Source organism: Stenella coeruleoalba (assembly GCF_951394435.1).
Source record: "Stenella coeruleoalba genome assembly, chromosome: 14".
In the NCBI taxonomy this organism is placed as follows: Eukaryota; Metazoa; Chordata; class Mammalia; order Artiodactyla; family Delphinidae; genus Stenella; species Stenella coeruleoalba.
The window spans coordinates 49,325,815-49,569,607 of NC_137160.1; the positions used below are offsets into that span (position 1 = coordinate 49,325,815).

At 40.2% G+C, this 243,793-nt stretch overlaps 2 protein-coding genes across 18 annotated transcripts; one reads left to right on the forward strand and one right to left on the reverse strand.

Annotated features, from left to right (window-relative positions):
- The first annotated feature begins 14,547 nt into the window (after nucleotides 1–14,547).
- Nucleotides 14,548–225,011, forward strand: OSBPL1A (oxysterol binding protein like 1A). Of its 15 annotated transcripts, none has more exons than XM_079942360.1 (31): nucleotides 14,548–14,782; nucleotides 23,509–23,685; nucleotides 26,618–26,740; nucleotides 32,953–33,038; nucleotides 33,899–33,973; nucleotides 52,278–52,389; nucleotides 57,373–57,458; nucleotides 59,412–59,556; nucleotides 73,203–73,264; nucleotides 73,367–73,411; nucleotides 74,259–74,332; nucleotides 74,446–74,509; nucleotides 80,143–80,241; nucleotides 81,687–81,809; nucleotides 85,987–86,068; nucleotides 99,648–99,754; nucleotides 113,642–113,732; nucleotides 115,038–115,129; nucleotides 131,239–131,401; nucleotides 155,668–155,824; nucleotides 188,472–188,547; nucleotides 204,097–204,231; nucleotides 205,221–205,318; nucleotides 206,746–206,928; nucleotides 211,424–211,531; nucleotides 212,439–212,528; nucleotides 212,763–212,889; nucleotides 215,832–215,948; nucleotides 216,514–216,637; nucleotides 218,135–218,225; nucleotides 222,457–224,100. In XM_079942360.1, exons 3-31 carry the CDS (start codon nucleotides 26,620–26,622, stop codon nucleotides 222,557–222,559), a joined length of 3,036 nt encoding a protein of 1,011 aa, XP_079798486.1. In that variant the 5' UTR covers nucleotides 14,548–14,782; nucleotides 23,509–23,685; nucleotides 26,618–26,619; the 3' UTR covers nucleotides 222,560–224,100. The 15 variants fall into 15 exon arrangements, with proteins under 15 accessions (XP_079798486.1, XP_079798489.1, XP_079798488.1 ...); XM_079942361.1 differs by having other exon boundaries at nucleotides 14,557–14,687; XM_079942363.1 differs by lacking the exon at nucleotides 23,509–23,685 and having other exon boundaries at nucleotides 14,548–14,687; nucleotides 222,457–224,102.
- Nucleotides 225,012–225,075: 64 nt separating this feature from the next.
- On the reverse strand, nucleotides 225,076–242,234 carry CABYR (calcium binding tyrosine phosphorylation regulated). 3 transcript variants are annotated; one of them, XM_079942371.1, is made up of 4 exons: nucleotides 242,007–242,234; nucleotides 241,863–241,916; nucleotides 228,637–228,984; nucleotides 225,076–225,202 (listed from the first exon to the last, which is right to left on the reverse strand). In XM_079942371.1, the coding sequence occupies exons 1-4, from the start codon at nucleotides 242,152–242,154 to the stop codon at nucleotides 225,087–225,089; spliced, it is 666 nt and encodes a 221-aa protein (XP_079798497.1). In that variant the 5' UTR covers nucleotides 242,155–242,234; the 3' UTR covers nucleotides 225,076–225,086. The 3 variants fall into 3 exon arrangements, with proteins under 3 accessions (XP_079798497.1, XP_079798496.1, XP_079798495.1); XM_079942370.1 differs by having other exon boundaries at nucleotides 225,076–225,664; XM_079942369.1 differs by having other exon boundaries at nucleotides 227,884–228,984.
- Between the last annotated feature and the right edge of the window lie 1,559 nt (nucleotides 242,235–243,793).

A 243,793-nucleotide genomic window follows, 5' to 3' on the forward strand; every position in this document is an offset into this window, starting at 1 on the left:
TTTTGCCTCCATCACAGTCACAGAGTGACTTTCTCTCATGTTGATGTGCCGTAAAATTATGTTTGACCAGAGAACACCATGGTCTAGCTGTGAGTGCCAGGCCAGCTCCGAGCAAACAGGTGATTTTTTCTTTCCCACTTTGTCCCGTTATCCTGTGTAATTTCTTCAAATTATGAATCTATATCCAACAATGATCTAACTTATGTATTTGTAATATATGTGTGATCTGTCTTCTTCAATATGTGTGTATTAGCTGCAGGAGGACATGGTATCATCTCATTCATCACTGTGTCTCCAACATCAAAAGCAGCCCCAACATATGGTAAATACTCAATAAATATTAGTTGAAAAGATGCATAACTTAGATGCTTGGGGGAAGGGCTCATCTGGAGGTGGGAGAGAGTTTCATGAAGTGAGGAAGTGTGAAGCATATGCCTGATGCTGCAGCCCTTTCCAGTCACCTCTGGGTGTCATGTCAGCCTGTGTCAGGATGTCTGATCTGGGAGACTGGGAAACTACTACCCCTAGAATGAATGGCCTTCTGAATTCTAACTGAAGAGCCCTGTGAGATTGCGCGATGTTAAAATCTGATTTTCCCTGTCTAGATGGGTACAGAAGATATTCTAGTCCTTGTCAATTTGGATTGTTATTACCCTCAGGAAGTAGAACCTGAAAAAACAAGGTATTTCAGTCACCTTCATACAATGGTCATCATAAAGTGTCTTCTCAGAGCTTTTGTTTTAATGTCCAGGCCCAAGGTTCACCTACATAAGAAAAGAATGTTAATGAATGTAACTCTTTTTCCTCTCATTAAAAGGCTCTGGTATATTTCGAAATCATTCTGATGCTTTCAAAGAAAGCATTCCAGGTAAATGTGCTCTCTACTGCAGTTAAAAACTTAAAGACTTAGTGACCATTTTAAACAGTAGTCTTGAAAATGTTCATTGAAACATCTTCCAAAAGGTAGCAAAATTTGTATGTTGGAGGCAGTAGTGATGATTTATGTTCGTATCTACTATTTGCATATTTTACTACCACCATTTTTGTTTTTTTGCTTTTAATATCTTCTTATACATTTTCTTACTGAAAAGTTACCGGTTTCGTTAAATTAAGTAGATATTTATTAAGTGCCTATTTTGTGCTACGTGCAAGACAGTATGCAATTCATTTCCAAGAAAGCTAAGAAAGTATAAAGGAAAAGACATAATTGCCTTTTTCAAAACCTATTTTCAACTATTTGTGGCACGCTGAACTACGCTAACTAATTTGCGCTGAAGAGATTCAGAATCATTAGCCTTAGCCAGGCACTGTTGAGCATCATCTTGTGAACTTGATATGGGATACATTTAAGCTGCAATAGGTATATAGTTTCTTCACATACTTTGGAAGGGCTCCCGAGCCAGGATGCTTAGATAAAAATACTGACATTGCCAACAATTAGCTGTGTGACTTAACAGCTCTGTGCCTCAGTTTCCTTGTCTGTAACTGAGGATGACAATAATAGTATCTATTTCATAGGATTATTGTGGAAATGAAATGATCTAACCTGTGTAAAGGGCATAGTATATTGCCTAGCATATAATAAACATTCAGTAAATATTATTATTTTAGTATATGTTATAGTATGTTATGTTACTATTGTATCTTACGTCTTATTGTATCTTAACATCTTATTGTATGTTACTACTATTTATATCACAGTTTACGGAGCTGTATAAGTAATAAACATTATAATGTAAACATCTTTATAATACTTCATACAGAAAACAGTATGAAGTTTCACTATCTAACTTAGTGAATATTTTTTGCTGCACACTGTGTGGAAGATTCATCATGCTTGCTGGAAATATCAGTATTAGTAAGACACAGTTCCTACCATTAAGGAGTTCCCACCTGAAGCTCAGCAACTGCTGGTGGGAACAAAACTCTAGACCACTTATCTATTTTTTTTAAATGTGTATACAAAATCAGTTTTTCCTCTTTCCCATCTCCCGTGACCTATGTTGGTTATCTAAAGTGATTCTTGCCACCACTCTAGCTCTGTTAACCCTGGTCCTTGCACGATGCCAAGCAAATCTCTTTGTCAACTCCTCATTTATATACCCACTCTCTCTCTCCTTCCCACTACTGCTGTTTTACAATTACCCACCACTTATTTTTAAGCACATCACCTGGTTTATGAGTATTCAGGTCCTAGCAAGATAGCATAGAGGTTAAGGGCATGAGCTTTAAAAGTATAGTATTTGGGGACTTCCCCAGTGGTCCAGTGCTGGAGAATCCACCCTCCAATGCAGGGGCCATGTGTTCGATCCCTGGTTGGGGAACTGGGATCCCACATGCTGCGGGGCAACTAATCCCGTGTGCCACAACTGCTGAGCCCACGTGCCCTGGAGCCCGCACACCACAACTAGAGAAGAAAACCTGCACGCCACAACTAGAGAGAAGCCCGCATGCCACAACAAAGACCCAATGCAGCCAAAATTTTTTAAAAAATCAATAAAATAAAATAAATAAATAAAACGAATGGGTTATATATTTTAAAAAACTAAAAAAAAAAAAGAGTATTTGATTCATATCCTGACTCATGTACTAATTGTGTGACCTTGGACAAGTTATTTAGCTTCTCCAAGTGTTAGTTTCCTTACTTATGAAATAAAGATGTTAATATCTATTTTGACAGTTGTTAAACAATTAAATAATGGGGCACCTAGCATGTGTCTTAGCTTTCAGAAAATGGTTTCTAGTATTACTAAAAATACATCTATGATGTTTCCTTGGGTGCATAAGTGGAAATGGTCTCCAACAGGAAAAGGAAGAATAAAACTACTGAGAAAGAGAATAGAGTGACTCATATCACTTTATGGAGTGTCTGTAGCTATGGAAGACAAGAGTTATCTGCATAACCATTTCTGGAGTCTAATGAAAAGAAGGGATTCTCTCTTCCTATAGAGTATGTGGACTTAAAGCTTTCAGGATGAGGTTCTAAAATGGAATTTTGACTACAGTGTCCACTTGTACTCTTTTTGATAGAACAAATTAATTAAATCATCCACAAAAGAGCACATTGGTATCTGAAATGGAATGAATGTGAGCTGGTCAACAATGTGTCAGTTAGGGTTTCAGTAGGATACAAATGGCACACTCAGAGGATTTGACTGAGGGGAGATTAAGAAGGGATGATTTACAGAAGAATGGGCAAGGTTAAGGGACCCCACAAGAAGCAGCCAGGAACTATTAAGTGCAGGAAGCTGCTAAGACCCCCTGCATTGAAGGAATAGAGTTTTGGAGGCCAGCAAGAGCTGGAGCCATAGAACAGGGACTGCCCAACAGAAGCTGTGGCTATAGAAAAATGCAGCCACTGTCAGGAGTTCTTGACAAAGGGTGGGGGTAATGATGTGATAGATACCTCAACCTCTCTCTCTCTCTCTTTTTTTTAATTAATTAATTTATTTTTGCTGTGTTGGGTCTTCCTTTCTGTGTGAGGGCTTTCTCTAGTTGTGGCAAGCGGGAGCCACTCTTTCATTGCGGTGCAGGGGCCTCTCACTATCGCGTCCTCTCTTGTTGCAGAGCACAGGCTCCAGATGCACAGGCTCAGTAATTGTGGCTCACGGGCCTACTTGCTCCGCGGCATGTGGGATCTTCCCAGACCAGGGCTCGAACCCGTGTCCCCTGCATTAGCAGGCAGATTCTCAACCCCTGCGCCACCAGGGAAGCCCCTCTCTCTCTTTCTGTTTACACTCTCCTGCTGGTTCCTCTCATTCTGTGAACCCAGCTGGAAGCCAGAGTGCCAGAATGCTTAGCCTTCCTAGGGGCCAGCCTCCCAGGACACAGAGCACAGTAGGGGAGGGCAGAGAATGGATTGAAAAGGCAAATGGATAGTCGAGAACAACACTCTGTGAAGCCTGCCTGAGAGAACAAAAACGGGAGGATGGAGTGATAAAACCACTTTCCAGCCTCTCTGTAAAACCTGCAGGATAATCCTCTACACTCTCTCCTGCAGTGACCCTGGGGACCGTGCATTGACGATGGTGGTGTTCACGTGGAAGGAACCCGGGTCTGAACGGCTACTCAGAGCAGAGCCTCCATCCTGACACACTGCACTGTAACAGGAAGCCACTGAGGCTGCAGTGTTGTTTGTTCAGATGCAGATGGCTGGAGGGGGCTGTGGGGATGATTAATACTGATGACCGCCCGGCGTACCTCTTGGGTTTCTTCTCTCTACTGAGCTTCTGAGCACTTAGTCTTTTTTGTAAGCATCTATAAAACATTTACAAGTGGACATTTTAGATGTCATCTTAAACTCAATTCACAGCCAAATTCAAAACCATCCCCAAACTGCCTTGGTTTCATACATAATCTGCCCTTCCAACTTATTTATTCATTGAGTTGGTCACTTCAGAATATTTACTGAGTCTTGATCTATGCCCAATATGGACTATATATTAAAGATATAAAGAAGACACAGTTTCTGATTTCAAGAGGACCATAGTCTGATGAAGGTAGATATGTAAACAAGTGATTTATGAGAATGTTACATGTACCATGGTTACATGTCAGTTGTTTCCTCTTTTTTACATCTCACACAAAATGAGTCACAAGTATTGTATCTCACATGCTTCTTTGGTAATAGCCACTTTCTCACAGTGCTATATTGGAATGATAACCAATTCTCCTTGCAGCCTTCACTCTCTCCTCACTCTAGTTCTGGTTCCATCCTTTTCTCATTCAAGTTCTAGTGTACTCCTTGCATACTATCTCTAGACTAGTATTCCTCACATGCTACTTTGTTCAGGAATAGTGTAAAGTTTTATTTTTTCCTATTGCATCAAGTCTCAGTTCTGCTTGGCTTTCAAAGACCTTCAGGTCAGCCCTCCTAATGCAGCTATGTAATCCTATCCTCTAGGACTCTCCACTGTAACTGCCGACCCTGTCTATTGTTACTCCACCTTCCTTTCCATTCCCACTGCTCACCTTAGTTCAGTCCCTCTCAGCTCCCCCTAGACTACTGCAGTAGCTTCTTAGCTCATTTTCCTGACTCCAGACATGTCCCTTTCCCACCTTGCTTCCTGCCAACAGAACTCTGTCATTGCAGGATCACTCTGATCATATCAGTCCTCTCTTCAAAAGCCTTTCCATCTTCCACAGTTCCCATCTCAGTAAGTGGCACCTCTGTATACCAATTGCCTGTACCAGAAACTTGGGCGCCTTCTGTACTCTTCCTTGTGTCACACCCCTCTCATGCAGTCAGTCATCAGGTTCTTTCTGTTCTGTCATGTATGTCTCTTGAATCAGTCTCCTACTACTGTTCTCCATCCTCAAAGTCCTTGCCAAAGCTGAGGCCCCTTGACTGGACTACTCAACAGCCTCCTAACCTGCCTCTGACTTCACTGGCTTTCAGCCCATTCTCCACCTCGCCACTAGACGTAGCTCTTTCTCTGATAGAGAGCTAATATTGTAACTCTCCTGCTTAAAACTCTTTGGGGTTTTAACTCCATGGCTTTGAGGATGAATCTCAAACTACTCTGTGACACATTGTAAAGGACCCTTCATGACGTGGCTCCTTGTATCTCTCCAGCCTCATTGCTTCATCCCAACTCTGTTCTGCACCTTCTCTTCTGGCTTTACTGAACTATATCCACGTCCCCTGGGAAGGCACACGATCAATTGCTCGCCTGCAGTTCCCACACGTTACTCGCTCTACCTGGGATGCTCTTTCCTCCCTGCTCCTACACGTTGTTTTGGACTCGGCTCCCATGTCTTTGATGGCAGTTACCATGTCTTTCTTTTTCTTTACCTTGCAAGCACTCAGTACAGTGCCTGGCATTGGGTAGGCTCTCAATTCAGAGAAGTTAAATAGATTTTTCATGGTCATACAGCTGGCTAAGAGGCAGGGAGCTGGGATTCAATTCAGGTTTCTGATTCAAAATTTTATGCACCTGCCACTTTACTACATTGGATAAAATATTTTAGACATAAAGTCCAAGTTCATTCATTAATTCAGCAAATATGTATTGATTTCCTACTATGTGCCATTCACTGTGTTAGATAAAGGGGGTGAACTGCTGAACAAGGCATTCCCTGCCTTCAGTACACTTCCAGTCTGATGAAAGATACAGACAAGTAAAGACGCATTTGTGGCACAATGTGACAAGTGTTATCATAGGAGTAAGTACAAGGTAAATTGGAAAGCCTAATGGGAGGGACACATAGCCCGGTCGTAGGCGGTCAGGGAAGGCCTTTGGAGAGAAGTGATTTCTAAGCTCAGACTGTATATAGAATAAGCCTCGGCGAGACGAGGAAGCTGGGGAATAGAGTTCAAGGCACAAAACAACAACGTAGGCAAAGGTCCTAAACCATCAGAGACCGTGTCAGTACGGGGAACTGAAAGTTGTTCACAACTGCTGAAGTGTAAAATACCACGGCGATAATGACGAGAGCCGAATCGGGACACTGATGCGAGGAGTTTAGACTACGTCCCGAAGCAAGGAAGAGGCAGAGTAGCATTCTAAGCAAGAGAATTAGTTGATCAGATTGAAATGTTGGAAACATCCTCTGACTACAGAGTGAAGAATAGATTAGGGTTGAGTGTGGGGCAAAAGGTAGGATGGGGAGAGTGAGGAATAGAGACTAGAGTGCTTGCCACTGAGAAAGAGAAGGAGGGCTGCCAGTTGGGGGAGGAGAGAGGAGCAGCTGCCCTTTTAGTTGTAACTGAGTTTGATGAACTGGTGTGTGGTCAGGAGCTCAGGAGTGATGTTGGGACCCAAGTTACAGATTTGTGAGATGTGAGCATACGGAGGGTTAGGAAGCCATGGGGGCATGTGAGCTCACCCAAGGAGAGTGTGAAGAGAGGTAGAGTTTAGGGCAGAACTTGCAACATTCAAGGGAAGAGCATTCTCAGGAGGAGGGAAGGGGTCACTGGTGTCAAATATGGCCAAAGGTCAATTAAAGTTAGGACTTGTGGGCTTCCCTGGTGGCTCAGTGGTTGAGAGTCCGGCTGCCGATGCAGGGGACACGGGTTTGTGCCCCGGTCTGGGAAGATCCCACATGCCGCAGAGCAGCTGGGCCCGTGAGCCATGGCGGCTGAGACTGCACGTCCGGAGCCTGTGCTCCGCAACGGGAGAGGCCACAACAGTGAGAGGCCCGCGTACCGCAAAAAAAATAGTTAGGACTTGTAAGGGTTCATTGGATTTTGAAATATGGAGGCCTTTGGTGTCCACAGGGAGCAGGTTCAGTGGAGTAGTGGGAGCAGAAACTGAGTACAGAGAGCAGAGGAGATGGAGAGCCAGCGGAGACCATGCTTTCAAGCAGTTTAACTCTGAAGGAGGAGGGAGACGGTACCGCTCTCTGGCAGGAGGGTTTTTAAAAGATGGCAGCGATTAGAGAACCCTTGCGGAATGGGTACATCGTGAGAGCACTGGAAGATCTAGAAGAGGTTGATGGAGTGAGGTTGCCGAGGAGGAGGGATTGGCAACACGGCACGGGAGGGCTCTGCCCTTAGACGGGAGGGGTACCTCTTGCATTTTAACAGAAGAGGAAAAGTAAGAAGGGTGCAGGTAAGCCTGCTGGTTAGGTGGTCAGAAGTTTGCGGGGTTCTCAACTAATGGTTTTTGTGTCCTTGGTAAAGTAGGAGGCAAAGTCATCTGCTGAGGGTGTTCCAGGGAGCTGGTGGGGTGAGGAATTTGAAGAGAAAGTGCGGTGAAGAGCAGGAAACAGCTCAGTCCTGGCCCCTCATCTTCTTGCTCTGTTCTTTCTCCCTAGGCCATCTCCTGCAATGCTCATGGCTTCACGTCCCCTCCACACGGATGGTCGCAAATGTAGCTCTCTAGTCCAGACCTCACCTCTGAGCTCTCAACCCTCTTTCACCTCCGCTTGTCTCTCTCAAAGCCTCCTTCCACTACCTGCCCCTGCAGCTTCCGCTCAGGACAGAGGGTTGTTGGGCAGTGCTGAGAATCCAGTCAGTGTTTAGTTTCATGAATTTACAGTGTGGTCTACACCGTGTAAGGCCCTGTGCTAGCTTTATGTCACCCACCTCCTCTTAGCCAGTTTTGCTCACGTCTCATCTGCTTAACACGTCGTTTCCCCAACCATTTCCACACTGTCAAATCCTATCCATCTTAATGGCTTAACTTTAAAAGCCATCTTTCCTGTAAAGTATTCACTGATAGCCCCAGCTCGAAAACAAAACTTTCTTCCTCTTATTCCTCCTTTGTCTGAATTTTACTTATGGTTCTTACTGTTTTCTATCTCTTAATATACCTGCTGATGTACACGTCTTACATTGCCTCATCTGCATTTACTAAGTTCTTAAATTCCTGAAGGCAAGGCTGTTACCAGAGTCATCTTTTTTTCTCTCAGCCTAAAACAGTGCCTTGCACATGTATCCACTCACAAAATCATGTCAATTACTAAGTTATTATGTATTTACTTACTAAGGAGGACATGGATGGATGACAGATTCTCTCTGCTCTGGTAAGTCCTTACCCGTCATCCAATCTTCTTTCTGTTGGTAATCCTGCAATGTTATGGATATTTGTGGGTGATTCATAAATCTCTAGCCCTGAACTCTTGCCCCCAATATACTCTCACGTCTTCAGTTTCTTGCTGCATCTCTCAAGCTTACTATGTTGAAGGTACTCATTTCCCATTTCCTGGTGTCTCCGATCTAAAGCTGAGGCTACGCGTAAATGCCAGCACTTCTGTACATCTTCTCTATTCTAGTCCTCGCTGATCTCATCTTCCCAAATCTTTTAGAATTTATTTTATTTGTCAGTTTTAGGTGTTATTATGGCTTTTCTTTCTTGTTAATTTTCACTGTATAATTTGCCTCCAGAATTATATTATAAATTTAATGAGGCCAAGAATTTGTATATAAGTGTAATCACTTCTTTTTTTTTTGCTGCATTACCTTCCTCCTTTCACCAATCTCTTTTCTCTCCAATTCTCTATCACTTGAGAAAAAATTAGCCACCACCAGAGGGCAGTGGAGAGGTCAAGATAATAAGGATGGAAAAAAGGCAAAGTTTAGTTTAGCAAAGTTGATAGACTAGGACTAAGATTTCTCTACACTCTTTAGCTTTATAGAAGCAGATGTGATTTGCTTAATCCTGGGTGCTAAAGTTTAAGAGATAAAAGTACAAACTGTGTCAATGCCTCGGCCAGCTGGAGCATGAGCACAGGTTGGAGCATCTGGGAATGTAAGCCCGGGAAAGAAAAATCAGGGCAGCTCACACTAGTTTTCTTTAACTTTTTAGAAGAATGGCCTGTGAAAGGCTAATTCAGTTTGTTCTGTTCAGCTTTATATTGGCTAACAGGTGAGAGCTGTGTGGAGCTAGCATTTGCCTCTGTAAGAGGAACTTCTAACAGTAATAATGCAGTCAGGGGAAGTGGTTGAGCTACACTGTGAGGCAGTTATCTGCCGGTTCCAGGAGGTTCTCGGGCTGGGCAAATACCCCTTCAGAATGTGGTTGAGGACAATCTGGCTTTAGGTGTGAAGTTGGGCTTGATGGTTTCTGCTGACTCTTCCAGATCTAAGATCCAGGAGTCTGGAATCCATACTTCCAATGCAGGCCTCAGACTGGCCCGTCAAATCCCGTCTCTTCGATCTCTGTGACTTCAGTAAGTGGACTAATGTCACATGCTATGGTAACTCACAGAGAGAGTGGGGCCCTTGAGCTGGCTGTATCAGGTGTTGACAGGTGGTTACTCAGGAATGGGCAATGTAGGTTAGGGGGAATCTGGAAAAGAGATGTGTTGTAGAAGTTTCCCAAGAGCAAAGAGCTGTAGAGACCTTAAAGGGAGGGGTAGCTGTTGAAAAGAAAGGCGGTATTGACAGGGTTGTTTGTTAGAGATTTGAAGAACGAGAGAGCTGAGAGCAAGAAAGGGGTCGTCATGGTGTGAGTCTCTCTCTGGGTCAAGGAACAGAGAAACACTCAGGTTAACATCAAAGCGATGTTACATCAGGCTACATCACTTTGTTTGCAGTACAAAGTGTAGGAATGTATTGCAACAATGTAGATAGATGAAAGCAGAAACATCTGTGCTACTCTGACAGGTGGTTGAAGATATAGCTGCAGCCAGCAGTTAGTGCCTTCTCAGCCAGGAGCCTCACCCTTTGCTCCCTACACTAGTGTTTCCACACTCCACGTCTCATTCTCTCTGCTCTTGCTTCAGCTATTCCCAATCACCTCTTTTCTGCTCTCCTTGCCAGCCCATGGTTTCCACTTTCTCTCTGCCTTCACTTCCCTCTCTCTGTTTTTCTGCGTCTACCCTGGCTAAACACTGTACTTCGTATTCTTCACAGGCAAATGGACCCAGAGAGAATCTAGATGGTTTAATAGTACCCAGGAGAGATCTTTTCTGTTGGGCAGAGCATATCTACGGGCCTTTGGTAAGCCTGATAAAAACGTTCCGTTCGGTTAGGTCCCAGCCCTGCGCCTTCCACTGAGCCAAGAATCATAGGCTGCGTAAGGAAGCCCTCACTAGGCGACTATGGGCAAGGCAGACCTCCTGAGGCTTCCAAGAAGGGGTAGTGTAATTGTCAGGCACATTGCTTGACCAGACAGTTATGGATGGAAAAGCAGGGGTATATTCATGATGAATAGAGCAAAGGGCTAAAGATGGAGTTGGAAATATTGCCCAAGGAGCCCGTGCCTTACGAGAAAAGCTATAAAGGGAAGGGTTTGATTGAAAAACAAAAAAGAGAATATAATGGGCATTTTTGTGATTGTGGCTGCCCATATCCATTGCTCTTTCTTCTGGTAATAGCACTGGACTTGGCTAGAGTGTGTGTGCTCGCGTGCGTCAGTGGGGAACTACCTCTCCTGTGGAAGGCAAGTCCCCTCATACAAACCTTCAAGCTGAGAACTTTCAAAGATGCGAATGTGCATTCCATCAATATCAGGCGTGACTGAAATTGCAGCTTGCGCTCCGTCTCCTATTGCTGACCATCCTTCAGCTCTACCATCTCCCACCTCCTCTCCCTCCTCCACTCAGTAACTCTTCTTGCCTGTTCACTTGATGCCAGCCCCTGTATGCCAGCTGTTGTACTGTACTACCATACTTTTCAAGGTACTGTAGTATATGATTAAAAATGTTTATTTTTGTGTTTGTTTTCTGTGTATTATTTGTGTGAAAAGTATTATAAGCCCATCACAGTACAGTACTATATAGCTGATTGTGTTAGTTGGGTACTTAGGCTAACTTTGCTGGACTTAGGAATAAATTGGACTTATGAACACGCTCTCAGAATGGAACTCGTTCGTATGTAGGGGACTTACTCTAGTGTTGTGGGATTGTCAGCCAAGGCACCCTGCCCTGTACACCAAAAGGTGTCTGTTTCTCTGTATGGCTCTCTCTCAATTTTGCCTCTTCTGAAGGGGGAAGACAAAAGGATAGGAAAACAAAAATAAATGGAAATTATTCTTTGCCAGTGGTAGCAACCTGGAAAACTTGTAGACTAGTTCCCCCTACCCAGATCCCTGGAAGTGCCCTAGTCCTGTCCTTGCTGGGCCAGATTTTCAGATTTTTTTGGATTCTGTGCAATATATTCCCTGTTTGCTTAAGTTAGCCAGTGTCACTGCTTGTTGCTAGCAATCAAGGAACTACAGATAGAGGGGACCATCCTAAACTTTTTGTGTGGGGACCTAGCAAAATCAATCATTAGTGGAAGGCAGTTGCTTAGACATCTGTGTGTCACACATCTGGGAAAAGAAGGACAGGCACAGAATTAAGTCTAGATAAAAATAATTTAGTATCTGAAAATATACCAACTCATTTCAGTTATTAAATCTGTGTATGGCACAAATGACAAAAAAAATTTAGACAGCTTTTAAGAGATAAAAAACAATGACATCATAGCCTTGATGGTCTTGGGTTAATAATAACTCAAAGCACTTAATATGTAGGTTTAGGGGATGGTTAATTTCCAACTCAACAAATTATTTGGATTTGCCCGATGACATCTGACCTACTTTTCAGCATTCTAGGCAATATTTACCCAAAGCCCTCCCCAAAGTCTCAGTTCATAAAATCCTCCTTTTAATAAGCCTTTAGTGCGCTCCTGCAGCACTTCAAAGTCACACTGGCACCGGGGGGAGTGTTTTTAAAACATGCAGTGCATGAAGTGCATTGTGGGGTGTTTCAGGCTTAAGACAAAACTGCAGGGACACAAACATTGGGTACTGTAATCTGGAGGGAATCCTATTCTGGAGGGGATCGCTGGGATGTGGGATGGGCAGTAGTAGTTGTGGCCTCCTAAGTTTCCCGAAACAAGTGAACAAAACAATCCTAGGTGGGCTTCCCTGGTGGCGCAGTGGTTGGGAGTCCGCCTGCCGATGCAGGGGACACGGGTTCGTGCCCCGGTCCGGGAAAATCCCACATGCCGTGGAGCGGCTGGGCACGTGAGCCATGGCCGCTGAGCCTGCGCATCCCGAGCCTGTGCTCCGCAACGGGAGAGGCCACAACAGTGAGAGGCCCGCGTACCGCAGAAAAAAAAAAAAAAAAGAATCCTAGGTGGATCCAGGCAATGGGTAATTCTGTTGAAGCATATTGTGATCTGAAGTTGGTTAACTTTTCAGCTGGGTCAGGCAGGCCCGGGAATGGCAGGGCAAAGGGTTAGTTACTCCCAAATCCCTTTTCTATTCATCCAGACCTACCAGTTCTATTCCTACTTACATGCATTGTAGGTAAGAGTGACGTAGTAACTTTAACATGCTCCATCTGCAAAGTTAAAATATCTACCTCCTCACAAGCTCAGAAAACAGTTTGGAGAAAATAGTTATTGTTTCCAGATGTTCTGTGTCTGCCACACGTTTCTCAAAATAGAGTATGACACACCTGGGGGCAATATAGTAATTGCTTTCTTGTTCTAGAACAGCACTATCCATTATGGTAGCTGCTAGCCACATGTGGCTATTTAAATTAAAATTAAGTAAAATTAAAAATTCAAATCTTTAATCACACTAGCCAAATTTCAAGAGCTCAGTAGGCATATGTGGCCGGTGGCTACTGTATTGGACAAGATAGAATTATGGAACATATCCATCATTGCAGAAAGTCCATTGGATAGTACTGTTCTACAATAAGAATTGTTGTGTTTTTATCTGTACTAGTCAGAAATAAAAATGCCAAAGAGATAACTTTTCCTAAAGATTGTTTATATAAATATCAAAGATATTTCTGTAAAAATATGTACAATGAGTGATCTTACCAAGATCAGAACTTCTTTTATTGGTAGTCTTGATGATTACTTCCTGTTACTCTCATCCTCTTATTGGCTAGGATGTGTTTTCGTTTACAAACTCAAGAAGAGAGTAAAGTGAATTGAAAAAAATGAGAGTAGTGAATTTAGGCAATTAAATCATGTTAGTGAGAATAAAGGCTTTTGTGGAATCATGTGGAAAATTATTTTGGTAGTCAATTTTTATTTTGGCAGTCAATTTTTATTTTGGCTGTGAAGATAATTCAGTATCCTTAGAAAATAAGCTCTGAGGTTTCTTCTTTGTGAGGCAAATATGACTGCCTTAGTTACCACACAATTTACAGTCGAAGTATTGTGCTCTTAAAGTGCCCTTTTTTTCTTAATAAAAGATGATGCTAAGCTGGGATATATAAGCAAGGCTGCTTGTGTTCTCCAAAGACATTCTAAGAGATCTGCCACATCATGTATCACACGTAGTGCATCACCAACCGGCCTGTAATAGGTTCTCAATACATGTTTCTAGACTTGACTGCAAATCTACAGTCCCTTAAAAATGATACCTAAAAAAAAAGAAAAATGATACCTATTAATTTTCATTACAAAAGAACATGTTCATTAAATACATTGGAAAATACAAGAAAGTTGAAAATTTTTCCCTATGCTCATAATTTCCTTTGTCTTTTTCAGCTATGCATTTTTTAAAAGGGTGTAATTACACTAGAGTTTGAACCTTCACATTATAGGCTATGTGTTAACTGCTCTGGCTAGACCTGTTGTGCAAGTCTGAAGAGGTGGACTCTTTATGAAAGATATTTGATGGAGGGAGGAAGTGAAGGAAAATTTGTAAAACCTCTCTTTAAGCATACCTCACTCATATACATCTTAACATGCTTACACCTGTTAGCATTTAGAGACCATTCTTTGACATGTGAAAAGAGAAAGAGGTGCAGCTAATTTACACTGCCTGTTAAGTTCCCATGGGTAAAGTAGTAACCAAAACAGAAAAGAAAAAATCTGGGCAGCTGCGTGATGTATTGGCTTAATAACAAATTTCCAGAGCAGTAACCCAGTATTCACATTTGCTTTGTCTTGCGGGGGCGCGGCTTCGAAGTAGGGTCCATCCATCTTTCGGGTCGGGGCGTGGTGGGAGGAGGGCGAAGGTTCTGCCCTTCCTGGCTGCGGTTGGCAAAGCCTGGAACCATCCTAGGTAGTCTGGGCGGGACTGGGGCGTGCTAAGGGCGGGACGTCCCAGGCCGGGGGCGGGGCCGGGTGCCGAGCGCGCCCCTAGGCCCGCGCGCCGGTCACGTGCCGCACGGGTCTGCCGTAAATAATCCGGACGCGCGCGCGCTCGTGGGGCCGGCTGCGCGGAGGGGCGGCGCCGCTTCGCGGAGTGGTGCTTGGCGTCCTTGCGCTCCACCCGGTTCCCAGCGCAGGGATCCCCGAGACCGACGTTCCGTGGGGCCGCGAGTCTTCCGGAGGTGCGAGCCAGGTGATGGCCGCTTCCTGGGCGTGAGGCGGGCAGACGGGGAGCCTGCGGTTGTGGTCCCCACCCCGGGAGCTCTGGGAGCCTGGGTGACAGCGTAGGTCAGTTTCCTAGGCCGGTTCCCCTGCGAACAGTCTCCCCCTTTGCCTGGTGGTGGGGGAGGTCTGTCCGCGCGTGGTGGGGGGCGAGGCCGAGTCTCCCGCGCGTCTCCGAGGATGGTCAGGGTCGTGGCCTGGAGATGCCGGGCTCTGAGCCAGAGCTAGGCTTCCACGAAGTCCCTGGCTGCTCCAACTCTGCGAGGAAGTTAGTTGTACAAGCAGCAGGATGCTGGCATTTGTTGCATTTCCACTTTGGGTGCTAGGACTTCGTCCTGGTGCCACATGCATTCCCTACTAAGTCATTAGCTGCTTGCTTTCTCGGTACTTGGATGTGTGCATTCTAACTTTTAGTTTCCTACTGGCGTGAAGAAGATTGATTCACAGTGGAAGTCACGAGCTGTTCACGTGAGCATTCTCACTGTGTACCTCGTGCTCCATTCTACTAGCATGAAAGACTATCAGAGGAATTCAGAAACTGTGAAAGATGGCAGCAGCACAAGAGAAACAAGGATTCATTTACCCGGGGGCCCTGCTGATTGGCAGGAGGCGTTGAAAAGAGTTATCCTGATGTAGTTAATATTGGTTTTCAATTGTGAAAGTCTTTGCTTTATGCAGATTGTATTGTGAAGTTGAACTGTTGGCAGACTATGTTAACTTAAACTAGACTGTTTGAATGTTGCAAATTTAGCGATTAGGCTTTTGTGGATAGCTGATAACATAATGAAATCAGCTTTAAAATCAGTGATGTGTTTTCCTTGAAAATCTCAGCCGTTGTATTGTAATTGATGCATCTGGATACACCTCTTGACCCAGAATTTGGAGAATACTTTGATTTGTTTTGATGGCTTAGCAATGTTCGTGGTCTGACTCGGAGGCAACGAATTTTTTGCAGCCGGTGTGCCTAGGTGTATTTTCTGAATTCGCCAGCTGAAATTTTAAAGGTCTCTGTATTAATTACAGAATAGTTATGAAATTCAACCTTTTTTCATCCCCAGGTTCTAAACTAAGGGCTCTATCTAACAATCTATGGGGAGGGGTGGGGGGAGAGGAGAAAACTGTCAGTAACGTACCTTTTAAAATTTATCTTTTTCTTTTCTCTCAGGCCGAGCAACTCTCCCAGCATTGAGAAACTGATGTGCAAAATAGGAGTTAACTGCTGAAAGTTGAGTAGATTTATCTGGAGCAGTTGTTGTGTATCAGTGTAGGGTTTTGCCAGGGTCTGTTTATCAGATCACACTTGCTAAATATCTCCTTGTTCATCAGCAGAAATTTGGGGGGGGGGGACTGGCTAATCCTTGTCTCTGGAGGCTGCTCAGCCTTGCAGGTATTATTTGCACAGCACTTAACACCTGTAATTCAGAGCAGCTAGACGTTATTTCTGTGAAAATTGCTTTCCCACTCTTCCCCCAAAGCAAAGGGAAATGATACTTGTTTAGAACCAGCAACTAGGTAGAAAAATACAGCCAATTTCTTTTGTGTGATAACATGGTGCAGTGTCTATTTAACAAATTTTTTCTTCACGTGGCTTTATTTTACTTAGACATATCTATCATTATAATACCTCAGACTTGACACTTTGACAGTTTCTTACCTCTTGCTATTGCTAGGAGCTGAGCTTTTGTACATTATGTGTATTCACTGAGAAAAGTAGTCAACAGAAAGTGGAAATCAGCCTAACTCATAACATATGGAGGATAGAGCAAGCACGTGTAAGAAATTTGAAGTGGTTAAGCCAAGTCTGGTGGTAATTAGAACTTTATTGATTTGTAAATTCCAGTTCCTAGGAAGAGGGCAGGTGTTAGCAGTATAGCCACCAGCTGATACCAATCTCACCAGGATTTGTTAATGACGTGTCAGAAAAGATTCTTGCATTCTGTACAGAATATATTGATGATCATAATGTCATACAAGTATCTTACAGGATGTTCTTGATCCCTAGAAATGTTGGGTTTTTTCCCTCTTACCTGACCTCATCCACTAATAAGGTGGGCAGGTATAAGAAATACTTTTTAATGCCTAAAGAGGATATACTAGGTCACTAACTTTTTCTGAGTTGTATTCATCAGCCAGCAAATAGGAAATTACTGTACTATACAGTGAAAGTGGTCTTTAACTGTACAGTTTCCTATCATGTGACAGTGGAAAGTAACCACTTTTTTACTTTGTTGTTTAAAGTTTTCCTTTAAAGAGAAACTTCTGGCCGTATGGTGGATAACTGGTCAGTATTATTACACGTTTCATTAAGCTTGGAAGATAATTTTCAAATGTGAAATAAAATGGGAAACATTTAAATACATTTTATGTAAAATTTAAGGAATTTTTTCCTTGGAAGGTAACAGTTGATCAGCCTCCTGGTTGGTATTATTATCTAAAACTGTATTTATCTTATTTGTGGACTTCTCTGCCGTTTGCTTCTATGGGCCAAACCTGTTTTGAAACAATAGGTAATAGTTTTTATTAACTATTTATTAACAGTAGTTTTTATTAACTATTTATTAACAGTAGAATCTACAAAGTTCAAATTGAAATCAGGGCTGCGTCTGAGGGTTAGTTCTTGTTTGTGAAGCAGATAAAATGTATAGCAACCTAAGGTTTAAACAATTTCATAAAGCAAGGCCATGAAGCTTATTTCGTTTTCAATAGTTTTGTTAAACATTTACATTTTCGACTAAATAAAGGTAAAATAATAAATAAATAGGCAGCAAGTAGGCTTGTTCTTTTCTTATACCTGTATGGCATCCAAGTCAGTGTGGGTACGTAATGAATAAGAGACAGTAATGTAAATAAGTCGAATATAAAGTAAATAATTTGGTATAGGCATTTTACATTGATTTCAATGGCTTACAAACCCTAGTAAGACATATTACAATTATAACCAGGTGTCTATCGTTTCTCCTGCAAAAGAGGTGATGTCATTTATCAGGACACAGGGTCCTGTTGAAGTTAGAGAAAAAGTTTCACTGAATTAAAAATTAAGTGATTTTTAATTTAATTTCATATTTTTAAAAAAGGCAAGTGCTTCCTAAAATAGACTTTAAAATTTGCTGTCATTTTCCTTAAATGGCCATATTTTGGATGTCTCATTTCAGTCAGTAAATCTTCTTAAAATGAGGGGATTAAGCTATAATTCAGATTCAGCTTCCTCAGTGCTCATACAGGAACAATAACTAGGATCAGAGACCTTTAATTTTAGAGGCTGAATTGAGTTTTATAAATATACAGCATTAATAATATTTCATCCCTCGATACGAAGTTGTAGATTCTGGTTGTGGCTATTAAAGCCATACCCTTGGCAATCAACTTTATCTTTGTGCTTTTCAGTTTCTTCATCTCTAAAATCAGTCTTAGCTTAAATAGGAATCTATCTACCAAAGCTAAATTTCTAAACCAAGAAAAAAACGCATTTAATTATTTGTGTTATCACAAATGTCATAGTTCTATATATACATATTTGTATATGCCTATGTACAGATAGGTATATACACACATACATACACTGAGGAATATATGATCACATAAAAAAACTTTATGATTGCTTTCTAGGAACTAATAAGATTGAGAGCAAAACTATTTCTATCGCCATGTTTTAACATAGTCACTTTAATTTTTTAATATTTTCCTTATATTAAAAATACAATATTGGCAGGAAAAATATTGGAAGAAGACAGCGCCATTAAGCAGCTAACTAGTGTACTTCGGAATGCAGTGCTGAGCACACTAGAGGTTTTTTTGTTTTAAAGACTTAGTTTGTAAAATATATGTATTCATAAATACTTAATTTTTCTCACTATTCAAATCCCTAGTACACAGTATATTTCAAATATTATTTTAATAATGTATTAGCAAGCATAAAATCAGTATCTGAGAATTTTAAAAATCATCACAACATACAGTCATAACAAGTTTTGAAATAATTAGCTTCCTTTGGCTCTGTTAATAGTACAAAAGCTGTTTCTCAATTGTTAGAGCCAAATTTCAGATACTTCCTTTTTTTTTTTTTTTTTTTAAATTTTTGGGCTGCACTGCGCGACATGTGGGATCTTAGTTCCCTGACCAGGGATTGAACCCACGCTCCTTGCAGTGGAGGTGTGAAGTCTTAACGACTGAACCCTCTCATTTTTAAAAAAAATTGTGGTAAAATACATATAACATATGTTTTTAACCATTTTTAAGTATACTTTGCAGTAGCCATCACCACTATCCATCTCTAGAACTTTCTCATCATCCCAAACTGAAACTAGGTGTCTATTAAGCACTAACTCCCCATTTTCTCCTCTCCCAGCTTTTAATAACCACCATTCTACTTTTTGGTTGCGTGAACTTGTCTACTCCAAGTATCTTATATTAGTGGAGTCATGTATTTGTCCTTTTGTGTCTGGCTTATTTCACTTAGCATGATGTGTTCAGGGTTCATGATTGTGTCACGTTTCAGAATTTCATTCCTTTTTAAGGCTGAACAATAGTCCGTTGTATGTATATACATTTTGCTCATCCATTCATCCACCAGTGGACACTTGGGCTGCTTCCACCTCTTGGCTCTTGTGAAGAATGCTCCTGTGATCATGAATGTGCAGATATCTCTTTCAGCAGTTCCTTCTTTAAATTCTTTTGGGTATATACTCGGAAGTGAAATTGCTGGATCATATGGTAATTCTGTGTTTAAGTTTTTGAGGATTCACCATACTTTCCTGATGTTTTATAATGTCCAGTTAAATATTGCTGTATGTATGATCGAATAAAGTTAGCCTGGAGGTCTTTGAATTTTAACTCTTCAAACATCTTTAAGAACTCTGTTAAAGGACACATCATTTAATATTCTGAGTGTCTGATACTCAGGAATTAGCTCTGATTGTTGAACTTCACTGTCTTTGATTTCTCTAGGAATTTTCTACTTTGATTCTGTAGAAATAGTAAAGAAAAGTAGCAGTTCAACTTGTAAAATAGTAGACCTCTGACGGAATTGAATGTTGATTGCCCTTTAAGCTACAAGTTTCAGGGTCTCTGCCAAGATTTCAGAGTTGTTAGGGCCACAGAATTTATCCACTGTAGTGAATGGGGATTTAGTGGCATGGATTATCAAGTGTGGGGACCAGTTTAATTAGGTAATATACAGTGTTTACACAACAACAAAACAGAAATTCACTTTTCACAAAATAATTTAGAATTAGAAGCTTGGCTTCCCCAGTGGACCTTGGAGGAGAGGAAACATAAGGCAAAACATAAAGTCTCTAGTCTCCTAGTTTTTGAAGCTCAAAATGTTTTTGACTAGTTATTTCCTCGAAAACATTCTCTTGGCCATTAAAATCATTCATTAATCTTAAAAACAGAGTTTGGAATTGCGTGAATGTGAAAAGAGTGGCTGAAAACATCCACAAAGAGATACTGAAAAATACTATATGTGCTGATAGGATGTGGCTCAAGTCTAGTCTCATAAGATACATTAAGGGATTACTTGTCTTTCTTTTGGCTTAAACATCAGAGACAGTGCATTTTGAAATAAGCTCTCATGAGTCCAAAGAAAGTTTAACATCTGTTCAATAATTGAATTCTTTGATTTTTGTATTTTTTCTAAAGTTAACTGTTAACCACAAATTACTTATAAATTAGAGATGTATCAAAGAAGCAGTGATAATCCTCAATAATCCTGGAGTGTATATTTTAAAAAGGTATGATTTTTGGTATGATCTTAATTCATTTCCTGTGGCATATAAGGAAAAAAAACTTCATTTTTTGATCACTGGTTAAAGGTGTACCACTTAAAATGAACATGTTACTCTTAGGCCTTCCTATCGGTATTGCTTTGTTCTTGAAAAACTAATTCCACGTTCATCCATCTGTCCATTTAATTAATATTTGGTTGCCTGCTCTGTTCTAGGCACCTTGCTGGGTACTAGGGATATAGTGGGGACACATAAGAAATGTGGGACCCTTTTTCTCATTAAGTTTACAGTGTAGTGTAGGGAGAGCCAAAGAAATGACCATATGTGCACCTACAGACTGACATTTGTGGCAAAAATAAGGTGCTGTGAAGGTTTTATAAAGGGGATCTAGTGGAGGTTGGGAGTGGAGATGGCAAGTCAGACCTCTTGAGAAATGTGGATAGTAATTTTTTTGTACAGTTGACTTCTGTATAACATAAGTTACTGGGAATTCCCTGGTGGTCCAGTGGTTAGGACTCTGCACTTTCACTTCCCGTGGCCCCGGTTCAGTCCCTGGTTAGGGAACTAAGATCCTGCAAGCTGTGTAGCATGGCCAAAAAAAAAAAAAAAATGTGTGTGTGTATATATATAAAACATATATATAAATATAAACACATAAATATATATGTTAAAAATATATAATAACATAAAACATAACTTATCCTAATGTAAGGCCTGCTTTTATTCATTAGTGTGTCACCAAAGTTTAGAACAATGCCTGGACCGTGGTCAGCGCTCATTTAAGGGTTTTTTTTTTTTATTTTACTTTATTTTTTTTTTTTTGCGGTACGCGGGCCTCTCACTGTTGTGGCCTCTCCCGTTGCGGAGCGCAGGCTCCGGACGCGCAGGCTCAGCGGCCATGCCTCACGTGCCCAGCCGCTCCGCGGCATGTTGGATCTTCCCGGACCGGGACATGAACCCGTGTCCCCTGCATCGCGGACTCTCAACCACTGCGCCACCAGGGAAGCCCTAAGGGTTTATGGATAGTAACACTGTGATAGTAGAGATAGGGAAAGTGTTGTTGGCCCTGGAGGTGATGGGGAAACTGCAGCTTCTTGTGGATGTCATGTTGGGCACCTTCCTAGCCCAAGCTGGCTACCTTCCTAGCCCAAGCTGGCCACCTAGATGCTGACCTGAGGAATAAAGTTTTGGGTACTATTGATGTATCAAATTATGAATCTTCAGGTCTGCATAGACGGCAGTGGACTTTTAGTTATAATGGTTCTTGGATGAAGAAAAAACAATGTTTTTAAGTCTTGGTTTGGAACATCTTCTGAGTTTCTTTGCAGCATAGCTGAAAGGAACAGAATGATCATTTTGTTTTACTGTAGTACAGCTATCATTTTAAGAAGTTTGCTTGGTCTTTAAATTACAGGTATTTTTGGAGTTGTGCTATTTTGACTGGGTGTTAGAGCCACTAGGAAATTATTTTGTTATAAAATTGTGTTTTTACTGTTTTCTGCTCCTAACATAAAGTAATTTGTTTATGGAAGTACGTTCTAAATGTATATATGATTTTACAAAATTGTTTCTAAAGGGAGATGGGGGAAGTGTCAGCCCACCCCGCAACTCCTACCACTCCTTTCTAAAGTAATAGAAGTTTATAAAGGAAAAGTGTTGAAAATGCCTGTTTGCATTTTGGAATTTACCCTCAAGGTCTTGCTTATTTGACTAAGTCCCAGGTGTTACAGTTGGCAAACCTTTAGAGTCTGCTCAGCCTGTAGGTAGAGTAGCTAGTTTTAATGGATGTGGTGGGAAATTGCTTTAAAAAGGAGAGAATGAATTGTTTTAAGAATATTTTTTAATCAGACAGGTGCCTGTGTTAAAATGAACACACATGGAATTTAGGCATAGAACAACAAGAGTTTTAATTTTCTGTCTCGGTGAAATTTAACTGGCCTTGTACCCTTTTTAATTTTCAAACAACCTATTTACCTCTGTTACCTCTCCCCTCCATGCCCCCCTCCCCATCCTGTCTCATAGTAAGACTCCTCTTGCCTATGAAGATATCTAAGAATCTGTTTATCTTCGTAGGAAATTGGCAGCATCAGACAGGACGGAGCTCTACTCAGCTCCCCACCGGCCCTTAACTACCCTCTGCCCTGCCCCCAGCCTTAGTGTGGTGCTGCCTCTTTTCAAGGCTGATCCTTTCTTGGGCTTTTCATCCACCTACTTCAGGCTCCTCTAGGATCTTTTTTTCATCTCTCTTCCCTCCTTTCTCCTGTCCTTCAAGCTTTTCTTCTCTTCTGGCTCTTGCCCCACAACCTACGAACGTGCCCAGGTATCTAATATCCGAAAACTGAAGCTATCCCCAGCCCTTCAAAACAGAGTTGCTTTCAAGGAATCTGCTGTACTCTCTCCCCATCATCCCACTTTCACTCTCAATTTACCCACACTGTTTGCCTCTGTCGTTTCTACTTAAAGTATTCTTGAGCTCATCAGTGGCCTAGCTGCCAAACCAGTCGGCATTTTCAGGCCTTGTCCTTGCTCTTCCTTTGACATTTCACACCTATCCAACCTCTTGAAACACTCTCGCCTCTTGGTTTCAGTGCTATCGCCCTCTCCTGTCCCCCTGTCCGTGCTTAGACCTTTCTTGCTGGATCATAGTGACTGGCCGCCTTCACCTTCAGTGTTGGTCTTCTCCCAGTAAGAGGTCTTATTTACCCCTATGATTTTAATGACTACTGACGTGCTGATAACTTCCCCCATTTTAATTCTAGCCTAAACTTTCTTTTTCTTTCTTTTTTTTTTTTTTTTTTTTTTGTGGTACGCGGGCCCCTCACTGCTGTGGCCTCTCCCGTTGCGGAGCACAGGCTCCGGACGCGCAGGCTCAGCGGCCATGGCTTACGGGCCCAGCCGCTCCGCCGCATGTGGGATCTTCCCGGACTGGGGCATGAACCCATGTCCCCTGCATCGGCAGGTGGACTCTCAACCACTGCGCCACCAGGGAAGCCCAAGCCTAAACTTTCTTTTGCTCAGGCTGGTATTAGCTGATTGCTTATTGGACATCTCCCTCTCTGTTTCCCACAGGAATCTCAAACTCACCACGACCAAATGGAATCACATCTTCAACCAAGATTGTTTCTGGTGTAACAGTTGTCCATCAGGGTTCGAAACCTTCTTCATCCTGCTGGTCTTGGTGACCTCATTTTTCAAGTCCCTGCTTAAATTTCACTTTCTCTGTGATTCCTTCCCATACTAATGCAGGTAAAGGGCTAATCATTCCCTTTGTCCTCTGTACAGCCACTGTCCCTTGTTCATTACTGTACTTGGCACATTTGGTATGATTGTGTGCATGTTTGCCCTGTCTGGGGGACAGGGACTGTATTGTCCATCATCATACCTCCAGTGCCTGTAGCAGTCTCTGTCATTGATGGGTACTCAGCAAACCTTTGAATAACTCTTAATTCCAATTGCAGCACTAATGAGCAGCTGTCGTGGTTAATATATTATAATGAACTGTTTAAGTAGATAATAGATTTAATTTTACCCTCTTCATATTTATTTTACAGAAGTTGAAAAACTTAAAAAAAATTTTTTTTTTCTGTAAACCCAATGTAGTGAGAACCCAAGGTAATAATAAGCAATTTCTAGTATGTTCTGAAGATACTTACTTCAAATGTTCTTTGATTCATTCTTAAAAAGCAGGAAAAGGGGGCTTCCCTGGTGGCGCAGTGGTTGAGAGTCCGCCTGCTGATGCAGGGGACACAGGTTCCTGCCCCGGTCCGGGAAGATCCCACATGCCATGGAGCGGCTGGGCCCGTGAGCCATGGCCGCTGAGCCTGTGCATCCGGAGCCTGTGCTCTGCAACGGGAGAGGCCACAACAGTGAGAGGCCTGCGTACTGCAAAAAAAAAAAAAAAAAAGCAGGAAAATGATATTTCTATTGTCCTATCTTCAAGTTCACTGACTCTTCTGCCTGCTCAAATCTGCTTTTGAATCCCTCAAGTGAATTTTTCATTTCAGTTATTGTACTTTCCAGCTGCAAAATTTCTTTTTGGTTTCCTTTTAGGCTTTTATTCTCTTAGGACATCTCTTATTTTCTCCACCCACAGCTAAAGAATACTTTCACCATTGTTCTGTCTGAACAAAATTCAGGGGAAAAATTGTTATTAAAAAAATTGCCTTCTGAAATTCAAGAAAATATAGACATTTACAGTCTAAGAAATCATATGCAATCTAGCCATGCATTATCTTTTTTTTTTTGGAGGGCATACCGTGCACTTTTGGGATCTTAGTTCCCCAACCAGGGATTAAACCTGAGCCCTGGGCAGTGAAAGCATGGAGTCCTAACCACTGGACCACCAGGGAATTCCCTAGGCTTTCTATCTCTTTATTTTAAGTTTGTTCATACATTTTCTTGACTTTTTTCATATATTCATTTAGTTCTTTGAGCATTTTTAAGACATTTTTTGAAGTCTTTGTCTAGAATATCTGCCATCAGTCCTTTTTCAGGGACAGTTTCTGTTGATTTATTTTTTTCCTTTGAAGGGGCCCTGCTTTCCTGTTTTCTTTATATGCCTTGTGATTTTTTTTTTTTTTTTTGGCTGCTGAAAACTGGACATTTGAATCTAATGTAGTAACTCTAGAAATCAAATACTCCTCTTCCTCGGGGTTTGCTAATTTTTTGTCATTTTTTGTTTGTTTCTTTTTGATTGTTGTAGACTGCCTTTCTGCTGAGGGCCAGCCTAAACTTAAGGTTGTCTCATGTCTTTTTCGAGACTTTGGTGGGCATGAACAGTCACATTGTAATTTTCCCCATATATGCAGTTGTTTGTGAATGTCCTAGTCTTTAAAAGAGAGAAATTAAGGGGAAATTTAAGCGGGAAAACAAAAAAAGAAGAGGGGGGAAAAAGGTTGCTGGCCCTTTAAATCCTCTGGCAGTCCAGGCCACCGGAGAGGCTTGCAGCAAGGCTGCCGGTGCAACAACAATGGCTGCCCACTTCTTTGTCTGCATTTCTGTGGTCAGAAGCAGCGATCAGTGATCAGAGCCGGCCTCCCCAGTATTTGGAGGACAGGGTCCTTTTTGCTGATGGTGGGCTCCAGCAAGCTGCTCCAGAAGCACATGCACAGGTGCCTGCTGAGTGGCTGGAGGTGGGGGTAGGGAGCTGCTACCCCTAAGAGCTGAAATTTACCCACATTTAGCTTCCAAGTCTTCCCTGGCAGTTGCAAGCCTTCTGGAGGTTCCAGAGTTCCAAAGAATTGTTAGTTACATCAGACAGAGTTGGCCAGTGCAGTTGTTGTGTAGGTGGGGAGACAGATCCCTGGTATTTGTTACTTGGCTGTCTCCTGGAACCCTCTGTGTATTTTGAAATTATTTCATCTTGTCAAATTGTTGCCTCTCCCTCTGCAACATATGAAGGATTGTGTGAATGTTATTATAATATATAATACGCATAATATTATTAGCAGTTTACTGGAGTGCACATTTTCTGTTAATTCCAGCATTTTGTGTGTTTAATTTTTTTATCTTTGCTAATCAGGTAGGCAAAAAAATATCATTGTGTTTGATTTATTTGCATCTAACTGATTATTAGTATGAAAGAAATTTGTATTTTTTCTGGGAATTGCTGTTCATAACGTTTTGACATCAGTGCTTTAAATTTGGTTGTAGTCCTTTATAGTTGGCTTGAGGCTTGGGAAGAAAATATGAGAGTTTATTTGTAAGTATCGTAGCTCCAGGATCCTTATCTGTAATTTATTTTCTCACAAGTTTCTCGCATTGTGTTAATTTACATTTCAGCCTTATGATATTTCTATACAAACTGCTGAATTGCCGTATTTTAACTTTATATCTGGTTATTGATGTTGTACTAATAACTATTTACAAAATACCTTTCATAGACACAGTCTTAAAACAGGTCATGAGGTTGATTGTATTTTGCAGGTGAGGAAACGGAAGCTTTGAGAGAGTAAGAAACTTGCCCAGATGTCCAGTGCACTTCTTCAGTAATAATACAAAGGGCATGGAGTCTCAAGGTCAAGTTTTGGCCCTGCAGCTGATTCATTTAATCAGTTCTTGTGTCTATCTTATTAGCTGCAGAATGAAGATGATTTTTTTCCCTTTTATCTGTTAGATAATATCCAAAAGCTAATATATGTTCTTCCATAATAGCAATGTTATTATTTTTTAAATCTAGAAATGAGCACAGAAGCAGAGCAACAGCTCCTCCATCATGCCAGAAACGGCAACGCTGAAGAAGTAAGACAGTTATTGGAAACCATGGAAAGGAATGAAGTAACTGCTGACATTAACTGCAAAGGTAACCTTTGAATGGATTTTTTAGCTTTTTCTTATGAGTATGCACTACTTTATCATTTATTTAGCACTAATCTTTCTGAACTTGAAATAAATTTTCATCTCTTATCCTAGGAAGAACCCCCATAAGAGTGGGTACTCTCCTCCTCCCCTCTAAGTCAGAGAAATTGAGATCCAGTCTTAATATTGTCATGGGTCCTAAACCTTATGAACTACAAGGGTGACCCCCGAGTCCACAGGATGCATGCTATGATAATTTCTTTTTCTCGAAGACGTTGTAGGTGAAGCGTGTGAAGTACCTTAGAAATATTGTCAGACAGGATCCTACCCTCACTGAGATTAGTAGATTACTAGCTCAAACTAGTCTGCATTGCACAATATGTACAGAATATGGAAGCTATGAAGTGCAGGGTGTTAGGGAACATATAAGAAGTATGTAACTGGAACTCGAAGGATTAGCTTCTTGGAGGAAATTATTCTAAGGTGATATATGAAGAGTACGTAGACTTAACCAGGTAAAAATAGAGAAGAAAGGGGGTCAAGGCAGAAGAAACGTCATATGCCAAGGTCCTGAGGTGAGAAGCAGCCCAGATGGCAAGGGCTTTTGCAGGCAGGAGGGGTGAGGGATAAGGCTAGGTGGGTAGGTAGCAGCCAAATCACAATGTGCCTTGTGTAGCAAGGTTACAAGTATATTAAACTCGGGGGTGCAGAGAAATAGGCTTTATTTTCTAAATCGGCTCTGATATTTCAACAAGCGCCTTCTCATTTTGGGAGTTTGGAGGACTAAATATAAGTCTTTGGGTCCCTCCATTTCAGTAGCTCTTTTGATAAATGATTGGCCTCCCAGAGCCTCTCACCTGTGTCCTCCCCGTCTCGCCTGAGGTGGCCTGTGAATGTAAAGGCGAGCCTTGTTCTGTGTGGACGGCCTTTGGTTCCTCGGTAACCTGTCTTCCTAGTGCCCCTGAAGCATCTGTAGCTGAAGTAAAACTCAGAGTCAAATGCAGGTTTTTCATAAGCACAGGTGGTGCTCCTTGGCTGTGTTGGGAGTCTCATCCTGGCTCTTGTTGGCTTTGTGTCACCCTGAACCTCTCATGTCTCCCTCTGGCACGTGGCCTAGGCTCGCTGGTTCACCTCGGCCACGCACCTGTGGGTGTGGCCTTGGGGGTGTTGAGTGACCCATGGGGGCTCGGAGCAGCTCTAGGTAGCCAACATTTGGCCTTCCCGCTGCCTGCGCTACTGAGTTTACTGTGACGTGGCCATCGTGCAGGTTGGTGCTAGGCTAGGTGGCCTGGTAGGGGACCTTTTCCTAGCGTCCTACATGCCACTGCCTGTTCTCACTCACGACTTATCTCACTCTCCGGGCTTAGAATCAGGAGCCACATGCCCCGTTTTACGTCTTTACCTCTCCCACAGCCCTCTGTCACTGACGGGTATTTTGTTCTGCTGTGTCACATTCTCCTCCTGTCATAGAGCAGCAAACTTCATGGCCTCACCCTCCGTGTGGAAGGAGTATTACCTTCGTAGCAGTGAAGAAACCACGCTCTGAGTTGTCCAGAAATTATAGTCTGAGTCGGTTCTTGGAATGCTAAAGGAATTCTAAAAATCCTTCTCATCCTTCAATAGAAACCTGGTTCTTAATCTTTACCTTGGGGTTCTGTTTTGAATGCCAGAAACATGCCTGGTTTGATGATCTTCAGCAACCCTTTACTTTCTGCCAATCACCCCCCCTCACCCATGGTTGCCTCAGGCTAGTTAGCGGAGAGTCACCTACTTGGAAATGTAAAACTGAGAGACAGATGTTACTGCTTTTTCAAAATTTCACCCTCATTATACCTGTCAGTCAGACTTGTCTGAAGGGCAGTTTGAAGGGTTTATGTAGAGGAACAACGTAATCAGGTGATGTGAGTTCACCCAACAGAAGTGAGTGGGGAGGGCTGGGGCTGGGGGTGTGAGTGTCTCCATGTGGGAATCACTGTGCCTGGCATTTCTTGGTTTTCTTTTCTATCTCATTTTGTTTTTCCAAACCCTGAGAAATTGAGAAAATGGTAAAGTGTAGTATAATTCTTCTGCAAGAATTAAAGCTCAACAATCAACATAGAGATGTTACTGGTTGGGAGGAATCCACTAATGTCAAGTTTAAGGGGGAGAGAGAAGCACTGACGTGCATTTGAAGGTTAAGGTCAACACTTCTAGGCTAGGGGCACAAAGGAAGAGCTAATTGGGTAGTTTGGCTTGTAGCTGTTGCCGTTACGAGTGTGTGTTCATGGTCCCGTCTGTTGCTAATGGTGAGACATTCTTGCAAATGAAATAAATACTAATATGTTTATACGCATAGCATGCTTTGTATAAATTTCTATGAGTGATCTAAAAGATAAGTTTTTGAAAGCAAAATAAGAGCTTATATCGGCAACATGAACACGTGATTTTTTTTTTTTTTTTTTGTGGTAGGCGGGCCTCTCACTGTTGTGGCCTCTCCCGTTGCGGAGCACAGGCTCCGGACACGCAGGCCCAGCGGCCATGGCTCACGGGCCCAGCCGCTCCGCGGCATGTGGGATCTTCCCAGACTGGGGCACGAACCCGTATCCCCTGCATCGGCAGGCGGACTCTCAACCACTGTGCCAGCAGGGAAGCCCTCAACACATGATTTTGTGTAGTGCTGTCCTGTTGCTTTGCTGGAAGGTCTGCATGGGAAATTACTTGAGTATTACCCATAACATCTGCTGGTGTTTCCCAGTGTTTAATATTCAGTATAGGGTACGGTTTTCTGTAAATATTTCTAAACTTGATATTTCTTATTGATAAAAAATTTTGGATGTCCATAATTTGTAAAGAGTATAAAGGATATTTGGAGCATTTTTATTTCGTGACTTAATAGCTCATGTATTTGCTTATTTTTTATGTAGATACTGATTTATTGATGCGGAAAGTATCTCTGCTACATTATTTACCAAAGTGAAATTAAAAAGTAGATTTTAATTATTAAAGATTATCAAGAACTTGTAGAGTATGGCCCTTGTTTTTTTTTAAACATTTTTACTGGTATTTGGAGTATTTTAAGAATTATTTAGGATTCTGTAAATTTTGACTTCTTGATTCAGAATCCCATGTGGAAGCACTAGAAGACCCGTTCAGAAGCAGCAACTCAGAGGAGACTGTTGTGGTTAAATGGGAGTAGAAGCAATGGGAATGGTGAAAAGTAGGTATCGTTAACATTTAGGAGGTAGAATTGATAGGACTGATTAAATTGGGCAGGGGTGAAAAGGAGAAAGGCAGACAAGAGTGGTGCTTATTTCTGACTTGAGAAGGGAGGTGAATAATGGGGCAGTTCATTGTGAAAACGATGTGGGAGGGGGAACAGGTGTTTTTTCTGTGTACATGTGTATGTGTAAGGTAAGTGAATTCAGCTTTGTACTTCCTGAGCATAAGGTATTCTTGTATCGTCCAAATGGAGGTGAATAGTAGAGAGTTGGAAATGGAAATATGGATTTTGAAGCGAAGAGCCTATAAACAAAGCAGTGAGAAGGGGCCAAGAGGTGTCCTTATTGGAGATTCTAGTAATGAAGGCTAATCAGAGAAAGTGGAGTTTCCACAGAGCCCTGGGAAGAAGTGCAGAGCTGTGGAGGCTCTTGACCTGGGCTGTCAGATGCCGTCCAGTGACGCGGTACGCTGGCTGCTGAAAAGTGCCCCTAGGATCCAGTGACACCATGTATTGGTAAAAGTTGAGGACAGTTTTAGTGACGCGGTGGGAAATGAACCTGGTCTGCAGTGGGTGGGTAGCTGATGGGAGGGAACGCAAGGTGGGAAGCGTGAAGACCGGGGGGGGGGGGGGCGGAGGAGAGTGAGAAGGACAAGGGATGGAGGGCGCCCGGGACCAGAGAGGGGGGGTTGGGTGCTTTTGCTTGTTAGGTGGACGAGACGCAAATCCTCACCTGCTCCTTCCTATTCCCAACTAAAGAGGGAGAGGTTGAAGATGAGGAAAAGGAGTACTTGGGAAGCAGGGGGGCATGGGATCCAGGATCCAGGAAGTGTGATGATTCTGAGGCCTCAGGAGGAAGGATGGGCGTCTGTGGGTAGAGGTATGGGGTGGATTCGGTGCCAGGAAGCCCAGGGAATCCTATGAAATCTTCTCTTTTCTTTGTGAAGCTAAGAGATCAGATCATTTGCTAAGAGGCAGGTGTCTGGGTAAGAGGCTTGAGGGGAGTGGTGAGGATTGAAATACCTGTGCTGGAACATAGGAGGGACACCTGCACGGCAGTGTGGAAAGGATTGCCGGGCAGCAGTGAAGGCTTTGCTGAAGTATGAGATCCTGACTTTATGGAGCCATGAATCCACAAGGTTTTGTTGTTTTTCTTCCACCACTGTTAGCAACCTGGGTGTGGTTATAGAAAAAATTGAGCTAGTGTGTTTATCAGGCTTTGGGGTTTTTCTAGGCTGCTGTGACAAAGATAGGATATTGACGATATTGGCAAAGAAATGTTGAAGTGAGGGACCAAGAAATATATGCTGGATTTACCGAAGGAAGTGAAGATGGTGGGGATATTTACATAGAGGGAAAGCGATTAAAGAACTGGAGGGTCAGTTCAGTTGAAGAGCAAGTCTGGGGGTTTGCCTGTGTGAGGAAGTGGGAAAGTGTGCACTCTGTGGGAAAGTGGGCTTTCTGTGTTCCTGAGTTCAGACGTGATGATGACATCCAGACTCTGGCCCTGGGGTTGGGTACCCGACGTGGAGCAGAGGCCAGGTTTGCGGGGAAGTGAGGGAAGCTGAGAATCGGAGACACCAGGATACTGGCTCATAGTAGTCACCCCTAGGATGGTGGCAGGATTTGCCGCAAGGAGAAAGACTGCTGCCCAGAGTTAACTGGTGAGGGGTGAGCCACTGGAGGCCGGTAGATGGCGGCAGAGAAAGCATTTGCAGGGTGGGTAGCGGTGCTTAATGTCAGAAGCCTCAGAGGAGGGGTTGTAACACGAGAGAGGTCATTGGCCAGAGACCACGTTGGGTTTTGACGTGGGAATTCACGTGGCTCTGTGCCGTGAGGACCAGTGGGGGTGTGGGAACGGGGGAGCCTCCCCCCGAGGGATAAAGGAGAATCATTGTCATCAGGAAGAGCTAGGTTAAGGACAGAGGGTAAAGAGAAATGTTCCATGCAATAGACCATGGCTCCAGGACGTATTGCCTGTGGAATTAGGGGTTCCAGAGGGCACCCATTTGAGAGGGAACAGTTATGGGAGTTTGGTAAGTGGCAAACAGTCACAGGGACACTGTTGGCGGTGACAGTCCCTCTGGGAGCTCTTAGAGCCCTGTTCTGGGTACACTGAGGCTGGTGGCGGGCTTTCTGTTGGCCCCAAACCTGAAATCCAGGAGCCGAGGGCAGCCGTTAACCTCCACCTCCTCCCAGGGAGGGCCGGGCACCCTGCTGCAGGGCTTCGAGAGACCCTCTAGGGCGGTGGTGGGCTTTTGCGGCTTTCATAGGCTGTATTCTCTCAAGCTTCATTTGGAATTTTGGAGATCTTCTGAAGCTCTCTCAGCTCTAAGCTATAATGCCCTATTTTTTTTCCTAAATTGAATTAATGTAGCTCGTTTTCACCACGCTCAGTTGTTTTATACCTCTCCTCAGCTGGGATCTGACATTTCGTTGCTTTTAATTTGGGTTCTCGTTATCTAGTTGGACTCTCCCATGCTGGTAACACTTATCCTCATTACCTGTGATTTTATCTGAAGTCAAGGCTCCATTTTCAGTCACCGCCTGCAGCGCCGACAGCTTGCTAAACTCTGCAGGAAAGATTGGTTCCCAGTTCCCCTTTCTGTCTACTCTCCTGACATGGGACAGGTTTTCAACAAGAGGTGCTTTTCAGGAAATGCTGTGCCAAGAGACCCACGTGTTCGTTTGCTGATGGCAGGGTGGTTAGACACTCGCTCGGCACCTTAGAACCGCAGACCAGTTTGAATGTAACCCCCATCAAGTCTCCTTCCACCCTGTTAAGAGTGAGGACATCGAGTTAGGAAGGTGGCCGCAGAATCTGTGTCCTTTGAGTTCTGACCCATCTCGCTCAGAACATGTATTACAGTGTCATGTCTCCTGCCTCTCGCTCATCAGCAGTGCAGTGTGAAAGGGAGCCACCGGCCAATGTGTTGGAGCAGAGTATTAAGGAGAAATTAATTTTATTGTTCAGTTACCTCAGTAACATCTAAAAATACCTCTTTCCTTTTTTTTTTTAGGAAGAAGTAAGTCTAATTTGGGCTGGACACCTCTTCATCTGGCCTGCTATTTTGGACATAGACAAGTGGTCCAGGATCTGTTAAAGGTATATGTATGGCTTTAATTTTTAAATAAATAAAATATGGCTATTATGGAAATTATAAACGTCTTGGAAAAGCCGTCTGGGCCATGATGCATAATGGCCTGTTCAAAGCAGTTGCTAATCACGTAATTGTTCTTTGCTAAATACATGAACTAGGGTAGCCTGACTAATTGAAATTCTGTTTTTTCAATCATTTGATTTTTACATCATTGACTTTTTAGAGTTGCAAAAATGGACATATGAATTAATGAAGATACTACGTTGTTTTCTGAACATAGTTAAAAAAATGACCAAAGCACATCCTTTGTAATTAAAAAATAATGTCAGAATCTCTTAATGAGCACGCTGTAACTTAAGAACTCATATTTCTCAATTCTGTGATGAATAATTTTTCACACATACTGATATTTCTGAAATTGGGTTTCATCTTAAAATTGATCTGGTGGCCCCAAACCTGAAATCCATGAGCTAAGGCAGCCCTTAAACCTCCAGCTCCTCCACCATTTAAATGGTGGCATCTTTTTCTTTTTTTTCCCTTAAACTCATTAAATTAAATTGGTGGAGAAAATGTGCTATTTTATTCAGAGACGGTTCTCCTGTTTTTCAATATGAGTGTTTCTAAAGTAGAGCAAAGGGTATATAGATTTTTAAAGAAAAGTAGCTTTTTATTTTCTACCTATCAGGTAGATTTTTACTATAAGCTTACTGTTTTACTGTGAACTGAACTTATTTTTAGTAGTGACAACCAGTCTATTAACAATTATTTTAATTTTTTAAATATTTAATATATTTTTAGGGAACTGTTTTCACCTTTGTATATTTCTTGATATGTGGAAGATGCTTAAAGCTTTCATGTTTACTAGGCTGGTGCAGAAGTAAATGTATTAAATGACATGGGAGACACGCCACTTCATCGGGCTGCCTTTACAGGACGAAAGGTGAAAAACATTCTCTGTTCAATGTTTGCAAGTGAAATATTTGGAAGAGCAGTCACAAATGTTTTCTCCTTATAACCCTAGGAATAGCAACTGCGAAAAGCCACAAAAAATGTATAAACCAGCATTTTGGGTTAAAAGACCTCACGCTCTTAGTGATGGACAGTGAGGTCAAGTACGAAGGTCATGGAGACTCTACCCTCATGTCCCTGATAGGAGCTCATTCAGTCTATGCTTGTGTCCTCCAGGGATGGGGAACTCCTGCACCTTCTTCATCTTCTTTTTATTTTTAAAACAGCTTTATTGGGGAATAATGTACACTGCATGAAACTCACCTGCTGTATAAGTGTACATTTCAATGATTTTTTTTATACATTTACACAGTTGTATGACCACAACCACAATCTAGTTTTGGGACATTTCCATTCCCCCAGAAAGTTTCCTCATGCCTGTTTGCATTCATTTCCTGCTTCTAGCCAAGACTCAGGCTACTGCTGATTTACTTTCTGTTTCTAGATACTTGCTTTTTCTAGAAATTTCTTGTAAATGGGATCATACAAACATTTGTGTCTGAATTTTTAAATTTAGTATAATTTTGTTAAGGTTCATCCATGATGTAGCATGTATCAGTAATTCTTTTTATGGCTGAATGACATTCCATTGTATGGATATACCACATTTTTTAATCTATTCACTGTTTATTAGAAAGATTCTTTCCCCATTGTATTGCCTTGACACCTTTGTTGGAAATCAGTTGACCATAAATGTAAGGATTTATTTCTGGACTTCCTGTTCTCTTCTTTTGATCTGTATTTTATCCTTGCACCAATACCACACTGTCTTATTACATTACTTTGTAATTAATTTTTAAAATAATATTTATTTATTTGGCTGCTCTGGGTCTTCGTTGCCACATGCAGTGTCTCCACTGCCATGTGCAGTGTCTTTGTTGCCACGTGCAGTGTCTTCATTGCCACATGAGGTATCTTCACTGCAGTGTGCGGGACCTTTAGTTGCAGCATGCGGGATCTAGTTCCCTGACCAGGGGTCAAACCTGGGCCCCCTGCATTGGGAGTGCAGACAGAGTCTTAACCGCTGGACTGCCAGGGAATTCCCTGTAATTAAGTTTTGATATTGGGTAGTGTAAGTTCTCCAACCTGTGATCTTTTGAAAAATTATTTTGGCTATTGTCAGTCAAAAGTTTGTGTTTCCATGTAAATGTTAAGATTATTCTATTAATTTCTATAAAAACACCTGTTGGAATTTTGATAGAAATTGTGTTGTCTTGAACCTGCAGATCAGTTTGGGAAGAAATGCCACTTTAACAACATTGTCTTCCAGTCTGTGAGCATCAAATGCCTCTCCGTTTATTTAGATCTTTAATTTCTTTCAGCAGTGTTTTGAGGTTTTCAGTATACAGCTCTTATTCTCTTTTTGTTAAACTTCTATGCATTGTATTCTTTTTGGTGCTATTTTGAATGGAATTTTTCTCATTTCTTGTTGCTATTATATAGAAAGACAGTGTTTATGTTGCTTTTCTGTCTTGTGTCCTTGCTGAATTTGCTTTTTAGTTCTAGTAGGTTTTTGTTGATTCCTTAAGATTTTCTATATACCAGATCATATCATCTGCAAAATAAAGACATTTATTGTACTTCTTCCTTTCCAGTCTGGATCCTTTTTCCCCTCTTTGTTTATTAGCTAGATTCTAGTATAGTGTTGAATAAATACAATGAGAGCAGAAATCTTTGCCTTATTTTTTGATCTTTGGGGAATAGCATCTAGTCTTTAACCAGTAAATATGATGTTAGTTGTAAGTTTCTCTTAGATGCCCTTTATTAGGTTGAGAAAGCTTTCTTGTATTTCTAGTCTATTGAGAGTTGTTTTTTTTAAATCGTGAATGGGTGTCAGATGTTTTTTCTCTGTCTTTTGAGATGATCATGTGATTTTTGTTTATTAATCTATTAATATGGTATATTACATTAATTTGGAGATTTCAAGCCAAACTTGCATTCCTGTATAAATCTCACTTGGTATTGGTTAATAATCCTTTTTATATGTTGCTGAATTCTAGTATTTTCTTAAGGATTTTTTGGGTGTGTATTCATGAGAGGTACTGCTCTGTAGTTTTCTTGAGATGTGTGTGTCTGGCTTTGGTAACAGGGTAATACTGGCCTCGTAGAATGAGTTGAGAAGTGTTCTTTCCTCTTCTGTTTTCCGAAAGGCTTGTGAAAGATTATTACTTCCTTAAATATTTGATAAAATTCACCAGTGAAACCATCTGTGCTTAGACTTCCTGTGTGGAAAGATCTTAAATTACTAAATCAATTTAATTATTTAATATAGATCTGTTCAGAGTTTCTACTTCTCCCCGAGTCAGTTTCGGTTATTTTCTTTCTAGATATTTTTCCATTTCACCTAAGTTGTCTAATTTGTTGGCATAAGGTTGTTAATAATATTAATATTATTTTATAATTTTCCTTGTGGTTTCTTCTTTGACCCACAGGTATATATAGAAGTATCTTGCTTGCCAGATATTTGGAGATGTACCAAATTTGTTTCCATTGTTGATTTCTAATTTAATTTCCCTTGTGATCAGGTAACTTACTTTGAATTGTGTTTTGAAGAATGTATTTTAAATTCTTTTATAATGTATTAGGAATTATTTTACAGTATAGCATTTGATCTATCCTAGAGAATGTTTATTGAGTGCTTGAAAAAAATGTAGTCTACTTTGAGGTGGAGTATTATATAAATGTAAATTAGGTTAAGTTAGTGATGGGGCTGTTCAGTTCTCTTATCCTTAACTGATTTTCTGCTTGTTTTATCGAATACTGAGAGTGAGGTATTGATGTCTCCAACTATGAATTCTTGAATTGTATATTTTTAATTTTGTCAGATTTTGCTTCATGAATTTTGTGAGGTGCATATCCATTTATAGTGGGATTATGTGGGATATGTTATATGGGATATGCCTTCCTGATGTGTATTGACCTTTTTGGTCATTATGAAATGTCTTTCTTTGCCTTCAGTAATATTTCGTACCAGAAAGTTTATTTTTTTTATGTTAATGTAGCCAATCTAGCTGTCTTATAGTTACTGCTTATATTGTCTTTTCCTCTCCTTTTACATTCAGCTTCCTTGTGTCTTTGAATCTAATGTGTGTTTGTTGTTGACAGCGTATAATTCAGTTGTATGTTTTTATCATCTGAAAATTTCCTTTTTATTTAGTTTAGTCTAGTCACATTTAGTTGTTAATAACTTTGGATTTACCTCTTCTATTTGTACTTGTTTTCTATATGTCTCGGGTTTTTTGTTCCTTAGTTCCTCTTTTACTGCCTTCTCTGGTTTTTTACAAATATTCTTTGGTATTTTATCCCTTTGGATATTAAACTTTTTGAACATATTTATAATAGCTTTATACTTCTTATCTGCTAAATTCAACATATGGGCCCATTAAAAGTCAGTTTCTATTACCTGCTTTTTTCAGACTGGGTCATACTTCCCTTTTTTTTTTTTTGCATGTCTCCCAAGTTTTTTTTGAAAACTAGACATTGTATATAATATAATTTTAGCAACTCTGACCTTTTCCCCTTGAGGTTATTATTATTTTTTATTAACTTGTCTGGCCTTCATCTGTGAAATATAGAATGTGTCTGGCCTACTGATATCTCTGCTCTTTTTAAAAAAAAAATTGTTTTAATGTTTTAGCGTAGTTTCTCTTATGTACTGGCTGTTTGCATCCCCCTGAAATGCATATGTTCAAATCCCAAAGTGATGGTATTAGAGATGGGGCCTTTGGGAGGTGATTAGGCCATGGTGATAGAGCCTTTGTGAATGAAATTAGTTCCCTTATAAAGGAGACCCCAGAGCTCTCGTGCCCCTTCTGCCATGTGAGGACAAAGTGAGAAGATGGCCATCTGTGAACCAGGAAGCAGGCTCTCACCAGACACCAGATCTTGTTGTGCCTTGATCTTGGTCTTCCCGGCCTCCGAAAATGTGAGCAGTAAATCATGTTTAAGCCACCCAATCTGTGGTGGTTTTGTTATGACACCCCAAATGGACTAAACTTCCTAGATTACACCCCTGCATCTACATAGCTTAGTGGTCAGCCAGTATCTGGGTAGAGGTTTTGCCCGAATACTCAGAAGCATAGAGCTTCTGCCCTCTGCCGATGGATCTGTGTGTAGGTTGGGGAGCAGCCATTCCTCACTTCTGCCTCTGCTTCTGCTTTCTGTGGGGCCTTCTCCTGTTTCTCCTGCACAGTCAGCCAGGAATGTATGGGCAGCTTACCTTGTCCTTTTTTGGGTCTCTCATTTCCAGGCTGTTTTGTCATTTGCCCCATGTGGTGGGCATTAATAATGGCCCTCCAGAGACGTTCTCATCCTAGTCCCCAAAGCCTGTGGCTGGGTTAGCTTACGTGACAAGGGGAAATTAAAGTTCCAGATGGAATTGAGGTTGCTGATCAGCAGACCTTAAAAGAGGAAAATTATCTGGATTATCTGGTGGCCTCAGTGTAACCACAAAGGTCCTTAAAAGTGTGAGAGAGAGGCAGAAAAAGAGTCAGAATGAGAGGGAGATGTGCCTAGGAGAGAATGGTCGGAGAGAATGGTCAGAGAGATGCAATGTTTCTGGCTTGGAAAATGGAGAAAGGGGACCAAGGAGTGTGGGCAGCCTCTGGAAAGTAGAAAAAGCAAGGAAATGAGTTCTCCTCTAGAGCTTCTGAAAGGAAAGCAGCCCTGCTGACACCTTGATTCTAGCCCAGTGGGACCCATTTTGGACTTCTGAAGTACAGAACTGTCAGATAATAAATTTGTGGTGTTCTAAGCTGCTGAGTTTGTGGTAATTTGTTATACCCCGGACAGAAAGCAAATACACTCTAATGGGAAAAGGCGCCTCGTGCTGTAGATTTTTCCATTTGTTTCCTACTGAATTTGCTGCTTTTTTGCTCCAAATCAAGTCATTTCCCTCTGGCAAAGCTACTGGCTTTCATTGCCAGCCCTGGTTTGGTCAGACTTCTTGGAGAAGGGGGTTGGGGGGGCGGGGGGCGGAGGGTGTGTGGCCATAGCCTGTGGCTGGAAGGTTAAAGACTCCTGTTACCTGAAGTTCTAGTTCCTGTTGAGTATGCCTCTCAATTTGTTGTCTTTAGTCGATATCCAGCACCATGATATGAGTAGTTTGGTAATTTTGTCCAATTTTATACTCTTTTTTCAGGATTACAGTTCACAGATCTCTTTATGCCACCATAGTCAAAAGTTGCTTCACCCCTCTTTCCTGATAACTTTTTTGATTATTTGAATGATCTGGTAAATTAACTATGACATAAGGTGTATTTCTTGTTTGTTGTGATTAACCATAGTCTAACATACTCCCTAAAGGTTATTTTATAATCCCATAATTGGAAGATTTATGTGCATTTATCACAAGTTCAAGAATGAATTTATATGATTTTGTACTTTTTATTCTAATTATTAGATTTAACCAATTTTCATATAAATTATTAATCAACCCAGTAAGTGTGTGCTAAGCATGTTTGAATTAGTACATTTCACACTGTTGGGTCTATTTGTTCATATGTTGATACTTGTGGACCAGATATGGAGTCTCACTAAAGTTGAGAAAAAAATACCCATTATACTAAAAAAAAATAAAGGTAGTGGGTTAATTGCTATGCTTGACTCTGGGGTCGGTGCGGGGGAGGCTCAAAAATGAGCTGCAAATAGTTTAATTTGCCTGACTCATGCGTGAGCTACTTGCTATTTTCCTTTATAGCCTTGCACTTCTCATTCTTCTCTATGTACCTAGGAGAGTTCTTGGCCGTCTATTTTCATGTGGCCCATGTCAACCCATTCTTGAAAGTGCAGCTCAAATGCTGTCTCCATAAATTCTTTCCTGACTTCCTGCAGGTGGAAAGCAGCTGTCCTTTCCCAGATTTCCCAAGAATATTACAAGCACTGTCATTCGTCTTCTACCTTGTATCACAGTTTATTGTTGTGTCTTCACCACCAGTAGATCATATTCATCTTGCTCCCAAGGAATTTATACATTTCACTTTTTTTGTATCTTCCATGAGCACAAGTCTTACTGCATAATTACCATCTGTGTAATTACCTAGATCAGTTACCTAGATCAAATCAAATCTACGCTCAGTTCTTTGCATATCTGGCTATTTTCTTCAACTTCGAACATAAGACCATGCTAAATGAGGCCTTAGTTTGATTTGAACATTAGCATACATATTATCGCTTGTATTAGCTGAAGCTAAATGGTTGTGCCACATAGGAAACGTTAAAAATGTGTGTGCTCAGTATCTAAACATGATTGAATTTTGCAAAAGTTTAATTTCTAATTGTACTCATGAAAAGAATCAAATTATCCTGTTCTGATGTGATCTTTTACCATGAAGATAATTTAAAATATGATAGGGTGGTGATTTAATAAATAGAAGGATGAGTTGAAAAGGCATGTGGTTTGTTACAAAGCACTTTAAATTCTTATCCTTTCAAATAAATAAAATGCAGCTCCCAAAACTTTGAGGGACCTATGGGCTTTCTTGGTCCATTAGCGACCCCTAGTGCTCTTTAATAAAAATTAATATACCAGAATTTTAAGATATCGTATTAATAAGCATTTGTTCCTTTATTTTTCAAATGCAGTTCAAATTCTGCAGTTTTTACATCTTCTATAATCAGTTGAAAATAGGGATAGTATAGTAAATAATTGGATTGTGGTACTGACCTTTGTTTCCACTTAGTATCTTCTAGTGAGTCTGAGCATACCTCTAAAATCAATGCTTCCTGTGTTCTGTGTCTCAGGAATTACGTATCTCTCACCTGGCATCTAGAAGATACGTATAATCCTGGGGTTTACATAAGCTTGGTTTACATAAGCTTATCTATCTTGTTCCCTAGGATACAATTTCTCATGCTTACATATTGAATGCCTGCTATGAGTCGAGCACTGTCCAAACAACTTGACATGTGTTATTTAATGGAACATGACACCCCTGAAATACAGGTATAAACATTACTATTTCTTGTAGGTTGGGCTTCAGAGGAAGCAGACCGAGATGGAGGTTAGTGTGCAACAGGCTTATCGAAGTGCTAAGGGGTCACACCTGTGGAAGGAAGGGTGGCCAGAGGCTGGAGTCAAGCTGATGCTCCCAGAAGGAATGCACCTGCTGACCGTGGGGGGCTCCTATTGCTGTAGTTGACCTTGGGGCCACAACTGAATCATTTTCTCCCTCCTCTACTATCTGTTCTAGATTCCCCTTCCCCTTGGCTAGCACGTCTGGTCTTCAGGGCTTACTTGGTGATGTGACTCAGGCCCTCAACCCTGGAGGTCTCAACCCCTGGTTATCATGCCCTTCTTAGGCCAGGGTTGTTACACTTGTCCATTTACTGTCAAAATTGGACAAGGGAACACCAGGAGACCCTGAAGTGCATCATCTGCACATGAAATGTAGTTCTCATTGTCCCCATTGTGTATACTACTCTTTTCTTCTGATGTTCAAGTTTAATTACCTCTGCTAAGGTGGTGACTCTTCTTGCCTGCTGGTCCTTTGACAAAGGAGCCTGGTGTTCAGGCATCCTTTCTCATCTGGCATATGGATCAGAACATTATTCCTAGTTGTGGAATATGCTGCCCCCGAACCGGAAGAAGCCACCCAGGCGTTGTGCTTCCTTCTGTTTCAGGAAGTGCAAGGTGGAAGTGCAAGTTCTTTACTTTGGGGGCAATGTCCGGCCATTACCCAAAGCACTGAACCCCTGAGAATTTATTGACATGACAAAGCCCCTGAATTGTAAGATTGCCCACCCTCTGGAGCATAGGTGTCTTATTAAAGCCTTCAGCATTCCACTTCTTGCTCATCTGGTTCTGTTAACAGGACATCGTTGGACCAGGGTGAACCAGGGTGTTTTCTGCAGGTTGCGCAGATGGCTCTGAGGCAGAACTGTAAATGTAAATGCATACTGTTGTCCGTGTGAATGCAAAGTGTTTTCTGTCTTTTTTTTTCCTAATGAGGATAGAGAAGAATATATTTGCCAGGTCAGTTGCTGTGTACTGTGTACTTAAGTAGTATTGACCTGCTCTAGCCAAGATTTCGTATCTGGCAGAGCTGCTAGAATTGGGGCTATTTGGTTGAGCTTGTGGGAGTCCACTGTCATCCTCCACATTCCTTCTGGTTTTTGTAGTGGCAGAGTGGTGAATTAAATGGAAGTATTGTAGGGACCATCAGCCCTGCATACTTGGGTTTTTAAGGGTGGCACTAATTTCTGTCATTTCCCTGCATGTGGGGTATTGGTTTTATTTATCCTGGCCAGGGTATGGGGGAGCACAGATCTAGAGCCTTCCATCTGGCTGGAATTTTGTACCTTTTGACCACCTTCATCCAATTCCTCCACCCCTAACCTCCAGCCTTTGGTAACCACAAATCTGACCTCTTTTACTATGAGCTTGGGTTTTTTATTTTTTTATATTCCATATATAAGTGAGATCATATGGTATTTGTCTTTCTCTGTCTTGTTTCATTTAGTATAGTGCCCTTGGGATCCATCCATGTTTTTGGAAATGGGAGGATTTCCTTCTTTTTATGGCTGAATAGTATTCCAGTGTGTGTGTGTGTGTGTGTGTGTGTGTGTGTACACACATATATATATACACACACACACGCTATATTTTCTTTATCCATTCATTGGTCAGGGGACACTTAGGTTGTTTCCATGTTTATTATAAATAATGCTGCAATGAAAATGGGGGTGCAGATATCTTTTCAGGTCAGTGTTTCTTTTCCTCCTTCTTTTTTTTGGTTTTACACTCAGAAGTGGAATTGCTGGATCTATGGTAGTTCAATTTTTATTTTTTTGAGGAACCTCTTTACTGTTTTCCATAATAGCTGTACCAGTCTACAATGCCACCAACATCAAGTGTTGCCTTTTCTCCACATCTTCACCAGCATTTGTTGTCTGTTGTCTTTATGGTGATAGCCGTTTTAACGTGTGAGGTGAGATCTCATTGTGGTTTTGATTTGCATTTCCCTAATGATTAGTGATGTTGAGTGCCATTTTAGGTACCTGGGACATTCGAATATCTTCTCTGGAAGAATGTCTATTCAGATCCTTTGCCCATTTTAAAATTGGATTATTTGTCTTTCTGCTATTGAGTTGTATTAGTTCTTTATATATTTTGGATGTTAACTACTTATCAGATATATGATTTACAAATATTTTGTTGCATTTTCTATGTTGCCTTTCCTTTTTTATGATGGTTTTCTTTGCTGTGCAGAAGCTTTTAGTTTGATATAGTCCCAGTTGATTTTTGCTTTTGTTGCCTTTGCTTTACGTGTCATATCCAAAACATTGTTGCCAAGACCCATGTTAAGGAGCTTTTTTCTATGTTTTCTTCTAGGAGTTTTATGGTTTCAGGTCTTACATTTATATCTTTAATTCATTTTCAGTTAACCCTAACCCTAACTTTTGTGAGCAGTGTAGGATAAGAGTCTAGTTTCATTCTTTTATGAGTGAATACCCAATTTCCCCAGCATCCCTTATTGAAGAGATTGTCTTTTTTTCATTAAGTATTCCTGACCCCTTTGTCAAAGATCAGTTGATCATATATGCATGGGTTTATTTCTGGGCTCTTGATTCTGTTCCTTTTGTCTCTGTGTCCGTTTTTATGTGAGTACCATACTGTTTTGATTACCATAGCTGGAAATCAAGTATGATGCCTCCTGTTCTGTTCTTTCTCAGGATTGCTTTGGCTATTTGGGGTCTTTAGTGGTTCCAAATAAATTTTTGGACTATTTGTCTACTTCTGTTAAAAAAAAAAAAAAGCCATTAGAATCTTGATAGGGATTGCATTAAATCTATAGGTGGTTTTGAGTAGCATGGACATTTTAACAATATTAATTCTTCCATTTCATGAACACAGGATATATTTTCATTTATTTGTGTCCTCTTCAGTTTCTTTCATAATTGTCTTGTGGTTTTCAGTGTAGAGATGTTTCACTTCCTTGGTTAAATTTATTCCTAAGTATTTTATTGTTTTTGATGGTATTGTAAATGGGATTGTTTTCTTTCTTTTGCAGATAATTTATAGTTAGTGTATAGAAGCGCTGCTGATTTTTGTGTGTTAATTTTGTATGCTGCAACTTTACTGAATTCACTGAGTAGATCCTACAGCTTTTGGTGGACTTTTTAGGGTTTTCTATATATAAAATCATGTCATGTGCAAATAGAGACAATTTTACTTCATTCTTAGCGATTCTGATGACTTTTGTTTCTTTTTCTTGCCTGATTGCTTTGGCTAGGACTTCCAGTACTGTGTTGAATAGGAGTGATGACAGTAGGCACCCTTGTGATGAGGGAAAGTTTTCAGCCTTCTACTGTTGAATATAATGTTAGCCATTGGCTTGTCATACGGCCTTTATTATGTTGAGGTACCTTCTCTACCTAATTTGTTGAGACTTTTTTCCTGAAAGAATGTTGAATCTTGTCAAATGCTTTTTCTGCATATGTTGAGGTGATTATATGATTTTTTTTCTTTCATTCTATTAATGTTTGGCAGGTCCCATTTTTTTCCCACACCTATTCAAGGTGAGCCCATGCTTGCCTTGAAGCAATTTCCTTAGATTTCAGACTAGTTGGTTGCCCTGCCATCTTAATTTTTTGGGTTCAAGAAAAGTATAGTTCTGTAGATTACCTGTTTTTTCCCCTTGTTACTAGAGTGGGAGTGATTTTCAGCTTTCTAAATGCTAGGTGGAATCTGGAAGTTCCAATTAATTTTTTTTAAAATTTATTGAGTGATTGATTTTTGGCTGTATTGGGTCTTTGTTGCTGCACATGGGCTTTCTCTAGTTGTGGCAAGCAGGGGCTACTCTTCGTTATGGTGCGTAGGCCTCTCATTGCGGTGACTTCTCTTGTTGCGGAGCACAGGCTCTAGGCGCGCGGGCTTCAGTAGTTGTGGCATGTGGGCTTCAGTAGTTGTGGCTTGCAGGCTCTAGAGCACAGGCTCAGTAGTTGTGGTGAATGGGCTTAGTTGCTACACGGCATGTGGGATCTTCCTGGCCCAGGGCTCGAACCTGTGTCCCCTGCATTGGTAGGCGGATTCTTAACCTCTGCACCACCAGGGAAGCCCAGTCCCAATTAACTTATGAAACAGGCTTTTCTTGTGGTAATTTCGGAGATATTGCTAGTTCTTAAGTGTTAAGTTGAACATATGTCTCTGCCTTACATATTTCAGCTACTATTTAGCAGTGTCTTAGGAATCTTTAAGACTTTTTTCTTAGGTGTTTCTTGAAAAAAAATTCTGTGTATGTGCCTGTGCATGTGTGTTTCTTTTTTTTAAATTTTTATTGAAGTGTAGTTTCTTTACAATGTTGTGTTAGCTATACATATACATATATCCCCTCTTTTTTGGCTTTCCTTCCCATTTAGGTCACCACAGAGTACTGAGTAGAGTTCCCTGTGCTATATGGTATGTTCTCATTAGTTATCTATTTTATACCTAGTATCAATAGTTTATATATGTCAGTCCCAATCTCCCAGTACATCCCATCCCCTTCCCTATCCCCTTCGGTATCCATACGTTTCCTTTCCCCCTTGGTATCCATATGTTTGTTCTCTATGTCTGTGTCTGTTTCTGCTTTGCAAAGAAGATCATCTGTACCATTTTTCTAGATTCCACATATATGCTTTAATATACAATATTTGTTTTTCTCTTTCTGACTTACTTCACTGTGTATGACAGACACAGGTGCGTGTGTATTTCATTTTAGATGTCAAGTGATATTCTGAGACTTATAATGAAAAACTGATGACCTTTGCTCCACGCCTGCCCACTCTGAGTCACACTTTCCTAGAGGCAACTATGTCATTATTTTCAGCTGTTACTTCAGTTTTTTTTAACTTTCATGTTTCTAAATAATATACTTATGTCACTGATTCTTGTTTTTTGTTGTGTTTGTTCTTTTTTTTAATTTTAGATTTTCTGTTGGCTTACTTCTGGAAGATAAGCATTTGATTATTTGTTTCTCCCTGCCTTAATCCCCACTAAAACCACTTCACTTTTCTCATTCTCTTAATCTACGGCTAGATTTTGGTTAAATAAATACTGAGTGTACGTTATTATGACTATGCTAGCTTGAGCCACTTAGGGTCCTGTGTTTTTCTTTTTTTGTACTGTCTTTGAATATAGTCATATACATCATGAATGACCACTTCCTGGAGATAGCTCTCCTGATTCTCCGTGTCCTCTTGCTCTTGAAGAGACCTTGTGGGCAAGGAGACCTTCTCTGAGCAAGATGCTTGTCCTTATTCTCATTTTTTATAAAATATTATTAAAATGTGTCTACACTTCCTGTTTTCAACTTCCTTAGCACCTGATTATTTTGATCCTTTGTAGTCTGGGTCCTGACTGTACCTGTTAACTGAATGTTTTCCTAAAGTTCCTCAGTGGTTTACTATTTTCAAGGTTTCTGTTTTCCTATTTTCCATAGCTGCACTCCAACAGAGCTGATCTCTCTGGGAAGAGGCACTACACAGTCTGTTTCTACTGCTGCATCTTTGGCTGCTTTTCTGATGCCTATCTGTTTGTGCTTGTTCATTTTCCTTACCTTTCATTGTAGGTGTTCTTCTGTTTGTTTTTTTTTTAAACCACTCTTCTCTTTTCTCTTGAAACTGTCCCCCTAAGAAACCTGTCCACTCTTTTTTTTTTTTTCGGTACGCGGGCCTCTCACCGTTGTGGCCTCTCCCGTTGCGGAGCACAGGCTCCGGACGCGCAGGCTCAGCGGCCATGGCTCACGGGCCCAGCCGCTCCACGGCATGTGGGATCTTCCCGGACCGGGGCACGAACCCGTGTCCCCTGCATCGGCAGGCAGACTCTCAACCACTGCGCCACCAGGGAAGCCCCCATCCACTCTTAAGGCTTCATTATTTCTCCTGGGGGATTATTTGGAAATCTGTACTTTGACCTCATACTTCTTTCCAGGTGTCCAGGTCTTCTGTTTAGCTGCATGTTTTGGCTCCTTACTTGCCACTCAGATATTTGGAATTTCATGTTTCTAAGATGCGGCTCCTCTTCCTTCACACAAGCTCCTTATGCAGTATTTGTATTGGTCATTGAAGTACTTGTCACTTTAAATCCTTTTTACTGTCTCTGCTTGAGAACATATTCATTGCTTTTTACCTGGACTGCTCTGTCTCCCAATGGCTTTTGTTTTTTCTAATCTCTCAATTCCACCATGTCCAGGGATGTCCCAGTCAGTATCCTGATCTCAGCTCTGATTTTTGTCAGCACTTTCTCAGATCCCTTCAGTATTCATTACCTAAGTGTTTTCCCTGACGGGTGGAGGACCTTGTACAATGTAAGGGCTTAAGTATGTTAAGTGAATAGTAAATAATGTGGAGAGTTGGCAGAAAGTTCAGAGGAGAACCACATATTCAGTGGATGCAAGGAGAACTTGTGAGGGAAAAGTGGTTGGAGCTGGAATTTTGTGTGAAAGCACTAGGGACTTCTCAGGGCTAGATGAGGAATTCTAGATCCTGAGGGATGAAGAGGAGGATGACAATCCTTTGGTATGTGTACAAACTGTTAAAGGGGGCAGGATGGTCTTTTTCTTTTTACATATAATTTTTTATTTATTTTTGGCTGCGTTGGGTCTTCGTTGCTGCGCGTGGGCTTTCTCTAGCTGTGTTGAGCAGGGACTACTCTTCGTTGCAGTGCGTGGTCTTCTCATTGAGGTGGCTTCTCTTCTTGTGGATCACAGGCCCTAGAGCACGCAGGCTTCAGTAGTTGTGGCTCGTGGGCTCTAGAGCTCAGGCTCAGTAGTTTTGGCACACGGGCTTAGTTCCCCTGTGGCATGTGGGACCTTCCCAGACCAGGGCTTGAACCCGTCTCTCCTGCATTGGCAGGCGGATTCTTAACCACTGGGCCACCAGGGAAGTCCTGGCAGGATGGTCTTTAATTTTGGCATAGAGAAGCACAGTTCGGCTTAAAAACGTTTTTTCTAAACATAAGAATAATACTGCAACAGACCTTTGAAGAAAGTTAAAACCTCTTCTACCCACTGAGGTATTAAAAATCAGTGGTGAGCTCTCTGTTTGGGTGTTTCATTCATGTTCCTCGAGTTAGACATCCAGCCACTGGTCTCTTCAGGTGCCTTCTATTTTCTAAGTCTGATTTAATGAATAAAAACTTCTGATGATTTCTCCTGCCTGAGCGCTTGTATTTAAATGCTTAACATACAAGTTGCTGGACCCCATCCCCGGCATTTCTGATTCAGTGGGTCTGAGATGGGGCTTGAGAACTTGCCTTTCTGCCAATTTCATGGGTGATACTGATGCTACATACAGGTCTGGGGACCACACTCTGAGAATTTTTGCTCTTAATCTTCTTCACAGGGTGGACAGGTGTTTTTTGTAACTTGCAGTCTGATAGTCATTCCTCTGGAAACTTTAAGAGGTGTCCCTTCCCTTCAGGACAGTCTGAACCCCTGAGATTGCATATAGCAACTCTGAAAGTCTGCCCTATTTCCCCCTGTAGCCTGTTGCCACATAATCGAAGCATATTCTCTTTTCTTAAAGGTACCTCTCTACCTCTGTGCATACCATTCCCTCTGCCCATTTTCTGTAGTCCAGCCCTTTGAGGATTTATGTCAGTCAGGTTCCACATTAGTTCTTATACCTTCCTGAAACTCAGATCAGGACAATTAATTACTAGAACACTGTACAGTTGCAAAGATGGTATAAAACAACTAGATGAGGTAGGTTGAGAAATAACATTCCTTAACTCGAATGTGCCATGTGGTACCAAACTTGAATATCTCTGCTGTCTTTTTATAGGCACTTTATTGAGATCTAGTTTACATACTATACAAGTCACCCATGTACAATTCAGTAGTTCAGGTATGTTGACTTGTTCAACCATCAACATAATTTTAGAACATTTGGATCATCCCAGAAAGAAATCTTGTACTCGTGAGCTGTCGCTCCCTATTACCCCTTCCCCCCAGGCCCTGGTAACCACTGATCTACTGTCTGTATAGATTTACCTATTCTAGACATTTCATATAAATGGAAGCATATAATACATGGTTTTCTGTGACTGGCTTCTTAACATAATGTTTTCAAGGCTCATCCATGATTATAATATATATCAGTACTTCATTCTTTTTTATTGCTCAATAATATTCCATTGTATGGACGTACCACATTTTATTTATCCAACTATCAGTTGATGGACATTTAGGTTGTTTTCACTTTGGGGATATTATGAATAATGCTGCTTTGAACACTCATGTGCAAGATTTTTGTCGTGGACGTATGTTTTCGTTTCTCTTTGGTATGTACCTAGGAGTGGAATTGCTGCACCACTTGGCATTGCTCTGTTTAGTATTTTGCAGAGCTGCCAAACTGATTACCAAAGCACCTGCACCGTTTTACATTCCCACTAGCATTGCATGAAGATTTCAGTTTCTCCACATCCTCATCACACTTGTTATTGTCAGTCTTTTTCATTTTAGGCATCCTGAGGGTTGTGAAATGGTATCTCATTTGGTTTTGATTTGCATTTCCGTAATGATTAGTGGTGTTGAACATCTGTTCATATGCTTATTGGCCATTTTTCTTTGGAAAAATGTCTATTGAATCCTTTGCCCATTTATTTAAATTTTTTGTATTTGAAAGACAAATTTGTAGAGTAGTTTCAGGTTCACAGCAAGACTGAGGGGAAGATACAGATTTCCCACGTATGCCCTCCTCCACACATGCATGGTCTCTCCCATTATCAACATGCCCCACCAGAGTGGTTCGTTTTTGGTTTTTTTTGTTAAAACAAGTGATGAACCTACATTGACACATCATAAGCACCCTAAGTCCATAGTTTACTTTAGCATTCACTCTTGTTGTTGTATGTTCTTTGGGTTTGGACAAAATGTTTAATGATATGTGTCTATCATTATAATATCGTATAGAGTATTTTCACTGCCCTAAAAATCCTTTGTGCTCCACCTGTTCATCCTTCCTCCCACCCAAATCCCTGGCAACTACTGATCTTTCTACTTTCTCCATAGTTTTGCCTTTTCCAGAATGTCACATAGTTCCATGTGTATGTCACATACATACAGTATGGAGCCTTTTCAGATTCTTTGCCCATTTTTAAAATTGGATAGTTTGGTGGTGGTGGTGTTTTTGAGTTTTGGGAGTTATTTACATATTCTGGATATAAATCCTAGATCAGATACCTGATTTACAAATATTTTTTCCCACTCTGGATTGCCTTTTCACTCTCTTGATAGTGCTTTGTTGTACAGAGTTTTTAATTTTGATGTAGTCCAATTTCTTTCTTTTTTTTTAACCTATGCTTTTGGTGTCATATTCCGAGAAATGACTGCTATGAAGCTTTTCTCTTATGTTTTCTTCTAAGATTTTTGTTTTAGGTTTTCTGTTAGGTCTTTCATCCTAATAGAGTTAATTTTGGTATGTGGTGTAAAGTATACAAGTCCAACTTTATATGTTTGTATGTGAATGTCCAGTTTTCCCAGCACCATTTGTTGAAGAAACTGTCCTTTCCCCTTCAAATGATCTTGGCACTCTTGTTGAAAATCATTTGAACAAAATGTGAGAGTTTATTTCTGGGCTCTCTTTTCTATTCCATTGGTCTCTATGTCTATCTTTATGTCATTATTGCACTGTTTTGATTACTTTGATTATCTTTGAGGTAAGTTTTGGAATCTGGAAGTGTGAGATCTCCAACTTTGTTCTTCTTTTTCATTACTGTTTTGTCTATTTGGGATCTCTAGAGATTCCTTGTGAATTTTATGATAAGATTTTCTGTTTCTAGAAAAAACATCATTGGGATTTGTTAGGGATTGCATTGAATCTGTAGATTGCTTTGGGTAGTGTTCACATCTCAACAATATTAAGTCTTCCCATTCATGATCACTAGATGTCTTCCCACTTATTTATATCTTCTTTAATTTCTTTGAGCTATATTTCATAGTTTTAGTGTACAAGTCTTTCACCTCCATGGTTAAGTTTATTCTTAAGCGTTTTATTCTTTTTGATGCCATTGTAAATGGAATTGTTTTTCTTAATATCCTTTTCTGATTTCTCTTCTTTATCTTTGACCATTTTTTCAATTGGGTTGTCTTTGTTGAATTGTAAAAGTTCTTTATATATTCTGGATACAATTTCCTTATCAGATATATGACTTATAAATACTTTCTATCATTCTGTGGGTTGTTCTACTTTCTTTACTAATATGAACTGTTTACATAAACTATGAAAACACTTCTTCCAAAATGTTACCTTTAAAATGATAGGAAGTGCTAAGATATTTTATAAGAATTTACTTTATTAAAATATTAGACTTTTTAGCAGTTTTTCTATTTGTAAAATGTGGTAGTACATTTTATAGAATAATATTCAGTGAAAAGTATGTTTGTAGACACTATAACATCCAGGAAACTGATGTATTAGGCAAAAGGAGTATAACTTAAGCAATTATGTCATAAATAAAATTATGTTAAAAAATCTCAAACTTATGCAAGGGAAAAATGATCAGAAAGAAACCCTCCAAAATGTTTGTAGTGGTCCTGGAGTGACTAGGACAATGAGTATTTTGTTTTCTTCCTGTCTGTGTTTAGATAGATATGTATTTAAACATTTTTTACTACAAAAATTCCTAAAAGAGCTGTTAGCCACTTAGAGTAAATATGAATGATGTAGCTTATGCTCCGTTGTTGAATATTGACTTCAGGAGAGCGTTTGATTCATTATAAAGCATCCCTTTGATAGTGTTGTATCCTGTCAGTCTATATCACTTCAGAAAATAATGTCCTATTTATTATAAACATCATAATTAACTTTTAAAAAATCTAAGTCTGTAGAGGAAATTATTTTTTTTTCAACATTTCTTGGAGGAATAATGTTAAATGAATGTATTATCTGCTCTAATTATCTAATTTAAATTACTAATTTAAATAATGGCTTTGTTAACTCATATTTAGTTTTGACCGCATGAATCAACTTGGTAAAATAACCAGGTAATTTACTTTAAAAATCAATTACAGAAGTTGTCTGTTTAATTGTGGATTGGCAACTGTTTAGGCAGCATCAGTCATTACTACAATTAGTTGACTTGTAGTAATCAATTTAAGTGAATACTAAGGAACCACAATAATGCAGACAGAACTGAAGTGATATAAAGATTCCTACATAGTCATTCTTTCTATTGTAGAAGAAACTCAGTAGTAATGTGTAATTTGGAAAAGTGCTATAATATAATAAAGTCTATAATTTCTCTGCTTTTTTAGGAGTTGGTAATGCTTCTTTTAGAATATAATGCTCATACTACTGTTGTTAATGGGAATGGACAGACAGCAAAGGAAGTCACTCATGACAAAGAAATCAGAAACATGCTTGAAGGTAAATATTATGGATCTTAATCTAAACAGCATTTATTTTCGTTATAGACACGGTCCAGAATAGAAGTAGAAATGGCTTCTGAGGTGCCAAAATAGATGACACCAAGCCTGTGGTCTAAAGATAATGTAATTTGCAAGTCACTGATTAGACATAAAACTATATGAGAGTTTCCGCAGAGCTTTTAAATTCTTTATATAAGATTATGGCGAGTTTTAAAAATCAAATCTCCAACAAAATTAAAAGTAGAAATTAGAGACATGAGGGAGTACGGCTGAAAGGCTGCAGAAGCATGATAATGAAGGAATACAGAGCGCAGGACAGGGGAACTATAAGAGGTGTAGCTACTGGGAGTCATGTGATATTGGGGACGATAGCTCTGGCAGGCTCCATTACCCTGAGGGCTTCACTGTAGTACAGCAGCTAACAGTAAATTCTTCATGGATCAGCTTCATTGTTAGATGAACTTCAAAGATTCAGTTACATTTAAGAAGACATATTAGGGATTTCTCTAAAAATAGTTTAAAACAAAAATACTTTGATGCTTACATTGGGAAGCGTTCATTCGTTAGGATTATCCCCCAAATATCCAGGGCTTTGGCTGTAATTATTTTTTTGGTAGTATTTCTATAGTAGAGAAGAGAAGATCACATTTTTTTAAATTAATTAATTTATTTGGCTGCGTTGGGTCTTCGTTGCGGCACATGGGCTTCCCTCTAGTTGTGGCATGTGGGCTCTAGAGCACGTGGGCTTAGTTGCCCCGCGGCATGTGGGATCTTAGTTCCCCGACCAGGGATTGAACCTGTGTCCCCTGCATTGGAAGGCAGATTCTTAACCACTGGACCATCAGGGAAGTCCCTGAGAAGAGAAGATTTCTTAATTACTACTTTATGAATAAAAGTATTGAATTAGAGTTGCAGTTTCACACACATCCTTTGTTTCTTTCCTTTGCAATTCAGAGAAGGGCAAGATAATTTTGTACTTCAAGGGTGTTGATTTATTTGTTATTAGTATTTTTATCTATGTACGAAGCAAGGTCTTGCTTTTTATTACTTTCCAATTGACCTTGAAACCTAAAATCTCCCTTGTTTCTTTAGTTACAAGATACTGTCTGCTTGTCAGACACCTTTAGATCAGCGTCTCTACTCGCTCTTGCATTTAAAATGAACCCTCTCATTTTCAATAAACAAATCAACACATAACATCTTCTATAAGGCTCAGTATTATGTGATTTTGAGGAGATTGATCATATTATATGTCATCCCTGCCCTTTAATAAATTATGATCTAATTGGGAGGATTAGGTACTGTCTTTGATCCTGTTCTATTATTTTATTTGTAATAAGATGAGAACCCAGAACTGACGTTCTCCTGACAGACTGGGATGTTGGGTTCACCTGACAAGTTGACATTTAATGGGACTAGCTGTAAAGACGTGCTCTAAGTACTCACTCTCACGGCCGCCAAAACCCAACTGTGCTAAGAACAAGGGCTTAGTTGACTTGATGGGCACTTAACGATTTATCAGCTACAGTATGGTCCTAGCTGGGGTAATAGAAGTAGAAGTAGAGATTTTGCTCTGATGAGATCACCTTAGCCAGGTGTGATATCATTTGTGGATAGTGCATTAAATGGATCAGACTGCAGGGAGTACATCCACAACCCACCAAGACCACAGGTAGACCAGAAACCCAATTGTAGGGTAATGCATGTAGAGACAGGAAATGTTTCACCCCAGAAAGACAGATATCAGTAGACACAACAGAATCATGTTTGAGTATCTCAAGAACTGTTATATTGGAAGAGGGGTATTCTTATTTGAGGCCGACCAGGGCCAGTTGACGATCCACTTGATGGCATGCCAGGGAGTTTATCTTTGGGTCCAGTGTATTATAATAATGGCTTGGGTTGCCTTGAAAGGTGTAGTGAGTTTCCCATGATTAGAAGTGTTTGGAAGAGGGTAGATTTCTACTTGTCAGGCACTAGAGAGGACTAGTGTACCTTCTTTTACATATCGTTTGACTTTTTTTATTTTGAGAAATATCCAACCTATGGGAAAGTTTCAAGAATAGTACAACAAACACTTGTATATCTGCACTTAGTCACCAGTCATTAACATTTTGCCACATCTGGTTTACCTTTTTATATATTATTTAATGTTATCTATTTACTTTTAATTTTTTTTTGTGGTGCTATTAGGGAATAATTTGCAGACATAATGATACTTTAGCCCTAAGTACTTCAGTATGTATCTCCTAAGAACAAGGATATTTCCTTATATAATCACAATATAGTGATCAATTTCATGAGATTTAACATCATTATCATAAGATCACTGTTGTAGAATGCCCCTCAACTTGGGCTTTTCTTGTCTCATATAATCAGATTCAGGATATTCATTTTGCCATAGGTTGTATTTGGCATAGGATAAGGTTTTATGCTTTATACCAGTGCATATTAGGAGGTACATGATGTCATTCTGTTCCATTACTGGTGAAATTATCTCTGATCACTACGTGGTCCACTGTTAAGCTACCTTCCCCCTTTTGTAATTAATAAATAATCCTTGGGGAGAAAAACTGAGACCATGTAAATATCCTGAAATCAGGATAAAATCACTTTAAATCAGTGATTTTAGCATTCGTTGATAATTCTTGCCTGAATCACTCTTTACTATAGAGATTGCAAAAGGGTGATTTTCTGTTGTTAATGAAGTACATTTGGTAGGTTCTCACCTGCATTTGAAGTGTACTGCTATTTAACCTACGCTGGGCATGTATGTAAGTGTCTTATCAGGATGGAGTTAGGCTTCATGATCTCTGTGATCCCTACTAACTCTGGATTCTGATTGAAAAGAAAGACAAAGAGTTAGTTTATAGTCATATCAAATTTAAAATTTATAGGACAGGGACTTCCCTGGTGGTCCAGTGGGTAAAACTCTGCACTCTCAATGCAGGGGGCCCAGATTTGATCCCATGTCAGGGAACTAGATCCCACATGCATGCTGCAACTAAGAGCTCGCATGCCTCAATGAAGATCCTGAGTGCCGCAACTAAGACCCAGGGCAGCCAAAATAAATAGATAGTTAGATAGATAGATGGATGGATGCAGCCAAAATAAATAAATAGATAAATATTTTAAAAAATGAAAATAAAATTTATAAGACAAATTATTTGGGGGATGGAGTATTTGCTTTAAAAAACATTAAGGTATAAAATATATGGATAAAAGTACACATTATTAATGCACAGCTTGCGGTTTTCACAAGGGAAACACATCCATGTAGACAGCACCCATGTCAAGGAACAGAACATTATGGGCACTCTAGAAGCCTTGAGTCTGCAAATTGGAATATTTGTTTTTATAGGCTGGATCAGCAGTCTTCTTTCAGTGTCCAGAAGGAACACAGGACAGGAACACAAGCAGGGTTTTCAACTCCAAATCCAGTTTTCCTTCATTGATGAGCCTAGACAATCTAGAGAGAAACATTTACCACCCTTCCTTAAAGTCTAGAACAAACATTATTAAACATTGTTTGATTATTCAGTGAATATTTATTGGCTAGATATGCATTGTGCCAGATACTGTCATAAATGTCTAGGATACACAGAAGAGTAAGAACAGGTACCTGACTTCGAGAATGACTGCAGGGATAAATTACAGCTCCAGGTAATACATGTAGTAGTACAGGTGTGTAGGGAAGGGTGGGGACGTGACTGTTCTCCAAAGCTCACAGTCCAGTGGCCTTAGAGGAAAGACTGAAGAGCATGAATCCCAGCAAAAGAAAGCAGTGTTGGGAGCATGTGTGGAGGCGTGGCAGCCTTCCTCCAAAGTGGAGAGAGAGGGAGTGGGTGTGGAAATAAAAATGTGAGAAAAGAAGATGATGGTATATTAGTAATGTTAGTCCGTTCTTAAGACAAAGTTAAACTGGTTCCAGCTATTCCTGTATTCAAGCTATGTGTTTCCTGTAGTTAAAATGCAAGGGCATGCGTAGTGTCTCGAACAACTGTTAGCGCATAGTAATTACTAACTATTAATAAATGTTCATTATTTCTCGGGGAGACCTAGGAAACCTTTTATAGTTCCTCCCTTGCAGCCTTTGCACAGGACATTGTACACATATTTTAAGGGGGATTATTATTAAGCCTTTCTATGAAATTGTTTCTTTTCTGTAAGCCAAAACAGAACTCAAACATAGCAGAAATGAGACCTTATTACATACTCTCGTCCCTTAAATCATACTGCTCTCATTCCCTGCAAGTACGAGCAGCACAGAGTCATGGTAAAAGCATGGACTCTGGAACCCACCTGCCGAAGGTCAAGTCCCAGCTCCTCCACATCCCGGCTGTGTGGCTTAGGTTAAGTTCCTTAACCTCTTGCTGCCTCAGTTTCTTCATTTATAAAATTGTGAAAATAGTAACGCTTCAAAGAGTAGTTATGAGGATTTAATGCGTTAATATTGTTTAAGTGTTTTGAAAGGTATTTGGCACGTAGTAAGTGCTAGAGTGTTTGTTAAAGAAATAAAATATTCTTATGTAGAAGTATGTAAGTATATATAAACCTAAATATATTTATATGGTGTGTATGTCTTCCTACCAACGCTATTTCTTATTATTTTTGCATTCTAAGGTTCTGGAAGGTATCAGCACCTCTCCCCACTTATCTACCTTTCCAAGGCACATATATAATAGTATTTCAGCATGCAAAAGTAATTCATAATTACTTGTGTTGGGTGTTGTCGTGAGTAATGTACTTAAGGACCTCTGAATTGAAAACAAAAATTCATCTGAACCTGAGGGAAGTTGAACTCTGTAGTCTGAAATAAAGGCAGTGAGAATAACAGTAAAGTCTAACAGCATTTGAATTACAGTTCAAAACATTGTGACTTTTCTTACCATGATCACTTTGTTCTCTATACATCTTTGTGATAAATTTGCTAATAGGATCCAGACTAGAAGTAGAATAATATGTGCTTTTCCTTTTGCAGCTGTAGAAAGGACTCAACAAAGAAAGCTTGAAGAATTACTTTTAGCAGCAGCAAGAGAAGGCAGAACAGCGGAACTCACAGCTCTGGTAAAAACAAAAACAAATGTATTCTTTACTCTGCAGGGAATTTTTTTTTTTCCCAGAAAGGTGTGAAGTTTATTAAGATATTAAGAGAAAAAAGATGGAACAGTAAATAGCTACTGAATTTGGGATAGTTCCTTATTTACAAGTTTTACTGCGGGAGGCCCATTTAAATCAGCATTTCGCATAATCAGAGGGCTACAGTTTTTCCCTGGAAATATAGGTATTTCACTCTCCAGGTAAAAGATTATTGAAAACATTAAGTGACCGCCCCAATTAGAAACAGATAAGCGAATACCTTCAAGATATATAAAAAAGGGTAACTGCTGGGCTTCCCTGGTGGCGCAGTGGTTGAGAGTCCGCCTGCCGATGCAGGGGACACGGGTTCGTGCCCCAGTCTGGGAAGATCCCACATGCCGCGGAGCGGCTGGGCCCGTGAGCCATGGCCGGTGAGCCTGCGCTCCGCAACGGGAGAGGCCACAGCAGTGAGGGGCCCGCGTACTGCAAAAACAAAAAACAAACAAACAAAAGGGTAACTGCTACTTAAACATGAATTTTCACAAATTATTCTTGTGCCTAATTCAGACAATTTGCTTAGAAAAGCTGAGGAAATTTTTTACTTAACGTTGAGTTCATAACGTAGTCAAATTGTGGGACTAGACTACTCGAGATCATCATAATAGAACAGAAGTCTTTAAATATCTGAAAACACAGCATGGTAATAGTTTAAGCAGGATATATTTTAAATGATTACGTTTTTCTCTGAATTTCTGATTTACTACCCCACTTCTACTTGAAAACCTAATGGTTAAGAATTTAGTTTTTCATGGTAAACATTTAATATAAGGATAGTTTTTTTTCTTCATGATTAATCCAATTTAAAATTGGCATATATAAGACCTATAAAGGAATACCTTTCTCTAATTTTGATGAGCAATTATTTCTGAAAGGTATGCTATAGTTCTAGAAAATAACATACAAACAAGGGACAATATTTTTGAAATATTTATATCATGTTAGACTGAAAACTTACCCATTTCTTTTTCTTCTTAGAAGACCTACTTTCCAGTTCCCATTTCCTGAAAATAGTCTCATTAAACAAAAAACTCTGAATGTGGTCTAAATTCAAGACTGAAGCACGGCCATTTGCCTTAAAGTTACTTCAGTTTGTTTGAAAAGGCCTCTCTGGTTTCCAAGTATAGTGCCTAAAACATATTTTAAACTTTGTGAAATGGAGACTCCTTTAAAAAGAACTTTTTAAAGGAGTCAGCTGGGAACAACAAATTCAGTATACCTTTAATATTTACATGTTTAACACTTATGGTTTTTTTTTTTTTTTTTTTTGCGATATGCGGGCCTCTCACTGTTGTGGTCTCTCCCATTGCAGAGCACAGGCTCTGGGCACACAGGCTTAGCAGCCATGGCTCACGGGCCCAGCTGCTCCGCGGCACGTGGGATCCTCCTGGACCGGGGCATGAACCCGTGTCCCCTGCATCAGCAGGCGGACTCTCAACCACTGCGCCACCTGGGAAGCCCACATTTATGGTTTTAATGCTTCTGAATGACTGTGGTAGACCAATTTGTAATTTTGCTGTCACAAGTGTGAATTGCAAGACTTGTAGGGGCGAAAGAATCTTAGTGGGATCCCAGCGTCCAGGGTTGAGTGGGGTGGCCCCGGTGTAGTGTGTGGTGTCTGTCTCAGGGGAGCGTGGGGCCTGAGGTTCCGTGGCGGCCTGAGGTTCCGTGGCAGCCTGAGGACAGCATGGGGAGTGACGTGGGTTGGCTGATTTTGTGAGCAGGAAGCCACTGACAGTTGAGATGCTGAGGAGCCCCACTGCTCATCAGGCTCTGGAGCATGAGGGTCCGCCTGAATTTTCAGTTCTACTGTACCATCATGGGTTTCATGGAAGAAAGTCTGTCTTTGGTATGTAATCTGCATTGTATTTCTTCAATTGTCAGCTCAACAGGCCGAATCCTCCTGCTGTTAACTGTTCGGATCAGTTAGGAAATACACCCTTGCATTGTGCCGCCTATCGGGCTCATAAACAATGTGCCTTAAAGCTTCTGAAAAGTGGAGCAGACCCTAATCTGAAGAACAAAAATGGTAAGCATGTTGGTGAAAGCCATTGTTGGTCATTTTGAAGCTGTAAAGAAATGAAGTGTTTTGTTTTAGTGCCCAGCCTTTGTTAAACTGTGTGGTCCCTGTTTAATTTTGAAGTCAAGGCATTTACACGAAAGAAAAAATTTATTAATTTACTTCTCAGTTAAGACCTAAATGTTTAATAATGCCTGTTTCATATGAGGCACTAATGATGCCTAAGATCTGATTTCCACCCTCAAGGGAAAGAAAGTACAAGTTGACTCTTGTTATTTGTGGTAGTTATGTTCTATAACATTGCTGTGACCTCTGAATTAGTGGATACTGAACCATTGCTTATAAGAAAAATACAGAGTTAAGTTCCTGTGAGCCTTTGGTCACAGCATTTTCATCCACTGATCAACACGTAGCCTTGTTTTATGCGTGCTTCTGTTTAAAAACACCTTATTCAGTGTACGTTATTGACTTACTAACACTGAGCTCACTGCCAAGAGCACTATAACTCATTCCTGGACTAAATTCGTGTAACAGATACTCTGTTCAGAAGGCACATCACAGGCTTCTTGCACTTAGGAGCACTAGACAGCACTTCAGCCCTGTGCTTGGGGGCCAGTTTCAACAGTGAAATCACCAGAAACAAAACGCGAAAAATGTGGCACTAGGTAGACTGTGACGAGGACACTTGTTCACAGTACGAGAGCTGAGACAAGAAGGCAGAGCACCAGCTTTTCCACTTAAGGGAATGTATGCATCAGAAGACTCAAGTTTTTTACCGATCTGGATGTGTCTGTGAATGACCAAAAAATTGCCATGAGTATTGACTTTGACATTAAAGTACATTTTAACAATTGGCGAGTTTGCAGATGTGGAATTCACAAATAATGAGGATAGACTGTACATGCACGAAGCATCAAAGACAGAATTGGATGACCATAAGAGGAGCTGTAAAAGGTGTGTTGGGTAATCAGTGGAGGAACAGCTCATTAGGGCTTTTCTGCATCCCTTTTTAGGATGCTTCCCTCTGCCGACCATCGGCCTGGATTAGGACTTGTCTGTGGTCCCATAGGACCCTGTGTTGACCTCTTCATAGCTTCAGTTGTTCTCCGTGGCAGTTGTTGACTTATGTAGCTGTCTCCTGTGAGACTGAGCTCCTAAGGGGAGGGCTAACGTTTTACTGTCTAGTTTACTCAGCACCTAGAGTAATGTGTAGCATTTGATGCCTCCTACAAGTTGCATGTTTGTTGAAGGTTTGGGGCGATTAGATATAGCTTCCTGAAGGAATACATCTTTTATACAGACCCTGGAGTCCTAGTAAGATAAAAAATTCATCTCTAAATACTTCAGTTTGTATCTCTAACAAAAGGCCCCCCAATATATTTTTTTCCTTTTAAATAAAACAATACTATTATTATCTAGTAAGATATTGGTAAGCTGAATTTTGGGAAAGGGTGTTGTAGGCAGAGGGAAGATTATGAGCAAAGGTAGTAAAGTGAAAAATGTAAGTCAAGTTGAGGTGACATCTCCAGTTTGACACATCCAGGGGTATGAAGGGGAGCAATACTGGGGAATCCTGTAACTGCAGATTAGCTTCCATCGTGGCGAGCCTCAAAATGCCAGACTGTTTTGCCCCTTAATTTCAAGGTCAAGGAGACTCTGAGGAGTGGAGGGATGAGGTGCTTTAAAAAGATTAATATGGTTACAATATCTAGGATGGGTTATGACAGGCCCAAGACTGTAGGGAGGGATCAGTAGGGCCATTGAAATGGTCTTAGGTGAGAGGTAATTAGGACCTGAACTTTAGTAACATCAATGGGTGTAGAAAGGAGAAAGAAAATTTACTATAGAATCTCACGCTTCTTCCTCTCTTCTTTTGACTTGGTCCTTACGCCCTAGACTGGCACTGTTCTGTAGAGATACAATGGGACCCACATATTAAAAGTAAAAAGAAACAGGAAATTAATTTTCATAATGTATTTTATTTAAAGCAGTATATCCAAAATACCATGTCAACATGTAACTGGTGAAAAAAAAATTATCAATGACGTTTTACATTCCTTTTTTGGTACCAAGTCTTTGAAATCTGGTGTGTGTTTTACACTTCACAGCACATCTCAGCTTGAACTAGGTGCATTTCAAGTACTGAATGGCCACATGTGATTAGTGTCCACCATATTGGACATTGCAGCTCTAGACATACTGAGCTGTTTGAGGCTGTCTAGTTAACCGTGCTGTCCTTACTCTGCTTATGCTCTCTCTGCCAGGAATACCCTTTTCCTTCTTGTCCATGTGGTAAACTCTAGTCTCACCTTAAGAATTAGCTCAAACTCGGCTTCCCCAGAGAGGCTTTTCCTGTATCCCTGAGGTAGACATAGGTTCTTCCAGGAATAAGTTAGAAGAGAAATTGGAGGATGCAGAAGGGGAAGCACTCAGGAGACATGAGGGAAATGCCAGTTCCATGGAAGCCAAAGGAAGAGAGTAAATGCAGAGCTAAAGGGGTAGGATGTTATTAGTGTTGCGAGCATCCTAGACTGAAGAAGATAAACACTGAGGAAAGGCTGTGGAATTCAGTGACACAGTGCCCAGTGGTCCTTTCTGAAAGAGCAGTTTTCACTGGGTAGTTGAGTGAAGGCTAGGTTAGGGGTAATGACTGAGTAGGAAATGAGGAGGCTGAGGCAGCATTACTTACCTGCTTCTTTGCAATATGTAAGAACAGAGGATAGCTCCATGGCCAAGTGGAAGATTTTTTAGGCACGGGGAATTTAAGTATGTTTGAAGTTAAGGAGGACCAAGGCAGTAGAAAAAGAGCTTGACTTCATTGTGACACTTAGAAATGTAATTTTTAAAAAGGTAATGTTTTGGGGGATAGCAAAAAAAGTAGGAATATATTTGAGAAACGAGCTTCAGGTTTTTTAATGGAGGCAATTATAAACACAGCTGAAGGATGTAAAAGAAGACCTAAAAAATGGAGAACCCTCCATGTTTTTGGTGGAGAAGGACCTCAACATTGAAAAGCTAACAGTTCTCCTCAAATTAATTTATAATTCAAAGCAGTCGCAGCCAGAATCCTCAAAAGGTTTTCATAGAACTTGACTAGCTGATTCTAAATTTATACAGAAAAGTCGATGGCAGAGAATTTTAAAGGGGGAGAGAAGCCGTGAGGGCTTGCCCTTGCTGGATAAAAGGACCAATTATGAACCTCTGGTAGGTAAAGTATTCGTTTCTTCAACAAATATTTGAGTGCTTATGTGCCAGATACTATGCCAGGGACTAGGGACCTAGAACAGTGAAGAAAAAAAAAAACGAGGCAAGTTCCTGCTTTCATGGAACCTGCATCCTAATAAGATAAGGCCAATAAAATGCAAATAGAAAAGCAGGTATTTAATATGTCAGATGTGCTAAGTGCTCTGAGGGGGGAAAAGGCAGGGAAATGGGATCCAGAGTGTGTTGCATGTATAGAGGGCTCCTTCTTTGTATGGGGTGGCAGGAGAAGCTTCTCTGTTAGGATGGCAATTAAAACTTGAAGTGAGGGGGCAAGCCGTGTCAATATCTGGGAGACGGGCTTGGTTCTAGGCAGAGGAAACAGGTGAGAGTGTGCGTGATGTGTCAGGAAAAGCAAGGAGGCCAGGATGTCCAGAGCAGAGTGAGAGAAGGAGAGTGGTCAGAGGAGGGGGCGTTAGAGAGGCAATGGGAACTGGATCATGAAAGGCCTTTCAGGTTATTGTAAGAATTTTGGCTTTTACTCTGAGACATGGGAAGATGCAGGAGGGTTTAGAATGGAGCAGTGATGCGATCTGACCTATGTTATGAAAAATGATCCCTCTGGTTGCCGTGAGGAGACTAGACCCTAGGTGGGCAGGGAGGATAGCTGTTGAGAGGCTGTTGGGATAATCAGGGTGAGAGGTAATATTGGCTTGGATCAGGATAGTGGCAATAAAAGTGGTAGTAAGTGGTTGGATTTTTTGTTTTACATATTTTGAAGGTAGAGTGGTTAGGATTTTCTGATGGCTTGGATGTGAGGTATGAAAGAAAGGAGTCAAGGATGACTTTCCAGTGTTTGAACTGAGGACCTGAAAGAATGGAATTTCCAATTCATGAGAAGGAGAAGACTGCAGGAGGGGCAGGTTAGCAGTTGCTGAGAATTAGGGGCTTGGTTTTTAAGACATTAAGAATTTGAAATACTGTACTATACAATCTAAATGATAGAGTTGGAAGTAGAAGTTTGAGTTTAGGGGAGAGGTCTGGGTGGAGATACAAATTTGGGAATCATTAGTATATACTGTAGAATTATTTAAAGTCATGGAATGTATAAAATCACTTAGCAAGATCTTGAATTGGTATTGGTTCAGGGTAGGTGAACAGTTTAGAAATTAAAACATGGGAACTTAGTAGGTGACAAAAGTGGCGTGATAGGTGGATGAGGAAAGAATCTAGTAATTAGCTGTCCATATAGTAACAGGTAATTTTAGATACCCATTTCATAGTGGATACTAAATTCCAGGTAGTTTAAAGACCTATATGTGCAATACAAACTTCAGACATCAGGAGAGGCTTCTGCTTTTGGCCATAATAGAATTACAGGACCTGATTTACCTCCCTTTCTCCACACCTGTTAACATTGTATTGGAAGACCTAGCCAGTACAACAAAGCAAGAAAAAGAAATGGAAGACATTCAGACTGAAAAAGAATTCTTATTCTTCTGATCATCCAGGTAAAAAAATTCTAAGAAATTTACAACAACCTGGTGTAGAACTAATTAGTGAGCTAGCTCAACATACAAAAATAAATTATATTTCTGTATACTAGTCAGAAGTAGAAAATGAAAAAGCATATTATTTATAATGGCATTAAAATTTCATGAAATACTTGGGAATAAACTTGATACAAGATGTGTAAGACTTGTGCACATTGAACATTGGTGAGAGAAATTTAAGAATATATGGGGAAGGGTACTATTTTCAGGGATCAGGAGACTTGACATTGTTGTCAGTTTTCTCCAAGTAGATCTAGCAATTCAGTGCAATCCCAGTCAAAGTTCCAGCAGGCCTTTTTGTAGAAAATGACAAATTGATTACAAATTTTATTTGGAAATGGAAAAGACCTAGTATACCCAAAACAACTTTGGAAAAGAACAAAATCGGAGGATTTAGGCTACCTTGTAGTTACAGTCAGGGTTCTGTAGAGAAACAGAAGCAGTTATATATATAGAGAGAGAGAGACAGAGAGAGAGGGAGAGAGGGAGAGAGAGAGAGAGAGAGAAAGAATAATTATATCCGATGGTATAATTCAGACTGAATCCAAAGGCCTGAGCCCTGTGGGGGGGGGGGGGGGCGGCAAGAAGCCAGAGTACCAGGAGATCCAATATTCCAGGGCAGAAATAGATGGATTTCCCACTTCAAGAAGAGAGGGAATTTGTCCTTTCTCTGCCTTTTTGTTCTATTCAGGCCCTCAGTGGATTGGATGATGCTACCCACATGGGTGAGGTCAGATCTTTACTCAGTCTACTGATTCAAATGCTAGTCTCACCCAGAAACACCCTCACAGACACACCCAGAAATGTTACTATTATTTACTATCTAGGTATTCCTTAGCCTAGTCACTGTGGTAAGGATAGATATATAGGTCTATGGAACAGGAGAGAGTGCAGAAATATATAAATATATTTACACACAATTGGTTTTTGTCAAAGGTGTCAAAGGCAATCAGTGAGGAAAGGATAAAATTGTCAACAGATGACACTGAAAAAGTTGGATTGCTATATTCAAAACAAGGAACGTGTGTAAAAATTAGATCTAGATGGGTCATAGAAATGAACATAAGAGTTAAAACCATAAAACTCTAGAAGAAAATACAGGAGAACATCTTAGTTACCTTGGGTTTTGCAAAGATTTCTTAAATATGACACAAAGGATGAGTGATAAAATATTGATAAACTGGATTGTCAAAATTAGGAAGTTTTTCTCTTCAATAAGCACTGTTATGAAAATGCAAGCTATTTTATGGGAGGAAATATTGGCAAAACATGTACAAGAGTGCACCTGTATCTAGGATATATACAGAACCCTTATAACTCTAATAGGAAGACAACCCAATTCTAAAAAGGTTCAGGCGCTTCTTCAAAGATACACAGATGGCAAAAAACACATGACTGAAGGCTCTACATGGAGGTATAAAACCTAAATTAAAATTCCTTTACATGAAAAATAAGCATTTACATAAATGCAAGGAATATGTACTATGATGTTTATTTCAGCTGTGTTTAAAATAGTAAAAAAGAATCATGATTACCTTTGAAAGTTAGTAGCAGTTTACAGAATGATTTAACATTGAGGGGTAAACTTCTAAAAGTAATGGAAGGTGGGTACAGATATCTGGAAGTTTCAGCACTCCTGTTGAAGATGTTACAGTGTTCTTGATAAAAGTCAAGATGGTGCTTTCTGAAAAAGTGTAATTTTTTAAATCATAAGAGTAATAGTATCTGCATTTTAGGAAGTTTTAAAAATACAGAAAAAAGCATAAATTACTCCAATACAATCTCTGGTACTTTGGCATATTATATACCCTTTGAATCTATTTTCATACCTATTTTAGAGCATTTTTTAAAATTGCAAAACAAATGCTTTTTTTTAATTTTTTATGGCCAAAGTGAGGAAAATGAAGGCACCAAAAAAGTACAATCACCTATACCCAAACATCCAAAGATTTAGTTTTTAGTTGTTTTAGTTGTTGTTCTGTTGTGGACTAGATTTTTTTTAAGTTTTAAATAATAGATACCAACTCAAGAGTGTGAGCAGGGACTTCCCTGGTGGTCCAGCGGTAAAGAATCCACCTTACAATGGAGGGGACTCGGGTTTGATCTCCGGTCAGGGAACTAAGATCCCACGTGCCGCGGGGCAACTAAGCCCACGTGCCACAACTACTGAGCTCATGCGCCTCAACTAGAGAGCCCGTGTGCTGCAAACTACAGAGCCCATGTGCCCTGGAACCCACGTGCCACAGCTACAGAGCTCACGCACCCTGGAGCCTGTGCACCACAACTAGAGAAGAGAAAACCTGCATGCCACAACTAGAGAGAAGCCCATGCATCACAATGAAAGATCCTGCATGTCTCAATAAAGATCCGTGTGCAGTACAAACATGGCTGCTAGGGCCTTCCCCCGGGGGGGGTGTGAAAAGGGCAGAGGATGCTCAGAGAATGGTGGAGTATGGGCCGACAAGCACCTAAGAAAGTATCTACCATTCCTTTTAGTTTATGGCTTGTAAATAGAGTTGACATATTAAAATCCTGCTCTTTATTAAACGGCAACAGTTTTCCATGTCGTTACAGGAAGCATAGTCTTCATGGCTCACCTTCTGCATAGTATTTCATGTGGATGTAATATAATCCACTCCACACCCACAAACCTTCAGTGATAAGGACAATAATTCCTATATTTTTTATGACTGAATTTTCCTACTCTTCTTCTTTTTTTTTTTTTTTTTTATAAATTTATTTATTTATTTTTGGCTGCATTGGGTCTTAGCTGCTGCACGCAGGGTTTTCTCTAGTTGCGGTGAGTGGGGGCTGCTCTTCGTTGTGGCTCGTGGGCTCTAGAGCGCAAGCTCTGTAATTGTGGCGCACGGGCTTAGTTGCTCCGCCACATGTGGGATCTTCCCGGACCAGGGCTCGAACCCGTGTCCCCTGCACTGGCGGGCGGATTCTCAACCACTGCGCCACCAGGGAAGCCCCCTACTCTTCTTAAACAAGGATGTTTTAAATTTTTTTATATAAATTTATTTATTTAATTTTGGCTGCATTGGGTCTTCTTGCTGCGCATGGGCTTTCTCTAGTTGTGGCAAGCGGGAGCTGCTCTTCGTTGTGGTGCACGGGCTTCTCATTGCAGTGGCTTCTCTTGTTGCAGAGCACGGGCTCTAGGTGCACGAGCTTCAATAGTTGTGGCTCGTGGGCTCAGTAGTTGTGGCGCCCAGGCCTAGTTGCTCTATGGCATGTGGGATCTTCCCGGACCAGGGATCGAACCCATGTCTCCTGCATTGGCAGGTGGATTCTTAACTACTGCGCCACCAGGGAAGCCCTGTTTTAAATTTTTAGTCAAACTTCTTGATCCTCTTCTTTGATTTCTTCTAACACTTCTAAGCTTAGGTAGAGCTTTGGTAAATACTCGATTCTGTTTTCTCCTGGTGTATCTGTATCACATTCATTCAGCAAATACTGAGCCTCTGCTGTGTGCCAGGAGCTGTCGCAGGTACGGGCAACCCAACAGCGAACAAAATCCGACTGTCCCCATACTTGTGTTCTGGTGGGAGGAGATAGACAAAGCATAAATACACATACAGTGTTGGACAGTGAGGTGAGGAAAAATAAAATGGGCTAAAGGGGATAGAGGGCGATTCAGTGGGGAGGGAGGCTTTTGTTTTGGAAAGGGGGGAAGGGAAGGGAAGGCCTCTCTGAAGAGACTGTGAGCAAAGAGCCACATGAGGAAGGGAGTGAGCTGTGGTGAAGGATTCTGGCAGAAGAGCAGTGAAAGCAGAGGGCAAGCAAGTGTAAAGGCTCTGGGGTAGGAGGGCACTTGGCATATTTGAAGAAGGAAGCTGCTGGGTTGCCTAGAGCGGGCTCCTCAGGGACACAGGTAACGTCATAAGGCAGCCAGAGGCCCAGCCCTGTTGGTCGGTGTCGAGGGTTTTGAGCAGGAAAGGCCAGGAGGCTCTCAAATTGCTAATCACTTATCCTTGCACCCTTTATCAAGCAGCCTTTCCTTTTCCTTTGTTTTGTTATGCCTTTCTCATACTCTTGAAGAATTTACTTTTTTTGTGTGTTTTCTGTGCTCTTTTATTGCCTCAGCTGTCCCTTCACCCGCGGTGCACTTTTTTTTTTTTAACATCTTCATTGGAGTATAATTGCTTTACAATGGTGTGTTAGTTTCTGCTTTATAACAATGTGAATCAGTTATACATATACCTATGTTCCATCTCTTCCCTCTTGTGTCTCCCTCCCTCCCACCCTCCCTATCCCACCCCTCTAGGTGGTCACAAAGCACCGAGCTGATCTCCCTGTGCTATGTGGCTGCTTCCCACTAGCTAAGTGTCCATCAGCAGATGAATGGATAAAGAAGATGTGGCACATATATACAATGGAATATTACTCAGCCATAAAAAGAAGCGGTGCACTTTTAATGGTTGTTTTTGTAAGGCTTTAATAGCTGATGACGTTTCCCCTTACTGTTCTTTTTTGAGTATTTTCCTTGACTATTTGTTTTTCCAAATGGCATTTAAAATAATTATTATTTAAAATAATTTTCTTAGGTTCTTAGTAAAAATGCTGTTAACATCTAATTGAGATTGTGTTCTATGTAAATTATTTGAGGAGTGTTGACATTTATGTTTCGTTTTCCCATTAAGGGACAAATCTGTATCAGGCAAAAATTTAAATATAGGATCCTTCCCATTTTTTTACTTTATTTTGTTGTGGTTGATAAGAGATGTAGTGCGATTTTGAAACAAGTGGTTTTGTTGGCCTATCCCGATAAGGGGGCTATTTCATTCAGTTCTAAAAGCACTTTATTAAATTCTCACTGTGTGCCAGGCACTGTGGGCATTGAATCCAGCAGAGAGGGCTCTGTGTAGGACTTCAGCTAGTTGGCAGGAGTTCAGAATTTATTTTTGGTGTTAGGACAGAAGTCTGTGAAAGAAATCACATTGTCTTTCTCCTTTCTGCCTGAAAGTGCCCTGCAGATAGAGTAGAAATAACGAATTGGCAGACCTTTTCATAAGACATCCTCCTGTTTGCTAGCTAGAAAACCTCAAGTGATTATCAGTTGCTCAGTTAACATTTTAAAAAGTTTTTTCCCCACTGAAAGAGTAGTATATGACGAGTTCAAGTTTTACCTGTCAGCAGTCTGATAAATCTACCTCTAAAGTAAATCTCAAAGCCACATAGCTTTCTCCATACCTACTAGTGTCTCCATTTTACTGCTAACTCTCTAGTTCAAGCCACCAGTATCTTTCTGTTTTTTTAAATTAATTTTTATTGGAGTATAGTTGATTTACAATGTTTTAGTTTCAGGTGTACAGCAAAGTGAATCAGTTGTACATATATCCACTCTTTTAGATTCTTTCCCCATATAGGTCATTACAGAGTATCGAGTAGAGTTCCCTGTGCTATACAGTAGGTCCTTATTAGTTTTCTATATTTTATATAGGACTGTGTGTATGTTAATCCCAATCTCCCAATTTATACACCCCCTCCCTTTCCCCCTTGGTAACCATAAGTTTGTTTTCTACATCTGTGACTCTATTTCTGTTTTGTAAATAAGTTCATCTGCACTATTTTTTTAGATTCCACATATAAGCAATATCATATGATATTTGTCTTTCTTGGACTTACTTCACTCAGGATGACAATCTCTAGGTCCATCCATGTCACTGCAAATGGCATTATTTCATTCTTTTTTTTATGGCTGAGTAATATTTCATTGTATATACGTACCACATCTTCTTTACCCATTCCTCTGTCGGTGGACATTTAGGTTGCTTCCACATCTTGGCTATTGTAAATAGTGCTGCAGTGAACATTGTGGTACATGTATCCTTTCGAATTACGGTTTTCTCCAGATATATGCCCAGGAGTGGGATTGCTGGATCATATGGTAGCTCTTTTAGTTTTTTTAAAAAACAATTTATGGTAGTCTTTTTAGTTTTTTGTTTTTTGTTTTTTTTTTGCGGTACGCGGGCTTCTCACTGTTGTGGCCTCTTCCGTTGCGGAGCACAGGCTCCGGACACGCAGGCTCAGCGGCCATGGCTCACGGGCCCAGCCGCTCCACGGCATGTGGGATCTTCCCGGACCGGGGCACGAACCCGTGTCCCCTGCATCGGCAGGCGGACTCTCAACCACTGCGCCACCAGGGAAGCCCTCTTTTTAGTTTTTTAAGGAACCTCCATACTGTTCTCCATAGTGGCTCTACCAATTTACATTTCCACCAACAGTGTAGGAGCGTTTCCTTTTCTCCACACCCTCTCCAGCATTTATTGTTTGTAAATTATTTGGTGATGGCTACTCTGACTGGTGTGAGATAATACCTCATTGTAGTTTTGATTTGTATTTCTCTAGAAATTAGTGATGTTGAGCATCTATTCATGTGCCTCTTGGCCATTTGTATGTCTTCTTTGGAGAAATGTCTATTTAGGTCGTCTTCCCATTTTTTTGATTGGATTGTTTGTTTTTTGATATTGAGCTGCATGAGCTCTTTGTATATCACCAGTATCTTTCACCTGGACCTTTGCTATTGCTTTGTAACTTGTATCCCTTCTTTTCTCTTGCCCACAATTACAGGGTTTTTCCATACAGTAGCTGCAGTGATCTTTTTTTTTTTTTACTTTTTATTATTAAAATTATCAAAGCTTACTAAATAGAATAGTATAATTGATGTACTCCTCACCCTCTTTCAGGAATTGTTAATAATGGCCATTCCCCCGAGGTCATCTTATTTTGGCTGTAAATATTTAAGTACATTTGTATAAGGTCTCCTTTTAAGAAAAACACCATAACCATGTGATAGTTGCACAACTCTGTGAATATTCTAAAAACCACTGAATTGTACACTTTACATGAGTAAATTGTATGGTATGTGAATTCTCTCTCAGTAGAGCTATTTAAAGAAATAGCCACGGGCTTCCCTGGTGGCGCAGTGGTTGGGAGTCCGCCTGCCGATGCAGGGGACACGGGTTCATGCCCCAGTCCGGGAGGATCCCACATGCCGTGGAGCGGCTGGGCCCATGAGCCATGGCCGCTGAGCCTGCGCGTCCGGAGCCTGTGCTCCGCTGCGCGAGAGGCTGCAACGGTGAGAGGCCCGCGTACCGCAAAAAAAAAAAAAAAAAAAAAGAAGAAGAAGAAATAGCCACAATGGCATTATCCTATTAATAATTTTATAATTTCTCAAAACCATCAAACAGCCAAAGTTCACATTTCCCCAGATGTTCTGATTAAGTTCTTTTAACACTTTGACGGAGTTTGAAACATAAGTCAGATCAGGCTACTCTTGAACCTAAAACCTTTCAGTGGCTTTCCATCGTATTTAGAATAAAACCCAAACTCCTTGTACTGGTTCACAAAGGTCTGACCCACAGAGGCCTTGTATGATGTGCCTTCTTTCTTCCTTTGCCTTTCTCTCTTGCCTACCTAATTGTTGCTACCTCAGGGCCTTTGCATCAGCTGTTCCCTCTGCTTGCAGTTCCCTTCCCCTGTATTCTCACAAGGCTGGATCCTTCCTTTCAGCTTAAACATCCCTCCCTCAGAGAGAGGCTTTCCTCGATCAGTCCCCCAGTCTCCAATCTAAAGTGGTATTCCAGTCATTCTCTCAGAACATTCACTTAAAAATGTTGGCAAACATGGTTTATTTGCTGTATCCTTTTTTTAAGTTGTGTCTTTCCCTTTTTCTACGCCTCCCCCCACCTAATTTTTTCAGTCATGTTCACTACTGAATCCCCAGTACCTAAAATATTAATTGGCACATAATAGACTCTCATTAGGAGATAGTTTTACAAGAAATTGTCCAACACGTACCAGGTGTTTGGTATTTATAAAAAGGTTATTTGATAGAATGTTACCACCTTAAATAGAGTGCCAGTCTGATATGTTATGAAAGGGCTGGGTTTTTCGTTTTAAATTTTTATGTGTAGATTTTGTTTCTCTAGTAATTAGAAGCTCTTTGAGGTTATGAGACGATTATTCTTTTAGTTTGCATCCTTCATATAGTGTCCTGCTCACTTCAGAACTCGGTAAATAACTTACAAACAAATTGCATTTTTGTTGTTTGGAAAAACGTAGAGTGCTTGCACGTGTAGGCTTGAGAAAGTTACCATGATACCTTGCTGGTTTCATTCTCAGTTACCACTTTTTCCTTTTGTCCTCAATTGTGGACCATCACACCGTTACTCTGTGAGTTGTCTCTGCTACCTGTTCTCCAGTGAGGTAGTTGAAGAGCAGCTGTGGCGGCTGAATAATACTCCCCCAATGATGTGATTAGTTAAGTATCTTGAGATACCGAGATAATCTTGAATTCTCTAGGTGGGCCCAGTGTAATCGCCAGGGTCCTTCCTTTTGGGGGAGGAGGCAGGAGGATCAGAATATTGAGGGAGAAAAATGTAAGCATGGAAGCAGAGGTTGGAATGATGCACTTTGAAGATGGAGGGAGGGACCACGAATCAAGGGGATGTAGGGGACCTCTGGAAAAGGCAAGGGAACAGGTTCTCGTCAAGAGCCTCCAGAGGAAGGCAGCCCTGCCAACACCTTGATTATTAGCCCAGTGAAACTGACTGTAGATTTCTGACCTCCCGAACTGTAAGAGAATAATTTGTATTGTTTTAAACCAGTAAGTATGTTGTAATTTGTTACAACAGCCATAGGAAACTGATACAGTGACTTAAGGCAAGAAAGCTTGAAAGATCACAAAACCTGTACAGAGTGTTCAAAGTTTAGTTTGATTTGCTGGCTTAATGGTTACTGAAAAGGATGCTGTAAAGAATTGAGATGGCAGCTTCAGGTCGGTGATTTGGGGTGTAGTTGATGGAATAATGAAAGAATATTATGTGCTACAATACAAGCATCAATTTTAGTGTAGAATTAAGCTCTTGATGGCTTTTTTCCTTGTATTTTGCACAGATCAGAAACCTCTTGATCTTGCCCAGGGTGCTGAAATGAAACACGTTCTTCTTGGTAATAAGGTATGTATGTGGTAATGGATTACATTTATATAATGTAGAAAAAAATTTTGAATTCTTGAAATACATAGATGCGTTTTTAATGAAAACATGTTTTTCCGATAGGTCATCTACAAAGCATTGAAACGATACGAAGGCCCTCTCTGGAAGGTAGGTTGGGATGGTTTTTTAATTATAAAACTGGAAAAAAAAGATTCTCAGGTGCTCTCTTGTTAAAACTCTTTTTCATTCTTTTCTGAAGTATATGTGATTTAATAATTATTCGATCTTATCATGTAAACTATTTTTATACTGCTGGACTTTATTAGGCATCCAGTGATTGTAGCAGTTAACTGTTGGTCTAACACTTTTAGGTGACCAAGTTTGTACAGAGAAGAGTGGAGGAATTTGTTTTTTCTTACTTAAGCATAGGGTTACAGTATCATCTTTGTTATGAACATGGATCCATGGAGGACTCAGGAGGAATTTAATATTTGAATTGTCACAGAGCACACATATAAAATCTTTCTGGTTCTAAAAATTTCTTTGCTTTTTGGAGTTCAGTTATTTTCTAGAATTAACTGTTTTGGAGCATATAGTTTCTTCTGCATTTGCAGCTGCTCCTTCTGTATACTTATGTACATGTATGCTTATATTGTATAGAATTTAGGATAATTCTCTTTATTTAGAAACTCAGGCCTTTGAGGAAACTGTTTCTGAAGCTCACAACTGATATCTTTCCTATAAATATCCTTGCGCGGTATTGTCAGAACTATAAACTGTGTTCATCGTTGATCTTACCAATATGGCATTTCTTCTGCTCCTGTCACCCTGTAGTAGTATGTTTTCATTTCTGCACCCAGTTCCTCAGTTCATGTTTGTTCATTTTTGAGTGTGCAGTGGTACTGTCCGGCTGAAAGGCTCAGATAGAACTGTCATAACTTACTTACTTTTTATCAGTCAAGTATTTGAATCTAGATGTATCAACTTCGAAAAATCTTTGTTGTTTTTCCCTTAGAGTTCAAGATTTTTTGGCTGGAGATTATTCTGGGTAGTGTTAGAACATGGAGTCCTCTCATGGTATAGGAAACAGTAAGTATTATGATCCTAATACTTGTTGAATTTCAGCATCTAAATTTTGAATGATTAAAAGTTTTCACTAATCTCTTTTCCTTTTGCCTTGATAATTTATATTTATTTTGAAGGCCCGATGCAGTCCATAATATTTATCGCCAGGGATGCAAACACCTAACTCAAGCAGTATGCACGGTAGGATGACACATGCATCTTTTGCTTAAACTGTGAAATCAGTCCTGCAAGTGATTTCCCTAAATCATTGGTATAAGCTGCCTTGTAAAATCTTGGGTTAGAAAGCACTTGTGCAGTTGAGTTGGCCCTCCGTATCTGCGAGTTCTGCATCTGCTAATTCAACCAACTGTGGATCAAAACTATATAGGAAAAGGAATTCCAGAAAGTTCCAAAAAGCAGAATTTGAATTTGCCGTGCACCAGCAACTATTTACATAGCATTTACATTGTGTTAGGTATTATAAATAATCTAGAGATGATTTAAAGTAAGCAGGAGGATGTGCATAGGTTGTATGCAAATACTATGCCATTTTATAGAAGGACTTCGTGCTTCCATGGATTTTGGTATCCTTCAGGTGTCCTGGAACCAATTCCCCCACAGATACCGAGGGATGACTGTATATGTTTTTATTTGAGAACAAGTAAAGTTGTGGAATTCCATTTAAAAAATATAATCAAGTTAAAAAAAATCTCTACGTATTGTGGAATAAGAGATGCATGTTCCAAAAACATTTATACAGAACTTTTACCATTTTGTATGTGTATGTGTATGCGTATGTCTGTGTATATATTCACACATAATGTATGCACACACGTATCTACATATATATGTGTAGGTGTGCGTGTATTTGTACATGGGTAAATCTGGAAAATGGACATTTTTCTGGTGGTAAAATTTAAAGCCTATATCAAAATTGGGATTTTTCGGTTCTGCATGTTCACTTCTGGCTGTTTTGCTTTTACCAGCCAGGAGAAAGAATTTTTCCTCCTTTGAGATTAGCCTAAACTGGAGCCTAGACATACTTTTTGCTTGCTGCTTCAAGTTCTTTAGGGTTTTCAACATGTCACGGCAGTGCACCCGCTCTTTGGACCACAGCCCCTGCCTTTCCGTGTGAACTCCCGGAGGACCAGCAGCGTCGCCCTTGGGCCATCACAGGCTCAGTCACCTGCCCCTGCCCTCAGGCCTCCTTACACATGCCGGTCCCTTAGTGTCCTCACTCCCCTTCCTCCCTTCGCATGAGACCAGAGGGCCAGGGAACTGCTCTCTAGTCTTAGCCGTCTAATCTTCTCGTTTCTTCTGTTGGTGCAGTCCTGGCCATTCTCTTCTGTTCCAGCTTTTGATTCATTTATTTAACACTAAGGTTTGTCTATCTTAAAACAAAAAATTAAACAAGTTGCTCCCTCACCCTTTTAAAACTTCCCAATTTTTAACTTCTTTAGAATTGATAGCTTCTGCTGTGTTATGCTTCACCTTGTTTTATAACTTTTGCTTCTTGTATGAGTGTCTACTTAGAGGCTACCTTTATGAATCCATATTGATACAAGGTAACAGGCATTCAGTGACTCCCATGAGGCAAACTCTGTTCACTTTCTAGATTCTTAAGGTAGAAGCTTAGGTTATTGATTTGAGACTTTTTTTCTTTTCTAATACAGGTGTTTGCACCTATAAGTTTTGTTTAATTGTGGTAAAATACACATAACATAAAACTTACCATCTTAACCATTTTTAAGTTCAGTAGCGTTAACTCTGTTCACTTTGTTGTACAGTAGGTCTCTAGAACTTTTTCATCTTGCAGAACTGAAACTCGATACTCATTGAATAGCGCCTCTATTTCCAGTACCTCACCCCACTGGCAACCACCATTCTACTTTCTGTTTCTATGCTTTTGACTACTTTAGATACCTCACATGAGTGGAATTGTACAGTATTTGTCTGGCTTATTTCACTTAGCATAATGTCCTCAAGGTTCATCCATGTTATAACATGTGACAGGATTTCTTTTTTTAAGGCTGAATAATATTCAGCCTTAAATGTGGTCTATGCATAGACCACATTTTCTTTATCCATTCCTCTATCAGTGGATGTTTTGAGTTGCTTCCGCCTTTTGGTCACTGTCAATGATGCTGCTATAAACATGGGAGTGAAAATGTCTCACCAAGATCCTGCTTTCATTTCTTCTGGATATATATACCTAGACGTGGAATTGGTGGGTCATATGGTAGTTCTGTTTTTAATTTTTTAAGGAACTTCCATACTGTTTTCCATAACATCTGCGCCAGTTTACATTCATACCAGTAGTGCTCCAGTTTCTCCACATCCTCAGCACAACACTTTTCTCCTGTGGGTTTTGTTTGTTTGTTTGCCATTGTAATAGGTACGAAGTAGTGTCTAATTGTAGTTTGATTTCCATTTCCCTGATGACTAGTGATGTTGACCATTTTTTCATGTACTTATTGACCATTTGTATGTTGTTTTTGGAGAAATGTCTGTTTAAATCTCTTGCCCATTTTTTTTTTTTTTTTTTTTTGCGGTATGCGGGCCTCTCACCGTTGTGGCCTCTCCCGCCGCAGAGCACAGGCTCCGGACGCGCAGGCTCAGCGGCCATGGCTCACGTGCCCAGCCGCTTCGCGGCATGTGGGATTTTCCCGGACCAGGGCACGAACCCGAGTCCCTTGCATCGGCAGGCGGACTCTCAACCACTGCGCCACCAGGGAAGCCCTCTTGCCCATTTTTTAATCAGTTTTTTTTTCTTGTTGGTGTTGAGTTGTAGGAGTTCTTTGTATATGCTGGATATTAATCCCTTATCAGATAACGTGATTTGTACATATTGTCTCCAGTTTCATGGGTTGTCTTTTCACTCTGCTGATAATGTCCATTGATGCGTAGAAATTTTTATTTTTTATATAGTCCAGTTTATGTTTTTTCTTTTGTCACTTGCGCTGTTGTATCACATCCAGGAAACCACTGCCAAGTCCAATGCCATGAAGCTTTCTTCCCAAGTTTTCTTACAAGAGTTTTTATAGTTTTAGCTCTGGCACTGAGGCATCGGTTTCTCCTAAGGCCTTTCTCCTTGGCTTGCAGGTGGTGGCCTCCTTGCTTTGTCCTCACATGACTTTTTCTCTGTGTGCAGGCATCCCTGCTTTCTCTTCCTCTCCTTGTAAGGACAGCAGTCATACTGGATTAGAGTTCCACGATATGATCTCATTTTACCTTAATTACCTCTTATAAAAGCCCTATCTCCAAATGTAGTTTCATTGGGGATTAGGGCTTGAACATCTGAAGCCCTTAATCTGGTTGAGTAAGTTCTTTTCCTTTCCTAGTTTACTGAGATCCCTCATTATGAAAATCTATTGAATTTTATTAAATACTATTTTCCATGTTATTGAAATGATCATATGGTTTTACTCATTCTATTAATATGATTAGTTGTATTGATAGACTTCAGGGTGTTAAAGTCAGTCTTATTGCTGGGACAAATCCCAGTTGGTTATGATAAATTACCATTTTAATATATTGTTTGTTAATATTTTGTTAAGAATTTTTGCTTTTTTGTTCATGCTGGATATTGGTTTATATTTCTCCTTTGATATTTTGTCTGGTTTCATATAATGAATTGGAAAATGTTCCTTTTCAGTTTTCTAGGAGAGTTTGTATAGGGTTAGGTTACTGCTTCCTTCAATGCTTGATAGAATTCACCTGTGAAGTCACATGGGCCAGGAGGTTTTAGTGCGGGGGTGGGGGAGGATTGTAGTTACAAATTTAATTTCTTCTGTTGCTATAGGGCTATTCACATTTTCTGTTTCTTTTTCGGTTGGTGTTTGTAATTTTTGCCTTTCAAGAAAGTTGTCCATTTTCTTCTGGGTTATAAAACTTAGGGTTAGTAATATTCCCATATTGTGTTTTTAATGTCTGTGTGGTAGGTAGTGTTATATGCTCTTTTACTTTTTATATTGGTAATTTGTGTTTTCCTTTTTTTCCTAGATCAGTCTGTCTAGCACTTTATCAGTTTTATTGATCCTTTCGAAGAACCAGCTCTTGATTTCATTGAAATATTTCTCTTGTTTTTGCTATTTCATTGATTTTTTAATTCATTTAAAATAATTTCTCCGTGTGTTGGGCTTGCTTTGCTCTTTTATAGTTTCTTAAGGTTGAAGCTTAGATTATTCAAATTATCATCCAGTTCAAAATATTTTCTAATTCCTATTATGATTTCTTCTTTGAACCAGTGAATGTTTAGAAGTGTGTTGTTAAATTTCCAAATAATTGGGGTTTTCCTAATTACTGTGCTTTTGATTTATAATGTAATTCCATTTTGGTCATTGAACATTTTCGATATGATTTCCGTCTTGTCAAATTTATTGAGACTTGCTTGATGACTACATACGGATTATCCTAGAGAATGCACTGGAAAATAATGTGTATTTTGCTATTGTTGGGGGTCATGTCCTACAAACATTCAGTCATGATGGTTGATAGTGTCGTTCAGATCTTCTGTGTCTTTGCTGCCTTTTTTTTTCTAATTGTATCAATTGCTGAGAGAAGGGTGTTTAAATCTCCAACTATACTTGTAGAATTATGTATTTCTCACTCTGTTACTGATCACATACATATTTATGATTGTTGTCTTACTGATTAATTAACCCTTTTAGCATTATGTAGTGGTCCTCTTTATCTCCTGTAATAATGCATTTTGTTTTGAAATCTATTTTGCTTGATACTAATATAACCACTCAGGCTTTCTTATGGTTACTGTTTGCATAGTATCTCTTTTTCTATCTAGTTACTTTCAACCTAGCTGTATCTTTATATTTATCTTCTGTCTCTTGTAGATAGTATATATTTGGGTCCCTATTAACCATTCTGACATTTTTTGCCTTTTAATTAGATTTCTTTTGAGAATGTGGTCTACTTTTTTACTTCATATGTCAAGTAATTTTGGATTGTATCCTTAATGTTAAGTTCTGGAGATCCTGGATTCTTTATTTTTCTCCATTAAATGTGATCTCCGTTGTTTTAGGTCATTTTCTTGGCTGGGTTTGTATTGTAAACTCTGTTTCTTGGATGGCAGCTCTGGTCTGTATTTCAGTGACTGCTTGGAATCTATTTTGTGCATCAGTAAGAGATGTGAAAAGACAGAGTTTGGGATTCCCATCTCTGTCTCTTTCCACTGGGTGACTCCCCTCCTCTCTTTAGTATTTATGGCTGCCCAGCCCTGCTTTTTTAATTTCCAAAGACAGACTGTTGTCCGGGTATGCCCTTGCTGCTGTCGTGTCACCCTCGGGGACTGTACTAGTTCCAGGTGAACAGTCTTGGGGGTGGGAGCTTGCTTGCAAAGCTCCTCGTTTCCTTTCCTCCAAGGCAACTTGCTCTCCCGTCGAGTCAGCCAGCTCTTGTTCACACTCCAGCTCTTCCTTTTCTACTCCTCATGCTTTTACACTCACTTCAAACATTTTCTATACTCAGCTCAAACAGAAGTTTCAGGAGAGTGGCATGAATAAGAAATTGGAGTTCTTGTATTTAAAGGACTTTATAGCCCAAGCGCATGCTGTGTTATATTTAATAGGATAAAAGGAAAACTACGTACCTAGTGGACTATCTATTAGTATTTACTGTGATTAAGAATATGAAAGCCAGATTTGATGTAGGTAAGCTACAGTGCATTTGATACTCCCAATGTATCCATTTTTCTCAGTATTTTAAATGTTCGCTCGGGTATTATCACGTTAATATTGTTAATTTTATGTATAGATAATTTTAGGGTTTTGTTTTATGGGCATGAATGATGTTGTCTTACTGACTTCTTTATATCCAAGGTAAAACCCACTGATAGCTGCCTCTTCTTTATTAAATGCTTCGATGACACTGTTCATGGCTTCAGGGTTCCTAAGAATAGCTTTCAGCAGACAAGAGAGGTAATTTTATGGATTCGTTTATCTTTCATAAGACTTAACATTTAAGAACATGAAGAATGTAAGGTAGGCTCAGTGTTAACATCTAACATCTTGTTGATGGTACCTTTTTAACGGGAGTGATTATATGAAACTTCTGAAATTCGGCTTAGGAATTAATTCCTTATCAACATGTACCTGCAGGCATTTTCTGTTCTTCTTTTTTAAAAAATTTTGCTTCTGTGAATGTAAGAGGCCCTTATTAGTTTTGGAAGAAAGCCTCAATGATTATTTAGTCTACCCCCGAATTTATAGCTGAGGAGAACTGAAGACTAAGATTGAAGTGACCTCTCAAGCTCATGCAGCTTGCAAGTAACAGAACCTGGCTCCAGCCCAGGTGTTCTGATTTATTACAGTGTAGACTCAGCCTTTCTTTGTGGTAAACTGAACAGTAGCAGCAAGCAAGACATTGGGATTGATGTGACGGAAATTCATTGTGTAGTTATTTAATGGAGACTCCATATCCCTTTAGATCAAAGCAATATTCGTAGACTTATCTTGTTTTTTGTAAGTTATGTAAGGGATCTCTTTCCCAGAGTGGTTAACTTTGGCCTTGCAGAGAACCCTAAACAATACAAAACGTGACTGTCCCAAAATTTCATAAAAGGGTAAGAATTGACCCTGAAAAATGCTGCAAGAAATGAGGTAGAAGTAAGACAGATATTTTTAGGGCAAACATTCCATCTTTTTGTGAAATCACTAATTTTTAAAGATATTTATTATTTATTTATTTATCTGTTTATTTTGGCTGCACCGGGTCTTCTTTGCAGCATGCGGGACCTTTAGATGCAGCACGCAGACTTCTTAGTTGCGGCACACAGACTTCTTAGTTGCGGCATGCATGCGGGATCTAGTTCCCTGACCCGGGATCCAACCCGTGCCCCCTGCGTTGGTAGTGGGGAGTCTTACCCACTGGATCACCAGGGAAGTCCCACTAATTTTTTAAAAACATAGTAAAAGTTAAAGCATCAGAGTAATGCTGGCTCTCTTAAAATGGTCTGTCTTGTGCTTATGGCAAGTTGGTAAATTGTTTCTGGATGCATCTTATACAGTAACTTATTCAACAGTGTTGAGAACCTATAATTCTAAGTGCAAGATTCTCCACCCATTGTTTAGTTTTTATAATGTGTTTCAGTATTAATATGAATGAATATGTAACTTATAGATGGTATTTTTTAAAGTATTGGGAAAGTATTTTTTAAAGTATTGGGAAAATTTTTTATCCAGACGTGTCATGGACAAGAGACCTGCATCATTATTTTGTTGTTGGGAATTTTTTGTTTTGTTTTTTTGAGGCCGTAATATTTTTTTTTCTCCATGTACATTTTATTCTTCCCAGATTGTTGTAATAATATCTGTTTTGAGTAAAAATGTGTTTTACTTTTATTTAAATCCTTGTATTATTTCAGGACTGGCTGGAAGCAATAGAAGAGCATTCTGCTTACAGCACTCACTACTGTTCCCAGGACCAGTTGACTGATGATGAGGAGGAAGATGCAGTTTCTGCTGTAGACTTGAAGGAATCCTTAGAGGTAAATAGGAAAACCTGACCTGTATACCTAACTGTATCACTCAGGTTTTACCAAGAATTTTTTTTTTTTTTAAATATGAGGTTTTGAAATTAAGATTTCTCACAGCAGTAGAAGTAGTATTTCAGAAATAAAACTTGGAAGAGAAATTTAAGCAAGTATTGGTACAGAACTTCACTGTCCAATACGATAGCTACTAGGTACATTTACATTTAAATGAACTGGAGTTAAATGAAAAACTCATTTCCTCATTTTAACTAGCCACATTCAAGTGCTCAGTAGTTACATGTGGCTATCACCTTCGACAGTGCCGATATAGAATGTTTTCATCATTGCAGAAAATTCTGTTGGATCAAGTTGGGGTAGGCTCTTACCTTTGAGGGGGCACTAGGAGAGTGGGGTTTTTCTGTTGACGACATCTTGATTCTTATAGGCTCTGAACTGTACCTCTGTTATAAGAAATAATGAGCAGATGATGCTAAATTTAAACCAAATGAGAAAGTAATATCAGACTTTCCTGACTGAAGAAGAAATGATTTCTAATTAAAGTGAATGTGCAGAAAGATGAGTGTACATCAACTCAAAGCTGATAGAGTGGTACACCCATACAAGAATCAGGCAGATTTATATATATATTGATATAGTTAAGATTTATAGCTAAGTGAAAAGGGCAAGGTGTTAAATGGTGTATCTGATATGCTTCTGCATGGCAGAAAGAAAGCAGGGATGTACACACACATTTGTATAGGTTAGATCATCCCAGGAAAGATGAGAAATTATTAGCAGTTGTTGCTTTGAGACTGGGAAAGGGGGAAAACAGGGACTCTAGGACTGACAAGTACGTGAGGGAGAGTTGCCTTTCTCCGTGTATTGTGTTTCTTTTTTCTTTCTTTTTTTAACTTTGTGTAGATAACTAATGCAAAATACAACATTAAGAAAATTACAAATCACCAGGTACCAAAAACAATCAGTGTGGTGTGGACTGGCTTAGATTGAGGGAAGATGGAGTGTGGGGTTATTCTTGAAGTGGATTTGGCTGGAGTTAGGAAGATTTGGAGATGAGTACAGGACACCAGTACTCGCAATGCTGGCTGTTTTCTGCAGAGGAAAGTTATCAGGGTTTTACAACCATTATTTTTAAAGTTTAAATCACTATTATTAAGGTACAATTTTTATATAATAAAATGAGGGCATTTTAGCATCTTCAGTGTGATGTGTTTTGACAAATACCCTGTGTAACCACCACTCCTATCAAGGTGTAGAACATTTTTATCACCTCACAGAGCTCTCTGGTGCCCCTTCCAGACAGTGCCCTCCACGCCATCTCAGGCAGCTGCTGATCTGCTCTGTCATCACAGCCATTGTCAGCTTTGCCCATTCTAGGATTCCATCTAACTGGAATCACATCATATGTGCTCTTTGGTGCCTGTCATCGTTCACCTGCGATGTTGTGTGTATCATTAGTTTCTTTTTATTTCTGAGAAGGCCGTCTGCTTTGGTTTTTTTTTTTTTTTTTTAAATTGAAGTATAGTTGATTTACAGTGTTGTGTTTCTGGTGTACATCAAAGTGATTCCGTTATACATATACATACACTCTTTTTCTTCTTTTCCATTATGGTTTACTACAGGATACTGAATACAGTTGCCTGTGCTGTACAGTAGGACCTTGTTGTTTCTTTTATATGTGGTAGTCTGTATCTGCTACTGCTTCGGTTCTTAATTAACCAAATGTGGATTGTCTGTATGTGGCAGATAGGCTGGAATTAATGACCTCTCTCTCCTACCCTCTCCACTCCTCCCTAGATGCCCACCCCCTTGATATACATTTTTGAACTTTCTCATATGTCAGGGTTGATAAGGTAGTTAAACATCAACTTAAACAAAACCAACAGCGGAAGTCTGGGTGGGCAGAAGTAGCTGCAGGAGACCGGTGTCCTGACTGTGGCCCGGCTACTCAACCTGGGTGCCTCTGACGCTCTGCAGCCCAGGTCTGTGGGTGTGCTTCTGTTCTTGGGCTCTGTGCCAGATAACCTGGATTTAAAATACTGTCTCACTTCGGGTATTAGAACACTGCTCAAGTGGGATCTCATTTATGTAGTGTAAATAAAAATTAAAACCTAGGGAATTCCCTGGCAGTCCAGCGGTTAGGAGTCCATGCTTCCACTGCACAGGGGCACAGATTTGATCCTGGTCAGGGAACCAAGATCATCCCGCAAGCTGCACGGCATGGCGAAGAAAAAAAAAAAATTAAAACCTAGAAAAATTAAAACCTGACATAAGGTGCATGGCGTAGAAGTCAGTGAGACACCATGCTGGGATCTGCAAAGAATGTGTAAGCATTAACCTTCCTAATTAGAGTTTTAGGCTTTTGTAATATAACCAGTAGCTGCTACAAGGAAATGATAACAAATTGAAGAATGTGGTTTTAAAAAATTGTATTAATAACCCCTTTCTGAGTTTTTTGCATCAATTAAATGGCATTAATTGTTTAGAATAGACGACACACATTTGTACCCAACTATAAAACAGTATGTGTTGATCGCATCTTCTCCAGCTGACCTATTGTAACTCTTAAATAAATTATGGATCGAGGGAACTTTTTTCAGTAACTCTCAGATATGCCAAGGGAAGATGAATGTAATAGTGTTTCTTATCTTTAACGGTAACCACAGGAACTATGATGTTGATCACAGATTCACAGTCTGCAAATGAAGCCAGTGCTTGCTTTTGTGCACCCAGCTAACTTTCACCATAGCAGAAAAAATAGAAAACAGCAGCATTGGCGCACCGTGCACATGGGCAGGGGTATTAAATATGTATAGAGTGAAAATGACAATTTTCTGTTAATAAATTATGAGTGGTAACATTTGGTTGTGCAGTGCATGTTTTCAGTGGTCCCCAGTTGACTTTTCTCCTGCCTTAAATGTGTATTTACAGGCTATGTCTGGAAAAATGATCCAGCATACAGTTTCTGTGGTGTTTCAAATTGCACAGTGTAGGTATTCTCCCTCTCCCTCTCCCTCCCAAAAAAGGTGAATTGCATTTTTATGTTGTTGGAGCTCTCAAAATAGAGTAATGTACGTTTTAAAGAGAACATTGCTTGTCCCTAGTGTGGTACCACGAGTAATTCTGCTGTGGTTGAGCTGAGCTTCAGAAGCACTGAAAAATTTATAAGGTGAAAAGCATGCGTACCTATATCACCTTGGCACTTAGGTCTGATTTAGGGGGAGCAAAAGTGTTTTGGGGATGAGTCAGTTGAGATGAGGAGTACCAAGTAGGGAAGATTCACAGGCTAAATGTATTACCCTGCCTACAACAATGTGAACCTAATATTGGTAAGGTCAGGGTTCTCAGAATATTTTCTTATTGCCGTAACCAACCAACTTTACAATGATGATTTTCTTGCTTCTTATTCTTGCTTCTTAGTTTCCTTTAAAGGGAAACTAAATAAAACTAACTTCAAAATTACATTGTTAATGCAATAAATGGTTTTATCTGATTTTTTCATTTTGGACTTCCAAATCTATACTAAGATGGGATGCAACTTACATCATGAAACTCTGTATTTATGTTTTGCTTTTAGGGATCTAAATATGTAGAAATTTCAAATTACAAGGAAAAATGAATGCTGTCCCTTATTTTTACAAGCTTTTACTTACTAAGAAGATGTCCTTATTGGTCTGATTATGTGAGGGCTGTGTGCACTTAGATTGCTGAACGAAAATCAGCTTGTGGTTTCCAAATGTTAGCACCATCTGGAGTTTTTAAGCAAAAGCAGTTTTTAAAATATATTCTTAATGGGTGCATTTTATAATTTCTCAATGAATGTAATCAAGGCTACTAAAAGTGTGAATAAATCAGAAATCTAACTCCTCAGATATATATTGTGTAATGAGTTATTAGAAGTAATTACTGCAGTTGTATGGAACATGCTTGGCCTATTGAATGTATTTAAAATTTAGAGAGACTTATTTTTATTAATCTGTACGTGATTAACTAATGGTTATATTCAGTTTCTAAGGCAATTTTCTCTCACCTTTTTCTCTCTGTTAGGAATATGTCTCAATTATTACAGTGTATCAACCTATGAAGTAAAAGTTTTGATGGAAACATTAAAGCATATGTACTGTAAAAATCCTTCATTGGTTTAACTTTGTCGTCTTCTTTTTTCCTTTTCCAGAAAGCACAGATATGCCAGCAGAGACTAGACAGGGAAATTTCCAACTTTCTCAGAATGATTAAGGAGTGTGACGTGGCTAAAGGTAAAAAAGAAACACCCCACACCCCACTCTTGAACAACCCATTATCATAGATGTTCACCCTTTGGTTGACTATACAGTTTAGATAATTTTGGGGTTTGAATTCAGAATTGTATTTAAAAAAGTTAAAGTTAACCTTTTGGGGCTGTGAATTCGTTTTGGCTACGTAGTGAGACTGTTTATGAATCCCAGAAGACTTGGATTTTGTGGTCAAATTGTCTTGGGTTTGAATCCTTGTTCTGCCACTTATTAGTTGTTACTTTTGAGCAGAACATTTAATTTCTCTGAGCCTTGTTTTCCCTATCTATAAAATGAAGCGGTTGGTAGTCTTTTGCCATTCTGTGAATGTATGTGTGAATTCGTCTAATTATTAATCTCCCTTTCAAAGGTAATTTTTTGTGCCTTTACTCTCCTTTAGTTATGAATTATCAGGAGTTAATTATAAATACTCCAAAAATCAAAATACAATCCAATACAAAATACAAAATCCCAATATAAAATCCAATACACAAATTAGGTTTTGAGAAAAAATTATTGATTACTTTATAAATTAAACAGTTATCATGTTCCTTAGACTTAAGACTCTTAACAGTTGCTTTAGACTTTAGCTATGATGTGTTTATAAATAACTCCACTAAAATATAATCAGCTGAGTTGTCTATGAGTTTATGATTAACTACTGATTTTAATCATGATCTAGTTTATGTGTGCCCAGGGAATGTGAAGAAATGTTAATATTAGAGTAAACTGAACGTAAATGTTCTGTATCTGTCCAGGTATACCTTGGGCATCCCTTTACTTCAGTTCAACAAACACGTATTTATATGAGTGATGATAGCTTTGGGAAGGACAGCAGTCAAGTCATTTTGATTATTAATTGCAAGCAAGAATATTTTATTACTTAAGGCTCTTCATCCTCAATGGGCTTTTTAAATAATAACGGCTTCATTAGACATAATTCACATAAGCCTAGAATTCACCTATGTGGAGTATACCATTCAGTGGCTTTTAGTATATTCACAGAGCTATGCAACTGTGACCATCAATGGGCTTTTAAAATACCATCCTCACCAAAAACCATCAAAACTAAGCAGAGATAATAACAACATTTAAAAGATACAGAAACTGTACAGAGTGAGATGAAATATAAGGGTTAATTTCTTTGACTTGGACCAAAGAAAGAAATTATATGAGAACTACAACCAAATTACATTGTTCTTTTCTTTTAAACCTTGAGTCAGATCTCTTGGTTCAGATCATTGGTATGACATGTCACTCATAAATGATGGCATGCATCATTTGTGCTCTTAGAGACATACATGATACTCAGTACCGCAAGAGTGATTTCATTTTGGACATTGTCATCTGGGAAACTTTGAAATATCTGACTGTGATCTGACAATTCTATTTCATATATCTACAGTAAAAGTCAGTGGGTTTTAAACAATTATGTATAGAAATTATGTTCAGAAATTATAGATGTTATTTTCTGAAAGATTGGTGTAGATAAATAAAACTACATTTTATGTAAATACTAAGTAAATAGGGTTGAGAATTTCATGAATGGAATTGGAGTTTTGAAGGTAACTGAGTCTGCTCTTAATGCCAAGGGATTGTGCAGAATAATCTTGTACCATGTGTTTTATTAAAGGAAGCTGATAGATACACATCCTGTTCCAAACTGCCTACATAGTTTGCCAGTGACTTCTCAAGATGAAAAACTAAAGTGTTTGTGGGCAGAGTCCAGCTCTTGTGGTTGAAATTGTTAGCTGTCTTACATTTTAGTATGAAACTATATGAACATGAACTTTAAGACTCAACGCCCTTCTTCCTTATTGCGTCTTCTGCAGTACCTGTTCTGCTCTGCACCACCTCAATCCAAATCACTGCAGCAGCCTGTCCTTTAGTCTCCCTGCCTTTGGGAACCTCCTGCATTCCATCCTTAAAGGGAATTGAATCGGAAGCCTTTCAGGAACTCTTCCAACTCAAATTCTGTGAAATACTGCATTATTGCTGCCAGATTAATTTTAGTTACTTTAAAAAAAATTATTATAAATTTTTTTTTTTCTGTTGAGAAAATCTTTTAAGTGTCCTTGAAACTACAGAATAAAATGCAAAACTCTTTATCCTGGCATTTAAGGACCTTCATAGCCCGATCACAAACTGATTTTTTTAGCTTTATTTACAATTCTTCTCCCCTGTGACCCCCGTAAACACTTTTGACCACACACTGTGTCTTTGGTCTGAAATGTCCTCTATTAAAATAATGCTTTTGTTTTCATGAGTGGACCTTAAACCTAAGTTCTGCCTGGATTAATGACAAATTTATGTATCTGACATCGGCAACACATCATTCAAGGTGCAAAGAATGCTGTTTTGAAATCTCTACTATTTTATCTTTACCAAAAGCCTGGTTGCGAAAACAAATAAAATCACTCAAACTTATAAAACTTTTGGAAGACATCCTGAAAGCCATGCAGTCAATCTGTTCTCCCCGACAACCTTAAATTTACCCTTAGGTGTAGCAGCCAGGTTTTGACTATTATAAATAATGTTGTATTGTGTATTTATATTTAATCACATCACTTTATTACCATAGGATTCTTGGAAGTGGGATTAATGGGTGAAAGTATATTAACATTTTTGAGCCTATTGATATATACTGCTAAGTTACTTCCCAAAAAAGATATATTACTTTACATGCCAAGTTTAATGCATGCACTTTATTGCATGTTGCTAAGTGTATATAGTAAATCCCTGGTTAAAGACATTTGCATGTTTTCAGTTATCTAAAAGAAGAAAATCTTAAAAGGAAAAGCACTTTTATTCAACCCACTTAACACTCGCCTCAAAATTCTAGGCTTTGAGTAAATATTCTTATCACCACCTTCACTGTTGCCACCCCAGTCCAAGCCACCCTCGTCTCCTACATGCACTATTAAAACAGCCTCCTGACTCAGATCCCACCCTTGTGCCTACAGTCCCTGCCCCAGGGATCTTTCTAAAGCATCAGTGGGTTGATGTCCTTTGCTCAAAACATGCATTTGCTTCCAGGTCTTCTCACTTCGAGTGAAAGACAGAGTCCTTCCCTACCTGCCTCTCTCCAGCCTCCCTGGCCTTCTTGCTGTCCCTCAAAGCTGCCTTGGGCCTGGGTGGGTGTTCTGGCCCCTTTGCCTGTAAGGCTTTACTCCAGGGTTCGCCCTCCCTCCCCAGGTCTCTACTCCAGCAGAACCTTCCGACGGAGGCCCTTTCTTGCTGCCTGCACTGGTTTGCTCCTCCACGGCTGTTCTCTGCCCTGCTTGGTGCCCTGGGCCCATGATCACTGTCGACTTTAGGAGTATTACTAGGGCTTCTTTGCCCTTGGCCCTCTGATTGGGTCCAGCAAATGGGAGGTCCTGTGTGGAGATGGGTGGAGGGGTGGGAGGAGGAGGAGGTCGGGGTTACCCCGCTCCCTCCTGCAAGCTGTGGTCTAGCCCTGCTGCTGGGCTCCACCCGGCCCAGGGCCCCATTCTGTGACTCCAGCTCCTCCTGTGCCTTCCCTTGGCCCCGCTGTCCCAGGGTAGTAACTGTGCTGCGTGCCTCTCTGTTAGTTCGCTCAGGCTCATCGTTGTGCGTCATCTATTTGTAAAATTCCTTTCAGTTACACTTTGACTTTGCTGGCTCTTCCTGCCAGGACATTACTGATGCCAAGTCCCAGCTAAACTTCCAGCTCCAGCACTGGCTCTCCCCTTCCTTGTGTTATTCTTCTCTTTGTCACTCATCAACCTTCCTATATATGTGTGTGGAGTTGATTGTCTGCCTCTCCTTTTGGAATATAAACTCCACGAAGGGAGGAACTTTGGTCTGTTTTATTCACCGATTATCCTCAGCTCCTAAACAGTGCACGGCATGTGGTAGGTGCTTGTACTCGCTTGCCTCTTTCTCCCCCTCTCCTTCCTACCCATCCTCCCCTCCCATCCACACACACACACACACACACACACACACACACACACACACGCGCGCGCACGCATTGTGAGTGAATAAAATGAATAATGTATTTAGCTAATAAATTTATAACTTATTTCTGTTGAACTCAGGGAGAAACAAGTACTGCATTTGTTCTGTCAAGTTATTGAGTGAACAGATTGTACAATTCGGTGAGACCTTCTAGAGACAAACAAATTGGGGAAGAAGCTGTCCACACTGGAGAGCGTTTTGCATTCTTTTACCAATAGGGGTTCCGCAGTCAGTGCCATTGGTTTTTATATCCTACTCTTCTCCCGTGGATTCAGTGTTTTTCCTGAGGCAGACTTGTGAGTAGTTCTTTCACTGAGGATCTGTGGGTGGTAGAATTTCTCTCTCATCTAAATCTTTTTTTTTTTTACCCCCACTGGGTTACAGTTACCGTCCATTAGCATTTTGAAGATGTGATTCCAAGTTCTTCTGGCTTCTGATATTCTAATGATGATTATTTGGTGAACAGTCTTTTTTTTTTTCTTTTTATGTTCACTTACGGCTTTTCAAAGATCTCCACTTTGTCTTTGGTGTTTTGCAGTTTTAATCTGTCTTGATATCTGCTGCTTGAGGTGGTTTTTAATTCAAAGACTCATTCGTTCTTTCTTCAATCTGGGAAAGTTCTTCACCGTTCTCTCCTCACACTGTGCTTCTTCATCCGTTCTGCTGAAACTCCTCGTGGGTATGTGTGGAACCTTCTTATTTACTCCCCACCTCTTAGTTCCTCATTCTCTTTCTGTTTTTCTGTTACATTCTGAGCAGTTTCCTCAGATCTGTTTTCTAGTTTCAGTTTCTTTCTCAGTTCGATCTCTTTTGGCTGTTTAATCCTTTGACTTTCTAATCCTAATTGTATTTCGTAATTCTAGAAATTCTAGGTGCTGGTTTTAAAGTTTTAGTTTTTTCCATAGAAGCCTGCTCTTTCATGTTACATACATTTCGAACTTATCTCTCATCATTTTAAGCGTGTAAAGTTAAAGCCCTTTTCAGCATGTTCTTACATCTCAAGTTGTTGTGGCTAACTGTCCCTTGGGATGGATTGTTTCCGTCACGGTGGATTTTAGCTTTTTATTGAGAGCTTGTTTTGTTCTGCCTCCTGGATTATGGAAGTGTCCCTGCACAGTAGTTCTGTGTCTGCTTCTGTTGATGTAATAGTTTTAAAATTGGATTGCATATCTAGATGCAGCATGAGCTAGGGATTTCTGGTTTTCATGATTCCCACCCACAGTACTAGGCAGAAGATGCCCTTCTTCACTGCTTCCCTGAGCCCATTTCTGCTTTCACTGGGGGTCAAGGCCTTGCTCTGCTTGGTGAGGCCAGAGCCACATCTCCCCCTCATGTAGGTGTGAAGGCGCAGCTTTCAGCCCCTGCTTTACGTCCTAGCTGACCTCTGGCACCCCTGTGCTTGGCCTTCCCTACCATGCCCTCACTGGCATGCGCCTCTTCTGTCAGCCTTGACTTTTCGGTGGGTTTCCAGCATATCTGGGATTTTGTTCCTTCAAACTCTGCTATATATTATTTAATTATTATTATTTTATCAGCATCTTTATGGGTTGGGGTTAGAGGGATGTTTCTCCATCGACTTAGTAAGCCAGGTACCACAAGTGTCCCATGCACTTTCTAATGTAAAATATATCAGTAATCCACAAATTGTATCATCTAGAATAACAGCAGCCACATACAGCCTTTTTTTGTGCATTGTTCTGTATACTTTGCATGTATTAACTCTTTTATTCCTTATAACAACTCAGCGTTAGCACATAACAACTATTATGTCCATTTTATAAATAAGCTAACGGACACAGAGAGCTTAGGTAACTTGTCTTAGGTCACACAGCTAGTAAAAAACCAGACAGTGTGTGCCCCTGGGCACCCTGGCTCTAGAGACTGCTCTTAGAAAATAATGAGTCTGGACTAAATGGAGAAATCTATATTTACTCCTGAACTTTTGATCTATGAGCTAGAAAAGGTTTTTCATTTTCATCCCTAGATCTGCATCTACAGTGAAAGGTAGAATTTGTTGAGGACAGTCCCTTGGCTGCTGTAGTTGAGGTGCTGTCCAAATCCCTACAGTCTCCCGTTCAGAAGTTCGAGGGGACGGTGGGATTGATGCAAGGCTGACGTTTCCAGCTCGCAACAAAGAAATCCTCTTTATTTTTCCTGTCAATTTTTTCTTCTCTTTTCTCGTCCCGAGGTTCTTTCTGGTATTTTTCATCTGAAAGAACACATGACCGTTTGATACAATTTCCTGAGCCCAAACCTTGGAGTCATCTTAACCTTGGAGCGCATCCTTCCTGCGCAGCACGTTCTGTGTCTCCTTTGTCTCTCCATTGTCCCCTTCTCTGTCCCCCCGTCAGTACACTGACGTAGGCCACAGCCGTCCTGCCTGTAGGTTGCAGCCCCTCTTGTCTGGCCATGCTGCCTCCAGGGAGTGTTCCACGGTGTGGTTTGAGAGGGGCCTCTAAAGACAGATCAGGTCTTGTGGCCTCCAGTGTCTTAGGGTAATTGCACTCTACCTTGACCTGTGTCTGCTCGCATCAACAGTCTCACCTCTCGCCTCGTCCTTCCTCTTAGTGTTCAGTAGCCCTGAACTTTTCTCATGCTTTAGGGTCTTGCTCCCATTGTGTGAAGTACTAGCTTCTCCTCATCTTTTAAGTGTAGCTTCTAGAAACTTCTTGGCTTCTCTAAGATGGGCCTAAGTGTTCTTACTGTGTGTTTCCAAACCACCCTCCGCTTTCCCTGTCATGGCACTAATCCCCTTTACTGTAGCACTTTGTGTTTCCATCTTCCCCTCTGGACAGACCCAGCCTCCTCAGGTCTTAGAAGGGGCGGGAAGAGCAAGCAGAGCTCAGGCCACTACAGCTGCTCCTGCCCAGGTCTGTCATACAGGGCACTGGCGAGGGAGCTGCTGTCCTGGGTCCAGGCTTCCTTTCAGACAGCCAGGTTGAGGAGTCAAATAGAGATGCAAAGAGGTTATGAAACTAAGTGATTTATTACTCGTATTTATTTTGCCCAGTCTATAGGAGAAAACATCATCAAATTCTCTCACTCTTCACCTTATTTGTTGGGGCACAGACCCTACTAGTGCCTCTCTCTTGACTTTGCTGGAGACAGAGCTCCCTGGGTCACATGTGACTCTACCTGAATCCTTTGTTGACTGTTTTTTCTCACAAGATCACTACCACAAAGAAGGTTAGGAGCTCATTGCCAGGACAGTACAGTGAGGAGTGATGCAAATCCAATGATAGCCTTTATTTTTTCCTAATTAATTAATTAACTAATTAATTTTTGGCTGCGTTGGGTCTTCATTGCTGTGTGCGGGCTTTCTCTAGTTGTGGCGAGCAGGGGCTGCTCTTCATTGCGGTGCACAGCCTTCTCATTACAGTGGCTTCTCTTGTCATGGAGCACGGGCTCTATGCATGCGGGCTCAGTAGTTGTGGCACTCAGGCTCAGTAGCTCTGGCTTGCAGGCTCAGTAGTTGTGGCGCACGGGCTTAGTTGCTCCGCGGCGTGTGGGTTCTTCCCGGACCAGAGCTCAAACCTGTGTCCCCTGCATTGACAGGCAGATTCTTAACCACTGCGCCACCAGGGAACTCCCCAGTCACAGCCTTTGATGGAGATTTTAATCAATAAGATCTTCCTCCTTGCCTCCCTTCACCTTTTTTTCTTATAAATTTATTTATTTTTATTTTTTATTTATTTTTGGCTGCGTTGGGTCTTTGTTGCTGTGCGTGGGCTTTCTCTAGTTGCAGGGAGTGGGGGCTGCTCTTCGTTGCAGTGCGCACGCTTCTCATTGCAGTGGCTTCTCTTGTTGTGGAGCATAGGCTGTAGGTGTGTGGGCTCAGTAGTTGTGGCTCTTGGGCTCTAGAGCACAGGCTCAGGGTTGTGGTACACGGGCTTAGTTGTTCTGCGGCATGTGGGATCTTGTCGGACCAGGACTCAAACCCATGTCCCCTGCATTGGCAGGCGGATTCTTAATCACTGCACCACTTCACTCTTATTTGCAAAAGAATGCAAAATACATTTCATAGTTCTGCTGGCTTCTTCCCTGTTTTGACCCCAAAAGGTCTTCCTAACTGGTACACTCTTTTCTAAAATTTTAAATTAATTCAATTTATTTTTTCCAACAAATATGTTTTTCCCTCTTACTATTCTAAAGACGTCCTCTGATCAGTACTGTTCATTCAATAATAATTGTTTTATTTTCTGTTTTCCTTGCTAGACTGCAAGTTTTGTAAGGACAAAAACTGTTTCTCAGTTACTTACACCCTATCTCCAGCACCTGGAGTGTAGTGTCTGCCACATGGTAGCCACTCGATAAATGGTAGATGCAAATCCTCTAACGAGTTCTCATAATTCTGAGACTCTCTTCCTCTCAGGACCAGTATTTTCAGTACTATCTGAAAATAATAGTTACAGATATTTTGGATATGTTCATTTTATTGGGCATTGTATTTAACAATAAAAAAGCATATTCTTCAAGATCAGGCTCAAATCCCATTACTTTTATCAAACTTCACTTTATTACTGCATCCCATAACGGTAACTCTTTTCTCTGAATATGTAACATTTTTTATGTATGTACAATTTGTTTGCTATTTATATCTTATAACATCCCTTTTATTATCTTATTCTTATTTACCTCATGCTTTAACTCATTTAACACATGCTGTTCTGAGCTATATATTTTATACTTCTGTTGCAACTAGTGTTAAGTTGTATAGATGTAGACATACAGATCGAATGGTCAGTGGTACTTGTTTAGTGGGTGATTGATTTCAAGCTAATCATCTTAATTTGAACAAGAAACAGATAAATTTATATTCTTACATCTTATATAACGTTACCAATCTCGATTTTTTTTTAAGTTACGGCTTTATGTAGTAGAAATTTTCTAGAAGAACAGTTGATTTTTATGTGCAGACATCTTTTTCTCCATTTTGAGGAGAGAGTACTGATTTTCTTGAGGCATTTATATAATTCCAATTATGAGATAACTTTAAAAACACCTCTTCTCATGCAGGTTAGATCATGTCTCTCATGCACGTAGTCAGATGCACTGCACTTTTTCCACCACAAGAGAGAAATTGTCTTATTTTGATATTTTCTTTATTTCCTATGACCTTAGCTTTGTCACTAGATAGTTTTGGGACTGTTTATTCTCTCTGCTGTTTGTGTTTACTTTAAAAAAAAAAAAACACACACACACTTAAGGCAGCACTGTTCCCAGAAGGACTAGGTAGAGGAAATGAAATGCCATTCATCCAGTTTATTTTTTTAAAAATATCTTATCCCCAGTGATAGAAATATTTGAGTGAATGTTGAATAACAAGCAAACTATATTTTCTTATGCCTCAAGTAAAAAGAAAATGTAGTTTTAAATAATTTATCGATCTGCCCTAATTAGCCAACCTGTAGTAATATAAATGAAAATGTTTGTATCTTATATATTTTTACACTAAAATACGGTAATTCTTTTGATGTAAAATTAAATAATCCAGAACTATTTGGATTTTCTATGTAAGCCATGGGAATAAAATATTTTTATTATTTTCCTTAGTCTTTTAACATTTGAGTCTTTTCTTTGTACAAAGTTCAGTGCATGGTATTTGGGGGCTTAAAGAGGTTTAGAGTTTACCGAGGGTAGCAGAGATTCAGCATACGTACTACCCATGTTCTCTATTACAAGTGGATGTGGCTACTTTTGGAGTCCAGGAGGAGAGGTCACATCCCACAGTGATATTTAAGGACGGCTCAATGGGGAGGATAGCATTTAAACTTGGCCTTGAAAAAAAAAGTTTTAGTTAAGTGGGGAAACTTCTGAATATGCTTAATTATTATTTCCATTATTCACGGAAGGTGGAACATCTTTAACAAAGGTTTAGAAGCAGTAAAATATAATAGGTTAATATTTCTAGGAAAACAAAGAGTTCCAGGAAAACCGTCTGGCTGAAGCTGACTGTTTATGGAACGATTTAAATGTTAGTCTAAGGAGTGTGGACTTTTTCTATATAAGGAGAACAATGGAAGTTTTCTGTGTTAGGGTTTAGTTTGTTAACAACAAGAAACAAGCTCTTCCCCACTAGTTTTAAAACTTACCCAATTAAAAATTGTACAGTGTAATCATGAAAACGACAGATGGTGAGCTTTTTATACATGTCTCTAAAGTTAAGCTTTTCACATATGATCTTCCAGCATCTTTCCCGAGTTCAACAATATTTTTAGTACAAAAAATAACTTTTTTTTTTTTTCAAATTAACAGTGTCCAGTTCTCAGAGTAGGCCAGATATGTTAACATACTGGCCTTCTTGATTTTATTTATTATGGCTCAGTCTCTAAATATTAGTTGGCTAAAACATATTTGCAGTGATTTCCCAGTTGGTAACTTTTCTAGAAGCTTAGCAGTTTTCCTTTTATGTAACCAGTATGCAGACGACATTGTATAAGAGGCACGCCAGTGTGAACCGACTGTCCCTGATATGCAGCACTGCCCAGAGTATTTGCCAGAGTCCACGATTTTTACACCATCCGACGGTGCAAGTTAATATTAATTCCGACATCTTGTTTGAATACTAGCTTGTCAGACAAGTTACGTAACTTTTGACTCTGTTTTGGACAGAAGAATTTGACACACTCTGAATAATAGGTTCTTATAAACTTGTCTTAATATATATTTCTTAGAATATCTTTTGAAAGCTTGCAGAGTTAATTTTGTTTAAAAATTTGTAAACTTAAAATTTATTTAGAGATTTAATGTTTGTTTTATGCTAATCAACAAGTATATTAAGTGAGATATCTAAAACATAGACAAAACTGGAGATGGTTAAGCATGTGATGGCATTTAATAAAAAGAAATGGAGCCATGAATGGCTGTGCTACCATCTTCCTATCCTTTGTGCCATGAAAATGGAAAATTTCTAGATTACCCAGATGATTTCTGGAAGGCAGAGGCTGTGTCTGTTTTTTCTTGTGCATCTCCTCACATCCCTGGTCCCCAGCTCTGTGTAAGACATCTGTTGAGGTACTATTTAAGTCACATGGCATCTAGCATATGGTACTCTCTTTTGCTGTTTAGCAACTAAGTACAGAATAAATCTTCACAGTGTGTATCAAAGATTCAAAAAGAAACAGTATGTAAAGTCAAAATTATTGTAGAATATAGTAGTTTTCAATTATTTGGGTATTATTAAGAATAGCTAGGAAATTCTATTCCATAAGATGAAAAATATGATAAAATGTCATTTGGTGTTTATATCCAGATATTAATGAAAGACTTATTGCTTTCATTCACTCTGACCTTTTCCTTTATTTTTCTTTTTTTATAAATTTATTTATTTAATTTTGGCTGTGTTGGGTCTTCGTTGCTGCACACGGGTTTTCTCTAGCTGTGGCGAGCGGACGCTATTCTTGGTTGCAGTGCGCGGGCTTCTCACTGCAGTGGCTTCTCTTGTTGCGGACCATGGGCTCTAGGCGCACAGGCTTCAGGAGTTGTGGCACACACGCTTCAGTAGTTGCAGCACACGGGTTCAGTAGTTGTGGCTTATGGGTTCTAGAGCTCAGGCTCAGCAGTTGTGGTGCACGGGCTTAGTTGCTCCGCAGCAAGTGGGATCTTCCTGGACCAGGGCTCGAACCCGTGTCTCCTGCATTGGCAGGCGGATTCTTAACCACTGTGCCACCAGGGAAGTCCCTGACCTTTTCCTTTTGTTGCCCACTTTTGCCTTATGAGGTTTTTTGGGTTTTTTGTTTTTTGTTTTTGCGGTATGCGGGCCTCTCACTGTTGTGGCCTCTCCCATTGAGGAGCACAGACTCCGGACACGCAGGCCCAGTGGCCATGGCTCACGGGCCCAGCCCCTCTGCGGCATGTGGGATCTTCCTGGACTGGGGCACGAACCCGCGTCCCCTGCATTGGCAGGCAGACTTTCAACCACTGTGCCACCAGGGAAGCCCTGACTTATGAGTTTTGAGAAATAATATTTCCAAGAAAAGGACTTGTCTTTGCTAAAATAAATCATGTTCATATAAAAAATTTGGAAAATTTAGAAAAGAACATAACAGAGCAATACAACTTTATCACTTAGAATAATGGCTAAATAATTGGTCCTATGTTCTCTGTAGATTGTATTTTTCTTTCCATTTCTCATTTGAAAACTTTTGTTTCTTGATGGGACCCACTGTTTTATGGCCTACTCATTGCAAATTGCTGGCATTTGGATTTACCTGATTCTTTGTTTATTGACCTTGTTTACCATGTTTTAAGAATAGTGTTTTAGGTAAATCAAAATTACTTAAAATACATAGGATGCTACAGATTTAATTGTCTTTCTCTTTTAAGTTATTTTTTCTTAAAGCTTTCTTAATTTTTTTTATTTGATGGAAGGGACAGATGTAAAGGATCTAATGTATAATCAACATAAAATCCCAAGCTATTTCAACTAAGTACATTTCTGTCACATTAGTCTGGACAGGATGTGACATTTCACTTAAGTGACCTGTGTGTATTTTACAGCTTTCTCTTGCCAACGTTATGTTAATTTTGTTTTGTTTGTTTGTTTTCCGTAATGGTAAAGTGGATTAAGATTTTCTTTAAGGGTCCAGGGGAGATACTGATATTATCGTTTATTTCCCAATTTAACATATACTGAAAGATGCTGGACCTTGACAGGGACATATTTTTGAGAGTGAAAGACCTATTTATATGAAACATTTATCCAAATAAGAAGTAGAGGAGGGCTTCCCTGGTGGCGCAGTGGTTAAGAATCTGCCTGCCAATGTAGGGGACAAGGGTTCAAGCCCTGGTCCGGGAAGTTCACACATGCTGTGGAGCAACAAAGCCTGTGCGCCACAACTCCTGAGCCTGCACTCTAGAGACCGCGAGCCACAACTGTGGAAGCCTGCGTGCCTAGAGCCCGTGCTCCGCAACAAGAGAAGCCAATGCAATGAGAAGCCCACGTACCACAATGAAAAGTAGCCCCCGCTCACCGCAACTAGAGAAAGCACGCACGTAGCAAGGAAGACCCAATGCAGCCAAAAATAAATAAATAAAATAAATAAATAAATTTTTAGAAATCGTATTAAAAACCTATTAATGAGATTAAAAAAAAAGTAGGGGAAGTTGAGTTAATGCCGCCTTCAGATCCGTTAGCCATCATTGTCAACTACAGGATTATTTTTGTCTCTTTTTAGCACTTTGCCTTTGAATAAAATTACTTATCTAGTAATGAATATCATGAAAGGAAATGTTAATGTTTTATAAGTAATGATATCAGTCCTTCTTGACAGCTGTTTTTCTTAAACATTATATTATTTATTCCTATGAACCTTTTTTTTTTTAATAGGTCCTGGCTCTTCTCCTTTTAGGATATAGGCTTTTCTAAGTCAAGGCTTTGTTCTTTCTTTTTCTGTACTAATTTATGTGCCCTGCATAAAGTAGGTGCTTAATTATGATGCCCAAGGAATATACTATATGCTTTGCTTATTAAGGCAGCTAGAAGGAAACATGAGGTTAGTAGATATAAAAATACGTTTATGGTCTTAGTTTACGTTAAGGTTACTTAAAATCCTACTCATTTTATTTATTTTTTTATTTATAGAAATGCTTCCATCATTCCTTCAGAAAGTTGAAGTTGTCTCTGAAGCTTCTAGAGAAACTTGTGTAGCTTTGAGTGATTGCCTTAATCTCTTCACCAAACAAGAAGGGGTAGGTAGTTTGCAACTGAATTTTTTAAATAATTGTTTGGGTGTCAACACTTGATCATCCAATACATCATTGCTTTCAAACTGTCCAAAGGTAGGAGAAAATAGAGTTAATAAAGGCAACGACAGTTTCATTTTTCACCAAAAGTTAGAACTTATTTATTCTTGATTAAGCAGGATAATTCTGAAATAACTTCTGTTCATATCATTTAATTTGTTTATGTACCCATATTTAACAAGTATGTTTAAAGTTGATCTACTCAGGGTTGTCGTGACATTTTGATAAGACAGACTATGAAAGTATTCTAGGAACAAAAGGTCTCTATATGAAAAATATATACTTTTATTTAGAAAATAGATTGTTATCATACTTACCTATGTGAACTCAGCTTAATGGATTAAATATTTTTTTGTGCTCTTTGCTGCTCGCTCTCTCCCATTTAAAAATTTGCCATTTGATCTTCCAAATATAAGTAAAAGTGGTATGCCATCCATTAGTAACTCCTTTTCTAAGGACTGAAAAGTCATTAAGGTGTGGTTTCTTTTTTTATATAAATTTATTTATTTATTTTTGGCTGTGTTGGGTCTTCATTTCTATGCGAGGGCTTTCTCTAGTTGCGGAGAGCGGGGCCACTCTTCATCACGGTGCGCGGGCCTCTCACTGTCTCGGCCTCTCTTGTTGCGGAGCACAGGCTCCAGACGCGCAGGCTCAGTAGTTGTGGCGCACGGGCCCAGTTGCTCTGCGGCATGTGGGGTCTTCCCAGACCGGGGCAAGAACCCGTGTCCCCTGCATTGGCAGGCAGATTCTCAGCCACTGCGCCACCAGGGAAGCCCCAGGTGTGTTTTGCCTGAACTAAGATTTTTCTTTTTTATGTTTTTTCCTTCGTTTTCATGATTTTAATGCAAGCCAAGTAGTAATAGGCTTTGTTTTGCATTTAATTTCTACACATGTTTAATCTTCAGCTTTTTAGATTAAGACACCAAATTTCTTTGTTTTTTTTTTTTAGGTTCCACATACATGTAAAATCATATGGTATTTGTTTTTCCTCTGTTTGACTTCCTTCACTTAGCACAATACTCTCCAAGGTCACTGACTTTCTTATTGTTACAATTGATTTGTGCCTTTTGGTTAGAGATTAGGTTTTGGTGTTAAAACAAGATAGATGAAAATGGTCTTATATATGTTTCTCTTATATGTAAGGATCTAAAATTTTATTTTCCCATCATTAAAATAAGAAGCCTTGTGAATTCATGTGAAATTTTGAAAATGCTCTGTTTGTTATGTATACCACAAATTCCATAATTATTTTATTTGGAGAATAAGAAAAAATATGTAATAATAATCTGAATTCATTTAAAACAAACTTACAGAAAGTCTTTCAACAGAATTCTATTAAATACCATGGGAAAACATAATTTTTCATTAAACATGTTAACTGGTTGATTCTCCTAATGGTGTTTGAAAATATCCTTTCTCAGCATTTCTATTTTTGGTGCTTTGCAAATTTCATATTCTAGCTTGTTTAAATGAGGAATGATTTAGTGACCTAAATAAATCTAAATAGGATGATAGAATTGCAGAACATTGCAGAACAGAACAAATTATGATGTTACAGGATTCAGGTAATATTACCTTGTAAAACTAAATTCACATCTCTTGTGTGGTATCTGATGAATGTATTGATAACTTTTTTGTTCTCGGGTTGTATAGTTTTAAGGTGAACACTAGATTAGAAGTACTTTAATTTCTGAAGAAGCCAACATATCCTAATCTTTAACAGATTAAAAAAAAATAGCCTAGGTAATCACCTCTGTGTGTAAATTTACATGTGCAAGAATATTAGCCTAAAGTTTAGCCTAATTAACCTCTTTACGCCTTTAAAATTAGTCATCAGGATTAAGTAAGATAATTGTAAGCAAAATGCTTAGCATAGTTTCTGACACATAGTAAGCCCTGAGTGTAAGTCCACGGTTGTTATTGTAGGATGCTGTCTAATTAACACTTGTGACCCCTTTTCTCTGATGGCATCTTGGAGCTTCTGTGTCTTTAACATTGGTTTTATCTTGTTTTGGGAGGAGGTGGTGTTGTCTAAAGAAAATGTATTTGACTGTGGAATGATTGTGTTGTGTTTCCATCCTTATTACTTATTATTTAAGAGATGATGGGCTACTTAAGTTCTCTGAACTTTGATACCTTCATCTTTCATATAAGAGAGACCATGTAGAAAGTCATTAAGAGCCCTGGTCTGAAAGTCTAATGGACCTCTTTTAAGTCTCAGTCTTTCCCTAACCAATTGTAGGACCTTGGGCAAGTTTCTGAAGAATAAAGATATGTGAACACCTGATGGTTGGGTGTGGAGATCAGATGTATGTATATGAATAATAGGTATATAGACCATATTAGCATATCACAAGAGCACAAAGTATTCATTTAGTAAATGGCATTCATTGTTTTTAGAGTATTTTAAGATTTTTCTTTTTAGTAGTTCTATGAAATATCAACCCTGTGGGGCCCTCAGTAGAAATCCATGGATTTCCCTCTGAGAAATACAATTATAGACGATGAGAAGGCCTAAAAAATATTTGAAAGGTAAATGGCATCATTGAAGTTGGTCTTATCAAGTAGTTAAGAATTACAACATAGGAATTTAATCGTTTAATTGAGGTCAGAGTGGGATAATTGTGCACTGTAATGCCTTATGTATCAGGCATCATAAATTTTATTTTCGTTATCCAAAAACTTTATTAGAAGAGCAATGATAAGCTTGAACGCACATAGACCTGAGTCCATTTCCTGGTTCTGCTATGTAATCTCTGTCTTCACCTCAGTAAAACACAATCTCCTTTTCAAAGTGGTGACCAACCAAAAAAGAGTGTTTTAAGAAGTAAGTGAGATCCGATTGGCAAAACTGCATAGCACCTGGCACAGAATGGGGACCCGATAGGTGTAAGTGACCCCAGCCCCAGCGGCAGAAAATACGTTTTTATTCTTTTTTGAGAACAGTTACTCTGAATCTTACACATTTACTTCTTAGACTGAAGATTTCATACTTGATCTCTTCTGGGTGTGTCAGGATTGTCCTTTTGTATGTTTGTAATTACTCTTTGCCTTAATACAGAGATACCGTCAGGGGATAATGTTTACAGGACTCTTTTTTGATTAAATGGCCCAATCCTGCTAATGCTTTTCGAATTCCTTTTTACTCCTTATGGTTCTAAAATTTTCTTCTCTCCTGTTCTTTAGACCAACTGGGTGCTTGTCTCTAGCAGCGGAATTCTGATCCCTTCTGATTTACTCATACTAATCTCCTGTTTGTTAAAAAGAAAACCAGTAACCAAACTTGGTAAAATTATGTCCACAGTAAGAGTAAGCTGGCTTAGTGTGAGAAACTTGGCTTGACAATGAGCACAGGCTTTAGGGTCTGGGGCCTTCTGGTATGTTCTTTGCTTATTTGGAGATTCTCTGATACACCCTAGATATTCCAGGTATCCACATGACCTCTACATAAATGAGGCATTATGAAGGTGTACTTTACTTGAAATAACACAACTTATGTTGTCGGAAAAAACCCGGCAATATATAAGATAAGCTGTAAAGTTTGTGACTGATCTACTAAAGGCAACCTTACTGTATTTTTTTAAATTAATTAATTAATTAATTTTTGGCTGTGTTGGGTCTTCATTTCTGTGCGAGGGCTTTCTCTAGTTGTGGCAAGTGGGGGCCACTCTTCATCGCGGTGCGCGGGCCTCTCACTACCGCGGCCTCTCTTGTGGAGCACAGGCTCCACATGCCCAGGCTCAGTAGTTGTGGCTCATGGGCCTAGTTGCTCCACGGCATGTGGGATCTTCCCAGACCAGGGCTCGAACCCATGTCCCCTGCATTAGCAGGGAGAGTCTCAACCACTGCGCCACCAGGGAAGCCCCTTTACAGTGTGTTTTATGATATGCTTGGGAAACATACTATAATAGAATGTGAAGGCTGTGGTTTTTCTTTAACGTTGTTTTGAGAGTTCCATCCAAAAGGCTAGAAACTGGTTTCATGAATCATTCTTTCTACGGTTCTCACCAGAGGTTGGTATCAGAAGTGGTTAAAATGTCATTCAGAAGTCATCATTGGTGCCCTCTGGGTCTGTGTATTATTGAGCTCCCCTCGATATTATGAGTCTAATCAGTGTTTAGTGTAAACTCACTTATAAAATGTTAAATCTCCTCACTGCTAAAGGGATGTAACCCAAATGTATGGTTGGGAAGATAGTGATGCCAAGCTTGTGGTGTAATGGAACAATTCAGACTCTCAGTTGGAACCAACCAAAGGTACTTGCTACTCTGGACCAGATGTGAAAGTCTTTGGAGAGAATCCATGCCCTCATGTGGACTGATAACTCTATAAAGTCATGGTTTCTAATACTCATTTAGCTTCCTGAGCTGTTCAGAGTCCTTTAATCCCTCTCTTTTTCATTTGCAATGTTTGTATCTTTCAGGCCTTCACCTTTCTCTCTCTCATCTCTATTCTGAGCAAAATTTATTGTCAAGCGTTAGGCGAACATTGTACATGCTGCCAACTCCCTACTAGTCCCTCATTCCGATTTTTATCTTTTTTTCCTTTTGTTGGAGGCATCTGTCTCCTATCTTCAAAAACAGCTACTCTCTTCTTCTGAATTCTCCCTTGTAGCTTTTATCTCCCTACATCCCTTTCCAGTTCCATTTTTGAAAATGTGATACCTTCTGTTTCTACTTCTTTATTCCTCAACTAGTCCACTGAGACCATTCTTGCCAATATCTCCTTGTTGCTAATCAGAGAACATCTTTAAATTATCTTGCGTGTCTTTTTAAAGGGTCTGGCATTTGACTACTGCTTGCTTTTTGGAATGCTTCTCTGTGATTTCCATGGTGCCTCCCTCTTCTGGCTTCTCTTTCCTGTATAGCAACTCCTCCTCAGTCTTCTTCTAAAGCATCTTTTCCTTCTGCCTGTGCTTTGCATGTTAGTATTCCCTAGGTTTCTGTGGGTGGCCTTCTCACTCAGCATTCTCCCTGGAGAATTCCCACTCCTTCAACCCAGAAATCCATGATGATTCAGGTATATCCACTTTGGATCTTCTGAGCTATGAACCAGTTGTATCCAGCTGCCTTTTGGACATTTACATATGGATACATCAGAGGCATTTCTAAACCAAAGTGCCTAGAACCGAGTTACCGATTCAACTCAAAGTTACCTGTTGGATAATTCAAGCCGGAAACATGGGAGCTGCCTCTGGTTCGTTCTTCCTCAGCCCCATTTTTAATCAAGTCCTGTCATTTTTACTTCCTGTATCTCAGTTGTCTGTCTCCTCCAAGCCAGCACACGGATTCCCCATTGCCATTCTGTTAGATAAAGTTCTCAGGATTGCTGTGTTGGATGACTGCTAACCATTTCGCAATCCCAGGTTCCACCCTTCAAAATTGAGTTAATGTCCCTCCTAGTCTAGGAGTTCCTTGCTGTTGCAGCGCTTATGACATTGTATCATTATATATTTACTTGTCTGATTATATATTTACTTGACTGGAGCTCCTCAAGTAAGTATCTTATTTTTGTAGCGTCTGTTTCTAGCATAGTGCTTGGTATTTAGTAGACAGTTAATAAATACTTGAATAAATGAATAATGAATGTACAAAGGAAAGAATACAAGCTTTTGGGTCAGACCAGTCAGGACCTAAACTCTGCTCTCTTGACCCTGAGCAAATTAACATATGTTTGGGAATTCCATTTCCAAATCTGAAAATGAGAATGCAAATGAGTTATTTTATGTGCAGTTCCTCAGTACAGTGCCTGGCACATTTTAGGTGCTTTGTAAATTGCCTTCTGAAACAAAGTAGCCTTTGTTGTTCATTGTTTTGTTTTGCTGCCTGGTACTACTTTTGCAAACTGAATTCTTTCTCTAATTTTTAGGGCCTAGGGAGAAAGATTCTGTAGCAAGGTCTCTTCTTCAGTGACAAATGTGACTTTTCAAAATGTGATAATATTTAGTCACCAACTGAGAATGGAAAAAAAAAACAAAACTGTCTTTTCAAAGACACCTTGAAACCTCACCGACATTAATTCCCATTTTTCCGAGTGTGGCCTTGTCTTATCTTTTACACGTTTTTCATCTGTAGTGCAAATACAGCCACCACTGCTGGAAGGGCGAACTTAAAGTACCCTAGGATCTTGTCAAAGAAATACTCAATTTTGTTCAGTATTACTCTGCTTCCCAAAGTCGAGGACAGATTTGTATACCTTAGAAAGGTTTAAGACTGCTGTTTGTTTTTCCTCACCAGAACCTCATAGTTAACGAGGAATTTCATTAGCCTGAACATCTCACTTTTAAGTATATCATGTATGTGGTGGGTCTTACTGACCTTTACGCTTTCGTCCACCCTTTAGGGGTCGCCAGAATCAGAAACACCTATTTCACGTGAGTAGGTTTCACGTTAGTAGGGTCAATACTGTTGTTTTCCTCATTGCTCAAATGGTAGCCCAGGAAGTATGTGAAAAATAAATATGTGCAGACTAGCTCAGTCTTTGTTGTGGAATCGGACCGTTAACTCTTAAGTGTAAGCCTGTGTGTCAGTTACCTTCGAATGGAAGACTCCAGAAGAGAGGATCCCTCTGCTTTTCCCGGGGGGCAGGCTGGCCATTTAAAAGTTGCCAGGGCCGCGTCCGCAGGACCGGCGTCAGTACAGCGCCCGCTCCAGGGCCGGGCCGGCGCCTCCACGGATGCTCGCAGAGCCCGGGGAGCGGTGCCACCTTCCCCGAAATCCCCGCGCGCTGCTCCCGCAGCCCCCTGACAGGTCCCTACCTGCGCCTCGGAGCGAGCGGGCGCCGCAGCCGGGGAGAGGGAGGGGGAAGGGGAGGAGGGACGGACGACGCCAGCCGCCGCGGAGCCGCCCGCCGCAGGCCATTTGCCGGCGGGAGTCCTGGAGGGTGGCGGTGTGGCCGAGGGGCCATCGCGGACCTCGGGCGGCCCGGGCGCAGTCCTGGGCCGCGCCTCTGCTCGACCTCGCCGGAGCCGGGGGGCGGGCCACGCGAAGGTGACTTCAGGGAGACCTTGCGGTGCCGCCCTGGGTCGCGCCTCCGGGCTGGGCCGGAGTGGAGGCGGAGGAACAGGCCGAGCGCATTGCTGCTGGAGCCTCGAGGAGCGCCGGGCGGAGCGCGCTGCCGGGGAGCCCCGGCCCAGGTGGGTGGGCGAGTGCCTGCGCCGGGGCAGCTCGGGGACGCCCGGGGACGTCCGGGGACGTCCGGGGACGCCGGGGAGGGAAGGAGGAGGGTGGCCCGATGAGATCCAGGGATGTAAGTGGATCCAAGAAGAGTTGGGCGCGAGTGTGTGGAGCGGAGCGCGGCCGCGGGCGTGTGGGGAGGGGTGCGCGAGGCCGGGGACCTTACCCGCCCGGCCGGCCGTGTGTTTGCATCGGTTCCTGCGGGAAGAGCCGCTGAGGGGTAAAGCACGTGAACAGATATTTTTTTCGGCTAAATACTGGTAGTAGGTCAGGTAGGGCCGGAGTGGGAGGAGTAAGGCACTGAAAGACATTATTGTCCTAAATAACCTTACAAGTTAGTGATTTTTCGCGTGTCTCAGCCCTGGCAGACATTGAGATGAACTTACCATCCGCTGTTCAGAGGCCGCTAAAATTCCCTGAAAAAAACGAGGAGGGGAGATGCTGGAGTGGATTGAGAAGAGAAAGGGAAATTATACTGGGGTCGGGGAGTGGGGAGGTGGCTTTTAACTTCGTTTTGATTAGGGATTTTTGATTACTCATAGGCTTCCTTTGTAGCCCAAACCAGTGGAGAATCATGGTCCCCAGCATTCACAGCATGTGGCTAGTTTCGTGTTTTCTGTTGTGCAGGTTTTTTTCTGGATTTGGAGGGAGGGTGGTACTAAGGAGGGGAAGATGCCAGGGAAGAGCTTTTCCAGCTTTTGAGGGTTATTAAAGCTATTAAAAGTTCCTTAATTTTAATTAGGTTCAAAGACAGAATGAAGGCATTTCATTTAGAAGACAGCATTGCTTAGCAGGAATCTTTTGCAAAAGAGAAAAATGCTTGAAATGCGTGTTGGTGGAGTAATGTGTAGGCTAGAATATAGGGATCTAAATATAAATTTTCTTTTCAGTTTGAGGACACACCACAGTTAATCTCCGGTCCAAATAATGTTTGACCTGGAAGCTGATGACTTCGCAAGTTAGCTCAGCTTGAATTGAGTAGATGTTTAATCTGAACATGAAGACCCAGAGAGCTATTTTAGCCTTTGTCCCAGTACTACTTTTTACTAGATTGGGGGCCTAAAGGGATTTGTGTCACTGTGAATATAATTGCAGGACTCTAGTCTTCCCTCTTTAGGAGCTCTTTAAACATTAATTTTAGGGGATTTCATTGATGGTTAAAGTGAACCCCATAATGGCCCTTCCCGTAGTTGTGCACTGTGCAGAACAGGGAGAAATTAAAAAGCTTATTAGGTTTTCCATATTAAAAGCAAATGTATCTACTGATAATCAAGGTACTATATAAATATGATCCAAGCACATATTAAATATTATACATACTTCATAAAATAATTATGCAACACCATACTTTAAGCTCTATGTACAGTTTTTGACTTTGTCGTTTACATTCTCTTAAAAAGGATTGTGATTTATGGTTGTGTAGTTATCATTGTGTATATCAGCTCCATGAAGATTATAAGAAAACTTCTAATTCCTTTAAAAAGTAGGAATTTAGAATTTTTACTTAGTCCACATTATTCCTGAATTTTTAGCTTGTTGTGTATATAATCCAGAAATATACTGCTACAACTTAGTTTTGGAAGCAGCTGGGACATAAGTTAAATAAATGTGAAGTTTGTGTAAAATGAAGCTGGTTTGCGTTTTGGTAACGTCTGTGAAGTTTTTGAACAGAAATACATAAGATTTTAATTAGTAGTGTGAAGTGTGTTTGTGTGTATGTATTAGCCTTGTGATGCTTGGTATGACCCAAGATCTATCATCATGAGTTTTTGTATCTCACGATAGTACCAAGACTGTAACCTGGATGCAATTGTGTTCGTCTTGTTCACTGCCGTTTTCCAATCAGAGTGCAGTGTCCGACTTCTACTCTAGCTAATGAGTTTTGAATGAGTTATAGGCAGACATAATTTTCCTCTCATTTTAACTTCAGAGTGTTAAGGATGTAACCCCTATACAACTTTATAATGGTGCACCATAGATTTGATATCTATTACTTTATGTAAAATTTTCCCCTTAATTCAATAAGTATTTACAGAATGTTCATCTTGTCAGATACTACTGTACCAGCCTGTCTTCATAAAACTTAAGAGATTACTGCAGGAGCCAGATGACTGACTAGGTTCTTACAGAAAGCACAACATACACAGGGGGAAGAGAAAGGGATGAATTCCAGCAAATAGTTCATTAAGACTGGAACAGAGTGGGATAGGTAACGAGAAAGTCAAGGCTAGATCAGTAGAAGCAGGGTCGGTCTTCTTGAAAGACTTTGTAAAATATGCCTGAAGAGTTTGGATTATTTTGGGCAGTTAGAATCACTGAGAGATTTTAATCGGGGCTGGGGGGGAGATTTAATCAGATTTGTTCCTTATGAGAAGGATAAGAGGGCAGGCCTGAAAGCAGAGTGGCCAGGTGCAGGAATTCGAGAGAGAGATAATCAGAGTCTGAGCCTAGTTGGTGGCTGTGGAAAAGGAAAGGAAGATACAGAGCAGAGAGAAGAGAGACTTTGAGATATACAATATGAGTAGGAGCTGATCATAGATGGAGTGTGAGGAATGAAGCCGGTGGAGTTAGATGACCCCACATTCATGGCATAAGTCACAGGATAGAAGGTGGCTGCAGTAGGGAGGAAAGGGGAGGATGAGTTCACCTTTGAACACGATGACATCTGAATAAGGTCATCCTGACTTGTCCGATAAAAACTGGGGAATCTTTAGTACTGGGAGCCACCTGATTAAACGTGGTGATCGAGGCTGAAGGAGTAAATAATAACACTAGGAGAAGTGTCGTTTGAAGTTTGAAATCAAACGATGAATACTGTCTGTGGAAGAAAGAGAGCCAGTGGAATGCACTGAGGAAAAGCAGCCTGGGGGGCCAGGGGACAAGAGGTCCAAGAAGGTGAAGTAGCAACTGAAACGCACCTGTTCGATTTGGTAGCCAGGTGTCTTTGATGAGGGAAGTTTTAGAAGCTTGACAGCATGAAGCCTGACTGCAGTGAGCAGAGGAGTGAGTGGGGAGTAGAAAGTAAAAATAATGAAGATAGACTGGGGTTCAGTATCTGTAGACAGTCCGTGAATAATTACAGTTTTGTTCCTTTCTTTCAGTCCTTACACCTCTTATTTATTTTTCTTCTTTCTACTGTACTGGTTAGGGCCTTCAGGACAATGTTGAACAGCAGCGGAGGTGGTAGGAATCCATGTTCATCCCTGGTATTTAAAAGGAATCTAATGATTCCATGTTGAGAAAGATACTTGGTGCATACCATTTATCAGGTTAATGAAGTTCCCTTTCATTCTTATATTGTTGAGTTTTTTTTTTTATCATGAAAGGGTGTTGAACTTATCAAATATTCATTTACCAAGAGAATCATGACGTTTTTCTTCTATTTGTGAAGGTGGCAAGTTATATTTTTAGATTCTTTTTATTGATAAGCCATCCTTGTGTACCTGGACTAAACCTAACCTGGTCATGATGTATTATTTTTAACATTCTCCTCAGTTTGGTTTGTTTTGGTTTTTAACATCTGTTTATAAGTGAGATTGGCTTGTAATTTCCTTTTTTTGTTCTGTCCTCATCAGGGTTTATTATCAAGGTTACACTGGCCTCATATAGTGAGTTTGGGAGTATTCTCTCTTTTGCTGTTCTCCGGAAGAGTTGTATAAAATTGAAATGGTCTGTTCTTTGAAAATTTAGTGGAATTTTCTTATAAAACCACCTTTGTGAGGTTTTTTTTTTTTGGACCAATTACATGTATTTAATGGTTGTAGTGCTATTTTAGTTTTCTGTTTCTCTTTGGGTCAGTTTTGACAAGTTACATCTTTCGAGGAATTTTATCATTTCCATTTAAGTTTTGAAATTTGTTGTTATAAGGAAGTTCATAATATTCTTTTATTGTCTTTTTAACTTATGTCCATTCTATAATTATGTATTCCCTTTTCTAATCTTCTTCCATTTTCTTTCTTCTAATGTTTATTTGGCTATTTCCAAATGAATTTTGCTCTCCTTGTAAGATCAGTCTCATTAAGGCTTTGTTTATTTGATTATTTTTCAAAGAACTGTCTAGCTTTTATCTATTTTATCTTTTTCTTTTAAATTTCTATAGTTATTTCTATCACTTTTCCTTGAGTTTATTTTCTTCCTACTATCTATACATTTATAATTCTCTGTCTCCTTAAAGTGGATAATTTGTTCAAAATTTGTTCCTTTCCAGATTTCAATTCTAGATTTCAATTTGCAATACTAATTCTAGTATTTTGTAATATAGTGAATATATCACTGCTAGCTTTATCCATTACTTTGATGATTTTATAGACTTGAATAATACATTTCCTAGACTTCATCATTCCAGACTGAGAACTACTAATATTTAAAATACCTAAAGTTTCTGGAAGGTTTTGACTACTTCCAATTTTTTTTTTTTCTCTTACCCAACTTTCCTTGTTTTCATTGCTTGGCATTTCTCTCCGTTTCTCTTCCCCACCTGCTGCTCAGCTTCTTCCTCCTTTTCCCTCACCCCCTCTTTTCTACCCCTAGATACTTTGTGCAGTGGAAGAAGAATGATCGTCTTCCCTTGCCCTCTGCCCCCACTTTTTTCTTCTGTCTCCCGGTTTTATACACTCTAACCACCACCCCCACCCCCATACCTGCAGGATTTTTCCATTATCTGCTCAACATTGTTCATCTTGCTCTTTCCTTCTCCTTAGAACCCTGGCTCCAGCACCAAGGAGGAAAAAGAAGATAATTGGTGTCTCATTTTCTTTAGATGCTCAAAGGTTCATCATTATGTACCTGATGACTTTTGTTATTCCTAATACAGTCCAACTGATGGCAAAGTTAGGGAGAGTATAGGGCGGGCCTAGGAAGATGGCATAGATGGTAGAGTCTGAGCTCCTATTACCTGGAGTCCTGAAATGTGGGCTCTGATATTAGTGACTTTTTCCTTGCTGTCTGACTCTGGGCCTCACATTGCTCCTGTGTAACAGGGTTATCACAGACCCCTTCTCTCTATTTCATGAGTTGCTGTGAGACTCAAATGAGATAAGGATAAACCCATCAGCTTTATGTTAAGACAGTCTTCCCAAGCTTTATTTTCAGAAAAGTATCTTGAAAGGATTTTTTGCTCAATTCAGGGACAGAGAAGTGGCGTTCAAGTGGTTTGTGGTCTGGGATGCTGGATCAGAGAAACCCTGGTGGGAAGCAGCCGGTGGTGGTAGGAATGACCAGAGCACTGGAGCTCCGCCCAGTGGTTGAAAGGGATTCAGAGGGAGGTGTCTGTCCTCTGGGGAAGGGAGCTCATAGCCTCCCCGGATGGAGAAGTGGACACGTTGTTACGTCCAGTGGTTGGATCCTAAGCTGCAGTGATACCATCTGTTCCTTTACGTATCTTTTTATTTGCCACATTCATGACACTGTGCCTTTTTGAGGTACTTGAGAAATCACCCTTCACTTAAAATGTTGGTATGAGGGAGATTTTGTTGTTCTGGGTTCTGGACAACTGAATTGCAAATGAAGTGTGGGAATATAATTCTCCTTAATAAAATTTCTTAGAAATGATTTAACTTCGAATATTTTCTTCACTTATTTTTGTTACTTTATTTTGTGGTATGGATGAGTTGTTTAAAATCACAAAGTCATAGGCTCAGTCTTAGATTGTAGAGCATCTACAGGTCTGGTGATTTTCAGGTTTTATTGGGTGCTAAAGTAGATGCCCGTGTACGAGAGAAGTAAAGTAGAAGCACCTCCTCATCCACTAAGGTGCCTCCGTACAACACAGTTTGAAATGGTTGTTACGGTTGATCTCGTCACCTCCATTCTTACAGGTGAGAGTAGGACCTGCAGAGAGGGTTCGATACCTCCCCGAGTTTATGTAGCGAGGAGGGGCTACACTGAGAGCCAGATCCAGGGATCTGCCTCCAAATTCAATGCTGAAGAACAACACACTATATCACACACAGCTTGAATTAGGAAAATTCATCCGTTAGAGAAGACAGTCCGCCTTGTTTCAAAGCTGATGTGGACATTTATAAGCTAATTTCTCGATTCGACAAAAGGATACCGACTTTAAAGATAATCAGGTGGCCAAGAATATTTCAGCGTCTTTGGACTATGCACAGAACACCTGTATTCCAGGTTCGCAACAGGAAACACTCTCCATCTTTTTGTGAAAATTTTGCTTAGTTGAGGTCACATTTTTGGAATATATAGAATTTATCCATGTCTCTAAATGTTCTAAATTTTATCCTAAAATTAAACCATCAGAATGCTACAGCCTGGGCTATGTTTTCTTGATTTTCTGAAAAATGTCCGTCACTGAATTTTAAGTTGGAATTACACCCTCCATTTCTGTTCAGGGGCATTTCAAAACAATTTAGCTTAAGTGGCATTATTGATTATTTTGCCCTCAGATACTCTTAATCCCCTATATATTACCCTGAATGAGAAATTAGAGCTAAGGACAAAGAGGGAGTTTGTTTTCCCTAAAGAAGTGATATGTTTTTTTCCTTGTGGACAGTTAAAAGGGCATAATTGTATTTCTCTTTCTGTTTTGGCCTTAAGAGAATTCAGAGCCAGATTTGTGGCTTGTCCATGGTACCTGTGTAGTTGCCATCACTTGTAGGTCTTACCCCATTATTGTATCAGAAGTTGTTCTGTGTTTTCATAGCCTCCCAGTTTGGAAATCACTGGATTACAACATTCTCTTGTGAATTGGTTGGACACGGCTGTGCCGCAGAGTGCATTCAGATGTGATGATGGTAATTTGGGGATTTTTCTGCAAGTAGTAAGTACTAAGTAAATAGTTGTTAAAACGTTAGGAACAGATTTGTACTTAATACTGTGGTTTTATTTTATGTGAAGAACATATACATTTTGATATTAGTTGACTTTGTAATAGATCATTTCAAGGACCCAACTTAAACTATGTGATATAGTTTATACAACGGGAGCCTTTTTTTTTATGTTAATGCAAATCAAACTGTTTATTTTATATTTGGAGAAAAAAATTTTAATTATTTTATTTGTGCTAGAATTTGCATAGCATACAATTTACCATCTTAACCATTTATAAGCGCATAGTTCAGTGACACTAAGTACATTCATACCGTTGTGTAACCATCACCACCATCCATCTCCAAAACTCTTTTCATCTTCCTAAACTAAAACTCTATATACATTACACAGTAACTCATCCATCATTCCCCTCTCCTCCTAGCCCTTGGAAATCATGCTGCTACTTTCTGTCTCTCTGAATTTGACTACTGTAGGAGTCTCATATAAGTGGAATCATACAATCTTTGTCTTTTTGTGAGTGGCTTATCTCAGCATAATTCCTTTAAGGTCCATCCATGTTGTCACATGTGTTAGAATTTTCTCCTTCTTTAAGGCTGAATATTATTTCGTTGTATGTATATATACCACATTTTGTTTATCCGTGCATCCGTCAGTGTTGTGTTTGGGTTGATTCAACCTTTTGGGTGTTGTAAATAATGCTGCTGTGAACGTGAGTGTACAAGTATCTCTTTGTGTCTGTGCTTTTAATTCTTTTTAGCATATACTCAGAAGTGGAGTTGCTGAGTCATGTGGTAATTCTATTTGTAATTTTTTGAGGACTCGCCATACTGTTTTGCATAGTGGCTGCACCATTTTACATTCCTACCAACAGTGTGCGAGGGTTCTAATTTCCCTACATCCTTGCCAACACTTTTTGTTTCCTGGGTTTTCTTTTCGTCTTTATAGTAGCCATATAATTGGCTGTAAGAAAATAATTTTTTTTTAAGTGGAGTTAACCATGTTTGCTATCCAGACGTTGACCCCAAGGTTGCCAGACTCTACACTGGCTCATAACCGCCCTGCAGAGCAGTGCTTTCTCATCACTCAGAAGTTACCCTGGTTCAAGTGTAGCGGAGGGTGCACAGTGCCAGTTCTCCTTAGTCCCTTGTTTCCCCTTCAGTCAGTAAAAAACAACTGCACAAAGCAGGGATGTGGTTTCCATGGACTGTAGACTTGGTTTAAGTTCATATATCTGTATTATACTTTTATGTTATCTTTCTGTACTTTAGATACCAAATGTCGATTTGCTGTTGTATTTGGAAGGATAATTGCTCAATTGAAAAGAATTTTATCTTGTCTACAGAGGAAAATGAAAGTGCAGGTATGTTTGAATTGTGGTAGATATAAAATATGAGACAAGGAAATTGATATGCAGTTGACCCTTGAACAACGTGGGTTTAAATTGCACAGATTCACTTACATGCCAATATTTTTGAATAGTAAATACTACAGTATTACATGGTCCGTGGTCGGCTGAGTTAGCAGATGTGGAGGAACCTTGGGTACAGAGGGTGGGCTATACATGGATTAACCCCTGCGTTGTTCAAGGATTAATTGTACTTGAGAAAAATCAAGCCTACCTTCCTTGTACAAGGGAACTAATCAAGGAAAATATGTGTTACTCAAAATCAGAGCACAGTTATCCTCAGCGTTAGAATTGGATAGGTAATTTAACATATTCTATAATGAAATTATTAGATCTTTAGCCGTTTTTAGGAGTATAAAATTTCTATCAACCTTGAAGTCAAAGGAAAATTTTAAAAATAAGATGAAAACTTGGGAAAATGTAACCACAAAATTATAAAAAGGGATCTTAGAGGTTACCTAATTTTTCTCCATTTGCAAGAATCCTCTCTCCAACTTCCTGCCGGCCAGATGGTCCCTTTATGTGCCATGTAAACACTGCCATCGATGGACATACAGGCAGGGGGTGCCAGTGGTTACAGGCTTGGAGCTTGAGTCAAACTCAGACCTGGGTTCAAGCACCGGCTCCATCGTTTACTGGTTCTGCGATCCTAGGCAGGTCGTGTCATCTCAATGAGCTTGAGTTTCCTCATTGTTAATAATACCTACCTCATAGGATTGTGGGAGGATTACATGAGGTGGCACACCAAGTATTTACCGTAACATCTGGCATATAGTAGACATACCTAGATGTTAGCTCTTGCACTTCTAGCTGCTACTACTACTCTTATACATGAATAATCTTTCAGGGCCACCCAATCTACTGTAGGAAAACTATAAATACTAGAAAGTTAAAACTTACATTAAGGCGAGGTTTTTCCTCTTCTTTTTTCTTTTTCCTTTTCTTTTTTCTTTTTTAATTCATGGTTTCAAGTCTGTGCTCTGCAGCATTACAAAAAAGTGAAAGGAATTACCTCTTGTGACAATTCATCAGCTTTTGAGCGACCAATAAATTCTTCTTCCCCAAGCCAGGCATCTCCAAGTTCCTTCACCAGTTATTCCTGTGTCAGGCTTTCCAGATCCTTTCTTTTTACTCTTCACCGATTGCCCTCAAGTTTTGTGTCCTCCAGAAATGAGCCTGGCGTCCCACATGAAGTTGGGGCGCAGAGCATGGCCCTTTGCAGTTGGCTTTCCGTCCTGCTCCCGGGAAGGAACCTCTAGGGCTATGATGGCCTCCCCAGCCCTGAGGGGTGGACCCTGCCTCTCTGGCCTCTCCGGCCTCTCCTTTGCTTCACTCTTGCCCCACTCGCTTTGTTCTGAGGACGGTGGCCTCCTCTTGTGCCACAGACTCGTAAGCCCCCTCCTACCTCAGAACTCTGCTCTCCCTCTGCCTGGAGCACTCGTCTCCTGATACTTGCTCTCCTCTCCCTCACCCTGGCCTTTAATCCCGTGGCGCTTGCCCGGTAAGCCCCTGGCCACCCAGGTTGCTGGGACTCCCTTTCCCCTCCCAGCTTTATTTTTGTTGTTAGTGTTCTCCACCACCTAACACACTGTGTATTTCACTCCTTTACCTGTTTCTTTCCACTTGGTAGACTGTAAGTCCTCTGTGTGCAGGTATTTTTGTCTGCTTTGTTCACTGCTGATTCCCTGCAGCCTGGAATGCCCGGCATGGTGTAGGTGGTTGATGAATATTTGTGGCATGGAGAGCACAATGGGAGGATTGACTCCCCTCTATGAAGAAGTTGTGTCATACTAGGCTGGGAAGGGGTGCCTCGGCACCAGTTGACAGTCATGGGTCCTTTTTTGTTTTGTTTGAAAAAATCGGAAATTTTTTTTTTTAGAAGATGTTAGGGGTAGGAGTTTATTAATTAATTACTTTTATTTTTGCTGTATTGGGTCTTCGTTTCTGTGTGAGGGCTTTCTCTAGTTGTGGCAAGCAGGGGCCACTCTTCATCGCGGTGCGCGGGCCTCTCACTATCGCGGCCTCTGTTGTTGCGGAGCACAGGCTCCAGACACGCAGGCTCAGTAGTTGTGGTTCACGGGCCTAGTTGCTCCGCGGCATGTGGGGTCCTCCCAGACCAGGGCTCGAACCCGTGTCCCCTGCATTAGCAGGCAGACTCTCAACCACTGCGCCACCAGGGAAGCCCCGGAAAAAATTTTAGAGTGTACTTGAAGGAAAAATTAGAAGCCATGTTCATTATTTTAAGACTTTGGGAATTTTCCAGTCACTTTGGTTGCTTAATCAATATTTTATTGAATACATAACCTTATTTGCTCATAAGAGTTTTGTTTTGTAAAAATCAATATTGGTCATTAAAACAAGGATATTTATTCTTTAAGTATAACTTAACAGAGCTTTCCAAGTAGTGGGCTTAAGAGTAATGATCTTTTCAACCCTTAGAATGGCCAGAGCCCCAGATCAGGTGCTTGGTCTCTCCTGTGTGCCACACAAAGGTTGTTTTCCATGTGTGCCAGGACTTGCAAAACTTGGGAAGCACTGCTTTAGACACATAAAATGTTTTCTTCAGATGGAGTTAAAATCTGCTGAGCTGTGATTCGAGCATATTTTAGTCATCCCCTCCCCCCCGCCCAGTTTGAGAACCATGAAAACACTTGTCAAAACAGAATAAAACATCAGAATTCTGTAAAAGCAAAGTTATTGTCTTTGTGGACTTAATGATGTTCAACAAAAAGATATTTCCAGAGACAGAGCTGAAGGCATTAAAAGAGGGGAGTTGGAGATCGTGGTGTAGCTGTGCAGTGGAATGGTCCTCAGCAGTGAAAAGGAAAGAACTGCTCATACTTGCAGCAACATGAATGAATCTGAAAAACATTATACTGAGTGAAAGAAGCCAGACACAAAGGAGTACACTCTGCACGATTCCATTTATTTGAAGTTCAAGAGCTGACAAACCTAAAGCATAAGTTACAGAAATCAGAGCAGTGGTTTGCAGGGCTGAGGACAACAGGGAGAGTGAGGGGACCTGGGGGAGGGAGAGAAGAGAAATGGTCTTTATCTTTATAGTGGTGCTGGTTATGTGGGGTGTACGTTTGTGACTGTTCGTTGAACTCTACATTTAAAATTGATGTATATAATCTCTCAGTCAAGTTAATTTAAAAAATTAGAGTTGGTAGGGCGTTACCTTTTCTAGTTATTTTCACCAACAGAACTATCAGCTACAGAGCCCTTGAATAACATCTGAAAATAAGATATGTTTAGATCATGATTAAACTTCTCTGCTTTTAAAAATGGTTGTTTACCTCCTGCGGGATTATCTCTAAAAAAAGAAATGTATTTCAGGGATACATAAGATATATAAATCTGTGGTGAGTGATTACATAAGAGTAAAGCTATTTTTAGGTAGAAGCTTTGCAGCCATGATGCAGCAGGAGCGTGCTTTACAGAATCTCAGATCGGGTTCCTATAGTAGACGGCTGAGAGAGCCATGCGCGCTGCAGTATAGGAGGGTACCTTGTAAGCATCATTTTGCGTTTGATGCAATGCAGATTTTTCACAATTGCGATTTTGATGCAAAAGTTTGCAAACATCAATTCCTAAATAGACACATTTAAAGATATTTTGCTAATTGTAAAATTATGAGAGATTTATGAAAGACACACACACACACACACACACATATATAAAATATAGAGCTATTTTCTATAAAGCATAGGGAAGAATATAAACACCAGAGCCCAGCAACCACTGGCAGGAGGTTTTGGTTTGTCTTAGTTTGTTTGTATTGGCAAATACACAAATACAGCAGACATTGCAGTTGGATATCCTTTGTTGTTTTCAGTAGTATCAGAGTATTTTTCTTTGTCATACATATTCTTCAAAAATATGTTTGAGTAAGAAATGTATTATTTTGGCTCCCATAGCGAGCGAGTGGTCTTTTCACTATGCCCTTACTATTGCTAAATATTCTCATTTTTCTATAGCTTTATTGAGGTTATAATTGACAGACAATAAATTGCACACATTTAAAATGTAGTTCAGTGAGTTTTGATGCACGTTTATGTTGTAGACCCATCATCACTTTCAGGATTAGGAATATTTCTATTACTTCCAAAGGTTTATTCCTGCCTGTTGTGGTACCTCCTCCTCTTCCTTCTACCCCCGTCCACAGGCAGCTACTGATCAGCTTTCTGTCACTAATTAGTGCTCCGTAGGCATTGTCTAGAATTTGACATATATGGAATCATGCTTTTATGGGGGTGGAGGAGGTTCAGCTTCTTTAATGATGATCTGCAGATTTATCCATGTTGTTGCTCGTAGCAATAGTTCGTTCTTTTTTATTGCTGAACAGTGCTCCATTTTATGGCTGTACCACAGTTTATTCACCTGTTGATGGACATTTGGATTGTATCCAGTTTTTGTGTGGAGTTTTTGTGTGGACATAACCTGTCATTTCTCTTAGGTATCAATAAATACTTAGGAGCAAATAGAATGGCTGGATCATATGGGAAGTGCATATTCGTGGGGGCTTTTTTTTAGTTTGTTTTTTAATTAAAAAAAATTATAGCGTTTATATAACGTAGAATTAACTGTTTTGAGCATAAGGTGCATTGGCATTTGGTAATTCACAATGTTGTGTAACCGTCACTCTATCTACTTGCAAAACATTTTCATCCCCCGAAAGAACCCTGTACCCATTAAGCAGTCACTCCCCATTTCCACCCCTGCCCCCAGCCCCTAAAAATGACTAACCTGTGTTCTGTCGCAGTGGATTTGCCTGTTTGGGGCATTATAACTGGAATCATTGCGTGTGTGAGCTTTAGTGTCTGGTTCCTTCAGCCTCATGTTTTCCAGCATCGTGTGCATCGTAGCGTCTATCAGTACTTTATCTTAATGACTGAATAGTATTCCATTGTATATATACAACACATCTTATTCATTCATTCATTTATGGACGTTTAGGTTGTTTTTACCTTTTGGCTATTGTGAATAGTGTTACTTTGAACACTTTTGTACAAGTATTTGTTTGAACATGTTTCAGTTTTTTGGGGTATATACCTAAGAGTGATTTTTCTGGGTCATATGGTAATTCTGTGTTTAGCTTTTTTTGAGGAACCACCAAACTGTTTTCCACAGCATCTGCAGCATTTTACATTCCCACCGTCAGGGCACAAGGGTTCTTTTTTTTCCCCATCCTCACCAACACTTATTGTCCTAGTGGCTGTAAAGTGATACGTCATTGTTATGATTTGCATTCTTCTAATGACTAAAGATGTTGAGCCTCTTTTCATATACTTGTTGGCCATTTGTATATGTTTGGAGAAATGTCTGTTCAAGTTCTTTGCTCATTTTAAAATTGGGTTGTGTAAAAAATTTTGGTCAAAATAAATACTCCATGAGGACATTGCATTTATACATATACACAGTTTTTCCATAAAAAATTTTTATTTAGTTATTTATTATTGAGAATATATCTTCTTTGATACATTTTTTCCCTTAGAGGTTCATTTAAAAAAAAAAAACTAGTTCTTATAGTTCATTATTCAAACATGGTTTAGCCGAGACATGTTCAAAGCAGCTGTAATCTTCTATAGGGCAAACATCCCACACTAAATTGTTTTTTCATATCTTCAGCAATTTTTTCTGTCTTACAGCAGTATTTTCTGACAAAGGAATATATCTTAGTTTTTCATCACACTATTTTCTGTCTACTATTTTTTTTGTAATTTGAGAATAAGTATTTCCTCAAGTGATTTGTAGCTTTTTGTCTTTTCTGTTAAAAACCATTAAAGGAGTTGCTAAACATTTGATTACATTTAGTGAAGAAATTGAAAAGGTAAAGCTCTGGACTGAATGTCAGGTAACTTTAAACATCACTGAAGAAATTTGGGGAAGTTTATCTTCACCCTCTCGATGCTTAGCTTTTAAATGTTGAGACACATGTCATGACTTCATGTGCTCATTAGTTTATATCTCAAGGCATAATAATAACCCATAAATAGAGGGTGACCTGCACACATCCATATATCTGTGTATTTGTATCCATATCCATATTCATATTTCATACGGTCTTCTGGAGAACCGGCTTCTTGTCATCTGATTATATGTGATCTGTTTTTACCAGGGTAGCTGACAGAGCTCCCACTGGCAGTAGAAGCCTTTGCTGTATTCCCTTTGTTCACTTTGTTAGCATCGTTAGTATCTTCGATCTGGATTTCCTTTGTGGTGCTCTTTACGTTATGGGTGTATTTTGTGAATTCACTGAAACTAGATGATACATTCTGTAAGTCCTCGTAACCAGGCTCTCATGAACTGCAGTGCATCCTGATACCCTGGAAGCAGTTGCTTCTGTCAGCCTCTGAGTGGTAGCCTCCACTCTTCCCCGAAGTTACTGTGCGTCCTGCACTTGACCCTGGACCAAGTGACCCGTGGACCCTGTGGAGGCACCGTTGTTGTTAATCTGTATATATCATATCTGTATATGTAACATTTGGTCTAATATTTTTACAAAAGTAAATATAAAAGACTTTATAATATTCCTATATCTCATGGGTACACACACTCCACTTTGGAGACTGTAAATGAAAGCAAGTAAAGAACCATTGAAAAGCTTAAAAGTAATGATGGGTTTGCATTTTAAGTAGGTGTACTGGGCAGGAATGTGAAGTGTCTTTTTGTCTTTTTCTCCTTCTAGACTATAAACTCTCCAGGGATTAACTAATCTCTTCTTCTGTTGATACTTTGTATCCCTAGCAGTACCTTGAAATAGTAGTACGTGCCCAGCAAATGTTTAACTAAACTGAAATTCTCCTGAATTGGCAATTCTTATGCAGAAGCCACATTAGAATAATTTGTGGAGTTTTTGAAACAGCATCACATGTATTAGTGTTAGTATTAGCATTGAACAACAAACCCAAAGCCAAATAACATGAGCTTAAGTTAGAGAATTTCTTTTTCACCTTAAAGAAGATGGGAGGTAGGCAGTCTGGGCCTGGTGTGGCAGTTTCAGGTGTCGGCGGCTGTTCCAAATACTAAAGTCTAGTCAGGAGGAAGGAAGCAAGCAAGCGAGCAAAAATAGGAGTGTGCCTTGCCCTTTAAGGAGACCGGGTGGATTCCTTACATCACTTCCATTCTTGCAGAACTTAGTCATGTGGCCACAGCTGCCAGAAAGACTGAGCAGTGGTGTTTCAGGTGGGAAGACTGAGCAATGGTGTTTAAGGTGGGAAGACTGAGCAATGGTGTTTAAGGTGGGAAGACTGAGCAATGGTGTCTAAGATGGGAAGACTGAGCAATGGTGTTTCAGGTGGGAAGACTGAGCAATGGTGTTTCAGGTGGGAAGACTGAGCAATGGTGTTTCAGGTGGGAAGACTGAGCAATGGTGTTTAAGATGGGAAGGCTGAGCAATGGTGTCTAAGATGGGAAGACTGAGCAATGGTGTTTCAGGTGGGAAGACTGAGCAATGGTGTTTCAGGTGGGAAGACTGAGCAGTGGTGTTTAAGATGGGAAGGCTGAGCAATGGTCTTTAAGATGGGAAGACTGAGCAATGGTCTTTAAGATGGGAAGACTGAGCAATGGTCTTTAAGATGGGAAGACTGAGCAATGGTCTTTAAGATGGAGGGCATTGGTAATCAACTATACTCCAATATAAAATAAAAATTAAAAAAAAAAAGATGGAGGGCAGTGTAGCCAGCTGACAACTTGGGGTTCTTACTAAGGAAGAAGAGGAGACTAGATCTTGGGAGAAGTCAGAGTACATGGACCACGTTCGTTCTTTTAAGTCCTGAGGCAGTAGGTCTGGGCTGAAACTGGACATTCTGATTAAAAACCAAACCAAACCAACCCTGTAGCTGCTCCACGTATACTCTTCACGGTGGAGTATCTCAACTCTAAGCCAAGTTTGGAACAGAACAGATCTTAAAAGAAAAGAAACTCTTCTCCTGGGGAGGGCATGGATTCAGCCAAGTTCCTAATCTGCCTAACAATCTTGCCATTTTACAGTGATGCCATTCCTGACAGGGGTCCAAGGGATGGTTTTAGCAAGTGCTTTGCTGTAGTCCAGGTAACTGCCTGCCCTCCCTTATTTATCTGGTCCATCAGTCTAGTAGCCCCATTCCCCCAAACAGTGAGACCCTCTGCTTCTAAAATTCCTGATCGGGGATTGCCATCGACTGTGTTTAGGGTCTAATGGTTATTGGCAACACCATGGGTTGGAAAGCTTGTGGGCTTTGGCGTTAAAAGATCTTGGTTTCACTTTTTTATTCTTCTCCTAACCTTTGTCAAGTTACTTAAACTTTATGACCTACATATATGCCTTCCTCATAGGGCGGTTAGGAAGGTTTAATGAACAGTATGTAAAAGTGCCTTTTAAAATGTAAAGTGCTATGCGTATGCTTTATCAGTCATAGACAGAAACAGCCCTGTGTAAGCAGAACCATTGTTTACACAAATGCTTAGGAAGTTAAGCCCTGTTTTTTTGCTAGATGAACTCTCATACTAAAGTTAAGAATAGTGAGATTTTAAGCAACATTTTTGCTCAGGGTCGTGCACTTAAATTATTAGTTCTGGGATAAACTGTGAAATACTTGTTAATACTGGTTAAAGAGATTTTACCAAAAAAGTTATTTTGCATTGCTTCAGTCCCCCTCTGTTCTCTCCTATTACTATACACCCAAATGTTCTTCATTTTAAAATTCTTTTTCAAGACTTACTATTGAGCATGTCATATGCAACCATTCCAGGCACTTAGGGAATACAGTCATAAACAGCTATTTAATCGGGAGTTTGAGACATGATTAAAAGAATAGACTTTTTAAAATTTCAGAATCTTTATTGAGTAGGTTGATTTGGAATTTTACCATTTTCATATAGCCAACACTGATTTTTTACATTATATTGAAATTTGTTTGCCACAGTTTAATATATACTATTACGTGGCAGTTTAACATCCTGTTCTGTAATTTATGTGATACCTAAAAACCTTTTGAAATTTTTAATGCATTATACTATAATCTAGAATAATTTGGCGATTATACATTGCTGTAGTAGTGCGCTTAGGAATATAATTCTGTGAGTGCTCACTTCCGGAGTGTGAAATGTACATCGTTACGGAAGTTGCACTTCATTGTAGTTGTTCCTTATGTGACTGTTACAATCCGTGTCAACTGATTCAGCTTTGTAATTGAAAGAGAAAATTATTATGAAATCTTACTTGTACCAAGTTATTTCAAATGCCAGAACCATTGAGCAAGGGAGTGGACTTCATGTGTATTGAATCTACTGCTGGTAGCATACCATGGAAGTGAACGGTACTTTTGTTTCAGAAGACATATTTCTCTTTTCTGCTTCCTTTTTTAAAAAATGTAAAACCGCAACTTAGTCACATTGTTGTTTGTATGTAGCATTATTCTCCCATTGATTTTATTTCTATGGGAGGTTATTTTAATTTATTTTTTTCAATTTTTATTGGAGTATGGTTGCTTTACAATGTTGTGTTAGCCTCCACTGCACAACAAAATGAGTCAGCCATACACATACAGATATCCCCTCCCTTTTGGACTTCCCTCCCATTTAGGTTACCACACTGCATTAGGTAGAGTTCTCTGTGCTATACAGAACGTTCCCATCCGTTGTCTATTTTATACATAGTATCAATAATGTGTATGTGTCAATCCCAGTCTCCCAATTCCTCCCTCTGTGGGAGGTTATTTTTAAATCAGACTGACAAAAATAGCTATCAGATAGTCTGGGTTTATATTGATTCTTCTAAGAATCACTAGCCCTTGCTTTTTAAACTCTCCATTTATTTACCATGTTTCTTAAGTGACTGTTTATTGGGCTCTGTCCTAGATATGGGAATAGGCAGTTACCCCCAAATTCCTCCTTGACTTAAAATGTCTGAAGATACATCTGGGAGTAATTGATTTAACAGATTATTAGCAGAAACTGCAGTTTAACAAGCTCCATTGAGGTCATTTTACTTAGAGTATGTCAGTAAGTCAGCAAGCAGGTAACACCCTCACCTTCATTCCCAAGGCAGAGCGCAGGGACAGAGAAGTATAGAGGTAATTCCCAGTGGGGTTTCCTTTTCTACTGGCTTGAGCCAGATTGAGGAAGATGGCAGTGCCCGTAAGAAAGGGGCTTTTTTTTTTTAACGGTGCCAGGAGCAAGCCACAGTTTATTATGAGCAAAGGGAAAATTCTGGAACAGCTGCCTTGTGTTGGGTTGACCAGATTAGTGTGAAAGAGGCTTTGGAGGGCCTTGGATATGATCTCATTTGGAATCTCAGGGCAAGCTTTTCAATGCTGTGTATAATGTTACAGAGACTGGTAGCTTCTTACACATCACATGCCGGGACCTATAGGTTGAAGACCTCTGTTTCCTATTCTTTCTAGTTCTTATATGCACTGAGACAAAAGGAGCAACTAGAAGAAAACTTGGTTACACATACCTACTATCTGCGTCTGGGCACGTACATGCTGCTCTTTCTCCTGCAGCTAAGGATGAGCTGTCCGTGCCCTTAGCGAAGGCCAACTGTGTGGATTAGAGCCCATCCTTTCACTGCAAGTTCAAGAACATCATTCCAGCAGTTCTCTCCTTGCACTCCTACATCACTAACTTCCTCTCTGTTGAATCTTTCCCGTCGATGTAGAGACATGCTGGGTTGTTTTTCATAATAAAACCTACTGACCCCCACACCCCCTTCCAGCAATTGCCCCAATTTTCTCCTTTCCTTTTTAGCACAAAGAATAGGCTGTACTTGCCCTTTCCAAGTTTCCTTCTCTCATTTCTACTCACCCACTCCCGTCATGCCTTTGCCTTCAGCATTCTCTTAACGCTCCACTGAGCCTTTCCTTGTCAAGGTCACCATTGACCTCATCACTAAATCCAGAGGGCTTTTCTTAGTTCTCGTATCATTTGATCCATCATCAGTGTTTGACATGTTTAATCACTCGTTCCTCCTTCAAGTACTTCGTTTAGGCTTCCAGAATACCACACACTTCTGAGTTTCCTTCTCTCTCCTCTTTTTTTGTTTCCTTTGCTGGTTCTTTCTCGTCTCTCCCATCAGAAGGAAATCTCAGTCCTTGGATTTCTTCCTGTGTCTGTCTCACTTTCTCCCTTAGTGATTCTATCTAGTCTTAGAGCTTAAAACATAATCTATTTGCAAAGGACTCCCAGAGTTACATCTCTAGCCTGGACCTCTTCCCTGAAGACCTGATTTGGTTATCTAATTGTCTACATGACATCTGCATGAACGTCTCATGGTAACCCTCATGTATGAGTTCCTGATTGTCCTGGTCCTGCAGTCTTCCTGCATTGGGTAATGATGACGCTATCTTTAGTTGCTCAGGGCAAAACTATGGAGTCATCCTTGATTCTTCTCTCACGTCCCATAGATGAGCCTTCAGAATACATCCAGAATCTGACTACATGTCATCACCTCCATTGCTATTACCCATCTCTTACCTGGATTGTTGCAGTAGCCTCTTAGGGATCTTTTTGATTCTAAGCTTGACCTTCCCCCCAGGTCTCTTCTTCAGCTTATCAGTCAAAGACATTGTGTTAAAATGTAAATCAAATAATGTTACTTCTCTGCTCAGAACCATGCAGTGGCTCCTCTTGTCAGTCACAGTCAAAGCCAGAACTCCTATAGTGGTCTGCAAGCTCTCTGCAGTTCCCCTCCCCACCACAGCCTCCTTGCACATCCTACCTCATCTCCATTTCCTCCTATCAGACAAATCTGCTTGGTCACTGAGGCTTATTTATAGTTAAGTAAGTGTCTTTCTTAGTGAGAGGAAGGACTGAAAGAAAAGGCTTCAGGAACATAAGGAAATGTGTACAGTTGAAAAGGCATTGATGGGATGGCATAGAAGAAGGGCATTAGAGTCAGCGAAACCCTAAAAGTTAATGTGTGCAAGGGTGCTTTGTAAATCTGTAAAACAAAGCAAATGTATACTATCCATTCATGAGGATATGTTTCCGTACTTGATCGTGCCTGAGACCTGGGATCAGATCTTGATGGTCCTGCACCCTGGGGGTGAGAGTGTGATTCAGCCTGGCTGTGAACCTGGAATAATGTCTGCTTGCATTCACATGAGAGCTGCCCCGCCCAGAGCAGTGCTGTCGTCCTCAACGAGCAGAAGAGCCCTTACCAGCTGTAAATGACCAGGACCACTTTGCAACAGCTGTGTGGCAGTAGCAGGGAAAAGTCAGCATATTGTTGGTCCTCTAATCACGGAAATAAGTGCCAATGCAATTCCTTATCTAAGAAATAAAATTAGATGTTTTTAAATTCAAGATGTAGTATTTTGGTCATAAGCCAATATGTCCTTTGTTATAGCCACACATCCAGTAACAAAGAAGAAAGGAGAAAGACTAATGCTGTTGAACTGACCGGAGTGTAGCCAGTTGAAAGAGCTTAACTAGATTGATCATCAGGGCCAGAATGTCACGTAACCTGTAATTGGATAATTGGCCACAGTGTTCTCTGAATACTAATCACTTACTCCTGCTTAGTGGTGTGTCTTTGCCAGATTTCTTCATTGTCTCTGCCTGATTTAACCTCTCAGAAACATAGGTAAGTAACAGGGTGCTTTATAGAAGGAGAGAGCCGATGCAGTGTGTATTTACTGGCGAGCGCGAGACTTTTTAAGATGCTGAATTCTTTTGCTGGCATCCATTCACTGACAGAGTGAAGAACACTTTGGAAGTATTCACCGTGCATCTCACCCACCAGCATGAAATGGAGTAAGATGAAAGGGGGTCATGTTGAAGTGATGCGAGGAGATTACTGGAAAGGCTTGAATTTGCATTAGTCTTAAGGGGCCACAGACACAGAGCAATGTGTCTATTAAGAATAATTAATAATGTGTAACTATTAAATATGTGATGGTTCAGTCCTTAAGTTGTTCCTAATAAAAAGGTTGGCATTTATGTTTACTTGGTTATATGTTGATTTTTGTTGTGGCAGAGTGGCTGAGGGCATAGATTTTATATGTGAGTTTGAAGAATTCACAGACCCTATGCTAGAAATGGCCTAATGTAATTACAGACACGTGCTGGGCTTCACTGATTTTGTGAAGGAAGGAAGTTCTTTGTTCCCTTAATAAAAACTAGGGTAGTTACAGTTTGAGGATTTAAAAAACCATAGTCATATGCATGTATCAGTGCAAGTGTTGGTACACAGAAAAGTGAAGCACTGTGCCTGGAATTTCAGAGAGGGATCGCATAAAGGTACTGTTTCTGTTCCAACATAACTTCTAAGCTGGCAGATGAGAATTCAGAGACAGAGTTGAAAAGTAAGATGAAGATTTTATGCATAAGTTATCTAAGAACCTATTGAGAAATAGGTGGCGCTGCTAGAGTTCTTCCGTTTGTTTGTTTTGTAATTTGAAGACCACTGTGTTGAAGCCACCAGTTAGATTATTCGACAGCAGTAGCATCCCATAAGCTCCTTATGCAGAACTTGTACTCTGTATCACTTGATGAGTAGTTCTACACTAAACTAAGTAGTTCCAGTACAGGATATCCCCTAAGTGTTTCTGAAATACTGAGATTGTAATAGATTTGGAATGACACTGTTCCAGTTGATTGATTTAATTGACCAAAAAGCATCCACTGCAGTTAAGTATGTTCTTAGATGCTTCTTTAAAGCAACAAGAGAGCGCTTTACTAGTGCAGTGTTTGTGACACACCTACTCTCAGCTACATCACTTTACAGGATGGGGAGGTATTGCCATTTGGTGGGAAGTTTGAGGGTAAGGTACCTTCAGTACAGAAGATCCTGTTACGCTTGAAATTAATACAAGTGCCCTCAGATCAACTGACAGATAAAAACAAGGTGAAAACCAGAACTGTAGGTAGAGCCTCTTCTCTCCCTTCTGCTCCCACCCCTTTCCCTCCTTCTCTGAAGAGCAAGTGAGAACAGATGTCAAGGTGGCAGAACTGCAGGGACGCTCACTTTAAATGGATAAAGGCTCAGGATTTTGTGTATGGTTTTGTTGAGGGAACTTGATATTTTGGGGCCTCGATCATTTGTTTTGCCACTTTTCTGAAATCGAGATGACTTTAGGTACTGAAACTTACGTATTTGTTAACCAGAAGACATAATTTAGTTGATTCTTACATGGAAAGGTACAGTGTCAACAGCACATTTGCATTTTGATACTTGAACAGCTAAAAAAGAATAAAGCTAAAGGGAGAGGCGTGGGCAGGTGTAAGAGAGTTCGGATCTTCCTGCAGTGGTGTTTTTGGAATCTACAGCAGTGCTGATCTTTTCCATTCAAAGAAGGGTTCATTTTGGATATTGTGGTGAATTTTGTAGGCCTTGTTTATAGGTAAGTGAGTTGTTTAACATATCAAGTGGAGGAAGAACAGTTTTGTTTTGTTTTTTTTGGTCTAGGTTGACTTCAGCCATAGTAAAAGTATTTCCTCCTTGGAGATAAAATTTTAGATTATAGGAATATTTGCAATGCCTTAAAAATAATAATTATATAAATATTGAATTTTTTTCTGTTTTGCATGTCTTTTCTGCTCATTAGTGCTTACCATTTATTGCAATTTTTATTTCATTATTGCAGTTCTAATAAGAATAACCTCGTTACTGTAGTGATAGTAAATACTAAGATGCCTTGAGGACTGGAACTGTTCCCAAGATAATGAAGGTTTAGCCCTATTTTTGTTACAAACTTAGCATTTTGGTAGAACTGTATTTTAAGTCATATCCGGGATTCTTGGAGTGTTGTACCTAACGCGTGGCTGTGAAGTCAGAACGTAGAGGGAGCTGCTGCATCCTTGGGGACCAAGGGGAGGAGACTGAGAGGGATGCCAGGAAGTGGAAGGCGAGGTTCAGCAGAGAGCAGCTGGGAGCAGCGGTGAGAGATTCGCCGCTCCAAGACCCAGGAGCAGATGTTTTGACCAGGAGGAGGTTTCAGAGGTCACCCCATCTAGTGCCTTTCAAATTGTTGGAACAGCCCCTGGCTTTGGGCCTGGAGGGGAAAGTCAAAGAGGCTCCTGACCCAGACCTGGCATCATCCTGTGCAGTTCTGCTTCCTGAAACATCTGTTTTATGTGTTGAGATTACATTTGAGAAATAGGTTGAGCTGCTAGAGTTTTTTTGTTTGTTCTTTAATTTGAAGACCATTGTGTTGAAGCCACCAATTAGATTATTCGACAGCAGTAGAATCCCAGTTTTGTAGGTGAGGAAGCAGACCCAGGAAACTTCTGAGATGACCAGCTTCTCAGGCTGCTGCCTGAAGCGCCGCGTGGGCTCTAGAAGTTGAGGGAGATAACGGAATAGTTGTGGTTTTCAGAGTTCTGATACAAGGATAGGTGAAACTGTTCATACCAAATCCTAGTACCTGCTGTTTTACATGAGAGTTAGGTTACTTACATTTTATATGGTTTTAGTTAACTGCAAGTTCAGATGCTATTGAATTAGATAGGAAGAACAGATTGTATCTTCAAAGGATTAAGGCTTTGCTTTCTCTGTAATCTATTATTTATTTTGCACACTAGATTCAAGGTAAAATATGGAACCAGAATCAAAATATGTAATTGAAAAATGGCAATTAAAATGTCATTACCTGGCCTCTTGTTCCCCCTCATTTGATATACCAACTATTTTGGAGGTGAACTGGAGGATTATGTCTTATGCTTTGATGTGGTACACATTTTAATATTTACAGTGGTTTCAATTCTTTATTTTGTTCAAAAACTGGTTTCTTAATTTCATGATTAATGTTGAATGAAATATTCTCTATTAAAAATTTTATATGATTTCCAAATTGGCTAATGCCCTTATACTAGGATCCTGATCATTTGAGCTGAATTTGTTTGCTAGTTCTTAATCTATTTTCATTAGCTGGCAGTGTTGTGAGAAAAGACCCCATGGGAAGAACAGAACTAGCTTAGTAATTTTGCTCATCCATCCATGTGTATGTAGCACGACTGTTTTCATTCCTGATGTTGCAATTGAAGTGGATCTGAAGTGAATAATTTTCATAACCTTTTGAGTAAGTCTATATCTCCTGTCACTCTGAAGTCTTTTTTGTATATCTGTTTTCTTCCAGGTGAGGAATTTTAAATTGGAACAGGAACAAGAAAAAAACAAAATTTTGTCAGAAGCGCTGGCGACTCTAGCCACTGAACATCATGAATTAGAGCAGTCTCTGGTTAAAGGCTCCCCACCTCTCAGCATCCTTAGTGAGGACGAGTTCTATGATGCACTGTCAGGTAATTCTAGAACCCTGCCGTCTGCGTTGTTGGTAATTCACAGTTGACCACCTAAATGTCTTCTTAGGGTGGATGTCACCTTGAGTTTCCTGAAATAAACAGATGGAAATGTATCACTTCAGCTCCCCAGATGACCTACTTTTTGTGTGACGTTATTAAGGCAGAAGCCCAAAAGTTTGAAATGAAAGTCATCACTGAGTCTGCCTTTGTTGACAGCGTATGCTGTGCTGGGGCCAGAGTGCGGTGAATCTGGTTTGTTCCTTTATTTGATGACTGCTAAATACCTCCTGGTGCAAGGTGCTATTATATGTTAAAGGGTAGGGAGATGGCTAGTTTCTATTCTCAGAGAGGTCGAAGAGTGAAGGACACACAGAAGAAGAGTTGGCTACAGTGTGGTATGCTGTGTGCCAAAGGAGAGGTGAGACCTCGGTGTAGCTGAAACAGAGAAAAGGAAGCGCTTAACTTGGCCTCAGAGATACAGGCCTCAGAGCGACGTAGCATACTGGCAGCGAGCAGGGACTCCAGAGTCAGATTCCCTGAATTGGAATCCTGCCCCTGACGCTGGTCAGCTGTGTGACCGTGGGCAAGTTCCATGACCTTCCTGGTTCTCAGCTCTCACATATTTAAAATGGGGATAATTATAGTTTCCATTTCAGTGGGTTGAGTCAGGATTAAGTGGGTTCACATGTGTAAGTAGTGTTTGGGACAGTGCCTGACAGGTACCACGTGTTCAAAAAATGGGAGATGTGTGTGGAGAGGTGAGAATGACTTTTGAGAGGAGGTACTGCTAAGTAGTTTTGACTTTTTAGGAACTTCCTTCAGAATTTTGAGGTAGATGTGGGCGGGGTCATGGAAGGAAGCCTGGGAGCGGGTGGTTGGAGATCAGCGAGATGGAAAACAATTCTTTTATGCGAAGAAATTAAGTGCTTATCTAAGTAGATGAACATATACAATTGATGGGTCTCACAAAACTTGACCATGGAAGCAGGAGACCTCAGTGGATATGGAATTAAAGGGTCAAATTAATGATAGGAAAGGGAAAGAAGCACAGTGAGAGGTTGTAGAAATGAGAACTAAAGAAGATTAGGTTAAGAAAGTTAAAATGGTGTGATGATACAGGACAAGGAAAATGATGTTGGTGGATATACAGAGAAGAGATTCATCATAGAAGATAAACAGCACATAGGAACATTAATTTTAGAAGTGTGACATGATCAAAAGAAGCGGAAAAGCTAATTCTAATAGCCAGATTTGGGAATAATTAGAGAAAGGATTGTAATGACAATGATGATAGCAGTTAGATGTGGTATTTGTGAAAATAGTGAGTCAGATTGAGAAGGGAATGTAGAGACCGGATGTGAAAGCAGTGGAATGAGTGGCAGAGGTAAAGGAAGCATTTAACCTGATTGACGGAGGAGGGAGGAGAGGGTGAAGGACACTTGAGGCTGCTGACATTTCTTCACATCTACTCTCTGCCATGTCCAGTCCTGTTACCGCCTGTATTCCTTCTGTTTGGGGCATCCAGAAAGGAAAGCTGCCAGACAGATTATTGGATTAAAGGCAAAGAGGTCTGAATGTAAAAGAACCTAGACACTTCAGCTGCTCATCTTTGCTGTCCTTTTAAAAAACAAAGGAAAAAATTTAATTTTTATTTTAAAAAAGGTATTCGTTATAAATAATTCAATGTAAAAGTATGTATAGTGCCCAGTGAAATTTTCCCTTCATCCCTCACCCTAATTGTGCACTCTTCCTCAGAGATTCTTATTAACAGCTTGATAGATTCTCTTCCAGACCTTTTTAAAGCATTCGCGTGGACATATGCATGTGTACGTATGGGGTTTTTAAAGAATCATGAATGGAAGTAGCTGTATAATTGTTCTAGATCTGCTTTTTCATGTAACAGTGTATCTTGGAAATCTCTCCCATCAGTGTTACAACTCTAGCTCATTCTTTTTAAAGGTTGCATAAAAGTCAATGATGTGATTTAGTAGAGTTTTCTTAGTTATTCTCTTCCTGATAAACATTTAGCGGCTACTGTCATCTTTCTACTTCTCAGTCATATTTTCACATTTATTTCCATAGTCGTCTCCTCTGGGAGAAGGCGATAAGAAGAACTGCAGTCCCTGGGTCAGGACTGGCAAATGAATTTCATCTCAAGTGCCAATTCAGATTGGTTTGCAGTCAGTACTGCCTGCTTGATGGGTTGCTGTGTTGAGAAGGATCCCAAGGCTGAGTCCAGTGCCTAGCTTAGTCAGCGTGTTCCACCGTGGCTGGAGATAAGGAGCTAGAAGGACAGGTGCCTTGAGTTTACTCATCCCTGCCCTGAGTGACCCACCTGAGTTCTATTATATTTGCCTGAACATAGTAGCTTTTCTTTGGCCACTCCTACTATTTCCTACTACAAATCTTGGGAATCATTTGGTCCAGTGTAAAACTGTATTAAAATTATGAATCAGATGCCCAAGGTTGAAGTGTTGCCCTGCTGATGACCTAGCCACGTAATTCACTGAGATCATAAAAGCCTTCATTAGGGAATGACTTCATCTTCTCACTACAGTCTACACGTTAACCTCCATTCCCTTTCCTCTTTCTCTTCTGTTACAAAAGAAGTGTCCCCTTTTCATTAAGGCCGTTCCCTCCTGATTTGTTCGATACCCATCTCCTTGTGCCTTCTCCAGAACTTTTGTTTAGTTATTGCTTCTTTCATCTACAGTTTTTTTTTCTCCCAATTTTATTGAGAAATAATTGACTTACAGCACTGTATAAGTTTAAGGTATACAGCATAATGATGTGACTTACGTACATCGTGAAATGATTGTCACAAGAAGTTCAGTGAACATGCATCATCTCATATAGATACAAAATCAAAGAAATAGAATAAGTTTTTTTCCTTGTGATGAGACTTCTTAGGATTTAACTTTCTTAACTTTCATGTATAACAACATACAGCAGTGTTGATTATGTTTACCATGTTATACATTACATCCCTAGTACTTATTTATCTTATAACTGGAAGTTTGTACCTTTTGAGACTACCTTCATCCATTCCCCCTCCCCCCACTCCCCACCTCTGGTAACCAAAAATCTCATCTTTTTCTGTGGGTTTTTAAAATTTGTTTTTGAAGTATAATTGACCTGTAACAGTACGTTAGTTCCTGTTACACAACATAGTTATTCAATATTTCTATACATTTAAAAATGATCACCGTAAGTCTAGGCATCTGGAAGTTTGTACCTCTTAAGCTCCCTCACCTAACTCTTTCAATACCACATTATCTTAAATGCTAACTTAAAATTCCTGTAATAGTTTCCTATCGCTGCCATAACAAACTACCACAAATGTAGTGGCTTAAGTAATGCAGATTCATTCTCTGAGCTCTGGAGGTCGGAAGTCCTGCAGTCAAGGTGTTGGCAGGTCTTTGTTCCCTCCGGAGGCTCTAGGAGAGAATCTGCCTTCTTGCCTTTCTAGCTTCTAGAGACCACCTGCCTTCCTTGGCTCAAGGCCCCATCCTCCACCTTCACAGCCAGCAGTTTGACATCTTCCAGTCGCTCTGACTCTGACCTTCCTTCCTCCCTTTTATAAGGACCATAGCAATCACAGTGGACCCACTCAGATAATCCAGGGTAACCTCCCCATGTCAGGGGCCTTAACTCTGTCACACCTGCAGAGTCCTTTTACTGTGGATGGTAACACATCCACAGGTTCCACAGAGACTAGGACGGCCGTCACTGGGGGCCATTGTTCTGACTACCGCAGTTCCCAAATATATTTCTCCAGCCCTAACCTCTTGTGAGAGACTTACATACTGAGCTGTTTGCTGGATAAAGAAAAGATGAATTCTTGATCTTCCTCCTGGAGTTTGCTTCATTTTAGTAAGTGGCACCTCTTTCCTGTCCTAAAGCTGTAAACCTGGGAGTAATTCATGGCATTCACGTGCCACCTCCATGAAACGCAGACCGGGGTCCGTCCATTCTACCTTCGCGACCTACTTTGAATCCACCTATTAATATGTTCTGTTACTACAGGGTGCGGGTTAAAAGTGTAGGTGCTGCAGCTGGAAGGCTGTTGATAAGTGATGGCTCTACCAATTCCTGTACCCGTTGCGAAATGATTTCACTTTACAGTGCCTCATTTCTTCATCTGCAAGTAGGTCATAGGATTATTGGGAGGAATAAACTAATAAATATTTGTACTTAAAACAGTGCCTGGCACACTAGGGGGCTGCCCATTGTTCGCTCGCAGTACCGTCACCTGCGCTGCACACGCTCTTGTCCAGCCTCTTAACTGATCACTGTGCTTCCAGCCTTGCCTTATTGAGGTTCACGCCGTATACACCACCCACACTGATGCTTTGTAGACAATCACATCATCACATTCCCCAGCCTAGGATCCTTCAGTGGCTCTTCACTGCACCTAGAATAAAATCCAGACTCCCTAGCGGGCCTTCAAGGCTCCTGACATGACCCACACCTTGCCTGTCCCTTGTTCGTTCACTCGCTGGGCTCCAGCCACACCGGGCCTCCTCCATCCTCACAACGCAGCAGTGACAGAGGCTATTGGGTCAGAGGTAAGAGAGAACAAAAACAAGTATACAAACCTGTATTTCATTTAAAGCTTTTTTTAATTGCTGAATCAGAATAATAGATTAAATCAAGCCTATCCTAATATCAGTATTTAAAAGATGTGAGGGCTTCCTTGGTGGCGCAGTGGTTGAGAGTCCGCCTGCCGATGCAGGGGACGTGGGTTCGTGCCCCGGTCCGGGAGGATCCCACGTGCCGCGGAGCGGCTGGGCCCGTGAGCCATGGCCGCTGAGCCTGCGCGTCCAGAGCCTGTGCTCCGCAACGGGAGAAGCCACAGCAGTGAGAGGCCTGCGTACTGCCAAAAAAAAAAATTTTTTTAATAATAAAATAAAAGATGTGAGAAAAAGGGTTTTAAAGATACTTCTCTTAAAATATTTCTAAGTTATTTTCACGAAATGCTTAAACTGCTTTTTTAAAGTCAGTTACAACTTGTTTTACTTCCTTTAAAATTAAGTCCATGCGACTTCCTGATTTCCCTTTAAAATTTTTTTCAGATAAGCAGAATCAATGAAAATCTAATACAGTGGGTGAGACAAAACTTGATATAAGCCTACAGTGTAGTGTATTTTTTTCCAGCCCCATGGATCTTTCGATTATTTAATTTTTTTCCAGTATGCCCAATGAGTTAAGATTTCATAAAATTCCATAAAGCAAACATTCTTCCTCACAACTTGGTTGAATTCCATCGTGTAACCTGATTAGAAGGAACTACATCTAATGAAGCGTCACATCTTGTCCTCATGGTGCATGTGCTTAAGGGATGAAATAGTTAAATCGAGGGAGATTTCTGATATTACTACCTGTGAGTGAGCGCTTCCTGGGAAAACGGCTAAACCTTCATGTGTGTTAAAGCAAAAGGTTTAATGAGAAACTAGAGGCTAACTCGTTCTGTGGGAAAATTCCATTTAGCTGGCAAATAAAGAACAGAAATATGTAGAAGGTACCACTTCAGGGAGGAATAAAGCAGCGCCTTCCACATGTTCCTTCCATCGTTCTGCCCTTTTCATTTCACCCTCACTTGATGCCACCCCCTTCTTCTACCAAAGCTCTTGAATATCTCTAAAGCATCAGCTCTCCTGGGTAGCCTTTCCTCACTCCCCCAGGCAGAATTAATGGTTTCTCCTTTTGTGTTCCTTCAGTTTACACCTCTTTCATAGCCCTTTGGTTGTATTGTGCTTGTCTCTTTATGATGGTAGAGACCCTATCTATTTATATTCCTGAGGTACTTAACATAGACTCAGAGTTGCTCTGTAAATGCTTGTTGAATGCAGGTTGTTGAACAAATGTCATTGATATTTCTGTCCTCCCTAAAAATATATTGGTTTTCAGTAAAGAGCACAAAAGAAGCAGTAACACTTGCGAATTTCACGTGGTCTGCATGCACCACTTTGGATGCTATGTGGAAGAGGAGGGGTGGGTGACAGAGGAGTGAGCTGGGATGAGATGTAATTAGAAGATAAAATTTGTTCTTGAGGAATTTATGATCAAGCTGGAGGTATGAGACTTGCTCCCAGAGCGGGGTGGGGGGGGGATGAAAAAGTAGCTAAGGGGGAAAAAATTAAAGGTGCTTGGCTTTATGGATGTCCTAAGGCATTATTTTACCAGTTACCAGTTTTATTACCAGTTAAATAACTTAATGGCTGTTATTCTTTAGCACTGGTCTGAGATAGCAGTTTCACTAAAATTCCTGCCTTTTGAATGTTAAAACTTCAAAATGTATTGTCTTTCTTACTGTCTGTTCATTTTCCTTTTTAGAAACATGATGAGATCAGTTGTGCAAGAAAGCCTTTCTTGTTAGGTTTTCCTCTTAATGCTATTTTGGTTAAAATGTGCATGAATAATGCATACAAATCCAATAGTGTAGATTGGTAAAACCAGTAGAACGTTATGTCACAAAATTGAAGCCAGCTTTAGCATTTCTCAGCAGTTGCAAGAGTCGATGCTCACATCTTTTTAAATCAAAGGTTTTAGAATGGAAAGCGTTAAAATAGCAACTTTGGTTTTGTCCGGAGGAGAGTAACATAGGAAGTTATGACCCATGTGGAATAATGTTTAATCCAATAAATACAACTGGTAATAGTTGAGAAAAGAAGTGACATCTCTGCTGACAGTTCACATAGAAGACGCAGGATTTGACCCAGGTGATCAGAGGTATTGGCAGGAAAGCCGAAGAGCACCGTGACCTTTTAGTAAAGGCTGTGCGCTCTGTTCTTTATGTTTCTGAGCCTGGTGTCCTCTTCTACAGTTTAGTTTTGAAATAACCTGTACAGTTCTTATCTGGGCCTTTTCTGTGAGTCTTTACTCTTGTCTGGACCTGCCTAGGATGTGGAGATCTCTCCCTCCTCTGTATTCCCAGCACTTTTTTCTCTGGTCTTTTTTTTTTATTTTATTTTTGACGATTAGCCATACTACCTTGTTCTTGCCCTTTTTCTTGTTATATAACTTTTTGTGTCTTTGTTCCTCATCTTCCCCCAAGCCCTGCATTTCCCTTAAGGACAGAGACCTTGTTGTCTTAACTTTTGTATTTCCTCTGTTGCCCAGTACAAAACAAGTTCATTGGTTGATATGATGTGCAGCAAATTGGGTACCACAGAGTATGGGTGTTATTAAACCCCTTCTGTGTGTAGTATGGTACAACACTCTGGAGAAAATCTAAGTAGTGCCCGGGGCTCTTACTCTCGTTTTGTGTTTATAACATTAAAAAATTATCCAGCAGGGTTTCCCTGGTGGCGCAGTGGTTGAGAGTCCGCCTGCCGACGCAGGGGATACGGGTTCGTGCCCTGGTCCGGGAGGATCCCACATGGCGCGGAGCGGCTGGGCCCGTGAGCCGTGGCCGCTGAGCCTGTGCCTCCGGAGCCTGTGCTCCGCAACGGGAGAGGCTGCAGCGGTGAGAGACCTGTGTACCGCAAAAAAAAAAAAAAAAAAAAAAAAAAAATCACTGTAAAACCATGTGCATTTTGTACTAGTGTTGAGAGCATGTCCTTAACCAGACACACTTACCCAGTGCCCACTGTGTGCAGTGCTTTGCCAGGCATGGCACTACCAAGGGAAAGAAGATTCAGCCCCTGAATCAGGGTTTCGTAGTCAGTCCAGGGGAAGAGGCTGAGCATGGAAAGATGGGCACAATGTGACGTGAAAAGGGTTTGGGCCTCCAGCCCACCAGAGCTACTCACTCCCAAGATCAGCCCCCGGAGTTTGCCGTTCTCAGTGACTATATCTACGCCGTCATCTCAGTTTTATACATCCCACAATCTAACCACTGTCTCCTGTCTTTCAACCCATTCTCTTAAAAACCCTGATCCCAACATTTCTTTGACCAACCACAGTGTCTTCTCCATGTTTTCACTGTTCCTCTCCGCTCGTGTCCTTGTTCCGTCCTTACCAGCTCAGATGGCGCGGGCTGTCATATAATCGCCCCCCTGCCTTTCTCTCCCTGCACTGTGCTCACCCAGCCCATCCCTCCCCTCCTTCCGCACCGGTGCTCAAGTGACTGGCCACGCTGGCAGCTCTTGCTTGAGACCCACAGCTGTTTAATTTCTGTGGTGCCCTTTTGCTGCCCAGCAGTCCTATTTCATTTCCCTTGTCAGTTCCTTTTACATGCTTATTTCATACTTTTCTCACTTAAAATTTCTAATACCTTCATCCTCTGTTCTGCTCCATCGGAGGACATTATTTATGTCACTGAGAAACTCCTCGTGTTTCCACTCACACACCTGGCTGTGTACATGTGTGGGCATATTCTGCTTCTCTACATCGAAGAATGTTATGTCCCTAACTGACGCCAGCCCCTCTGTACGTGCCTGGGATCCCAGTGCCTCTGACTTACATCAGGACATTAATGTAGCTCCTTCTTTCTCCCAGGTAATCAGTTATTCCTGATGCCCATCAGCTATCTTATCTTTCAGAATGCTGTATCTTATACAGATACCTTTGATCCACATCACTTTCCTCTTCTAGAATTCTTTCTTGAACAGCCTCTATTTATGTTTATTCTCACGATTCCCCTGCAGCCGCTCTCGACTAAATCACCGCTGTCCCATACTCAGCTGCCTAACTGAGTGGTCCTCTCTCAGTTCGCATCTTTGTCGGCCTTTCACCAGCACTTAAAGTTGTTGATTCCTCCTTCCTTCATGGAACACTTTACTTGCTTTCCAGAGTGCCAGTCTCTTTTGATTTTACTTCTCAGTTCCCTTTGCTTGTTGTCTTGTATCCTTCTGACTGTAGATGTTAGCGTGTCTTGGGATGCAGGCGTTGTTTTCTGCACTCACCCTTTAGATCCTTTGTACTCAGAGTGTGGTCTCCGGATCAGGAGCGTCACCTTCACCTGGAAGCTTGTTGGAACTGCAGAGCCGCAGGCCCCAACTCAGACCTAGTGAATAAGAATTTGCATGTTTTCAAATCCGTAGGGGCTTCATATGGACATTAAAGCTTGAGCAGCTTGCCTTGCACGAGCTCATCTGGTCCCATGCCTGTGAATATTGTCCAAATTTTGCTAAGTCCAAAACTTTACGTCTCTAGACTCAGTCAGTCTTGCCCCCTGAATTTCAGACTCCTGTCTAACTGTCTACTTGGCACATTCACTTAAATATCTCATGAGATCTCCAGGGTGTCTTAGAATGTCCAGAAGAGAATTCTTGATTTCTGCTCACAAGCCTGCCCCTCCTGTGGTCCATACTTTGGTAGATGGAGGATCTGTCTTTCAGTCCATCAACATTCACATTCAGTCCATCAACAAATTCCGTCAGCTCTACCTACAACATATAGCAGAGTCTGACCACTTCTCATCATTCCACTCCCACCACCCTGGCCCCCATCATCTCTCACCTGGTTTCTGACAGGGGCTTTCTGACTGGTCCCTCTGCTTGTACCCGCGTCTCCAGCAATATTTTAAATAACAGCATTCAGAGTGATCGTTTCCAAACGTGAATCTGTTCATGTCAGTTCCCTGCATGGAACCCTCCAATGGCTTTGCTTCCTGGCTGGAATAAAAGCCAGAAGGCCTCGTTCTGGCCATCTGCCACCTTCTGAGATCTGCTCTGTCCTCCTCACTCACTTCCTTCCATCACTGGCCTCAATGCAAGTTCCTGGACTTGCCAAGCATGTTCTCTTCTAGGCCTTCACTTTCCCTCTGCCTGGAGCTCTCTAATCCCAAATGTCTACAGTGCTTACTCCCCCACTTCCTTCCTTTTTCTGCTCAGAAAGACCTTCACTGTATCATTTTCTATCCTTTTTCTCTTGCCTTTAAAAAACCCAAAAAACAAAAAACAAAAAATACAGCATCTTTCACACATAATGTTCATTCATTTGTAGATCTTCTACAAGTAGAATATAAGCTCCTCAGTGAGAGAGGCATTTTGCTTAGTGCATGGATGCATCCCAGCCCCTACACTAGTGCTAGACAGACGGAGAAGGAGGCGCTCAATACATATTTATTGAACAAGTAAATGAATTAGCGTCACCAACTCATACGTAAGGAGTGTTACAGAAATTCAGAGGAGAGGCAGCTAACTGCTTGGGAAAGTTGGGGAGAGCATCACAGAATAAGCGATGCTTGAGGGGTGTTGTGAAGAGTCAGGAAGGAGTTCTCCAGACGGATAAGATGGTGGTCAGATATGCTTTGTGGAACAAGAAAACACATGCAAAGGTAGAGAAAAATAGTTTTCAAAGACATCATGAAAATGCACTATGGCTGAGGCAGGGGTGAGCGTATTGGATGCTGAGAAATAGTGATGGGATGAAGCCAAGAAAGTAATTTAGGACCAGCTTGTAATGAGTCTTGTGAGAAGATTCTGCTGAAGATTTTTCATTTTAGCCTGTTAAGTGGTAGGCAGCCGACAAACGTGATTAAGTATACAGAGTGATGTCAGATTAGTATTGAATATTTTATAAAGTTTTTTTTTTTAGTAAACATTGTGGAATTTTTATAATATTCTTGCATTATATTAAGAATTGGAAATTCAAAGAAAATAAGACATGGTCCCTACTTAGGAGTTTACATTCTATTAGCATATGAGTATTTTAGGAGTAAAGATTGATTTGAGGTCCTAGTGTCCTAGATGAGAGATGACAGGAATTTCCATAAAAGCAACTTAAGTGAGAATGGGAAGTTTCAGTTCCTCCCTTTATTGCTTTAATGAATACATATCCTGACCTTTGTCCCTCAAGGAAGCCTGGTTGACTTTCTTGACTTGATGAAATCCCTGCTGTAGGCTCCCCATGCATCATAGTCCCATAGCATTTCCTGTAGTTGAAGTTTTGTATGCTTATGTTTTTTTGTCAGCCCTGCCACTCAACCAGACTGTAAATCCCTTAAGGAACTTTGCATCCCTAGCAACTTACATAGACTTTGGCACCTGTTAGGAGTTCAGATATTTGAGTGAATAAAATTTGGGGATACATTTTAAAGGCTACGTTGACTGAACTTGAAGACCAGTTGGTTGTGGCAGATAATGATGTGCTGAGGATTTCCACCTATTTACTGAAAATTCTCACTTTGGCCCAAAGCATCTCAAACTCCGTATAGTGGAAACTGGACTTGTCATCCTGATCTGCCCCCTTGTATATGCCCTGTCTTGGCTAATGGCATCATCATCTACCCACCATGCAAACTACAGATGTGAAAGTCATCTCTTACCCCCTTTCCTCACACCCTCCCCATATCTAAGTATCTAGTTGTCTTCTTTTCTCTTCCTATTTTCTGCCCCAGTATTCACTGTCGGGGCCTTAGTTCAGCTTTTGAGCCCACAGACTTTGTCTTCCCGCTTCTGGTCATTATCCCTGCCAGCCCATCTTCCACATCGCGTATTGTCAGGTGTGGTGGGCAGAAAAATGGTCCCCCAAGGATACGTTCACCTGCTCATCCCAGTAACCTATAACCTTTTTTTGGAAAAAAAGATCTTTGCAAATGGGATTAAGTTAAGGAATTTGAGGTGAGATCATCATGGATTATCTGGGTGGGACCTAAGTGCTGTCACAAGTATCCTTATAAGAGAAAGGTAGAGGGAGATTAGACCCACAGAGGAGAAGGCAATGTGAGGATGGAGGCAGAGATTAGAGTGATGTGGCCACAAGCCCAGGAAAGCTGGAAGCCACCAGAGGCAAGAGTCAAGGAATGGACTTTCGTTAGAGCCTTCAGAGGGATGGTGGTCCTGCAAACGCTTTGGTTTTCGTTCATTGAAACTGATTTTGGAGTTCTGGCCTCCAGAGTTATGAAAGACTACAATTTTGTTGTTTTTAAGCCACCAAGTTATGCTAATTGTTACAGTGGCCATGGGACACTGATGTGTCAGAGTTATCTGTAAAGTGTAAAATGGATCTTATCACTCCCTGGCAAAACATCCAAAGACTCTCCATTACTACAGATTCAGTGTAAACTCTGTGATCTGACCCACGTTTAAGCTTCATCTCTGACGACCACATCTTTTCCCTCTGGCTACTCGCCTCTCTAGCTATGCCAGATATTCTTAGACACACACCTTGTTCTTTCAGGCGTGGGACTGTTGCTCTTCCCCTTACACCTGATATTCTCTTTTCCTGCCTTAAATTCTTAGTCATCATTACAGCTCAGATGTCATCTCTGCCTGGAAAGTTTGCCTGGAAACTTATCCTGCTTCCTCTGAGAGTGACTTCTTCAAGTTTTCCCACACTTTGTATAAACATATGTTTACTTGCACGTCTTCCACTAGATTGCACTTTGAATATCTGGAGGGCACCACCCATATCTCATTAATCTTTCTAAACTGTTTCAGCAACGAGCCCTTTCTTTGCCAGGTACATGGTAGGTATTTGGTAAGTGTTGATTTATTAAACTGAAGTCACATGAAAGAACTTTCTTTTATAACTGTGGATTATTCTATGACTGGTCTTTAGTTCTAGAATATTTTCTTTGTAGAGTGAATGCATAGGTGACCTTGAAAATGATTTTAAAGATGTCAACAGGACAAATTGGGAAGGTCTGGATTTAGTCACCCAAAATAGATACACATAAGTTTTTCAGTAGCCCACACACAAATGTTTTGAATAATTCTTCATCCGCAGTTACATGTGCAGATTTTGCAAGTTGGGGAAAATCATAGTAGATTTAGTTGCTTGGGGAAAAGCCAGTACTTTTAAGAAACTGTCGTAATCAACACTGTACCATTTGGCCGATTGTGACCTTGCACCTCATTCAGGGAGGATATGTCTAGAATGTCTCTGACTCTTGTTGCTTGCTGCCACCATTCTGTTTCAAGCTTTTGTCACTTCCTCAGTAGGTTATTGTAGCAATCTCTTGGCAGCCCCTTCTGGACTCACCCGGATTTTCTGTTTACAGTTTATTTTAGATGTGGTAGGTTTCATTGATTTTCCTTGTGTGCTTCGTATTTACTACGTTATTTTTGAGTTTACAGGATTGTACATTAAAGCTAAATAAACATTTGGCACTGGTATTTTAAGCTGGAGTTACTTTGGGGTTACTTTGGACATTCTTAGAAGATGCCTAGTTCTTGGGAAAGCATAAACAATGAAGGTATTAAATTGAGCGTGTGTGCCTTCTGACTATTTCCTGTTACCTTAAGTAACGGGGAGGGGCTATTTGGACATTATCCACAGTTCTTCCACATCTTGCTCCTTTGTACTATTTGTTCTCAAGTTAGTTTTCAGAGGTCATGTTAAAATACTTATCGGCATAACGTAAGAATTGTTGGCATGTTTATATCATTAATTTTATGACCTCTTTCAGCCTTTTAATAGGAGAAACTCAAAAAAGTAGGATAAAGGTAATGATCCTCTTAATGCTGAAGTTTTTTTTACACCACTTTGAGGTATGATTGACATACAAAAAGCTGTACACATTTAACTCATACAACTTGATGAGTAAAGTTTTAAAGCCATGTTAACCCAGTCACAGCCATTGGCTTCCAAGCTGTTTGGTTGAAAGGGGATAGTGTTCAATCTGAAATGTGTTCGAAATTATTTTAAATCCCAATGTGGACAGAGCTTTTAAGTTTCTGGGCCACCAGAGATCTGTGAACAAACTTTCTATTAATACCACTGTTTTAATCAGGCAAAGATCCTGTCTACCTTAAATGCTTGTACATAGCCTAGAGTATTTATCTTGTAAAATACAGCCTGTTTTTCAGAGTGATGTTATGACACTTTTTATATAAAATATAATTAGTAATTAAACCACCTGAATCCTTTTTGGAAATAGATGGGAATAAACAAACCCACGAGTAAGTACAAACTAAGTATTCCATTTCCATGTATAGTCATTACATAGGGCTATACAGGTTTTCCTAACTGCCCATTTAAAGTTCAGTGAATAATGTAAGGCTATTTTATAAATCCCTTACCCTGTTTTTCAGGGATGGATTGAAGCATCCTGAAAATTTTGTGTGTCTCTACTTAGTATAGAAACACAGATGTGCGTAAGGGGAAAATGCAGTGAGAAATAAAAGGGAAAATGAAAGGCTAATTTTGTCTGAAATCTAGGTGTGGATACTGTTAACATTTCTGCTGCTGTATTCAAAAATACATCTGTGTAAAAATCCACCAATTTTTCTCCATGTCTGTGTGGCTTTCTTTCATCACTGGCATTGAGGTGAGAGATGACAGGACCAGAATATAGACCATGCATCCAGCATGATAGGTCTTTGGCGTTGGCTTGACAGGTTTTTGTTTGCTTTTTTGTTTTGGGTTTTACTTGGTTTTGGTTTTATTCTGGTAAAATAAACATAACACATATACCATTTTAACCATTTTTAAGCATGCGGTTCAGTGTCATTAAGTGCATTTTTGTCCAACCAGCACTGCTGTCCATTGCCAGAACTTTTCCATCATCCCCAAATAAAACTGTACCCATTAAACAGTAACTTCCCCCCCCATTTGTTTGTTTTTAAAGCATGTACAGTACCCTTACTATTATAACCACCATGTATAAGGTGTTAAGCACACTCTTTCCAATACTTTATGCTTTCCACTGAGGCATTAATGTATTGCCCAGAAACACTGAATGGTAGATAAGGTCTGGCCTATTTGATATTCGTATGTGCAGGCAAAATTGAAAAACCTGTTTTAAGATTGCATTATCACCTCAGCAGCACTAAGATCTATCACTTGAAAATTACTCTTATGAGCCAGGTACGTTCCATTGCTGGGTTGCCTCAGGCCAAACAACCAACAGGGAGGGAACCCAGCCCCACTCATCAGCAGATTAAAGTTTTACTGAGCTCTACCCACCAGAGCAACACCCAGCTCTACCCTCCACCAGTCCCTCCCATCAGGAAGCTTGCACAAGCCTCTAAGATAGCCTCATCCACCAGAGGGCAGACAGGAGAAGCAAGAAGAACTACAATTCTGCAGCCTGTGGAAGCAAAACCACATTCACAGAAAGACAGACAAAATGAAAAGGCAGAGGACTTTGTACCACATGAAGGAACAAGATAAAACCCCAGGGAAACAACTAAATGAAGTGGAGATAGGCAACCTTCCAGAAAAAGAATTCAGAATAATGATAGCGAAGATGATCCAGGACCTCGGAAAAACAATGGAGGAAAAGATTGAGAAGATGCAAGAATTGTTTAACAAAGACCTAGAAGAATTAAAGAATGAACACCTAGAAGAAGTAAAGAACAAATAGATGAACAATACAATAACTGAAATGAAAAATACACTAGGAAGGAATCAATAGAAAAACTGAGGCAGAAGAACGGATAAGTGACCTGGAAGACAGAATGGTGGAATTCACTGCCACAGAACAGAATAAAGAAAAAAGAATGAAAAGAAATGAGGATGGCCTAAGAGACCTCTGGGACAACATTAAACACAACAACATTCACATTATAGGGGTCCCAGAAGGAGAAGAGCGAGAGAGAGGACCTGAGAAAATATCTGAAGAGATTATAGTCGAAAACTTCCCTAACATGGGAAAGGAAATAGCCACCCAAGTCCAGGACATGGAGAGTGTCCCAGGCAGGATAAACCCAAGGAGAAACATGCTGAGACACATAGTAATCAAACTGACAAAAATTAAAGACAAAGAAAAATTATTGAAAGCAACAAGGGAAAAACAACAAATAACATACAATGGAACTCCCATAAGGTTAGCAGCTGATTTCTCAGCAGAAACTCTACAAGCCAGAAGGGAGTGGCATGATATATTTAAAGTGATGAAAGGGAAGAACCTACAACCAAGATTACTCTACCAGGCAGGAATCTCATTCAGATTCGATGGAGAAATCAAAAGCTTTACAGACAAGCAAAAGCTAAGAGAATTCAACACCACCAAACCAGCTCTACAACTAATGCTAAAGGAACTTCTCTAAGTGGGAAACACAAGAGAAGAAAAGGAGCTATGAAAACAAACGCAAAACAATTAAGAAAATGGTCATAGGAACATACATATTGATAATTATCTTAAACGTGAATGGATTAAATGCTCCAACCAAAAGACACAGGCTTGCTGAATGGATACAAAAACAAGACCCGTATATATGCTGTCTACAGGAGACCCACTTCAGGGGCACATACAGACTGAAAGTGAGGGGATGGAAAAAGATATTCCATGCAAATGGAAATCAAAAGAAAGCTGGAGTAGCAATACTCATATCAGATCAAATAGACTTTAAAATAAAGAATGTTATAAGACACAAGGAAGGACACTACATAATGATCAAGAGATCAATCCAAGAAGAAGATATAACAACTATATATGCACCCAACATAGGAGTACCTCAATACATAAGACAGCTGCTAACAGCTCTAAAAGAGGAAATCGACAGTAACACAATAACAGTGGGGGACTTTAACACCTCACTTAAACCAGTGGGCACATCATCCAGACAGAAAATTAATAAGGAAGCACAAGCTTTAAATGACACAACAGACCAGATAGATTTAATTGATATTTATAGGACATTCCATCCAAAAACAGCAGATTACACTTTCTTCTAAAGTGCACACGGAACTTTCTCCAGGATAGATCACATCTTGGGCCACAAATCAAGCCTCAGTAAATTTAAGAAAATTGAAATCATATCAAGCATCTTTTCCAACAATAACGCTATGAGATTAGAAATCTATTACAAGGAAAAAAACGTAAAAAACACAAACACATGGAGGCTAAACAGTGTGCTACTAAATAACCAAGAAATCACTGAAGAAATCAAAGAGGAAATCAAAAAATACCTAGAGACAAATGACAACAAAAACATGATCCAAAACCTATGGGATGCAGCAAAAGCAGTTCTAAGAGGGAAGTTTATAGCAATACAGTCCTACCTCAAGAAACAAGAAAAATCTCAAACAATCTAACCTTACACCTAAAGGAACTAGAGAAAGAAGAACAAACAAAACCCTAAGTTAGTAGAAGGAAGGAAATCATAAAGACCAGAACAGAAATAGATGAAATAGAAACAAAGAAAACAATAGCGAAGATCAATAAAACTAAAAACTGGTTCTTTGAGAAGATAAACAGAATTGATGAACTTTTAGCGAGACTCATCAAGAAAAAGAGGGAGAGGACTCAAATCAATAAAATTAGAAATGAAAAAGGAGAAGTTACAATGGACACTGCAGAAATACAAAGCATCAAAAGAGACTACTACAGGCAACTCTATGCCAATAAAATGGACAACCTGGAAGACATGGACAAATTCTTAGAAAGGTATAAACTTCCAAGACTGAACCAGGAAAAAATAGAAAATAGGAACAGACCAATCCCAGGTAATGAAATTGAAACTGTGATTAAAAATCTTCCAACAAACAAAAGCCCAGGACCAGATGGCTTCACAGGTGAATTCTATCAAACATTTAGAGAAGAGCTAACACCCATCCTTCTGAAACTCTTCCAAATAATTGCAGAGGAAGGAACACTCCCAAACCCATTCTATGAGGCCACCATCACCCTGATACCAAAACCAGACAGAGATACTACAAAAAAAAGAAAATTACCAGTATCACTGATGAATGTAGATGCAAAAATCCTCAACAAAATACTAGCAAACGGGATCCAACAACACATTAGAAGGATCATACACCATGGTCAAATGGGATTTATCCCAGGGATGCAAGGATTCTTCAGTATATGCAGATCAATCAATGTGATACACCATATTAACAAATTGAAGAATAAAAACCGTTATGATCATCTCAGTATATGCAGGAAAAGCTTTTGACCAAATTCAACATCCATTTATGATAAAAACTCTCCAGAAAGTGGACGGAGAGGGAACCTACCTCAACATAATAAAGGCCATATATGACAAACCCACAGCAAACATCATTCTCAATGATGAAAAATTGAAAGCATTTCCTCTAAGATCATGAACAAGACAAGGATGACCACTCTCGCCACTATTATTCAACGTAATTTTGGAAGTCCTAGCCACGGCAATCAAAGAAGAAAAAGAAAAAGGAATCCAAATTGGACAAGAAGTAAAACTGTCACTGTTTGCAGATGACATGATACTATACATAGAGAATTCTGAAGATGCCATCAGAAAACAATTAGAGCTAATCAATAAATTTAGTAAAGTTGCAGGATACAAAATTAATGAACAGAAACCTCTTATATTCCTGTACACTAACAACGAAAGGTCAGAAAGAGAAATTAAGGAAACAATCCCATTCACCATTGCAACAAAAAGAATAAAATACCTAGGAATAAACCTATCTAAGGAGGTAAAAGTTCTGTACTCAGAAAACTATAAGACACTGATGAAAGAAATCAAAGATGACACAAACAGATGGAGAGATATACCATGTTCTTGGATTGGAAGAATCAATATCATGAAAATGACTATACTACCCAAAGCAATCTACAGGTTCAATGCAATCCCTATCAAATTACCAATGGCATTTTTTACAGAAGTAGAACAAAAAATCTTAAAATTTGTATGGAGACACAGAAGACCCTGAATAGCCAAAGCAGTCTTGGGTGAAAAAAATGGAACTGGAGGAATCAGACTCCCTGACTTCAGACTATACTACAAAGCTACAGTAATCAAGATAATATGGTGCTGGCACAGAAACAGAAATATAGATCAATGGAACAGGATAGAAAGCCCAGAGATAAACCCACGCACCTGTGGTCAACTTATCTATGACAAAGGAGGCAAGGATATGCAATAGAGAAAAGACAGTCTCTTCAATAAGTGGTGCTGGGAAAACTGGACAGCTACATTTAAAAGAATGAAATTAGAACACTCCCTAACACCATACACAAAAATAAACTCAAAATAGATTATAGACCTAAATGTAAGGCTGGATGCTATAAAACTCTTAGAGGAAAACATAGGAAGAACACTCTTTTACATAAGTCACAGCAAGATCTTTTTTGATCCACCTTGTAGAGTAATGGAAATAAAAACAAATGGCACCTAATGAAACTTAGCTTTTGCAAAGCAAAGGAAACTACAAACAAGATGATAAGACAACCCTCAGAATGGGAGAAAATATTTGCAAATGAATCAATGGACAAAGGAGTAATCTCCAAAATATATAAACAGCCCATGCAGCTCAATATTAAAAAAACAACCCAATCCAAAAATGGGCAGAAGACCTAAATAGACATTTCTCCAAAGAAGACATACAGATGGCCAAGAAACACATGAAAAGCTGTTTAGCATCACTAATTATTAGAGAAATGCAAATCAAAACTACAATGAGGTATCACCTCACACCAGTCAGAATGGGCATCATCAGAAAATCTGCCAACAACAAATGCTGGAGAGGGTGTTTAGGAAAGGGAACCGTCTTGCGCTGTTGGTGGGAATGTAAATTGATACAGCTATTATGGAGAACAGTATGGAGGTTCCTTAAAAAACTAAAAATAGAATTACCATACGACCCAGCAATCCTGCTAATGGGCATATACCCAGAGAAAACATGCACCCCAGTGTTCACTGCAGCACTATTTACAATTGCCAGGTCATGGAAACAACCTAAATTTCCATCGACAGACGAATGGGTAAAGAAGATGTGTTACATTTATACAAAACGGAATATTACTCAGCCATAAAAAGGAATGAAATTGGGCCATTTGGAGAGATGTGGATGGATCTGGAGACTGTCATACAGAATGAAGTAAGTCAGAAAGAGAAAAAGAGATATCGTAAATTAATGCATATATGGGGAACCTAGAAAAAATGGTACAGATGAACTGGTTTGCAGGGCAGAAATAGAGACACAGATGTGGAGAAATAGAGACACAGATGTAGAGACACAGATATACAGACACCAAGGGGGGGGAAGTGGCAGGGGGCGGTGGTGGGATGAGTTGGGAGATTGGGATTGACATGTATTCATTAATATGTATAAAATAGATAACTAATAAGAACCTGCTGTATAAAAAATAAAATTCAAAAATTCAAAAAAAAATTACTCATATGGTCAGGCTTCACCTTAATCAGTAAGCCTCCACAGGGACTATGCTTTGCTACTTAGGTAAACACGTTAGAATTTAAATATATCTGGACCCGTGGGTCTCCAAATGAAATGATCCTTTGCTGGAGGCGTATTGGCGTGACTCATGCATTGGAGGCATAGAAGTTAAGGATGGCTCCTTATTGCCCACAATGTAAGTCCAAGCTATGTCTCACTGTATACATAGTACTAGAAGTAACTGAGCTTTTGTTCTTAATCAACAAGTTCGTTTTTATCTCGAGGACACTGTAAATCATGTCACTGATCGTGTTTCCTCCTTTGCCTCTGAAGCTAGAATGCTCAGAGATGAGCTGACGATTTGCCTCTAGCGGGTGAAAGAACTTTACGGCGTGGAATGGGATACTACCTCATTCCCGCTTCATTTTATGCCCTCTTTTCCCACTGCCTGCCGTTGATCTTTATTCATCCTGAGTAGTCAGCTTCATGACTGATTCATAGCTTCATTTCCCCCCAGCCGCCCTGTCACCACTCCTTTCTCGCGTCTTCTCCTCCCACCTTACTGAATGCTCCTTCTTTCCTCCCTGCCTTGCATCATGCCGCTCCCTTATGCCTGGAACAGTTCCTCTATTGTAACTCCCTCCTCCACCCCCAGTCTTACTCCTTGTCAACTTAGCTCAGCCGTCAGTCACAATCATCTCTGGATACCCAGTCCTTCACTGTGTGAAACTGGCTGTTCCCTCCTGTGTGGCCCACTGCCCCCATCCAGACTTACGCCACTGCACCAGGAGTAATTCACTGAACTCATGTTTTCACAAAACGGTCTACCTCTGCTCGACCATGGACAGGGACCACATCTCACTGTTCTTTGAATCACCCACCATGCCTTGCACCAAATAAAGGAGGGGAAGAATGATGTAAGCAGTATAAGATGTGGTGGACGAGTCATGATAAGAATTAAAAAATGATTATTGGACTAACTTTGCAGTATGGCGGTAATTGGTGATCTTTGCTAGAGCCCTTCAGGGGAAGGGTGGGCATAGCCTGATTATATTAGAGGGGGAAGGAGGTTGGGAGCAAGGTAGAGAGAAATAAGGGTTGGGGGGAGGGGAGAGGTGGATGAACAGGGTGAGAGAGACTAGGAGAGGGGGCAGAGAGGAAGTCAAGTTGCTACCCTTGGGGTGGAGGGGAGGGGAGGGGAATGATAAGGGTTTGTACTGCCACCTGATAGCGTGTCCCTAGGGGTAAGCACAGCGCTCCTATGATTGGATGAAGGTAGTAGGTCTTCAGCTTGTGTTCAGTAAGTTTAAATCTTGTTCTGAGTAAAGTCTTTGCTTCATAGAAGTTCTTACTGCCTTACCTCTTGTTTGGTGTTTATTGTATATCTGCTTTTTGTTAAGAATTTTCTTTGGAAATGGATTAGTCCCTGTCTTATGATTTGTATCCCTTAAATAGCAAACACAGTATCCTGTGCAGAGTGATGTTTAATAAATGCTTGAGTGCTTGAGGTTTTTTGCTTCAGTGCATTTTGGTTTTCATGACATCTAAATTATAAAGTAATAATGCATCTTGATTAATACTAACCAATGCAGACAGGGTTATTTTGTTTGGCTCTTTAAATTCTTAATTTTTTCATATGAAACAAACTTAAAAATGTGAAAGTGAAAAAACCACCCGATCTTCCCCCCAAGACCACTGTCACCCTCTTTGGTTCAGGTTGTGCTCATGCCGCTTCCTCTGAACAACTCTTCCCTCACCTCCACCTGAGCACCATTCTCATTGTTTTGAGATTTACCTGTTGTTCCACTGTAAGCAGATAAGGTAGGGGGTCCCCAAAGAAAACGAACCAGGCATGGCTTTCTTGACATAAGAGAAGCCATTTTTAGCCTAAACCATTTTGTGATCTAAGCCTGGCCACAGTGCTTGCCCTTGAACAGGTCTCAGTAATTAATGATCTTGAGGGAACAAAATAATGCAGGAACAAACAGGACTGTTACCAGGCAAGAGAAGTTGCAGTAGCAAAGATGATAAATCAGTTGTAAAGACTCCCAGTTCTGTTTTCAGTGGTAAAGATTAGCCTGAAACACTTTCTTGAGCTGTTTTACAGAATTCAAACGGCGCTCCTCTTGAGCCTGCAACCAACCACCAGATCAACTGTTGACCTTTTCTGACCCTCATGACTTCAATCAGCTAAAGCTTGGACTCTGTCAACCTTTGCCTCAATTCTCTTTTGAATTCTCCTCTGCTCAAAACCCCTTCATGAATATGCATATACTGCCCAGGCCCATTCATGAATATGCAGGCACCCTTAGTGTAAAACTTCCCCAGTTTTGCTGTTGGGGAGACACTGCCTTGGGAAAGATCCCCGGTGTTCTCCTTATTTCCTGCAAATAATAAATCCTTCTTTCTCCCACTCTTTGGCTTGGTTGTGTCTTTTTGCTTGACACCCACCAAGAGAGACGAAGCCAGTTTTCAGGTAATACCACCTCTCCTATATCCTTTCCTGATACCCCTTTGCCTACCTCAGCAAATGGACTCTTCCCCTCTTTGCCTCACTGTGCCCTAGACAAACTTCTGTCGTTTCACTGCTCTCATTTGGACAGATATCTGTTTACCTGAACCAGATAGATCTTTCTTTAAGGCAGAATAAAATTAATTTTTTTTGCTTATATTTTAGAGTTGTAAAATGGTATCCTGATTATTTTGACTTATCACTCTGTTAAAAGTATTTTTCTATTTTATTTGCTTTTGTAATTGTGATTTTAGCAGCTGTGTATTTCATCTAATGGATGACAGTCCCCTGTTACTGGCTTTGCAGGTTGTCTTCACTTTTGGGGTTTTTTTTGGAATTTTGGAATTTATTTTTTTATACAGCAGGTTCTTATTAGTTATCCATTTTATACATATTAGTGTATATATGTCAATCCCAATCTCCCAAGTCTTCAGTTGTTTTTCATAAAATATTGTCACTGCCTGCCAAAATTGACAATGAAAAATAACTATTGCTTTAAACTTATTATTAAAATATCTCTTTCTTTGCTATATGGTATATGTCACAACAAAGCTATATTTCAATTCTGGTAAAGTTATATTTACAGAAGATAAAAATAACTTCCGTAGCATTGAGTCTTTTCTGCAGGTAACTTACACCATTTAGACAGTCCAGAGTTCAAGGTGTGTTGTCCAACCTGCAGTGGTACTTGTCCAACAGTTGTTACTCGTGAACCTAATGTGATAAAAATAAGAGCCCATGATTTTGGCTGAATTATAGAATGCAGTTGGGGGAAAAGAAGTACTAAATAATTTTATTTCCTGAACATCTTAGCTATAATACACACTAAGCAGATGGTTGAAACTTTTATTTAAGGGAGGTTACTTGAATGGGTGTGAGTGCTTCCCTAGAGCAGAGGACGGTTGCCTGTATGGTCATCTGCTTACGGAAAGTTAGATGTTACCTGGAATTTACATTTTAATAAAAGCATAGGCATCATTTAAAGTTTTCTAGAGATTGGATGGCTGCTACTGTGAACTGAAATACGTAGAGCATTAAACAAGTAAGCGGGCACACTTCTTAACCCCGTAGTCCTTCCTTGCCATCACCAAAGCACCCTGGAGATGCTGAAAGGAGATGAAGGATGTGAGTGTGCCTGAAAACTGTAGCGTATTGTACGCAGATAAGTTGTCCTTTTATTCCCAAACAGGCCGATGGCTCCATGCTGAATGCATAGGCAGTTGGGAATGTGGCATTTCCATCCTAAAAACACCCGCCTGATAATTAGATTTTATATGGCCACTTCAGACTTCAGCTTTTGAGAATTTAAATAATATAATATCAGAAGAAGTGTTTTTTAAAGTAGTTAAAAATTACCTTTGCTTTGGTGTCTGTAGTATCAGATGTAATTTATGCTTCCCCCAAGTACAGCCACGGTAGCTTTTTCTTTATACATGAGTTTAAAAAATTGATTGTGTTTTTAAAGTTATGCTTAAGGTGCTTTGAAAGGGAAGATAAAAGTAGAAATTTTTTCAGGGGGAAAACCACTGAATATAATTTCTTTAAGAATTAGGTAATCTCTGGATGTCTCTTTTAGTGTATACAATCTAACAGTTGTACGTTTATATAATCCTATATCTGTTTCCTAAATCCACTTTAGCCTTATTGGGTGCAGGTTCTCTGAAATCCCTGAGGAGGAGTTAACAGATGGATTGTTGAAGGACAAAGTAGGCTGCTTAAGTTTCAAAGCCTGATGCGTTAAGGGAGAGATCCATTGTTACGGAAGCCTCACACCAAAGTTCAGTTCATTGACTGTGAACCTGCTCTGCCACAGATTCCGAGTCCGAACGGTCCCTGAGTAGATTGGAAGCAGTGACTGCGCACTGCTTTGAAGAGGAAGGAGAGCACCTGAGGAGTAGAAAGCACAGAATGTCCGAAGGAAAAGACTGTGGTGGTGGAGATGCTCTCTCCAATGGCATCAAAAAACACAGGTAGGATGGCCTTTAACAGTGAACGTTGCTGCCTTTTTATTATCAAGTGCATTTGCTTTTGTAAAGAAAAGTATGCGTTCTCTTCGTTTTTGCTTTTTCTCTCTATTGAATATTTATATTGCTCCATCACCTCAAGGAAAGGATTTAGCTTAAGTACTTTGTCCATTACAAGAAGAACATCATCTGTAATTGTAGGAACTAAGCACAAAACTTGGTGTTAGATACCATGGTTTTAGGGGAACATAAATCCTTCAGCTGGCGATGTAGAAAGGCTCTTCAGAAGTGCCTATTGAAAGTGATGCTGGGTTCTTCTTTTCAGCATACATCTTTTATGACTCTGCCTCCCAATGCTATTTTAGTTTCTAGTCATTTGATCTTCTTGTTGGTTTTATTGAGAATGGATGGTAATATTGCCTGCTTGTTGATACAATTTAGTTACATTTACACAAAGACTTTTATTAAGACCCAGGGTTTGTTGAACATAGCCATTTTGTACTGTCTAATAACATTAGTATTTTTTTATTTGCTTGATGATTTAGTCCTAGAGATTGTCCCAGATTAATGAGATGTCACAGACACTAGAGTTCTCTGGTTTCACACAAGTTTATAGACACAGTGCCATGTGTGCATGCTGGTATTCATAGGGTACAATATTTTATCAAATTATCAGTGGAGAATAAATCCTGTTGTCATTGTAAAGAGCACTTTTGGGATAAGTAGTTATTAACCATTAATTTCTACAGAATGGTTTTTTATTTAATATTTGTAGATTTGTGTAGCTCTAACCCCATTTCTGTACCATGAATCTGGCTACAGTTGGTCTCAACTATTGTCCTACTGAAAAATTGTACATATCACTTCTGATGTATATGTATCACCCCTTGTTAACAAAAAATGTTTCACTTTGTACTTATTTTGAAAAGATCAGTGAGTTTTAGGTAACTAGCTCAAACCAGAGTTTTCTTCTCTTTGGTTAGAGGGTATCTTCTAAACGTGCTCGTTGATGGCTATCTTTTGATGGAGTTTACCATTGCAGATTATGTGGCGAGCTGTGAGGGCCCTTCCTCTCTTCTGTAGTTACTGTCAGCTCCTTTATGGTCAGGGGCTAAGTTCTGTGCAGGGCATAAGGTACCTAACAGGAAACCTGTCAGGTCTCCCAATGTCTAAAAAGAAGATAGCCTTTAACCATTTAACACATACCTCGTTACAGTCTAATGAGAACACATGTGACGTATGTTCGGAATGTTCAGAGATGCATAGAATCGTTAAGGTATCTGAAGGAACGCAGTGCTTCATAGATGCTGTTATAGCCTATGGCTGAGGAGGATTTCTCAGCTTTTAAGGCCCAGGAGCCCTTTTGTGTGTGTGCTGTAATGCATCATAGGAGGAGTTATTTTGCATCTGACAGAAATTTATTATACTATATTCATACATTCTGTGTTCCCTTTTAATTAGTCAAACCCAGAATGGCACAGATGTGAAAGTTAAGATGGAACCGTTCAAAATTCGGAATGAGGATAGGTCACTAAGAAAAACCACAATGCAACTAGATAGTGACATAACCAGAAAAGTTAAACTGATGTACAAGATGCAACTTATGAAACCTACAAATGTAATAAAATATTCTTTAGCTATTTAAAAGTGGGTAAGGAATTGTCAATTGCAATTGACAATTTAGGAAATTGTCAGCATTCAAATATGTGGAAAAACATAACAGTTTCCTATTTTAAAAAATAGGCATTATAGGAGGTTTTTTTTAAGCCTTTTTGTTTTTTCATAAAGCTCTTCTCTACACAAATAAACAGGGCATATGCCACATAAAATTTAAAAGTTTCATTTTGGGATAGGAGAACAGGTAGAGTATTCAATGTTATCAGGTCCCTCTTTCCTGCGCCCTAAGTTGCACTGTAAGTAATCTGGGCAATTATTATATTAATATTAAGAGTAATTTGAATTAACAGTAATTTTGGTGATATTTTAGAAAAGCAAATGTATGTTGCATGGCCGGAAGTGATCATGAAATTTATTTGAGGCCTTTTGTTTTACCTTTAAAAGTCGTGTGAAATTTGTATTTGACCTTGTCATATGTTTCTGTTTTCTTGAATATTGAAAAATAATTTACTCACCACTTACTTACCTTTTCCATAAAAATCTTACCTTTCTCCCTCATCCCACATCACCACCTATCCTTGGGATATACACACTTAAATTTGGGGAGATGGGAAGAATATGGATTATAAAATTTAAAAGAGAGAAATGCGTATTTTATTTTTTTTATTGAAGCAGAGTTGATTTACAATGTTGTGGCAGTCTCTGCTGTACAGCAAAGTGACTCAGTTATAAGCATACAGACATTCTTTTGTTATATTCTTTTCCATTATGGTTTATCACAGGATATTGAATATAGTTCCCTGTGCTGTACATGAGAATCTTGTTGTTTATCATTTCTAAGGATATAATAGTTTGCACCTACCAACTCCAAACTCCCAGTCCATCCCGCTCTCTCCCCCTCCTCCTTGTCAACCACAAGTCTGTTCTCTATGTCCGTGATTCTTTTTCTGTTTTGTAGACAGGTTCATTTGTGCCATATTTTAGATTCCACATGTAAGTGATATCACGTGGTATTTGTCTTTCTCGTTCTGACTTACTTCGCTTAGTATGATAATCTCTAGTTGCATCCATGTCACTGCAAATGGCATTATTTCGTTCTTCTTTATGGCTGAGCAGTATTCCATTGTGTATATATACCACATCCTCTTTATCCATTCATCTCTTGATGGACATTTAGGTTGTTTCCATGTTTTGGCTATTGTGAACAGTGCTGCTGTGAACATAGGGGTGCACGTATCTTTTTGAATTATAGTTTTGTCCAGGTATATTCCCAGGAATGCGATTGCTGGATCATATGGTAATTCTATTTTTAGTTTTCTGAGGAACTTCCATGCTGTTTTCCATAGTGGCTGCACCAACTTACTTTCCCACCAGCAGTGTAGGAGGGTTCCCTTTTCTCCACACCCTCTCCAGGATTTGTAATTCGTAGACTTTTTAACGATGGCCATTCTGACTGCTCTGAGGTGGTACCTCATCTTCGTTTTGATTTGCACAAGAAATGTGATTTTAAAACGGGAAAAGAGAAGCCTTACAAGTTATAGTTCCTATGGAAAATATTAAATCATGGCTTAACTAATTTGCTGACAAGATAGAGCTAGGGTTCTCAACCATTGTTGTTTTTTAGCCGTGGAACCATTCATGCAACGGAAGTTTAGTATGGAAACTATTAAAACCTCACCCACCCTCAGAGACTGATGAGGGTCCCATAGAGAAGGTGTGTCCCCTCCTCCCCAGTCTCCCACTGCAGTTGGAATCACCATATCTATTTCATGTCCTTAGCCAACAAAAGTGTTTAAGCTTTACTTTCTGCAGTATGTATTATGGAGCAGCAGGTTTCCCCCAGACTCTGTTTCTGTTCCTGTTGAATGTGTCAGCACAAGAGTACCTAGGAGAGTGCCTGCCCCATGGGAAACACTCAGTAGAAATGACCTCTTTCAACTCTGCTTACTCTCTTTCTCCTCAAAAATGATTTGATTTGCTCTAAAGAACCTCTGCCCTCTTGTTTCCTTTTCTACCCCATTATCATAGGGTGACATCATAGGGTGCAGTTTGAAAAATCTCTGACCCAGAGAATCATAAGCTATAATGTCATATTAATTTAATATAAAACCAACTATGCCAGACTAATTGAGTTTATTTGTATGATAATTAAAATACAGATATTATGGATCTTTAATCCATCCTATGTGATAATTACCAACAAAATAATTCTTCTGTTAACGAACTAGGTAAATTAAGTCATCTCTTAAATAAAAGTTTGGGCTAAGGGAACTGAGTTCTCTTCTCACTCTGAAAATCTTGTAATTGCTAACTGAAATCTTGAAAAAATGGTTTTTCTACCTTACTGAAGTTCAGAAAACTTCCGCAATGTCTTTTAATATGATGAGACCTAGGAAAAAAGTGTTTTATGTTTTTCATTCACTCTGAGTTATTGATGTGCCGTGTACTCTGCTGGCCAATGACCTTTACTGTGGTGCTGTACATGTCTTTGGGCTTTTAGGTTAGTTGTAGAGAAATATCAATAGAAGGCATTAGGATTTTATTTAAGACCTAGAACCAGAAACACTGCAGAGGTCGAGAATATACAAAATAAATGCGCCATTCTGTTGGCACGTCTTTCTTCTTTTTTCTGGAAAATACATTCAGTTGCTTTGTGGAACGTTAGCCTTCACCATACTGGTCAGGTTTATGTTGACAGGGCTTCTTGTCATCTTGGTGCTCTGTATTCCATAGGATCGGTTCTCTACCCTTGGACCTAATTTATTACATTTATCCTGAGCGCTCATCTTTTAACTTTTTAGCAGTTTGACCCAAGTTGTAATTGGGGAAGATGTTGATATTTATCTCATCTGGACGTCATCTCATCTGGACAGATGTCAAGATACTCGTGTAGAACAGATTAGTCAGAATCTGAAATGTTGGAGCCATGCTATGATTCTATAAATTGTATTCCCAATATTAATAGTTTAAAAGAGAAAAAGCATATGATCATCCTAAGAGATAAACAAAAAACATTCAATGAATTTAAACAGTCACTCCTGATTAATATAAATGTCTTAGCAAATCACAAATAGAAGAGAACCTCTTTAATCTGGTTAAAAGTTGCAACAAATAGGGCTTCCCTGGTGGCACAGTGGTTGAGAGTCCGCCTGCTGAAGCAGGGGACACGGGTTCGTGCCCCGGTCCGGGAGGATCCCACATGCTGCAGAGCGGCTGGGCCCGTGAGACATGGCCGCTGAGCCTGCGCGTCTGGAGCCTGTGCTCCACAACGAGAGAGGCCACAACAGTGAGAGGCCCGCATTGCAACAAATAAATACTTGATAATGAGATATTAAAAACAGTTCTTCTACTGTCAAGAATAAGACAAGGATGCTTGCCATCATCTTTTCTGTTCATCATTGTTTGGAGGCCATACGCAGAGACATAACACACCCCTGAAATTTAGAAATAAAGCCGTAGATGTTTACAGACAAATTATTATAGTTAGAAAGTTTGGCAAGGTTGCTTTTATATAAAATCAGCTAACTACATTCCTATGCACCATCAACGGACAGAAACTGCGATTAAAACTAGGGGGGAAAAGATTTTAGAATAGCTATTAAAAAGTTACTTACCTAGGAATAAATCTTAGCCAAAAAAGTGTAACAATAAAACTTCCTGAAAGATATAACACTTATCAAGAAGGAAGAGTGTCATAAATATGATTTGCCAAATTGATCTGTAGACTTGGTGTACTTTTAATTAAAATTGCAAGTCCTTTTCCTTGGAAGTTGAAAAATGGATTCTGAAATATATCTTTAAGCACAAGGGCTTTGAAGAGCCAAGATACCTCTCAAGAACCTGGTTTGGGGGAGGGAAGGCATTTGCCTGACTAGATGTCAAGATTGATTGCAAATCTTAAGTGCAGAATTGTCCTGCAGGCAAGACTAACCTGAAGAATGGAAGTAAAAGGTCCCAAGACTCAGACATATAAGGAAACCTGGTGTATGTAACAGAGGCAACATAGCAGATCAGGGAGGGAAGGAACAGACTGTTAGGTCAGTGGTGCTGGGAGAATCATTTAATACAGAAAAAAAATTTTAAAGGAAATGGACCTCTATTTCATAAATATAAATTAAATTCTAGATGAACCAAACACAAATGTGAAAAGGCAAAACTTAATAAAACTTTCACAAGAAAATATAAAAATATCTTTGCAGTTTTAAAATAGGGAAGGGTTTCTTACAACAGAAATGTGATAAGGACTAAGTTTTATCTGACTGTAATTAACGTACTTGTTCTTGTTGTGTTTACCTGAATAAAAGCCTTGCATTCTTTCATATATGTGACTAAGAATCTTAAAGGTTTAGTTTGCTGAAATGGTAGATTATGACTCCAGATGCTTGCTTAGTTTACCCTTTGTTTATCCTTCATGACTGCTTTAGAATTGAATTATTAGGTGACCAAATAACAGCTGTCTTCTGTGTGTGAAGAATATACTGACAAGTTGAAGTCAAACAAAAAAGGTTGAGAATATAAGCTAAGACAGTATCTTCCAAGAAGTAGGATTATATTAAGAAAATGTTGTTAGTTGTAAATAAAAATCACTCTGACTACATGTGACACCCGTCTCCCCCCAAAAACGCATCTGGCGATCCCTTGACCAGTAAGAGGGAGTGCCAGCTCAGCAGGTGATGGGCTAGTCAGTCAGCAGAGAGTTCAAAGGATAATGTGAAACGATAAGCAAAAACCTTATCTAGGAGTAACAAGCTGGTAGGCTGCGGGTCACTTCGGGTATGTCAGGAAGGGGGGAAAAAGGTGGTTTGAGTCTAGATTCATAATAATTATCTTCACAAAACGAAGTGGACTTGCTGAACTTACTGCCAGGAAAGACTCTAGGAAAATGGAGGCGTCTTTCTATAGAATTCACCTCTTCCCGCCCAAGTTTTAAAAGTGGATGGAAGAGGAGGTGCTCTTTTGGAAGCAGGGGCCAAGGCCCGTCTCCTGATCTTGCCTCTGACCCCTAAAACACTTCTTTGGGGCCTGGGGCTCTTTAAAACACGGTTGGAAAAACACAGACTCTTTCGAGCTTAGCATTCTGTAAGCAGAGATGGTGAGATGCACTTTCACCTGACTCCGAGGGCTCATTCTATCTATTCTAGATCAGTGGTTTTCAGGGGCAAACGAGAGCAGATTTCCAGGGCAGCTATAATCTGTAAAGATATGCTTGAATGAACGAAATAGCAAACAGCTAATGAATTTGTTGTTTGCCTAGGGTATGAAGAAAAATAAAGAATATATTTTCAGGCATATAATCCCATTTTTCAACTTTCATGCAAATTTTCAAACATGCATACAAATAGGATAATATAATGAACTCTTCATACCCATCATTCATCTTCAACGTTTATCGTGTGCGCAACTTTATTTCATCTGCAGACCTCCTCCATCTCCCATCCCCCCATAATTTAAAAAATTATTTTTAAAATTATATCAAATCCAAGATATATTGTTTCATTTGTATATATCTTTAAAACACTGGGACTTGTATTTTTTAAATTAAAAAAAATTTTTATTGGAGTATAGTTGATTTCCAATGTTGTGTTAATTTCAGGTATACAGCAGAGTGAATCAGTTATACACGTATCCACTCCTTTTCAGATTCTTTTCCCATGTAGGCCATTACAGAGTATTGAGTAGAGTTCCCTGTGCTGTACAGTAGGTTCTTATTAGTTATCTGTTTTACATATGGTAGTATGTATATGTTAATCCCAGTCTCCCAATTTATCTCCCCCACAACCCCCTGGAAAGCGTAAGTTTGTTTTCTACATCTGTAACTATTTCTGTTTTGTAGGTAAGTTCATTTGTACCATTTTTTTAAGATTCCACATATAAGTGATATCATATGGTATTTGTCTTTCTCTGTCTGACTTACTTCACTCAGTATGACAAGTCCATCCATGTTGCTGCAAATAGCATTATTTCGTTTGTTTGTTTGTTTGTTTGTTTTTGCGGTATGTGGACCTCTCACTGTTGTGGCCTCTCCCGTTGCGGAGCACAGGCTCCGGACGCGCAGGCTCAGCGGCCATGGCTCACAGGCCCAGCTGCTCTGCGGCATGTGGGATCCTCCCGGACTGGGGCATGAACCTATGTCCCCTGCATCGGCAGGTGGACTCTCAACCACTGCGCCACCAGGGAAGCCCCGTTCTTTTTTTTAATTTAATTTTATTTTTTTATACAGCAGGTTCTTATTAGTTATCTGTTTTATACATACTAGTGTATACATGTCAATCCCAATCTCCCATTTCATCCCACCACCCCCCCCAGCCACTTCCCCCCCTCGGTGTCCATACGTTTGTTCTCTACATCTGTGTCTCTATTTCTGCCCTGCAAACCAGTTCATCTGTACCATTTTTCTAGGTTCCACATCTATGCATTAATATATGATATTTGTTTTTCTCTTCTGACTTACTTCACTCTGTATGACAGTCTCTAGATCCATCCACATCTCTACAAGTGGCCCAATTTCGTTCCTTTTTATGGCTGAGTAATATTCCATTGTATATATGTACCACATCTTCTTTAGCCATTCATCTGTTGATGGGCATTTAGGTTGCTTCCATGTCCTGGCTATTGTAAATGGTGCTGCAGAGAACATCAGAGTGCGTGTGTCTTTTCGAATTATGGTTTTCTTTGGATGTATGCCCCTGAGTGAGACTGCTGGATCATATGGTAGGTCTATTTTTTAGTTTTTTAAGGAATCTCCATACTGTCTCCATAGGGGCTGCATCAATTCACATTCCCACCAGCAGTGTAGGAGGGCTCCCTTTTCTTCACACCCTCTCCAGCATGTATTGTTTGTAGATTTTTTGATGATGGCCATTCTGACTCGTGTGAGGTGGTAGATACCTCATTATAGTTTTGAGTTGCATTTCTCTAATGATTAGTGACGTTGAGCATCTTTTCATGTGCTCTTTAGCCACCTGTATGTCTTTGGAGAAATGTCTCTTTAGCTCTTCCAGCCATTTTTTGATTTGGTTGGTTGTTTTTTTTCATATTGAGCTGCATGAGCTGTTTGTGTATTTTGGAGATTAATCCCTTGTTGGTTGCTTCATTTGCAAATATTTTCTCCCTCTCTGAGGGTTGTCTTTTCCTCTTGTTTATGGTTTCCTTTGCTTTGCAAAAGCTTTTAAGTTTCATTAGGTCCTGTTTGTTTATTTTTGTTTTTATTTTCATTACTCTAGGAGGTGGATCAAAAAAGATCTTGCAGTGATTTATGTCAAAGAGTGTTCTGCCTATATTTTCCTCTAAGAGTTTTATAGTATCTGGCCTTACATTTAGGTCTTTAATCCATTTTAAAACACTGGGACTTTTATTTTCTAAAACCATAGTCCCATTATCACACCTAAAAAATAGTGTGTTAATTGTCATCAAATATTTAGTCAGTATTCACATTTCCCTGATTGTCTCATAAATGTCACTTAGTTAATTGGGTCTAAAATGTCATTTAAGGGAATTCCCTGGTGGTCCAGTGGCTAGGACTCCAAACTTTCACTGCCGAGGACGTGGGTTCAACCCCTGGTCAGGGAACTAAGATCCTGCAAGCCACATGGCACGACCAAAAGAAAGAAAAAAAAAGTCATTTAATAATAAAAATCCAGAAGGTCTGCATACTACATTTGGTTTATATGTCTCTTAAGTCTTAAGAGGTTAAAAAATGTTTAGATCTCCTCTCCTCGTCCTCATTTTTTCCTTACCATTTATTTGTGGAAGAAACCTGGTCATTTGTCCTGTAGAATAATCCACAGTCTGGATGTTGCTGGTTTGCATTCCCATGGTGTCATTTAACATAGTCTTTAACTCCTGAATTTCCTGTAAGCTGATGGTTATATAGAGAGGCTCAGTCAGATTTAAGTTTGAATTGTTTGGCACAAAGTACTTTGCACGTACACTTACCGAAGGTGTGCCTCCCGTTACATCCATTGGGGGCATATGTTATCAGATTTTCCTTCTTTTTGTAATGTTGAGATTGATTCCTGGGTTCAGGCAGTGTCAGTCTGATGCAGCCATGATAATGCTGCCCAACAGCCTTGAGCCTAATGCTTTTAGCAGCCATTGTTGATCAGTGTCTACATCGTCATTTTAATATGGGCTGCAAAATGGTCATATTACATTTCTGTCATTCCTTCTACTTTTATTAGCTAGAATTCTTCTGTAAAGAAAAAAGTTCCCATTACCTCTTTTCAGAATATGTTGGTTCCCTAACATCCTTTGAAGATGGTATAGGAACACACGAATTGGATTGTTTAAATCTATTATAATTATTTTTTCCCATCTTTGTTCAGAGGAAGCCCCTCTATGTTGGCTTCTGTGTCCTTTTGACAGGACCCCACGTGGATTTTTTTGTTGTTTCAGGTATAATCCAGTGGCCTTTGATAGCTGCCTTGCTTTCTGATACAGAGAGATGTTTCAGGTTTATCTGGTATATTTCCTGCCCCAGACCTAGAATCAGCTATTTCTCTAAGAAGCCACTTATCATTTTAGTGAGCAATTATATTTAGATGTTTTTTTTATTTTAGTGGGAAATAATATTTAGATGTAACAATCTGGGTAGTAAGGATGTTCACTGATAGCAAGTTGGCCATGGTTTCAGTCCTTTTCATTGGATAGAGGTATAAAAATCACTGGTCCTTTTTTTTAAGGGAAAATGTTTCATACCCATATATTTCCAGTTGAAATTCTGGATTATGGGGTTTTTCCCTTAATTCCTTTGATTTTTATTTCATGGTTCCTAATGACATTAATATAGTTACATATTTGCCTTATTCTACTATTTTTGTTTCACAGACACATACACAAATACTGGTACTAACGGCATGATTGTTGAAAAGAGTTTTCAGTTTCTTTTTAGTTCCTTTTATCCTTTTAATATATTCCATCTGGGATGTACAGTCTATGGTGTGTTTGAAGGTCACTTGCAGTGGTTCCCTTCTGTGTGGTTAAACTAACTTGTTAAACAGGTAGGTTCATTTGTTTCACTTGCGTTCAAGTTTTAGGGATTCCCTTTTGACTTAATGTACAATATTTACATGATTTCAAAGTCAAAAATACAAAACAAGGTATATTTAGAAAAATCCAGTTTCTTGTTCCCTCGACATTGTTTCCATCCTTCCCCAAAGGTAACTATTTTTATAATCTTTCCAGTTTTTGTTTTTAATATAAGCAATACAAAGATCTATTCATATTCCCTTGTTTTTTATAAAAGACCCTTACAACCTTGCTTTTTTATCTGCTTAATGTATGCTAATTCCAGTTCTTTTGGTCTCATGTGTTTTGACATGAGTCAACTGGGTGTTTCTTCAGCAACCCTTGAAAAAATACATGTGTGTGTGTTTAGAGATGATTCTCTTTTAGAAAAATATTTAATTGGTGATTCATTCATGTGGTTCAAAATTCAGAAATGTAATAGGGTATATTTTGCAAATTTTAACTCCCACTTTTTAAACTAGCCACTCCTCTTCCTTTCCCCAAATGCAACCGTTATTACATACAATATTGTTCACACTAATGATGGAAAATGCATGCATACAACTCTTGCCTTTGCTTTTTAAAAACATATATGTACCAAATTATTTATTCAACAAATATATTTTGAGCCCCTGTTAATGCCACATTCTATTCAAGGTGCTGAGGTTACAATCATGAACAAGCCAAGCCCCTATTCTTATGGAGTGTCCATTTCTGAAATGAGGAGGGTTGAGCATCTTTTTGTATGTTTAAGATCGATTTGTATTTCTTTTTCTGTGAATTGCTAATACTTCTTGCCCATTTTTCTCTAGGAATGTTGAACTTACCAATTTTCAGCTGTTCTATAATATATCATTACTAGCTTTTTGTATGTGATATGAGTTGAAAATATTTTTTCCAGATTTGTCAAAAGGGAAGATAATTCTTAGAAAAACCTGTAATTCCTACCACATAGCCGGTAATTACCACATAATTCTTACCACCATATGCTCTTTGAAAAAAAATATAAGTGAACTAGAAAAGTGTCGTTATTAAGAGCTACTTGGGTTTGAATCCCATATCTACCACGTTCCTGACCTTAAGCAAGTAATAATCACTTTGAAACCCAACTTCTTCTGTAAAATGGGTGTAATAATAGGACCCACCTTGTTGGCTTGTGGTGATAATTAAATGAAATAATCTATACAAAGGAGTCATAGTGATTTTAACTCATTAAATCTCAGGTGCTGTTATAAGTAGAAAATTGATAAACCTTAAGCAAAAGTGAGTAAATGGAATTTTTTTCTTTCTTTTAACTCATAAGAAAAGGTCTTTGGATGGGTTTTAGAAGTTTACTTTGACCTTTGAAACTGAAATTTGGGTAACAGGTAGCTGAAATGAAAGTGTTCATTTTGGAATACGATTATTTTCTTTTGAATAAAAAATAAGGAAAACTGTCTCCTATGGTTGATTTCCATTATATCTTATAAGGACATTTCATAATATTGGTTACACTGAAACGTAGTTTTTCTTTTCATGAAGGTTACAAAGGTGTGGCCAGCCTCCGAGAAGCTGTCTGTAAGCTTATGTTGTCAGAAGTATAAACAAGAGGTGACTAGAGCCGTGAAGCTCTGTTATTCATTCCTTAGTCCCTTGATACTACTTTGCCCATGCAAATGTCTCATTACTTCTCCTTTCAATCCCTAGGCTTTTTGAATCTCTTAGGTAAATATCCAATTTCTATTTCAAGTTTGCTTTATATGGACTTATAATCCTCAGTATGTCAAAATGAAGAAGCTGTTCAGTATTTAATAAAACGTACATTCTTGCTTGGCGTCTTGCTCTGTTTGAGGATGTACCGTCCTTCCCTTCTACACACGTGAACACAAGGTTTTGAGTGCCTGGGAAATACCTACCAGTATAGCTTAGTCTTTTAATGGTCTGTCTTACTGTGTTTACTCTGCCCATTTCTTCATTACAATAATTCATAGATCGGGCATCTTGATTTCTGATGACCTGTGGGATCTGGTCTGTACAAATACATTGAAGTGTCTGCCATTGGAGCCGTGCCAACCTGAATTTTGACTGAAGGAGAAACTGCCTCAGGGGACATAGAGTTCTTCAGTATTGTTTGCTGCGCTTGTTAACACAGGAGGATTTTCCTCTTTCAGAAAACACCATATATAATAAATAAGGATTTACAAGATAGAAATTAGGGAAGTGATGGTTTTTAAAACATAAAGATACTTTGTTTGTTTGCCTTGTACCTTTAAAATCTTCAGAAAATTCGGTTTCTACACCAGTGTTTCCAAAACACATTCATTGTTTGTAGAATGTGGTAGATCCTAATCGTGGGCTATAGCCTGCTGTTGAGTCGTGTTGGTGTAGCACCACACTCAGTCAGGATTTGCAATCTGAGCATGAGCTGCCATTCTGCCATAGAGGGTATCCTCAGAGCCAATTCCTTGTTATTCTGGAAGTGACTCATGTTAATGAGACATCCTGGTTCTCAAGCAGGAAGCATTGCCTCTGCATCTGACAAATGTGGAAGACGTAGGTGACTGTCACTACGTCTGTTGTGATGTATGGGGGAAGGTGATGTGACTTGTGCAAGAGCGGGGTACAGCCAGCTTTTAGGAAGAGGTAAGAGATGGAGTCTCGTGTCCTACCAGTGCCAGAGTAAACGAGCGTGCTTCCCGGGCTGTAAGAGAGCACAGTTGAGGCAGTGAACAGTTCTCAGCAAAACAGACTTCTGTGGGTGAACCAAGTAGAGAGTTTATAACCATAGATTCTTCACAGTATTGTTTTGCTTTCGTGCTTTGGTGTTTGGGGGTCTTTGAATGCCTTAAAGATACTGTGAAAAATTCTAGTAGGTGAAGGTGTACCACGATCATAAGACAGTGGGGAGCCATCAGCATAATGCACTTTGCTTCTGCATCTGGTTCTGGCTCTGTGACTTAGTATAACTGTTGGCTTTGGTCAGCATTTAGCCTGTCCGCGCTTCATCTTTGACGCAAGCAACACCCCACGAAAGCACAGTCCAGTAGCAAGATGCTGGAACCTAGGTCTGACTGGTCGCTAAAGCCGCTGTCTTCTGACTGTACCATGTTAACTTCAGATGCAGAGCTCTTTACAATATTATGCATAATATGAATGGCTACAGTTTACACTTGGATTATAAATTGATGTCTATAAGATACTGTAACAAACTCCATAGCTTTTGATTCTCAAAATATCTCTGAGTTACAGGTAGGGCAGATATTATATCCTCAGTTTTACAAACGAAGAAATTGAAGCACAGAAAGTTTAATCGACTCGCCCAAGATCACTTAGCAAGTAAGTGATAGAACCTGCATGCAAGCCACGTATTCTGACTTCAGAGCCTCCATTCTTTTCTTAAAATCTAGAATCTTCATAGATATTTAGAATAACAGAGATTTCTGTTCCTAGACCAATTCCTAGATTTATATTCTGAATGTAAAACAATTTGTCCTAGCTTTTAATTAATGCAGTTCCATTTGTTTCTTTTATGTAATAATTTACAGAGAATTAACATCATAGTCCCAAAGCATTTATTAAGCACCCATCCGCTGGGCTCAGAGCTAGGCACTATTATTAATTAAAGTGAACATGGAACTTGTTTTCTGGGTCTTTATACATTTCCACTTGTATTAACAGGAACACACAAAAGAACACACGAACACGTTGAAAGTTCTGCCAATTTCAAACAGATACGGGATAAAAATTTCCCTTCCTATAATCTCCATGGTCTACCAACTTCCTACCAAAGCAGAATACTCTAAAGGATGTGGGAATGATTAAAGGTGTCATGTTTTCATGGAAATTATTTGTTTCTCCTCGATAACTGTGCATTCTTTTATTATTAGAGAAGACCAAGAGTTTGGGCTGTTTTCCTTCAGGATTATGATTGACATTATATTATGGGAAAGAACAAGAAAATCTCAGAAGGTGAGGTACACTACTTCAATGTGATTGTCGTGTTTTAGGACACTGTGTAATCTTCACTAGCAGAAGAAACCTTCTTAGGAAAGAGGAAGAATGCTCTTCTTTGCAGTACAGATATTTCACTATGATCAGAGCAATCGGAAAGGAAAAAAGAAGGGAAACTGACATATATGTCAAATAACACCCATGGAGGTATTATGTGTCACAGAGCAGGAAGGAAGCAGAAATTCAGCTCTCCCTAGAAGTTCTAACCCTCTGATGATAAGCAGTCAAAAAGATCTCAGATCATTTCAAAAGGAAGTTAAATCAGGCTATTGATCTGCCTAAAGCAGATCACAAACAGTTATATGCATTCTAGAAAAACAGGTGTGGTTTAAAGGGAAATACCTATAAAATTTCAGAGCCACAGAAAGAGGCCGAGTGGTGTTTGCAGAGGGACACGTCTATCGTTCAGTACATCTCTGCTTTTCTTTGTGTCTTCTCTTGTTAACTGTGTTTTGCATAGTCCCCAGGCTCTTGTTTCAGGGACCTGAAGTCCTTGACTGCAGTGTTCCAGGTGACATGTAGCCTGTTAGACATAGCCTCGCTCCAGAGTTGCGTTCAGGGATCAGCCGTTGCCGTCAAGCACTCAAATCTACTCCAGGGTCTCGCCACACCTAGCACTGCCTACTGCCAGACTCCTGATCCAGCTGGAGCACATCCAGGTTCCAAGACAGGACATTTCCTAGTGTAGAGTCCAAGAAATTTCTGTTGTAGTCAGGAAAGGCTTCTTTCCCCTTTCCTGCCAACAAAATTACTAGCAGTAAAACAGCTTCAGGCTCTTTCTGGAATGTGGGAGGTGTTAGTGGAAGATTTGTGCTCACCACCTCTATTCCTCTCTGCTCCTTAGCTGTCCACACTGCAAGAGGCTTAGGTCAGCCTTCAGGTGAGACAGGGAGGAAGAAACTGGCTCTGACCTGTACTGCACACAGCCTGCATTTCGTCAGTGTTATCGGTCATTAAGACCACTTCCTTTACGTCAAGATGACCTTACATGGTCTGCTCTCTTCACTTCGGTTAGTTTACATCTCTTCCAGCCCCCCATTGCATGAAGTCTTAGTTATTCTTTTTTTTTTTTTTTTCTTTTTGCGATACGCGGGCCTCTCACAGTTGTGGCCTCTCCCGTTGCGGAGCACAGGCTCTGGACGCACAGGCTCAGTGGCCATGGCTCACCGGCCCAGCCGCTCCACGGCACGTGGGATCTTCCTGGACCGGGGCACGAACCCATGTCCCCTGCATCGGCAGGCGGACTCTCAACTACTGCGCCACCAGGGAAGCCCTTAGTTATTCTTTGAGATAAGGGTGAGAAAAGAATACACACCCTGCCCCTAGGTTAAGTAAGGTCTGCCTTTCTCTGTCCTGCCTTCTTCCCAACTGTGCTGAACACCATGAAGTAGGCTTGAAGTGAGGAGATCCTGCTGCCCAAAGGGACAGCTTCTCTTTAAGCTGAAGGACTTGGTTCCTGGGTATGTTTTCATCAGTCCATGTTGGCTTGGATGATGATTCTGTAGGCCTTCCTCTTAATCCAGTAATGGTAATAAACTAACAAGAATAGGAAGTAAATTTACTGTTTTACTGAAGTTGGACAGTGAATTTAAATTTTAGAAAGCCAATTTGAAGAGCAATTTGAAATTCTGAATATGCATTTTTAACTTATTAAAATCAAAACAAGTAATACCTCTTATAAAACAAGGACACATAATCACCTTAATCTCTTTGCTGTGTAGAGCCAGATTTATTAAGCAATAATCATAGGCTTTTTATAATTTGAGATCAAAAGGAAAAATTATCTTTAAAATATACAGCAAAATCAGATAGTAATATCAGATAATCACATCAAGTTATCACAGTAAGCTTAAAATAGGAAACTAAGTTATTGGATTTTTAAAAGATGCATAGTACCTAAAAAGGCATCTGACTAGTCTTAGAGATCTCATCTTAGACTTGTACTGACCTGCTCCCAAGACCCGGGCTCATTTCAGTTGAAGAGATGTAGGAGCAGGTTAAATACCCGGCTGTCCAGCTAACCCCATCACCCGCATGTCTGACTCAGCCCTAAGTTAGGTACTGGTTCTGTCAGGCTTCAGATGGCCTCCTGGGTACGCAGGGAGAACTTGCAATTCCTCCGAATTCAAGCCTGGAAGTTGGTGGAAGGTACGTTACAATATCAGTCATGCAAGAAAAGAGATGTAAGTGATATGTTCTCTTTTTAAGACCCGTCCAAGCTTGCTTCTGTTGAAATGGGGATAGATAGATTTTAGGGATTTAGTTGTATAGGTATATTTTAGTTATTTTGTGTTCATATTGATATATTACACTTATGGACTATTTCGTATAAATAAGATGCCTTTGAAGATCTTAAATCTCCACATATATTACAACTACGATTTTAATTACTATTCCATGACTGAGGAATAGTAGTATTTTTAAGATGGTGGACGTATATCAACTTTGGAGGTCAAACATTGTTTTCCTTGGTTGAATGAGAGCATCATTTTCCTAATGATAAGATCAGACTGCATCAACTTAAGCTGAAATTCTTTGAGTTGCAAGGCCAGAGAAACTTGTTTTATACCCAGATTTAAATGTTAAAGTATTAAAGCAGAATCCAGAAAGGAAGTAACATTTTGAAACTGAAGTATCTCAACTGTAAACGTTCTTGAAAATTTTGTGATCCAGCCTCCTGTTATTCACAAAACCAATCATAATAGTTGAAATTCAATCCATATTTGTTGAATGATTTTTATTATTTTTTTAAATTGTTCTAAAGTTTCCCAAAGACATGCTGAGGAAAAGGCCCTTTTGCTGACTGTCTTTGCCAGTGCTTCTCTAAAGTGGAGTCTTCTGACCATTGTTTTGGCGGTCCCCCAGGACCCTTTCGGGGGGAACCACAAGGTTAAAACAATTTTCATGATATTACTAAGACATTAGCCTTTTTTATTATCATTCACTAATAAGTGTACAGTGGAGTTTGATAGAGACCACGTGATGTGTAGTATCACAGATTCAGTGCAGAAGCAGTTATGAGCAGCCCAGCTGTCTTCTGTAAAACCAGACATTAAAAAGACTGCAAAAGTGTATAATGATGCCAGTCTTCTGGGAGTTTTTATGAATAAAGCTGCTTTAAGCATTCTTATACACATCTTTTTTATGGACGGTTTTTCACTTTGTTATGTAGGAGTAGCATTTTGGGGTCCTGGAGAGGGTATGTATTTAGCTTTATAGGAAGTTACTCTGATGTTTCCTGAAGTCGGTGTACCATTTCTTAGCAGTATGTGAGAATTTGTTACTCCACATCCTCACCAGCATTTGATGCTTTAAGGGTATAACATGGTACTGTGTTGTGGTTTTATTTTACATTTCCTAAATGATTTTGAGCACTTACTCATGGATTTATTAGCCATTGTTATATCTCTCTTTGTGAAGTGTCTGAGAGTCATGCCCATTTTAAATTGGGTTGTATGTCTTTGTATTATTGATTTATAGGAACGTTTTATATATTCTGGATATAATCTATCAAATATATGTAGCATATATATTTTCTCTGAATTTATAGCTTGCCTTTCCATTTCTTTAATAATGAACAGGCATCCTAATACCTTCTTAGAAGTTTTTAATTTTGGTGAAATCCACTTTTTTCTTTTTTATGTTAGGGCTTTTTTGTGTCCTCTCTAAGAAATCTTTGCCTCCCCCAAACTTTAGCCACTATCCTTGGTTCTCTCTAGTATCACTGATGATGTGCGTTCTTCGAGTTACCTTCATCAGTATCTTTTAATGAGAATGATGTAACAGTTTTAGTTTGAGAGTAAACAAATATGCTTTTTGATTGCTGTTACGGAAAAATTATAGGATAAATGCATTGTGGGACAGTTTACTCAACCTAGAGCCCTAGTTAATAGAAAATTAACTGGCGTAAAGTTTGTCTCAGCAACATTTACTGAGTACCTGCTGTGTTCCAACTGCAGGTTCAACAGAGCTTAGAATCTAACGTAATAAGAATTTAAGTAAATGCTCAACAGCAGCCTTGCATGTTCTTAAGTAATGAGTGGAGGGTGAATAAGAGTGTTGCATTCTCTATGGTTCTTTGTCCTAACCAGGAGGAAGAAAGGGTAGAGAGAAGTGGTATATTTCCAAAAAAGGAACTTGATACTTTTCACATGACTTGCAAGTAAGAATATGTTTTTCCATCAGCGTTGAGGTTACTAGGCTTCTCTGCACATTATATTCTTTTCAACCTTTTTAAAAGAATAGATTTGCAAACTATATTCCAGATGAACTATGTAAGATTATATATAATTTGTGAAAATGAGGCTTTTTATTATTGCTATGATAATTCATGTAACATCATTTTAAAATCTAATCTTCAATTTTGTGCATATAATTTTATAGTTTATTTCCAATGGCTTCCTAGTTTGGAAGACTGTTTCATTTTGGGTGTTTAGTAAACATCAGTAGTACAGGCAAAATTAAAGATGGTTAGATTCAAATGCAAGCTGTGTTCATTAGGGTTATGTTTAAACTGGGACTTGTGGAAGGAAGGGTTTGGGGGAAAAGGGAAGAAGAATTCTGATAGTTGAAAAGGAGAGGTGATAAGCACCTAATAATTGCAAATAGATATACACACATAAGTACAAAACACATAATACACTACAGGTTTTCATTATTACAATTATAGCTGTATTAAAGTCTGCTTCTCTATGAAATTATTTTCTTAGATTTTTAGTTCATTCTTTTGATCTTGAATCAAAGATTAGAATTAGGCTGTTTTATGCTTTTCTAAATATCCAAATGAATATTCTGCTAAAAATGATGATCCGTTAAGAATATTTAATAACATGAGCAAATGTTTAGTTGTTAAATGCAACTGGAAATGTATGTTTAGGAATTTGGTTTTGAAAATGTTTTCTTAAGAAGTGACTTAGAGGCAGAAAATTTGATTATCTGTGTTCTTCATGCCTCACTTGCTGCTTGTCCATATCTCTTATTTTTTTGCTGTTTTTCTATGGCCCATTTTAATTTATGAGACATTAGGTAAAACATTCAGCACCTGTTACATGCAAAGTACTCCGCACTGTGGGACATGCAGAGGAGAATAAGACATAATTCCTGACCTCAGGGGAAATCACAGTCTAGTGAGTGGCAGATGTGTACAGAAATAACAGAGGGGATGAATGAAGATAGGAAAAAGTAAGAATTGTGAAATTTAAGTGGAGCATGGAACACCAGCCAACCTCAGTGCTTTAAATTAGCACATTGGAGTTGCTTGTAAAATCCCATTGCTGATAGACAGCATCTTTGGGTTTGAGAGCCTTCTGCAAGTAGATGCCAAAGAGAAACCTGAATGGAGGAGCCATGCCTGTAGGGTCTCCCACGCTGTGTTTGGTGAAGGGAAGTATCCTCAAGTTTGAAGACAGGAGGCAGTTTTAATACCATTTAATAATGTCAGTGGAATGTTTAAAGCACCATACAATTATATTTGGGATTTATTAGTATATTCCCTTTTATCATTTCGAGTAAATGAAAAATGTTATTTGGACATAATTTTTCTAGCACTTTCACCCAGGTTGTGTGACATTAAAACAAGGAATACCAAGAGCTACTAAATGACAAGAAAGAAAAGGACTTTGCCAAGAGTCCCTCCCAAGTTGCTTCATTGTGCCCTAACCACAGCCTTTTTAAAGAACTATGTTTAAGATTCCCCTGGCCCCAGAACCAGAGGTTCTGGGGCAAGCCTCTGGAGTTTGAAAAATGTCCTGAGGCTATACAGGTATCTGATCACAGTGGCTAAACCTCCATCCTCCTGTTCAAAGCCTTGCTGGGGGAGTAGCACACGCGTCAGAACATTTTTACTTTCCTCTAGGGTAATAGAAGTACTTCTTACCTATTTCTCTGTGTAGATCTTTATATAGTTATGAATATTGTCCAATAAACAGCGATTTTTCTATGTCATCTTTTGAAACTGTAATTAGTAAAATTAAATTATCCCTCCAGGACATAGTAGCAGTTTTCAATCTTTAACAACTCAAACAGAAAAATGAGGTGTTTTTTGAAATAGTTAATGATAACATCAATATCTACTTTATGTTGAGAGTTTCTATCTTCCAGGCACTGGGCTGAATGTTGTACATCACTGACAAAGTCCCATCGTAAAAATAATATTTTTAAAAAATATTTGACTACATAGTATATACGTATACAGGTGTGTGTATCATTGGAACAAAATTTTCATTTATAGTACTTACGCTTGCTAGACATTCTATTTCATTTTTCTTAAATGCTGGTTATATGAACCATTAAATTGAGTTTACAGACCACCAATGAATAGAACCCAAAGTTTAAAAAGCACTACTCTGTATGCACTGTTTCATTGGAACCTCACCGTGATTGTGTGAAACGGTATCGTCATTCTCTACACAGAAACACTGAGGCTTGGAGTAGTTAGTTACTTGTTCAAGTTTATGCAAAGTGGCAGTGCTGTGAAACCCAGGTGCTGAGGATCTGGAGTTAAAGAATTCCACTTCTACTGCTGATTAACTTTGTGACTGTGAACAGGTTATTTAATGAGTGCTTAATTTATAGAATTATTTTGAGGATTAAATGTGGTGATGCATGTTACGTGGTTAACACAGGGTCTAAAATGGAGTAAACCCTCACTAAATGTTAGCTGTTAGTATTCAAATACTTCATCCTAGTAGAACTAGCGCAGGGGTAGTGTGATATCACAGCATTTGTGAAAACGTCGCTTTAAAAAAACCTGAAGTTTTCCTGTTCTCCCCAAAGGATATGATCAAGGGAAGGATGTAGAAGCTGGACTAAAACTAAATAAAAATGTAGACTATTAAGATTCCTGCAATCATGGGAAAAAGAAATGTTGGAGAGAGCGCTCCTCTGTCTTATAAGAAAGCAGACTGGGTGACTTCACAGGCCCCATTGTGAAAGGCATAGAGGTGAGAGGGCACAGAGACCAGGCAGGGACAAATGCCACTGAGCTATTTCGCTGTAGAAATAGGGTCTTGAGACATACATGTGTATTTCGGTCATTTAAAGAATTAGAACATCAGGTGAAAAAAAAAGTCTGGGGTGGGGAGAGCCTTAACCAAGACACAAAACCTGGAAGCTATTAAAAAAATAAATGAGGGCTTCCCTGGTGGCGCCGTGGTTGAGAGTCCGCCTGCCGATGCAGGGGACACGGGTTCGTGCCCCCGGTCCGGGAGGATCCCACATGCCGCGGAGTGGCTCTGCCCGTGAGCCATGGCCGCTGAGCCTGCAAGTCCGGAGCCTGTGCTCCACAACGGGAGAGGCCACAACAGTGAGAGGCCCGCGTACCGGAAAAATAAATAAATAAATAAATAAGAAAGACATATTTCACTGTAAAAGTTTTTTTAAAACCTGCAAAGGATTCTATTGGCAATCTAAATGAAAGATTAATAAGACAAAAGATTAGTAGTCTCTATCAACAAATTCTTACAAATAGACACACAAAAAAAGCCAGTGGTTACAAATGATATGAAGAGACAGTCTTTAGATGTGTAAATCCAAGTGGTCATTAAAACATGAAAAGATTCTGACTCACAAGTAGTCAAGGAAAAGCAAAATAGCAATGCAGAAAAAAAAATAGCAATGCGATATCACTTTCTAGTCAGACTGGCAAAACTTGGGTAAGAACACATATTGACACCAATTGCTGCTGGTGGGGAGGTGGAAGAAGTGCTGTCATGTATTATTGGTGAAATATGAAATTGTTAAAAACCTTTTCAGAAAGCAATCTGGCAACGTCCCTGGAAATGTAAAATAGAGATACTTTTTGACCCAGCAATCTGACCCCTGGTTCTCCACCCCATAGAAATGAAAGCATCGGGTTTAATTAGGAATGTAATGTATTAAAGTGGTTTTGCTGCATTGTTTGTTTTGGCAAAAGAGTGAAAACAGTAAATGGCTTTCATGGAGGACGGCAAAGTATGTTTTGTTATATAGTATTCTTGTCATGGAATATTATTCATTAAAAGAATTAGTTTACCATTTGACGAACAAATTTCCACGAAGTACTGAATGGGAAAAGCAAACTGTAAAGAAGTGTATATAACTGGTATTCTGTTTTGGAATTTTAAAGTCAGAAAGCCGCTCTGTGTGTGCACACGTGCACACTCTGTTTAAGACTGTTGGAGAAAATATAAAAAAGTATAGAAAAATACATACCAGGTTTTTACCATGGGTTACAGTGTAGTACAGTGGTGGCAGAGGAAGTGGGGTGACAAGCAAAAAAGAACAAAACGGGAGAAAGACTGCATTAAAAACAGGGTGCATGATACAAAGTTACATGTATGTGTATGTGTTCCTGTGCATAAAGATATTAGAAAGATAGATACACTTATATCTATCAACTTGAAGGGGTATCCTCTTAAATTATTATTTACTGAGAAAACAATGTGACCTGTAGGGTAATATGTCTGTAAAAATCTATGTACTCGTATATGCTTATGCAAGGAGAAAAGTATGGAAGGGAGCACTTCGGGCTGTTATGTTGGTATTGGAGGTGGGAGTAGATGACTAGCTTGTTCTTTATCTGTGGATTCTTTCACCTGGAATATAATAATATATTGTAATTTGAAAAATAAACTACATACTTGTTTCCCCATTTAATTATGTTTACTTCCATGTGGTAAATACTTGAGAAGATTATTTCTGTTGTGTCTTGACTCGGTTTTGACTTAGAACTTAAATTTCTAAAAAGGTAAGAATGAGATTATAAAACTTTATGAATTTAGGCAGCGGTCCCCAACCTTTTTGGCACCAGGTACCCGTTTCGTGGAAGACAGTTTTTCCATGACCGGGGGTGGGGGGAATAGTTTCGGGATTATTCAAGCACATGACATTTACTGTGCACTTTATTTCTATTATTTTCACATTGTAATATATACTGAAATAATTATACAACTCACCATAATGCAGAATCAGTGGGAGCCCTGAGCTTGTTTTCATTTGCCACTCACTGATAGCTTTTTTGTTTTGTTTTGTTTTTGTTTTTGTTTTTGTTTTTGTTTTTTTGCGATATGCGGGCCTCTCACTGTTGCGGCCTCTCCTGTTGCGGACCACAGGCTCTGGACTTGCAGGCTCAGTGGCCATGGCTCACCGGCATAGCCGCTCCACGGCATGTGGGATCTTCCCGGACCAGGGCACGAACCCGTGTCCCCTGCATCGGCAGGCGGACTCTCAACCACTGTGCCACCAGGGAAGCCCACTGATAGGGTTTCAATATGAGGCTGCAAGCAGTTGATTTATTATGGTCTCTGTGCAGTCAAATCTGTCAGCTAATGATAATCTGTATCTGCAGCTGCTCCCCAGTGCTAGCATCACTGCCTCAGCTCCACCTCAGATCATAAGGCATTAGATTCTCATAAGGAGCAAGCAACCTAGAGCCCTCGCATGCGCAGTTCACTGTAGGGTTCGCGCTCCTATGAGAATCTCATGCCGCCGCTGATCTGACAAGAGGCGGAGCTCAGGCGGTAATGTGAGCAATGGGGAGCAGCTGTAAATACAGATGAAGCTTCTCTCTCTCGTCGGTCACTCACCTCCTGCTGTGCAGCCTGGTACCTCACAGGCCACGGACTAGTACCTGTCCGTGGCTCAGGGATTGGGGACCCCTGAATTAAGGGATGTACCTTTTTCTCTGGAGTAACTATTAATACGATTGTGGAGTGTTTTTATCTTGTCCATATGGAAAATATTGGAAGATAGCTGTCTATTTAAAGTTTCATGTATACATTATGGTCATAATATTTATAGTCTTCCCAGGTAGGTAGATTTGGTTTTGGCAGATTATACCATAAACAGAATCAGAAGACCAATGTTAGACTTGGAAAGAGTTATCTGCAATATAGGTGGTGAATAGAATACTTATAATATACCAGGAGCTCTTACAAATTGAGAAGCTAATTCAGTGGGCAGACATCACCAATGACTATGAATGTTTTCACCTTAATGTGTTTGTACTTTATGAAAATAACAAAGAATTTTTAAAATTCTTTAAAACGGATGTGCAGGTAAGAAACTGAAACTTCATTTCCAGGAGGCTCTTTTTTTTTTTTTCTGGTTGGAGTATAGTTGATTTACAGCGTTGTGTTTCAGGTGTACAGCAAAGTGAATCAGTTATACATATACATATATCTACTCTTTTTTAGATTCTTTTCCCATATAGGTCATTACAAGTATTGAGTAGAGTTCCCTGTGCTATACAGTATGTCCTTATTAGTTGTCTGTTTTATATATAGTAGTGTATATATGTCAATCCCAATCTCCCAGTTTATCCCTCCCCAATGAGATTGTTTTCTACATCTGTGACTCTATTTCTGTTTTGTAAATAAGTTCATTTGTACCATTTATTAAGATTCCGCATATAAGCAGTATCATTTGTATTTGTCTTTCTCTGACTTCACTCAGTAGAACAATCTCTAGGTCCATCTTGGATTGTCCCTTTTCTTAGTGCACACGTAGCTGCCCCCTGAGGCAGATCGTCCAGCCGTGGCCCCCCAGGCTAGAGGTTGGCCCCTGGTTATGCAGGGAGGCTGGGGCAGGAGCGTGGGCTGGGGCCGTGGACATGGGTTCAAGCCCTGCTCTGGGAAGATCCCACATGCTGCAGAGCAGCTAAGCCTGTGTGCCACAACTACTGAATCCCGTGCCCCTAGAGCCCGTGCTCCGCAACAAGAGAAGCCACCACAATGAGAAGCCCGCGCACTGCAACGAAGAGTAGCCCCAGCTCGCCACAAAGAGAGAAAGCCCATGCACAGCAATGAAGACCCAACACAGCCTAATTAATTAAATTTAAAAAAACTCTAGAAGGAATCAATAGCAGAATAACTGAAGCAGAAAAACAGATAAGTGAGCTGGAAGATAAAATGGTGGAAATAACTGCCAGGGAGCAGGATAAAGAAAAAAGAATGAAAAGAATTGATGACAGTCTCAGAAACCTCTGGCACAACATCAAACACACCAACATTTGAATTATAGGGGTCCCAGAAGAAGAAGAGAAAAAGAAAGGGGCAGAGAAAATATTTGAAGAGATTATAGTTGAAAACTTCCCTAACATGGGAAAGGAAATAGTCAATCAAGTCCAGGAAGCGCAGAGAGTACCATACAGGATAAACCCAAAGAGAAACATGCCAAGACACATATATATTAATCGAACTATCAAAAATTAAATAGAAAAAATATTGAAAGCAGCAAGGGAAAAGCAACACATAACATAGAAGGGAATCCTCATAAGGTTAACAGCTGATCTTTCAGCAGAAACTCTGCAAGCCAGAAGGGAGTGGCAGGACATATTTAAAGTGATGAAGGAGAAAAACCTGCAACCAAGATTACTCTACCCAGCGAGGATCTCATTCAGATTTGATGGAGAAATTAAAACCTTTACAGACAAGCAAAAGCTGAGAGAGTTCAGCACCGAATGGAAATAAAGACAAAAATAAACAAATGGGCCCTAATGAAACTTAAAAGCTTTTGCACAGCAAAGGAAACCATAAACAAGATGAAAAGACAACCCTCAGAATGGGAGAAAATATTTGCAAACGAAGCAACTGACAAAGGATTAATCTCCAAAATATACAAGCAGATTATGCAGCTCAATATTAAAAAAATAAACAACCCAATCCAAAAATGGGCAAAAGACCTAAATAGACATTTCTCCAAAGAAGACATACAGATTGCCAGCAAACACATGAAAGGATGTTCAACATCACTAATCATTAGAGAAATGCAAATCAAAACCACAATGAGGTATCACCTCACACCAGTCAGAATGGCCATCATCAAAAAATCTACAAACAGTAAATGCTGGAGAGGGTGTGGAGAAAAGGGAAACCTCTTGCACTGTTGGTGGGAATGTAAATTGATACAGCCACTATGGAGAACAGTATGGAAGTTCCTTAAAAAACTAAAAATAGAACTACCATATGATCCAGCAATCCCACTACTGGGCATATACCCTGAGAAAACCAGAATTCAAAAAGAGTCATGTACCACAATGTTCATTGCAGCTCTATTTACAATAGCCAGGTCATGGAAGCAACCTAAATGCCCATTGACAGATGAATGGATAAAGAAGATGTGGCACATATGTACAATGGAATATTACTCAGCCATAAAAAGAAATGAAATTGAGTTATTTGTAGTGAGGTGGATGGACCTAGAGTCTGTTATGCAGAGTGAAGTAAGTCAGAAAGAGGAAAACAAATACCGTATGCTAACACATATGTATGGAACCTTAAAAAAAAAAGTTGTTCTAATGAACCTAGGGGCAGGACAGGAATAAAGACACAGACGTAGAGAATGGACTTGAGGACACGGGGAGAGGGAAGGGTAAGCTGGGACGAAGTGAGAGAGTAGCATTGACACATATACACTACCAAACGTAAACTAGATAGCTAGTGGGAAGCAGCTGCATAGCACAGGAGATCAGCTTGGTGCTTTGTGACCACCTAGAGGGGTGGGTAGGTAGGGTGGGAGGGAGACGCAAGAAGGAAGGGATATGGGGATATATGTATACATATAACTGATTCACTTTGTTATACAGCAGAAACTACCATTGTAAAGCAATTATACTCCAATAAAGATGTTAAAAAAAAAAAAAAAAGCATCTCCCAGCGACTTCCCTGGCTGTCCAGTGGTTAAGACTTTGCCTTCCAGTGCAGGGGCTGCTGGTTCAATCCCTGGTTGGAGAGCTAAGATCCCACATGCCTCGCAGCCAAAAAAAGCAAAGCATAAAACAATCAGTATCGTAACACGTTCAATAAAGACGTTAAAAATGGTCCACACCAAAAAAATCTTAGGAAAAAAAAAGCATCTCCCAAAAACCTGGGGGCCAGTGATCTCCTGAACTTGCGCAGTGTGTTTGGAGCAAAGGGATCCCAGCACAGCATTTGTGAGTCACGCTTCACAAGTTAACGTGGTTCAGCTCGGGGTCTGTGTACACCCTGTGTCGGTGGTGCAGTGGCAGGGCAGCCGGGTGAGCCGCGTGCATCTTGGAGATGAAGCGAGTGGGACGGGAGCTTTCCCTTAAAGACCAGTCATTGTGTCGTTGTGTCCATAGTCAGAGCGGCATCTGTATGGTTGAAAATAGAGCCGGGGTGCATCACTCTCAGTCCCTGGTACAGGGTGTTTTCTCTCTGTGTGAAGGGAAAAAGGAAGCATAGAATTCAGGATAATGACTCTCAGATCAACTCAAAGGGAAGAGAATAATTGATCTGTGCTCTCAGCCTGGAAATTCTGAGGCCTGCCTGCCATGCTCTGTTTTCTGCCTGGAGTAGCATCTCCTCATCCAAGATCATTAGGGAATTCTTACCCGCCTCCCCGCCCCACCATGGAAGGAGTGAAAATTAAAAATATAGAAACATATCCTTTTCAGTATAAATCATTTTTTTAAAATTTTAATCTACCTAATTAAAAAAAATCTATTCTCTCTACTTTAAATAATACTGCAGATTTAGCATTTTCTTGATGATTGGGCTGTGGACTGTTTTGCTTCATTGACTTTAGACTCTTGTAATTGAGTAATGTTTTGCTCTTCCCCCATAATCTGGGAGCATTCCTATCCTTTTGTTTTCAGAAGTAATCACAGAAATCCATTATGTCCAATTGTAGCCACAGGTGATTTTTGAACACTTGAAATGTGGCTAGTGTGAGCACGAAACTGAATTTGTAGTCTTATTTAATTTTAATTAATATAGGTTTATTATGTTAATTTTGTAATATAGTTTGTAAAAACGAAGCAGTATAAAATATGTTGCCAGTAAACATAATTTTATTGCTTTGGTAAGACTACATTTCACTTTGTTAAAAATTTAGTAGCTAACTTGTGAGGTGCTCTAAGTGTAAAATCAGCACTGGAATTTGAAGACGTGCTGTGGGAAAAAGTATAAAATACCTCATTAATATTTTTATATTGATTACATGTTGAAGTGCTGATATTTTGGACATATTGGGTTAACTCTAATATATTGTTAAGATTAATTTATCTTGTTACTTTTTTTTTTTTTTTTTTTGTGGTACGCGGGCCTCTCACTGTTGTGGCCTCTCCCATTGCGGAGCACAGGCTCCGGACGCGCAGGCTCAGCGGCCATGGCTCACGGGCCCAGCCGCTCCGCGGCATGTGGGATCTTCCCAGACCGGGGCACGAACCCGTGTCCCCTGCATCGGCAGGTGGACTCTCAACCACTGCGCCACCAGGGAAGCCCTACTTTTTTTTTTTTTTTTTTAATAAAGCCACTACAAAATTTAAAACTATCTATGAAGCTCTAGTTGTATTTCTATGACAGGTTTCTCAACTTTGGCACTACTGACATTAGAGGCTGGATAACTTTTTGTTGTGGAGACCTGTCTTGTTTCCTGTGGGATGTTTAGCAACATCCCTGGCCTAGCTGATGGAGACCAACTTCCCACCCAGTGCAGGAATACCTTTCTGTGCCGTGACTGAAAGGCATCCTCCAGCATCTGTTTGAAACACTTCCTTGTTGAGACTCTCTTGTCTCCCCTATTTGGAATTAATTATAAGACAGGTTATATTTTATGGTAGCTGTTATGTTAACTTTATATTATATTTATATTAAGTTTATGTTAGCTTTACGTTAGGTGTCCTGTAACTTCCACCAAGAGTCATAGTCCTGATGTCTTCAGTAGCACAAGAGAAACCAAATTCTTTATGAAAGCGATAATGTATACCAAAAGGCCTTATAAATTCCAAAGCTCATTCAACAAATACTTAAACTCTTCCCCTGTGTTAGGCTTGTCCTGGGCAATGAGATACAGCAGTAGATGAAACGTGAGTCCTCCGGAAGCTTATGTACTATACTTGGGGGACGTAGTCAGCAGATACTCAGGGGTGCCCTGCAGTGCGTCACGTGATGATCAGTGCTGTGGAGAAGGACGAAGCAGGCAGAGGGGTGCAGGGACTGCGGTGGGGCTGTGGGTGTGTAGATGCCGTTATTCCTGCCCCCGGCCCCGTCCTCTGAATGCCCCGACACCTCTGTCATGCCCCCTGTTCCCAGACCTCCAGTTTCTTCTGTTTCTTCTAGACCACACGTTTCCTTCAGCCATTGCTTATAAGAGCTGTTCTCCAGGCACCTTTGCCTGGCCTCTCATGAGTCCTCCTTTTCGAAGTGGCACATGGGTCTGGATCCCAGCTCTGGTCTGACCTTTGCAGAGCTGCCCTTGGGAATGTTCTGGCTCTGTTCTTGTGGCAGCCTCCTCATGCTATCGATTTAGATGCAGTCAGCAGCCCTGTGGTCATTTACTTGGGACCCAGCTCCTGCATGGCCGTGTGGGCTGGTGTTCCTGTTGCTGCTTCTCATCAGCGTGTTACGCACCATGTGGTCTGAAGGAGGGTTTGCTTTTGGCTCTGCGTGGCCTACACGAGAAGACAGCACGGGCTTCGTGATGGCCCTTTCCCATCACCTCTGCTTTCTGGTTGTGTTCCAGAATCGATAACTCAGATTGCAGATGATCTGGCCTCATTAATGAGTAATTACATTTTCATAGAACACCACAAAGAGTTATGTGCACAAAAATCAGTACAGGATATTTCTGGGTGGGATTCTTGGCTGGCAACCTTGTGATGCTTTCTAAATTGAGAATAAAAATAAAGCTTGGATGTCTCTTCTGCTTTCTTGATTCCAAAATATTTCTTGTTTTTCTGCTGTTCTTGCCTTTAATGAGAATAGTAATGTATGCATATGCATTTAATGTAAGCATTTGTTGGGGGGAATTACAGCCCCTTATTCAGTCTTCACAAAACTTATTTTGGACTCATAACTTCCTAGATATATGTTACATTTCTGACTGACTTTATAATAGACGAGATGAAAAATTTAGTTGATATGCATCTCTGAAACTATATTCTACGTGCAAATGGTAGGTAATGGCAAGGATTCTGTCCTGGATTCAGTTGTTCATGTCACTGAGATTGATAGTCTTGGATTGTAGAGAATGTGATTTAAATACCATCTGTGGCCACTTATCCAGCAGATTGGGTAGATGACAGATCTGCCAAATGAGCAGTGTGCGTTCCTAAAAAAAGGAAAAATCAGAAAGATTTTACCACAGAGGATCTTAAAATATTATTTATTTAAAAACTTAAAATTTTATTAACTTCTATAATTCAAGTCAATCAGTTTATAGAACAGAGATTCTTTCGAAGATGAGAATTTTAATTTAATATTTTCTTTAATATTTCAGTTACATGGGTATATTTCAAACAGCACCTGGAAAACCAGCATCCCTGGCCAGAACCTAAGATGATGAAAAAGAAGACATTATTATAACGGTGTTTCAGGAAGCGGTTCTGGGCACCTCCTGCCGCTGGTGGTGCTGAGGCCTCAGGATGCCTGAGCTCAGCGTGCGGCTCATCTGAGCCACAGACCCTTTGCCACCGACAGCCGCCCTTCTCTTGGCTGTTTCCTTACCCCTGCAGAGGCTTTGGAAACGCTCCTTCTGTAGAGGTTAATTTGCAAAGGGTTTTCCAGTCCATCCAGAGTTGCTGATTTTGGTCCAATGTCAGCATCTTTGGGAAAGTACTGATATGATACAATTAATTTCTTAAAAACCTGAAGCTAGGTTCAGTAATGACATTTTTTGTTTCCATTATTTAACAGCTACTAGAGTAATTTATTGAGTATCAGAGTATGATAGGTCTCTCTTGGACCAAACAGCAGGTCAGATATGCCAGCACATGAAAGGACAGTGTACTTCTGAGGTGGTTTAAGCAGCTGGACACCAACACAGGAGGATTAGGAGGGTTCGGATCAGAACGATTCCGAAGACGTGGGGCCGGTTGATCTGCTGTGGAACTTTTCAGGGCCCAAAATAGCAGTGAATAGGGATACAAGCCCAGATTGACCCTATTTTATCCTGTCTGTGCACATTTTTTCCAGTTTTATTGAGAAATAATTGACATACATCACTAAGCTTTAGGTGCACAGCACGATGGCTTGAGTTCACGTATATTACATTTCACAGTATTGTGACATGATTACCACAGTAGGTTTTGTTAACATCCATCAGCTTATATAGATAAAATAAAAAGAAAAATTTTTTTTCTCCTGATGATGAGAGCTCTTAGGATTTACTTTCTTAACGGCTACAGTATATCTTACTTACGTCTTACAGTGTTGACTATAGTCACGTTGTACATCACATCCCTAGTACTTATTTATCTTATAATTGGAAGTGTGTACCTTGTGACCACCTTCGTCCAATTCCCTTTCTCTTCAACCCCACCTCTGGCAACCACAAATCTGATCTTTTTTCTTTGAGTTTGATGTTGGTTTTTTGTTGTTGTTAGATTCCACATGTGAGATCATGTAGTATTTGTCTTTCTCTGTCTGACTTATTTCAGTTAATATAATGCCTTCAAGGTCCATCAGTTTTGTTGCAAATGGTAGGTTTTCCTCCTTTTTATGGCTGAATAATATTCCTTTGTGTGTGTGTGTGTGTGTGTGTGTCGGTCTGTCTGAAAGACAGAGAGAGAGAGACATACACATACCACATTTTCTTAAATGATTGATTTCATACCACCATGTCTTGGCTATTGTAAATAATGCTGCTGTGAACATGGGGGTGCAGACATCTTTGCAAGTTAGTATTTTCATTTCCTTTTAATATATTCCCAGAAGTGGAATTGCCGGATCATACGGGAGTTCAATTTAAATTTTTTGAGGACTATTCGTACTGTTTTCTGCAGTGGCTGTACCAGCTTACAATCCCACCAGCAGTGCACAACCTTCCCTTTTCTCCACATTCACGCCAGCATTTGTAATCCCTTATTTTGCTATTCTAACAAGTGTGAGGTGATATCTCATTGTGGGTTTAATTTGCATTTCCCTAATGACTGGTGATATTGAGCATCTTTTCATGTACCTGTTGGCCATATGTACATGTTGCACGTTTTCATGGTGTCTCTATACATGTATGCCTGTGGCTCTCGGATTATTGACAATAGCTTTTTTCCTAACGCCAGTGGTATTAAAATTAAGTCTTTATTTTTGTTTTCTTTTTTCAGAACAAGCTTGCCCTCACCTATGTTTTCCAGAAATGACTTCAGCATCTGGAGCATCCTCAGAAAATGTATTGGAATGGTAAATTAACTCTCAGTTCTATAATATTAAGCTGATAGATGTTTCATGCATGTCCTTTAGAAGGGAATCCTAATGTTGGCATAAAACTGATGCACAACGTTTATGAAAACTTTTGAGAATCAGAAATTAGGAAAAGTCTTATATTAGGTTTTCCTCACAGAACTTGAACCACTTTTTATGCCATTTAATATGACGTTAATGTAACTTTTCATTGTAAGAAAGTAGAAAAAGAAAAGGCTCCACATTTGTATTTCCCTATAGAGTTACCCAGAAAGGCTCAGAAAGAACAGAGTCCCCACAGTATAGAATATAATTTCACTTACGCTTCTGTGCACAGAGCTGGGTTTTGTACCTTGTAAGTGTGGTGTATGTTAGATATTTGGAATGTGTCCCAGCTTAGTTATCTGTGCAGGTGGATCTGATTTTGCGGGGGAGGGCGACGGGATGGCAAAATTTACTATTATATAAATCCTTAGATTCCCTTTAAAATAGAAGTCCACGTCACCACCCTGACGACAGTCAGGCTAGGATTCTGAGTAAAGTTCTCTTAATTCTTCTAGCATGACCTTTGACCAACTAGAATGATGAAAATTTTAAAACATGTGAGTCCTGAACTGCTGAAGAGTCTGCCTGGAGATTATGTTTCTTAATTTTGCAATTTAATGTGCAGCCTGAGTACTCCAGGAACTTTCCTTGTACTGGGAAGTATAGTCACTTTCTAAACATTTTCATTCTGTTGCTTGAAGTCCTTTTGGCTGCTGGTGTGCCCACGTTGGCGTTTTTTAAATGCCCCTCTTCTCTACATGGGGTAATGTCATCTGAGACTTCCTAAATGTAATTTCCAAGGAGCTAATTCCAGAAACAGTTATTTTAAACAAATATTTTCTGCTCCTACTGCATGGAGAGAAGGATCCATAGCTGGATAATGGGCTTTATCCCAGCCTTGCCGCCTCCTGTCTGTGAGACCCTAGGCCAGTTGCCTTGCTTCCCTGAGTAAAGTTAGGAGAGTAATTTGTACCTTATAGCTGTATTGAGACATAAATAAGATAATTTATATAAAATGTCCAGGACAGACCCTGGTTTAGCTTAATGCTCAACATTATTATCAACAGTTAATCACACTTGAGAATCAGAATACCTGGGCTCTGATTCCATTTTGATTATATTAAGTTTCATCAGGACAAACCAAATGTATCTAGACAAATGTATATATTCTTAAATAAAATAACTATACATATTAGTCTCTGAAGAACTGAAATTTTCAGGACAAAAAATTATATCCTACAGGATTCATATTTTTCAAGCCCTTAGTAAACGTATTTATCATTGAGATCCAGTATGTAAATATGTACATATGCATGTGTGTTTAAAATGAAAACCAGTTCCGCCAAAGAATCCTCATCCTTACAATAAATGATATTTTCTGTTATATTAGATTAATGCTGATTCCAACTCACTAAATTGATTTTGTAACCTGCTAGTGAATGAAACCCACAGTTACTGTAGAATTGGTACCACATTTGTCTAAGGCTGTTGGGTCAACAGAATGGGTATGAAAACTGCAGATGTGGTTTAGTCTTTTTGGCAGTCGTGGAAAGTACAGCTCTGTGTATTTCTCTTGCTTGAGTCTGTCACCTACCATCTCCTGTCTCACTGGGTGTCGGATTTAGTGGTATTGTCATGAGTTTGTTCAGGCTAGTGACTGATGATCGTCTAGTTTATGTCTAAAGCAAGCATTCTGTCTAAATGGAAACTATCCATTCTTTTAAAAGACGGGAGATAATGTCATGTTGGCTTCTGCCTGTCATACTTCGAAAGATGCTCTGTTTCTCTAGAAGGGTGGTTTTACCTTTATTTTTAGGTGTGGAACTGTTTGTGCAAATAAGCAGGCTGAATCATAAACAAAATAAAGCAAATAAAAGCAGACCTGTTTGGGTTGAAAGGGCACCATGGAATGTTTTGAAACTTATATCTATAGAACTGTCTGAATAAATCACAGAGAAAGAGCTGCAGGGAAAGTAATATTTTGGGAAAGTATTTCCTGCTGAGGTTTTATAAGAGACTAACATTCTAAATGAATAATTATTAATATTTATTAATGTGATTGAAAGGCAGTTAACTGGCATTTGGAAGTTATTGTTCTTGGGGCGCCATGTCTCCCCTCTCATGGGCAGCGGAATCAGTCCAAGGGGGTGAGTGTTGAGCACAATAGAGATTTAAAGTGCGGTGTATCTTGAGAGAGAAATGCAAATAACATCACCAGAATAAAAGTTTTTAAATAATTTTTGGTATCGACCCCTCTTATATCTGCCTCCTGCTACCCCCAGTGAGGAAAATAGGTAAAAAATTAGAAGATATTAGTATCCATAGATTTTATTACAGTTAACTTCAAAGTGAAGGCATTTTTAAAACCCCCCCCCATTGCATTTTCATGATTCTATTACACTTAATAATCCAAATACTGGGCTTCTCTGGTGGCACAGTGGTTGAGAGTCCGCCTGCCGAAGCAGGGGACACGGGTTCGTGCCCTGGTCCGGGAAGATCCCACCTGCCGTGGAGTGGCTGGGCCCGTGAGCCATGGCCGCTGGGCCTGTGTGTCTGGAGCCTGTGCTCCGCAACGGGAGAGGCCACAACAGTGAGAGGCCCGCGTACCGCAAAAAAACAAATAATAATAATCCAAATACTTTACTCCAGGTCCTTTCTATGTGGGTAAATCTCAGTTACAGAAGCCATGGACATACCCTTCAGCTGGTTTTTCCCATAGTTTCACATTCCCAGTTTCTTAATTTTGTAATAATAAGTCTTAAAAGTAGCAGAGGAAATCTGATATTGAACCGTAGCTTTTCATGATGTCTCTGTCGACTTGAGCATATGAGATCAGAGTGGGGAGTGTGGGCATGCTGCTGGAAACCTCCCAGTTCTACGCTCAACTGGGGTCTGGTGCCAACTTTTTCAGAAATCAGTGCCCCTCATTTATGATGATACAGTTTTATGGCATAGTATCATTAATCCCTTCAGACATGGCTTTTAAGAACACATGATAGGTGCTTACCTGCCATGTATGGTCAAGGTATAACTTCATCTTTCTCAGGTAGGAAAGTCAGTGTTTTCAGGCATTTGTCATCCTGGGCTCCGGTGCCCTGCGGCACCTTCTGCAGCCGGGCTCACCTTGCTCCATCCTCCACTGCCACATACATACACGTTTGACTTTGCTTTTTTCTAAAACAAATATAGAGACTTAGATTTCCAAAACGAATGACACCCTTTTTTCTCCCAGTCTGTTTTGGACAGGATTATGTTACCAAACGTTGGGTTATACTACATGAAATGAATAATTTACATAAATGGAATAAATCCTAAATCTCTCTGTGATTGAAGCATTTACCAAACAGATTCCCGTCTCAGAATTAATACTTGATGTTGGTTAGTAGTTTGAATTCTTTGTTCCTTACTTCCTTACTCCCACTGTCCTTTTGTTAAAGGACTCTAGCCTCATAATCCCATTGTCTTCTGTTTCCCCTGTTTTCTTTCTCCTCTTCTCTCCCATCCCTTTAGGATTTGTCAGCAGGACTCACCCAGAGGCTAGGTCATGGGTGTCCATACTTAGTGACTTGGAAACCAGGGCCAGCACCAGGGTGAGGCAAGCGAGGCATCCAGGCACAAAATTTGAGTAGGCGCCTGCACCTGAGACCACGTCTGCTGAATGTCTTGGAGTCATAGAATAGCGTTAGATTATTATAAGAGGGTGAAGAAGGTCTGTTATATTATAAATACCGAGTTATTAAAGTGAAAATGTTGTATCATTCAGAAAGGTATATTCAGTGCAACCGAATTCCATAGAGACTGGAATATAAGAGTTGAAAACTTTATAGTTCTAGTTTGCTCCTTTAACTCCTATTTCCATTCCATATTTACTACAGAATATTACCCTAACCTAATTTTTTTCATCTTTGAAGGTTTTTTGATTACCTTATCATACTTCACTATCACAAAAATACATATTAAAATTTAAAAATTTATATTTTATGGCCATAAGACTTTAGTACTAAAAGTTTTAAGTTATTCTTACATTAGTGATCAAAATAACAAGCGTTACAAAATTTATGAAAGTATAACATAAAAGCTAAAATGTTATTCATAAAAAGGATTTTTTTTCACTTTGGCTGAGATATCTGAGAATGAATATCACACATTGCTAGAATGAGACAGGATTTTCAGTAACAGTTCTTTTTTTTTTTAATAGATTCAAGGATTAGGAAGCCTTGCTCATATTAATAGACAGATGGGAGTAGGAGTTCTGTGGTTTTTTTTAGTATCTAGCAATGTCATTCAGTTCTTTGACCTTTTCTTGACTATATGTCAAAAAGCAGATGGTAATATATTATCCATCAAAAATAATTTTTTATGATCCATAAATTGACAACTCAATAGGACTTCCTTCAGTGTTATTGGAAACAACATTGGAAAACTCTAGGTTGCAGGAGGTCTTGTTACCTTCCCTTGGAGTCATGGGCATCTGGGTCTCTGGGAAATGGAGTGGAGAAGCTTTGCCAGGGCTCTCACCTTCGGTTTCTGTAACTGTGTCCTCTCACTCAGATATACCTTGCAATATTGAGAAGGGGTTGGGAAAACTGAAGTATTTTCCCTGAAGCACACCTTGCCAGTATAATCTTTTTTCATGAAATGCTTTTTATCTTACCATGCACTTTAAATGTTCTCCCCCAAAACCTCAGATTCTTCGCATTCCCTTGATGCAGAATGTCTGCCGCGTGACCTCAGAACCAGACGCATCCGGGTCAGCTCATGATGTTATTTTGGGGTTCAGATAAACACGTTGGTATATGTCACTGTGACAACTGTCCCATTCTTGAATTCTAAATATAAGCCAGATACAGCTCTAGATAAGATTTGGAGCTTTGCCCAAACTGGTACATTATAAATACTGACTTAAGAGACAGGAGGCAGAAGAAGCAAAGTAGTTAAACAAAATTTGTCATCTCTACCGCCTCACTCTATAATGATCTGAAATCAGAATATCCCAACAGGGGAGAAGTGACTGGAAGAGCTTCTGATGTCAGGTCCTTGCCTTAACGAAAACAGGGAAGTCGGGGAGCCATCCTGCAGAGCAACAGGGCCTTGATTTAAGAGGCTTCCTTGTACCGGTACTGTATTTCTAAACCTCCCTTCACTCGGTGCCCTGAAGGTTTTTACACATCAGAGCAAGAGTGCTATACTAGAATTCAGGATGGTGTAAGGGGTGTCTCCCCCACACCCCAGGTAAAAGAAGGGCGATTTTAAAAGAAGACGTGGGAAAAGAGCAACAGTGTGACGTCCGACGCAGGTGTGTTCTTGGCCTGTCAGTTCTTAGGCAGGAGTGCGTGTGGAGGGTGAGCACCTGCAGATCAGTCCCCCTAAAGCATCCATCGCTGCTCACAGTCACCCTGCGTGACTACAGTGTGGAGACCACGGACCTGGTCCAAGCGTCCAGCCAGCGCCTTAGTTGTCCTGCCACATTCCCACCTAGCGGTTGTCCATCAAGAGGACTCACACGGCCTCCCAACTCTGAAAAAATTCAGCTACGAGACAGGAAGAAGAGGAAAGGAATATCTGTTTATCTTTTCCCTCAAAGCTTTTCTTGTCTTTTTCTCCCTGTTTTGACCACTGGTTGCACCCAGTTGCCCACAGTGTAGTTCATTCAGTTCACATGCAGACGCCCCTTTCCTGTGCATAGTTCCTTTGTTTCTGGCTGTTGTGTTCTCTGGGGCTGGTCTGTGAGAACCAAGGAACAGTGGTGTAACCAACAGCAAAAGGCGTCAGAGCAGCAGGCTTGTTCAGACTGCTCGACCAGAGTGGTCCCCGAGGGCTGACTTGCAAGGTCTCGGTGTGACTGCTTTGGGCATGATCAGTGTGTTCAGATGGCAAGAACCTCTCACGTGATGGTAAACTAATAGATGATAGACGTCTTGTGGAGAGGGAAGGGACTGAGTAGCCCAAGATGGGAAAGAGACCTATGGCCCTCCAAGGCCCTTACATGTAAGAAGGGTAAAGTTTTACCTCTTTGGGGCTGTCGTGGAGGGAGGATCCAGTGCCTAGCTGGTGTCACAGAAGGCACATCCAAGGCACAGAGCCAAGGCTGCTGCCAGCGCCTGCCCATCAGTGACGAGCCTAGAAGCCCACTTAGTGCTTGGGTCGCACACCTGTGTGAGGACCCCGCCCACCGGCAGACTTAGCTTAAGACCTAAGCGGAGCTGCTCTCTGTAACCCAGGTCTTAAATATTTGCACAGTTGGGCGTTACGGTGCTCGGCGTTATACACATAAGTTATCTTCCACTTCAGTTGGGATCAGACTTGGCCTTGTTGGTTTGTATAGTGCGTAAGTGACAAAGCAGCCTTCCCTTCTTTTTCTTGTCCGTTTGTCGGCTGATGAGCAACTGCAATTAAGAGTTTCTTCAGTTTCATCATTAGTTGCTATTAATTTGTATGGCTACATGTAAACTTTGCTTTTAGCTGGGTCACAAGGTAGGATTGCCTGGCATAAATATTTAATTTTTCCAGCTGACTGAAGCTCTCAGTGATAAAAGTATTCCAGCTCATGTTTCTTCCTGAAACTTGACCTTCATAATATGCACTGTTGCCTTTCCTATTATTGGAATGTATGCAGTACTAATTAGTTGTATGCAGTATCTGACAAATCCAATACCCAACTTCATTGTATTGTAAGTAAAAACAGGGTCTCTGTGAATTCCCAAGAGGGAATGAAATATAGTTTGTATCACCGAATTTTTTCATTACGTATCCAGGGAACTGTAGATTTTAACAATTAAAATATCAGTAATTGTACAGACTAATAAAGGCAAAAAATTGCAAGTCCACTGCTGTATTTTAAATAGCATGTTAGACTCTTCTGTGCAGTCAAGGTGGTTTTTATGGCCATCTGTGTTCCCTCAGGCCTTATTCTGTCCCTTCCACTCTGTGTCTATTACCTGGGCCACAAATGTGCCTTTTCATTTCCTTGAATGCTTACATTCTGAGTTACTAAAAGAAGCAGGAAGGTGTTTACATTATTCTAGATTATAAAATTGGATTTAAAGACCCTTTCAGAATTTTGGGAGCTTTTCAAATGATTAAAAAATAGTCCGCCCATTGAATGGGTGATAAAACCATGTCCTCTGTACCTTGGTTTCCAGAGTGGACAAACCACTATTTCATTGACTTGCTGACTCACATGAAGTCTAGCCAACTGGCGGTGAGCAGCCAACGGCTGGTAGACAACGTGACTGTCCCATTCTCGCTCGCATATATTCTCAGGGAGATTATGTGAGGGTATGGCGATGTATACAGTGTCGCTATGGAGATGAAAGATTAAGTCCCTAGGCCTGGATTCCCATCTGAGCCGCTGTAATGACAGAAGCGCCAAACGCCTTGTCACCCCCCCAGCGTGTCTCTTATTCCCTCAGTGCGTGTATAATAGTCTAGTATTTTTTAGGGAAAAAAGCTCAGAATCAAACTTAGGTAAAGTTCTTCATTCCTTTAACGAATAAATCCTTTAAATCCCTTTAAAGTAAATCTCACCCTGCTGTTGTGCGTGACAAAGCGAAATGTGGAAAACGAGAGCAGAGCCAGAAATGGCATCATTTACGTCACATACTGTCACGGGCCAGGGCTCATGTCGCCACCCTGGTGAACCCCTGTCATCTTCGCGATCGGACGGGACAGTCAGACAGCAGCGAGAGCCTCAGCAGCGGGGAGTACGCGATGGCTTCTGACTGGGGCTCCGGGGGGAACAGGTGTCCTTCCCTCACTTCTTCACCTTTTAAGATTGGAACTCAAGCCACGCTGCCATCTGAGTGGCTTCTCTGCAGCTCGCTGCCCGGCGACAGGATGAGGTACCCCAGCCTTCAAAGCCGCCTTGCCTCCACACGGCCTTGGAGGACTTGGCAATCTTGAATGTACTATTAATAGTAATGGTCATAGCTAACATTTATTGCTCACTTAATGTATGCCTGACACTGTTCTGAGTGATTTGTATGAACTAATTAATCCTGACAGGCCCTGTGAGGTACATAACTAAGCCCCCATTGGGCGGAGAGGTGAGGGACTCACAGTGATGCAAGCATCAGGTGGCAAGGGGTGTGTGCTCTCAGAGCCCATTCTTTTATTTTTCAATTAACACAGTATTTACCATTTTAACCATTTTTAAGCGTGCAGTTCAGTGGCATTTGTACATTCACATTATGCTGCCGTTACCACCCATGTAACTCTTTTCATCTCGTGGAACTGACGTACTGCACCCCTTAAACAACAACTCCCCACCTCCCTACCCCCCAGCCCTGGCAGCCACCGTTGTGCCTTCTGTTCAGAAGGCATTCCTTTAACCACAATGCTCTACTGTCTCTGGAACCCAGGACTGGACTAACCTGGGTATGTTTTGTTGTTCTCTTTTTCCATCGTGCTTTTCTCTTGTCTGTTTTATGATGAGCATAACATCAGCCTGTATGTCGTAAGGCGGTCCACCTTCTGCGGTGCAAGGTTGTCAGCTTCCCCATCCCTTCCTTTTGCCAGGCTGAAAGTGTTAGATTACCTGGACTACCAACTCCTGGAGTCAACCACTGTTAACTTTTTGGTGCTACTACCTTCTAATATTTGTCTATAAAACATGTATTTTACAAAATTAAAATATTTTTGAACATGTTGCTTTGTAACCTACTTTTAACCTCATTTTGCTTTGTGAACTATGTGCATCATTAAACAAGAGGGTTCTGACTTCAGGGAGTTTGTATTCCAGTGAAAGAGTCAGGAGAGTCTAGTGCCCTGTGATAAATGCCCAAATAGGAGTAGACTCAGGGGGCAGTGGAAACATACAGGAGCACATAGGGCAGGGGTGCCTGCAATGTGCTCTGCTCTCTCTGCGGTGATGAGGATGCAGGCGGAGTATAAGATATTATCCCTCACCTCAGGAATTGTATTACTGTGTAGTTAGCAAGATAAGCTGGTTAGTACCCCTGACATAGCAGCAGGCTGTATAATCTGTGATCAGATGCTACATTGTGCGATACAGATTCTGGTGCTCCAGGAGCTGGAAGAGGCGAGAAATCAATGAGTACTGGAATAGTCGAGGAGGAGAGACTTGAGCTCTCCTGAAATCCTAGCGGGGAGGAGATACAAGAGTTAAGTGAAGAGAGTAGGGCATTCCAGGTCAGAATTGGCTATAATAAGACTTTTAATCCAGTGTCTAAAACAGTGCCTGGCACCTAGTAGGTGCTAAATAAAAATTTTTTTAAAAGCTATTTTGAAACAGTTCTATTTCTGTATGCATATTCTGTACAGCCAAGTTGCTTTAGAGAGACAATCTTGGTGGATTTTTTTTTGAGATATAATTGACAAATATTTAAATTCTACATCAAGATGATTGGATATATGTATACATTGTGAAAGGATTCCCCCCATCCAGTTAATTAACACATCCAGCACCTCACATATGTATCCTTTCTTGGTGAGAACATTCAAGTTCTACTCGCTTAGCAAATTTCATTTATACAAAACAGTGTTATCAATTGTAGTCATGTCACCATGTTATACAGTAGATCCTCAGACCTTATTCATCTTATAACTGAAAGTGTATACCCTGTTACCAACTTCTCCCTATTTTCCCCACCCTGAAGCCGCTGGCAACGACTTTCTACTGTGTTTTTATTGGTTCAACTTTTTTTTTTTTTTAAAGGTTCGCATATGTGTGATACCATACCATGCAGTGTTTGTCTGTCTGGTTTATTTCACTTAGCACAAGGCCCTCCAGGTTCATCCATGTTGTCACAAATGGCCTTCTTTTGTAAGGGTAATATCGTGTGTGTGTGTGTGTGTGTGTGTGTGTGTGTGTGTGTGTATGTATTTGTGTGTGAGTGTATATATATATATACACACATAGATATATGCATGCACACACACACACCCACATTTTCTTGATCCATTCATTCATTGACGGACACTTAGATTGTTTCCATTGTATATTCTCGGCTCCTTTAGCAAAAATTAACTGACCATAAATGCATGGATTTATTTCTGGGCTCTCTATTCTATTCCATTCATCTGCCTGTCTATTTCTATGCCAATTCTGTACTGTTTTGATTACTATATCTTTGTGATACAGTTTGAAATCTGGGAGCATGATACCTCCTGCTTTGTTCTTCTTTCTCAAGATTGCATTGGCTATTCACGGTCTTTTGTGGTTCCATACAAATTTCAGGATTGTTTTTTTCTATATCTGTGAAAAATGCCATTGGAATTTTGATAAGGATTGCATTGAATCTTTAGATCGCTTTGGGTAGTTTGGACATTTTAACAACTTTTGTAATCCATGAGTGCAGAATATCTGTCTATTTATTCGTGTTTTCTGCAGTTCCTTTCATTAATGTCTTACAGTTTTCAGTATATAGCTCTTTCACCTCCTTGGTTAATTTTATTCCTAACTGTTGTATTCTTTTGGATGATATTGGAAATGGGATTGTTTTCTTAATTTTTCTTTCTGATAGTTTGTTGTTGGTGAATTGAAACACAACTGATGTTTGTATGTTGATTTTGTACCATGCACCTTTACTGAATTCACGTGTTCTAATTGTGCTTTGGTGGAGTCTTTAGGGTTTTCTACATATAATATCATGGCATCTGCAAATAGAGATAATCTTACTTCTTCCTTCTTGATTTGGACGCCTTTTATTTCTTTTTCTTGCATGATTACGCTGGCTAGAACTTCAGTACTGTGTTGAATAAATGTGGTGAGAGTGGGCATCCTTGTCTTATTTTTGATCTTATAGGAAGAGTGTTCAGCTTTTCACCACTGAGTATGATGTTAGCTGTGGGCTTGTCATATATGGCCTTTATTATGTTGAGGTATGCTTCCTCTATGCCCACTTTGTTGAGAGTTGTTATCATGAAAGGATGTTGAATTTTGTCAAATGCTTTTTCTGCATCTATTGAGATTATCCATTGTTTTATTAATGTCATATATCACATTTATTGATTGGCTTGTATTGAACCATCCTGCTTACCTGGAATAAAACCCACTTGATCATGGTGTATGACCCTTTAAATGTATTGTTGAGTTCAGTTTGCTAATATTTTCTTGACTTTTGCATCTGTGTTCATCAGGGATATTGGCCTACAATTTTGTTTTCTTTGTCTGGTTTTGTCTTTGGTTTTGGTGTCAGGATAATGCTGACGTTGTAAAATGAGTTTGGAAGTGTTCCCTCCTCTTCTGTTTCTTTGAATAGTTTGAGAAGGATCCGTATTCATGCTTCTTTAAATGTCTGGCAGAATTCACCAGTAAAGACATCTGGTCTTGGATTTTTGTTTGTTGGCAGGTGTTTGATTACTGCTTCAGTTTCCTTACTAGGAATTGATCAGTTCAGATTTTCTATTTCTTCATGATTCAGTTTTGGTTGGTTGTATGTTTCTAGGAATTTATCCATTTCTTCTAGATTGTCCAATTTGTTAGCATATAATTGTTCACAGCATTCTCATGATCCTCTGTGCATCAGTATCTTCTCTGTCATTTATAATTTTACTTATTTGAGTCCTCTCTTTTTCTTGGTGAGTATAGTTAAAGATTTGTCTATTTTACCTTTTTTTTTTTTTTTTTTGTGGTACACGGGCCTCTCACTGTTGTGGCCTCTCCTGTTGCGGAGCACAAGCTCTGGACGCGCAGGCTCAGCGGCCATGGCTCACGGGCCTAGTCGCTCCGCGGCATGTGGGATCTTCCCGGACCGGGGCACGAACCCATGTCCCCTGCATCGGCAGGCAGACTCTCAACCACTGTGCCACCAGGGAAGCCCTCTTTTTAAAAAAAAAAACAGCTCTTAGTTGCATTTATCTTTTTAGTCTCTGTTTCATTTCTTTCCACTCTGATCTTTGTTACCCTTCCTTTACTAATTTTGGACTTCTTCTAGTTCCTTGAGGTGTAAAGTTAGGCTGTTTGAGATCTTGTTTTTTAGTGTGTTTATTGCCATGAACTTCTTTCTTAGAGCTGTTTTTGCTGCATCCTGTAAGTTTTGTATGTTGTATTTCCATTTTCATTTGTCTCAAGATATTTTTTGATTTCTTCTTTGACCTATTGGTTGTTTAGTAGCATGTTTACTTTTCGCGTATTTGTGAATTTCCCAGTTTTCTTTTTATAATTTATTTCTAATTTTATACCATTGTGGTTAGAAAAGATGTTTGATATGATTTCACTATTTTTAAATTTATTGTCTTGTTTTGTGGCCTAATATATAGTCTATCCTGGAGAGCGTTCCATATACACTTGAGAAGAATTGTGTATTCCTTTATTGCATGGAGTGTTCTGTATATGTCTCTTAGGTCTGTTGGTCTAACATGTTGTTTAAACCCATTGTTTCCTTACTAAGATTTTCTGTCTGGATGATCTATCCCTTGTTGAAAGTAGAGAATTGAAATCCCCTGCTTTTCTTGTATTGCTCTCTATTTCTCTTTTAAGATCTGTTAATATTTGCTTTTAGGTGTCCCTATTTGGGGTGCATAAATACTTATAATTGTTATATTGTCTTGATGAATTGACCCCTTTACATTATATAATGACCTTCTTTGTGTCCTATTACATTCTTTGGCTTAAAATCTGTTTTGTCTAATATAAGTATAACTACCCCTGCTTTCTTTTTGTTTCCATTTGCATGGAATGTCTTTTTCTATCCTCTCACTTTCTATCTGTGTGTGTCCTTAGAGCTGCAGTGAATTTCTTGTAGTCAGCATAGCTGGGTCTTGGTGTTTTCTGTTTTTGGTTGGATAATTTAGTCCATTTGCATTCAAAGTAATTACTGATAGATGTGGTTTCACTATTGCTCTTCTGTTCATTGTTTTCTGTTTTGTAATTCCTTTGTTCCTTTCCTCTTCCTCTCTTCCTTTGTGAATTTGATGATTTTCTGTAGTTGGTATGCCTAAATTCCTTTATCTTTTGTGTATCTACTATAGGTTTTTTGCTTTGTAGTTACCATGAGGTTTATGTAAAACATCTTATAGTTATAACGGTCTGTTTTAAGCTGATTGCAAATTAACTTCAAACACATACTAAAGCTCTACATTTGTACACTCCCTGCCATTTTATGTTTTTGGTGTCACAATTTACATCTTTTTACATTGTGTATCCATTAACAAATTATCATAGTTATAGTTACTTTTAATACTTATGTCTTTTAATCTTCGTTCTAGAGTTATACATGAACTACCCAGCACCATTACAACATTTGACTATTCTTGAATTAAATACTTGTGTAAAGAAAATGACCATGATTGAATGAACAGATTGGAAGTAGTGCCCCTCCCTTTGATGTTAAAAGAAAATCTGACTTCCCAGAAGCATTGGTAGGAGTACAAATCGATAAAGGGTTGAAGGGTTGAGGGCATTCAGCTTGGTAGTAACTGTAAAAATTTTCAGTGAGCACACACCTTTGACCCAGAAATCCCACTTACAGAAATTTACTTTAAAACCATATTTGTTCATGTTCTAAAGGATAAGATTAAATAGTTTATGGTATATCTATAGACAGACTTTAAAAAAAAATTTAACAACTACATATAGCATTTACTAATGTGCCCAGAACTGGTCTAAGTGTTTTGCAAATATTAGTCTTACAACAATGCTTTGTAGTAGATTATGTTATATACACTTATATTAGTGCCATGTTATTGATAAGGAAACTGGCAGAGTTTAACTTGGCCAGAGTCACACATCTAGTAAATGAGAAAGCCTGCAGTGGAACTCAGTCTGATTCTAACATCTTACCACTGCGCAGTGCAGCGATTACAAAGAACTTGATGGACTCGGTGTTGTAATGTACGTGTATGTAAGACCTCCGAACACAGGAACAGCATAAAAAGGCAAGTGATGAGCCAATACATAGAGCAGATCCCATGCATTAAAAGAATCCGATAAGATATATGTGTGTACATACACGTGTGTGTAAACACCCAGCATTGTATCCCAAACTGTTGGAGGTGCTTTGCCTCTGAGGGGAGGAGCATTTTCATGTCTTTACTTCCATGACTGAGAATTACATATTCTTCTATTAGTTTTTGTGTGTTTTTTTTTAAGAAAAAACTCATGAAGACATTATTAAGTAGAAGAAAGAGAGTCTAAGATATCTCAATTAAGAAAAGCCTTGGCAGTCCCAGCTTTCTGGACTTGGCCCCAGCAGTGAATTTCTGCACTTACTGAGATCTCAGGGTGTATATAGTAAAGCCTTCTTTTCTTCATCTCCTTATACATTCCCGTTCTCCTTTGTCTTCCCAGTGAGGCAGCAGTAAACCTACCATTTCTTTTCATTACATTGAGCTGCTACACGTCTGTCTGCGTTCTGCAGTATTGTATGCTAATGCGTGAGCTTTTATTTTATGCGTTCCGATAGTAGTTTTGTGAAGGTTACTTTATTTTTAATTGTGCATATCTGTAAGAATGTGGATGTTTAGAGGGGGAAAGTCAGAGCCAAGACAGGTGGCGTTCAAGCTCGATGGCACCTTGGGATGGTTCACGGGGTCATGACTTTAGTCAGCGGGCTTCATGAAAGATGGGATTCTCACGGGAAAGGTAAATAATAGTAGGTGGAAGGTTGGAAAGATCATCAGACTATTCCAGAGAAAACCAAGATAAGTTTGTTCCCTGGTGAATTTGTTAAAGAGCTCATGGTGCGACTGTTTGCTGGCAGGATATGGTAAGCAGAGTTGAAAGGTTGCAATTCAGGTCAGAGGACCCCTACCCAATCATTAAATTATTTCTGGAAGTCTACTGTGATTGTGTCATTCTAGCAGATAGAATTTAAAACCTATCCTGTGAGATACACAATAGCCTTCTAGTACCCCAGTTCACAATGTGTAATGGATCGGTGTTCTCAGAAAACCTCAATGTTGTCAGTCAGTAACAGTCTGGGGCTTCCCTGGTGGCGCAGTGGTTGGGAGTCCGCCTGCCGATGCAGGGGACGCGGGTTCGTGCCCTGGTCCGAGAAGATCCCACATGCCGCGGAGCGGCTGGGCCCATGAGCCATGGCCGCTGAGCCTGCACGTCCGGAGCCTGTGCTCCGCAGCGGGAGAGGCCCCAACAGCGAGAGGTCCGTGTACCGCATAAAAAAAACAAAAAAAAACAGTCTGAAATTCCTTTGAAAAATTATCCACAAAAATGGTATATGTGGTTGCTCCTCAGCCCACTATGAAGACTTTTGGTCTTTGTGTCCCCATGACCTTTATATGCCATTTCCTAATTCTGATCTGAGGAAGACTTATTAATAGTCATCATCTCACTGCTCACCAGTAGATTTCAAGCTCCTCGAAGCCAAGGAGAATGTTTGGGTAGTCTTTGTATTTCCTTCAAGGCCTAGAACAATATACTCCACATGGTTAGATGCTCTGGGAAGATTATGAAATGGAACTGATACTAATTAAATGTGCTGTTTTCTGTGACTTCCTTTCCAGGAACGTGTTATGTAGAGACAGCAGCGTGTAAGTTTGCTGTGTATGTTGGGGGTCACAGTTTCCTTTTTTTTTGTTAAATAGGAACTCTCCAAGATCACCATGCCAGTTATATTTAACGAGCCTTTGAGCTTCCTCCAGCGACTCACTGAATATATGGAGCATACGTACCTCATCCACAAGGCCAGTTCATTTGCTGATCCTGTGGAAAGGATGCAGGTATGTGTCAGGCAAGCACTGGGAAAGGTCTAAGTCTTAGGAAGTCTTCTCTGCCACCTTCTCCCCTCCCCCCGCCCCAACCACATATGCACAGAATTCATGTTAAGTCCAGTGTGAGGCTAGCAAACGTTATCATTACATAGTCAGCATGTTTGGAGAGTCGTCTGTGTTCCTTCCCCGCCACCCTCTAGTCAGAGTGCCACCATAGTGGAAAGACCAACGAGAATTGCAAGAGAAGCAGAACGTGGTCCAAAACCAAACCTGGATGTTGGTGAGCTGTTTCTGAGTCTTTGTTTTAGAAGGTAGCATTGTGTTAGGGTAAAAATATTCAACCTTTCTTTCAGACTTTCTCAGTGTTTCCAAGAAGGAATAGATATATACATACACAGATAAATATGTGTATTTATGCTTATGTGTGTATATAAATACACACTTACTACTATAGGTTAAAACAAAGGACAACAAGGAATTGCACTTTTTTGTTTTCCTCTGAAGAGAAGGCATTCATGTGATGTATATGGATTGACTAGACACAGGGAGAGTATAGTAGATACATTCTTTTCCTTCCAACAAAGCAATAGCATTCTAAATGGAGTCATTCTGTCTTTTCATTTATATAAATCAGCTTTTCCCAACCTCATTGGACTTGATACCAATTTGTTTAGTTTTTTTGCACCATCCTAAAAGTGATGTACTCTTTAGAAATTTTAAAGGAATTAAGAGTAATTTAGGATTTGAGAGTTTTTTAAAAGTCCTTGAGAGAATTTGTAGCACAGTTGGGATGATCTTTAGGAAGTCTCAGAGTAATTTTCATTTTGAATATCCACATTTGCTTATTAGTTTGCTTATTAAGCCGTGTTAAAAATACAAAGTAATCAAACTCCTCAAAATCATTCTGTAAATTACTGTTTTCAGCAGAATTTCAGTTCCTGAAAGAATGAGGAGGCAGCAAGGCTATTTTTAACTTCTCCTAATGCTCTGTCCCACAGTGTGTAGCTGCATTTGCTGTATCTGCTGTTGCTTCCCAGTGGGAACGCACTGGAAAGCCTTTCAACCCACTTCTGGGAGAGACTTATGAATTAGTTCGGTAAGATCTTTCACACTATTCCAGGTGGATAGTTGAATCTCCATGATTTACATAGCTCTTCAAATGAAAATGTATATTTTTTGAGCATTTACCAACATTTTGTATGACTGAAGAAAGTTAACAATTTTGTGTCTATAATATTTATTATTTTAGAAATTATGTCAAAAATATGAAAACATACATAAAATGAACCATTACAAGGATTTCAGTATTCCTGATCTCATGGGATTAGTAATCATCCTTTCTCCTTATGTAGACCATAAAGCATGATAGGGGTTTTTTGGGGGTTTTTTGTTTAAAAAATAAATAAATTAATTAATTAATTAATTAATTTTTGGCTGCATTGAGTCCTCGTTGCTGAGCACAGGCTTTCTCTAGTTGGGACGAGGAGGGGCTACTCTTCCTTGTGGTGCGCGGGCTTCTCATTGGGGTGGCTTGTCTTTGTTGCAGAGCACGGGCTCTAGGCGCACAGGCTTCAGTAGTTGTGGCTTGCGGGCTCTAGAACGCAGGCTCAGTAGTTGTGGCGTACGGGCTTAGTTGCTCCATGGCATGTGGGATCTTCCCGGACCAGGGCTCGAACCCGTGTCCCCTGCTTTGGCAGGTGGATTCTTTTTTTTTTTTTTTTTTTTTTTTGCGGTACGCAGGCCTCTCACTGTCGTGGCCTCTCCCGTTGCGGGGCACAGGCTCCGGACGCGCAGGCCCAGCGGCCATGGCTCACAGGCCCAGCCGCTCCGTGGCATGTGGGATCTTTCCGGACTGGGGCACGAACCTGTGTCCCCTGCATCGGCAGGCGGACTCTCAACCACTGTGCCACCAGGGAAGCCCCGGCAGGTGGATTCTTAACCACTGCGCCACCAGGGAAGTCTCTGGGTTTTTTTAATAAGCATATAAAATATATTAGCATAAACTTACACTGTTGGCATACAGGCAATGACTGTATCTAGAGCTGCATTTCCTGCTGTAGCTTGCTTCTTTACACACAGTTAGGGAATTCATTTGGCTTTAGTTTTTCTGAATCTTTCTCTTCCCTCCACAAATTTTGATCTCATTTATTCCCTAGATGTTTGTAAAGGAGATACATTAGATTCTTCAATCTTAATATAAATGGAACGATAAGTTTTAAATTTACATGGCTAATATTGTCAATTCATGAAAATCACCCAAATTCTTGTGGGTGTTCTTTATTTTAATGTGTTTAAGTAGCTAGGTTTATAACAACATTGATTTTAGTTGTTTGGGTTGCATATGTGCAATTGCTCATGTGTTGTCCTTCCATCAGGATTATAACAAAGGATTGTTTACTTCGTCAAATCTCTTTCCTTAATACTTTAACATTGCTTTTGCACGGAAATGACAGTAATGTATACATTCTGTGATAAGTTTATTATATGACACTACCGTTTTTTGTTTGTTTTTTAAATCTTAAGAGATGACCTTGGTTTCAGACTCATCTCTGAGCAGGTCAGCCATCACCCACCCATTAGTGCATTTCATGCTGAAGGATTAAACAATGATTTCATCTTTCATGGCTCAATCTATCCCAAACTGAAGTTCTGGGGGAAGAGCGTAGAAGCAGAACCCAAAGGAACCATCACGTTGGAGCTCCTTGAGTGAGTCAGAATCACGCCTTTAACTCTTTTCATGTGTACCTACTCATTAGTATATACACTTGCACACAGACTTGACCTTGTTGTTCAAAAGGTGGAGACAAAGAAACTGCTTTTCTGAAGTGTAAGTTTTCTACCATCATGTAAAAGAATTTGAGAAACATGGCCATAGCCATTGTTAATCAGCCTAGGTATGTGTAAAAAGTTTAACTTGATGTTTGACTGTGGTGTTTGTTTGGATCTATTTTAAGATAAAACGAGTTAATCACTGCATGACAGTTCTTATGAGACAAGCTTTCTATATATCATGGTAATAATATTTTGGTTAACCATCTTTTAAAGTGAATTCACTTTGAGAAATATTGAAATAACAATCACATTGGTACATCTTAGACATTAGGTTAAGTTGAAAGTTTTCTTCTTTTGCAATAGAAAAAAGATTGCCATGAAATACCTTTCCACTTAGTTGTGTCATCTTCAGTTTCTTTCATTACTGTCTTGTTGATTTCAATATAAAGGTCTTTCACCTCCTTGTTTAAATTTATTTCTAGGTATTTTATTCTTTTTGATGCAGTTGTAAATGGAATTAATTCTGTGCTCATGGATTGAAAAAATTAATACTGTTAAAATGTCCATACTATCCAAAGCGACGTACAGATTCAGTACAATCTCTATCAAAATTCCAATGACGTTTTTCACACAAATAGACAATCCTGCAATTTTTATGGAATCACAAAAGACCCCAAATAGCCAAAGCAGTCTTGAGAAAGAAGAACAAAGCTGGAGGCATCATGCTTCCTAATTTCAAACTATATTACAAAGCTATAGTAATTAAAATATATGGTATTGGCATAAAAACAGACACATAGATCAATGGAACAGAATAGAGAGCCCAGAAATAAGTCTATGCAAATAGGGTCAGTTAATTTATGACAGAGGAGGCAAGAATATACAACAGAAGAAGGACAGTCTCTTCAATAAATGGTTTTGGGAAAATTGGACAGGCACATACAAAAGAATGAAACTGGACCCCTCTCTCATACCATACACAAAAATTAACTCAGAATGGATTACAAACTTGAACATATGACTGAAAACTATAAAACTCCTAGAAGAAAACATAGGCGGTAGGCTCCTTAACATAGGTCTTGGCAATGATTTTTTGACTCTGACACCAAAAAGAACAAAAGCAAATATAAACAAGTGGGACTACATCATACTAAAAAGCTTCTGCACAGTAAAGTGTTTACTGTGGGTAAATGAACAACAAAATGAAAAGGCAGCCTACTGAATAGGAGAAAATATTTGCAAATCATGTATCTGATAATGAGCTAACATCCAAAATATATGAAGAATGCATACCACTCAATAGCAAGAAAAAAAAATCCAATTAAAAAGTAGGCAGAAGATCTGAATAGACATTTTTCAAAGAAGACATACAGATAGTCAACAGGTAAATGAAAAGATGCTCTACATCATTAACCATCAAGGAAATGCAAATCAAACCACAATGAGGTATCACCTCCCACCTGTGAGAAAGGCTAGTATCAAAAAGACTAGAAATAAATGTTGGTGAGGATGTGGAGGAAAGGGAACCCTTGTGCACTGTTGGTGGATGTAAATTGGTGCAGCCGCTATGGAAAACAGTTTGGAGGTTCCTCAAAAAATTCAAAGTAGAGCTACTATGATCCAGCAATTCCACTTTTGAGTATTTATCCAAAGAAAACAAAAACACTAACTCAAAAAGATATCTGCACCCCCATGTCATTGCAGCATTATTATACATATTATACATATTGCATACAACAGCCAAGATACGGAAACAACTCAAGTGTCCATCATTGGATGAATGGACAAAGAAATTGTGGCACACACACACACACACACACACACACACACACACACACACACACACACACACACACACACACACACACACACACATATTAGCCATAAAAAAGAATGAAATTTTGCCACTTGCAACAACATGGATGGACCTCAAGGACATTATGCTAAGCAAAATAAGTCAGAGAAAGTCTAGTACTCTATGATCTCCTTGTGTGAGAGAGAAAGAGAAAAGAAAGAAAAAACAATAAACAGACTCTAATCCCAAGGTGACTCAGATATTGAAATCTGTATCAAAGACTTTAAAGCAGCTCTTATAACTATGCTCCATGACATAAAGATGAACTCTTAAAATGAATAGAAAGACATTGGAGCAAAGAAATGAAAGTATTTCTGGAAATTTTAGTACTGAAAAAATACAATAACAAAAATAATAACTGGATAGGCTTGATAGCAGAATGAAGATAATAAAATATGTTCTCGATCCACATGCTGAAAACTATAAAACACTGATTCCAGTTATCAAAGACTATGAGTAATGGAGAGTCATACTGTGTCTCACCATACTTGGAATCCTTAATATAATTTAGATGTTAGTTTTCCCATAATTGATCTATAAGCAATCTATATTAACACAATCTAAATTTAAAAGTCCCAGGATGATTTTTGATACATAAAGAGAAGTTGATCCTAAAATTTATATGGAAGGGCAAATGAAACACTATAGCCAAAACAGCTTTGAAAAGGAAGAACAGAATTGATGGACTCCCACTTCCTAATTTTAAGACTTAACAGTAAAGCTGTTGTAATCAAGACAATGTTGTATTGACAAAAGGATAGACACATACATCAAGGGAACAGAGAATAGAGTCCAAAAACTGACCCACAGAAACATGGTCAATTGATTTTTGACAAAGGTAAAAACCCAATTCAGTGAAGAAGGATAGTCCTCTCCACAAATGGTGTGGGAACAGTTGGAAGTACGTATGTTAAAAAAATGAACCTCAACTTACATCTCACAGCTTAAACAAAAATGAACTCAAAATAGACTATAGGCTAAAATCTAATATACAATTATAAGCTTTTGGAAGAAAACAGGAGAAAACCTTTATGACCTTGGATTAGGCAATGACATCTTATGGATATAATACCAAGGCACAGTCTGGAAAAGACAAAATTGATAAATTAGGTTTTGTCAAAATGAAAAACTCTTGCTCAATGACAAACACTCTTCAGAGAATGGAGAGGAGCCATAGATAGATAAACATTATTTGCAAATCATTTATCAACAAAGGACTTGTATCTAGAATGTGTAAAGAATTCTCAAAACAATAAGAAAACAAACAACCCAATAAGAAATTGGGCAAAAGATGTGAACAGACACTTCACCAAAGAGATATATGGATGACAAATGAGCACACAAAAACATGCTCAACAGCATTAGTCATTAAAGAAATACATAATCATAGTGGGATACCACTACACACCTGTTAGAATGTCCAAAATCAAAATAATTTTTAGAACTGACAGTACCAAGTGTTGGCAAGGATGTAGAGCAACCAGAAATCTCATATATTGCTGGGGGGAATCTAAGATGGCAGAGCCACTCTGGAGAACAGAGTTAACCCTATGTTAACCAGATAACATAGGGTTACAGAGTTAATCCTGTGTTAACCAGATGACTCAGCAGTCCACTCCTAGGTGTTTACTCTGGAGAAATAAAGACTTAACATTTTCACAAAGACCTGTGCCCAAATGTTTATAGTACTATTAATTGTAATCACCAAGCAACCCAGCATGCTTCAGTAAGTAAATGGTTAAACTGTGATCCATCCATACAGTAGAATACTACTCAGAAATAAGAGAGAGCAAATTATTGATAAGTAGAATTTAAAATGGATTATACAAATGAAGGAACTAATTTTGAAAGGTTACATGGTGTATTATCCCACCTATATGACATTCTGGAGAAGGCAAAACTATTGCAATGGAGAGCAAATGAGTTGTTTAGGGACTATGGTTGGGGGAGGGTTTGACCATAGAGGGGCAGCATGAGCGAATTTGTGGATGGTGTGATGGAATTGTTCTATATTGTGATTATAGTTGTAGTTACAAAGATCTACACATGCACTAAAACTCACAGAACTAGATACACCAAGAAAAGTGAATTTTACTGTTTGTAAATTAAAAATAAATTGAGACATAAATGTACGAAGATGTAAAACGAATGTTTTCAAAAGCAAAGGATGTGTAAAATTGGAGCTTATTCACATACACAAGTTTTTCCCTTCGGTGAACTAGAAAGTACTAAATAGACTGTTTTCTACTTCTAATTTAATTTTGTTTATTATGTTTTCACCAAACTTTTGAATGCTTAAGATGATTATGTACATAGTTTAATTTGGAGTTTGGTAGAAAGATAGAATTTTTTTCTTAAGCTTTTGTATCCTTTTAAGAAACAGTAAGAGGAGTCAGATGATACCTATTTTACTGTGATTAACACCAGCAGAGTTTTTACGGTCTTAGAGTTTAGTCATCTCCAGCAGTCTGATGTGTTATCCTGAGTAATAGCGTTTGAGGCAAATGCACTTTTTAAACAGAGTAACACTTCTCACTTATTTTTCTGGGCTTTGGTTTTCTTTTTGCTCTCTAGACACAATGAAGCATATACGTGGACAAATCCTACCTGCTGTGTACATAACATCATTGTGGGGAAGCTCTGGATTGAGCAGTACGGCAACGTGGAGATCACAAACCACAAGTGAGATGCTTCGTCCTCCTCCCCTGTCCCTTCAGTCGTCATCAGAGGGTGCCAGTAGTCTTTTTAAAAACGTTCTAGTACAGCCTGATGATGATTTAAGAACCAGGCAGTATAGCTCTGGAGTAAATAAAGCCCATCTATTTAATGAACAGATTTTATGTTAAAGTTTCTGATTAGGGGAGACTGGGGAACTCAGAGCTTCTGCAGCCTTGGGGAATGTTCATTCCCGCCTCCTTCAGCTCATTTTGCTGATCCTGATTAGTTTGCATTGTTCACGTGGGGATGGGTGGCAGGAGAAACACGAAAGTTGAGAAGAGTTGGGTTCAAATCCTACTCTGTGACCTTAGGCCAGTGTCCTAGTTGGCTCGGGCTGTTGTAACAGAGCGCCATGGGCCGAGTGGCTTCAACAGCAGACGTTTATTTCTCATGGTTCTGGAGGCTGGGAAGTCCCGGTCAGGGTGCTGGCAGATTTAATGCTAGGTGAAGGCCCTCTTCCTGGTTTGAAGTTGGCCATTTTCTCAAATCGTTGTATGGCAGAGGGAACGATCATCTCCCCGTATCTCTTCTTAGAAGAACACTGATCCCATTCATGAGGGTTCCACCCTTATGACCTAATTACCCCTAAATACCCTCGCGTGGGCGACTAGGGCTTCACTACATGAATTTGGTGGGCAAACATTCATTCCATAACAACAAGTCCCTTATTTTTTATGAACCTTGCTTTACATTTTCTCCGTGGTGGGTCCAGTACTGATTATGGGTTAATTATGATGCTCTCTGTGTGGAGCCCGGCATGCGTTAGGAAGTCAGTAAGCAGCAGCTGCTATGAGAAAGGTTTTAACAGTCACTGTTCTCTCTAGTGGCTTCTGTGTTGAATGGTAACCTGAGCTCACTATCTCCTTTACAGGACTGCGGACAAATGTGTGTTGAATTTTAAGCCATGCGGCCTTTTTGGTAAGGAGTTACACAAAGTTGAAGGCTACATTCAAGATAAAAGGTAAAGTTTCCATTTTAAATGCTGACTGGTATAGGTGTCGTTCACTAAATAAAGTGTTATTAAAATCTGCCATTACCTAGGAAACAAGCATTTCAGTAAATTGAAAAACTCTTTCTTCTGCAAGGAAATATTTATTTCTTTAAAGAATCTGATTTGTAAGCATCTTTATAGTAATATTCAGTTACAGCAAAACGCTGGTTTAATTGCTGGCTAAACATCGGTTTCTCTTGACAGCAAAAAGAAGCTCTGTGCCCTCTATGGGAAGTGGACAGAATGTTTGTACAGTGTTGACCCTGCCACATTTGATGCTTACAAAAAAAATGATAAGAAAAACACTGAAGAGAAGAAGAACAGCAAACAGGTGAACATCCCGGAAGGTGGCATCGAAGGAATCACGGGACTCTTTAAATTTGTACTAATCCTTTTGGAGGTGGCCTGTTAGCGGGTCACAGTGTGACCTCTTATGCTTGGTGCTAATGCATGTAATTTTTCTCCTTGAACCTTCTTAATGAACCAGTTATCCGCCTTGGTAGCGAATGTTTGACATAATCTCCCGTGGAGTACGGGTGTGTACCATGCAGTTATACACGCGGCATAGAACTCAACATTGCTTTGGAAAGTTGGAGTTCATCTTAGACCAATGTCCTTGTCCTCCTTTCTGTTTATGTGCATTAGCAGTTGAGATCATTTGAATATTTGAAATTTCACCCAGAATGATCACATACGTTTTCATGCTTGCAGCAGTTGTGTTGCCCTTTTGTATCCGAGATCCCTGAAGCTGAGAGCATCGCAGTTAAGGGATTCATTCCTGGACGGCTGTCCTCCTCTTACTAAGCGTTCTCCTAACGGGACAGTTTAACGTTAGACTCTCCCCATGTGAGGCCACAGGTTTTCGTCACAGGGCCCCGGGAGGCTGGACCTCTCAGCAGACTGAGCTAAAGAGAGCTTGTACCTATTTGGACAGGAAGCGTTGGAGGACTGATGCCTTTCCAGTAACGGACATCACGATTCAGAGCACGAGCTCTGCTTAGAATCCCGCTTCTCCCACTTCTGAGTGGTTCAGTCTCGGGCAGATTCCCACCCTCTCTCCGCCTCAGCACCTTCATTTATAAAATGGGTACAGCAATAGCACCCACATGTCAGATGAGTTGACGGAGGTCTGGGGTTCCTGGTGAGGACAGCTCAGGCCCCCCGTCTGCTCTGAGCATCACACCGGCCACCGAAGCACCATCTCAGAGCTTCCGGCTCCCCTCGCCCCACCGTGTCGAGCTCTCTGGGACCCTTCAGGTGACTCTTACACATGCAAGAGTTTAGGAAGCCCCTAACCTTCCTCAAAAACAGAAGGTGTATGTCTGAGTGGCTTTCTTTGTAAACCGGTTACCGGGGTCCCGGAGGCAGAGCAGCTGGTGCAGTTGACGGCAGTGGTGTTTCCCTGGCTGGGCCCTTCTCCCCTCCCTCTGCCTCCATCTCTGGGCACAGTCCACTTTCCTCCTCCACCTGGGTCTCCGCTGCTTCTCCTTCCTTCCGGGGGTTGCACTGACGCTTCTCTGCAGTGACCCCAAGACTGACGGGGCTGGAGAGGGAATGCTCCAGGATACCAGGCCCCAACCCGAACTCCTGGGCGGTGGCTCAGCCAGCACAAGGCAGCTTGGCGAAGACATGGCCTCGTCCTCCTTTTACAGAGGTGGGAGGTGGCAGAGGAGGGCCTTGGCGAAATTCCAGAAAATCTCCCTCATGTCCCGAAAATCCCCGGTCAATCTTTGTAGAAAAACGGCCTTGCCCCTTGGAGAGAGAAGTCAGCCTCATGCTCACCCTGTGTCTACTCTTGCCTCCCGTGGGCATCGGCCACCGTGGATTTCTGATGTTCCCGAGCGTATTTAAATGCCTTGGGGGAGCTTGTCACCAGTGTTGTCCCTTCCCTGCTGCTGTTTTTAAAGTTGAATATCTCAGCCAGTAGTTCTAGATTTGGTAACTGTGACATTGGGAATATGACTTAGCCTTCCAAAGGCTTAAATTCTTTATATATAAAATTTTATGGGTGGGCTTCCCTGGTGGCACAGTGGTTAAGAATCCGCCTGCCAATGCAGGGGACACGGGATCGAACCCTGGTCTGGGAAGATCCCACATGCCGCAGAACAACTAAGCCCGTGCACCACAACTACTGAGCCTGCGCTCTAGAGCCCGTGAGCCACAACTACTGAGCCCACGAGCCACAACTACTGAAGCCTGCGCATCTAGAGCCCGTGCTCTGCAACAAGAGAAGCCACCACAATGAGAAGCCCGCGCACTGCAACAAAGAGTAGCCCCTGCTCGCTGCAACTAGAAAAAGCCCGCGTGCAGCAATGAAGACCCAACACAGCCAGAAATAAATAAATTAAAAATAAATATTTTTTAAAAATTATTAAAAAAAACTTTGAGTTTATTACGTAAGGACTAAATATACAGAGAGCTGCTAGCAGCTCTGCCAGGTTGGGTGTGGGGGGGGGCGTGCAACCAGAGGAAATGTTAGTTTCTTTTTTAGCCTTACATCTTTTTCATTGATTGATTGATTGATTGACTATAAATTTATTTATTTATTTTTGGCTGTGTTGGGTCTTCGTTGCTGTGTGTGGGCTCCTCATTGTGGTGGCTTCTCTTGTTGTGTAGTATCAGCTTCAGTAGTTGTGGCACTCGGGCTCAGCAGTTGTCGCTCGCAGGCTTTAGAGCGCAGGCTCAGTAGTTGTGGCGCACGGGCTTAGTTGCTCCGCGGCATGTGGGATCTTCCCGGACCAGGGCTCAAACCCATGTGCCCTGCATTGGCAGGCGGATTCTTAACCAGTGAGCCACCAGGGAAGCCCCTAGCCTTACATCGTTTTAAATCCTCTTTTTATAGAATGCTTTCAGGATCCCTACTGGTTTGTGTTGTTGATAAATTTAGTTAAATGCTCCAAGAATTTAATCTTTTCTTGCTCTCATAATGTTCCAGTCAATACTTAAGTGAGTTATTTTGGCTTTAAAAAAAAACTTTAAAAATATTACAACATGATAGTAAAGGCATGATGATGGTGATGGTAATGGCTTGAATGCACAGAACCCTAAATGAGACCACACATAAGGCTCACGAGGCTCGCAGTGCTTACTCACTAGGCCTGCGTTTATTGGCTCCCTGGCCTGTGTTGAAAGGTGAGGATGTGAGAACGAGAAAGTCATGGTGCCCCGGCCCTCGTACAGTTACATCCTAATGCTGTGCAGTCAGCGGTGTTTATTTTACAATTTGTAAGTATATTCTTTTGAAAACATTTGTTCATCTGTTGGTTCTTCTAGATGAGCGCTTCTGAGGAGTCAGACGAAATGCCAATGCCAGATTCCGAGAGTGTGTTTGTCATTCCTGGGAGCGTTCTCCTGTGGCGAATAGCCCCGCGGCCTCCCAATTCGACCCAGGTGAGGCTGGGCGTGCTGAGTGCGGCCTCCTGTTTACTGGGCTCTGACGGTGCTTTTCCCCCGGCCCAGGCGGGACCAGGAGGAGGCGGGTGGTCATCAAAAGCTCCTAAGTCGTCCCTCTGTGGCTTCTAACCCGGGACGGGGCATTCGTGCCGCCCAGGCCTCCTGGTGTCTGGCTGGCCAGGACGCCTTGGCGTGAGGCTTTGGGGGGCTTCCTTAACAATTACTGAGGGGCAAGACTGACTGTCGTTAAATGCAAGGTGGTGCAGCCAGATCTAGCAAGTAAGGATTTAAGTGAAGAACAGAGAATGTTGGGTTTGCTTGTATCTCTCCTTCGAGGTGATGGTGGTGGAAGATATTCATGCTGGGAGGCCTGCTGTGGGGCTTTCTTTGAGACAGATTCCCACAGGTGGCACAGACTTGGGTGAAAACACTGAGATGTGTGGTCTGAGAAAGACCGTTGTCACCACAGAACAGGGGGTCATGGTCAACTGTTTCTGCCTTCAGGGTTTCATTCTGCGTTATGCCCCGGTATATGTTAATTTGAACATTTTCTTCTTTTCAGATGTATAATTTTACTAGCTTTGCAATGGTTTTGAATGAAGTAGACAAGGAAATGGAGGGTGTGATTCCTAAGACAGACTGCAGGCTACGTCCTGACATCAGAGCCATGGAAAATGGGGAAATAGGTAACCAGCACCTGATGGCGGCACCAGTGAAGATTGATTTCTTTGAGGAGGGTGGTTTGTTTTACTCCTGGTTACTGTCAGCACTTTACTATGTTAGCACAACCATCTTTAGTCTCTCTTAGAGACTTTTTTTTAAAGTATTTATTTATTTGGTTGCTCCGGGTCTTAGTTGCGGCACGTGGGCTCCTTAGTTGCGGCAGGTGGGATGTAGTTCCCCGACCAGGGGTGGAACCCGGGCCCCTTGCATTGAGAGGGTGAAGGCTTAACCACTGCACCACCAGGGAAGTCTCTAGAGATTTTTTTTTTTAATTAAAATTCAATTTAGATTCAGAAACTTTGGTTTAAAATTTGGGAATCTGAGGTGGACCTCAGCCGCTCATATTTCATTGTCTCAGTGATACTCCCTAATTTAATGTAATACATACGGCCAGAGGCATATCTGACATATCAGAGGAGAATTTGGGACAATAATACCACATTTATCAACTTTTAACTACATTCTGACTAGTTATTTCACTACATATTTCAGAATTTAAATAGCACCTTGTGAGCCTCAAAGAAGTGCTTGGCCTTGGTTAATTCTGACATTTTATTTTGTGCTGTTAAATTTCTTCTTATTCAGTGGTTCTCAGAATGGGGGCAGTTTTTCCTCCAGGGGACGTGTGGCCGAGTCTAGAGACTTTGGCTGAAACATCTGGGGAACTGCTGCTGGCATCTAGTGGATGGGGGCCTGGGTGCTGCTAACGTCCTGCCGTGCCCAGGACAGCCCCCTACGAAGAATCATGGGGTGCAGCGTGTCAGCAGGGCTGAGGCTGAGAAACCTGCTCTAACTAAACACTGACCCTCCCTGTGAATTATCCGTGAGACAGTGCGACAGCGCTTTGGAAAACGGTTAGAATTTCTTACGAACGGAATCTGGAGGAGCTCTGTGAGGTCTCGCTAAGAATTTAGAAAATTTTCACGTGTATTCAGTTTTTCCACCCAAGTTTTCACTGAAGCATTTTAACATGATTTTTTTTTGGCCTTAAGAGTAAGCCGGCACCTTGGGTAAATGCAGAGGTTGTCAAGGGCAAAAGCTGTAGGAGAGGACTGGGTGTTGAGTGCGAACCTGGGGATATGTTAAAATTTTGACAGGATAGGGCTTCCCTGGTGGCGCAGTGGTTGAGAATCCGCCTGCCGATGCAGGGGACACAGGTTCGTGCCCCGGTCCGGGAAGATCCCACATGCCACGGAGCGGCTAGGCCCGTGAGCCATGGCCGCTGAGCCTGCACGTCTGGAGCCTGTGCTCCGCAACGGGAGAGGCCACAACAGTGAGAGGCCTGCGTACCTCAAAAAAAAAAAAAAAAAAAATTTTTGACAGGATAAATTTTGTGGTGTTCATGTTCTGATAAGATGGAGATGTGCTGATACCTGACTCCGTAAAGTGATGGTACTGAGTGCTGTGCCGGGCAGTCTCTACGTGTAGAGTAACGGTTTTCACTGCTGTGCTGATTCTAGATCAAGCTAGTGAAGAAAAAAAGCGACTTGAGGAGAAACAAAGAGCGGCCCGCAAGAACAGGTCCAAGTTGGAGGAGGACTGGAAGACGAGGTGCGATGAGGAGCTTGGGGTGGGGGGGGCTGGCAGACGGGGGACTGCAGAGCCTGGCTCACTGTGCCCTGTGAGTTGTCAAGTATTTTCCACTGGCTAAGTTCAAGCTGAAAGGGCCGCATGTGTGCAAAGAGAAGGGACTGTTTGGAAGGTAAGGTTAAAATGTTCCTACACAATTACCACAGGTAAGTGTCAGTTACACAAACTATCTTTCCTTCTTATCCAGCAGAACACTGTCTCTTCTATTTTTAAGAGGGAAGGCAGAGTTACAGATTTTGGCATGAAATAGGTTCAGAGCCATTTGCTCATATATGAGTAAATTACAGGGCCATTAGCTTATTACATATATCATGTATCACGAATATTTAGACAATGCCTTTACTCTTCCAAACACAAGGGACTTGACATGTCCTGGAAATACGATTTGTTAAAGTGACATCTTGGATTCCATTCAGCAACAGAAACTGGGCAATAAAATTTGCGAGTTTTGAAAGTTTGTTCTTTTTAAGAATCAGGAGTTACTTAGTCACTTGTATTGAGTAATAGAATCTCTTGTAAATAGGAATAGAATAAAAACATTTTCTACATTTATATTATGTAATAGAAACTGTTGTCCCATTATTCAAAGTTATTAAATAAATTTCAGAGCCAATATGGGCATAATTTCACAAGCCGTTTAGTAGATATTTTTTGGTAGCCCTTTTGCGTCTTACACAGTTATTAGAACTAGAAATGACCTTAGATAGCATCTAGTCCAGTGGTTTTTGGACTTTTTTGTTAGCATCAAAATCTTTTTTGCCAACGAACACGTAAAGAATCTACAAATATAAAACACATGGCCACCAGGCTGCTCGGGTGGGAGCTGAGCGGTAGGGCTCGCCTTCTCCCTCCCACACACACACACAGGATCTGGGAAACCACTAGAAAGCCATTAGTCTGGAAGTCCCCTCGTTGTATGTGAAGAAACCAAATGCTGGTGTATTTCATTTAAGAGACTCGCTCAAGGACAAGTATGCCGCAGACCATGATTAGAAAGAACCACAAAAACCAAAAGCACATTGCCTTCCTGCAATCCCTTCTGAAAAGATTTGATAGATTTTAATCATTGTTTCTAGTCTCTTCTGCGGAAAACCCACTTTGTACTGTATTTCTAATTTGTTTTCTTTTGTTGGCCACAGCGCACAGCTTGCGGGATTTTAGTTCCCCAACCAGGGAATTGAATCCCGGGCCCACGGCAGTGAGAGCCCCAAGTCCTAACCACTGGACCACCAGGGGATTCCCTATTTCTGATTATTAACTCCTTTATTTTTCTGGCCACATTTTCAAGTGTGCAAAGTAAGAGAAAAGTATTACTGTCAGGTAAAGTCCTACGTGCAGAAAGTAAGGAGCTTTAGACAGCTCTGTGTTAGCCTGAAATAAAAACCAGAAGCTACGTTTGTGAGCTCCACTTTGGAGCCTTGCACGTGCTTGCTTCCACTGCTGTCTCTTAGCACCAGTAGTTCTTATATGAATATACAGACCTTAAAAATGACCCTACTGACCCTTTGTCCAAATGAATATGTGCTTGGAGTCTTTTTCCAGTAGTGTGAGAGGTGGCGTTCACTGACTGGGTCTACTCCTGGCTGATCACGTGCTTTTTGAACGGCGTGGTTCCGTTTGTGTCGGGGCGGGGATGGGGCAGTTTGTAAAGGAGCATGTTCTGCCAGGTAGAGCTGAAACCAGCCCTCAGAAATCAAACCCAGAACCTTATTGTGTAACCTGTCCCCAGTTCTTCCACACTAAAAGCTGGCTTTCCTGTTGACACCAGTTTCACTCATTTGAAAAGAGTTCCAGCTTTGGGATTTTTCAGGCTTTAAACTGTGGTTCCTGCATATGGAAGTGGCTGCTTGTGATCCTGCCCTGTTTTCCTAGAGGAGCCCAGAGACCTTAATAAGTGGGGTTATGTGGGGAGAAAGTGGGGGGACTGGCGATAGACACAGGATTTGAAGAGAAGGCGGGTGGTGAGGCCAAAAAAGTTTGATGACGTCATCTCTTCCCCCAATGCAAGCATCGTGCAGAATTAATATTTTATCTAATGTTATTTTACTGATACAGACCCATGGACTCTGTAGACTCAGAAACATTGACTAAAGGGTCACAAAGAACAAGGACATCTCCTCACCCCCCTCCCTCCTTTTCTTTTGCCTCTGCTTGCCTAAAATGTTTAATAAGACTTTGAAAAGACAGCATGGACTTTTTTGTATGTGGAGGGGGGTACACTGATGGCAGCAGAGTTTCCCAGACGTGAGTGCTGGAAATTAAGAGACTAGATGTTGAGAGAAACTCTAATCCCTGGTATCAGACCTTCAGATCCGAGGTGCTCATCTTTCGTGCCATGTTGCAACTCTCTCCAAGGAGTGCTCCCCGAAGGGAGGCCTTGCAGACATGGCCTTTAGAGCACTTGGCTTGTGTGTGAACAAAAAGACATTCTTTGCTATTGAATCTACTGTTCTGCACAGTCTCTTTGCACTTGACTTTCCAGTTGTCCACTTTGTATGGAAGAAATCCTGTGGCACAGGCCTGAGGCTTGGTTAATTTTTAGAATTTTTTTTGGTTACCTTGATTTTGATTTGCCTGATTTTCTGAAGTGCTTGATTTTACTAAGCCTGACTACAAAAGTGCTTTTACTACGTGGACTTTTGAGACCAAAAGGAGTAAAATTATATACTTCATATTAGACAAAAATTCTGTGACTTTGATCAAACAGTGGTTCCTTAAAGTATTTCCAGCTTGGTTACCAAAGTCTGAAACACACATATCTTGATCATTTAAAGTAGACTTCTAATTTTTCTAATTAGGGAAAAGTCCCCAAAGCAAAATAATATATGTAATATTCTAGAAGATCTGGCCTAGTGGGCATTTACTATATCAGTCTTCAAGGAATTAGCCTCATCTGAAGCATTTTTTGTGTCTTAGGGTTTTTAGTGCTGCTGCAGTGATTAATAGGACCACTTGGGACTTACCAAACAAATCTAAGCTCACTCTAATTGTTAAATATTTTTAGAGGCAATTTATTTGGAAAGAATGACAAAGACATACGAAACTGTTTTCATAAATATTACTGAAAACTAAATCATATTAGAAAATGTTATACAAATTGAAATTTGAACAAATAATTTTTCATTTCCATTACCCAGAGGAAGCTGGGAATGTGGAAAATGGATGACTTGTTATTTATTTATTTATTTATTTTTATGAATTTATTTTTGGCTGTGTTGGGTCTTTTTTGCTGCGTGCAGGCTTTTCTCTAGTTTCGGCGCGCAGGGCCTACTCTTCGTTGCAGTGCGCGGGCTTCTCATTGTGGTGACTTCTCTTGTTGCGGAGCACGGGCTCTAGGGCGTGCGGGCTTCAGTAGTTGTGGCATGTGGGCTTCAGTAGTTGTGGCTCGTGGGCTCTAGAGCGCAGGCTCAGTAGTTGTGGCACACAGGCTTAGTTGCTCCGCGGCATGTAGGATCTTCCAGGACCAGGGCTCGAACCCGTGTCCCCTGCATTGGCAGGCGGATTCTTAACCGCTGCACGACCAGGGAAGCCCCATGACTTGTTTTTTAAAGGGCAACAAAATTAGGGCGGCTCTTTCTAGAATTTGAAAAATGTTAAAATCTAGATGCAGCCTATGAATGTCTGTTAGTATGGAGAAAATGAAGACCCAGGAAGATCTGGATCAGATTAATTTCAGTGGATTATGGGTAACAGTATATTTGACAAATCATGGTCTTTAACAACTTTGATATCAGTGACTAGCTTGGGCAAGTTATTTAACTTCTCTGACATTGAGCTCCTCCTTTGTAAAATGAAACTAAGAGTTTGGTGGTGAGGTGGCATTTACTCTGAATCAGGCACCTTCATGTTACTGTAGGTAAGTGGTAAAAGTTAATTTCTGTATTCTAATGCCTTATTCCCCATTGCTTAATAGAATGCTTTTAAGGAATGGGCCTAGGTGAACAATTAGACAAGTACTGTTGCTGAATGCTGTGGAAAATCCTTAAACCTTTTGGGTGGTCTCATTACATATTTCGGAAAATTATTCTATATATGTGCTCTGTAAAAGCACTTTAAAGTCTCTTCGGAAATCCCTGACTCACAGGACAAAGTGAATCGCTGCAGTAGGGGAGTCTGCAAGCTAGTGAAGCAGCAGGGACCCTGTGATCGGGAAGAGTTTCCCCCATAACTGTTGTCTTTCCTCTTTAAACAGGTGGTTCCATCAAGGCCCTAATCCCTACAGCGGAGCCCAGGACTGGCTTTACTCGGGCAGCTACTGGGACAGAAACTACTTCAATTTGCCTGACATTTATTAAAACATAGACAAGTTGGGGCATTTGGCTAATCTACAGATAAGACTTAAACCTGTGTTTTAAAATTTTCTTCTTTGATTTCTACTCATCTTTTGAAAAGAGAAAAAATCCTCTCATGATAACTTGCATTTCACCCAACAAAAGTAGGGCATAAGGTGGATACTGGTGATGAAAGTCTTTGGAAGAATGGGTAATTTTGCTATCCCGACACGCTTATTTGGAATACTGTTTTATCTAGAGGTATGGGAAACTGTTGGAGAATATGCTTTTTGATGGTTGCTGTTGCCGTATTCACTGAAGGTTTATACCTAAATGTAACTTTAGCTTTATGGAATTATATAGTAACCCAAATCAAGTTATTTTGAATATTTTTAGGCTGTCATGCTTGAATGTTTTAGATTTAACTTCGAAATGTTTAGAATTCTCCTATATGATGTTTATATGCTCATATAGAGGTTATGCCATCTTGTAAAGACTGCATTGAGAAGACGGCTTTTCTTCTTACTAATCCTCTCAATTGTACCCCTTCCCACCTCTAAAAAGAAAAACAATGCCTGAGTGTTCAGAAGAGAGATTCCTGATTTGAAAATTCTAAACTGGAAAAGGTATTTCGTTTGCTTATTTTAGTGCTCTGATTTTACTTTTACAATGTTCTAATGTCGTTAGAATTAAAATGTTTGAGTTGTACATGTTTGAATTGAAAATAGGTATAAAACCTAGCAATTCACAAAAATACCCCAGAAATATAGATTTTAGTCACCATCATTACATAATGAGAAACCTTTTTAAATGCTTCAACTCCCAGTGGCAAATGCCACCAGAGAAATTCAGTTGTACTCATGTATTATAAGTATCAGACTATATAAAAGGAGGTCTTGTGCATTTCAAGTTTGCAAGGCACCTGTGTACTTAAGATACGTATGGAGACCTACTTGTACAGTAGCTTTGCCCCTTTAATTGGGGTACATTAATCTTACGGTATTTATCTACCCAACCCCAGACTGAGATATTGCTCCAGGGGGCCTTAGGTAGCTGCCAGTAAGTTATTTTAATGGCTGTCTTGAAGTTAACAAGTGTTATAATGAAATAATCTACCTGATGCTAAATAAAGGCTTTAGAATGTTCAAAACAGTGTGGTCTCTTTTAAACTTTGAAATATTCTAATGCTGCACTTAATAGGATGCCAAATTGTCAGGTGTCCTTACACGAAAGTAAGTCCTTGTGCTGCCACGGTCCCCAGGGCCAGAGCTCACCCCCGGGCTCACGTGCTAAGTAGGCAGTTAGCACTCACTGTTCTCTGGGTAGATACAGTATTTATTAGAGCAAGGTGCCACTGTCTTCACTTGGTGTGAATGCCAAATACAGAATTATTAAGTGGAATACCTTGGTAGAAAATTGCTAGAGTGGAAAGTTTTTTTTTTTTACAATGTATATGAGCATTGGAAAATGCTATTGTGTCATATCACAAGTCTGAAAATATTTAGGACCTGTTGTGTTTAGATGTTTGTACACCGCCTAAATTATAAAATAAGCAAGGCGACAAGGTTTTATGCTTGCATGAAGTTTATTGATATATTACGCTTGGTGGCAGACTCCACCGTGAAGGTCAGCTCAAACAGTGTCATCTTCGGCACCTGTTAGGAATAATGTAAATAGTGACTTGTTTAATCATAAAACTGAACATGTAAAATGAGTGGATGATCAGAAATGCAAGTTCTAGCCTGCTCGCCTGCTAAGCTCTTAATTATGTTATCTGTGCATGTGCACTAAAATATCCTAGCACCTCATGCCCAGAACGGCCATTTTGACAGTTCCACTAGAAGTCTAAAGGGTAGGAGTAGGTAAACGCTCATAGTCCTAAGATATTTGCAAAAGTATCCTTAAGTATGGTAACTAACTGTGGTACTTGAACCTGCCTAAAACCGAAATCTAGCTTTTGTCCGTCAGACGTGTGGTAGTAAGTACTGGTTGAATAAAAATTTTTTAATGATTTGTGAGTGATAAAAACTTATCTGTGGTTAACACCACTTGTCCCTTTAGCTCATGAATGTGTTTCCAACCTATCCATTCTGCTGTAAGTATTCACTGACTTACCGCACTGACCGGGTGCTCCGTATATAATCTCTCACCTTGTCCTCCCCGCCCCTTAAACCTGCCAACTAGATTATAAAATTCCCACATGAGACTGTCTTGTCTTTATGTTAATCCATCCCTTTGGCATCGTCTACAGGGCTAAACACAGCGCCAGGTGTTCAGAGGTAGCCGAGTTGGTTGCTTGGTTATGTGTTTTAGGCACCAGACCCTTGGTGTGCGTCACTGCGGCGCAGTGCGCCTGCCGTGCGCTGAGTAGTAACGTGGTAGGGAGGTGGGGGCAATCACCACATCGGATCCGAGCACACCCCCCCGCTCACTGCGTGTCTCAATTCAGTGTCTTAAAATACCTCAGTCTCTAGGTCAACAGATCAACCTGCTTGAAAACTCAAGTGTGTTAAGGCCCCCATATCATGGGAAGAGAATTTACCTGCCAGTTTCAAGTTTCTGCTCTGCGAACATTGGCAGTTGTCACAGTTATTTCTCCAGCAATACCGTAACTTCCACAGGGAGTACCTTTGTCACCAAATCCTGAACGTTTTTTGGCTACATCTTCTACCGGGAAAGCAACAGAAAGAAAAACTGGACTTTGTGGTCTGGGGACATCTTGTCCACTTGTAGGAGGATTAGCATTCTGGGGATTGGGGGTGTGTTTCTGGAATTTCTGATCTGCAGGAACAGCAATGGGGACTTGCACTGCAGTGTATCTCTTCAAGGCATCTGACTGGGGAACAGGCTTCCAGTCCTGTGCTTCCTGAACATTTGAGCCCACTAAAATGAAAGGCGGGGCACTGGTCGTCTTGCTGTCCATCATCCCGGAAGTTGGAGAAGCAACTTTTGGTGGGTGCTGCAGAAACTGTGGCTCCTTAGAATTAGGTAAATAGAGGGTTGCTTGGGGGAAAGGCCCAGGTGCAGGTGGTGGTGACGGGCGACTTTGTTGACTCATGTCAGTTAGACAATAAAGGGTCCACATGTTAGAATATGGTGGTGGTTGTCCTGCTTCGCTTGCTGCTATTGCTATAAAAAAAAACATGTGCAGGTGTTAAAGATTTGGTCTCTGTATCAGGCGCTATGCACAGAAGTGTTTTTTTTACATATAAACAAACAGCTGTAGTAATATGTGCCATAAAGCATGCTATAGAGAGTGCTAAATAAATTGTGTTTGGTAATGTGAAAGGAGAGATTCTCTACAGTCAGAAAACGAGAACAGTGTTGTGATAGCCAGCGGCACGGACACTAGGGTTGTGGCTGAGAAGCAATCTCATTCTAAGTTGCTGTTTCTAGGAACTTAACTTTAGACATGGCTTCTGCAGGGTCCTCAGAGGAAATGGAGAATCAACAATTCTGGCTCTACCAAAAAAATCAACTGAAGAGTGTGTTAAGCCATTGAAAAAAGCATTAAAAAAAGCACTGATGTGTCTGCATAGTGATTGATGGTTCTCTTTACGGAAGAAGTCAGCACTACGTGTCATCTTTTGATCACATGATCAAGGACCTCTGGCCCTTTGCAGGCGGCATCGTCTCCCATCAGCTTGTCACTACACACGAAACATCACCTAACCTAGGACTCGGAACCTGAGAGCACGGCTCCCTCTTCGGCAAGGCTTGAAATCATAGGTCCTGGGTGGCAGTAGAAGGCTGGTTGGTCGCACAGTGGATCTTTAAGTAAAAAGAGGTCTCGGAGGGCCATCCGTCTACTTACACCAAGGCATCTACCATGTCAAGTTAGACTTGCCTAATTGAAGACAGTGCCGTCTTGGAGAACGAGTCCCAGAAGCTGGGACGGAGGAGCAAAGGTTCCTGATGGAGGAGCTGCACTTGGCCCAGCTGTGCTGAGTCACCCTCTGAACACGGCCCGTATCCCTAGTGCAGCTTTGTTTTCTTCCCCAGAAAAGAAAATAACACTATGCACACAATTAAGCTGTGTTTTCAATAGCTTCAGATGCTTTCAACTGATAGTTCTGGAAGCTAATTAAAAATATGCACGAGCCCAGTCTTCAGGTTTTTGTGAAATACCCTTAGTGCTTTGGAAATAGCGAAGCACTTGAGAACAGTAACTTGGGATGGAAGTGCTGCTTAGACCACAAGTGTAATGCCAGCCCCACAGACTACGTTCCAACACTGCCCTCTGCCTTTTCAGCTGCGCAGAATCCCTGTCACACTGCCAGACAGAATTTGATCTCTAAACACCTGCTGTGGTAACACTTTTTTATCATTCTGGCTCTGGTAAGAGTCAAGGGTGAGAGAGTTTCTGCAAAAGGAATGGCGGGGTTGGCTCCTGCACGTCCCACCTCCCTAAACGGATAAGGGCCGCTGCACTTGCCTAGATGGAGTGGGAGGGTGAGCAGACCAAATGCCATAATTAGATCGAGATGGGAGGTCAAACCGTGTCTGTGTCACAGGAAAGCGGTAGTGATAGTTCAGCAGCCAAGAAAGCAGCCTGATTTGGGCGCCTGTCGGGGAACCGATGGAAGGAAGCCGGCCAGCTTCGCCGCGTCCATCCTTTCTGCTGCTGCTACCTTCCCGCTCCCCTGGGTGACAGAACTTCAGCTTGACCTTTCCTCTCTCCATCCAGCTATGAAGCCGCTCCCTCAGCTGTGGGAAGCTCCCAGGCGGGACGTCAGGGCTTGACCAGCCCCCAGACCAGGTTGCAGAGTTCTCCCACCTCAGCGCAAAAGCAGTCAAGCGCACCACCATTTCTTCCATGTTTTTAATGCCATCACCTGTGTAAATACTTTGTTGTCACCTGATTTTACTTTTACAGGTGAGGGATTTCAAACCAACACCCCTTAGTTACGGTTTTGCAGGAGTATCCAGATCACATGAACGTGTTTTGCAGCTGACAACAGGCTCTACCATTTTTCACCACACAGTATGTCCAAAACAACACGAAAATGCTAGATGACCGAACTTTGAGGCCAAGCAGTGGTGATGTTGCTTTAAAATCACTCATCTCGTAAGAGTAAAATCTCAGATACAACAAAGTCTTTAAATAGGTTTGGCATTTTAACTACTACTAAAAACAAAGCTTTTTGACCAGTCTGCAGGGAGCCTACCTCGATGGTCACCTGAAATATAGATGTCACTGGAAGCACCGTTTTTAATTTTGTAAGTAATTATCTTACCTGGCTCCGTCAAACCTTGTTTAGGTGCTACTTCTCATTCTGGTTCGATTTCTGGTTCATTAAGACCTGGAACAGGAGGTTGGGGGCCACTAGATGATCTTACGGACGCACCTGAGCGCACTACTTGTGCGGCTTCCCCTGAGAGCGCGGGTTTGACCTCCGTCTCCTGGGACGCACGGTTTTCCCATGAGTCCTCCTGCCCAGCACTGCCAGGGGCGAGCGCAAAGATGTCCACTTCAATGTGCACAGATATTTCAGAGCTCACTGTTGTGGCAGAGCCGTCTGCCTCCACATGTACTGAGGAGTCATATTTTGCACTCTCCAACTGCACAAAGTTTGCAGAACCCACAGATTTTTCAGACCCGTGTGAGGCTGTCTCGCCTACTACAAGTATGGGACTAAGGGGTGGTGACTGCTCATTTCCTTTAAGACAAGCAACATGATCAGAAAAGGGGATAACCGTTTGTTCCAGTATTTGCTCAACATTAGTAGCTCCTTCGATCACAGGCTCATCTTTATCGATAGATGCTATGTGCGTGGTGGATGTCACCTCAATAGCAGCCTGCAAAGGGACCTGAGGAGCTTGACTGTAAGCAGGAGGTTCTTGTTCATCCTGCAAGGGGAATGAGGAAGCCATTGGTGGTTCAGCCTTATGGTGTTTAGGTTTAGGACCCAAATCTACATGGACAGATGTCTCGCTCAGAACCTGCACTGCTGCCATCTCTCCAGAATGCACAGGAGTGGCCACCACATCATCTTCAGCAGCCTCTGAGCTCAGCATCTCCTCGGGAAAAACGGGCATACTTGTTGCCACGTCCACCATTAAAATTTCAGAGTGATCCGAATGAACCGGAGAAACATTACCTAACATCTGAACAGCAAACTGAGCTGGGTCAGCAGGGACATAGGCCAGCTCGGGTGAGACAGCTGCTGGCGACGGCGGTGAGGCCGGGGTGGCATTCTCAGGGGCGGTCGGTTTCGAAGGAGCACGAGCTGCTTCAGGGGCACCCTCAGGCTCTGAGAGCAGCTCAGCATGAACCGACGGGAACTGCGTGGTTTTGTTGCTAAACTGCGGTGCAGTTATGTTGTCCTCCTCTGTGTCCGTAGATTTTTCCATCCGTTTAGGTTCTTGGGAAACTGTAGATGTTCTTTCTGGCTCTTTCACACATTCTGGTTTCTTCTCTTGTGCAATTCCTTCTGACCACTTCTCCCCTAAAAAAATGAGTTAGATGGGTTAATAAGTACTTATTCCCCAAAAAAGGAATTATGAAGAAAGCATAGGTTGAGCATTCAAACGTCAATATATATGCAAGTACAAAAGAGTTTTGCTTTAGTTTCCAACATCGGTAACTTCACTGTGGGCAACAAAACCTTCCTGTCCTTATCCACTCAAAAGACAACTCGGTTCAGTTCCTTAGAAATAAGTGACTCTAACACTCAGATACCACCTTCAGCTGGTCAGCCTCAGGGGAAAGATCATAACTGCCTAAAAGTAAGCTGAAAACGTCCATGGACAAAGCTCCTGATCCAGACTTCCACACAAAACTGGGGAAAGAAAAAAACACTTCATAGCTTAGTAATGAAACAAATGCTGTCATGTGATTAAAGGCATTCTTCAGTTTAAGAAAATTGGTATATAAAGTTCAACTTAATGAATTGGAAAACTAGGGGACTATAGAATACGTTTACATTAGGAAACGTCATGTTTTCTATTCTAAAAGTGGTAGCACCTGCTGGCAAGGTGTGATAATGCAGCCGAAGTACTGACCCAGAAGAGCAGCAGATAGACAGCTCTGGTTCCAGAAGTAGGGCTCAGTGGATCCTCGGGCAGGAGGAAAAAAACCATGGCTTAGAAGGTGAAGACAACTGATGACACACAGAAACCCCTAGAGCTAGAAAACTGCTGTAACATCATTTTCTGCACTCAGCGTTCTGCTTGTCACTCACACGTCTAACCTCATCAGACGTTTTCACATCTGCTTACTTTACTGAGGATTCTCTCTTTGGGGAAGCATTTACCTAATATCATGAAATCTGCAGGAAGAGGAGAATTTGCCTTACAAGAACATACTTGCTTCAAGTCAAAACTTTGGAAACGTGTCTTCATGGGTCCAGCTCTTTTCCAAAGAACAGTGTCCTCCAGGGTCTCCTACATTAGCGGCTGATTTTCTGTAAACTCGGATCAGGTGTCTAATTCTGGACGTGGATACCACACAAACGCTCACATGCTAAGAAAAGTTTCATAAAGACAGAAAAGCCACATCTACTCTTACCTCCCTCTGCTTCTAGAACAATGACCTCATTTTCTAACCAGCCACCTCCTCAGGACTTCCCCACCCATTTCCAGTCAAAGCCCTTTACCCACTAATACACTTGACTGTTTGTGCTGTGTGTAAAATACTGTACACTAGGCATTGTTGAGGATGGAAAAATTATTAGGACAAGACCTCATAAAGCTTAGGGGAAATAAGATATACAGATATTACAGGTTAAAAGTGTAAGTACTTAACAAGGGTACCATTTAAGACCTATGGAAGCTCAGAGGAGGAAAAGATATCCTCTGGCTGGAGGAATAAGGGAAATTTTGTTTAAATAAGCCTGGCCTTACGCTTAAGATAAAGCTGCACAAACTGTCTGCCCATCACAATGAGGAAAAGCCAGATAAATGTCAAAATGATCACTATGCGCCCATCAGAGAGCAGAGTCACAAGGCAGTCAAGTAATCTGATTTCCAAAGAGTAACCAGCCCTTCCAAGGAGAGAAGGGCCACAGAACTCCCTCATCTGTGGCAGGGCCTGGAAACGTCACCACCATACCAGCTGGTAAGGTATCAGCCAAAATCTTAATGAACTGATGAAAGCCAAATGTGGGCTAAGATGTCTGGAATAGTCTGGGACTCCAGACGCAAGAAGTTCACACTCACAGGCACTTTTGTGGAAGATGGAAGCAGGGTAGAAGGCCAGAGGGGAATCCTATATCAACAGCAAACAGAGGGCTCCTTCCTACCCCTGGGGCAGAGGCAGGAAACACTAGCTCAAGACTGACCACAGATACGAGGCAGAGATTGCCGCGGACAACTGACAGGAACACTGAGAAAGCCCCATCCTCAATGCCTGGTGCAAAGACCACCTAGGTCAGAATCCCTGCCCCGAGAGCCCAGGACCAGCAACGAGGAACAGCAGCTGCCCCTGGAGGGAGGGGCAAGAGTGTGGGGAGAGATGCCCTCAGTGGGGCCGGCTGGCGGGGAAGGCCGAGGGCAAGGTCAGGCAGCCCACCGCTAAAGGCATTTGAGGCCCGTGGAACAGTGAAGGTAGGAGAGCCACCACGAAGCCCAAGCCCAACTTCTCACTAGACTCACCTAGACACCTACACAGCAGTTCAAGGCCTCTACAACACTCTTTTCCCCCACAAGGACCTAAATTCCCCAAGTAATGATTTATTTCCCCTGAGAGTTTTCAAGAACCCAACCAATTTAGGGACTAGATCACTGCAATCCCTAGATTGCCTGCATGGGACTCATGTGATACATCACTTACACGATAGGAATTCAGCTTCTATGGAAAGGGCCACTTGCCCTTTTCAAAGTATCTCACAGGCTTGTCGTACCTGGAATCATATCTAGGAGCTTAATCTTTAGTATTTTTGCCTCTAGAAGTCCCCTATTAAATAACCATTCTGGAAAGGTAAAGCATTATATAATTATGAATCATAACTCATCAGAGAATTTATGATATTGCTTCCTTCCCCACAACTTTTTCATAGTAAAAAGGTGTATGAGAAGATCTGGGTTCAGTCCTGACTGTGATTGAATAGATGCATGGCCAAGTTAACGGTTCTGAGCTTCAACCTCCTGGTGTGCAAACTGGGGATTTTAATTCTGACCTCACTGAGGTTTTGTAGAGATTCACCTAAAAGTGTTCTATAAACTGTAAATCACATATAAATGGGGAAAGAATAAATCAACACCTAGTTTAAAAAGTTTTGAAATGTGATATCAAATTAAAAATTATAAGCCTCACATCTTTAAATCAGCTTTGATGAAAATTGGCAATTTCATAATCTGGATGATAAAATGCAGGATGTTTTTTCCCATTTATAATATATGTATTTGTATACATACATACATATGTCATATATACTATTTTTAATAGATATATTTCATCACTGTAACATTAAATTGAGATCAAATACCTTAAGCTTTAACAGTGTTTTTGAAAATGTAAAGCACTAGATGAACCATTTGGTTTTGTTTAGAATACATGACAGAATGTTAGCAAACATACACAAACAAGTTATCACATACATAATTATATTGCGTTCCTGTTGATATCTGTTATTACAAAAGGTAAAGAGCTTTTCTCTAATGTTTTAAGGTCTGTTTAACAGTTCCAAAGATTGCTGACTTGTAACACTGAGATTATGTTTGTGTAGAAAACTATTAAAGTTGTAAACTAGGTTTGCTATAGGTTGATCTTACATGTCAACCTCATGAAGATGAACTCAGTATGACGTCAGCAATCTGGTTTCACTTGAACTACAAAAAACAAAAAACTGCATGAACTCTCAGAATTACATGCATCACTGAAGGCACTTCTTCCTCTAAAACATTTCTTTCTAAGTTTAATAAATGACTGATTAAAACTCACGGTAGAATCCTGATTTTCCATGAAACCAATCAGATAGATACATTCCAAGCATACAGTATTTCTTGGAATAGGCAGAACTCACGTGGAGACTTGGGGTGCTTGGGGCATGATCAGGGAAGAATAAGGAAAAAGGCATGTTCTGGCACTGAAGGGAAATCTGAAAGCTGTCCCAGACAAGAGGAGAATATGAAGCAGGACAGAATAGGAGATGGGAGAAGTGATTAATAGGAGAGGGGAGAGGAGAGGACTGCAGGAGGGGAACTCACAGGAGTGCTTGGACTCAAGAATTTGAAGTAAGTAAGGTACATATAGTTTTAAAAGTTTAAAAGAGAAAAAGATTCCAACTACTGTGTGTTGAACTGATTGGAATGATGAACACCAGTGACTATAAAGTAGGTGGTCTGTTTCTTTTCTCTCCTTCCTCTCTTCTCTTCCTTATATTCATTCTTTAGTCACCAATCCTTAATTCCTATTATGTGATAGACACTGGGGAATCTCCTAAATAGTACAGTCTGATTAAGGTTAGAGGCACATAAACAGATGACAATGTGATCAGTGCAGTGACTGAAATATGTATTGGATACAGTGGCTTTTAGGTAAATTTTGTTAAGCTTAAATGAGAAGGGGCAGGTGTGAAAGGGGCCCCGCACAACTGCCCCATCCAAGATGCCAAAGAGCCCCTGCAGAGTACAGGTGTAAACCAGCCCTGTGCATTCTGATTTCCCTTATCAGAAAATTTATCAGTCCCCTTGGCCAATGGGACAGAAGTGGAAGTCTGCTAGACTTCTTAGATTTTACTTTTTTAATGAAAGAAAAAAGTATCATTTATGCCACCACTTCCTCCTCCTTCCTGATTTATACATGGATATAATGCCTAGAGCAGTGGCATGAGGCTACAAACAAAATATGCTAAGAATGATAAAGCAGAGAACCTAGATAATTGATGCTTTATTATTATAATATCAGCAGCAGAATGAACAGCACTTCCAGATAGCTTGTTTTTCACTGCTAATTGGTTTTCTGTTACTTGCAGCTGAGTACTTTCCTAATATGAGGCATAAGTTAGAAGTTGTAAAGCAGGGACTTCCCTGGTGGTGCAGTGGATAAGACTCCACCTGCCAGTGCAGGGGACACGGGTTCGATCCCTCATCAGGGAAGATCCCACATGCCGCAGAGCAGCTAAGCTCGTGTGCCACAACTACTGAGCCTGTGCTCTAGAGCCTGCAAGCCACAACTACTGAAGCCCGTGTGCCTAGAGCCCGTGCTCTGCAACAAGAGAAGCCACCGCAAGGAGAAGCCTGTGCACTGCAGCAAAGAATAGCCCCTGCTCGTTGCAACTAGAGAAAGCCCACGTACAGCAACGAAGAACCAACACAGCCAAAAATAAATAAAAAATTAAATCTTTAAAAAAAAAAAAGGGCTTCCCTGGTGGCGCAGTGGTTGAGAGTCCGCCTGCCAATGCAGGGGACACGGGTTCGTGCCCCAGTCCGGGAGGATCCCACATGCCGCCGAGCAGCTGGGCCCATGAGCCATGGCCACTGAGCCTGCACGTCCGGAGCCTGTGCTCCGCGACGGGAGAGGCCACAACAGTGAGAGGCCCACCTACCGCAAAAAAAAAAAGTTGTAAAGCAATGTGAATGAGGGGGATTGTGGTATATGCTGCTTTTTAGATACCATGTCTGTTTTTATTCTATGAATTATGTATCCATTTTAATATCCATTTTCTCATTGGGTATTTAAATATGTTATCTTAAGATTTATCAAGGTGAGCCGTTTGGATTTTCTATATCACGTCATCTGTGAATAAAGTACTTTTACTTCTTCCTTTTCAATATGTATACCTTCCCCCCCCCCCCCCCCACCTTATTGCACTGACTAGAACCTACAGCACAGTGTTGAATAGAAATGGTGATGTCAGACATATCTATTCTGGTTCTAATCTTGATGGGAGAGTACTCAAAATTCACCATTTAGTATAACGTTAGCTGTAAGTTTTTATGCATACACGTTATCAGATTTAGGAAGTTCCCTTTTTATTTCTTGTTTGCCTATAAACTTCTTTAGAAGTATTTCTTGTAGAGCAGGTCTGATGGCAGTGGATTCTCTCAGCTTTTGTCTGCCTGAGAATCTCTTTATTTTGCTTTCATTTTTAAAGGATATATTCACTGGATATATATTCATTCTAGGTTGGCAGCTTTTTGCTTTTAGCACTGTAGAGATGTCATTCCATTGTCTTTTGGCTTCTGTAGTTTGTTAAGAAATCTGCTATTTGTCTGATTATTCCCCAGAAAGTAATGTGCCTTTTTGCCCTGCCTGTTTTCATGATTTTGTCTTTTTCAGCAGTTTGACCATGATATACTGAAGCGTGGATTTCTTTGTTTTTATACTGCTGTGGGTTTACCAAACTTTTTGAATCTGTAGGTTGATGTCTTTCAATCAAATAATATTTTTCCATCTACTCTTTTCTCCTCTGACTCCAATTACATATTAGACCCTTTGATCATGTCTCACTAATGTGTCTTACACTCTTATTGTTTTTCTTCTTACTTCAATTTGGGTATTTTCTATTGCCATGGTTTTTTAGTTTCTAATTCTGTCTTCTGCTAGTAAAGCCAGCTAATAAAAATTTAGTTTGCAATTGTGAAATAACCATTTGTTTCTTATTTTAAGATTCTTACTCTGTTGAAGTTCTCCATCTTATGTAGTCCTTATGTAGTAATTCTAATATTTGGATCTTCTTTGGGTCTGCTTCTACAGAGTGTTTTATGTTTTAGTTCTTAATTATTAGTCACTTCCTCCCACTTCTCTGAATGAATGGTAGTTTTTAATTGTATGCTGGAAGTTGTAAATGACACATTGTAGAGACTCTGACTATATTGTTTGCTTCTAAATGGTGTTGGTCTTATTCTAATAATGGCAAATCTGATCCTCCTGAGACTTCATTTTACATTTTGTTAAAATAGACATATTTCAGCTTTGTTCTTAATCCTAGCAGATTGTCTTTATTCCTAGGGTGTGACCTTCCTGGGGTCTCAACTGGATTGCCAGGGTTTCAGAAAAGTCTCTTCATTTTGGCTGGGCCCAAACTCCAAAGCCTCCCCCAACACTGTACCCCTTCTGAAATCCCTACCTAGCTTTCCGTCTTCCAACAGCTCTTCTCTGCTAAGCCTTCACAAGCCTTACAGTCCACACATGAGCAGCTTAGGAATTGCACCCCCACAAAAAAAAAGGAAATATTTTTGCAGACTTTTGGGGAATCCGTCTCTGCAAATGCCTCCTCTCTGGTGCTTTGTCACCCAAATCCCAGCCACATTAGTAGCTCTAAACTCTGCTTCTCTGTTCTCTCTTCCTGGAGAGACTTCCAATCTCTGCTTGGCCTCTATTTTCCTGCCCATGAATTTGAAAAATGACACTGGGGTGAATATGGGCCTCAATTTCTGTGAACCCCATTTCCCAAGAATCCAGACTTTGTTTTATATAATTTCTTCAGCTTTTATGGGTATTTATGATAGGAAGGTAAGTCCAATATTAGCTACTTCATCATAGCTGAAACTGAAACCTCTCAATTCCTCCTAGCACAGTATCTGGCAATGGATAGGAATTTAAATATTTGTTAAATGAAATACTCAATTGGACTTTAAGGATATATAGGATTTGAAGGAAATGGGAGGGAAAGGAACTCCTGGAGGGAGTTAGCATAAGCCAAAATCAAATGATCAAAATCAAAATTACTTTTTCAAAAAATGACAAGTTGTCAGTCTGGTGCATAAGGTCTGTGAAGATATGAAATAAGAGATAATTGCAAAGGTAGGATAGATTTAGCTCATAGAAAGCTTTGCATGCCATGGTCTTATAAAGGGATCAAAATTTACCTACTATAACTTAGACATGCCAGAAAGCATTACTTTACTTTCTCTAGCTGATCTCAAATTGCATTAAAATGCTTACTTCCCAAAGGCAAAATTTATTTGATCTTACTTAAAAATATTTGTCCCTTCCAGTTTAAAAGTCGCTTTGGGTTTATTATTCAGTCCTTTTGGGTATTGCTTTTTTTCAAAGGTTCTCCCCACTTCTGAAGAGGGAATCTGAGTGCTGTGGTGCGCTCTGGCTCTGATCCACATGTTGTCCTTCTCTGCTGGCTCTCAATTACCTCTGGTAGAGGCATAACTCATACTGCCTGTGTTCTGGGTGCTAGTCTCTGACTTCACTGTATTTACTACTCAAGTTTCTACTTTGTGAAAGGTGTGGCCTGTGTGCTTATTTCACTGAAGGACTGAGAGATTCCCTTCCTAATTTGGTCCTTTAGCAATTAAGGCCTAGCTGAAAGTTTATTTTATTCCCAGCTTCAACATTTTGCACTTAGCTCTCTATTAGTGGGTTGAGTCACTTCACTTTTCCCATCTGGATTACTTGCTGGTCAGCACTCTGGGACAATCTAAACACATCTGGATCCACTAAAAGCCACACACAGGCCATAGGACACAAGAAATACTATCTCAGTCTCATCTGAGAAACACTCCATTATTTCTAATCCATTGCTTCAAATGTAATTATTTTATTCAATCAGTATTTACTGAGTGTCTGATCATGACGGTTATAGTGCAGGAGCTGAATGTAGCAGGTGATGTGCTAAAGGCAGTACCATGCTAACCACTCAGCTTCTGAGAAGCATGCATTCTTCTAGACAGCACCCAGGAATGCAGAGAACAAGCCACCTGCTTGATGAGTCTTAGGGAATTCTGATCATAAATTCCACCTACCTTCCTTATCACCAGTTTCAATGTCACCTAGCACTTTTCATGCACTACCCACGCCCCAGCACCACAATCCCATTGTCAAGAAGGACTTTCCATTTCCCTTTCCTGTGCAGCAGGAAATGGCCTTATATCTTATCTTTTTTCCTCCCTCCTCTATGGCTTATATAAAGTAAAAACTTGATTCTGGTCATGTTAAGTCTTAAATCAAAACTCAGCTTTGGAAATTCCAAGAAAAAACAGGCTCCTGCAAAACTCTAAAGTGTTAGCTTTTTTATTACGAACTTTGGAAACTCAATACTGAGTAATGACTTCCTTGCTCCAGACTATATTTACCTTTTCCCTACAGTAAATTAATGCTTCAATGGGTAGAGATCAGCAGAGCAAACAGGAAAAAAATAGAGGTCATCTGAAATCAAGAGTATAGTAATTTACTATTTTTTAGAAGTACCCCTACAACACTGAGGAGTCTGGAACAGTATGGAGCTATCAGAGTTTCTGGATAGCAGAGTCAGATACTTAAGGAAGAAGGTGTCCTTCCTTCATGTAACTGACATCTACTTGTGGCTCCTGACCTCACCTTGGCAGCCTGGTTTACCATCCTAGCTTTCCTGGTTTTACTTATCTGCTTCTTCCCCGGCCCCCTCCTCTCTTAATCCTGACCCTGTGTTTCTGTCCCTAGTCTGACAATCTGACCCCAGTTCTTGACTATACCATTTGCTCAGTGATTTATTTGCGATCTTTAGTATGGACAACTCCCCCAAGTGATTAATCTTACCACATCATTAAAGCATGAAGGACCTAAGCCCCACTCCCAACAATGTCGCCAGATAATCACTGCAACTTTTTTTTTAAGTAAAAAAAAAAAAAAAAGTGAAAATTCTTAACCTTGGTACAAATTACCACCCTGCCAAGGCAAACACAAGACTTGCAGAAATAAGAGGGTCCTTCTGACGCAATACTCATCCCTGTTTAGGGAATCAGTATAGCCTTACTTGAAAAAAATGCCCAGGAAAGTACAGAGTACACCAGAGCTCGTAAAATTTAGTATGGATAGTCCTGAAATCGATTTCTTGTTTTTTTAATGAGTGGATAGCTACAAGTATGTGTAATGAATTCTATAAGGCATAAAAATAGAATTTGGCATAAGAAACTGAAAACATATATTATGACTATCTAATATGAATATATAACTCAAGATAATATTTAATGATATGCATAACTGTTACGGCGCTACATAAGAATTGAAACTGGGCTCAGTGATGAGCAGCAGTTTGTGACTCTAATTACTACTCTATGGCCATGCCAAGAACGTCGAGGGTCAGTTAGAAAAGTTAACAGGTAACTCAGTTGGGGATCTAGGTGGGCTAGGCCTTCTTGATTCTTCAAAAGAGGTGGCTATTTCCTGCCTCTGTTGGAAGTCAAGACAGGAATAACACTAGAAACTAGACTCAGTTAGGCTTAGGAGGACGGAAGGTGATAGTGGTGTTGAGATCTCACTTACCACTCTCGTGGAGAAACCACTGCCCTCTTCGTGGAGTGGTGAAAAGATCAGAATTAGTACACTCCTTCCTGACAGGAGGAAGAAGTGAAAAGTGGGAGATAATGTGGGGAAAGAGCACTGAGATTTCACTCCGAGTTCAAAAATTAAAGGTTTTTCTAGAGGGCTCCTAGTGATCCCTACTAATGAGTCCTACTACTAGGAAGACCTTCATGCACTAGGAAGATCTAAGTTTAGATCCCAACTCTACCAATTAATATTTTAGAAACTTACAAGTTATCTAATCACTCCCAAGCATCAGATTTCTCTTGAGTAAAGTTGTAGTGATGTTACCTACCTTATAAAGTTCTCTTAATTGACAAAATATATTGTAAGTGCCTAGGACAAGACAGTTACTCAAAAAATTCCATTCCACTTCTTCCTTCTTTTCCTAGATATACTAAGTGGTAGAACTTGAGACAACAGTTTTGCCTTAAAATATTGCCTGAGTTTCTAAAATCCCCTCAATGATTCATGTGGATTAGTGAAGAAGCTCTCCTGAGAAGACTGAGAAATAGAAAAGCTTTCACTGATTCATCCAGTAGTAAGACCTACTTAATCAAGTTGCAGAAAAATACAAGAGGAGGATCCAAGAAAGTGTTTTACATGAGCTGCTTCGGAAATGAGCACATGTGGGTGAAACGCCACAATGGAGGCCTGGATAGAGCCAGGCTCTGGAAAATGGGAGAAAAGATGAGAGATGACAGAGAAGTGAGAAAAGTTGCTCTCGTGTCTGGTTCTTTTCCTCATCCCTCCTTCATCACCTGCCTCTGCAAGAAAGTTTGAATGCAATGGGGAGATGGGTAAACACTAATGGTCCTATGATGAGGCCTACCAAAAATGGGGCTCCTTCTAGGAAAAATCCCAGAATGGAGGGTTTGAATAAAATAAATGATATGTGCAGGATATACTTATCTCCATACTTCCCATGCATACGGGCAGCTTCGTAGTAATGCTGCTAGGCAGCAAACTGAGCAGCTGGAAATAACTTTGGGGGATACATCTGATATCTGGGAGATGAGTGGGGACCAATGCATCAGGGATGGTAGTTTAGCTCTTGCTCCTATCACCAAGTTCTAATAACTGGTGCTGTCTTTTTTTTTTTTTTCCTGCTGTACAGCAAAGTGATTCAGTTATATATTGTTTTTTATATTCTTTTCCATTATGGTTTAACACAGCTTATTGAATATAGTTCCCTGTGCTATTCAGTAGGACCTTGTTGTTTATCCATTCTATATGTACTAATGAAGAAGTCCATTAAGAAGCCATTTGGCATGACAATAAAAGGCAGACAAAATGAGCCCAATTGATACTAGACTGTAACACTGAATATATTTTCTGGTTATACCTTGTGTTACCTTCCCCAACTCTCTGGGGAAGAACAGGCAACATTCGTTTCTGCTCTACTGTCTGAAGAGCGATCTGTTTCTACAGCCATACTGGGAGTCTACACTGTGTCAATTTCTTTGATATCTACAGTTACTGGAGGAGAAAGGCAGCAGTATCTCCTACCCCTTACCTCCATCGAAAGCATGGCTGCTCCATTAGTTCAGTCTGTTAATTTTGAACCCTGAGATTCAAAGATGTTACCCTAGCTGGACCAAAATCCACAGCAGTTTAGTCCACTTGCTAAGCTGAATGGTGGGTATAGTCTTCAGTAAACAGATTAGCCACAAAGGCTACCACTTAGTTACCTACAACCATAAAGAGTCAGTGATAAAGAGTCACTGACTTTATCACCATTCTCAAACACAGCAAGCCTGCACAGCCAGTCGTCTCAAAGATAGCTCCTGGTATAAAGGACACAAGTACAAAGGCCATAATAACTTTGACCGCCTGGAAGACCAGGCTCATGGGAAGGGGGAGAGTGCTCAGTGTTCCAGCATTTGTCTGTATGTCCTGCTGGTGGTAAGCAAATCTCAGACCTCTTTCCTTTGGTAAGCTGACAATGCCATCAGGACCCTGCAGGGGAGCACCCAGACTAGACAATAAAATACTCCTAAACCACGGTGATTCACTCTCCTACCCCTTGAAATGCTGACTCTTGCTATTCTTAATCTTGTTTTCTGTTTTGGGAGTCTCTTTCACCGTAGATCCAAACCCTCATGATTTTTACATCTTCCTAGGTCTACCCTTAACTTCTCCCTATCTTGGCTATGTTATCCATTAACATCAGTGGCAGAGAATAAAAGTGGCCAAAACTCACGGATCCTACCTTTACTTTTTCTATGGTCACTTCAAAATGTTGGTCAGCCAATGTAGCATTATTTAGTTATTTCTCACACTCACCTTAAGCCATCATTTTCTCCACAAAATTCTTCCAAAAGCTTTGCTTACTATTCTTTTAGATATGTGTGCCTGTCCTTGGGGTTTAACTAATATATCCTCTTTGCTTATATTGATCTTCCCAAATGTTCATAATGTAAACTTTACCTTTTTTCCTTTCTCCCCCTCTGACTTCTTCACTGCTCCTCCATCAACTCAGTTTCATGCTGTTATGTTCACATAAGATAGACATTTACACATATACACGTAAAACAAGTTTTTCTAAGCAGACATACAGCCTTACATCACAGGGACAGGCCAGAGACCACCTTCTATGAAAAACTTATCTCTTCACTACATAAAGAGACTCTTGGAACAGAAAAGGTGGTTAGTGACACCTAATCGATGTCCTGTCCTCCAAGCTGGACTGCACTTAAACCATCATGGGGAGGAAAAAAAAGGGTGATTAACCTTTTCTACTAAAATAATCTTCCAAGCAGAGTGTTTCTACAATGTTCCTAAGTGATGTATCTCATTATAATTTGAGTATTACCACAAAATTCAATTCAAAGACAGGCATATTGGAAAGGGCTTGAGTCATAGTTGACACACACTCTTCTAGGTCTCACTGTACCAAATGGTTTGCAAAAGAAGAGTGTTTCCTATTTTAAAATTTAGAATCCTCCAAAATATCAGTTCTCAGATTTCTTAAAAAACTGATTCAATAATAAAAATAAAGCATCAGTGTGATTACTTAAACATCAGTGTAATTATTTAAACAGACAATATTTGTGAGCATCACTCTTAAGCTTAAATGTATGCTAGGAATGATGCAATAATTTATAACTAGATTTTTATTAAACTATTACTACTTACTGTACTTACCTTTTATCTGATGAAATAGTTTAACAAGATCTTTTACATCCAGAGAATTATTTCCTAAAGAAATAAAGGAAATCAGATACATAAAACTCCCAATTTAAAATGCTTTCTTTTTCAAAGCAACAAATATATAAAACAATAACAAACCTTCTCTAAACACAATAAGTTCTTTGAAATAAACTGCTGCAAACTGGGTGATGTTTGGTGGATTGGTTTTGAGTATGGCTCTGCTAACTCCCTCAAGCAGAGTCTTGAGGCCATAAGGTACGACAAGTCTGGGCCTTGCAGAAATCATTCTGGCGGGATGTCTGTAATCTCAACTGTAATGAAGAAACACAAAGTCTTATAAATAGTATATAAGGTTTTTATTAAAAATTTACAAGTTAACTATAGCTTCTAAGAACAAATCTATCTCCTATGAAAATCACTAGCCTTAGTTCTAATCTCTAGGTATTTATTCTAGTAAAATGGGCTAATGTTAATAGTAGTTTTTAAAAAAAGAACTATACTGCCAGGAACTCCAGTATGATATTAAAAACAAAGAACAAAAACCAAACAAAACCTGTTTCTATAAAATTCAGTAAATATTTTGTGCAGTAAAATGTCAAGAAATATAAATCGAGCTCATTTATCTGTGTCCAAGAAACAGCCTTCCAAACCATATGGGAACTGGCTTTTCTATACATTCATCAAATAGAGTTACAAAGTAGAATTTCTACAAGAAAATGTATTTTTTCTCACTTTTCTAAGTATATCCCCGGACACACATCATCCTTAAGTATACATGTTTTAACTTTAATTTTGTTTTTAATATTCATCTGAGTAGTAACTTGTGGTATTATACCACCCACCACCATCCATACCTCTTTTCTCGTATCTTCCCTTAACCTCTGCCATAGTTTTCCTCTCTCCCTTCTTTTGGCTTTCTGGATTTTAAGTGGTACCAAGGGCATTGCACAGTCTTACCTGTAACTCTTAGCTGCAGAGATTGCCACCCTAAACTGTGTCAGTGTATGTGTGTCCTGTTTCATTCTAAAAAATTATTTAAGAGGGCTTATAAATATACACAAAGAAGAAAATTAAATATTTAAGGAACTCAGTTCAGTGGTTAAGGGGAAAAGTATGGTAGGAAAAATAGGATGAAGCCACAGGTACTGTCCCAAGACAAGCCCCCTGAATTACCAAGTAGCCATCACATAATAGGAAATGGTTGGTTAAATGATTCAGGTTTCCTGAGATAAAAAACCAAATCAGTTGCTTGGGAGAATCACAGCTCTTCTGGGCACTGAGACCCAGGAGAAATTTCTCCTATGGGTCCTCATAAAGAGAAGAATAGTGTGATATAATGAACCATGTCCTTAACAATATCTCAATATTGTTGGGGCCAAGGGGCACAGTTTAGTTACAGCAGTTACACAAAAGGCCAACCTCTAATAAAAAGCAACTAATAGCAAAATCCTCAATATTTTAAAAGCACATTTCATCTTCCTAAAGGTCAGGAAAAAATATCGCCAGAGCAAAACCTTTGAGAAGGGCACTGTATTCGATCGCCTAATGAAAACTTACTATCAGAGTATCATTCAACAGGAGATTTACTGAATTAAACCATCTTTAAAAAACCGGTAGTGCACCTGTAGCAGGGCCCCATGCTAAATGTCAAGGGACATAGGCGGTAATTATATGGATGATACATATTCACTTCATTTATATTTTATATATATATATGTGTATATGGACGTATATACGTGTATATATATGTCCATATATACATATATACACATGTATTTTTAAGTACATCCGTTGCACCCCAGTGCGAGTTGAGAGATGGGTCATGATTTGACAGTGGCTTACCGGTAGCCACGACGGAGCTAACAAAACACCCATTCTGTAGTCAGCAGTTGTTGCTACCGACCATGGGGAGAACGCCCACGCAG

Bases quoted from the DNA above. Each gene is read 5' to 3' on its own strand.
- OSBPL1A (XM_079942353.1), top strand. The intron at 86,069-99,647 runs GTAAAAAAGAAA...TTTTATTTATAG, and splicing joins GGAGTGTGACGTGGCTAAAG to AAATGCTTCCATCATTCCTT. The intron at 155,825-188,471 runs GTAGGATGGCCT...TTCTTTTTTCAG, and splicing joins AATGGCATCAAAAAACACAG to AACAAGCTTGCCCTCACCTA.
- CABYR (XM_079942369.1), bottom strand. From the start codon at position 242,154: ATGATTTCTGCAAGGCCCAGACTTGTCGTACCTTATGGCCTCAAGACT. The intron at 241,917-242,006 runs GTTTGTTATTGT...TTATTTCTTTAG, and splicing joins ACTTATTGTGTTTAGAGAAG to GAAATAATTCTCTGGATGTA. The intron at 225,203-227,883 runs GTGCGTCCGTAA...CTTTCCCGGTAG, and splicing joins CGCACAAGTAGTGCGCTCAG to AAGATGTAGCCAAAAAACGT.